This window comes from Manacus candei, unplaced genomic scaffold, assembly GCF_025592945.1.
Source record: "Manacus candei isolate 608988 ecotype Guabito, Panama unplaced genomic scaffold, ASM2559294v1 h1tg000067l, whole genome shotgun sequence".
NCBI classification, from domain to species: domain Eukaryota; kingdom Metazoa; phylum Chordata; class Aves; order Passeriformes; family Pipridae; genus Manacus; species Manacus candei.
This window is the reverse complement of record NW_026138115.1, coordinates 4,561,847-4,850,204: the sequence shown is the minus strand read 5'-3', so window position 1 is coordinate 4,850,204 and position 288,358 is coordinate 4,561,847. Positions and strand designations below refer to the sequence as shown.

The window sequence follows — 288,358 nt, the reverse complement described above, 5'->3', positions numbered from 1 at the left end:
TCTACACACTGCTGTGACATAATCACAAGTGATAGAACACTTACACTATAAAAGGACATTCCTATAAGGTGCTGATCTATTGTCTTGGTGCATTTATCACAGCATACCCATATTCTAACATAATATTTTCCTTTAGCCTCATATCAACAGTGAATGTTTTCTGCTCAAGCATACCTGCATTGGACAGAGTGCAGACATACATTGGTTGTTCCTGCATAAACTCCTCAAAAGCCTAAAACAGAGTTAGAGGCACCTGCACAACTCTAATGATCAAGCAACCGGTGGAATGATACTTCACAAATTAACTAGCATTTGATTCTGGAAACACACCTGCTTAGACTACTTTGACAGCTCTATGTAGAGCCCCAAATATTGTGGAACATGGCATCTCTATAGGTTTATAGAGACAGACCATGGAGATAAAAAGGAAATCTTTTAGTAAGAAACCTCAGAGGACAAAGTTGCTGTGCTCCTTAAGTTGGTTTAAAAAAAGAACTCAAGGAAAAGAAAACAGAATGGTGCATTAGGTTGACTATGCCTCAGAGAGCCAGGCTGTAGATGGACCTGCTTTTTTCTAAACCTGCTCTATGTAATATTAGCTTACCAAGAGCTAAATTAGAGTTTCAACTATGTAACACCCGTGGCATCATCACTGCTTGTGATCTGCCCCTCTGGGAGACTACTATTTTTTTCAGAATTACCAGCAAAGATGCAGCTTTAAGACATTAAAGTCTACCAGTGTGCAGGGGAGAAATAATTGCATATGAGGACATTTTGCTGAGAATCTTTGGTAAGTAAAGATTAAAGAAAGGTTTGAGGCATTTTTCTCCACAATATTGCACCTGGCAAATTTCCAGAGAGAAATAAACCCCAAGATCTAGGAGACAGACTGAAAGCTTCTCAAAGATAAAAATGAAAAGCTATATTTGGTTCCATTAAAAAAATGACACCATTTAAAAGAAATGCATAATATAAATCCAGTCAGAATGAAGTTCTGGCCTGACTAAAAGCTGGATTTCTCTAGATTTTGTGGCTTTGTATTTCTATCACCATATTTAATCTACTGCATAAACATAGAAAAGACAAATTTTAATACTACACCTAAAAAAGATTTAAAGTTATTTCCTTTTTAAGCAATGTTTTTCCAGCACTATATATACAATTTCTGCAGATTTTAAACACTGTCCATCAGACATATAGTTCCCCTAAGTCTTCTTTTTTTTCAGACAGACTAATACTTCAGCTGCCTTGCAAAATCTTCTCTTTTAGGATTTCTAGCTGAAATATTTCCTTTTTTTATCACAATGATGTCACAGATTAGCGAGGGCGGCTACTTCCTCCTACCCCAGTTATCCAAGATTTTGTTGTATGTGTGGTTAGTTTCATTTTTCACCCTCTGCTCTCAAAATTAACTCAGCTGTGGATGAAGACATATATCCTATTAGCTCTATCCCTTTGGGGAATGCCTACAACAGCTGCAGCTGCCATTTCATTTCTCCTTAATACCCTTGTGTCCTAGAATACAAATAAAACAAATGTTGGTATCTTGTCCACTGCACACCTCACATAATATTTTTTTAAACATACTGTAAAGCTACACAAAATGCCTCTGATAAGACATTGTTAGTCACTTGCAATGAAACTGTTAGAATAACAGTTTATGCCTCCATAATCCACCCTGGAATAATGAAATTCCACACTGAATACTGATAAATGATCCAAGATCTCATAAGCCTTCTTAACTCTGAACAGTGAGATATTAAAATACTGCAGAAACCATGGCAGCTGACAGGTGGAGCCATTAGAAAAATGTATGCAAATCCAGCAGCAAATGACACTGCATAAAGTAAAGGGCTTTACAGTTAATGACTTGTACTGATGCAGTCCCATATTCTGAAAAGAAAATGTTTAACATTCATATTGATGACAAGTAAAACACTAATATATTTAAATTCAGATATCTTTTGTCCTGCACTGAACTCAAACTTGGGAGATAGACTTAAAAACCTAATAATAGCAATCTCAGATCTTGCTTATACTTACATTTTGACATGTCAGTTTATGTATTTAAAATTCAACAAAGGATGAGAACCCAACATATCATTAACATTGAATTTCCATCTGCAAGTAAAGATACTTTTACTGACTCCAAGACTGTGTCTTGTTCCTGTGCAGTGAAGTAGCAAAGAAAAAAATTTTGAGTCTGTGGCTGATACTGTCTCATATCAGCTACTTCTCCCCTCCAGTAGTGGTAGACTAAGTGGAAGAGGAGCTGATGGTAACTAGTAAATTAACAGGGAATGTAAAGGCACATTCAATGAAGTAGTTTAGACATGACTGCAGGAATGGAGTACTACATTTCCTCTGCTGAAAATGGGGATGCAGACTGGGACTGAAGACTGGGATTCACAACAAACCACTCCTGAACAGAAAGGATGATGAGGAAGAACAGCCAAGCCCAGCTGAGAGGATAGGTCTTGAACCACAGCCTCCCTAAGGATGTACAAAACCCATTCTGTGCAGTACCGAATATCAGTCATCCTTTAGCATGACTGTGGCAAAGGTTGTATTTCTACAGCACCTTCAGCCAGAGTGCAAAGAATGTGAAGAGATTTATCTTTGTAATACTGAAATAAAGGAACGTTATCATCTTTAAACTACAACTAAGGACACCTTGATGACGAAAAGTGCTGTTCTAAAGTGAGTCCTAAAGTGAACATATTTAGTCTCTGACAAAATCAGGAGTGGGGGGCAATTTCAGCAAATATATTGTACCTATTCCAAAGGACAGTGACTTAAAAAGGACAGAAACAGGGGTCAATTCAATTACCTTTCTACTAAAAGTGAATTGTACTTGGATTATGTGGAATTTCCAGATCAAAGTAAAACATATTCAGAAGCCTAGCCACTTTTAATTGCTTTGAAACTAGGTTGTAATTATAATACTTTCTCCAATTATACCTTTATTTTCCTTGAACCTGATTTTAAAAGTGTATAGGGTAGTTTTAGTAGAAAAGAATTATAAAGTCAATATTTTGATTAATATAAAGTTCATTCAAAACTGGAAAGTAAGACTCCATTAATATTTCTTTCATCTCTTCAAATAATTTGTACCTTGCAAACTGGTATCATCAGCAGCATAAGTAACAATCTCAAACATAGGTATCTCTCCACTCATTCACCAAATCTCTACCAATTATCTAATAAGGAGAGTTCCTTGTGAATTAAGATACCCAAATGCTTAAAAATCCCCAAACCAATATTCAGGGAATGTTCCTTCTTGAGATCCCATTTATGGTCTTCTCAAAAGTGAAAATATGTAAAGTAATCATAATAATCACTTTCCTTCAGGGTTATACGGCTCGGCAACTTTTACTCGTCATCTCAAAGTAATCCACAAACAATGGTACCACAAGCAGTGCTGATTCCTGCCAGGGCTACATCTGCTTATCAGGTAATAAATATAGTGGATTTCTAAGGGTCACTTTCAGGCCTTGGCAATGGCAGAGCCCCTACAGAATATGGGAGAAGAGCCAAATGGGATTCTTTCTTCCCTTTGCGATTCAAAGCATAAAGCAGCTATATATCTCATGATAAGTGGCATCTCATTTTTCAGAGCTCCTCCTCCACTATACCTGTTAGCAACTAGTCACAAAATTCAGGTGACAACTCTTTCACACAGGAAAAGAAATGAAGAGAAAATGACACACAGGAGACATGTCACCATATTAACAATAGTTTGGGGTCTTCCAGATGTCTTAGTTTTATTTGTGTCTTTTAGAGTACAAACTGTTTGTGACAAAGATAATTATAATTGAGTATTTCCCAGCCATATAACTGAGCCATTCCCCAGTGTCAGAGACTGAAATGGTTAATGATTTATGCATTCCAGGAGTTTGCAGGCTTTTGACTTTTGCATTATACCTCAGATGGGCAGTTGGGCCCATCCCTCCCTCCAGTGCTAAGCCCTAAAAAGGCAAACAACTCCTCGTCCCAGGGAGGTGCAAAAGCATGCTGAGGGTATATAAACTGACTGGTGACTTTGGGATTTGGGGGGGGTTCTCCTTCTCCCCCACTGCCTGCGAATCAAGACCATCACTCTCAAACATCGCTGGATCCAGTGGGCGGTGACTATATCCATTTCTTTTGCACTCTCAGCTTCTCTTTTCTCTTACTCTCATCCTGTTTTTTCTCTCCCCTAAGCAGTTTCTCCACCCCCCAAAGGTTATCTCTATGTTGCATTGTTGTATGACAACACCCAAAATGCTAGCATACCTGTTGATATGAAACTGTTAAAATAAACTTTGTTTTCAGACACCGATTATTTAGTGTCATTTCACTTTAATCCACCCCAAGGGAATTATTGATAAAAACCTGAGTTACCCCCCCCTTTTCCTGGGGCGGGTCGTAACACCCAGACTGTCTGTACATCCCCAGAACCTGCTAGATAGTTTTGGCCAGATTTCCAGGGCTAGATCCACAGCACAGCTGGAAGGGCAATGCTGATGATGATACAAGATTTTCTAGCCATGGAGCCAAACTGTAGGAATCACATTCTAGCCTCAAGAAAGCACCTCAAGTCCCAGATCCAGGAATAGGTTAATTATTTGTGTAAAGTGAAACAGGTCAGCCAGAAGTTTACCTGTACAGAGAGGAGGAAAACCAGAAATCGTGGGATTGATCCTGCTGAAAAGGGCAGAACTGAATCTGAGTTTCCAGTACCTTGGGAGAAAATCCTCACTATAGCGAGGGGGGATCTTTCCCTGTGCATGTCCCTTGATTTCTCTGCCCCTGGGATACGCCCCCTACACCTCACCACACAGTTACTGGCTTAAAGTCTTCTGTCTCCAAGATTGGAACTGTAACTCATCACATTTTTCAGTCTTGTACACCCACAAAGTGCATTTTATTGAAGACCCAATGGAACACCACACGCAGAAATACAACTCTGATTTCAATGTGAAAGAGTTCCACTTCAAAATGTCTTTGTCCTTATCACTAATCTGATAGTCCTACTATTGGCTTGTTCCATTTTAATGGATTTATTTGGTGATTGAGAAGTAAATAATTGCTTGGTCATTCTAATGTAATAAACTTTCAAATAAACTAAAAAGCTTTCTTAAAGAGGAAATTTGCAAGAGGAATAAATAGGTAGATAAACAAGAACTGTTATCTCTTTACAGTTTAGGACAGATAGGAGACACCTGCAAGTGCAGACCAGAGAAAAAAATTTATCCTTTTCAGTAACTGCTTTGAGAGTTATTCTTTTTGATCTGCTAATGAAGGAGCTGTATTGTTCCTTGGGTTTGCAGAATTCCTGTGGGCATCATAATAACAGATCAATCTCAGAAATATAACCTTCAATTTTACATGAAACAAGGATACGGCACCATTTCCACTCTTGATTGTGCTGACAGTATACATAATCAGCAAAGTGATTCCCAAAGATAACAGAAGGCAGAGAGCTTGCAATGAGAAACGTGCAGAATCCACAGATAAAAACAAGAAATGGATGGGCAATGTGTGTGGTAAAATATGCTTGGGTCTCAAGCAATGATGTATCATGTACTTGAGAAATGACATATGGCACTTGCCTACAACCCTGGCTGGCTAAACGCCCAGTGCAATGTGGATTATACATAATTGCTTCACACCAGCGAAAAGCCCCTTCTGCACATTATAAACATATTCATATTAAATCCTTACTAATGAGACAGAAGATAGTGACTCAAAAAAATAATTTTAGAGAGGAGTACGGTGGGTTGCAGTGCAACTGGTGCAACATTTTATGCAATATTATTAGGTTGTCTATCTAAATAGCATATCTTGAGACATGGCGAAATAACAGATTCTAGTTTCATGCTCTCCATATAAATGCGTATTATCAAATAAACAAATTGCCCTTCTATATATTGTGCAGAAGCAAGTGATTGTTAAAATATTTCTTACTGGACACAAGACAAGACCCCTCAGCACTTGAGCAGGCCCACAGCACAGCCTTCTTCAAATCTTCTGCAGTGTGGAAAGAAGAAAATAGCCCAGTATAGTTACCTTATCAATTTAAACCAGAGCTGCTTCAGACAAAAAAGAAAAACCCTGCTGTTCTCTACTTCTTACTGATTTTTATTTCATTTTCAAAAGTAATCTATTCAGAGCTACTTACATGGCTGCAGCCATCTGCCAGTCTTGAGCTCCAATCAAAGGACCCCTGTCCATATCTCCTAAGCTAACTATGGGCCAGGCACAGGAACTCCATTTTATGCTACATGTTTTTGTCTAGGATATGTTCATTGTATGTTCTTATTTTTTTAAGATTCCTTCAATAGCTTCTGGGGACATGGTGGAGCTCCAGCAGCAGGAGGACACAAACTCCCAGCTCTGCTTGTTTAATGAAAAACACTTCCATCATCTCCTCACAGCACCACCACTTCCTTACCTATAATTATGCTATTCAGTTCTTATTATAAAGTGCTAGAATTATAGAAACAGCTCATTTGAAATGTGCAGACTGCTTGCTTGTAAAACATTTGGCTCTGCCCTTGCAGGAATAAAGCTGTTTTATGCTCTAAATAAGGAGTAGGTTGCAATGCCCTATTGCTACTCATTATCACCACATGAAACTAGCTATAATAAAAAGCACATGCTCCTTGAGTTAACTCATGAATGGATTGGACTCAAGTTCCCTGACACTTCAATTTCCACAGCTCAGCATGTGTGTTTGTGAGACACCCAGCAAGATGGCAGGAGGGGTAGAACAGATGTCTGTCGCTTGTCAACAGGAACCAATCACAGCAAGGTCACTGGATTTTTTTATCCAAATTTCTTGAATTGCTTTCATGAACTGTATCCTCTGACTTTCATTATATATTCACTTGCAGCCTTTGCTGCTGGTCTGCTGTTCCTGGTATACATCTGGGTGTTGTCAGGGTCCATAAATCTGTCTGACTAATGCCAACTGTTACCCACATGAATTCCAAAACTCGACATCATTAGATTCAGATGTATCAGGAAAATAATCTGATCCTATTTCCAGAAAAGTCTACCTAACTTCTGTCATGGATGTCAAGGGCAACAAATCACCTGGAGAAGCCAATCATTGGTTTGTAAACATGCATTTGAAGCCAAGTTTTTTGGTTTGGTTTTTTTTCAGGAAGTCTCAGTTCCTTAATGCCTTCTTATTGTGACTTCAAAAAAACTCAAAGCAATGATTGTCAACTTATTTACATCTTCAACATACAGGGCAGCTATGACTGAATTCTCACTGCTTTATTGGGAAGCCATTTATTTCCTTAATCCAGTTCTGCAGATAAAGAAACTGAGGCACAAAGCTGGTCAACTTTATCATGTGTATTTAGTTTGTTAGATTTCTCAAGATTTGCTCATTATGCTCTTGAGACTTTAGTCCTTTGTTAAATCTTACAATATTTTTTATTTCAACATCTTCAGAAATATTTTGAGGTTTTCTAATTAGTTCTTGAACAGAAATAGTCTCTCAAATGCACCAGTGCATCTGCATCTGATGAATACATTTTCAAAATGTCCGTGAGCAGCAGGCAGTTAAATAAACCAGAGACAATAAATAAAACTTTCCATTGATGGACCAAATTTATTTGATGTCTTAAACACTTTACAAATATAGACAAGTGAAATGTTCCTCTTTTTAGAGATGGAGAAACCAAGGCATAAACCGATTAAAAAAAAATAGACAAAAAAGCAGAAAAATGTGGACGAAAGCCCAGATTTCCTGATTTTCATCCCATTAGCCATTCAGTGCACTAAGTCAGAACAGCAAGACTGAATTCTGATCTGGCTCTTAGATGTTAATACATATGCAGAAGCATTTGAAATTTTCAGGCCTTTTTAATAAATTTGAATAAACAAGTAGCATATAAAAGCTACCTTTTATAGTGATACAGCTAATACTGCTCTCTCTTACAGATCATCTTTGAAAATTTCTATCAGTATTATGTCAAATGAACAAATAGTAAGAGGGCCATGTTAAGCAGTGCACACCACGCTGTGTAGATTTTAAACTATGATTTACCTTTCTATTCTTCATCGTCCCAATTTAATAATCTCAGTATTGAGAAATGTTGGCAAATGCTTAATCATCTGCATTTATAACATTGCAGATTCAATGTGCACATGCATATTTACACACACACACACACTCAAAGCTGAAACCCATGCCAGTTTCCAGATGAAGAATTATCAGTTTGATGAAGACTCACACTAGTAGAGAAGCTGCACGTGCCTCGGATGCTTCCAGGTACCTGAGATCAATAAATATGTTGACCAGGTCTTTTACAATGCCATTTTATTTTTTTTCCCACTGAATAGAGAACAAAACAGATAGGTCAGACAAGTGAGTGACTGCTGTTGATTCTGGCTTCACTTGTCATTGAAAGACCCTGCTCTCTGAACTTTATGCAGGACTGTGAAAAATGTGGATGGCTGCTTCTACGTGCAATGGACTTTTTAGTCCCACTTTGTATCACACCAACTAATGTTTGATTGCTTTCTTTATACTCATTCTGTGAACTCTGCCACTTTGAGAAACAGAACATTATATGCAAGAAAACACTGAGAGGTTTTTATCATGGACACTGAAAATGTCCAGCTTTCAAAAGGATTCATGATAAACACAAAACCCACGTAGTGTATCTTGCACATAGGCAAGATATTGGCCAAATGGTAGTAAATAAAGGAAATCTGAGAAGCCTTCTTTTCAAACTTGCCAAGTTGTTCAAGTGCATATAAAATTTTATTTCTTTATGGCCAATTGATATGCAAAAAGCAGCTCAATGTATGACCTATTCATCCTTTCTATGGCTAGATTTGTTTTTATTCTTGTTTGAAAGGCAGTTAACTGCTGTATTTTAAAATTGTTTACTAAACACAACCCTGAAACATTGAGACAAATTATAGGAAAAAGACAAGTCACAATTATTGATAATGTGGGATAAAATGTCACCAAAAAAATTGAAAAAAAGTCAATTTTGGGAGAAGGGGCCTTCCAAAATCAAATCATGAAGCCTGAAGCTGTAACAGAAATATCTGAAAATTCATGACTTTCAGCCCAAAAAACCAAATTTTTATTCCCTTTTTTTTTTTTAACTTGAGTTTTGCTGATCTCTTTTATACCAAATTACCATTCAAGATGCTACAAAAAGTCCCCATGGAGAGAGAGCCTGGACCATGACATTTATATAAACTAAGTTCACCATGACTTGGGATAAATCAGGGCATGACACGCTCTGCAGAAAGCAAAGCAGTCATCTGGAGTACCAGCTTAGCTGCATGAATCATCCAGGCCATCTTGGGAAATGCACACAACAGTTTCATCTCCACTTCTGCATTTACCAGAAATATGATATACAACTTTAAGTGTATATCAGTCAAATCCAATCTTTTGTTCATTGTACCTTACCAAAAAATATTTCTTTCCTGATAACTTTGAATAATTGTCATTGCTGGAGTTCTTGGTGAACCTGTTGTTCCTTGCAGAAAGGCAGAAAGAAGAAAAGCTGTAGATGATCCACAAACAGCATCAATAGTAATGGTCCTTTAAGCTGTTTGTTCCTCATCTTAAGTTTAGTGCCATTTCTAGCTGTGTCTTTATATGAAACTGTACTAGATTTACACCATTAAAAAATGTACCTTGAGTATTTTAACAGAGGCGATAGGATGTTAGATTATGTGTGTATTTATATAAAAATACCCACCGTGTCTTGTGCCTAAGCTGCACTGAAAATTACTAGAGAAAATTCATCCAAATCAAGCGGCACTTTTCCTCTGTGTCCTTGTGATTTCTGGAATACGACTATTTGAGTAAGAGGTGTCTTCTGACTACTGATGTTTTTACACTTAGAGCTGAATTTCATCAAAATGCAGAATCCAAACTGAAATACTATTGTTGTACTTTAGTCCACAAGACTTTGAGGTGTTCAAGACCAAGACTCAGATATTGGGAATGCAGATTTACCTCTGTAAGAGACTGGAACCTGATTAGTAGGAAAGCTGCATTCACAGGTTGCTGCTTTCTGACTTCAGAGAAGCAGCAACATCTCAGAAACTATGCAGCAGAATCTGCTCTCTTCTGTTAACTTGGCAGCTCTCTAGCAGGCATGGGTGGACTCCCAAAAAATGACCAGTCAAAGACCAAGGCAATCAGTAACTCCATCTGTTCCCCCACTCTCGGCGGCAGCCCAACATGCCTCACTCCAGGATGCCCCTTGGGCATTAGAAGTTCAAACTTTTGTAGATGGCATAAACTAAGAAAAAATTTAAATTAAAGAGCACTGAAGTGAAAAGTACATGGAGGAATCAACTGAGCTGGGGGTTTTGAAATGAGATGTTGATACATTTTATGTGGATATGCAAGTTAACATTGGGCCCAGTCCTGCAGAACAAACTGTTTTTCCATGATACAGGGAGATCTCTCTGCATGTAAGGCATGGAAGAGCACTCCCAAATGAGATTTATGTTGACCTTTCTTGTAAAAAGAAATACCCAGTTGCATTTCACATGTTGTTAAGGAAATCCAGTGTGAGCTGGAAGTGGGACTGACAGGACACAGTGGGGTGCAGGCATAGCTGACACGTCCCTGTGGCGTGAGATGCCCCAGGGCAGTAGGACAGAGCCTGGCAGCCTGGGCTGATCCCATTGCCCCAGCCAGAGGCAGGACATCAGGAGCAGCAGGAACAGGCCCAGCTTAGCAGGGCCCATGGCAGAGCAGGGCAGGGCTGTGGGGAGCTGGAGACCAGCCCTGCTGTGGCAGTACTGGGACAGGGGTTGATGGGGTTGACAAGGGGCTGACATGTGCTGTGGCTGAGGTGGGTGAGACCCTAAACTGGGCAGGTTGAGACCTGTAAGGCCTATTAATGCCCTGACAAAGAGCTCCTCATTCATATCTGCCTGTTGCTAAATCCAACAGTCCATCTTCAGGAGCAGGAAATGTGGGACAGTGTGTGCTTAACTGAAGAGTTCAGGCATAGGGACCCCAAATTTGGGTCAATCAGAGCTCCACCCAACCCATTCCTATATCAGGCACACATGCAGTACAAGTTCAAATCATGGTAATGATGAAAGCAACTGAGTTGGGATTTCAACAAGGTCACTCAAATATTCCAAACAAGATTCAGGGTGGATACTAAATACATAGTTATTATGTAATGTCTTTCATATACAATTCTCCCTTCCTCATGGCAAGGAGATTTCCACCTTGCCATTACCCTTGTCCAAGGCCAGGATAAACCTATCATGCTGCAGCTAATGGATAGTTTCAAATTCTTTGACTTTAAAATTTAATGAACCACCTACTCTTTCACAACAGTAATTGTTTTCCACATATTGTTTATTCATAAAATATGTATCTAATCCTGACTCTTCACTTCCTATTTACTCTAGTGAACAGATCCTCTGTTCTGCACAGGCAGCCCTGTCACCACACTTTAGGTCCGGGACATGTGCAAAAACCTTTGTACAATAATTATGTGAAGTTAGTGGGGTAGAAGAAAATGTTATCAGCAATTATCTCTTGCTCCAGAGGATGTGAGGAGAGTATAAATAAATCCAGACACCGCAAAAGCTTTGCTGCAAGCTACGCGATTAAAGTATTTCAGATTCCTACAAGTCTATTTAAAGCAACTTAAATCTTTTTGATGGCCAATAGTTCACTCCAGCCTAGCTGCTTGCACAGGCTAAGCTTCCCTAACACACTGCACAGAGTGCACAGGAAAATGGCTTCAGTTCCTGATGAACATTAAAACAGATGAGATATTAGACTATGGATAGGTCTTTGGAAAATGTTCTAGGCTACTCCTGTTTACTTTAGAGATACACAGCCCTTGTAAGGCTTAGTACTGTTGCACAGGCTCATATACTTCAACCTTCACTCACGTTGGTAAGACTTCCACATTCAGGGCAGTGGCAGGTCAGAAGTTGGTTTTGCAGCAGCTTGCAGAGCTTGGGAACAATTTAACTCTCTCTCTTCTCTGTCTATCTGTCTGTCTGTCTGTCTCTCTCTCTCTCTCTCTGTGTCAAGAAGCACTTCCCAGCATTTGCTGACAATATTGAAAATAACAACTCTACCACAGCTCGATTGACCAGGATATGTGCTGGCTATTTGGAAGGCCATGAAATGCTTCCACTGTCTGAGTACCTGAAGCTGATCAAAGAGAAGTGAAGTCAGCTTACTCACTGCCAAGGAAGAAGCCTAAGAGAGGGGAAAGAGGATGAGAGTGGATTGAATAGAAAAATACTGTTTGCTTGCATCAGTTTAGCCATATCTAGGAAACCAGTAAAGAAAAAAATTTTTATCTTGCATTTTACAGCACATTTCTCCCATCACCATTCCACCATACTGGGATAGAGTACAGACTATAATCATCCTCAAAAAAAATGAGAAGTATAAGAGTCATCCATCTTTTGGAATAAACCTAGGGAAAAAAAATATTATCTTAAAACTAGAAAAACAGACATACTGCCTAAAGAAGTTTAGTCAGTAAATTGAATTATACAGGAGAGGCAAAGCTGACTATACAAACCAAATGCCCTCACAAGTGACAATATCTATCATGAATCACAGAATCACAGAATCATCAGGGTTGGAAGAGACCTTCAAGATCATAGAGTCCAACATCAACCCAACACCACCATCATCACCCTTAAACCATGCCCCCAAGTCCAACCATTAAGACACCATTCAAGTGCAGGCAGCAAATTTCTGCTGTTGGGAACCACCCCTTGTGTCCTAACAGGCACTAATTCCTTTGTGCTCTGCTTGAAACCCAACAGTTTTGGAGTCTTTGGTGGCTGATGGTCACTATTACACAACTGCAAAGTCCATGGCTTTAAGCCAAGACTGCAAGGCCAGGAGGACCCTCTGGACATCCCTGCAAGACGTGGCACCTGCTACAGGAACTCTACTAACTGCTGAACTCGTGTCTTCAGTTCTTAAGTTAGGTTCATTCTAACTAGTGCTAGCAACATAATATATTTCCTGTGAGGAGTATTGTGCAGTTTGGAAATATTTATTTTTTATCAAACAACTGATTCTACATGAAAAAATGTCCTTTGCTTTCTGTCAGTCATACAGTGTTTTCCTGACAATCTGAGCTATCTGTATAAACCAATACGCTTGGTCTGACTTTATCCGTGTCTCCATATGGCTATAACCTCACTCAGGTTTTTTACTCTGTATATCTGATCACATCAGAAGAGCTCAGCCTTTAGCTCATGTACCGTGTACAGCCTGCAAGGAGAACTAACCCACCAGAGCCTGCTCAGAGTGGGCTGCTCTCCATTGCCATAGCTTTGCAGACTGCACTGCCCTGGGTTCTTAACACCATCCTCACCTGCTGAGCTGCACAGCACAAGTGTCTGTATATTCTCCATTTTCTTCTGTCACTTCCAGGACTGAGGTAGCCTCATCAGAGTCAGCAGCTTTCACCTCTCTGCAGTCACTAGAATAAGTCATAGGGTCTGCTCTTCCAAGAAGATTGAATCCAGTTGGATCACATAATTCATTTAGAAGAGCTGAGCACTGTGCCTCAGTGTTTGCTGTGAAATCTGAGAAGACTGATGAACTATTGATGACAGCATAATGCTGCCCTAGCAGGAGAATGAAGACAGCCTGCCAAACACTACTGATTTGCTAATGATGCTTATCTGCTGTAATCATCCAGAGAATTGAAAATGGCAGAGTATAGAGAAGAAAATCCTCAGGGAAATCAGTGTGAGACAAACTTCTGGAGTCAGCCAAAGGAGTAAGAAGGCTCTAATTTGTGAAAGACTCTTATTAGAATTAGAAGTTCTCTTAAATAAGTCAGCAAAACTTAGAGGTGATTTTGCAGGTTTTGGCCAAGGGCTTTCTCTAGAGCTCTAAATCTCATGCACTAGATCTACTGGAAAAATGGTTTGAATTTAAAAGAGCTTATATAAAGATGTGCAAAACCTAATGAAACTTCTAGTCTTTGAAAGATGCGATTGTTAATCAGAGTATCTATGAAGGTAAGGATGGAAATGTTCTGTGGGAGGATGACCTTCACCTATCTGGGGAGTCAGCACAGCTCTTGGGACTGCAGACAGCTGGACAATGGGGCTCCACACACCCAAAGGAAAGCAATGAGTGAATGCTCTGCCATGCCAAATTAAGACACTGAGTTCATTGTGGGTTTGAACCTATGACCACTTCATCTGAGTTCAGAATAGAGTGAACCTCCAGAAGAGGAATCTAACACGGATTATAACACGTTATAGCTACAGCCTATTCAAGTTAAGGAACAAAGAAAATCAGGACAGAATTTCAAAGATAATTCATATGTAAAAATTAGATATACATCTATTGGGCTTAAGCTCTACTGTTCCCAACAAAGCATCTTCCATGATTTTGACAGTTCTCATTGACTGATTTTTTCTTAGTTGGACTTCCTTCACATGAGAAATTTCACCACCTTAGCTAGAAACAAAAACCTGAGTTATCCATGAAGAAGAGTACACAGTTCATGTATAAACCAGGCCTGGTAGATTATCAAAGATAACTAGGGCATATAGAAAAGGTTTTACAGTTCTGCCATCTGTCCAAAAAGATCTGTATTCCCCATGGAAATGGCCTAAGGGCAGCCTGATTGTTCCTTGATATGGATCTCCCACATGCACTTCTATCCTGCAGAAGGCAAGAAGGACTTTCTCTGCCAGATCTCTGCTGTCAGTAAGTCATCAATAGCATTGCTGTAATGGAGCATTATCTGATGTTCTTGTCATGTTAGATATATTCAGACTGGTTTTATTTCCTCTTTCTCCTGTTCCTGTGGGTCTTGTCCATTTTTGAAGCACTATTACTAAAATAGCAGTTGGCTGCAAAAAGTTTGATGAAATCCTATTTTAGTCTGATATGCAGTCTGTCAAAATCCACATTATTCTAAAATGGGATTTGCTACAATTTCTGTTTTATACAATAAAATTGGAAAAATAGGTCAGATGGTGTTGAAATATTCTTTTGCCATTTTTGGGAATAGAATACAGCAGTGTTCTATATTGAAAGAATTGCACGTTATTACTCTGCAGAGGAGAGAGAAGAGGTATTGTAAATGATCAATATCAAGAACATCAATAGCTTACTAATGACCTAAAAATCCAAAATTTACTGTTTAAAAATGAAAACACAGATGCTCAGTGAACACAAATTGATTTGCAGATAACATCAGAAAATCTGAGGTATAAAATGAGAGGTAACCACCAAAGGACATAAAAGGCAGTGAGAAAAACTTTTATAAATACATCCAGGATAAAAGGCGGAGGAGGGCATTGCACTGGTCTTAAGCAGGAATGGTGAAAAATGTATGAAGGAATGTAAAAGGACAAAGTGTTCAGTGCCTGAACCTTCATAAAAAGAGTATTTGTGATCAGATTCTTAACACATTTCAGTGATGTGGAACACTGGCTAGAATTAGAAGAGAACAGATAGCAAATATTTAGCTGTGATGTGTCTGTGATAACAGAGCCTGCTGAAAGGTTAAGAACCTTAGAAGGTTAAGAAATAATTGAAACAGTCTGGGCTACTTTGAGGGCACACAGAGGACTGATGAGAACAACTACAGTGCTCTTTCAGAGAAAGGGAAAAGGAAAAGATAGAAAATTGTAGGCTACTCAGTTTAAGTTTAATACCTGGAATGATACCACAACAAAATGTGAAACAATCTGTGTATAAGCATCTAGAGATATAAACATGGTAAGAAATAGCCAGCTTGTATTTATCAAAATAAAGTGTGCTAACAAGCTAAGTTCTTTCCAAGTGAATAATTTGTCTTTTCAGAATAATTTGTCTTTTTGGGTGGAAGAAAGTAGTAGAGAAAATGGATGTTCTGTTCATTGAAGTTGTTGCAGCCTCAGACAACCTTCTCCACAAACAAACTCAGGAATATGGTTTTTATTATATCACCATAAAATAAGCCCATCAGCTGTGGAAAACACCTGCTCAAAGAATAGTCAATATTATTCTCAATTCCAACTTGAAATTGGAAATACTTTTGAAATACTGAAATCCTTCACAGTGCAGAGCTTCTGTTCTCAGCACACCTGTAATGGGAAGGGGTGATTGTTTGCAAGCAGTGAGAGCAGCCCTGTGCAGAGGAAGTGTCCCAGACCTTATCTGCACTTACCACCAGACAAGATGGTTAGTCTGGAAGCAGTAAAACATCTCTGCTGGAGAGCAGCCACTAAGCCAGTTCTCTGCCTGTGCTGGGTGACTATTGGTGTCAGGACAGAGGGGAGTAGCCACGACTGTGTTCCAGTGATCCTGATTGTCAGTGACTCCCAATGCAATTAGCAGTTTTATCCCCATCTGTAAACCAAACTATCCCCAGGAAATAGTCATTGGTATTGTGCTACATAACTGTGGCATCTGGCTATGTTTGAGTGTCTCTTCCTTGATACCCTTTGGTCTGAAGATCCAATGACTGACAGGTGGAAAAAAATGCCTCTCTTATAGGGCACCTCAAAAAGCATCTTCTTCAGCATTTCAGTAGAAAGAAGAGGACAAACACCTGTCTCTTATCCTTGAGGTACAGCAGACAAATTCAACTTGGTTGTACCAACCCTGTGCTGAATGTCTGGTAACACTTAGTCCCAGATAGCAAAGGCACATGCCCACGTGAGTTCATCCAGCTGGTCTTTACTGTTTCAAATTTAAAGTAGCTGCAATTCTATCAAAATATTCAGCAATTCACAGATTGTACAATAATATATTTATACCAATCCACAGTGACTCAATTGACTTTCAAATCATTAATTACTAGTCCTAAATATTAAATTACCATAAAATAGATAATTTGGGAAAAATTAAGGGATTATTTGAATACATAGCATGCATCATTTTGCACACATATATTTGTTTACAAAGAGATATGCAATTGTTTACATGGAGTATCAGTAAGCTACTTATTATATTCCTAAATTACTGATTTTCATCAACTGACATACATGAACTGAGCAATTATCTGAGCAGTTGAGGCATACATGCAGTCCCCTATAGTAACTTCAGCTGACAGGCTGCCATAGTTAATTGGATCACATTGGATAGGCTCACATGTGCCTAAGCCCTGTATTACATCTGGACAGAGTTTACTATCTTTTTATGCATATTTTTAGACTTTTCTAAGCTTTTTATTAATATATAGTAGTCCTTTAATAATAAAAGCAGTTAAGACTGTTTCTTTTCTCATCTTTAAAAAAGGACATCAAGTCGTAGGTTCGACTATAACCATGAAGTAAAACTACACCTTCAATAATAAATATTCTGTGACTGAAATTCTTCTTTTCTATCAGCTTTCCTTCAGGTCATTTTCTTTCAATAGGCAAAGTCAGGGACAGCTGCTAGACCATGCAAGACTTATCTCTCCCTCAGGAGGGTTTTAAATTATAACTTACCTTATTGTATTTAACATCAAGTAGAAACTGATCTATAGGTTCTGCTTGGGGCCTTTGTGGTGTCACAGAAATTAAGTTACTTGCAAGAGTCACCTAAGGGGTTGTCTACAGGGGACACTCAAAAAAGGGGTAAGATTTCATCCAAAAGCAAACAGTACAAAAGCAGAACGCCTGTAGTTAACAATGAGTTAAGACTAAAGTGTAATGGCAGATATCTTGAGTACTGTGTGCAGTTTTAGGTACCACAATATAAAAAGGACATTCGGCTATTTTGGAGCATCCACAGGAGGGCCACAAGGATGGTGAAGGGTCTGCAGGGGAAGCCTTATGAGGAGCAACTGAGGTCACTTGGTTTGTTTAACCTGGAGAAGAGGAGACTGAGGGGAGACCTCACTGCAGTCTACAACTTTCTCATGAGGGGAAGAGGAGCAGGTACCAATCTCTTCACTCCTGTGACTAGTGGCAGGACTCAAGGAAACAGCATAAAGCTGAGTCAGGGGAGATTTAGCTTAGATTTCAGGGAAATGTTCTTCACTCAGAGGGTATTTGGGCACTGGAACAGGCTCCCCAGGGAAGTGGTCACAGCACCAAGCCTGACAGAGTTCAAGACGCATTTGGACAATGCTCTTGGGCACATGGTGTGACTCCTGGGGATGGCCCTGTGCAGGGCCAGGAGGTGGACTCGATGATCCTGACTGGTCCCTTTCAACTCAGCATATTCTGTGATTCTAAGTTCCCATGACAAACAGTAAGTGTTATGACATCTTTGGCTTCTTAGATTCCTGCTCTCAGCTTGATGAGGGTGAAAAGCAGGGAAGGGAGGAATCTTCATCACAGGTCCAAATCTGTGTATTCATTACATTTGAGTCAACAGGAAGGTGTTGTACCAAATTTACTTCTGCATCCCCCATCAAAGTAAAATACCTACATTAGAAAAATGGCTTTACATAAAATATAATTGGTTCTGTGGAGCTCAGAAGGGAAGAAGAATGACAGGAATCTAAAATTCCCATGCCAGTTTATTGTCCAGCCAAAGCCATTCCTAGATAGAAAGGAACTGCACTAGAAGAGGCAGCAGCTCAGTAGTCAAGAGGTCAAGGGGAAAGGGAAAAATAAGCCTCTGGTTTTGTCCACTTCCAGAATTCTGAAGAAATCTTCTCTGATGTCTTCTCCCTCATTGGTTTATAGCAGTGACAGAAATGCTACTGTAAAAACAGTTTGTGAGTACTTATACTACAGGTTAAGTTGTAAAGGTGACAGGTTGCTTTTTTCCACTGTGCTGTGTACTGATTGAATGTCAAGGACTAGAGAGATGCAGCCCCTGAGGCACTACAGAGTTCACTGTTGTTGATAGCAGTGCTGAGACCTCATTAGGGAAGACTTGCAGCTCAGAAATTAGTGTGAATGTGGGCCTGATGTCTGGATTCAACAGATTCGTCAGGTTCCTCCGTAGCACTTTGTCCATCCAGCCTCAGCTGCCTCTTGTGACTGGCTAAAATTTCAATGAATTCTTTCATAAACTTTAGGACAAGAGAGCCTCTGGTCTACTCTTCACAATATTGCCAGGTCCTGGCATATGCCAATTTGTGTGGAGCAAGCTACATCACAATTTAAGTTTGAAATATACACTACGTATGTCAGGAATTTCATTCCAATAACCTCAAGGACAGTGTTTTGAATAGTTCTCCTGAGCTAATTAGTTGAATGGCTTTTTAAAGTTTAACTGATAATAATTTTATTGTCACAGATATTAATTTGGAATGCATCTAACAATCAGTGTAATTATATCCTTCGCTAATTTTTCAGTGGGTAAGCCTTATCAAGATAATAGGTCTGATCATCCTTTGCATTAGCTGGCACCTTGCATTGTTACTGTGCTTTGGAAGCCTCAGGAAAAAAAGAAAACCTGGTTTGGGAAAACACCTCTCAGTGACTGCAAGGTTTTCTTTTCTGTTTTCTCACCATCACTCTTCACTCTCACAACACTGGTACTAACTCTGATATATCAGAAACCTCTGCTTCTTTGAGGACAAAAACACAATTTCACATTGTAGGATCAGAAAAACAAGGCAAGGAAATGTACTGAAGTATTCTGGTTTGGGGTTTTTTGGATACACCTAAAAATTAGAGAAAATTGAGAGCCAACAATAAGTGAAGCAGGAATGATTGTACATGAAAAGGTAATGAATTAAGGGAGAGTCATTCAATAGCCTTGCTTTACAAAAAACCCCAACAGTTTCACTAATGAAATAATTTTTATTTGACATCTTTAGGAATACAAACAATTTTAGAAATTGCCTGCAGCTTTGACGAAACATGTCAGAAATTCAGGGCATGTGATATCTAAAGATGAGCACTCTATCTAGAACAGAACTTAGTAACTTTCCACTCTGATGTCACAAGGTAAAAAGCAGTAACTTTTAACTTACCCTTAAGGATCAAGCTTGTGTAAAACTTATGGTGTAACTTCCTGCTATTAGTCTTGCTCCTGCTCTTAGTCTTGCACTTCACTGACATTCAGTGTCAGTACAGTTCCTTCTAGCCATGCAATACTTACATATGCACTGATGGACTTGTCATCACTGACAGCCAAATGCTGAAGTCCTTACTTAGCATCTAGCCAACATTTCCTCAGGATGATGTAATTGGAAGTTCTGAGGTAGGTGTGAGTGAAATGCTGACGGACCACGCTGCCACAGAGCACAAAGTGTAGGTGAATTGTCATTGCTTTCATTTGAATGAAATACAGGGAACCAAGAGACACGGCTGAACAAAATAGGTCTCAAATACTAGTTACTCAGTTCTATTGGACTTTAATTTTACTACACTCTAATTCAGCTACCACTGTATAACTGATGCTGAAGTTGTTTTGACTTAAGAAAATATGACATCATTTTTATGAGAAAAACAATACCGATGTCACCATAACCTTATTTTAGGATTTTATTTCTAATTTAAACTCTGTAATCCAAGTTGGGCAACTGAAGTTTGGGGATTGTGGATAGCAGGAGAATATAGCTGGTTTAAGAATGTTTAGTAAAAAGCAGCCTTAGTAAATCATTCAGCAGAGCAATGAGGATTAAGGAAACCACTCAGCCTGAATCCACATCATCGGCAAATCTGATGTTTATAGTGGTCTCTGTATTGCCCAGACCTTTCGCAAACTATTTTTAGTGGCTAATTGTCCAGCTGCATTCCATCTTCACCTAGTTTCTCTTTCTTAGCCAAAAGGAAATTGAAACCCTGAGGAAGCACAAAAGCCAAGCCGTATATTAAATGGAACTGGAAATGCTGGAGTACTAGGATTAAAAAAAAAAAAGGAAAATGAAGAATCATCACAGGAAAATCTATCTATTTTGGGGGGGTTATTTAAAAAAAAAAAGATTGAACTTGTCTGTGAGAGTGTGTTGAAAAAGCATATCCAAGGGCTTTTGTGGCAGGATAAAGCAACAAAGAGATATAAATTAAAGACCAGCTTTTAAAAAGCAGATTAGAATAGTAAGAGATAAATGCAAATGAAGGGTCAAAGCAGCATGAAGCCAAGGGAGCAAGGACGTATGGAAAGCCCAGGGCAGGATGGAGAAATGGATAAAAGACATGCTGGATCAGAGGCTTGAGCTGTTACAGCAGCATCACTGAGGGCTGGATGAGTTACAGGCTTCTGTCAGCAGTGGTTTAGGAGTATTAGGTTTGCCTGAACTAGTCTGACATTTCCTCAGATGTGTTTATCAACTCTCTTTGAGGGCAGCTGGCCCCTGGCACTTCGCAGCTCTGAGGGGAGGAGCAAGAATTGATTCTTCATGATTGATGCTGCTGTGCTTGAATAAAGTCACTAATTCCTCTGCACAGCTGCACAGCAAGTTCCCCTCGTCCCCCAAGCACAGCTGGAATGCAGCCTGTGTGCACTACATGAAGCTGTGTATTATAACAGCCCCTGTTTATGGCAGACACCTGTAATACTTCAGCAGTCTACTATTTCATTGACTGGCTGGGGGGAATTGAGCAGACGTTTTTGTGCTAGGCAAGCTATGCAGAATGGGGTAGAGAGATGAAAATCACAGTGAAAACTTGGCACATCCCAAGTTCTTACACAGATAATTCTAAAATGACAAGCCCAAACAAAATGTGATACTCACAGTACTCAATGCTTAAAAAGGTATAAATAGCTGAGGAATTTCTAATCTACAAGGAAAGTTTCTCATAGACTGCACTTCAGTGTGTTAAATTTAAGCTTTCTCATCTTAATTTCCTTGTTTTAAGAAACACACAGTGCTTTCAATTTGAGAAGCCTATGCACAGGGTCTGTCTGAGACGTAATCAGATATATGCAGATGGGCAGTCAGATACACAGAGCACTAGGTAGCGTTCTAACAGCTCTGTTGTTAGCAGACAGTTTCTCTGCTTCGAACAGAGTTGACACCAGCCTTATTTTACAGCAAAAGTTCTCCATTTACAGTATCTGGATTAATTTATGTTCATATTAAGATAGGCTGGAACTAGATAAATTTAGAGAATCAGTCCAAAAGCAGGCAAGACAGTTGAATTACCTTTTCTTTTTCCCTAATACTTTAGAGTCGCAATTCTAAATTTTATTTAAGCCTCAACTTGTCCCTAAGACTAGTTCTATTGCGTGCTAATTTTTGGTAACCTGAAAGCCAGAAATATTGTAATAATCTAGGAATCCATTGAGTTTAGTGATGTCAGAAGGGATTTTTTTGTCTATACATAACACACATAGATTCTAAATGAACAGTGCTTCATCCTTTCTAAACTCAAGCTCTCTTGCTCTTTTTCAGATGCTCTCAAGTCATAATAAATTACACATGCATGTAAACTTTCTAAAGGACCATCTCCTGTACTGCTGTACGTGTTTCATTATAATCAAACCTATTGTACTGCGCCTAGATTCTGTACTGCCAGGACCCAGTGTTCCCATCATTAGATTAAAAACTGCATGAAAAAAAGGCAACATCTTTCTACTGAAGCACACCATCAAAACCTAAAGGTAGGTATCGATATTAAAGTATAAGCATGCTTACCATCACATATTGCACAGTTAGTTAAATATCTTGGGGAGTCGAAATAAGACATTTCTATTTGCTTTTCTTCTGTTAGGAAAGATTCCCTGAAAATATAGAAAACACTATTTTTCTTTAAAACACAACAGTCAGGGCCCTGGCAAACACTGAATGTTTTAATTTATCTCTACTTTTTCATTACCAGAGAGCCCCCATTATTTTTAAGCATCTTTCTTCATATGCCAGCATGGCAGTAAATAACATCCACAGTAGAAGCCAAACAGGTTCATTAGTTGTGCCTCCATCCATAGCTAACTGGCTCAGGAATATGGTCTTTTGCCAAGAATACCAGTAAGCACAGATTTATCTAACGTTACGCCTCTGTGAAGATTGCCTTGCATCATCATTCAAAGTCCTAATGCATTGAGCTCCCACTTCATCTGGGAATGCATTTGGCTTGCGTCTTGTCTTGAACAACAGTATTTCAGTTACTTCCTTTTAAAAGGGAGAGATTTCTTGACAGAGGAAAAGGAAAAGGGGTAAGGAGACAGCTCAATCTGGAGGTCAGGATATACCAGACTGGATCAATATTATAGCTAGTGATTGTGGTGTGCAGATTTCTTTCTACTCATCTTCAAACAACTCTTGCAAATTTGTCAGTGACACCCTAGAGAAAGGAACTCCACACAAAGTACCAGGACTGTTAAACTTGTAAAAAATAAGTGGTCAGGCATCAAGTGTGGAACATCCTGGAAGAGCCTGACTAGGACCATGTTAGCTTGTCCCACACAAGGAATTTTGTGTTGTTTTAGAAACCAGGAGAGGAGAAATGTCTAACATAAAAACAGTATCTTTAGAAGACAAACACTTTTTTTCTTTTTTGGTGTTACTGTTAATACCTTAGCTTATTTTCTGTGAACATTTTCACTGTTCATTGAAGACTTTCTTCATGGCTGTATGTGCATCAGGTCAGGAAAAAAAAAAAAAGCCTGAACTTTCACTTTTTGGCTTTATCTCACTGGCAGAAATCTGAAGTCTGATATCAAACTAAAGTACTTGCAGAAAGTACAGAAACATAAGTCAGATTTCTTCAGTTCTTTTCTTACAAAACAAATGGAAACTTTTTTATTAATCTTAAGTTTAGGAAGTGTTTGGAACTTGATATGAGAGAGGTTGCTTGGGTTTTTTAGAAATTCGTGTTGTTTTGGCAGCATCTGTATAATATTAAAGCATGTGGAATATTGAAAGTGTTTATATGTGATTAATTTTTCCTCAGTTGATGAAACCAGTTTCACAGTCATAGACTTTGATTCCCTATTCTCATTGTCAAAAATTACATCACACTGCAGTAAGTTATGCTTAGATATGTCAATTTTTGTTACATATCTAGAAAAAAAAATAGTAGACTCATGAAAAAAACAGCTTCTTCTTGTCTAAAGCCTCCTGCTGTTGAACTGAGCAAGATGAGTATAAATTTCCTGGAAAAAAAAACAGAACAAGAAGAAATATCTCCCAGATGAGTTCAGAATGCCTTGCAGCGATGTCAAGGTATCTGTCTTTCCAGACACTGTGGTAATTCCCAAGGGCTCTGCTAGCAGTCCAAAATGGAAACACAATTAGTGCTATCCAGGCTCCTCACCACAGCTTGCAGAAACAAACCATACAGACATTTTCTAATGACATCACCAGTGACTGTATTACTGGACCTAATGAAGGTCACCTCAGCGTTTTTGAGTAAAGGTTTTACACATTTCTCACCTTCAGCAACAGCAGCTACTAATAAAGCTCCCTTTATAGCAAGAAATGCAGTGCAGATGACAGCACTTGCAGATGGAGGAAATTTTGGGGTTGCTCATTGGCTGGAATCAGGGAATGTTATATAGGTGTCCCATGGAGGATGGAGAAGGCAGGAAGATCAGCTCGAAAGCAGCCTGGGTGAATCTCCTGCTTCCCATTCATGCCAGTGCGCGGATGCACTGGGGGCAGGGGAGGTGGCACCGATGGCTCTTGCCACTGGGCACGCTTCCCATGGGAAGGCAGGAAGCGGTGCAGGCCGGCACACCGAGGGGCCGGCGAGCGCTGCTGGTGCCTCGCTGCTCTCCTCGCTGGAGGAGGCGGCGGGCACAGCACGGCACCCGCTCTGCTGTGTGCCACAGGGCAGCAGAGCGAGACTCGCCAGTCCGCCGTTTTAAAGCACGCTCTGCTTAATTGTGAAGAAACATCTTTGGAAAATGAAAAATCGGCCGCCTCCGCAGAAGACTCTGGATTCACAGCAGCCTTCCCCGCCGCTCTGTACCACCCGCGCCGCCCCGCCCCGTGCGGGGGGACCCGCGGCCCCACCGCGACCACCCCCGCGGCGAAGGGAGCGGGTTCCGCGCACGGCCACGGCGCCCCACCCGCTCGGAGGCGGCTCTCCCTCCTCTCCTCTCTCCCGGTCGGAGGAGCCGGCTCTCCCTCTGGAGGCCTCCGGCGGCATCGGCCGTGCTCCACCGCTTATGTAACGCCGGGCCCGGCGGTACCCGGGGCTCCCGCGGGGCAGCCCTGCCATGGAAGCCCCAGTCCTGCGTCCACAAGGCTCTCAGGGCACACCGAGCATGCCGGCAGCGCTCTAGAAAGGCACCCGTAGCAGCTTACATATATGACTCCAACAAACGGGTATAGGTGAGCCCTGTTCCTGTAGTGCTTGGTGGACGTGGGAAACACTGCGGCCAAGCACTGGTGCATGATCTTCCCTCCCGTGGCTGAAGTGCCGCAGCCCGTCCCTGCACGCGGGCAGCGATCGCCCTGGGCTGTGCCGGGCCCAGCAGCTCAGCTCCTGCACGTTTGTTCTGGAGGAGCCGGCGGGAGAGTAAGGGATCTGGCAGTGCTCTGGTTGACCATGGCAAGACCCAGCTCCCTGCCAATAGCGAAACGCTGCACCCAGCCTCGACCGGACCCCCTGGAGAGAACAGATCCTCCCAGGGGATGGGTTTTAGCACCAACTCCGTGGAGCTGAGGACTGCTGAACCAAGGAATTGCCTAGGATAGTAGTCAGGGGGTAACACCAAGATTAGGATCAATCACTGTTTTCCCAGATGGAATGGGGAGGCAATGCTGCCAACAAGGAGTCATTCCATATAAACCCTTATGTGCAAGTACCCTAAAGCCCTGCAAATTCAAATGCTTTTCGGGCTTCCTGGCACAGCACGAGTTCAGTCATACAGGGGAAATAACCTGTTAGCCTCCTCCTCCTCTCACCTCAGCAATGGCAACTCATCCAGCCCCGTGCATCCTCACAACTCTGATCTACTCTCAGCAGAGGAAGGAGGCTGGAGAGAAGCTGTGATAGGAGCTGTGGGGGTATAATATGGGCTGCAAGTGCTATGATGCAGCCCACGGGTCTTCTCAGCACATCTGGCAGGCTGAGCCTCAACCTGCGGCAGCTGCCTGTCTGTTCAACAGCTCTGCGGTGGTTTGAGCCCCGTGCAGCCTGTGGGCTGCAGGTGCTGTTCTCTCCCCTCACCAAGTGCATATATTAATCTCCCTGTTTGATGTCGGTAACAATTGCTGTCGTGTTTGCAGTGCTAGAAACCAAACACCTTGCTGACAAGGTTTCTGAAAAAAACAAATGCATATTTTTGAAGTGTTGTGCTCAGGAGGATTTTTGTTGAGCTTTCTAGTTCTTTCTATAACCTAAAAAGAAAAAAAAAAGGCAAAGAATCATTACACCTCCGCTGTCCAGCCTCCAGCACAGAAATAAACCCAACAGGCTGGCTTGCCTGACAAGCTGTGAAGACTCAGATAATCCTGTCCAGCTTATTCTCCACTCAGGGGCAATTTGTTCCTTTTAAACCCCTTAACAGCATTTTGCCAAAGCTGCCATCAGGGAAATTGTGACACGAGCTGTGCAAATATTTACTAAGCCATCCCCACGCTCCTTCCCAAAGAACGAAGCATAGCCATGAGTTAATTTGGTATTACTGTTAACAGTCAGATTTTACTAAACGCGTTTGTTTCCAAAGCGTTTTCCTCAGCAAAAAGCCCCCGGAGCCCGCACGCACGCTCACGTCCGCCACCACCAAAACACCCAAAATCAGGCTCGTTAACCGTGGGTGCAGCCAAGGCCTGTGCCATTTTAGAAGAAAAAGACAAAAGCACCCTAAGGCCCCAGCGAGGATCGAACTCGCGACCCCTGGTTTACAAGACCAGTGCTCTAACCACTGAGCTATGGAGCCGCCGCTCAAAAGTCATCCCGGCTGTGTCTATCGAGCGTCCGCCTCCCTCCCCGCCGCCCCCTGCCGGGAGCTTCGGGCCCCGCCCGCCCCCGGCACAGCCGTACCACCCCCGGCACTGCACAGCCGTACCGCCCCCGACACAGCCGGACCGCCCCCGACACTGCACAGCCGGACCGCCCCCGGCACAGCCGGACCGCCCCCGGCACAACCGTACCGCCACCGCCCCCGGCCCAGCCGTACCGCCCCCGGCCCAGCCGTACCGCACCGCCACCGCCGCGCCGCAGCCGCCGCCGGGAGGAGCCCGCGGCCCGCCGGAGCCGCTCCTCGCCCGCCGGCAAGGCGCCGGCCGCCCTGTCTGTCACCTCGCCTCGCCCGCCCTGCCTCTCTCTCTCCTCGCCCGCCAGCACCGGGCGGGCGCTCCCGGCGCTCCCAGCCGGCCGCGGGTCCGTGGGAGCGCCCGGGCCGTGGGAGGGTCCCAGGGCCCTCTGCAACAGCAGGAAATGGACCTGCTGGAAGGCGCACGTGCGGCCGAGCCGGCAAAGGCACCGGAGGAGAAACAGGGGGTGGGCCACTGTCTGACATATAGCCTGATTTGTACCGGTTGGGAGTAAAAAACCCTATCGTGGCAAAGCAGTATAAGAAGGTGGGTTTTTTTCTGCAGAGGTTGGGCGTTCCTCGGAGGCTTGAGCTAGGCTGCGGCCGGCCAGAGGTGCTGACCAGGGTTTCAGCATCACTTGTTGCATGACCCCCTTCAGCACTGAGTATGGACCTCAGAGAAGGTTTCCAGGTAGTTCTCTCACCTGGTGCCTGCAAACCACCTTCACAGAGGTTTTGGAACTCAGAGCTGGAATGTGGAAGCTTCAGAGAACAGCTCAAAGGTGGAAGGCAGCAATGCTGCCAGACCCATTTTTAAGCATGCTGCTGGTATCCAGAGCTAGTGCTGGGTATCATTTAAAGCAGAGTCCTTTGATCACTTATGTGTGGACTGGACATTTTTTTAAAACTTAGTGGCAGATAAAATAATTGCAGTCATGTAACTTTCAGAAAGTAATATTCAGGGCCCTGTCTTGATTCTGTACTATTATATAGAATTCTGACTTGGCTCAGCAAATGGGAAAGAGATGCAATAGGATAGCTCATAAACCTGGCTTGGCTTAGAAAAGTCTTAAAAAAACAGAAAGTTATGGAAATAAACTCCAAAGTCCATGGCAGTATCAGGGTCTGCAGTACCCTGGGCACTAAATGTGTAAATATGTGATTTCTGCCCAAAGAGTTTTCCTTGCAAGTATTCCCTCACATTAACACCCTGATAGTTTGTAATAATGACAGCAGTGAAATTTGAAATTAAACACTAAACAGTTATTGCTGGCTCTTGGAAAACAAAGCTCCATGGGGCAGCTGCATAGTAGATACAGTCAACAAACCAACAGGGTGCAAGGTCCATCTTCACTGAATGGTACTCATTACATGCATGTAAATTTGAATTATTGTGAAAATATTCAGTGAAGATTAAGCATTTCATCCTAATTCTCTACTAATGCTGGAAATAACAAGAAAGTCTAAGTTGTATTTCTAGTCATCATGACAAAGATATTCTTGTAAAAATTACAAATGTATGTGTTAATCATGCATTATTTGCTGTGTTGTTTTAGAGACATATCTCAGTAATAAGCCAGGTTGCAGGCTTTTCAGTCTTCAAAGCTATGATGACTACCAGTGGCAGCTTTAATGCTTTTCTAGATGGTATGTGTGCGTCCTGTCTGCACTTGTGTACTGCAATGGAAGTTTAAGAGCACTACATTGTAGAAAACAAAAGGCCTACAGATTATTTGTTATTAAGATAATATTGTCATAGTTCGTTGTCATACCCTGGAAAACAGAAAAATGCTATTGCCTTGCTAAGACCATGCAATTTTCTCCTGCGTGCCCCTTTTCATGCTCAGCCTGAGTTACCATATGCCCGTCTGTGAACTTTGAAAAGTCAGTGAAATCCCTACTGGAGGCTGTCATGCAAGTGCATCAATGCACAAGAAGTCCCAGAACACATTTAAACATTATTTTTAAAACCCAAACATCCCAAAATGCCCAAAACAAAACAAAAAAATCCCTTATGAAAACTCGTTACATGTTATCATATTGTACTCTTAAACTTCCTGTGTGTTCTTCTGCTACCTCACATCATTACTAAGGCAGAACAGCCAAAAATTATTTCAGCAAGGTTTTTTAAGTCCTGAGGGGGATGAACCTGTCACCAGTAGGGCAAGAGCTGCCAGAAATTCCAGCTATAGGACAAAGGGACCCTCTTTGAACAAGAACAATTGTACTGGATTTAGTATTTAAAACACATCCTTAAGAAAGACAGTCCTTAAGAACTAATGGGCGTTTCCACTCATTCAGTTAACCTGGAAAAAGCAGACAGCTGTGCACTGAAAAAAAGCAATACAGAACACAGCTCCTTCTTTAGGAGTTGAGACTCACAAAGACAGGATTGTACAAAACCTCTGGGAGAGATGTCAGCCTAGCTGAGGGGGTTGGCACTTACCTTCTCACTTCAACAGGGACTGACTCCTGGAGCCAAAGATGTTCACCTTCCCTCAAACACCAGAAGAAATGCACCAGCTGGGATAGGTGAAAAGGAGAAAAGGAGAAAAGAACTGAAAGTGGCAGCACATATCTGTGGGAGGAGTAAAGTATTTCCTGCATTGTTCAGGGAGAGCATTATCAAAAAACCCCACAATGATAATTAAAAGTAAATTCTTACCTCTCTTATCATCATCTTAAATGATTGAATGTAAAAGTTTGAAACTTTGGCTTTTTCTCTCTTGCTATCGCTTTACTGTAGGCTCATTTACAGCAATAAAACAAGATTGACCGGTTTTCATTTGGTTCTGCAAGACGTGCACCAAAACCCCATAGTAGTAACACTGAATCTTGATCGAGCAGTTATTTAGTCCAAAATGAGTGGTAAGATCAGAGATGTCTGAATTCAGGATAAGAGAGTGGACCCTGTTCTCAAAGTGGAGGCAATTGTGCTTTAAAATTCGCATGCACTGGCTCTTTGTTTCTATATGTTCATATCACTTTAGGGAATGTACAGATCACATCTAAAACCCCTCCTGATTACTATGGAAATAAGAATCAACAAATAAACCAATAAATCATTAACATTCCTGCCAGTACTCTTCCTCTACACTGCTCTATTTTATCTCCCCCCCCCCATCTTTCAAACACATTTTCCGAGCCAAACCAATATCTAGTTGGCAGAATTTCTTTAAACACATATTCTTATTTCACCTCAATATTACTGAGTAGCTCGTCTTTCTATAACTGAGGGCAATTCTTTGCATAGGAAGTCTGAAAATGCTGTCTAACATAAAGCTGCTAGAATCTATTATACAGTAATCACTCCCTCACTAAGTCTGAACATCAGTGCCTGAACTGGAAAGCCCTCCCTTTCTTGAGTGCATTGGTATTGACAAAGCTAGTCCTTCAAATACATTTTTAATAACATTTTTATATGGTGCAATATCACTGAAAGTTCACTGCATTTATTTTTGTCAGTTCTGAACGGTGGGATTTTATATGAAAGGATTGAAAAGATTTTTCTGTTAGTGCTCTTCATTTTAAAGGCTCCAAAGCATTAATGCTGTGAACGTTAATATTTTGGCCCGATACATAATCTGCTTCTGCACATATTGCAGTTGGGCTAATGGGACAAACCAGAAAAGTAGCTTTGTGGATTGGGAGCCCTGCCAAATTGCAGGGATCTCCTCTATGGTTGATGATTTCCATTTCTTTTTGATTTTTTTTTTTAATGTCACTGTACCAGAACAGTGGCATAGGCTGCCTTTCATGTTACCTGAGACATCAAAGGGAAGTACTGAGGACCTGCCTCTTTACTGTTTTCCACCTCTTTCAGGCACTGACACTCCTGCCTAATGAGTACAACATGCTGCAAAAATAGCATCCCTGTGCATGAGCGGCATGCTAGTCTTTTTTGTGTCAGAGGCGCCAGCTTGTGGCTTTCAGGCTCTTAGAAGCTTTGAGCCTAAATCTAGTCACATCCAGCCACATGGCAGACATGCCTGTGCCTCAGATCACAGACTGGTCCTGCTCCTGAGCTCACCAGGACATGGAATGGGCTAGGACCTACAAGATGAGGTGTGGATGGGGGCAGCAGTGCCTGACAGTGTATTCTCCCATTACATTGCATCCAGCTGCCTCTTTCCCATAGCAAAATCTCCTGTGCTGGGCAAGTAAGGTGCCAAAGCAGAGTGTTCCTGCTGGAGCCGTGATGCAGACATCTGACCAATAAGTTTCCTGGTACAAGTCCAAAGGGATGAGTTTTGAGTGTCAGCGTGTGAGGCTCCAGAGATCTGCCCCAACCTGTATTACCCACCAAAGTAAGGGAAGTACCAGCTCTTAAGTGGTAAATTGCATGGTTGCATCTCTGAAGCTGTGTGCACTTACTGGGGCTGGCACTGACTGGGAATCTTCCTGGCATTCAGAACAGATGAGCAAAGGAATAAATTGATTTGCCCTGCACATTGCTTCCCAATTTGGTCCTTTGGTCAGGGATGAGGTCCTTGGAAGAGGACGTGACTCTTCTGAAGTGAATCAACAGAGGATTTTGACACCATCCACTGTCTTTCAAGAATATGAAATTCGTTTTCCAGCTGTCACTCACAATTAATCTATTTATTCACACAGGAGGGTAAAATTTAGTTCTCTCACATTACTTAAAGTTCACTCTGCAAGTCTGTTTTCTGTGTGAAGAAGGAATTTTCTTAGAATGGACCAAGACTGCTTCCTGCAAAGAGACTGCCACAGTCTCTTTGCTTCTCATCACAATAAAAAAAAGTCCCTTTGCATTTCCCTATCTTTAATTCTTTCTGTATTCACTTCCATTATTGGTTTATCTTTCCATTAGGGGGTAGGCCAGGAGGAAGGCTCACCAGGGAGCTCTATTCTCTATATGAAATAATACTGTAGCAAATGAAAACACCGAAGCAAGTTTCTTTCTTTTTTTAATAGGCAAGCTGATAGGAAATGAGTTTCCTATGGGACAGAGCCGGAGGGAGTGGAGTTCATATAAGATTTTCCACACCATTTCATAGCTATCCAGTTAAGAATAGGCATCAAGCTACAGCAAGGGTCAACAGGTAATTTTCCCTGACACAGAGTGCATGCTGCTCATTCCATTAAAACCACGTCAAGGTAATGCAGTGAACATTACACTGACTTGCCAAACTGCATTAACTGTAATGCCTTCTCTCCAAGACCTTAAGGTGACATCTCTTGGAATAATAGGCTTTTGGGAAATCTGACCAAGTATTTGGATCTTTGCAAAGGCTCAAATACTTCAACTTTCTTGAAGCAGGAAAAAAATTTGCCTGTGAGCAATATTCATACACACCCTAATATTCATATGAAATACCATATTAGACATTCAAAAGGGACAAGAACAGGTTATTAAATAAAAACCAATATACAGCACCTCATCAACAACAGAGTAGGACTGGTTTTCCCTAGAAAGCAAAGATACATCAAACCCTTGAGTATGATCTCAGGAAATCCTGGCTGTAAAATCAATGCAGGGATCTGTCTCATCTGTAACTTTAATTTCGCACAGTGCAACATTATAAGGAGTGGAAAGAACTTACTCTGCTATTGGGCATTATTGGAAGACCAGGAAGGAATGACAATCTTTTTGAGAGCCCCAAGAGCAGATGCCCATTTCAGTTTATATGGAATTTCAATGTAGCCAAATCTATTTCATGGCAAGCCATGTGATAGCTCCAAGTTCCTCAGTTATTTTCACTGTTTGGAGTGGGGGAATTATCACATCTTCCATTCCTTTGTTTGATTTCAGCTGAATCGCCAGAAAGCTGTGCATCACTACCTACATTTTATGTTGACAGCCTCCTCTGAAAAATGTCAGGTGTGATGGGCAGATTTTGCTGGCTTGCACAAGACTTCTTTTGATCTGTAATAAAAATTCTTCTTTTCTATCTGCACTGCTTTTAGGTGGCTAATTTAGAGTCCTGGGGCAATTCTAATTGAAAGATAGGAGTTCTATGTCTCAGATCCTATACCAATACCACCATATTCTCCTGCTAAAACATCTCAATTTTAGATGGGAAAAGAATTCAATTGTTCACTCAGGCCTTTTGGTGAAACTTCAAGCATTCTCCTGCTTGGTTACTGTCAATAGCAGTGTCTACTGTAAATTAAAACTGCAGCAGGTCACTTCAAACAGGCCGTGAGAGTGATGACTTCACCATCGCCAAGTCAAGCTGCATTTGAACCTCAACCTGACAGTCAATATTTCTGCACCCAGTGACCAGGAACCCCAGACCTATATTCATGAGCCACGGAGAGATTTAGAGGCCAGGACTAAGTGATACAATCACAGCCCTGCCTCAGTGAAACCTACAGAAGGAAGTACTTTTTCTTTCTGTTCTTAGAAATGAGACATGGCCCCAGCATTTTCTTAATTACAATGAAGAATTTGTGAACTTCGGTAGTTTTCCAGCTGGAATTTTGTCTAACAGAAATCACAGTTGTGGGTGTCTAGTTATGATAGTGAAAAAGAAAGGCTCCAACCAGAAATTAATTGATATGGAAAGATCAGGGCTTTTAGTTTTAAAAGAAAAAAAAAAACAACAACAACCAAAAACCCCCCAACTTTTCAAATAACTAGCCCAGATTCCAAAGGAGATAGATTTAATTTTCCAAATATAGATGGAGAATTGCTTTTAAAATCGACACCTGCACATACCAGTATAATTTTTTTATTGTTAGCATACCTTTTAAAACATGTTCTCATTATACCATTTGCCTGGTTTATATCACAGTGGTACTACTGAGCCTTGAAATGTAACTCTTTGGGGACACTTAGCAGTGATATGCTGGCTCTTTTCATGTATTACATTATTATTATTTATTTACACAAATGACAAAAAGAACTCTGCATTAATATCACAATGACTCCATTCTTCTGGAAGAAAAGGATACTTGATAAAAGTCATCACAGCTCCTGGCAGTATCTTCAGTGTGACTTATTAAGGACTATTCTGTCAAAAAGCCAAGTTTCTTTTTTTGAAAAAAAGCCCAAAGAATTAATTTAAAATTACAGAATAAAGTGGTTTGGAGGAGCTAACAAGCATAGTACAGTAAATAAAATCAGTCTGGTTTTAATATACTAAATACCACTGGCTGAAAGTCATATTTTAGAATACATTTATTATAAGAAACTACTTAGATAATGAAAGCAGATCTGAAAATCTAATTTAATTTTCATCATTTATGCAGTTTGTTTGCTTTTTACATTTAATTCTGCTTGGATAATGGAAACAGACTGCTTTTTTCCCTTGGGAGTATCATTTTTCTGATTGTCAGACACTTGCCAAGGCTGCAGTGACTGGATTTCAGACATCTCAGGGGAAACGGTTAAATCCTGTTTTCAGTGGAGGAGTGAGCAGGGGAATTCCTGAAAACAGGTATATGTAATTTGGTCAGATCAGAGCCTCCCCATGACCGCACTGGTGACAGTCAGCCAAACAGCACATACCAGACCATGCTGCAAAGGTTTGGGTCATGCATTGCAACCCTCAAAATTCAGTGCAAGACTGACTAGAAAGTGCTCCCATAAGCCATTCCCTTTCCATGCTCACAGTCAGCACTTGGGTTTGGTTTGATTTGGTTCCAAGAGCACCTGGGTTCTTGGGCTCAGGTTCCAGACTCACAGTGAACACACCGAGCTGAACTGCCACTTCGGGTCCCAAAAGGGAAGCTCAATTGGTTCATCTCAGGGACTAGATCTACCTTGTTTAACTCCATGAACATAAGAGAAGTCACATCTGAAGAAAGAGAAAGAAATCCACAACTGTAAGAAGTTTTTCAAAGGTATTTTTAAAATCTAACTCCAAATAATGGGATGCAGGCCATTTCAGAATTTAGAAGTCTACTAACTTCTGACAATTTGGGCAGGAGCTCTTAGAGAACCACTCCAAGTTAAGTGCTGCCTCTCATTTTCACAGTTTCTGTTAAATTGAGTAAAGTCCAGATCCAGTCCTTCATTGAAACACAGCTACAGACATTATCTCATTAATGTGCTGAAGCTGGATGCAACATCCCTGAGTTTCAGAAAGCTCTGGATTTGAATTCTCTGGTTTCAGTACAGTCTCATTTTTTAACTGTAAATCCCTGATACCTTCCAGTGAGATAAAAATCCAACTCAGTAGAACTCATTTTCAGGTTCTACAATTGTTGAGTGCAGGGACATGAGGGATTACATCTAGGATGATCTTCGAGCTTGCAATTCTTTCTCTCTAAGTTGTTAAGATTGTAGCAGAGAGATTTTATTATGGTTTAATATTAAACATCCTCATTCAGCTAAGGCTTTTAGAAGAATATGATTTCTTGCAAATTCTTATACACTAGGGGGTGCAAAGATCCTTTTAATGAGTCCAGAAATAAATGGTCTCGTCAATACCAGGAAGGCAAGTGCCTGGTCCTGTACTAAAGCTTGCGTGGAAAATATCTAATGTTTTAAGTCACATTTGGCTCATACAAATTAATAAATAAAAGCTCTACTTTCAGTAACAGCTTTTTAATGTTTTCCAGTTTATATATGGAGCAGAGAAGATGCTAACGTAGGAGTTACATAAGAGGAGAATTCAGACCCAGCCTACTTTGCATGCCATTGCCTGCAGCTTTCTCTTGTCCTGTGGTGACTCAGACACCGCCGTAAGCTTCGCGGAGGGACAGTCTCAACTTTTTACCCCACATTTTCATATCATTATGTGATGAGCTAGTCTTCTGACTCAGGCACTGGCTGAAGTCCTTATTTCAAAGCACTTATTCTTCTGTTGTTACACAAAGACCTGTCACTTGCAAGTCATGGTGTGAGGCGCAGTGGGCTAAGCAAGGAAGTGTTGTTTCACCTGCATGGGCTCCAGCTGACAAAGTGCTGATTTTCTCAGCTTGTGCCAGCAGAGCATTTAAGCACTTAACAGAGAATGGTGGTGGTTCTGCTGAATGTGATAGGATTGCTCACACAGGCAAGCATTAATCATATGTTTATGCACCGGTAAAAGCAAAGGAGCAGTGCTGAGTACCAGTACAGATTTCCAGCTCCAGCATCAGTAAGGCTTCACTCCCTCTGCTTATGCATTGTTACTTACTTACACATCTTTACTTTCAGATAGGGAACAGAGCATCTGAAGAGATATCATCCTCTCATAATAATGCATTCTCCTTTTAGGTAACAGAAATAATTCTGCAGCTACAAAGCAATGCTTATGAATGCAGGATCCTCTTGTGCAACATTTCCTCCTTTGCATTTATTCATTTGCCCATTCCTTATCTCAGTAAGGCATGATCAGAGCTAGAAAGTCCCTTCTCCTAAATCATATACAGAAATGACTAAATTCTGAACTCATAAATTAAGGCTGGAAAAAAAATCCCATGATTTTACGCACTTAGGCTTTTACATCTGTTTTGTCTAGGTTCTGTTTTTCCAAATACAGGGGTTTTGAGATGTCTTTTCATCTCAGGCACAAATGCCATCTTGTGATTGATGGAATGTTACCTAAATACCTCAAATTCTGCCTGCCACTTAATACCGTTCATACTATCAGCTTTTATTTCTGCACAGTGTTTCATATTACCTTATTTTTCCTGTGTTACCTTCATCACTACATCAAAACAAAACAAGAGGATTAAAGCAGGTCAATACATTATGGTTAAATATTTTTTTCTAAGGCAGAGCAGACCATTCAGAATACCATTAAGACAGAATCCTGATTGAATCTGGTGCAGCCGGATTAAATGAATGTTAATAGAAAAGTACAATTATTGTTGACTTCCGAATGCAAACAAGAACTTCAGACACTGATTCCTATCAGCCCATTAGAGCTGGCTGAATTCTGCACACTGTTTTAACAGTTGCTTAGCAATGGCAAATAAGCTATTCTGTCTTTTATCACTGGAGGTATAGTTAGAACAATACCTATTATTGAACTGAATAGGTATGAAATTAGTTTATATTGTTCCTCTTTTTGAGATGGCACTTGGCAGCAAAGTGAATTGTTTAGGCTGCAGGCAGAAGTGGCAATATTTTTCCTGGAGCTAAAATGGAGCTAAAATGAAGCTGAGGCTTTGCTGTGGCTGTTTATCTGAAAGCATGATCAAAAAAACTTTGCTTGTGTGTGTTTGTGTGTGCAGGAATAAAGAGGTGTTCCTTCAAATATCTTCTTTGAGTAAGTTTCCAGGGTTGTGGCAACATTAATGACTAGAACCTATTCAAAAATCAAATACAGCAATACTGCACTGTGATGTCATCTCCTCCCTCCTTCCTCCACAAGCATTTCTGATGAAGTACCTCAGATCTGATCTGAGGAAACATACTGGAGATTAAGCTACAAAGCCAAAATCCAGAAGGACACTTGTCATTTACTGTTGCAACTCCTGTCTTTTAAGTGAAGTCCCCACAGCTGCAGAATTCAACATTTGCAGTAACATCCACACCCAGCATGCAGGGTTTGTGGTCACTTAGCAGAGCAGTGTGGTTTAATTCCTGGTGCTGCAAGGTCTTAATTAGGTCTTTCTAGTTAGGTTTTAAACTCACAGCTCCTGCCTCCCACAGGAATACCCCAGTAATGTGGCTGTAGTCTACTTTGAGGTAGATACTTTACAAGACAAACTGAGCTTAGATAAGGGCTGCATACCCAAGCAAAAATTTCAGATTTTAGGCCAGCTTGTCATCCTCCAAGTCTGGTATAATAAAGTATGAGTTGTTTTAAGTACACTGAGTAATTTCAACAGAAAAATTGAAAATGTTTCTACTTTACAGTAGACTAGTCTTGTAGCTGGTGCTTTGAGGCAGTGAAAGGTTTGGGTTTAAATATCTCTGTCTGAGGAAATAATGTAGCTTAACATCTTTTTGGATTCTCTGACAGAGAGAACCACTGTGCTACTGCAGAGATAACCTGCCACTGCTTACTCCTCCTCTAACTACATTTCATAGAAAAGAGCAGCAGCTGCTTTGGACCCACATAGCTGGTCCCTAAAACTAGTTCTCAGGTCACTTACCAGGTATAACCAGAACAGGCTAACAAGGGAATCCCTGTTTCTGAAACCTGAGTGTAACACCTGGTGTTTGTGATCTTATGTATCCAGCTTCTGAAGCTTCTCAGTACTGAAGCACTTCCATGCGCCAGCAGAGGTGGAAATCAGGTACCTTTGAAATGCTGTGCATATGGTGGAGCAACGTGCTCTGGGCTCCTGGCACACCATTGGCAGCACTGTTCTGAATTTAAAGACCAGCTGAATATGGGTTTTGAAGCATTGGAATCATATAGTGGTTGGAGTTTGAAAGGACCTCTTGAGATCATCTAGTCCAACCCCTCATCTCAAGCAAGGTCATCTGGAACAAATTGCCCAGGACCGTGTGCAGCTGGGTTTCAAAGATCTTCACAGATGGAGGCTCATAACTCTCTAGGCAACCTGTGCCACTGTTTGACCACCCTCAAAGTAAAAAAAAAAAAGTCCTGTGTTCAGTTTGAATTGAATGTGGTTTAACTTGGGCCCATTGTCTCTTGTTTTATCACTGGGCACTACTGAGAAGAGTTTGGCTCCCTTGTCTTCATTCCTTTCCATCAGGTATTTACATGCACTGGTAAGATCACAGAATCAACAAATCACAGAATGGGTAAGGTTGGAAGGGACCACGTCTGGTCAAGCCTCCCTATTCTAGCAGGATCATCCAAGAGCACATTACAGAGGATTGTTTCCAGACAGACTGCCTCTGAGCCTTCTCTTCTCCAGGCTTAACAGTTCTAGCTGTTCTACCCTCCACTCACACGAAAGGTGCTCCAATCCCTTAGTCATTCTCATGGCTCTTGGCTGGACTTATGGTATGTCCACATCTGTCATGTACAGGGGAGCCCAGAACTGGACACAATTCTGATATAGAACTGAACCCCTCATGCAGGCAACTCCAGTTCCTCTCCAGATCTGAGCCTTCACACTAATTTACTTTTTCAGTCCTCAGCCCATCATTACAGCTTCCAACAAGTGTGCAAAATGTAGTTTTGCACACCTTTCCATCAGAAGTGGGTGTGAAGCTTTCAGGTTCATTATGCCAACAAGTATTCACAATCTGAGAATGATTTAGGGATTCCTGCAATGCAAGTCAATCTTGTGTTCTGTGAAAGGAGCTTTGTTACCAACCTCACTGCCTTCCAAAAGACACCAAATGCTCCCTCTTTTATTAATAATCCATGTAAATTTCCAGTGGAAAAAAAATTACATGGGAAAATAAAAACCCTTATTCATTTCTTGCTTGAGCTACTGGGTTCTTATAATGTCTACAGTACTAATCAGTCATGTGTACTGATTCAAATTATCTCAGTTAATATTTTTACTAATAATTTGATTGCTATAACCAGACACAGCAAGAGCAGTTTAACCTGAGCTTAAAGCTGGAGTCACAGATGAAAGGTTTGATCATTCATTCTTACCTGAATTCCTGTCCTGCAGCTAAATAACTGCTTTGGGGTAACTAAATGAAAAAATTAAATTCTCAAGTAGAAATATAAAATGGAGTGGAACTGCAAAATTTCCCATTAAATGTGTAAAGGACTCCTCATAGGAGAGTCTTAGCCAGAAAAATGGGCAGGCTGAAAAAATGTCTTGGGCTGCCAAGTCACGTAGCAGTCAGATACCAGAGGGAGCAGTCCAGGAACCAGGCAACACTGGAGTCATCTTCCCACTTCTCTGGGTGTTGAGGGTCACCTGGAAGCAGGACTGCCTGTTTGGGGTATGTGGGGGAGATCTAGGGACCTGAAACCCCAGTGGGGTTGCCAGGGGATGTGAAAGCTGGGCTGGCCAGAAATGAGCTATGGTCTTGGCAGAGGGCAAGAAAGGAGAGAGCACCTGTCCAGTCAGACCTTCTCAAAACAAGGGCATCATAAGCATTTCCACCCCAGCTTGATGCAGAAAACCTCAGCTGATCCCTGCACAGTTTCAGTGGTATTAACATGCTTTCCAAACTTCTATGGTGTAGGCTTGCACAACCTGCAGCTGAAAAAATACTGAGAAATGAAATGATTGGAACAGTCAACAAAGTGTATAAAAATAAATGCTATAGCAAAGTAGATAAACAAGACCATTCCAATCACATTTAAATCAGTTACAAACCTTTTTATTTTTGTTTTTGTGGGTTTGTTTGTTTGTTTTAAAATAATGCCACTGCAGGAATCCCTACGTACCACAGAATTTGCCATGGTGCATTGCAGAAGCCGGGTGGGGCTGGCCCAGGTTTGATGTTGGTTATAAAATATAATTAGTTAAAAAAAAAAAGCCAGTATCAGCAGTCTGATATTCAAGAGAAGCTCTAAAAGAACAAATCTCTGGAACAAAATAAAAAGACACTACAGATTTGGTTTCAGGTGTGCACAAGGCTGTAAATTATAGTTCACTGGTTCTAACACAGTGACTGCAGCAGACACACTTGGACAGACAGAGTCCTTGCTGCACAGTAGTTACAGGATACACTTTGGAAATAGTGAAATGGTATGTGAACCCTATAGCAAACCATCATTTGTGATTGCCTTAAAACAACTCTCAGAAGGGCCGGCAGAGTTGACACACCCGGCTTGTGTGGAAGGGCTGCAGAGAGATCCCAGTTTTCTGGGATTTGGGGGTTTGTCCCATATGTAATCTTGCATGTGAATAACACCCAGGTCACCCACCTAAGGCTACAAATGACTCTGTCCCTAAGTGCCAGTAGATGTTCCAACTCCACCTCTTGCCTTCTGTTGTGAAAAATTTTCACCAAAACTGTGATCTCACTAATACTCACTCTTGAGGCTTGCAAACTAGATTATGGCTATGAAATACCAGGCTTCCTGGTATCTCTCTCAAATCCTACACCATCTCTGCTGTTGTCTCACATCCCTGAAGAGATTAACAGCATTTTCAAGGTTTCAAATATAGATATGTCTTTCCAGAACTGTCTGCTTTGCCTAGCATGAGCAATGCTGTTTTCATTTAAATAGCTCTACCCACATCACTCTGTTTTTAAAGCTATGACAATTGTTGTCATACCACAACCATCTAATGGCAGGAGCTGTAGTTCTGGGACTAATAGCTGTCATCTGCTGCAACCCAACTGAAAATTTTGATAAGGTCCCCTCACTTACAGCAGCGAAGTCTCTGGCACACAAAAATTGTATGTCTCAGATCCAGTGTAGGATCCTATTTATATTCAACTATATTCAGTATAGAAAATAGAATTTAAAAACAAAATAAACTACACCAAACCATCATGGAATCCTGCCCAAGCTGAAGCCAGTAACAATTCTGCATTCTATTTTCCTGGACTGGGGTTTCGCACTGAGGATTTTACTGCCTACTTTCACCTCTAAAATTGTCCGCTAATGTTTCACATTTTATAATAGCTTTTTACTAATTTTTCAAATATTACCTTCTGTTTCATGAGCCTTCAACAACAATTTTTGGAGGAGGAGGAGGGTTTGCATCACCCACCAATGCAAAGTGAATAAGAATCTCATACAACTTTCACTAGAGTATCAGCTCCAAGAGTTTGCAATAATTTTGTTATGGAGTCACTCTAGCCTGCAATTTGGTCCCCTGCTTTCCCATCTTCTGCATTTACGCTACTGTTGGCTGCTGGAGGTTAAAAAAAATCCACAAAAACCCAGGAAAAAAAGCTGTCTATATGCAAACTACTGCCAATTCCACGAACAGATCTTTTTCTTCTTTAATGTGTTATGTATAGTTTTCTCAGGTGCTAATTAAAACAGCAGCATGAGCTTCTAGTAAGTTTTATGGGAATTTTTTTAAAAAAAGAGGGTGTCTTTTTTCATCAGTCCTGCTGTTACCATGCAGTGTTAGCAGGAAGGTTTTTTTCTTACCTCATCACAAGAGAAATATTACATGAGATATTTTGCAGTTTAAGTTCTTATCAGAAGGCAAAACTGAATATCAAAATTTCTTCACAACTAAGCACCCCATGTACCATGATTACAAGCTATATTACTGTTTCCCATACTCTGGTATCTAAGCTTGGCCTTATCCAACTTCCCCATCAATCACTTCACACTACTCTTTGGTATCATGTCATCATATTTCCATAATCATTAATCATGTTACCAAATAAATCCTTGGGCAATTATTTAAGCTGCTCTCTTAACAGCTGTCCACTTCGCATATTGCCACCTTGGCTGCTCATTTACCAGCATGCCTTTGATCTGGGAACTGTTCAATCAGATCAATAACATGTAAGGAAAATGCAAATTGTTCGAAACAAGAGAAATTCTTTCATGTGGAATATTCACATTTGAAACAAGCCTTTCAACTCAGCAGCTGAAGTTTTCCTTTATAGTGATAAAGTTCTTTATAACAATTTAACAAATTACAGCTAGGTAATGGCAAAGCATATTGCATTTAGCAGCAGAGCAAGTGGTGGTGTGAGGAGGAGCTGGAAGCTCCCAGTCACACATGCACTGGAAAGCCCCCCTCCTTCCCAGTAACCCAGGAGATGAGATGACAGACTTTTCCCTGTGGGAGACAGATAAAGTGAGACACAAAAGGCCAATTGCATGTTCAGGTCTGTGGGAAACTGCCTTGTTTATCCCTGTGCCTTTCCACTGGTCTCAGACCTGACTTCCCCATCCCTTTGTGGGTTCTGGTCCACCTTGCATACTTTTTCCCATCATCTGTCCTGCTCCTTTTCCCACCCTTTCCAGCTCTCTTGTGCATTGCTATCATAGGATTTCTGACTTTAGGGGATCATTTTGGTTGGTCTGTTTTTGATGATAGGTTTTCTCATGTGTGAGAGAATCTCTTTGGCTTCAGGCAGATGTACAGCTCCTGTCTCTCTGTCAAGAAGATTCATGAGAAAGAGGCAAGATTACTAAATACGGTTTACTATCTGCAATGACTAAATGCCAAATGCAGATATAAATTGTAGTGCTCTTGGAAAGCTGATTAATTAAAAAACCCTAACACCACTGACAAATGCTCAAGTTTCAAATGTTTCTTTATCAGCATCATCTTACTCTTCCTAGACTGAGGGCAGATTATCATCAAGTATTTTTCAGCCTCCTCTAGTGAAGCTTTCTTAAGCATTTTCATATTTTGAAACAAATCTTTTTCTGCAGCCCTGTTTTCTAATGGTACCAACCCTCTTAGTCACAATTTACCATGGTGGTGTATACATTTCCCTTTAAAGAAGACAAAATTGGAGGGGAAAAAAAAGTAATATACATCTTTAGGAATTATTATATTCCATGCTTTGTTTTCTGAAGTGAGGGCTGTGAGATAAATGGTGCCACGTGGCTCTGTAGTTCATCATTTTACCACAGACCTGCACTGCTAACATTTGTACTGCAATCCCACCCCCAGGCCCCAGTGGGGCAGCCCCCCTGTGCTAAATGCTGTACATACACACTGAGTGACAGGCCATTCTTCAAAGGCCTTAGGAGCTAGAGACAAGAGATTCCTACTGATCAAAAACGTCCGCTTTCTTCAAACAGATGAACAGCACATTTTGTTTCCATGACACTTGTAGCCACAGATTGGCTGGGGGAGCAGGAGGAGGACAATTTTGGTCACGCCATAAGTAGAGGGTGAATAAAGAAGTCTGCCTTCATGAGACACAGAAAGGATGCAGTGGAAACCCCTGGAAGAATCTGGAAATATCCAAAAGCAGTTTTCCTATGGTACAGGGAATGGAGTACAGACTTCTGTAACACAGCAGTATGGCTTTACTGGCCTTCATTTAGGATACCTTATTTGCCTCTTGCCTGTCTTTACCACTTTATCAATAGTTTAATTCCCAAGTTCCTGCTAGTAAATACATGATATATGTATAGGATTGAATACACAACATATGAGCAGGTGTTTGAGTACAACTCAATCGTTTAAAATAAATAGTTATTAGGATATGATAATTTATACAACAATTATGAAAAAATATATATGCATAACATCAGTTAACATAAACATACCTAAACTCAATTTCAACACTTTATTCGGAAAGGCTGGTCAAATGTGATGCAATTTGGTATTTCCTCCTCACAAGGTACATCATAATGGTTCTTGTTTCGTTTAATTTATATATCCAGTTGAAATCCAGTCCACCTTCCTTTCACAGCAATGCGAACACTGTCATTCTGTCAAAAATGGGTAATACAACCTGCAAACAGAATGTTACAGAATGGTTAAGTAAGTGACAGAGACAAGTAGGTGAGCTGAAAATTGAGTAGCGTAACTAGACAGTCCTTTGGGGGTTATACTTGAGATATTCTGTTACTTACACCTTGAAGTATAATTCTGTGCTGAGAAAACCATCCTTATTCCAAGGCTTTTGCTCTTAAGACATGCACAAGAAATCTGAAGGCATAAGAAGATGCACAGATTACAACAGCAGGTCATGTCATGAGCCAGAATAATAAAGGGTATAGTTCCTTTGGCTTTGGCAGCTTCCATGAAGCTTCCAAGTTCATGTGAGCAGTGAGAATTTCTACCACTAAGAAACATTGCATGTTTCTGAACAGTGCTGGGTATGGCCAAGTTATGAGATCTAATAACAAATGATAATGTGTAATTTTGGAGAAAGAAGCTGGCTGACCACGACTGGGGAGCCATTTAGGTGTTTAAACATGTCTGGTGCCACTTTAAAATCCTTTAGGATTTCACAAGATAATGATCAGTATGATTCAGATGACCTACCTCCTTTTGGAAACGTTGCAAAGGGAGGACTGGTGATACCTCTTAGCCCATCTAACTACAACAGCACTCAACAGATGCTACTGGGAACCCAAACCCCACTGCTGACCTCTCATGCAGAAGAAAGGAAAATGTTCCTGAGAGTTCAGGAGCAGCAGCTCAGAAAACGCATGCAAACATGAGTGGTGGAAAGTACATATAAGGGAATACTGAAGTTGAAAAAATTGAGATTGGGAGTAGGAGGAAATAGGAGAGGTGGTTTGGAGGAGGAAGGAATGGCATGAGGCAGATGTTCCTTTTGTGGTATGTGTAATATTACCACTACAAAATCTGCTCCAGAGAGGAACACAGCCTGGCATGGGCAGGGAGCTGCTGTTGTTGCTGCTGATAGCAGGGGCTAGCAAATCAAGTGTGGTAAGGGGCACAGTACAAGGAAATGAAGCAGCAGCAGGGGATGAGATATGGCTGGAGAATGAGAAATAAGAGGTTTAAGTCCATCCCATTTTGTACAGATTGCAGTGGGAGCATGGTGTTTTCTGTTGATAGGAACCAGTACTCAACAATCTGGCCTGATGGACACCAGCCCATGTTCCTGAGGAAAAAAACTTAGGCTGCCCTTCCCCCCCGTTCCTACGGTTCCTATTCATTTGTATCCATACTTTTCATCACTTTCCAGGCAGGTCATGGCAAAATGGAGGCAGCTGACACTTTTAAAAATAGCTTTTAAACTGAGATCTCCTCTTTAATTTTGTCGGTTTTAGGGATTGGGACTTACATATTGATTTAGACAGAGATGCTCCAATACCATACTACAAGACCTCAGTGATTTGTACAGATGGCTTAAAGATGCACAGAGAAGGAAGGCAAACAAATGTGCTAATGACAGCAAGCATAATGCTTCACAAAATATTACCTGAGACTTGTACCTTAATTCCAACTGTATCATCACTAATATGATAAAAAGCTACTGCAATATCCAAAATGTCTTAAAAATTTTTTGACTTTGTTTTTCTTAAAATTAGTGAATCCTTTGTACTGCTGTGACAGCTGTCTATGAGCTAGGAATTTTAAGTCAGTCTGATCAGGGTGATAATTAACAATTTTACCAGAGTATGTCAGAGATGAAATGCGAGTGAAATCCTGATCCTAGTGCAACCAATATTCTCAGGGAATTAAGGGGTCAGCTCTTCACTCTCTAAGTTTTGTATCATCTGGATAAATAATTTTTAATATTATTGCATAAATCCTGCAACTGCACTGGTCTCTTGGCAAAAAGTATTTCTTTATATTAATAGCATGTTCAAGACTATGCCAAGAGTAAGTGTTCCAAAGGACACATACAATTGTTTTGCAGCAGAAAAGCTGTTATAATATCACATTTTCTATTCAGCAATTGCAAAATATTGCACCCCCTTTCTGGTTTTTGTTTGTTTGTTTTGCAAGTTGTTTGTTTTCCAAAACTTATTTGAAACCAATCCCAGGACTTTAACAATGCACAGTTAGTTGCTGTGACTGAATCTTTTTAACCTGGTGAGAAGCTTCCAAAGAGCTGGTCTCTACCAGTGATCCCAGTAGTATGGGCATCACTGTTGATGCTCTACCCTCTGGGATCATACAGGATAGCATTTGTAGTGCAGATTTTTCCCCATGGATCATCCTTTGAAGTTATTCTGAGGTGTAGTTCACCCAGATGCTCCGTTCCCACTTGTCATTCTTAGTTGCTTGCAATGAAGTTCATTTCTTAAAAAATGTCTTGCACCGTGGGATGTTAATGTCTCTTCTTCTGCTGTTGCAGAAGAATAAGCAAAGGCTGCTACCCAAAACAAGAGTAAAAGTAGCAGGAAAGGGAAAGGGGAGCAGCTATTAGAAATTAACCAGAATAAATCTTTCTGGAAATGTCCTAATAACAGTTACTCTATTCTCCCACCAGAAAAAAACTAAGATGGGCAGCAAAGTACTCTTAGGGCTCAAATGCAAGCAGACAGATAAGGTGCAGTGTAATGCAGACAAACTGACAAGACATAAAACTGTTTTAGAAAGAACTTCCAAAAGTCTACCAACAGGGAAAGGTCATTTGTTAGGTTTAATTAGAACAAGGCAAGAGTAAACACTGTGCATTCCCCTGGCTTCCTGAGACAGAAGGGGTTTTTCGCAGGCCACCAACTCCTCTTTCAGGAAACACGGGCAAAATATTTCAGAAGTCCTGTCTAAGCACATAGAGTGAAGGGTGTAGAAAGTAATACCATAATATATTGAGTCAAAGGTGGGTCATAACAGGGAAGTTTAATAATCTTCCTCAGCAATGATATACAGAAATAAGTAAATAAAAGGGATCTTGGAGACATCACACATGCTGAGAACTGCAAAAGCAAACTGGCTTCTTTAGCTTACCTCTGCCAAGCAAGTGGATGGGGCTCTACTTCTATGGCTTTGCTTCATATTCTGCTACCAATTCTTATGGAATGAGAAACCTTCTTTTTCAAAGGACATCTCTTTTGGAAGAGTTTCCCTTTCTTCCCAACTGAAGTTTCTGTATGCCCAGAGACAAAACATCCCCACATTTACCTGCTATGAATAGGCTTTGTTACACAGGAGTCTGCCAGCTTTCTCTTTGGACAGTATCATCCCACATTCATGCAGTTCTACATGAAAAGAGATGGGGTTGGATTGCATCAAGAATACCTTGTGCTCAGGTACCCCCTAGTAATCCAGACTGTCCTGCTTATAGTCACTCTCTTCTATGGAATAAAAGTCATTGCGTTAAGGGTTATTTCAAGAGGATTAGGGAAACTGGGGAATTAAAAAAAATCAACAAATAGAGAGGCAGTCATTGGCACAGAGACATTTAAAACACACTCCATAAAGGATACTCATCTCCAGCTGGAATCAAGTGCACGGTCTTCCCATGGAGCACCCAGTGCTAGAGGAAGAGACTGAGGCTGCCTTTTCCATATGCGGTCACTGCAGTCAGAGAAGCAAATTAACAATCCTGTGCTGTATGGCAACTTCTTCTTTTGCTTTGCAGACCTGCACTCACAGTGTTCTTCCTACAGAAATTGTCTCTTCACCAAATGGAAAGGGACATGTTCTTATACTACCTACTGGCTTTGTGGTGTGGTATAGGGAGGAATCCTTTCCTTTCTAATCATGTCTCAGACACCAGTGAGGACCATATTCCAGCCTCGAAGCCAGCAGAAAAATCTGACATCTCTCATGATGAATAGAGAGGAAAGACTTTCCCAACACATGGGCTAGTCATGCCATTTACCCTCCAAACAACTTAAAAAAATTCCCTTGTGCAAAGTTAAGAAGAAGGAGGAACCAGACAAGTAGAAAGAATTCCGGATTTTTCTGCTCCCATTGTATAGTCAGAGAAATAAAAGAGGATATTTGTGAAAAGCCACCAAGGACTGAGCCTGCAGTCTGATAAACAACAATAACCTTTTTCTTGACACTAATTCTGTTATTATATTTTTAGAAGAATTTAAAAGCCACTTATTTTTGAAAACTATGATTTCAGGAAAAAAGTATAATTTTCACATTTCCTCTGATGTGTTGTATGCCCTGCTGTGTTATGACATTTCAAGTTTCATCAAGTCACATTAATTTACATTCTCACATGTTTTCTCAGTGGAACCTGCTCTTTGGGTCTATTTTCATTTATTGCTTGATCACTTTAATGTATTTGTTTTACTGAATACTTGGGCCATATTAACTGATCTTTCCATACCCCATGCTTGCAATTCATTAGCAATCATTTCTCTTCCCTGCACAAAGAAAGGAAAAAAGAAATGAGAGAGAGAAAAAATGAGAGAAAGACAAGGACTTGGAAAGAAAGTGAAGAGCGGTTTAGTACACAGCCTGGGATGCAGCCTGCTCTGTTGTTTGGGCTTTGGTTATATTAGGAAATTTTATCTGGTGTGACCAACAGAAATTAGTGATCCGGTAGAAGAGATCGTGTACAATAAATGCAGCTAACTGGTTGTAAGCCATCCTTTACTTCAAACCTCCTCAACTTTGGTGTGTTCAAAGTAGCGCAAATAAATATGTGTTTAGAGATTTGTTTTGGCATTAGGTAAAGCAGGCTGTTGGATCCCATCATGCAGAAATTTTCCAGGCTTGTGCAATGCTGATGTGAGGGAGAGCTGGGCATCAATCCCACTTGTGGGCTTGTTCATTGCAGCACCATTTTGGTTGCCCATGCCACACCTTGAGGTTGAGAAGATGCCCAAATTCTCAAGTTTGGGCCCCCTAAATTCAGTTGGTTCAGAGTAGGTAGCACAACTGAAGTACAGTATTGCCATTCTTCATCTCCTGGCATAGGTAAAGGTCAAATGATGAAACATTTTGCGTACCATTTCCCTATATTTATTAATTTAAAGACTGAATGAACCACCGTGTTTCTCCCTTCTCTTGCCACCCTCTACTTGCAACTGGCGCATGAATACAAAATGAGTGATCTCACTTGGAAAACTGCAACCTCCCAGTAAATTCCCTTCCCTCCTCAATGTTAGGATGCTTGATCTTCTCTGGTACTGCTCTCAAGCCCGTGCTGCATGACCTGAACAGGAGGTAAAGTGGGTTCTGACACCCTGTGTAGGCAGCTGCTAATCCCCCAGTCCAGAAGCCTGCAGCAAGGACTTCACTGGCCGTGCAAGGCATGAGCCTTTCTCAGCCACGGTGCAGCCAAACATAGTGAGAGTTGGAAGCCTCAGGCATTGGGTGGAAAGGAGCAATCTGCACTTAAAAAAATCATGTTGCCTGCAGCTCTCCATCAGAGAGGAGTCACATACAGCTCTGATATGATCACCATGAGGATCCTTCCCCTCTGCTGTTAACACACTCCTATCAGACAAAGCATCACCAGTCAGCTGGGGGAGGGGATTGTCCAGCTCTGCTCTGCACTGGTGTGACCTCACCTTGAATATTGTGTGCAGTTTTGGGCACAACAGTATAAGAAAGATATTAAACTGTTACAGAGTGTCCAGAGGAGGGCAATGGAGATGGTGATGGGCCTTGAGGGGAAGCCGTATGAGGAGCAGCTGAGGGCACTTGGTCTGTTCAGCCTGGAGAAGAGGATACTGAGGTGAGACCTCATTGCAGTTACAACTTCCTTGTGAGGAGAAGAGGAGGGGCAGGCACTGATCTCTTCTCTGTGGTGACCAGGACCTGAGGGAATGGCCTCAAGTTGTGTCAGGGGTGGTTTGGGTTGGATATTAGAAAGTTCTTCACCCAGAGGGTGTTTGTCACTGGAACAGGCTCCCCAGGGAAGTGGTCACAGCACCAAGCCTGATGGAGTTCAAGAAGCATCTGGATGATACTCTCAAGCACATGGTGTGACTCTTGGGGATGGTCCTGTGCAGGGTTAAGAGTTGGACTCAATGGTCCTTGTGGGTCCTTTCCAACTCAGCATATTCTGTAATTCTGTCACTTACCCCATATTGAGATCTTGCCTGTAACCTCATCTTTCTGAGTTTGCAGCCACAACATGATAGATACAGGCAAGTGGAACAGTCAGCAACATAGCAGGTTGCAGCTTGTATTCCCCCACCTATATCTGTGTGGATACACACCTACTGCTCCCACACCTACCCCTAGCAGTGAAGACATTGCATAAGAGTCCAGCTGTTGGCTAATCTCAAGATACATAATTCCACTTCCTGTCCTAAAAGCAGCTCTACCTGTGGAAGAAGAAAAGGGTGAGGTGAGGAATTGCCCTAGACAGACATTTCTGTTACTTTGGTCTCACTGTCATTAAGCTGTTTGGAGCAATCAGGCCAGACAGTAGTTTAGTGACAGCTGCATTTAATTTCAAACCTTCTCTCCACTCTTTGGCAACTCTGAAAGTAAAACACTGGAAAATTCTAAGGGCAGAGGAGAGACTCCCAAATATGATCACAACCACAGAGAGTCCAGCCTGCCCATTGAGAACTCCTTATGTCCCTGAAAGAGTAGAAGGATGATGCTAAAGCTTCCCACAGAAGGTTGAAAGGAGCAGCTTGATGTATCAAAGCACTGGAAAGAGAGGGGAAGGAACTTATCCCAGCCAATATATCATTGATGACAAGTGATCTGATGCCACATGCTCAGTAGGAGAGTGATCAGCACAGCCCAGGGAAAGCAGCACAGATATGACAGCATGCCTGTAATCCAGGGCACGCTGGTGACAGAATGGAATGTAATTTGCACGTTTACATTCGCGGATTAAAGACAACGACTGCCTCCAACAGGACGTGCTGTCCTGCAATGGAGAGCAGAAAAGGATGCTTACATAAAATGGCCTGGCAGCAGTGCACAGGAGGTACAGACAGACTCATTTTCTCCTGCGGGCAGCACAGAAAGGGATTACTGCTACGGGGGGAGGGAGGCAGGAACAGGGAGAGAGAAAGTAGGAGTCCAGATGTCTACTCTGTATATAGAGTTTCCAAGGATCTGGGAAATAAAATAGAAATAAACCATACTGTATCACAAATTCAGACATAAGTGCAAGGAGTCCACATTTACTCAAGACTGAGGTTGTGTTATATGACCTTAAGCAAAATGAATAGCTGGACTGAGTCTCCTCAGTCTTCTTCAGCACCTTTGAACCTGAGAGGTGGATTTTGCAGAGCTAAAAGTCAGTCCCTCTCTTTCACTGGGATGCAGATGTCTAAATGTCTGGGTCCCCCTTAAGAGATCTCAGAGTACAGGGTGGAAGAACTGTAAGAGAAGTGGGGACTGATGTGATCATCCCATTCACAGCTTTGGCAGCTACAGTTCATATTAACCCTGCTTCAGAAATAAATAGCTGTAAAGTAATTCAACCCATTCTGAAATCTAGGTGCAATACGGGCCAGGTTAGATTGGCCACAATACAGTCAATCAGAATTTAAATAGTATTGTAAATAGTATTCAGGCTTAATTAGGGCTGAGAGAAGGAATGCCAAAATGCCAGAGGCTGCCTTACCTTTTCTCTTGGAGTAATATGATTCCTTACACTAGCAGACTAGAAGAACTAGTTTAGAAGCCCTGATGCCTTCCAAGTACCAGGTGCAGCACTATCAATATCTTACCTAGGCTACAATTGACCTTTTAGCTCCTTTTTTTGTGTCTTTTCTCATGGGAGGTACCAGTTATTTCTGTCAGGATGAAAATATAAAAATGCCATCTGCATGTGCCAAAAGGTTTATGAAATGAGAGAATAAGAAACTAAACCAAGTGACTCTCTTGCTATCACTTCCCTGCTGCCTCCTTGAATGACTTTTTGTATCCTTAAAGATGCTGTCCCACTGGTGCTGAGCAGCAAGGCAGGAGCCTGTCACGGGGAAATATGCACAGGAAAATGTGCCAAATTTTCCTGTTTTACTTACTGCCAGTTGACATCAGTACAGGAAGTCATCCCTAGCCAGTCAGCATAGGAAAGTTATCTTTTAAGTGATGTGCACTGCACAGTATATGGAGACTGAGATCAGCGGAGGACAATAGAAATCTCAATTGACAGTACAGTAATAATTGTTGACATTAACTAATCAGATGTGATTTTAAAGTTCATACTGTGAACACTTACATCTTCTCTGTGATGGGAAGACAGTTTGAACTGATATTTTTTCTATTAATAAATGTTTGAAAGGGTGGTAGAAAGAAATTATTGCTGTAGTAATCAGAGCTCTCTGTGTGAAATCGCTTCATAGTCTTTGAGTTTCATGAAACATAATACAGATAGTCTGTATTCAAAATAGTATGAGCCTTTACCTGACTACCTAATAAAAATGTAAAAGTTACCATTGCTTTAAACCTCTCTGAAGACTTCACCAGGAGCCAGGATGGAGCTACCCATGCCAGGTCTCTGCTGAGGGGAACAGAAACACAGGACACCAGCCCTGTGTGTTTCCAATAAAACTGCTGGATGTCACGGGTTTATATGCCTGCAACTCAGAGCAACCCTACATCAACGCTGGAGTAGGTGCAGTTATGTTTGTTTAAGCACGTTTCACCTCTCACTAATGACAATCAAACCAATTCTGATTTAATGGCATCTTTAGATCACAGCACACTGGATTAGACACTTTCCTGTGTTTGCACAGGTGTTCAGTGCATCAACTAGGATGTATGGAAGAGCCCTGCTGGTTCTTACAAATATGAACATGTTGGTTCATAAAGATGAGAAGGTTCTTAGCATCACAGGATCATTTAGATTGGAAAAGACCTTTAAGATCATCGAGGCAACTATTAACCTAACACTGTCAGGTCTTGAGCACGCATCCATTGTGCCATTAGTGCACATAATTCAGCATCAGGTAGCTATACACAATGGTTTCTAGCTCTTGCTTGAACTGGGAAAAATATTATTCCCTTTTCCCACGGTGCAGCGGAGACTAATAGTGTAACTTGTACTGATGTTCAACATGCTATGCATATGAAATACAAACCAACCTTGCCTTTGACAAAGAATTCTATTTATGACACAATGCACCTACAATATTATGCAAGAAAGTCTGGAAATGAGGGCTTGACACTCAGTCCATATCAGAATGTATCTTCAGTCAAAAAAACTCCAAGTGTTAGCACCTGATACTCCTTCCCAGCAGCCTGCTAGAGGGGTGAACACATTCATGCCTGCTTCAAATCAAATCCTTTTGTTTTCTCCTTGTGTTACCCACTCCCTCTTCTGACTTTACCTTATGATCAATACAGTTCAAGCTTAGGGAATATTATCAGAGCTATGATTGCAACCTCTAACATTATAATCTATAGGGTTGCTGAGAGCATTAGAACATCCAGGATAAATTAATTCAGTGTAAGTAAAAGCTTTGAAGCTAGGAGCATCACCAGGCTTTTGAAGCTTAGCCCTGTTTAGATTACTTGATTAAAGTCGGTCCAAAGCTTCATGAATCAATATATTTTGCTTAGGAGTGGTGTTGATACAGAAGCATATTTAATGGGCTCTGCAGTACCCACCCAGAAGATGCTCTGTCAGAGCAAAATAAGATAACGTGTATGGGGGAAGAGGGGCAAAATCATTGCCATGTGCTTCTGAGTGCCTCAGTAGATTAGTTGCAGCTGTGGTACAGAATAGCCTGTGTAAAGAAAAAGGGAGCAGGGAAATGACAAGAAAATTATAGGCTTGGAAAAGAAGTAACTGAATCTTCTATTAGTTTAAAATTGTAAAAAATGACCAAATGTAAATAGATGTACTTACAGCCATGCATTATTAAAGGGACAGCCCTGCTCTTTGGCCACTTTAATTAGTGCTGCAATGTCCAGCAGGACAAGGACTGATGGTCTGGTTACGTGGATGGCAGCATCTCTGTCAAGATTACCGACATGGTGCCTGTGGGCCAATATGGACAAAACGACAATTATTTGTACTAAAATTAAGAAAACTTAAGCCTGACCATTAGATCATAGTTGAGAAATGCCAAAAATACAATCAGTTCATGAATTTTTTTCTCATCTGGAAATATGAATATGCAACAGGTACAACAGGTAACGGGAGAGAGCACAGGTTCAGTTTTGCTCCTCTTGCTTCCTTGCTTTACCTCCAGAGTTAGTTATACCTGTTTGGTTATTCATGTACAAAATTTCTTGCAAGCGAGGGGCAGGGCAAAGCAAAGTAGGGGCTCAAGCCACATCAGAGAACATTCACATAAGCGCTTTGCTTTCTTCAGCAAAGGGAGTGATTGTTTTATGTCAATAGAGTACAGTTGAAGTTGGCAGTGCTGATGGCAGAGCTGTGGGCAGCCCTGTAGTTAAGGGCTGTTGAAGCCCTTACTGTTGCTTGTTACGTGGGGACCAGTTCAGTGAGCAGTGCATGAGGTCTGAGGTACGGCAGGCACAGAGCTTGGCCCTGCACAGCTGCAGAGCTGGCGGGAGGTGACCTCCAAGTGTGTGCTGCTCCAGTGGCACAAATGCTGTACGTGCCTGAGTACACCCTCAGGGATATGGGGGGGCCACTCCATGGCTTCCACACCAGCGCCTGTGATCAGAACCAGGCTGTCCCTTGTATCCCGATGGAAAACATAATCCATTTAGATTTCTAATTGGTCTTAATTAGACATTTAGATAACTTTTCTGCAGTAGCAATTTAAATGAATTTGTTATGTTTTCCAGCCTATTGAACAGAGCAGACAAACAAATCGTGTGCTACCTTCACGGCACAGTGTGCACCAAGTGCAATGCCCAAGTCCTGTAGCTCCCTTAGGAGGCCTGACCCCACCTTGGTGCTGTGAAGCTGCTCCCCAAGAGTCAGGGACTAGCCAGGGCCTAGCCCCACAGTACCTGAACAAGGTGAGTGGGGAAGACCTGCAGACAGTAGCCAGGTTCTACCAAGAATCTAGATCTTATCAGGCAACACCGTGTCTATAAGGCAGCTCCAAAATCTCACTGGGAAGTCAGTCAGTTATCAGAGTCAAGTGATGATAACCAGGGCTGGGTACAACACAGTGATTGCTGGGCAGGTCCCCAGTGACAAGGCAGGTCTGCAATCAAGATGGGAAGTCAGTCTGATGGTCAGGGGCTGGATCAACAAGGGTCCATGGCCATGCACAGGAACAGCTCTGCCTACGGTAGAGACTGATACTCCAATAGCATAGCCCAGACTGACAGCCCAGGAATGAGCTGAAATGGGGCTCCTGGGTCCACAGGCAGACATGCATGTGGAGAACTCAGATGAGGCTGGCCAGGGCCATTAAGGTCTATTAGTGCCCTAACATTAAATCTGATTGTGCAAGACAAACCTTTACATTTCCATTTCAGCAAGAACCTCAGTTTAGAGCTGGTGTTTGTTCATACCATGGTAATAAACACTTCACATGCAGGAAAAGCTCACAAAAAGAATGAAATGAGCATGCCAGGAGACTTTTATGTCTGAAAAAGAGAGCATCCACCCCTGCACTGAAAACTTTGAGCATAGCACAGGGTGGTTATCTTAGAGAAGTACAAGTATCTGCTTAGGAGACAACATGAGGCAGTACAACCCTCCTTTGTGCTGTTAAAGGTCTGGGCAGGAAGCATTTCTGTGCATTTACACAGGATTCCCTTGGCCAGCACAGCTGCTGTCTGGCCCCCTGGCACAGCACTCAAGGTCCCCATGGTGAGGGAAATGCGAAGATATCTCAAGTGTCACAGACACCAGTTATCTCTATTGCCAGTGTAAGACAGACAGTCCTGCTGATGTCCACACAGCAGTGCCATATAGAGGTAGCTGGTCTGATCTGGAAAGGTATCTTCCTGTTGTGCCATTCTGGAGATAGCAGAGCTCCACTGCTCAGAGCACAGCACAGCTGGGATGTGCTGACTTGTCCCTCTTGTAGTTCATTTGGCACCAACCACCTTGTGTACCCACAGCCAGGGGTACACAAGGCAGTCTCCTGTCCTTTCCACGGCTTGAGTGGCATTAGGTCTGACAGACTGAAGGTTTCCTCACCACTTATCAGTGGAAAACACTTTGCATGTTGCACCATGTCCCCACACTTCTCTGATGTGTAACTAACTTCCACATTTAGATTCTGGGTTACAGACTTACAGTACAAGAGAAAATATAACCCTCTATTGCCAGAAGTGACTAAATCCCAGCCAGAAGTGCTGCGTATTTAGAAGCAATAAATCCACACAGTATTTACCTCTGTGACAGCCAGGGATTGAGACAAGAATCTGCAGTTTGAAAGTTCAAATTGAAAGATAGACAGGCAGTGAGATGTCTCAGATAATGTAGGGAATGGGGTCTTTTCCATGAGTTCATACATCAGTGGTAGACTGAGGAGAGAAAACCCAGCAATCTGGTAAGACTCACTGGAAAGGAGATGCGAACAAAACACCCTGGCCCAGATGAAAAAGTTAGCAGGGCAGGACCCTCAAAGTTTATTATCCTGTCCCTTGGGAACCCCTTTGCATCCCTACTCATGCTGCAGCTGCAGGCTCTGTCCAACTCCCTACACAGATGTGGACTGAACCTTCACCTAGAATTCCAGCCCTTGCTCCCACGAAAAATTTCTGTCTTGGGAACATATCCCTTCCCTTTGGCAGCCCCTTTGCAGCCTGAGTCATGTCAGGGCTCCAGGCTTTTTCTCCCTCCTAACCCTAATATTAACATTAGGAGTGGGCTAGGTTTCATCTGGCAAACCCTGGCCATGCCCTAGTGAGCAAAACTTCTGAGGGGCTAATCCTTCTGGCAGCCCACCCTTTTCTTTGGCAGGCACTTTCAAGCTTCTCATTTTGTGTCAAAATCTATATGTTTAGGTAACATGTCTTCTGTCTAAAATTAAGTATGGTTGTCTTTTTATTTTTATACCCATCAGACAGTTGTCCTCATAGTGAGCTCTCATGTATTTTAGTGGCATTTACAGTCTGCATGAATAAACAACTGGAGGCACTTGAAGGGATGCAAGCTCTGTCTGCCTTTGTCTGCCAAATAATCTTTTCTTCTGTCCCTGAACCCTGAACCAGAAATTATTATAATTCTACTTTGCAAACACAGTCAGGCACAAGTTATTACTTGGCTGTTTCAAGATGAATTTTTTAAAAAAAACCCATATCTCCCAACTTTTGGAAATAATGAATCCTTTTTTTTTTTTTTCTGCCACTGGTACTTAACTCTCATACAAGTCATCCAAAGCAAACTTCAGCTCTGGGCTGATTGTGGTTCCCTGGCCATGACCAGCCAGCATAGTCTCAGCAGTGACTTGTCCTACAGAGCAGGGTCCCCATGTGGTCCCTCCGGCTGCCGTGAACACCACTGTCGGTGGAGATGATATTATCCATGCAATGGAGGTGACTGATTTGCTTCCAGTAAGATACATTGTCACAGACTATTAATTTTACTGCAGCCTCATTGGAAAGGAGTGGTAAAGCAGCAGAGCAAGCAAACAGCTCCTGTCTGTGTGGGAACACTAAATGCCCAAGCAATTAGGCTTCTAGTTCACCAAATTTCAGCAGTCCCGATTCCACTTTTGTTTACACTCCATTTTACTAAAGCAAACAATGCCTGAGTAAGGTCAGAGATAAGAAAAATGATGAAAGGTCCTTAGTACCCAGAATTTATGTTTGGGACAGCCAGTCTGCCAGCACTTAGGATATGGTTCAGTTGCCCAAAATGAAGCAAAGCAGGATAGTGAGGAGGAAGATAGGAGAATGGAGACGTGACTTTTCAGAAGCAGAGATACATCCTGACATGGAAACGGGAATTTTTTGATAATTTTCTTCCACACCATTGAAGTCCTCCATCCAGCCCACAGAGGTAATGGTGTTTAGCCTAACTGAGGTTCAGTGTCACCTGGGTGAGGAGGTCACACAGGGCAGCTAGGCCCCAGATGGTGAGGAGCAGACACGGTCCCTGGCACAGAACAGGGATGCTCTGGAGTGGGCCTAATGCTTTAAAAGGTGGTGTGGGAGAAGTTCCTCAGAAAGGTAAGGGCTAATAGAGACAAAGCCACATTGGCTTCCTAAGTCAGATTCTCCCCAGTCCTTTCCCTACATACATCTCCTGGATGCTTCAGGTAGCACCAGAAACCTCCCACGCTGTTACCTCTTCCTTTTAAGCACAACAGCAGGAGTTTTCCTTTACTTTCCTTGCAGGCACGTCCCTTTCCTTTGCCTTCTTTTCCCTTCCTCCCTACCCTCCTTGCAAAGCTCAAAATTGGTGACTGAATGCTGTTTGCAGCCTTTTAGACAATACTCCCCAAATCCATTTTTTTTGGATGGTGGATCACCCATTAGATCTCACTGCAGCACACCTCCTCCCCACTGCCACGCCAGGAGTAGACAGCAGCGAGTGGCCACCAGGAGCAGGAGTTGGGACTCTCCTCCTGATTGATGATCTGCTTCTTACAGTACTGTAATAGGCAAAGCCAGTTGTATTTGATTACACCCCAGATAGTGTGGCTTCTGTAACTGAAATGGTGAATGAACCAGGTTGGAATAATTAGAATGCCGATAGCTGAATAAAGCTATTTTTAAAATCACTGAACAGCACTGCTCTTTACTATGATTGCAGAGATTATGTAAGAGGATGATTAAAACCAGGTCCCTGCATCACACAGAGTGATCTGTGTTTTAGAGATGAGAAAACAAAGCTGCAAAGGAATGAGAGGAGACTATTATTTTAGAAGAGTCTCTGCCTGCCCTAATTAAGGGCAAACCAGCCATGTCATCAACCTCTTCATTGTCATTCTAACCCATCTTACTTTTTCTATCATATTTTGCCAATAAGCCATTTATTTTTTAAGGCTGGGTTTGTACATATGGAAATGTCAGCTCAGGAGGGATCTGCTGCGTCATCCCACAATACGCAGCCGTGTTACAGGGTGTCCCCAATGCACAGCTTCTGCCTCCTAAGGTGCATCTACCAAGAACATTTTCCTCCTATTTGCTGATGTATTACCATTCATTTAAAAAAGCAGGAGAAGTAAAACGTGAGGGCTACCTTTGTGTATTTTCTAACTGATTGAAAACAGACAGATAAGGAGGAGTTGTATCTCAGCAGTAGGAAGATGCTGCGTTTCAGGACCAAGCTACCAAAAAGGATGCTGTTGTTTTTAGTGACAGTTATTTGGGAAAAGCCTCTAGAAATTGATTGTCATTAAAGACCTGGAGAGAACATTGCTTATGATGATAAGCAGAGATTTTAAAATTTCGTGTTTACAGCCTCCTGCACTCTAATGCTCAGATTGCTATATATACACAATCATTATTTGATTTCTTACACCAGAGTGAATAGCAGCTCTGCTGATCAAATATAAAGTGGCAACCAATCCTAATGCAAATAGAAATATAAACAAACCCTGCAGATTTATAGCCAATAAAAATTATGTCAAACAGTGTAAGATGAAAAGCAGAGTGTATGCTTGTTATTCAGTCTGACAGATGTTTGCCATAGAGTGTTTTCCATGAAGTTACTCGCCATTATTAATCATCTGCATTCTATGATGAAGTTTAAAAACTCTTTAATTATCTTATGTGGATTAAATGTGCCCATTCAAAGCACCACACCGTGTTAAAGCTGAGATTTATTCCTTTATAATATTTCTTTAAGAAGCGGATGTCACAGGAACCATTGTTACTTCATTTCCTGGCATAACACAGGAGCTGGAGCACACAGAACAAAGCCTTTTGTTGTTATTTACTTATTTCTTTGAAGCAACTTCCCCAGCCAAGGTGCACTATGCCAATAGAAGAGTCAAATGCCACCTCTTCACAGGGGAGCCTGTAGTACCAGATGCTGTTATGTGAAGACAGGAATTTAACACGGAGGCCATATGAACTTGGCCATTTTGTGTGGATCTACCTATTTTGTGCAAAACACACATTAGGTACCTGCCCTTGCATGCAAGGTGGGTGAGCCTGGGGGCCCACGTTTTTTCCCTCAAGTGTCGTGAGCAGGTAAGGTCTGTGTTCCTTGCTCATTTGGGTCCCCAGAGCCTCGCACCTCTGGCCATGCAGCTGCTGAACTTCAGTGAGAATGCAGGGATGTCAGGATGGGGCTGTGCAGTACTTTCACACTCAGTGGGAAGCAGCCTGCCTGGGCTGTTTGGACTTCTGTAGCCAAAGTTTGCAGTGTAAAAACTCATATGCCTCATACGCCGTGTTACACATTTACACAACCACTTCTATTTCTACTTGGTGAGAAGGGGCAGGAGCCCTGCCATCCCACTCTGCCCAGGGACTACTAAATGGAAGATATGCAAGGGGCTGGGAGGACAGAGGCAGCTGCCCCAGGGCAGGTGCCTGTACCAGGAGTGGGTACCTTGGCCACGAGGGTGGGCTGGTGCTCTTCCTCTGCCCCACGCAGTCCCCAAGGGCTCTCTCCCAGAGTGCAGCCTCGGCACCTGCCCTGGTGGGGTCCTCATCAGAGGAACCTGAGTGGGCTGAACACCACTGCCACTGCAGCTGAGATGTTGAGGGAACAAGGGGCTGCAGTGACCAGGAGAGACAAGATTTAAGCACAGGGGTGGCAGCATCACCAATGTGGCAGTCAGCCAGGAGCGGTCACAGCCAGTTTCAGCCCACTGAGGGATGAGGTCAACAACAAGAGGAGACCAACCCACTGGGTGGCACCGCTGCAGGCAGTCAGAGGGGCACGGGATGCTCCTCCTCAGATGTGTTTTACAAAGGAACCAGCACATGGAGGGCTGCTGGAGACCCACTTGAGGTCAGAAGGATTCTGTGCACCCCTGAGGAACTGCAGCCTGTGGACCGCCCTGCCAGGGCAGGAATTCCTGGAGTGGCTGCAGGCAATATGTGCTGGAGCAGGGACATTCCTGAAGAAAGAGCAGGAGAAAGAAACCGTACATAAATCACCTCACCTGCCCATGTTGCCCAAGGGCTTGCCAGAGGCATTTTGACAAATTGAGCACAACCCACAGTGCAAATATGGGTGTTGAGCCTGGAGAGGAAGTAGGACAGGTGTTTGGTTGTTTATGTCCTTTCTAAACACCCAAATGAGTGATCAGAAGTCTGTGTTAATTGCAATGAAGTAAAACTCACAACTTGAGACTGTTTTGCCCATAACAGGCAAATGGCACCGCTGCACAAAAGTCTGCAGCACAACTGGCATTCAGTGCATCTCCGACAGCGCCCCTGAGCTGAATGGCTTAAGGCCCTCCCATAATGCCCTACGCTGAGAAGAGCCCACAACCAGCCTCTTGGCAAGCTTGATGCCTTGTATATAAAGGCTAAAACATGTTCTGTGGAGACTGCAGGTCTCCCTGCTCCTCTACACACGTCGCTACAGATACATCCACAGATGGTGCTGCGTGATACTTGCTTAACTGGCGGCAGATGGGAGGGGGGATCCATTAGAGGAAGATGATTCAGAGCACAGTTAAGTGCTTTTGCCTTCCCACCAGTCTCCTCCTATTTTGTCTCCTTGGCCAAGTCTGTTTTCTCTCTTCCTTGTTCCATTGCAGTGGCAGTGGGTACCAAGGGTAGATTACAAACAGAAACTTTCCCAGGCAATACACTGAAGTAGTAATTGCCTGGACAGACACTGAGGCTAGGCACTTTTATGCTCTTTCATGCATATCTTGGACATTTGTTTCTTCTGCCCCACTCCCCCCAGGACCTGTTTACATCCATCTTGTCCCTCAGATGCCTACTGTGGTGTGTCCCATACCAACTACTCTGGATGGCATCGAGACAAGTGAGGGGGACACACTTTCAGCTCCAGGTCAGCAGAGTTCCAGCTTCAGCAGCTATACATTCTCCTTACACGGCTGAGAAACCATCCTCCTCTGCTTCAGCAGAGTTTCAAACCAGGTGTGACAAAGTTTCACAGAAGAACTGGGGATTTTTTTCTTCTCAGTCCTTTGGAAAGTTAACGTATAAATACCTAGGGCTGTTAATAGAACACTTTCAAACCACAGAGTTTGGGGAATGATGATTTGTAAGATTTTACTATTCAGTTTAATTTTAATTGGAAAATGCTATGAGGAAACTACAATTTTTTTTATACACCCTATTATTTACTCTCTGAAGAGAATCCTTCTGCGCTGTTTTCTTCAACTCTAGACTTAGGTTGGATTGCTGAATCTACAGAGAGAGGGACCAGTTTTTAGCATCAGTGAACAAAGAGCATTACTATTCCTGCTGCAGCCCAAGGTGACCAGGGAGGCTCCAAGTATCTGAAGATCAGGATACCTCCTAGGTGGTTACAGATTGAGCCAGCTGAGGCAACTAGCTTTGAAGCTCTTGACTCTACAGGATTTCCTCCTGCAAACAATCCATTCATGCCGCGAGGTAAAGGAGTAACGTGGCAAAAGAATTATGAGCCCTAGTGCTGCAGAAACCTGAATAAAACTTATGGAGGGTTGATGCAACAACTACAAAGCAATGTTTTTTGGGATATTCTATACATACACCATTAGACATGTTTTATTACTGGATCTCTTCTGATCGTTGCTAATTAAAAGAAGAGATACAATTCCCAGTGAAATTAGCTTTGTTTCTGGGCTGCAAAACTGATGAGAAATGAAGATCAGGCCCTAAGTTAACACCAATTTTGGTATGTCTAACCATTTGCATATGACAGCAAATTAACATGAGCTGATATCTACTGCAGTGAAGATACACGTAACATCCCATGAGAGGAAGAACTATTTAATAATGAAGGAATTTGTAAAAAAAAAATTAAAAAATCACTGTTGTTCTTTCTTAATATCTGACATATGTTGAAGCCAATATTCACACAAATACAATTGTTCAATTGATGCAACTCAGTAATTTTTATTGCAACTGGAAGACAATACATCACAGAAACTTTATGGTAGATTTTGGGAAAGTGTTATTTACAATAATAATTGATGAAATAGTTTGTCTTTGGCAATATGATTACACATCAAGAAAATGTAAAATGCAAGTATGCCTCTAAATCAACAATTTCATATTTCCTAAAGATCAGCTGATTGCACTTGCCTTCGGACTGCTCATTTAGGTAAACACAAATACAACTTAACATCACTGTTCATTCCCCATCACAGTTCGTATTTTAATATTGTTGAAATTGGCAGTTTCAGATGCCAAGTACAGGAAAAAAAATTGGCTTATCACTGTACTAAATTAACTTATTGGCCAGTTAAGGTCCTGTGACCCTTAAGCATTGATACTAAATCTCTTGGTCTTTTGATTGCTTTATCACTTTTTCTGTAAAACAAAATATTTCAGAAATTACAGATCAGAGTATAAAAAAATGTACAAGTTCATAATGCTTTTCATACACACACAAATCATTCCCCCCAACATTTTACATCATGGCAGTTTTAAGTAGTGAGTGTGAATGATGCAGGCATGGAACTGGTTATCAGATACAGGTATGACTTTCAATTGCTGTCCCACACATACTCAGAAAATGTACAATGCTCTAGTAACTTAAAAATGTACTCAAGTTCAATGTCATCTGAACAAAAAAGAGAGTCTTGGGATTTCAGGTCAGAGTAAACAAATGAAAAAGATTCCCATTTCTAGATGAACAGCCATTCCAGCAGCCAGCATGTTATTTTGGCATTCGATAAAATCCCTTCTAGCACTGAGGGCCAGCACAAGTTGTCATTTATCCCTTAAACCCTCAGATGATGAGCTCCTGTAACTGCTGGCCTGATCCAAAGCTCAACAAAATCCACTGAAAATAAAAATGTGAAACAAAACCCCCTTCCACTGACTGTGAAAGGATGTTACATCAGGTCAATATTCCCCTCTTTGCAAAAGGAAATGTGATACAGTAGAAAAACCATTTCATAGCTTCAGATAAATATACCTTGTTTCAATGCTAAAACAAAACCCAAACTCCCCAAACCAGGAAAGGCTACTTATTAGAAGAACTTGAAAGTGACCTTTAAATCATTTCTGGCTTTAAATGTATACCAGCAAAATACAGCACCATAGACACATTAGGTTGACACTTTTTTTTTGGTCAGTGAAACTAGTACTTGTTTGCTGAACTGTGGAAGAATTATAAGGTCATGTACATGATCAAAGATAAAGCAACCCAGCTGACAAGTCTCTGCTTAATTCAAGAATAACCAGTACTAAAAAAAAAAAAACAAATGCAAAAATAAAAAACCCTAATAAACCACCATCTATTAATACTTTCTAAATAAAAGGGGATTAACAGATGAATTCACAAATGTATGCAGATTTATACAGAACACTGAATGTTGTGTGTAAATCCTTATAAACTGCATCTCAAAACAGAAACACACAAAATGTATAGTTTGACTTACACATCCCATTTCAAAGGAAAAGAGACATCATTACAACTTGGTAACTGTGCTAATTGCAATACAAACCAAACAGAAATTCAGAGTTTGGCAGGTAACTAAGAAGAGGGTTATCACTTAGGTTATATAGCAAAGTGTTGATGTATATTACATAGAGTAGTATAAATAATAAAAAAGTATTATTTAAATTAGATCACAGTGCTGCATTATGTGCATAACAGTGTTTGATATATTACTGGAGGGCTGTGAAGAACACTACTAAAACTTAACTGGTCAGACGGTCAACACTGATATTCTGTTACAATCAGGAGGATGTATGGTTCAAATGCTCTTTTGGTGGCAAAGTCAAGAAAATGTTTCAAAATATTTCCTACAAAATATGCCAATGAGCTATTCAGGCAGGAGTGATGTGCCCAAAGGAGCTGGGTTTGCATTCTCCATCAAGTGAAGTAAATTGCATTGGAAATGCATTCTCTCAGTTGTTTTATTCTGATCCTGGAGCACAGGAGAGTAATGTTTTCAAGAATGCCTAGCATCAGATTCAAGGAAAAATGGTAATAGTAGTGAAATGGTAAAGGCTTCCAGGAGCACTTGGGTGTCTGTAGCTCCACAGACTGCAAAGGAGATCAGACACCTTCAAGTTCCAGAAAACATCAGACTGTGCACTCTCAGGCACATGGTATGATTCCTGAGGTGTCCTGCGCAGGGCCAGGAGTTGGCCTCAGTCCTGATGGGTCCCTTCCAAATCAGTATATTCTATGATTCCATAACTCTATGATCTATCTACATCTTTAGATGGATTGGGAGCCAAAATCTCAGTGAAAATCAATCACTGCCACCAAGAAACCAGGACAAAGTGTTGTTTTGGTAATTTTATCCTTGGTGCTATTTGGTGTAGAATTTAGGATTTCATTCTCTGCTAAAGTATGTTGATGTAACTCTACCTCACTACAGTGAAGAATGCAGCCTCCAGCTCTTTTCTGTATCTTTTCCAAAGGTAGACAGTAATTCAGCTGAACACTGGAAGTCAATGCATTTCCTTCGGGATTCCCTTCTCCCATTAATGTAAGAGAAGAACAAGAATATGAACCTCAACTGAATTGCCACTGAGAACACAGTCTCAGGACAGTTCTCTAGTCCTACACAGCATACCACCTCACTTCCATGTTCAGCTTTTCAGCTGTGAAACCCTGTGATATTGGTAGAACTACTGCCAGTTTTGCCAGGAGAAGAACAGAAGCAGACTGCTTTCAGAAACAGCTACAGGGTGATACATTTAAGCTGTTCAAGACCTGTGCCTGAATTTTTAAATGCAAGCAGAATCTGCATCAAAATGCAGTAGGACATCCAACTGCTTGCAGAATGCAAGCACGACCAGCAGATTTCACCTCTGTGCAGGCGCCGGTGAAATCTGCTTATGGCATTAGCTCTGGCCTGCAAGAGCTTCTTGCTGCAAAAGGCATATTCCAAAGGAACCCGCCATGAAGTCCAGCAACCCTTACAATTCATGCCTACATGAAACTCGCCACTGAATGCTTGCTGACCTCCTGGGATTCCCCCAGACCCCACCTGTCTTGGAGAAATGCTAATTTGGCAATACTGATAGGGTGAGAAGAATGGAAAGTTAGAGATTTGACAACTTCTCACTCCAAAATGGCTTAGTAAGGAAAGCAAACAAGCAAAACCACACTACCTCATATCTGGCAAGTGAGAGAGTTTGTAATACAGTGCAATTACCACTCTGTTTTGACATCATTCAGTCAAGGTAGAGACAACTCTATTGAAAAGCTGACATTGTATTTCCTGGAAAACAAATCAATTTCAGTTCTTACAAGAAAAAGAGAACTTCTCTGATGGAGTAGAACCAGTTCTGAAAAAGTTGCCATTGTCAGCCAGGCACAAAAATGGTTTAAAAGGTGACTCCTAAATATTTTATACAATCCAAATTATGTACTTCTCATCAACAGTCGGAGTAAGCGTCAATAAGGACAAGTTGTTTTTGAACACCGGAAATAATCCGCTGATGGCATTAGCCCTCAGCCAAACTGCTGGTTCCTGAACATAAATTTGTAAACTCCTACCAAAGCACATGTCCTTAGCAGATCAGACTAGGAGAAACAAATTTGACATGAAAATAGATGCTTGCCAACATTTTAGGTTTACCAGCAAATATATAGAGGAATTGTTGAAGTCTTAGATAAGTTTTATATATATATATATCTATATATATCTGTATAAAGATAACTTGCCTAATTAGATATTTATGCAAAATGACTGTTTTCTAAGATGAGTAATACTAGTGGTAATTATATATTTAGCCACCAAGAGTCCACATTAATGAATGGTACTTGTTGTTCAGCAGATACTGATCTCATTTGCACTGACACACTGCAATCAGAGAAGTTGCCCTGGAATTAGTGTTGTGGACAGAATCTGGCCACTGACACACAAACACATTGCTTCCCCTGGAGGACAGAGATAGCTGAGCCATGGTTTAAGTGTATCTTCTGCTACTAGATTTAACTTTTCAGTGCTGCTTTTTGATAAATATTAAACTACTCCTGAGATGGTACAACTATGCATTAATGAGCAAAGGTGGTGGCAAAGTGATACTGTAGTATTTTCTATCCAAATTACTCTCCCCAAAGTCTGTAAAAGATGAAGACCAAGTTTTCTTGCACGGGGTCGTGTGGACTTTGGCTGTAGCAAGCATGGATCTGGAAAGAAGCTGATCATCCAGGTCCAAACAGACAAGGGAAAACTATGGCTCATTCATCTCTGTGCTACCTGGCCAAGGGACTGGCCCTTTCTGTTTCCCCCATTATTATCTTGAGGGCTGCAGGCAGTCAAGAAAACTTAGTATCTATGTACTCCTGACTTAACTAATGCAAGGAATTAACCCTGCATGCATCAGCCCCAGCAAACTGAGAGGAATATAGGTTGTTTTTTGCACTATCTGTGGCTCTCTCCTTCTTTATTTCCATAGCCGGCAGTTGTGCTGAGCTACGCAGCTGTCAGGCAGCTTCTGGATCCCAGGACACGCTGGCTGAGATGGGAATAGAGGCACCCTTTTGCTGTGCTGCTGCCAGCGTGGCCCTGTTCTTTACTGACAAAATGCTTGTGGAGCACAGGACCAGGTCCAGACCAGCCCTTCGGTCCTTCCACTTCCTAACTGAACACATCACAGGCATCTCCAAATGCAACTTTTAGCTCACTGCACGGAGTGGGAAGTCAAAGCCTTCTCTAACTCACTCTTCATAAACTAGATCCATCTTGGTGAAACTGCTGCCTGAAACAGTTGTTAGGGATAAATCTAAACCTATACTCTTTAAGAACCGACCATTCTGTTCTACTAAGTGGTTGGTTCTTGGGATTTTCTTTTGCCTCTAGGATATTCTAAGTGTTGAATTTTTCATGCCAAATGCAAGAATCCAGGTGAGAGAGACTGTTTTATTTATTTCACAGCTTCTCTCTGCTGTAGTGATCTCCAATCTCACAGTCATCATTACCAGGAGAGTAGCACTGTACCTGAATCACACTCTCTGTAACACTGGTTTTTCTCCGGACACCTCCATAAGGCTCTTAATTAACTTCATTTTTTCATGGCAAATTAGCAAAGCTATTTTCTTGTCTACTTATTCCTGAATCAAATCAGAGAGTCTTCCTCAATTAACCTCCCATTATTCTCTTGATTCTGTCATACACACTCACTACTAAATTTGCCCTCAGATTATTGCGTCATGTTACACATGTACAGACGAAGAAAGGACACATTTTTACTTTTTTTTTTCTTTTTTTAAACAGAAGTAGGGAGAGGGGGGCTGAATGTGCAGACAAGGCAGTATAATTCAACCATCCAAGCCCTACCAGAGCATGAAGATTTTATTTTTTAATATTGCAGAGTAAGTTCCCCAACAGTCAGTGTTTGTCCCTGAAGAAGGTTAAACCTTAAACACCTGCTTCAAAAAAACCCCAACAACAACAAAAAAGAACCAAAACAAAAACAAAACAAACAAAACAAAAATAAAACCCCAAAAAACCAAACTCTAAGCCTAAGGGCTTAAAAATTAGAGGCATAGCCTTTTTCTCTATTTTCTATATTTATATGAAAATAATTCATGCTTCATGCTAAATACATTATTTACCTTACAAGAACTTTGTCATCTTTGAATAAAAAAAATTGTTTGCTTTTTGTTTTCCCCCCTCCCTAAGGAATCCATGCAATGTGGATCAAATTTTTTCTGCTGGCTACGCTGGTTCAATCTGCATATTTGTTGTCATTTTTGCACAGATGAATCCTGACTGACGGCCACTGCACACTCATTTCTGAGGGCAGTGTAGGAGCTCTTTTGTTAAACTTCTGAATTTTACTGTTCACCAATATGCTTTCCTTTTATTTTTAAATACAGAATACTACTAATGGCAGGTTTGGTACCTTTGTTTCCCCAGTTAGATCAAGGATGTGATCCACAGAAAAAGATTCTGATGTACATTGTATCTACTGTAATTTCTTAGACTTGATTGCTTTTCACTCAGGCAGTTTAGAAGACATAGCTTGTTTTTCCCTATTACTATGATTTTTTGCACGCAGTGCCAATCTTCAGGCTTATGGCTTTTTGAACATTCTTTCAATTTAATATAGAAGACAGAATTCAATGGTTAAGGATGCTACTAACAGTGACCCCCCTCCCATTTCTTGTTATTTCACTGAAATCCATTGCATACATAGTTCAAATTTCCTCAAACTTATAGTTATCAGTCTTCACATTATGGGCCACATGGGATACACGAAGCACTGAAAGTGCATTACAGCTTGCACAGTTGCCACCAGTGGCTGTCCAAAGACTTGTATGGCACAATGTATCCAAGTGCCACTAGATGGTTCTTGGTGGAGAAGTACATGCCTCCTCTTTCCCACAAATCTCTTTATTCACATTCACTTCTAACCCAATTGTAAGGCCATTAAAGAAATTCTTAAGGGCCAGGCCTGAATGAATACTAAATTATGCACAGCTCTTCTACTATAAGAGGGATTTCCAAGTACCCAATTTTACTCCCATCACATTAATGTTGATGTCACTGCGTATTCAACCACGCATTTTTGACAAGCTGGAGAAAGCAATGGCGATTTTGGCTTTTTTTTTGTTAACTTTTTGTCTTCAGGTAATGAAAAGCTTTTCGTAAATTAGCTGAGTGTCAGTATGAGTTCTATGGCTTCAATCTCCTTTAAAAATAAAAATTCTTAAGGGTTCAAAAAATAAAAAGAAAAAAAGAAAGAAACAAAACAAAAACAAATAGAAGAAAAACAAAAAAGGAAAAAATTGCTGATATTGCCACAAATCATTAGAATTCACCTGACGTGCTGAAACAAAACTTTGTAAGTTCAAACAAATCATTGATTTGTTCTAATTTTTTGTGGTTTCCTTTTGCTCTTTCTGCCCCTTTGCCGTCCGATTCGTGATGTTGTTCAAACAGGATCGAATTCCTGCTAAATGCAGGAGTGATCCTGCTGCTTCTTTCATCTCCTCATCGTCACTCTCAGGGGGCTTTTCTGTACGTCTCTTTTTAAGAGGCAGTGTGTCACTTGGTACTTTTTTCGCCTTCATTAAATGTTGCCTTTTCTTGTGCTGGGATGCATACCCACTGTCAGCTAAAGAATCCTTGGTCTCCTTCCGACTTTGCTTTTTGTCCTCCTCTTCTGTTTCACTATGGCTCTCGTGGCTCTGGAAGCTAACTTCACTTCCTTCACTGCTGTCTTGGCTACCTTTAGTTGCAAATTCATACTGGTCATCAGCGGAGGAAGAGGAAACGGAGTCACTAGCAGGTGATGTGCTCCTGTGGTTGGAAGATTTGGCACTGCTGTAGTTGTGATCCTCCTTTGGGTCACCGCTAACAACTGGAGAGCCGCAGGACTGTTCGCTTTCTGTCCGCATCCGGCAGTTTGTTATTCCGTTCCTGTAAAAACAAATCGAAGCAGTCTTAGAAGCCACAAAGATGTGATCCTGCTTCAAAGCAGAGGATGATAAAGCCAACTGAGGGTACTGACAGGTAAACTGAAATTATCATCTGCAATTATGAGTTTTAAAGTAATGTCCATGCAAGGTGGTTTCAAAGCCTAATTGCTCGTGGATTGGACTTGACATATAAAACAAGCCAAAAGAAGGAAAACAGCACAAGAGGCAGGAGCAAGTAAGGGATGGTTACAAATAAATGATATCTAAACAGTCCTGATTTACATTTTGACTAATAGCTTACACTTCCAGAAATTAAAAAGAAAAACCCCCAACATAATTTTATCTCCTGGATAAATAAACTCTGGTGAGTTGCATAAATATGCCCTCCTCTTTTTCATATAAAATGTGGGGAAGAGACACTAGCTTTCCGCAGTAATTCTTTGCCACTTCTGAAAGACACTTTCCAGCTCCAGCACTCCAAGTGCAGGAGATGTTTTACCTGGAAATAGCACAGCTTCCATTTAGGACTCTTTCCAACAAAAGGAGCAACTAAGTATAAAACCCAGGTCCAGTCACATTTCTGATTCTGATCAGTTAATGAATAATCTTAAAAGCAATACAATTTTAAGCCACTAGCTGCCAAGAAAATATTACAATGTGCTCAAAAACAAGCAGTAGAAAAAATAAATTAATCTGGATTTGCTCTAAAAGTTGTCATGTCCTCCTTTGGTTTTATGGTACCCTGTGCTGTGGGAACTACTGCAACATGATACATTTAAAAACTAACAGTGTTCCTTTCTGGACTGAAAAGTATTAGAGCATCAGTGTGGCAACACTGATGTTACAGTATGGAATACAATGCCTGCAAGACTATTAAAGAAGGGACAGACCCTTAATTCTTAATCCTTAATTCCTGTGGAAAAAAGGAGAGTGGGATGCTCATCACTGAGTAAAGCCATCACCATTGCTACCTGCCAGTTCACCAGCCTTGAATCTCTCTATCAGTTAAAAAAAAAAAACAACAAAAAAGCAAGGCTGTTTAAACTATCACTTGATAAACTGATTTAAAATCTCATCTTGCCACCTTTGTGCTACCACTAGAGTGCTTTTGCACGCTCATGGCAGCGTTGGATTAATACCTTTTCTTAAATGCATGCACTGAACGTAGGTATTTAAGAGGAATGGCACAGGGGCATGTCCAGAGTATTACTGCTCTTCTTAAAAAAATGGTTTCAAGGAATGGACCTCACGTATGTTTTTTTTAATAGAATAAGCAGCAGAGTATTATCCGTTTTTGAAAGGTAAGGTTGAAAGGTGGGAAATATATAAGTGATATCTAATTCCACAGCTCCTATTCATCTTGTCTGTGGACCTCACTGAGATAAGAAACCTGCTTGCTTTTAAGAACCAGTGGCAGGACAATGCTAGAAGGTAGCAAATTCATCGGTCATTCCAAATGTTCTTATTTACATTATTTTTCAAAGAAATGTTTAGAATAGAAGGCCCAGTTATTAGCAAAGAAAGCCTCCTGTCAACCTCTTTTGCTCAACAAAATTACCTTGCCCTACATTTCTTAGTAGATGCATGATCCATAAATTCTACATAGAATCCAAAGGGACTTCAATTATTAATAACTAAATGCAATGTCATTCATGATTGTGTAGCAAGCCAGCTGCATTTACTCTGTGATGGCTTGCCACTGCAGGGGATGTCATTAGAGGTTGCCAAATGCTTAAAAGAAGAAATCATCCATACTAAACTAGTTTTAAGGTGAATTTATAACCAACTCCTTAAGATCAGCCATTACAAGGAAGCATGTGATGCATTTTAAGTGACAGATTCTTCATTTTTAGGGTAAATTTACATTTAAAGATGTTAAAAATTATCATAAATTAGCATAAAATTAAAGTTACTTGATTTTACTAGGCAGCTAGAAGTCAGAGCAATGTAGCTCACTAAAAGTCACATGCTACTAATTTTCCATTAAAAAATAATCTATTTGTGCTCCAAGGAAACAAATACAGGACAGAATGGGTGGGAACTCATATGGGATTCCTACTGACTGTTAGCAAACAAGGCTTCTAATGGATGGGATTTAAATCAAGATGCCCATTTTTATGTTATTAAATCTATTTGTTAGTTTGTACTGAAAGACTGTTAATAAAAGGAAAGCTACAGTTCCATGGAGCAGCACAACCATGTGCCAATAAGACATCCCTGATTTGCCCGAGTCCTGAGTCTCTAGTGTTGCTTTTACATAAAAGGGTTATAATTTGGATTCAGGAACTCTGCCCATGGGACTTACTCTGGATCCCAGTTCTTTCAAATCAGCATAAAAACAGAATGAAATGCCTGGGGAGTACAGAGGCAATGCCCCAGGGGAAGGTGTACTACTATGGGGTTAGCATCCCACAGGGAGTGAACTGCAAACAGGGATGCTGATAAAGAAAAACAGAAGTTCACAGAAAGGTGCAAAAAAGGAATCACTTTAAAAAAAAGAGGAGGAAAGGAAATACCAATACACTTCAGAAGAAAGGCTTCTATAGTGGAACTGGTCAGGAAATGGGCAGCATTTGCATCTCAGAAAAATCTTTAGGTTTCACTTACATTTTGAAAGATTTCCAACCAGTTCTGCTTGAGGAAATAAAAAAGGAAGAGAAAGTTGTCAAGGAGAGAATTAGTAAGGAATATTTGCAGAAATAAAAAAGTTACACAGGCAGAGTGTTTTAGGATATTCACATCAAAAGTCATGTACCCTGAAAGGAAATTAATCTAATCTGTATCTTGATATGCAACAGCTCAAACACAAGATGAATTACTTGTAACTGATATTAGTAGATTAGCAAGAGCTGAATAAACTAATATCTAAACCATTCAAATTCCATACATGCTTCTGAAACATTCTAAAGCTTTACATTGCTTTTATACAATCACATGTTCACTAGGAAATGAATCTGTGGTCTACTTAGTTCAGTCTGGATCAGTGGACAGAACTCCCCTGGGTTTCAGGAGACAGATTTTGGCTAGCTAAATCTATTTTTGCTCACAGTTCTAGTTGTACCTCTAAGTTTGTTACTTAAACAGTAAAAGATTTTTAAAACATGTGCCTGCTCTGATGCTTGGATTATTTTTAAATTACAGAAGGGAAGAAAAGGTATTTAACAATCCTGTGCTTACTGTAACAATGAGAGGAAATTTATTTTGAGTAATACCTTATTTTTCCCCCATTTTTGTTCAGAACTTTATGTCAAAATTTCCAGAAACTGACATATTTTCATGTTTTAAAGCAGTGGCTTGCCCTTTCAGAAACCTCCATGGGACAATCGCTAGATCTTTTCATCCTGCTGACGTGGACATTTTATTTGCTTGAGATCTGAACCCAAAGCACTGTGCACAGATTCTTTTTAGAATATTTCCATTTGAGTGTAGCACAGTGACACAATCCTCAAGCAGTGCAGAGGTAAATTTGGACTTTTGAAAGTCCAACTTCATTCCCATTGTTGATGGATAAGAATTCTGCTACTAATATAATCAGAAGTCAGATGGGACTCACAGCAGCTGGATCTTAAACAGTAAGGAAATAATGTCTCTCACACAGTGTTAGTGCCTCTGCCTTTCAAAGAGGTCTTCCTCAGGATGAGACAAAGGTAAGCCTCTGTCATTTTATCAAGAACAGATATATCTTAAATTTCTCTGCTAGCTTTGAAAAAAACAAAAAAGACAACCACATTCTGTCTGCAAAACGGCAAAAAGTTTTGCTGAAAAATACTTACTGTATTCCACCCTTGAGACAGGTGTATTCCTTTGACGAACACAGAAAACCTATGTGGATTTTAAATATCACCTTATTCTACCTCTGATCCTTCTGGATGACAGCTACTGTGTACCCATAGATGACAGTTTTGGTATGTAACTGGAAATACCCAGTTAGAAGATACAAAGAAAGCAGTACAGGTAAGTTGGGTTTGCAGATTTTGACAAGTTCCAGGTTTGCAAAAAAAAAAAAAAAAAAGCGCTCTTCTTTTATTTCAAAGGGAAATTCAGGACAGTCAGAACTTTTGGCTACAGGTAGTTGAACTGCTTCTTAAAACCAGTACACACCAGCAGACAGGAGGATGAGCAAGCATATGGAAAAGTAAGTGCTGCTCACTTGCTGTATGATGAGATTCTGTCAGGGGTTATTGAGTTGAAAGTCAACAAGTTGCTCACACTAGTGACAGCAGCTCTTACAAAGGTACTTCAGAGCATAATTGTATACAAAGGACCACAGTAAATGTGAGTCATGAACTGCCAGCAGTATCAACAGCAGATCTGAGGTTAAGCCTCTGCATTTTGCAAAGAAAGAATTTAATGAAGTCAGTCATTGTTATTGTCCTTCAGTTACTAAAGGATTCCTTTGGCTCCCAAGGATAACTCATCCTGCCTCTTACAGGTGGAAAGGGGAATGCAATGCAACAAGGATGACTTGGGGTTTGTTAAGCTGATCATGACAGTAATAAGCAAGAGCATTAAAAAGATGCAATTAAGAATTTATAAAAGAAAATACCTACCAATTTCTTTATCTAAGTAAGAACAATCATTCACAGATAATATAAGTGAATGATAATAACTGTACTTATGCTTTGGCATCTATTCTGCACATGTTACTTAGGTTTGGTGTACTTAATCACTGCTTGAATGGGAGGAAAAAATAAGCAAAAATGAAGCCAGCATGAAAAATAAAAGCACGATAATTAAAATTACACCCGAGGAATAATCTAGTAATTGCCCTATAAATTTAAAGTGAAAATAATCCTAAATAACAATCTTTCATCTTCAAATAAAGTAAGGCACAAAATTCTTGTCACGCCCCAATGACCAGGAGCTGCATAAGGAACTGTGGCATTAATAGCAGAACAGGTATTTTAAAATCTACTCATGATTTACTCATAGGTAAGGTTTGTTACTGTTGCATTTTTGGGCGTTTTGTTGATTTTTTTTTTTTTTTAATTTTTTTTCTTCCCCTCCCTCAAAATCAAAGAAGAGCAGTAGCTCTGCCAGTGTGGATGCACTTGCTTTCCCTAGGAAGAGGGAAAATTTTATCTTGGAAACCTCAACAGAGTTGTTTTTTTTTGTGTGTGTGTGGGGGTTTTTTTTGTTTACTGAGGGAAATTCCCTAGGAAGCTTGTTTGCAATTTACAGATCATTGTGAAATTCCTCAACAATGTTGGTGTTTAACCCCAGCCAGCAACTAGTACAATGCAGCTGCTTGCTCCTCCCAGGTCCATGTGGCACAAGGAGGAGAATTTGAGATAAGAATACTTTAATAATTGAAATAAAGTAAATAATAACAACGACAGTAACAATGATGTTGTTACAACGATGACAATGAAAAGGGAGGAACAAAGAGAGGAATAAAACACAAGAAAGACAAGGGATGTACAAGACAATTGCTCACCACTCACCCCATCCCCTAGGAGCAACCAGCCCCTCCCAGCTAACTCTCCTGGTTTATATACTGAGCATGATGCTCTGTCGTATGGAATACCCCTTTGGCCAGTTTGGGTCAAGTTGTCCTGGCTATGCTCCCTCTCAGCTTCTTGTCCACCTGCTCACTGGCAGAGCATGGGAAACTGAAACGTCCCTGACTTGGGGTAAGCTCTATTCAGCAATAAAACCATTATTCTTGCACTAAATCCAACACACAGCTCTGTACCAGCTAGTAGGAAGAAAATGAACTTTATCCCATCCAAAACCAGGCCGAGAAGCTACAAATGTTTGGTGAGAAAGAAGAATTGCAAAAAAAAAGGGAAAACCCCCATGTAATATCCCATTAATTTTTATTTTTAACCTGCAATAATTTAAAACCCAAGGTATTTCTAACAAACACTACCAAAAGTAATCTAACCTATTACCTAGGCATATGTAGCATATAAAGAATTTTTTTTTAAAAAATTACCACAGATATTTTGTAAAACATCTTTTGCAGAATAACCTGAACCAAATTACAAGGCCTGTCCTAAACAGCTGGTGAGATTCTCTGTGGGGTGAATTTCTCTCAACCTCCCCTCAGAGTGGATCTGTCCACATCAGGCAGATGTGGTTTAGGCTCAGCAGTTCTACTGCACTGCAGCAGGACTTTGACATAGTCACAAATCACTCTCACACTATGGATAACCAGAGAAAATCACAAACATCATGGTGGAGGCTGTCTGCTGAATGTACTGAAATTGTAGTTCCAACAGTTCTAATGTTGGATCACTTTCCAAACGTGTGCTCTTCCCAAGGGCTGATGTAACAGGTGATATCTGACTCAATGGAAGGTGATTATTTATGATAGAACTTCTTGCACCTTGCCAAAACATGTGATGGCAGATGAACTTGCCACTTTGACAGACTGTGCCTACTTAAGTGAACACAGAAGTTCTGCTAGGAAAACAGTTAAAAAATATTTTTCAATGGATGATGATAGAAAGAGGAAGAGCTCACCTCCAAAGCACAACTAACTTCTTGCTGCATGTAAAGAAATACTGGCTTTGCCTGCTTTCATTGAATACCTTTGTAAGTTAATATTTTCTTTTCTACATATTCAGATTATCACTGCATTTGCTTTTAGATTCTCTCAGGGAACTGTATGGGGATATGGTCTGCCAAAAATATATATGATGGATCTCATGTTAGAGACATGTTACACGCTGTGCAGCTTTGAAGCGTTATTTTTCCCTGCTGTCTTTGGGTGGGTCTTAGACTTGTCAGCCACAACATGGAAAATATGGATGGTAAACAAGCTAAAAGCGGTGTGAATAAAGTAAATAAAAAGCTACTGTCAAAACACATCCAATTATGCTCTGCTGTGGAGATTTAACACCAGAGGATGATTGTCAAAGTAAAAATAGTGTGGGATGCCTTTTCCATTTGTAGATTAGTTTGGAATGAAAGGCCTATTTGTGCAATTTAAGGCAAATGCACTACAAAATAATGAAGCTCTCTTTATTCTTTATTCATGAAAAGTCATGTTTGTTAAACACATTTCAGTAGGGTTTTTAACCCGAAGTACTTAATTCAATTGTACTTTATTTTATATATAAAAATATAAAGTAATTACATGTAATTACAAGGGAACAGCAACACATTGATACCTTGTGCAGGAACAAAATGCATTCAGTCACACTGTCAAAGATGAATAGCACAGTAAACCTTCCAACTGATGGGAGCTAACACATCAGAAATCACAGATTTCAGCATTTTAGTCCAGTGCTATGTCTTTGGTCTCCTTTCTGAATAACACGAGTCAAAACACTCCTCATTACAACTGTGAACTTAATCTAAGACCAACCTTTTTGTTATTCTGTTTTGGCATTAATGACACTGCACAACAGGACAACATACTGCGAGTTATATGCTCCAGTTTGGGGGACAACAAAACCAAAGAACATTAAGATATTGAGGAAATAAACACAAAATTAAATAAATAGCTCAGACAGCAAGGAAGTGCCAACAGAAGACCAGCACCTTAAAAAAGAACCTGTAACTTCTACACATGGTAATTAAAGAAAAACAGTTAAGAGGTTTAATTTATTATGCAACAATCCTCTACCAAGAAAATGCTACAGGTGCCCTATATGAATGATGAAAACTACCTTCTTTAAGTGGCTTTAGGCCTTTCATTTACAACACCAAAGGAACTCTTCTCAAGAAAATACACGCTTCAGTAAAAACTTCTTAGAAAGAAGCTGTCTGGCTTCTCAGTATATAGCCAGAGGCACACAATTTCTGGAGAACTGTAACAGGAGACTGTACCACCACCCATGCCTGCCCAGACCTCCCTCCTGGTGAAAGCTAGAAGAGGAAATCAACTTTCCTGCACCTAAACAGGTCTGAAAACATCCCCTGCCAGCCTGACTGGAGCATCGTCCTCTATGCAGGAATGACAGCTCAATCTGAGCAGTACTCCCACTCTTAACTGCAAAAGAAGGCTGCATGGATGCTGTGGTAAATTCCCCCTGTTGCACATTATAAGCAGAAGTTATTCTCATGAGATGCCATGAAAACTCAACATGACAGGTCCTATTTAGCCCTGTGTATCTGAGGAGAGGGATAGGCACCAAGAAACAATGTCATTTTTATAGTAACTGATAACAGAAATATCTAGTTTTGAGAGGACCAGATGATGTTCTAAGAGGCATTGTGAATCCAGATTGATCTTCTTCCTAAAGAAATTCCAAATATTATTATTCCTGAGGGAAGCAAGGTAAAACTGCCTGTACAACTCTGTTGTAGAGTCCCCTAACTTCTCAAAAGCTTTCAAGCCTCTTGTCTGTGCCAAACCCTGCCTTTCAAGAATTAAAAGAGGGGATATTGCAGGAGCCTTTAAACATGAGCAGACATCATGCACACTAGGAATATATTCATAGCAAGCTATTTCTAATACTGCCTAAGGCTGGAGAACAAAAAGAATTAGAAATGTCTGCATTAACTAATTATAAATGATTTTCTTCGAGACAGAGCAAAAAGAACATAAGCAAGGGAGGGGTAAAATCCCTAATTTCCCAACTCTACGTTAACAGGTAGCTGGTAAAGATCCTGTTCTCTACTTGCTGGGAAAAAACATAAGAAATAGTCCTCTGAAAACACATAAAATTTAACTATATACAGATTTACAGCACAGCAATTTGAGGATGCCTATACAGAATTAAGTTTTCAAGTGGCCTGGAAGTAAAACAGTTCTATCTCCTCCTTGAGTCAACCCTGATTATGAAACAGGGTCTAAGCGGGAAATGCAGATAAACTCTACACAGAATATTCAGACCACTATGTCCTCCATTTAGCTTGGACAACCTCATAAAAATGATATATAATTAATGACCCAGAAGTCCCACAGCTCTGCAATCCCCACTGGAGCAGAATACAAGTCCTGGGTAAAGCCAGTGGCAAAGCTGATACAGAGGCTGACCTCCACTGCCAGCAAGGCCTGGCTGCGGTAAAGCCAGATGGAGGGAACTCCACAGAATTCTGGAGGATGACCCTTGGGGTTGCATCCCTTCAGCCTAGCAAATGTGAAAAACAGCTGAAAAAGTTGCCCATCAAAAAATATGGATTTTATTTCAATTAGTGTCTTCCCCTCTATGCATTTTAAGCATCAAGAGTACACGAATGTCACAGGCTCTCTCTGTCTCTCTTTCCATTTATTGAAATACTGCACCCAAAGGGCTAGACACTGATTCTGAAAAGGGATAAAAAATTAAAGAGTAACTGAGTATAAAACCCCAAGTAAATAATAATGAAATAAGAGCTCTCAAGATACTTTATTTCACTGCCTTGCAGCCTTTTCCTGAGAAGAGAGGATGTAATTGGAAGAGCCTAGCAAAGCGGGGTCAGCACTAATTATGAAACCCCACCCAGAATACCCCACTGCCTGAGCTGAAATAGCTTTTGCAGATACTGAGAGTTCTGAAAGAGAAGGGCACTGGCAGAACACTTGACCAAATTCATCTCTATTGTTACTGACTGAAAATGGAGCTACACCTGAGGCAAATTGTTCTTCCACCAATAAACCAGTACTGCTTTAAGCAAGCAAACCACGGAACCACAGTTCTTACTGCCATCACTAGATGTCTCTTACTGCCCTGCTTCCTGAGATAATTGAGTATCTTAAACAGCATTTTACCCTTGAATGTTTCGGTATAACCTTGAAATAAAACTTTAGTGAAAGAAACACCCTCACAAAGACCCAAGTTAATAACAACATGACAGCTATGTGTTCTGATATCTTTCAGGGTTTGCTTTAATATTATTGATATTCTCCTCTCTGGTATTTAATCCAGGAAAAGGTCTTTAAGAAAAAGGGGTGGGGGAGCAGCAGGAAAAAGCATCTGCACTTAGAAAAACAGGCCACAGTAGGAGGTTCTCACTATAAACTGTCTGTAATTTGCTAGTGAAAATAAAACTGCTTTTTACAAACCAGTGTGCAACACATATATGCCATGACTATGTTGCAAAGAATGATAACCCAAGAATTTTAGGTGGCAGAGTTTTATTTCATTTAGAACCTCAGAAGTATTAGCAAGCAGAAAAGTATCTGTTGACCAGAGCTCACATATATTTTTACACTTTCTGCAAAATACTAATTTATTTCATATGGATCCCCCAATGAGCCACTCTTACCTTACTGCGACAGCCATGCTTCCTATAGGGTTGATTGGCAATGGCCTGGCTCCAGGAAATATTCCTCTACTCAGTACTCGAGCTCCATTTTGTATCACTCCCGAAGGAACTAAAAACAAAACACAAAACAATTTTTCTTTGAAAAGAAATGTTAGAAAATTATGGGAGCACAACATGGAACTTAAGCTTTTCAGTGTACTGAAAAATCATTAGAGAGGCTTGTGCACTGCTTACCTTGGACATCTCAGCCTCAACTCTTCTGAGTGCCACGCTACTTCCAATCTACTTTCACAGCAACCAATGAAAACATGACTTGCAAAGGCCCCTGCCTGACCTAATTGCTGCAGATCATTCCTTGTACAATTAAATCACTTTTGTTTTGTAATTGCCATTCTGCTGGGAACACATGTGCTTAGAGTCAAAATCATCTATGAGAACAGATTAAACTATTTTGTCTACAAAAAGAAACAATGATCCTTTACAGATAAACAGAACATAAGTATTTCATTGCAAGAATACAGTTCATAGCTTTTTATCATCACAGTTTACTTTCTGAGCAGCAATCTCTTCGCCTCTGCCTCCTGCAAAATAAAATATTAACTGCAAACATGTATTTACCAGGAAGGGAGAGAGAAGAGGCTAAAAAGACATTATGTCCATGCCACTAATTAGCCCCTCTCTCTGGCCATCAATAACCTCTGTCACCCAGCCTGGCAGTACAGGGACGGGTCACAGCCCAGCTCTCCCATCCAACAAATCACACTGATGCCACTGACACTGAACTGTGCAGGTAATGGCCACTACAGATGAGAGATTTCACTGAGGCCTTTTAACTTGGCTGTGTATCAAAAACTGCAGCTCTGGCCAAGATGATTTTAACCTGCAAGGCAGTACTTGTTTTCTACGCTATGCAGGCATATTTCTGTGTACTGCTCAGGCCAGGGCAGCCAGCCCTGCAGCTGAATGAACAGCAGAGAAGCACCACCAAGGCACCATCAAAGGAAGAGTTACCTTAGCAGGTCTCAGTATTTTCATCCTCCACTGTGAGATGCAGGACTACTGAATACAGTTCTTAGCCTAGGCACTTAGGAGGGACTTACTTAGATGCAATGGCATTTGTTTGCACAGATGTTATGTCCCTTCAGGCTGGAGCAGTAACCTCCAACAGCCTGTACTCCAACTTGCATGTTTAACATTGGTAGCTAGCCAGTTTGGTCACTTTCTGTTTACTGTAAGTCATCATTCATACCATAACTTCCCGTAATGGGGAATGTCCAAAAAGAAAATTATGATCATTACCCTGGGTATATTATTTTTAAACACACAGATATTATATAAACACATACAAGATAAATGTAAACCTTATCACTTTATATACACCCACAGAATTTATTTTTAAACAAATTACAAGGAGACTAGAAAAATTATTCAGCGTAAGAATCAACATATACACTTTACATGCCCATCTTCAAATACTCACACCCCAAAATATTAGTGTATTCTGAGGCAGAGGAATATTGGCTCAGAAGTATATTAGTTTTAAGCTGCTGAGGCAGACTTCAACTTTGTATTAACACCAAGACAGATCCACAACTCCCTTCCTGCTATCCTGGTGCTCACCTTGCTTTACTCCAGGCCACACAGATTAGTTCTGGAAAAACAATTTTCTTTCTCCTGCTTGTGAGAGTACATCACTTCCCTGAACAAATCCTATCCCTGTGTTACACCCATCCTTCTAAGCACCTCTGAAGAACAGATCATTTATATTTAAGTGCTTAAGTACAGTTTCAAATGGCTAAAATTACAGAACCTACTTTATAACAACTTGGGTCAGCTTTCAATGACCAAAATAATTTTAAAATTGCATTTTGCTATTTATACTTCACTATTTTGTACGCTTTTCCCTCCAGCACTAGTTCATGAGAAATTGATAAAATTTTTCACTCAGGGGACACTATGATGCTTCAATGCTCCGATGTTTGGGTTTGTAGATACTGTAGAACAATGTTATATTGCTAAAAACTCCAAAATCTGAATTCATTATTATTTGTTTCAACAGCACGACCTTGAGATGGTCAAAACACCAGTGTCATGAAAGAAAAGCAGCCTGCTCAAGGATATGGCTAACCTAAAATGCACAGATAACAGGTAAATTCAAAGCAACAGATAAACATGCTAAATACCAAAAGATCAATAAAAAGACATAATTTTCAATGGGCACAGTTTTTCCAACAAGCTTTTAAAAGGGACAGATTTTATACTGCACTACACAGTATGGTTTCTCTACATTTATAAAGTCCCGTTAAAAGAAATGAACCAAGAGTTTTGACAAAGATTTTGACCAAGAAAGATCTGGGACTTTTCTCTTTACTATGATACAAACCACAGAGTTTTATATTGAAATGAAATATTTATGCAAATGCACAGAACCACGTGTCAGTTAGCTATGGATATTATCTAAATATACACACTGTAAAACTTCAAAGCAAACATACTGTAAGTTCTACTGCAAAAAGAGAGCAACAGGCTCCTTGATGCCCAAACTCTTCTTTCCATGGTTACCATATAATTATCCTGGTCTGCTAGCAGAGTTAGCTGATGCTTATTTTAATCTTTTTCTTCTCCTATCCTCTCCTTCTGCCTTATTGACAAATCCCATTGCTTCTTCAAGAAATCCTGTTTGCTTCCTCCTCAATTCTATAGTCTCCTGTTTTTCTTTCTTTACCTTCCCTGAGTTTCCTTTTTTCCTGCACTCCTATATATATATGCATATGAATATATATATTTTTATATACATATATATATGTAATACACTTCCAAGTCTCACAACTTAGACCCTCTATACATTGACATCCTCACTGGAACCCATACTCCATGTTCCTTGACTCTTTGCAGGTTTCTAAGTCACGGTGTGCTACCCAGGAAACACTCTCTTCAAAGGCTTCACATTTAAAACATTCCCACCTCAACACACACACACACTCCACATATTCCCTTCAAGGATTAACAAATGTTTGAAAATAGAGAAAACATGGAAACTTGCTGTCCTCTGAAAATATCCATAAAGAGACAACTTGGTATTTTCTCCTGCCTATGAAATTCCATTCAGTGATGTCTGGTCTGTGCCACGTGCCACCACTCACTGAAAGGCTTCAATAGGACTATTTAGGGCAGAAGAGGCCTTAACTATGATTCTGGGATTCTAACTTTTCTTCGAAGTACACCACAGCTCTGTGTACTGAAATCATCACTCAGAATTCAGTAACTATTTCAGCTTACAATAGCATTGTTATTGCCACTGATTTTTGGTTTTGTTTCCCCAAACTCAGCAATACCACTACATCACTCAGACAAAGAGAAAGGTGGTATGCAATGGATCACTGAAAGAGGACACTGGACAATGCAGTGTATCCTTTCAGTAAGTATCTAGAACCATAAAGAAAACAGCCCCAAACATCCCAACTTGCTAGTACATTAGTTTCCATAGCATTTTAAACCTAAAATGAAAAGCAGAATCAAAATAATTCAATGGCAAAAGGTATGAATTTCTAGTTACCCACATAACCAATGTGCCACTGTAAGACCGATCTTTCTTGCTTGTGCATCTCTACTTACAACATTTAAAGCATCAATACTCATCCTTCTCAAAAATAACAATTACAGAATTGTAAACTACCAATACATTGTCCCTAACACCCACACACTTTTCCTGCCTTTGTACAGGCTGTATGAAGATGGCTACTTATATCCAATTATTTCTACATCTTTGTGCTTTTGAAGGGTCGTGGATTATTCACTAGAAATTACCTAGTGCTTTTATTCCAAAGATATATTTACGCCTTACAAGCTTTAATTATGTTTCAAATGCATACTTCAGGGTGAGGTATTTATATTTTAGATTGAAGATTCAAAGTGTAGAGGCAAGATAATTTACTCCAAGCCATTTCATCAATCACTGCCATCCTGGACTAACACCTTACATTCCAGACCTCCCTCTTCTAATGCTTCTTTAACCAACAGTACAGGCAGGTTACATGGTTCCTAATGCTTAGGCAGAAGTGTGAAATGTAATTTACACCTTTTCTGTGCAAGTGGCGAGAGCCGTTTATGTCTGAGATACTCAGCTCAAGAAAACAATGCAAAAAGACCTGTGTGTCTCTTTGATGAAGGTTTCCTCTTTCACAAAATGTTCCTAGTGAAATATAAAGAGTCTGAAACAACAAAATTGTTATTCACCTTTCAACTCTCATCACTGCTATGTTCTCGTTCTGCTCTCAGGAAACTTAAACCCAGGAAACACTTCCACTGGACTAGAGTTAAACTGTGTACAGAGAATATGCTGCATGAATGGAGAGATGATTTTTTGATCTTATGCTGCTTATGTCAAATATCAAGACTGCATCTCTGAAATTCTCCAAGGGGAAAAATCTGTCTTTTGTAGCAAACATTCATACTATAGTTTAGGAGAAAATAAAGTGAATGATGTCCAAGAGAACATATCATAATCTGAATCCATGAAGACACACTGTTCAGCCAGTGTTAAAAGGATCCAACAAAAGCCCTTCAAAAATCCAGTGTTGTTTTGTAGCCTGTACTCAGGCTCTGTAGGTGGAAAATAAGTAGATGGCCATATGATCACTCCATAGTCAGAGCAGGACTGTCTCAATCCAGAGCATGGTCTTGAGTGCACATTAGCCGAGTAGAATATCCCAAACTATGGACTTCTTTCATCACATCCCTCAACAGACTGCATCCATAATCTCTTATTTGCAAGTTGTGTGCAGGTGAAGCAAGCTTCCCCACTCCAGCTGAGACAACCACCTCATCTAGGACCTTCACAACAATCAAAACCATGTCAGACTGTGTCCTTCCCTGAAGATTTGATCGTTAAACATAAAATTTGGCAAAATTGAAATGGAAAAGAACTCGGGAACTGGATTTTAGGGGTCTCAAACTACGACAAGGAGGAAATACTCAATGGATAAAGTCACCAGACACACTGACACCTCAACAGCTCAATAAAAAAGGAAACTAACTTCTTGGTTAAATGTTGGCACATGGAAGTTAAATATCAGCACTGAGTGAGATTTGCTGTCAAGGAAATGAAGAAGAAAGGGGTAACAAACATAACATGTTCTTTGTGTCATCTGGGAAACAAGCATACACTTCATTAAAATGTCCAGCTCAAGGTAGGCAATACTTAGTAAGGAAGACTGAATAGTATTTATTGAAAATGAACTTTAAAGAACTGGAATATGGGAGTGTGAAAGTATCTTGTAGGGATAGACTGATTCTTTGCTTCTTTTGTCATCATGTGGCACATGCATTTATCTCAGGGCTCCCTTCCCTGACCCATCTTTTGTAGCACAGATGAAATTATTACAGACAAGAGGTACTGAATTTCTGTTAAAATGTGTCAGCTTCATGTATTTTCTGCCAAGCTTTCTTCCAGTATAGAGTTTAGCAGAGTACTTTATCTCAGGCTACAAGAACTGAAAATCGGAACTTGCTGATGATGTATAATTGATGGGACATTAGAAGTTGCCAAAAGCAAATATTATCTGCCAAATGAGTAACTTTATTCACTTCAACTATCTTATCCCAGGCATAAATTTTATGCCATCTGCCTAACTTCTATTTTACTGCTCAAGATCAATTTTAAAGCTCTTAAATTTCATAGTCTGTAGTCCTTAAAAACTGTCAATCTAGGATACATCCAAAAAGCCATTTATTCTAAACAAAAATTTGAGGTGGGGGAGAGAAATGTATCCTGATAATCCTACCACACTCATATCTTGTCCAAGAGTATTACGAGGACTAGGGAGAAAGAAGTAGAAAGTATTTCATAAAAGTTTTCTTTCCAATTCTATTCCATCACTTCAATGACTTAATACATTAACACCAAAGTAAAAAAAAAAAACAACAAAACCCCACCAACTAAAATCCAGCAACTGGAATGGGAAAGTTTGAACCTTATGAAAATGTCTTTTCCTAGTTTTTGTTTTAAAATGAAATTGTCAACAAAAATAGCTTTATGAGACATTTTACTGACAATGATTTATCATTTTCTGATATTAAAAGTTAGATTGGAAGCTGTCTACTAAGTTATAATAAGTGACTTGTTCACAAGCAGTATAAACAACATTAGAGTTTTCAAGCTTCATATACAATAAAAACATCCCAAGAAAACAGCATGATCTATTTTATCCTATTTGAAGAATTTCTGACTGTCATTAAGGCAATTTTATCTTGGTCTTGATTTCTGTATATGTACCTTCCACATATACAATCCACTTGCATTAGCTTAAACAGCAAATTTCATTGGGGTAAAATTTTAATGGTATAGTGGAAAAGTATTAGTAGATCTCTTTAGGGAATTACTTCTCCTCCTACCAAATTTAAAATATATGTATCTAGTCTGGGTTTTAAATGCTTTCAGACAAAGATTATTAAAGATTTCCAAACCATAGAGAGAACTAGTTTCACCCTTGGAAAACCTGCTTTTTTAGAAGCACCAAGCAAAACTCCATGCTCATATCTTCCCAAACATCTCCACCACAGCACTTCAGTCTCCTATAAGGAACCACCCTCAAAACCAGTGTTGCAAAGTCTTCTGAAGGCCACCCCTTTCCAGCCACCCTGAATGAGTAGTGATGAGCAGTACTGAAAACAGAAGATGGATGTTCAGGACTCTCAGGTTCCTGGTTTCTACCCAAACTTTTTCTGTGAGCAGTTTTATAACTGTTTGCAGCATAAACTTTAGCTTGAGAAATATACTTACTTTATGTGCAATTCACAAATTATACAGCAATGGGCAAAGGACTACACGTGAACTTGAAGCTATGTGTAATAGCACTGAGTAAGAAGCTTCTTGAATTAAATCAGTATTTCCAGGATAATCCCTATGACCACAGGACTGTTCACCAGCAGTAGCAGCAATACACTACTCGTCCTCACTTCTTCACTGGTCCTTCCTGAAGAGCAAGTGGCTCCAAATTCAAAATGAGCTCACCAGTTAAGAAGGTGTTGCTACTTACATGCTTCCAGTGACTTGAATCTCAGGAATTTAAACACACTGCAAAATCACCAAAACCAATCTCCATTTTAATCATGGCAAAACACAATTGTTTGGCAAGACTGAATGATGTGCCCAGAATGCTACGCTCTCTAGAGTAGAGAATGCTATGCTGGAGTGACAGCTGGTAATATTTAATTTCAAGACACTGATAAGAACTGAAGTGTTGAAAATCTTTTGTACAAAAAAACAATTGTACAAAACTAACCTATGGACTTCACTAACTTAATACCCATGATTTCTAAATTAAGCCCTACCATTTGTTCCCCATCCCTTTTTCCTCTGTCCTCTCTGTGAATTAGATTCCCATCAGGGAAACAGGCCCAGAAACGTGATGCAACTTGCCCAAGATGACGCAGACAGTACCCAGTCCCCTGCAGGTCAAGATACAGTTTTTAATGCAAATCACATATTTTGGAATTAATATTCATGAACAGGCTACTAAGAAAAATCCAAACTATTTGTAACTTATGATAGCTGCTACTGAAGAAAGCAGATGTTCCAGCTGCTGTTTCTTTTTAAACATAATTTAACTATACAAAACCCGATCAAACACAAGGACTTCAATAAACTGAGGCAAAAGAAGTATTAAATCTATGTTCTTACATGCCCTTCCTTAGCATATCACAGTATCTTTCACGCTTTAGCTCCTGGTTCCAGCTGGATTGCATGTTTCAGTAGAAACTTGTACACAGCTGGCTACTTTGAACTTCTACCTTTAGTTATAATATAGAAGCATTTGGTCTGTGAATATACTGCAAAGTGTTAATAATTTAGAAATTGATTTCTGATGTTAACACTTTAACTATAATTGTATAATTCCTATCCTTTAGCAGCAAAGTGAACAATCAATTTCATGAGTCTATAAAGTAAAACCCACACAAACACAAAATAATCCTAATAACAGTGTTTTACTCTTTTATTCTGCCTTTTTGGTTTTTTGAATGAAAACTAAAGCATGATGGAACTGGGGTAAATGGTAAGCAATGTTTGTCAGACAACATTTCAAGATTTCATATAAAAGAAAAAGTAAAGCTAATTAATCAATCTGTTACAAAGCAGGAATAGTTTACATTGGATTTTCTCATGCCACTGAGATGGGATTCCTTTCTGACAGACTATATTAAAAGAATAAATTTCAATAAGACTTTGAATAATTGCTGTAGCTAACTTCAACCTAAAGATGCTTTTAGCACTCACATTGCCCGGTTGAACATTGATTTTTATGCCTCTTGAAAAGCAAGATGTCTTCAAAGATAAAAGCCAATACATGTAACCATCCACGGAAAATGAATCCAGACTCTCACAATCTGCTTTGGAGGTATCCACTTGTCACAACAATGGTTAAACGTTGGTAGAATAGGCAAAGGTCTTAATTGACCAGTTTTAAACTTCTTGAGTCACAGAGTTGTTATAAGGTGAAATGACCTCAGGTTCTGCCTCCATCTGACTCTTTGCTGTGCCAGTAAGTGGCATATTTGGAGTCAGACTCTCATACCGAAAGAATGTTTTCTGTCAAGTATTAACACCTGTGGCCAAACAGCAAACTAGGTTCTTCCCTTTTCAAATCTTGTCTTCAGAGGATGGGGCATTTTGCAGCCCTTATGCACATACTTGACACCACAGTCTGATACCAGCAACAGAACTCTCAGTATTCAAGGGATCAAACAGTATCCACACACTTAACTGCCCTGATCGTTCAGAGTTTGATTTACAGACCACTGCAGCCACTGACAGAGCAGAGAACGAACTGTGAGCTTCTAGATGATGTTCAACATTGTGGTGAAACTTTTATAAACAATCTGCCTTTTATTTGAAAACTTATTTGAAGTGTGATTTTTTCATGCAATTTTTTCTTAATGTGCAGTAACAGTTAATTAGGTTGTCTAAGATTTTCCTAACATAGTACTTGAGTGAGACCTAACTGGAATTCATAGGACAGGCTGATTTACTTCCTCAAGGTATCCACTCACCCCCCCCCCCCCAAATATTTCTCTTTTGTAATTTAGAAGACCTCTGAGGTTACAATAAAAACTTCTGCCCTTTCCTCCTGGCAATTCTACCAACATCTGGAAGGATTCATGAACTTCTGAGCAGACCCTGCATTTGAGTTTAAAGACACAGAGAAGGGCCTCATTACTTGTGGACATCAAGAAAGGAGAAATGTGAATCAGGAGCCATGTTTTTGCTTTCATCTCCCTCTCACTTTTGACATCCTGACACAAGAGCCCACTGGGAAGGTGACAAGGGGATAGAGATTTGCCAACCTTCAAACTGTGAAGTCTATGAAATGTACTAAACACACTGCAGATTTAGGCCAACCTGGTGCCTAAAGAGACCGCAGAGAAAAAGACTCCAGGCCAATTTAGTGTATTAGATAAGATAAAAAGAGCGGGTCCTTTAATAAGGCCTCAGGCCCAGGAGAATACACATGATGTGCGCTGTACAACTGCATCAGCTGCTCGTAGGACACGTCGAGGAGCTGATCCAGGTCAATCCTACGGTAGATAAATTTATGGAAAGTTTTTTTCTTCTTCTGCTCCACCTCCACCATCTTTTCTGGGTTCTCTCTGTACTCCCCAAATGCAGCCTTCCGTTGTTGTAACTCAACCAGAGAAAAAGGAACTTTTATTGAAGTGTAGAAGTCTCCAAATCACTTCCACTGCAATGCTGGCAAACATGTGCATGTGATAAAAATCTGCAGTGTGCTTAGTACATGTTTAGTACTATGTATCTCCTCCTTTTCTTATCTGCAATCTTCTCCCATTCTCCAGTTCCTCCAGGAGTTCATATTACTCAGTGTTTTCCCCATCCTTTTCTATGCACATACTGTTTTATGTCCCCTTCCCTCTCTCACATGCCCTTTTACCCCTGCACTTTCATTCTGCACCAACTCCTTTCCCTCTTTTCTCTGCCCCGCAAATCTGGATTCTTTAAATCTGGGATCCTTTGGAAGATGTCTCATTTTATTCTTCCCACTAAGTCCAAGGGTAACCCCCTCTTCCCAATAAAATCTTTCCTTTTTCCTACCTACACAAAGAGGGGATTGGTTGCCCTTTTACCACACACAGTCCCTGAACGCTGCTTAGGAGAGGACAAGGACCATTCTTTTCCTTCCAGAACAGAGAGTTAACTTGGTACATCATGCACTACTGAGAGAAGCTTCTCAAAAGGCATTCCTCTGGCAGGGTCACTAGACAGGCTGACTGTATCTTTCCTCGGCTGCATGGGAAATGCTTTGATGGTAATTGACTCTCTTCCCCAGGCAGAGTATCAAAGTGCGAATCATGGCTTCCCCTGGAATTTGGATTTGGTTGCCCAGGCTAGAACAATAGCAGTGATGCTAGACAGGCTTGATAATGGCTTTTATTTTAACTTCTGCCTTTATTTTTTACAGCTGCCTGTCACTTGGCATTACCACCGTGCTTGCTGACCAGCGATGTGTTTGTTTTCTTGTACTGCCTGTTTCTGTGCGCTGTATTCCACTATGGATTCCTTTAATACCTTCACTGCGAACTCTGTGGGGCAGGACGATTCCTGCAGTATTTGCACAGCTCAGTACAGCGGGGGCCAAGGCCCCTTCAGTGCTCTGCTAATATGCAGCACCAAACCCTCGGGTCTGGTCATAGAAGAGGGAGGACAGTATTGGCAGGAAATGAGACCTCTCTTTGCTCCCTGTAGCTGCTACTGCCTTGCATCAGTCAGAGCAGAAAAAAAGCAAAACAGGCAGGATGCGTGCAAGGAAGGAGCTGAAACAGTGCCCAAGTGAATGGAAAGTATCCAGATGGCTGTGGTAACTCACACGATGGGAGTCAAATCAAAACAAAATGAAAACAAAACCATATGCCATGTACCCTTCACTCTATTGCTCTCTCTCCCTGCCTTTCTCCTGGCTGTTGCCCCAGGTCTTTCTATCAGTATGGATAATAGTATGTTACTCATTTAAGTGTATGTCATGAATAACAATAACCCCTCTTTTACATTAGAGATCATGGATTAATATTATTCATGTAACAAAGAATGTAATATGAACCACAAAATTATACTCGTGTAAGGGTCAAGGAAGTGTAAGGTTCTATAAGGGATGCTATATTTCTTTATTAAATCCTTTTTATCTGGTAGGCTGTATACTTATAAAAGAGAATATTAACTTTACATGTCTATGTTGCTATATGCTATAGAAATATCTACTCACAACCTGCTTGTATCTCAGGGGGAGTATTCAAAAGCATCATGGCAGTGGCAGCATCAATGTCAGGATCTGGAAAAATCAACCAATAAATACATTATTTACAACTGGGCTAATCTTCTTGCCCCCGTTGCTAAACTATAGGTTCAACCAAATCTCTGCAGTGAAAAGGTACGAGAGTTTATTATTCAGAGGGCTTGTTGATCACACACTGAATTTACCCACAAACTTGCATGTGATCCCATTGCTACTATGAAGTAGAGCACAGCGACCTGTGTCACCAAACCATACTCGTGCTCGTACGTGCATGAAACCTTTGTTGTCAGCCTCATCAATTCACTGTTTAATTCTGTGGAGAGTATTAAATTTCATTACAAAGGATCTGTGAAAGCAGGTGCAACATCACAATTTGGAAGCAACAGAGAGGATGAGCCAACAGTAGAATGGGAAAGCGTAAGGAATACCTACACCTGAGCAAGTACAGAAGATGACACTCAGTCATTTTGATTTGTCAAGAAAGATTTCAGTGAAGTTTGAGAAGGTGTTGGAAGACAAACTGCTACAATTAAGGAAAAAAAAAAGAAACTAGCATTTCATTGAAGCATTTGCATGCTCATCCATTGTCACTTTAATATAAGCAAAAATCATCAGCTGGTTGCTGTTATTCTTAAATTGGTTTCTACATCCATCATGAACAGTCAGCTGACAGATGGTAAGTTATAGAGACAGAACAAAATATGATCCTTTTATAACTATATTCACTTGCTTCGCACACAACAGCTCGGCTGCTATGGAAATGCAGGTAGCTATGACAACAGTAAACAACCCCACAACGGCCACTGAATAAGCTGAAAAGAACATCTGCCCCAGCAAAGCGTCCCAGCTGCCCTGGGGCGCAACTTGCTAATCGTGCAGTGATGCCGTGTGACAGAGAAAGCCGCCTATGCCATGTCCAAATAAATGAAGTGTGCAATTGAAGCAGACATAAAAACGCACACCCTGGCCGACTGCTGCCTCTGTACGGCTAAACTGAATGACTAATGAGTATGCATTTGTTGTTTGGGTTTTTTTTTTTTCAGCTTGTCAGTATTTATACTAAATTACATACTAAAAAATTTAATTTACTGCTAATAGCTTCATGGCACTTTATTTTGGCTATTATGTCAGAAAATTGTTAAAAATATGTGTATTTTTGATCTTTATATATTTCAAATCTATTCGCAATGAAGTGACGTGGTATAAAGCCCTGTAATTTATTAACAAGACAAATGACGTAGACAGGATTTTAAAATCTGCTTAATCCAAACAGAAATTCACTTGACTGGTGAATTAAAAAAAGGGATTTTTTTTATTAGTTTAAGAATGTACTACTTTTCTCTGAATCGCTGCAAACACACTTCTAAAGGCTACTGTATTATTTAATTGCTGAAACAGTAAACAGAGAACCAGTGCAGCAGGTGTAAAACTGAAGTTGAAGCAGCAGCAGACTTAGTATAAAAGGTGCCCACATAATGGAAAGCAAGTGCCTGTGTCTCCTGGACAGGTCACCATACTCTTTTCCAATAGTCACCAGCAGACTATTGAGAAAAGCAGCTTTACCAACTCATGTTCATCTTCAAGTCTGAAGATACCTCAAAAGCAGCATTCCTGCTGCAATTATCTATGCTGAAAGTGCCATTTCTAAACAGCTTCACTCCCAAACATGTGCCATGTTGCAGGAATGGGTCCATGTACCACACAGTGAGTGTGTGGAATCAAACTGAAGAGGGATAATCTATCCAATGTTAAAAAGCAAGACAAAAAAAGCAAAGAAACCGGAGAAATAAAGACAAACCAAACCAGAATTCTTCCATCTCTTTCATACCATAAAATCAGAAGATTGTTAGAAGTTGAATTTACTGTATCATGATTCATACAGTCAACTTCAGCATTTGCTTATTGGCTGTTCCTAAATTTTGTTTTATTGTTTTACTTCAAATATGGCCCCTCCCCTCCCCTGGGTAACATTGTAGTATAATGTTAATCTTGCTATTGAAAGAATAAAAGGACATTACCAGAAAAAACACTGGTGACTTTGGGTTTTGTTTGTGTAAAAAACTCTGTGATTTGAGATAAAATTGATGCAATGAGTTTATCTTGAAAGGTGCATTCTTAGCCTTTGGACCACTAATGGTACCACTCTGTTTCTGTAATGACGTCAGGACACTACCATGAGCTGTTGTCAACACAGGTCTGCATCCATAGTGGCTGTTTCCTAAAGTACAGCCATGTTTCAAGCTCATCTACACCTGCTATCGTGCCTAGCTCTCTTTCTGTTGGTATATTCCTGAAGAAATCAGACAGCTATTTCATAATGCCTTGGCAGAGGTAAGAGGGCTTGCGGACAAGCACGAAGGATGCTGTCAGTAGGGTCCAGGACAACATACTTTGGGTTGTCCTACTGGAAGGAGACAAGAAAAAGAAGAGACTGGTGCACAAGGGACACAAGGGTCAAGGGCCAGCAGTCTGAGACTACAAAAAGAGGTGCAGAAGACATGTCCAAGGGCAAACTGAAAAGTCGGTATATTCTTGTGCAGCATTTACATTCACAATTTGGAGGCGTTCTCCTGAGCAGCATGTCAAGAAGAGCCAAGAAGCAGTCATGAGGAGCAGCACTGAAGGCAGGTGAAGGAAGGGCACCTTTGCTGGGCCTGCCCCTTCCTGCTTTGGCTCCTGGTACCCACCAGTGCCCCACGCCGATGGCCCTTTCTCCTACAGTGGTCGTCCTTGTGAAGTCTCCTCATGCGGATTCTATTACTTCAAGCAGTAAAGGCTGACCTTGTGTGACAGCCCCACCAGCCTGGTAACTGGATCCTCTCCCTTCTACCTGCCTGTCTGCATTCATGAAGCTGTGGATTTCAGAACTGAGATCTCTGTCCCACCTGAAGTCTGTGATCAACACAAAAGCTCCTGAAGTTATTAACAGTGGGTGGTTAGTGAAAAATGATTGCAGGAACATCTTTCCCTAGGAAACCAGGTTAAAAATAACTACATGCAATGCTTTGGAATATAGAAAATTAAGTATTTAAATGAATGCATTCTGGTTTCTTTTTTTGCTAATTTAAGTAAATGGTGAACTGACTGCATACACAAACAGTTAATTTTTTGCCAGGGGAAAATAGAAGATGCTCAGCCTTCCCTGTGAAAGAGGGAAGTAAGAAACAACAAAGAAAAGGAAGGATTGTGGGTATTGTACAAAGAAGTAAGAGTATGTCAAGGTCTCAGATAGGCAACACTGGAGAGGGACAAAAAAATAATGACAAGAATGTCCAGCAGCCACAGTTTTTCCTAACAAACAACTGCTGTCTTGTTGAACTTGGTACCTCATGCTACATTCGGAAGTTTCAGTGCTTGGTCCCTCATAGACCAAGGAACCTTCACAAGGTACCAGAAAGGACCTGGACCTTAAGTACTTACACAAACTCATAGGGCATGAAAGTCACCAAGGAGCAAGAATTCCATCACAGCTGCAGTACCTCCCGTTGCAGTGTGAGCCTCCTGGTGTTTTTGCCAGCACTGCTTTCAAAGACAAAACTTCTTTTCATGAAGTCGATACCAACAATGGCAGAAACCTCATGGCAGGGCTGTTTGCTGCATTTTAGATTCATGCCCCTTGTCAGCAGAGTGTTCAGAAATGAACACCAAATCTCTAAACAGCACCTAGTTCTTTCACTGAGGAATTAACCTACTATTTATCACTCTGTGGAATTATATCTGCATATTGTCAAGATATGCTTTGAATGAAACTCACTTTGTGCATTAACTGTATAGGATCAGAATCTGCCTTGCACAGACATGTGAAGTGGCAAAATGGTAGGCATGAAATATTCTGGCATAACATTTCATACAAGCAATGCAGAGGATAATGCTCAGGTAGCAGACTGTTTATTCTGGACTTGTCAAAAAATAATTAAAATCAAACAGGTACCTGAGAAAGTCAGATGTGACAGCTGTTGTTTTATTATGTTGTGATCTCTGATCTGAGTTCATTTCATAGAGAGAGAAAGAGGTTTATAATAATTCATACTATTTTGATATTAGTTCAAACTTTGATCTGGTTTCATCAATTGCTTCAAATTCATCCCCTTCCAACTAAATAAAAATTAGGATAACACAGTCCCCTCTTGATTTTGCTAAAGGGTATTTATCTTTACAGCCATACTATAAGTTTTTAAAGAAAATAGCAGCTGAAGCAGTTCAAAGCAACCATGACCTGAATTTTCCAGTAGAGATGCCTAGAGAGAGGCACTTAAGATGCATATTTGGGTATTACTAAAATGTTACTGCCAACTGACGTAAAAAACGTAGTTAGTAAATAAACTGCACCATCTGTACACTACAGCCATGGCTATGTTATCTCATCAGGAAGGAATTTATAAGATCTTATTTTAAGTTACTACATCTAAAATAGAACTATTTTTGTAAAGAACTTCATTACTGAGTATGCTAGTTTTTGGTCTATTCTACTTCTGTCTCAGCATCCTCAACTGCTTTTTTCCATTTAAATGCTCAACTCTAGATGGAATGCCTAAAACTCACTGCCACTGTACTCAGAAGGCAGAAGTCCAGTTTATTCCTTGTCTACAAGATCAGTCTTTTTACCCCCTGCCTCACTTTCTAGCACAGACCACTCCTACATATTTTGTGGTGATTTGATTCTTTGATATTTTAGATTTTTGGCAGCTAGAAAATGTTGCAAAAGCAACACTCTTGTCTTCCACCTTTTACCTTTAGGCTTATTAAACTGCAACAGAGTAAATAGCAGCTTGCCCCTATTTAACTTGTCTGTTAACAGATGTGTCCTTTCCCTTCCCACATCATGATAGTTAACCTTGGTATGAGTCAGGTTAGGTCAAAGACAGAGAGAATAAGGACCAGAGCTAAGGCTTTTTTCCCATTTGTTTTTTTCTCTTTTCTTTTTCATTTTTAATTTATTTTCCCTAATGACAGAATAAGAACATAGCTGTTAAAATAAAATTGCAATGTGCAATATAGAAAGAAATACCTGAAGAGCATTGTAAGTACTGTAACTCTGTCAAACGCCTTGGTGTAGGATGCCATTGAGTCCACTTCTGAAACACTTAAATAAGGTTGAGAAACTCTCTTAAAATAAACAGAATACTTGTTGAGGTATAAGGTAAACCAGAAGGATTCAGAACCAAGATCTTGGGAAGAAACAAGAAATTATATTCATATCTCAACAACAGTGCATGAAAGACCAAGAATGAAAATTTTGGAAGCTATATAATAGAGGTCAGGAGGAAGCAATTTCACTAACAATACAAAACTGGGCTGGCAGTCACAGAGGTTCTCCCACTCCTTAGAAAGGATCTAGTATGAGACACAGAAGAATAAAGGTATGGGTCTAAATGAACTAATAGTTTTTCCTATTTAAGTTCATTTCTGGCACTGCCAAGTAAGCTATGGCACAAATTATCCTGAGAAAAAATACAGAACATTTTCAACAGAAACCTTCTTCCTGCTCCTCTATTTTGTTACATTTGTATTGTCATGAAGCTACACATATGATTTCCATTCTCTAACAATACCATTTTATCAGCTGAAAAACTGAAACAAACAGTTACAACATATTCTTGTTAAAAATACTAGCTTTAATAAAAAGAATGGTAGTAGGAAGACTTATAGATGGTCTTGCACATCATTCAGAAAGCTGTAGAAAACCGAAGCATCTTAACTTTACATCTTGGGAGTAAAGATTAAGATCATGTAATTGTTAGAAGACAGACTCACAACACTGATATGTTTTTCACCAGTGCAAGATAAAAATATTTTAAGAGACAGTTGACTAAAGAGAGATGAGATATACATCTTACACATAAAGATGACATATTATAATACATACTCTTCTTAAAAACAGGGTAGTGCCGTGGTTTTGTTCCTTTATTTTAAAAGTATTTTTCCATTTTGATGCATATTACTGGCAAGCTTAATTTTCAGTGCAGAAGGATGAGAAAATAAAATTTACCCATTACAAAGGCAACAGTAAAGTCTTTTTTGACTCCATTCAGCCTGTGGAGCTTGTAGTACTGAACAGAAAACATCACCGTGAGAAAACACTAGCCAATGAGCTAGCACAGAAGAGAGAAACAATTTGCTGTTCCATCATGTACTTACCTAATCTGTGATCAGGAATTTCAACCATCTTCTTAAGTGATTGCTGCAGCCTCCGCTTCTACAGTGGAAGATGGGATTATGAGGGCTGTAACTCCTTGCAGCCTTACAGGTTGCACACATATTTTTTTTGACTGAAGAATACACACACACACAAACACACGTTTTTTGTACCCATTTATGCAGATGTGTGTTACCCCTGCATTGAGGTCATCATTGCTCAAGCTTTCATAATGTCCCTGCTGCTAACAATAGGTTTTCCTTCCAGCAAAATGGGAGGATGGTTGGCAGGAGGAAGTCCTCTATAAAATTCTGACCATTTAAGACCAAATAACCCCCACCTTACTGTCCCATACCAGTGTTTGTGGTAAGCACTCATTTCCTTCTCATTGCCATTTCAAAATACACTTGTGTCGCCCAGACCTTGAAAACTGAGTATGTCTTTCAGTCCAGCAAGTGCAGAACATGCCAGTTGGAAAAGAACTGACACATTTCACACAGCCCGAGTGACCCTTGAGGAAATGTTTACGGTCCTCCTGCCTCTCTCAGCCACTAGTTCTGCATAAAATGGTGGCTTCTGGGTACTTTCACGGCAAGATGAGTCTTCAGGAGGGTTTCACCCAAATATTCCAACTGCTAGAACTGCCATGGCACAATCCACATCATGAACACAGCAAGGAAAGGCCTGGGGAGGTGAACATAAATTCCTCACTGGTTTCAGGATCCAGAAAGCAAGGGGGGAAAATGTCAGATAAACATTAAAATAACAATGAGAAGGGTATTTTGGGGATTTGAAGAAAAAGAAAATGCAACTAATGATGAGAAAAGAGTCAGGCATGTGATACTGCCAGTGAAAGCACTGTATATAGTATAACTATGAAGCCAAATGCAGTCTAAAACGAAAATAAGAGCAGAAAAGGTGAACAAAAAATCCAGCAGCTAAAATAGCTGTGTGCTATTAACACAAGCAGACTGACATAATGGAAGGGGAACTCAAGGCATTAGTGTTATTACAGGAAAATTCACAAACAGGGTGGAACACCAATTATTATTGAAACAAGTGTCAAAAGGTCTGTGCTTTTCAAAGAAAAGAAATATGGGTTTTATATGGTAGGAGACTGTCATGCAATAATGAAGTAGCACACTTTGGAAACAGCATAAAATGAATATGCCTGGAAATGCTGTGGACAGATGGTCAAACAAGGCTACTAAGAGAGAGACACTGGGTCTGCTCTTGACTTCTTACAGCAGATATGGATCTGGATAGAGCTCTACGTCATTACTGAAATGGGAATTGTATCAACAAGGGAGACCTAACTTCGCAGTACAGATTGGAGAACAAATGCTATTAATCACAGTAAGACCAGTTATTCCTGGATGTGACAGCTGAAAAGTTTCTTTATCCATGTTGCTGAATGAACATGAATAGATTCTATTCTGCTCTTTATCTTAAATAATAAGGATGACTTTGGAACAGAGGACCACGAAGTGATGCAGTTTAGATTAAGTGGGAAGGATAACAGCAAGCCTAATTTTGTTTAAGATCTATTATTTCCAAAGAGTAAGTTCTGATGAACTAAACGGTTCCTGTGGAACCTCTGGGAAACAGACTGGGCTGAGGAACTCTAGATCTCAGTCTGGGGGAGGCTGCAGTTTCTGCAAGTCACTGCACCAAGACCTAACTGAAACTTTTATCTGGAGAAAAGCAGAAAACATGCACTCTTTGAAAAAAAAAACACACAAAAGCTTAAAAACCCCAGCTGGACAGAAAGCAGAGAGCTTGGCTTGCTCAGTTAAGCAAAACAGAGGCAGAGAAGTAAAACTATCATGACGAGGTATCCATGGGATGCAGGGGTGAAAAGCAAGGTAGAAGAACTATTAACTTCTAAGACAATTTCAGTAAAGCAACACTGGCTGAAGACACGACTGGTAATCGGAACACTTATAAGAGGAGGGCAATGGTATTTTGAAGTTGAAACAAAGCAAAAAGTCTGAATGTCAGTTTTCAGAAGTATTTACAGTGTGTTGCTGCACACAATGTGTCCTGGGGGAGGGGCTCTCCAGAAGCTGCCTTCGAAACTGCTTCTCTAGGGCAGGTAAGCTCTCTGCAAAACTCTATGACAGAGTGGGAAAGAGCACAAAAACACAGTCATGAAGAAACTATGCCAGTGAAGGCCTATTTGCAAAATGGCTTATCTACATAAATGTGCAGAAGCACCAGGATGATATTTGACACTCCAGGACCGGACTCATGCCACTTCATGTCAAAGGTGACTTGCAATAAGCTTAGGAGCTGTGCTATGGACACACAGGACTATGTCTATCAGCTTCCAGCATGTTCTGTGCCCTGAGCTGCTAAACTTGGGCAGGATGCCTGCAGATCAGTGGTGTCTGCACTTAGAGGAGACAATTGCAGAGCTGGAGCCTCATACCAGCTCAGAGCAGAGCAGTGATGTGAGCCCACAGCTGTCACCTGTATCTGGCCTGAGCCCTATGGCAACAGCCTTGAGCATGTAAGTAAGTCTCCAGGTGCAAAAAAGAAGAGTTGGCCAGAACATACTCCAGTAGCACTGGAGTCATGGCACTTATGAAGAAAAGTCAGTGGGCAAGCTGCATGAGACCCGACTTGCAAGTCCTCTCACCCCTCTGACTGCACTCCCATGCCTGCTCATAAACTCCGGTTCAAACTCTCACATTCCCTCTTCTGCTTTCTCTGCAGAACAACAGAGCACATCCAGGCAGGAAGGTGCAGAGAGGTGCCAGCAGGCAGCGCCTTGTACATGGGGGACTGGGAGAATCAGAGGGAAAGGATGCTGGCCCGCAGCTTAGGGAGGTCCGTGCACAGGGGCTTCTTCGTGAACCTAGGAAAGGCTGCAAGAATTAGCTGCAAGCCAAACAGTTCCCATTGGTGTACACTGGGCAATCCTGGGTTTCAAGGTGTGGATGTAGGCAGGACAGCTAGAATTGCCACCAGAAGTATGTTAAAAAAGCCAGTATAAGCATGAGCAACTAGCAGGTACACAGTCAGGCTTGCATGCAGTCTGGTGGAGGTCAACTCCATGCCATACAGCCATGACAGCAAGTCTACGCTTAGAGAGGCTTTGAAGATCTTGACATTCCCACTGCAGACGTCTACAAGATAACCCATGGAGTAGAAGATTACTTTCAAATTACAAGTCAATATTCTGAGACCACATTGGCCTTTTTTAGTGAAAGCTTCTGCTGAAAGCAACACAGTGAAGGTAGGCTCCCTGAACACTGAAGAGACTTTAAGAGTGAAATTAGTCAGCCTTAGGGTGGGGCTTTAACTTAGCTTAAAAAGCATACATAAGAACAGGAGTTATTTAAAACAACTGCAACGCTATTTGTTGAGACTAAACACTGCATCCTAATTATCAGGTGTGTTTTGTTTCTTGCTTACATTCTTCATAGAAGAGATTTTGTAGAAGATATGTTCCAAACCTGAAAAATCCTATCAAACTTGTTTTCACTTACTTTTTTCTTGAATTCAGTTGCATATGCATCTCAGATCTTCCAGTAAACACTTCGCTAGCATTAATTTAGTACCACTTATGCTATATAGTAGCAAATGTGTAAGTTCAATATTGTCATCGCTGGAATTTTTACTTGAACATTTCAAAAGCAGAGGAATTATGAAATGTCATGAACTGAAATGTGGCGAAAGAATAATTCACTTGAGTGTCTAAAGAGCAAGCACTAAGGCGAGACTTTGCTGCCAAGTCACATTTACAGGCCCCTTGGATGCTTCTAACTTGCCAAATGGTTATCATATAGCTCCTTTCTGGCCAAAACGGTTGAACTAACTTTCTACTTATTATTATTTGTCATATTTTAATCAAAATGAAGAAGGGGAGATACAGGATTCCACTTCTGCCAACCTCCAATTTGCTATGAATGATCCTATTCAAGCTCTTTGGACTCTGAATGGCCACTAGCTGACAAGTTAGGTTAGCAAAGGAGTAAAGAATGGGCAGAACATGACCAGAATTCCTTTGCAGACTCTTTCAGCTCCTCATCTGAAAGGTGTAAAAGGATATGTACTTCATAAAACAGAATGGGTATGCTAAGAGGCTCTCATCCCCTTCTCTTTGTGCACTGAACAGGGACTCAACTGACCATGTGCACAGGCCTAAAATAAGTGTTGGACATTAAAAAGAAAGTAAGAAGAAATAAAGCTTTATCCAGGAAGTAGTGAGAGCTGTCTCTGTAAACCAGGAAAACACTTGTATGTGTATACAAGCCAGAAAATGATTAGCATCTGTGGAAGAGGATCAGAGTACCAGCATCCAGCAGGGCTCAGCCCTGGACTGGAACAGCTGGGCAGCTTAACTATAGCTCAGGACAGTTTTGTAAAAAACTAGTGCTTTCATTAACAAGAATCATAAGAACGTTCTGCACAATTCTCATGGGCATACAGCAAGGCCAGAGAGGAAATCACCTTCTACACGATGCTAGATCTCATCTCCCTGCAGCCCCCCAAATGCAGCTCCTGATGCCAGGCAGCTGTGTCTCTGCTCGGCAGGAACAGACATTGCTCCCACCAAGTGGATGGCATGGCAAAAGCTGCCCTGAAGAAAGAGTGAGCTTGCTTTTATTAAGTATTTAGTCATCTTATCAACTTTGTGTTTACAACCAAACAGAGAAAAAGCCTCACACTGCTTTTTGTACTCCAAAATTTCAACAAACTCTAGTGAGAGCTGGTTTATTGATTTTAAATAGCAGTTTTTGCAATTCTTGTCAGTGCAGCACACAGGCACCTCTCTGGCCTTTCAGAGAGTTCTGCTTCATGTCCACACAGCATACAGTTCATACGAACTCTGCCAGTGCAAATTCAGTTTACTAAGATGATCATCATCAGATCTGAGTGTCTGTGAGAGTAAGGCACGGGCTATCTGGGGAAATGAATCTTAGTGATGTTGTGTAATCAAATCGATTACACCAAAACAAACCAGAGAGAACACACTTGCCTTGCCCCCCTCCCCATCTCTGCGCACTCATCTTCAGTGAGCACCTGCCCTCTCATGGGTGCACCGAACAGACCCACTACCCTGCTGCCCCCTCCATACAGAGGTCCTCATGGTGCATCTCACCACTCTGCACAGCCAGAAGGAGAAGAAGCTCCCCAGTGTGACTGTTGCACTGTGCATCTCTCTGCTTCTTTCCTTCCTGTCTCCAGCAGGGGGTAGGGAAATCTCAAAAGATAATGGTGGCGAACCTCCAGAAAAGCAAATGTGAAAAGAAGAAAAGCTTGTATTTATTTTTCATTTTAATGCCATCATTGATAGGCAAACAGCTGCCTTGCACACACAGTGAGGAACAGAACTGAAAACCTTATAAGGGATCCTTTCCCCTCCTCTAAAAAATACCTGACGCCCCCATTTAGAAACAATTATTCATAAATCTGGTGCAACATTTCATCCAGTACAATACACATGCTAATAGCATGTACTGTAGAATTGTAAGGTTTTTTTTATAAAAGCCAGTAATATTCTTCCTTAGGGAATACATCAACGAAAATGTTTCTATTTTATGCAAAATTGTCAGTGACATGCCAGCAAAGTTAGAGACCTGATAGTTACAGGACTCCTTAGAGTAGAAAATAAATGCTACATTGTACAACTATAATACAGTTAGGGAAAACAGTGTAAAGCCTTAAAATGGCTGGAGAGGAGTTATCTCTCACTTGTTTCAGGAGACTTAACAGTAGTAATTATGCCTGATTAAAAATCAATGTTGCTAGACCTGATACTGGCTGGAAAGGGCCTGGAATTCATAAACCCCCAAACTCTTAGTGCTGGGTATGCACTGAGCTACATCTTTGTTTATCAGAGATGAATGTAAGCAGCTACCTTCCTTTTAGTTTCAAGGCAAAGTATCCAGAAACATGTTTGAGGTTGGTTTTCATGTCACTACTGGGTATTTTAACAGAAACGTGAGGATGTATTTGCAATGTAACAAAGAGCTTATTTATAAAGTCAGTTTTAGAAGTGGGAAAACTTCGTTTGCTACTCATATCAGCCAGCAACATCAAATCTGATCTGGCCCTCAATCATGATAATGCAGCACAGCTTGCTTAGGCTTTTTACTGATGGGACTGCTTTGAGATTGCTAGAAAGGATACTGATGAGCATTAACTATGATGTCTGTCATTTTGTATCTCTGGATTAATAATCCTATAGCTCTATCATTATGATAGCAGACTACCTCTCAAGAATTTAAACACAGAAATTCTCTCTTTTCTTTCAAAACCTTTGTAGTAAGTAGTTTGGCAAGGGTATATGTGTATATCAAAGAAAAAGAGACATGCATGTGAGTACAAGGTATCGAAGAAAAAGTGCAAAATGTAAAAAAGTGAATTCTGCAAAACCTGTGATAACATTCTGGCTGAGCATGTCTACCTGAACTCCTCCTTCCACGGTTCATAAAGCCAAGGCTACACAGCAATTACCAAAGGACGTCACAGCTTTTCAGGGGGCAAAATCTCCTGGAAATCTCCTGGAAAACTCTGACAATTATGTTGGCTTTCCAGGATGGAAACTGAATAGATATATTTGTAAAAGTCTCTATAAAACAGAGCAGAAAATTTCCTTTTAAATCAGATGGGGTGTCATGTCAGAGTGGCAAATCCATTTTTACTATGAAGTCGTGTAGGTGCATATATTTCAGTCACAGCAGCAGAGAGTCTAAGCTCACTGTCATAGATCGATGGAGCAGATACTTCTCACTGGTGTAACAGAATGACATCCAACAGCTCTGAAAAACTGAAAGGCCCCCAGAGCAGAGGCAGAAGCAATGGTCTGTCACAGAAAGGACATTTCCTAGTGCTGTCCCATTTTACCCACCATCCCACATTTGACACCTGCTCACAGATATCTGGATTTGCTATAATAGTCCAAAGCCCTGGTTTGGAAGAGCTGCAGGATTGCCTCCCATGATGGCTGATGCCATCGTTTCCATGGACACAAGATGCACAAATCTGACATCAATACTGAGCCACCAGCTGACCAAATCCAGAGGAAGCTCCTCCCTGACCCCTGACAGATGTTTGGTCTTCTCCTAAATTGCTCATTTGCATGTGTTCTTCTCAAACCAACCCTTTCCTGTGCTTCAGGAATGCAGCTAGGAAAAGGCAGCCGACTACAACCACCTCTGCATTTCACAAGCTGGTAAAACAGCGTTCCTTTCAGATACAGCAAAGTGTACCCAGAGCCATTAGTGGCTTGCCCTTCTCCCCTATAGAATGCAATCAAAACCACATTTCTGATCAAAATCTTTCATACCATTTAAACATCACTCCTCTCCAATTTTCTTTCTATTTTCCTGTTCCTCTTGGGCATGTATCAGTTCTTTCAGTAGGCTTTTTCCCCTTTCTCCACAGGGATAAGTGTGTGGTGCCCATTGCTGTGGTACCAGAGCTCCTCACACCCAATAGATGTACCCACATGCCCTGCCCAAGACTCCCCAGAAGGCTGGGACATGGCTGGGGCCTGAGTTTCAGCAGGGCTGGAAACACAACCCCTGTGGGGCAGACAGCCATAGCTGAACACTGAAATACAATGCCTTAATAAGTAGGTCAGCCTGTTCCTATAAAAGCAACGGGTTTAACGCTGACCGTGCCTGACAGTGGGAGTAGGAAGAGACTGCAGTTTTCCTCCATTTCCCACATTCGACCCCTTTGAAGCCACTACACTCCTTGCCTGCTGTCACCCTCTAGGCAGCAGGACTGGACTTGTGGGGTGCCCGCAGCCCTGCCGTACTTTGGCCCACAGTAACTCCACCTCTGCAGGATTGCAGTCAGGACTGCTGGAACATTGCATCAGAAAGCAAATTCCAAGAAAACAAACACTATCACTAGGCAATTGAAATGCAGTTGGTAGCAACAAACAAACCCTCTGCAATGAGGATCTAGGGCTCTGTTCTTGCCAACAGGTTCAACAGGTTTTGAATATTAAGTCACCCTGAGCTTTATTAGTGCTTAAAAGGGAAACACCACAAGATCTTGGCAGCTGAGGTTTCACACTGTCCCTGCTTTAGAGCAGCCCACTCCCCTCCTCCCCTTTTTCTCCCTTTGGCAAAGAAGTATTTTCACCCTCCTTAAATTAGTGAAGAAAACATTCCTCCCTGTCCAACTAACACATGCAAGCACCCCAGCACACTGCGTGGGAAGGGGAGGTGGTGGGAGGAAGCACCCTGCCTGCAGGGCAGCGGGAGCACTCCTCAGTTTCCAAGAGTTTTCAGTTGCACAACGAAGCAGATATGGGAGTGAAATGTGGTGCCAAGGCAGTGTGCTGGCCCTTCGTGCCACAGGAACACACCTGGGCTGCCAGCTCAGCAGGCACCACTGTGTGATCCCACTCCAAACACCTGGGGCTGAACCTTACCTGCATGGCTTCTTACCCTAACCATAGCAAACACAGACAGCTCTACTGAAAGGAAGGATCATCGCTTGCAAAGGACACCAATTTACTTTAATAAAGGCTCTGATATACTCTTGTCACTTTCTTTAAATATAGCAGCAGTCAATGGCATTTACTAAAGACAGCACAAAAGACAAGAAAGTTCATTCAAATGTTTCTTCTCCTCTCAGTGAAGGAGCTCACTATGATGCCTCTGCAAATGGAGCTTCATGAATCAGCCCAACATGGCACTGCGTGGACTGCAAGACCACAACACAATGCCCAAATACCATCTGCTCCTCCCATGAGCTGGTCTTGAAAGTCTTTAGTTTGTGTAAACAACTGCTGGTCCATTTTATTTTGAGATGTTGCACAATGTAGCAGAGTACACTTACAAGCTGACTATAATCAAAAGCTTTATAGTCTGCTAAACTTGTTTTAAATAATGCATAAATATCAAAAAAGACACACTGTACTCTTCATCAATTTTCATGTGAACTCAGTTCTCTCTGTTTGCTGCATTCTCTGTTCATAGCAGTACAGTATAAACCACAGAATAAGTAGTATTATTTTCTGTTCCCTTTTAGCTCTAGTCCAGAAACATACACTATATTTAATTACTGTTTTGGTAGCATCCACCTACACAGACAGGCTGTGCTTACATGAATCAACTGGTATTTCTGGATTCAGAGCACTGAAGAGGTTAAAAAAACATGAGGGCACTTATGTCAGCCCCTCCTTCCTCTCTCCCCTGCATGTCATCACACTGAAAGGGTTTAAAAGTAAAAAATTCCTTCCACATCATATAATCCTGGCATCTGCTGTGTAGCAAATCAAGCTCACTCATTTTGCTGTGTTATTCCCAAAAGTAACTATACAGATTCAGGTCTAGAACTCCATTTTCCACTTCCTGAAGTTTCCTTAGGCACATTAGAAAAAGCAGTAAACACAGCTAGTAAATACAAAGCAATCTTCTCTGTCTAAGTGCAATTCTGATTGCATTACTTAAGAAATATAACTTCCTGGGGCTTTTACTACCTTACTTTATGATATACATGATATGGTATCAATCTACCAACTTCCTTCTGCTGCCCCTTTCTTCAGAAGCTCACAGCTCACCCATGACATTTTGTAGTTCAAATATGAAGCCATTACCAAGATTAAGCCACAGAAGGAATCCAGTTCAGAGAGTGAGTAGGTCGCTGTGGTCATGTTTATTATTTAATAACAGTGGGAATAATTCATATCACAGCAACAATTCTCTACCACTCCATTTATCAATTTCAAAGAAAAGTAAATCAGACCTCTAGGCAGTGATGGGAAGGCTCAATCCATCTAGACACTGTCTGTTAAACACTGGGCCCCTATTCAAGGATGGACCCTATAGTAAGACATACGGGAACAATTCTACTTCAGCTATACTTAGGTCTAGCAAACCTGTGCCAGCAAAACCTTGGGAGTAGCATGGCTTCAAATTCACATTCTGTTTCCAAGCAGACACTGTGGTTTCAGGTAATGTGTTTCATCCCTTCCAAACGGACAAAGTTTAATTTTTCTCCTTTGCATGGGCTGCCTAGCTGGTATATTCACTCTGCAAGCTTTTTGAGGTAAAGACTGCCTCCTACTACGTGTCCTGGCTGACAATAATTGCTGTAGTTGTCCTGAAGTCTACAATTTCTCAGATTTTTTAAAATGTGATTGAAAGAACCCTTATGCCCCCACTAACACCTGTCTCGGATCTATCTTCTTTGCAACAGAGGACAGTGTCATTAAGCTAACATATTCCTTAATTTTCTTCTTTAACATGCTTTCCTTCACACCTTTGCTATTTGTTAATGTGATTTCCAATACCTATTGAAGGTGCAATGAAACAGAAGGGAAGAGATGACACTGAAACTTAAACCTTTAACACAAGTATTCCTAAACATCTCATAGATGAGCTGTTTTACTTTCAGCTTGCTTCCACCTACACGCCTTTATCCTGCAGCCCCAACAATTGATGAACTACTGGGTTTCCAAATCCTTACAACAGGGCCAAGGTTTTTGCCTTTTTGTTTGGCTAATCTTTTCACATCTATTTGCCTTGCTGCCACAACAACTAAACAGCACATAAGTGATTTTGGTTCATTCAATAGATTCCAAATTGGGAGACTGCCTATTTTGTTTGCTTTAGGGCAAGAGGAGGAAGCAAACAGCAGCTTTGTAAGTGAAGTTGCCCGATATTCTTCTCTCAATTATGGCTGTGAAAAGATTTAGAAATGCAAAGTACTCTTTACAAACAGAGTCACTTCATGCTGATCCAACTTGTTTCAATTCACGTTAATTTGATTCCATGTCTAGAAGTGGTTAAACTTTGATACCTACTATGTTTTTTTACATTTAGACAGACTGTTTTCAACTTAGCAGGGCAAACTAACGCTAATAAGTTCCATTTAGTTTTGAATATTTGCTTAACATGGGGCTGGGAGCTCACAAGCAACAAACCCCAAGGCTGTAACCAACTCTCTGGGTGCCCAATGCCATCTTCTCATTTGTATCAGCTGACCAATTCCCAGTGCTGACATCAATACTTTTAAGACTTCTCCACTAAGGTGGAAAAGAAAAAGCTACTTTAAATAGTCTAATAAGCCCCCACAAAACCACTTTTAATAACTGCTTGCCAAGAATTGTATAATAATTTTGCAGAGTAGCTGCCAGGCAATCAGGTCTGGAATACGGTAGTTCAGCTGCAGTATGAAATAGGTACTGCTTTGAAGCACAATTTTACTGCTCCATGCCTTTATGGCAGCAATTTGAAGACTTCTTATCCAATGTAAAAAAATCAAACAAAACTAACACAAACAAAAAATTCCCAACAAAACATTACAAAAACCCCAACCCCAAACCAACCAACCAATACAACCCAAAAGAGCCCACCAGAATCAACATATTCTTTAATAAAATAAATGCATTTTGAAACTTTCCAAGTTCATTCAGCTTCCTCCCAACCTGGTCCTGGCAACTAAACAAGCGTAACACAAACACACATAACAGCAAGAAGCCAGAGTAATATTGCAGCTAGGAATCCTTTTCCTTCCGAAGTCCACCCAATTGCACGTATAAGATTCATCATTTGTTAAACAGGTTTCAAAACCCAAACAATTCCTGCATCTTCACTGAAAGGGAAATGTCACAAAATCCTGCAAGGAGCAGAGTCCCAGAGTGAGGAACACAGAGGCTTGATTCTCTTGGCTCCTTCAGCAGAGACAGGGCATCTCCCCTTTCAGCTGCTCCCTAAGCACCACTGGCATTGGCAGAAAACTGTGAATTTAGTGACATCACGCTGGGATGTAAAAACCCACAGCCACTAATACATAACTATCAGGAAGTTCCTAATGGTGCCTTATTAATTCAGTCCTTACTTAATATATCCTCGAAAACAGTCATTGCACATACATGATTAAAAGTAAATTCTTAAAAAAATTGTTAAATTGTTGAGATTATTGTTATTGTGATTACTGTTGGGTAGGGGAGGATGGAGGAATGAAAGAAAGGGAGAGGAGGAATAACAGATTTCTTACCTGAAGACATACGAGAAAAGAAACAAAAAGATGCTGGCTCAGAGGCCCAAGAAATTCTGGGTAACTGAATACAGAAATACAAACACATACAATGGATAGAGACCTTGAGGGGGGATAGAAATTTGCCTCTTGGTAAGCTGAAGGTAGAAAGTCAACCAAAAGAAATGAACAGACCTCTACAAAGTTGACTCAACTCTACTTTCTGGTGTTGATGACAGCCCTGTAGAGACACCTCCCCTGCCTCACCGCCCTGTACTTCCCACACAATGGTCGTCCCGTTAAGCAAACACTACAAATGATTAAAAACTACACGAAATTTTACAAAATTACATGGTATGCTTCTGCTCCTATTGCCAGCCCCAAAGTGTTTAGCACACTCTTATGCTATCAAGTTTTGTACTCTGTGCCAGTCACTCCCCAAGGTGTTTATGTGAAGCACTCAGGCAAACTGAACAGAACATCTGTATTCTATTTGCTAATGAGCAATCATCATTCCTACAATTCTCCAGCCAGAGATTTTGCTGTTTGGAATACTAATGCCATTTGAAAAAAATTAAAAGAAAAAAAATATGTTCGGCTCATTAGTATTAGTTACTAAAATACTTCAGCACTATTTACAATGCAACCAGGCTTCTATTTCCATTGCTTTCCAGTATTTTTACAAAATTAGAACTTTCAGAGATAAAAACTTTGATGATACATACTTAATGTATTTTCTGAATTAGCATCATTTACAACACATCTCTTGCTTTAATTATATTTTACCTGCACAGAGGCCAGGTTGTAAAATCAGCTACTATAAAAACTTTTCAAACAAACCCTACTGAGGATTCCCTTCATTGCTTTCTTTATGTGGCAGTACCCACAGCAGGTGAAATGAGGCAAAAAAGTTATGAAAGTACAGCCCATGGTTTACAAGCTTGATTATATGAAATTCCTATGTGTGCAGAGTGAGGGAATACCACAGCTTTGAAACTCAGGACACGTTTTGTCTGTAGACAGAAACAGCTACCATTTTCCCTTCTAACCAATGGATATTCAGATCACGTGAGGATCAGGATTATCCTCTGATGGAAAGGCCACATCAGGAAAATGGCAACATACAAGCGAGTGCTCCTGACTGCCTCCCCTCACTGCAGTACTTGGGCATCTCAGATGTGAACCTCTCTCACCATCTGGTGCATCAGAAATGCTGCTGAAGTCACTGAAGTTGAAGGGCAGCAAACAAGTTCAGAATGGAATATTAAAGTCTACAAACTCAATTAAAGTGGTTTATGTAAGAATTGTCTTTATTCTTGCTCATAGCATACTGAAATGTAATTTACAAAGCAAGAGAACAACGACTAAATAGAGGATTTGATTGATGTAGCTAAGGAAGTCCGATGTGGTACTCATGCTCTTGCATGGGAGCAGATGACGCCAAGGCAACCCTGCTAGGCAGAAGAAACACAGTACTCCAAAAATGTATGTATTCCACACGAGAGCAGAGATGTATTTCAATATGCCAGGATACCCTTTCAGGCTAAAAATAAACACCCTCATCCCTATGATCCCAAAGCACATCAGGTAAGGTCAGTACATTTCAATCACCCATGAGATACTCAAAGCCAGCTCGGCTCCCTAGCAGGGAAAGATGCCTCTGCCGCTGTAGCCAATTCCCAGGGAAGGCACAGAGATGGAACAGCTCCTCGGCTGGGGAGGTTTTTTATTGCCATGGCAACCGGCTGCAGTCCACCACCACAGAGGACCGCAGTCATCACCCCGGCAGGACAGGAAATGCAGTGTCATACTTAAAAGTCACCTTCCTTAAAGACAAAACAAAATAACACAGAAGAGATTGAGAGACCCTGACTCTTGCAGATGCTGGATGAAATAATCTGCTCATCATAAACCTCTCCCTCACATAGTTTCAAGACTGTGCTTTAAATCACTCCAAGGGAGGAATTCTGTTTGGCTGAAATACCCATCTGGCCTTATTTCAGTCAGCCAGGAAGGAGGCAGCCTTGGTTTTTTTCAGCATTTACCTCCCCTTTTAACCAGTCACCAACCAACTTGGAAATGCATATCCCTCCTCCTCACAGAGCTTGCAGCCAGTGGCAAAGCCAGATGTACAGAGGAGCTGGACATCTCAGAAAGAAGGTGGCCCCAAAGCCCTCCTGTCAAGCCAAGTTTGAGGCAGAACAAAACTAAAGCTATAAATGATATGCAGAAGCAATTAATGTTTCTTGTGCCATGTTAAGGTAACTTGCACCCATCCCCTTCTGCCCTCGGAGTGCAGGATGTTCTACCCAAGGGAAGGAAAAATGCACTACCAGAACAACTTCAATTTGGTTAAAGCATTCTATATCTGTTTAAGAAAATAACATAAACCTATTTTAATACAGAGATTACCACAAACCATAACTCACTCTTGTTTGCCCAGAACTAATTATATACATGTCACCAGAGTATCATATATATCTTTCCTTCCACCTAGAGAACATGCTGCAGTCTAGTACATTATATACTGAATAGTACTCTCCATGCAACAGTTTAGGAGAAAAAAACCAAATACCTAGTCCTTCAAGTAATGTGTGCTCTTTTATAAACTTACCTAGAAATAATACTGAGCTATGGCTGTTATTATTTAACAACACATCCATCCAGTGTGGAAAAATAAACCACACACCTTATATAAATATTGATGAAAACCTTTCTTCTTACTGTGTTAGTTGTAGCCTACATCCACACCAACAGCAAATATTAAGGAACACCGTGTGCTTGCAGAGAAACAGTCAGTGAGCCTTTACTATGAAAGTAAAGCATGAAACCATGTTTAAAAGCAAACAAAGTTAAAACCTGACCCATGTTAAACACAAAGTTCATTTGAAGGTACAGGATTTGTGACCTGGCAGTTTGAGCAAAGCTGCACAACTATCTACAGAGGGACAGAAGCTTCTTTTGAAGGGAAACACAAGAGTAAGCACTCAAAAGAAACTGCAAAATCTCCAAAACTACTGAAGGAAAATGTTAAACTGACCATACATAAATGCCTGAGAGAAATAAAATACCAGGGAAAGACCAGACTGAAAGACTAAAAAAAGGAAACAGTTTACACAAATACAGAGTGTCCGTCATTTGCACATCACAATTCCCCTTCTTGTTGTGAATAAAATGGGATACCCAGAGGCAGAATCAGTTATTTTCATCATGCAATGCCTGTACAATTTTGCCAGAATATACTGACAAACAAATACGCCAATTCTGCTTCAAAATGTGTTAGAATCACAAATATTGATGTGTTTCTTCAACTTCAAGAACCAAAAAGAACCAAAAATGGCATTGGATATTGAATGCCTGATAAGAATAAAAGCCCAGACAAACATGAGAAAGCACAGACAGGCCTGTGTCTCCTCTCAAATCTCCAAACATCCTCCCCCTGTCTCAGTATGACAGTTTGCTGTACTGGGCCATGTACCAGAGACACACTACAAATAGAAAAGGTTGCAATACTGAACCAACATCAAGAAACCATATCTTAAAACTAAATTTTAAATGAAGCACTTTCATGAAAACTGAAAAATGAAAGGACACCAAGAATATCTGATGGAGTTCAATATAACACAAATAAGTCAGATAAAATTTTCAGTTTCTGTTTTATGTCAAAGAGCCAGATTAGAGGTTGTTCTCACAGTAAGTCAACTAATGAGGAAGTTTCATGTTTCAAGCATAAAAAAGATAGTATATTCAAATTTTAAGTGTGAGAATAAAGTCATCTGCTTTCAAAGTACTTGTGACCAACAGAAATCAAGTGAGTTGAATCTTTCTTTTTCGCACATTAATGAATAATGGCCACTCTCATCATTACTAAACTAATTTAAGCAGTGCAAGTTTATAATTAGGAGAGAAAATTCATATGCTCATCCCAAAAGGAGAGATGCACGAAGACCATTAAGCAGCAGGACTGTAGGAAACATCTGATAGCCGAATGTGTGCACATAATATAAAATTGAGAGATTTGTTTATTGGCAGTTCCAAAGCAGGAACTGTTATCTCATTTTCAGTATTATATAGATCATTTGAAAGAGGGCAATAGGGACATAAGTTTACCAAGCATGAAGAGTGCCCATGTGCATATGTTTATGCCAACAACTATGAGGAACTTCAGCTCTTTACCTTCTGCCTTTTCCCTGTGTGGGGCTACGAAAGAAGAACAACTTCAGTGCATGCCAAGCACACAGTCCCTCCTCCCGACCTCTTTAGGTAGCTCCTGAACCAGGATAACTACTGGTGGTCATAGCTGTTCTCTCTTTGGAAGCAGGACTGTCTGGTCTAGTGGCCCGCTGGCTTATTCCCTCCCCACCCCTCTGAAGTAAAGTCTTGGCTCCTGCTAAGAGAACTGGCAGAAAACACTTCTGCCAGCAGCACACAGAGCCATGCACCCTGTGTTCTACAGTCAAACTTATCAGGTTGGGATAACCTTGGTAGGACATCTACCACTACAGATGTAAAGGCCTGAAATAACAAGTCCCCCAAACGTCCAGCCCTCCCACACCATTTGGATTCCTTTTAAGATGGAACATTCAACCAAGTTCTTGTGTTAAAGTCAAACCAAGGAAAGACCAACCAACCAAATTTTAAACTGTCAGGGCTGTGATAGAAATATACTGACAAAATCAGAAGGCCAAGTCAACATGAGTGCTGTGCAAGCTGTGGAGGTTGTCTCTAACCCCTTCCTGCACATGGCCCAAAGGCAGACAGACAGACACCCTTAGTCCTTCCAAGTCAGTCTCTCTCCAAGAACTGCACTAGGTGAGCCTCGTCCTTTAAGTGCACTGTGTTAGACAACGTCATTTCCAAAGAGCTGCTCACTGAAATGATTCTTGCTCCACAATTAGCAACCACCTGAGTATGGAAAATCAGACCTGTCTCTTGCCCAGTTCCAGCCTTCCTGTACTGAGCCCAGGGCAACAATTTTATAACATACTGCAGTATTCTGTACAGCTGTGTAACACTGATCGCCTGTGACAGGAGGCATTTGTACCCAGAGATTTCTGAAAGCAGTACAGTATTTCTTTGTGTGAAGTAGCTGAGAAATAATATTCTCAACACCCCCCAGCCCCCAACCTTCTTTTCCTTTGTGCACTGCCAAGTAAAATGGGCCCAAAACCATGCTCTCTTTATTCTTATACTGATGGAAATTACATTAGAGAGAAGCCCAGCACAAAAGAAGTTTTGGCAAGGAATGTGCCTTTTATGTTATGTTCCACAAAACACTCAAAGATGCATCAACTGATATTTACAAAATGATGCTCTTCATACATCTATACACGGTGGCTACTGCAATGCTGACTTGATCTGCACTTCAAACTGGCAACATAAACCAAAACATTTAAAAACATACCATCCAAGTCCTATTCCTGTATACCTGTATTTTAAACTAATTATTGCAAAGACATTCCAACTTACAATGTACTTCTAAGTATTACTGAAAATAGAGGTGGCCAAAAACATAAGCAATGGACTACAAACGCATATGGAGTCTTTGTTCCTAAAAAACCCCCTACCATAACTAATGGCATAGGCAATCCTTGTAACCTCCTCTACCTAGCCTCTGAGTCTGATTTTTTCCCCATTTCTTGGTACATTGTCACAGGTAGCACTGATTTTCTGCCCTCCTTGATAACTGCTGAACTCCAAGTCCAGGAAGCCTTTTGGACTCAAACTTGTGCTCCATTTTCAGGAATAGCAACAGTGTAGCTGGAGTAGCTTTTGTTGCAAGACAGCAAAGAGCCAACAAACCACACAAACACAGGCAAGGTGTGCAGCACTGTGCCAGGAGACACAGTCCTTTCTGGTAATATCTTTTCCTCACAGTTATGATCTAATCTATAGCTATGAAGTTTTGCTTATTGCTGATACTTATCACTGTGCTCTCAAATGCTTTAATAGTTGCAAGTCCTCACCAAAAGGCAGTCTTATCTGCACAACCAAGAAACTGTTCATCAGTAACAACACTAAAATATTTTCCATTTTTAATAAGGATAAAGAATACACTAACATACTTGCCAATTCCAATTTCCCCAGTTACAGTTGGCATATTGCTGATGAGATCCCCAGTGCAGCAAGATCCTGCCCCCTAGCCAACCAGGGACACATCCACGTCACCTCTGGATGAAGCCAGGGGCAAGCGGAGTGTAGCAGGGCTGGGGTATGATCCTGGCATGAGTGGTCTCACACTGCTGAGGAACCAGATTACAGCCAGTTCTCAGCAGGTACCCAAGCTTGGTGAGTGACAGAACAACACAGAGTCACCACGTGCCAACTGGTGGTATTTGATGATGCCACTGAAGTAAGCTACTCTACTTATTTAATTCAGCTGTGCCAGCAAAAATGTTTTTTGTTGGTATATAGTGTATCTGCAAAGAGAATTTACTTGTAAAACTGCATTAACAAACACTCAGCAACACAAAATTTGCCCAAGCTAAGTGCTTGGGAGGTACAGCTACAGTTCTGCATAATCCATAACGAAAAAAAAAAAAAGTACTATGAATTATTTCCAAATAAGTATTTTTAAATATAGTAATTGCAGCAATGCTTATAAAAGTTACTAATATTTCGAAATATTGCTGCTTTGCATATTAAATAATTTCTACTGCACTTGTGCGAATTAGAAACAAAAATCTGGACAGTCTTTAAAGAAATTAGTTTTTAATACAGTACAGAAACTAAATTTTCTTTCTTTTGGCAAGCTGAATCAGTGTCATAATTTACTTTCCCTAACTTTGGTAAATAATTTTCTCCCTGAACTTCATAAATGATTAAAACCAGCCCAATATTTGGGAAGAATTTTAGGTTACAGACAATACATGCATTTTAAAATACAGAAACTTTAACTGAAGTAGTGACTCATCACCCGTTGCATCTCTCTAAATTTACTTCACAAATTCTATTACTTCAGGGTCTGTCTGTCATTTCTGAAGGGAAGAGAAATACTTGATTGAAAGATCCAACTAAATAAAAGCCACAGGGGGGCTGTTCAGCTCCTGTACAGGTGTTGCCCCCAGTAACGTGACTGGCAGTCAGACACACCTGCATGGGTGAGAGAACTGCATACAAAGAAAATATTTAAGTTGATTAGTAGTCAAAAGGTCTCTTAGATAACCTGATAGTACTGCTGCAACCTCTTCAGAGTTTCACCCTGTTTAGTTTCAAACACGTGTCTCAGCTGTAAATCATTCAACTGGCAGCATGCTGCATACAGGTCCATGAGTCACTGGGGGGAAAAGTTAGACTGATAAAATCTCACTTCTTTAATGTCTTCCAACATCATAATAAACCCTAAACTTTTTATAATTACTTATGTTATATTCAGTAAATGATGTTTATGTAATTAAACACTCGTCGATACTGTGGGCAAAGGAAAGCCACTGGGAAAATGCAAACTGCCAGCTGAAGCCTTGCATTCAACAAACGCTGTGCTGCCCCAGGATTTGCCCTATGCAAAAGCCCAGCAGAAATTCAGGCAACGCATGAGTTGCTTCCCTATCACATCTCTTGAACATTAAACTGTTACAGCAAGATCATTTCATTTTCAGTTGCTTGCCTCCTCCCCCATTTATCTCTCAGTACACCTCTCTGAGTTAATTGCTTTTTAAACATTGCTCACACTTAACATTCAGACTCAGCCGATACCATTTACTTACCAGTAAAACTTGATGTTCAGAGTAAAACACATAATTATTGTATAAAAAGTTGTACAAATATGATTAAATATGAGGTGGAAACTTGTCCCCTCCTGCAATTCATTTTACAACAAACATGCCCTAATTAAGCTTCAAGCCCCCAGTTTTTGCCAGTATTTTGAATCTTTTTTTCTCTTGTTCAAACTACAGCTACATGAAAGGCACTTGTCAGCATTATCACAGCAAACTCTCAGTCTTTATGGAAAAGTTTTCTTGAAACTTCCTTCACTGAAAACATGCAGAGTCTGCAATGTTTTACTGAAAGCTTCTGTAACTCCACAGACTTCCAGGGGCTGAACAGTTAGTTCTTCATGTGACACGGCTGAACATCACTGCTGGTGTTTTCACCACCTGTGGATTAGCCCACCAGTGATCGCAGTGCACTGTGCGTATCACACACATGGGTTGGTACCAGGGCTCAGCACGTGGGTAACAAAGAAGTGGCTTTAGTACTAGTATTCAGTATTCTGCTCTGTCAGCTGATGTATCGCCTCCCTGAAGCTCCTTTATAAAAGAAGGAAAACAAATAAAACCTATGCTTAGACAGGGCAACACTATACCACTGTTCTCTGCTAGTACATAGACACAGTGCAAAACTTGTGCACACATTTCTTAATTAATGTGTGTGAAATCAGGACTTCCCCAGAAACTAAGCAAATCCATGCTGTCAAAAGGTGTGAGGGGGAGGGGAGGGAAATATAGTATTTTTCACCTAAAAAGAACTGGTCAATATTTCCCACAAACAGCTCTTACCAACCGCCAGTGGTGCTTGCTGTGTACACTGTCTCATACCACAGGCTCAAGTAGGAGCAACATGTTTGCGTTTGTTCCGCTAATGGCCACAGGAAAAGAGGACTGCAGGAATTATCATCAAACTGGAGCATCATTATCTTGAAACTGTTTACCCTCTCAGGAAATGTACATTTTATACTTACCTCTGGCTAACAAGAAACTCAGGTTTTCATTGCAAAGTTTGGGGTTAATTATTCTTGAAAAATATAGATTTTTCGGGAAGAACTAATGTTGTAAGATGTTCTGGTTTTAGTTCAACAGGATAATACTGACTTTCTTACCTCTTTAATTGATCTCCCATGTAGTGTTTTGGGTCACTGCTGACCTGGAAGCAGGTCAGGTACTAACTCTTCCTTCCCTACAACATTTGCAACTATTTCCACAATCTCTGTTCTAGGTCAGGACGTCCATGCCTTGGAAAGTGTAACTATGAAATGCCCATTCTTCTTTCTTGATTCAGACAGAAGAATCAAGAAATGCAGAAATTGAGGCAATACCAAAGTTCAAACATTTTGAGTGTGAGCCTACTTCTCACTTCAGAGCAACCAGCTCTAAGCTGAAGTGGATGCCACAGTACATGGCAGATTCAGATACACGACTGGTAAGTGGTCCCAAACTTTAAGTGGTTGGCACATTATTTGAAGCTTTTGAAAATCTTGCTACTGATGGATCCCTCCCACTTACCACAGCAGAGGTGCTGAGAAAATTTAATCATAAACTACCTACAAACTAGTCTTTTTATGAAACTGGTAAAATGACAGATGCCTTCCCCTACATCATTTAATTGGAAGCGGTAAATGAGATATGGGGAAAAACCGGAAAGCATGTCTAGGAAACCGTGACCAAAACCAGTTACAGTGGCTCGACAATTTGCTTCTGCTCTTTGTCCCAAGCAAACCAGTCAGTGTCTCATAGAGTGGGCATATATCACCCCTTCCAAAATAAATAAGCAACCAAGCTATGCTAAAGCACTGCAAAAAATACGCATACAGCATCAATGCAGCAGGGAAGAGAAACTTAGGCTTGCAACAGATGCTGCAACTAAAATAAAAAGAGCTGCAAAGCTACTCTTCATTTCACCCCAGAAGTAAATTGTTTAAGTGTAATTAATGATCAGTTTATTAAATAAACATCAGGTTTTTACGTCATAATTCTCCTAAAATCCTCAGCTGTTACATAACACTTAAGAGTGAATTTACATAGGAGACTTTGATTCTGAAACATCAATATTCATTTATCCATCAGGGGCCCAGTAGGATAGCTTACCACTCCTTTTAAAGTCAAACACAATGTGATTTTACTTACTCTTCGAGATTAGTTCAGTGCATTTGCACTTTTGTGTGTCAGGCCTGTTTTAAAGACTCACTTTCAGAAGTCCCTGGAACGCACTGCATTTATCACAGCAACAAAGCCACAGAAAAGATCTTTTTGAGGTTTTTATGCTTGCCTTTCCCCCCCTCTTTGTAAAAGTACAGTACTTTCTAGCATTCTTTTCACAGTCACTTTTCACAGATCAACACTGCAACAAAGGTAATGCACTTCATCACATTTACTGAATTCTTATTGTGACGAGAGACTATAGATTTGTCAGTGAAAGTTACTACTGTCTGTGAATAAAACCTGCTGTAATACAGTGCAATGCAAATAGTTAATCCTAGCTAGTTTGCAGAACACAGCTAAAACAAGCCCGTTCTCAGTCAGACACCTCAGCTTCAGCACTAGCAGAGAAAAAAACCCCTCCAAGTTAGTCTTGAAAACATCAAATCCACAGTGCAGTAAAGAATCACAGGTTTTATAGCTCTTTCCACTAACTCAGAGAACATGCACAAAGAACAAAATACCATCCTGTCAGCTTTGGGAGAGCCGTTATGCTCTGCTACCCATCAAGGCAGAGAATGATTAAGTCTTGATTCCTGGTGCCAAAGACTTCAGATAAAAAAGCAAACCATTCATTTCCAGCCATGATCACACTTAGCAAAGCAAGTGAGGGAACCAACAGTAAAGTATACTTGGCTACTGAAGTTTTTGTGAATTGCTTGGAAGTAAGATTCCTTTCTACTATGATGTAAAAAAATCCATTCCATGGAGGCACCAACAGATATTTATTCATCTGAGGTTTGCATGGCTTCATGAAGAAGGAAGGAATACTTAATTTGGATGACAAATCATTCCACAAACATTATAAATCCTCCGAGCAGTAAATATTTCAGGTTTCAAGAGCCAATTAGAAAGGTCAGCATTTATCTTTTTGTCTGTTTCTAGCCTTAATAACTTTTGCTCTCTGCCTGTAGATTAATCATTGAAGTGAAAGATACAGAGGTTTATAAATAGGAAAAAACCCCCAGGTATAATAAGAGAGGGTTCAGACTGGACAAAAATTATCTCTACCTGTTCTGATTTTGATGACTATAGCCTACCTTAATCCAAAATCTAATTATTTGGATTAGATTAGGACAGTGGATCAGTGGATTTTCCTGAAATGCCCAGGCAAACCACACGCAATTTTGTATTTGGGGCACAGGGTTGCATTTCATTTCCAAATATCTTTTAATTCCACACAGGCATTTATAACTTTTTTTTCCCATGGCAGGAAATATTTGCCCTCTGCAAAAGTTTAAAAAACAAAAATCAAAATTCCAGCCTCTAAACCTAGTAGAAGACTGCTCTTTGGCTCTCATTATTATTCATTTGCTGCACCTGGAATCATTGCAATTATTACAAATCCAAGAAATTCTATTGTTTTTCAAGTGAGAAGTATTTTGCAGGGGGAGGTTTTTTTGAGGTGTTATGTGCCTATGTTCCACAAAAAGGTACAGTAGCAAATAAAATATCAGCAGTACCCATCTCTTCCAGTGCATGAGATCATTCCACCCAAGACACAGAATTTGGGATGTTATGAAGAAGCAAGGATGCCTACAAATCAGACTCATGTATGCAAAGAAAGTACAACTGACAAGATGATGAAAAACATGCCTGCCATGTAAATATTTTCTGATTACTAAATGGGAACCTTGTTTCTACACCTACAATAAACAGACAACCAGACCCACCTATGACAGGTTTAACTCATCTAAACTGGTTCATGGATAAATTTGTTCAAGCAGCCTTCATGAAGAAAAATCATTAAGAAATAAGTAAAACTCCTTAATTCCTATCAAATTTTTTTTTTAAAACTGATGACTCCTTTCTGTATTTGTGACTCAGACTTCTCCATCTCAAACTGTTCACCTCTACTGATTCACAAACATTATTTTGTTCCTTCTTGACATAATGATAACCAAAATGCATTATAATGAACAAAATAAAAACAATTCTCCAAAACTATCAACATATATATAAAACCCCATTGCTTAAAGACAGCATATAATTTGGACTGTTTGCTTCAGTACAGTTCTTACAGGCTGTGCTGAGCAGGCATGTACAACTCACAATTTACTTCCAAAACATCCCCTTAGGAAAAGATCCTCAGAAAGATTTGCTAAATGCTAGTTTGTACACTATGTGTTTTAATTAACGTACAGAATAGAAATTACCATTTAGATAAGATAATGCTCCCCAGCCACCCCACCTTTGCTTTCTGAAACTCTGCCAGGTTTCTCAGCCCCTTATCCACTCATTTATTTCTAGCAATCCTCAGGCCCTGGTTAGCATTAATTCAGCTGCAGTTGGAGAGTTTCTCCAAGGCAGTCTCTTCAATTCCAAAGTGCATGAACTACTTAATTTGAGTGCTCTGTGATTTGAGGGCTTTAAATAGAGAAAATACTGTGAGAAATGAGAGAGCTCATACTTGCTTACGAGACTGCTCCAACAGCTGTATGGACATGGTGAGCTGCACACATATTTGCAGCCTCAACTGCCACTACAGACACCCATGGGACAACACCTGAGATATGCTTAGTCTCCTGACAGAAATTTCAGAGAGTTCATATGCCAAAGTTCAGGAACCCACAGCAGAAGGTGTCACTGGGGTTTGAAACATGAAAGCTAGCCCAGCTATTACACAGCAGCCACACCTACAAAGAGGAATCATACAGACTATCAGAGATAAAAAGATAGCCTTCTCTAGTCATGGAAGTGCTAATGGGATTTATAACCTCTCCTCACAGATAATGCATTATTCCCCGATTCCTTTCCCCACTCCTTGGTCATGATGTGCACCTTCTCATTCGTCCAAGTGCAGAAGCTCTTTCACCCCCTGTAACACCTGCCTATTTCTGGCCTTCTGTGAAGCAATCTCACTGTAAATGTCCATTACCAATAAAGAAAATTTCCTACCAAACTGAGAGACCATGCAATTTTTCATTCATTGGAAACTCTGTGTCCAAAATGTACAGGCAGATACTTAATAATTTTGGGGCACACTTCTGGACTATGATGGGAATCTCTCTCAAAGTGGATTGTAAAAAAGTATGCAGGAATCAAGGAGGGATCAGGGATCTTGTGGCTTCTGCCACACCTGACAGGTCCAGGTTCGCTCTGAAGAAGTTGCTCAAACTCTTCATTTAAGCCAGGGGTGCTAGTGCTCACTCAAACCATGAAAAGGGGTGCTTTGTGATTTGACAATGCTTTGAAGTACTTTGAGTGACAAGTGCTGTATGGGGCAACCGCTCAGTTATTATCATGATCCAAGTAATTTATCACTCCTGAAAAGACTCCATAGTTTTTGAGAACAACAAAAAAGATCTAAGGGGTCCTATTTAGACATGTTACATTTAGACACTGGATACTACAAGGCCAACGTCTCTCATCTTGATTTTCTGCCAAGTGCCATACCACACCTATGGAAAAGCACTGCCTGAATAAACTCAGGTACCATATACTACACTTCTATTAGAGTGACAAGCTTATGAAGTCTTAAAAAATGCATATGGATTTCCTTGATAACAGAACTGACCCACAGTTTCAATTTCAGTGAATGAAATAATAAATAATGACACTAGCAACTGTAATGGACAGAGGCAAGGGGAACAACCCACTGACTAAACAACTAAGTAACAGAATAATCGTTTTTGTTAAATGGATACCTCAGTCTATGTCTGAGCAGAATAAAACTTTTAGAATGTGTGCTCAAGAGTTCATTTTTTTATTATTCTTTTGAGCACCTCAGATAATACAATATACAAATTCATTCCATCTCATACAGAATTGGTAAGCAGAATGCAGAAGTTTGATAGAATTGAGTCTAGATTTTCCTACATATGCAAATAACAAACCTAAATGAAAGTCATGAAGTTGGCAGAACCAAGAAAACCCAAATCCAATTCCACCCACCAAAAAAGGTGAAGCACTTAAAAGCTAGGAAATGATACATTTCAGTAGATTTACAGTAGCCCTCCAAATCTCAGTTTCCACAGTTAATACACCGAATAAAGCAAGAGACGAATGGAAAAAAACCCAAACAGGTTAAGCAATTTTATAATGAGAGGATCTGTATCCTAAAGTACACATAACAGGAGAGCTGAATTAAAATTGCAGGGAAAGATAAGCTTATTTTTCCCAGCCTATATTTGACTTGTAGGAGACAAATCACTACCAATAGCTAATTAATGTAACTGACAATCAGCTTTGTCAGTAGAATGCATTATGGCAGAAGAGCAGCCTGGTGAGGTTCAGCAAGTGTAGAAGAAATATGACTTGTGAAACCACCACCACAAAGCAGTGCAGTGAAAGCTGCGATGAATCTTTGTGTTGGTATAACAAGAACAGCATGTCAAAATCTTCTCAAACTTCAGCATTTGTTCTAAATTCATGAGAATTAGCTAAATCTTGAGTTATTTAGAAAACTTAGTGCTTGATGTAAAACTGTTCCTTGCCAGCTCAGGGAATCCAAGCAGAGAAAAAAAGTATTCAAATTCTCAGAAAGGCGACAGATGCAATGAGGCATTTCTAAAGACATCTTTAATATTAGCCATAGTTTACTCAAATTAGTCCCTATCAGTTGGTTTCTCCTTTCACGAATCTCAAAGAGTGCTTTTCAAATTGCCTCTTTTCAAAACAGTAGCTGCTCACAGGAATGGTGGGATCAAACCCACAGACTGCTTCCTTTCACAGAGGCCACCTCGCCCTGCCCCTCGCGGGGGCCTCTTGGCATCAGGCAGATGAGGATCACCACCCTTCCCAAGGAGTGACTCCCCTAAGCGGCCAGACTCCAGGCCAAAGGTAACTGCTGCTTTCCAACCAGTGAGGACAACAGGAAACTCTTGTTTATTATTTTGCATGCAGCTTGCATACCTGAAGGTACTTATCATACAGGCTTTTTTTGCTGCTGAATGACAAAACGCCATGCCTGCAGGGAAGAACTGCTACAGGCTTCAGCTTGCTGTCTTCCTATATAAAGTCAGCAGCCCATTTTTCTTCCTGATTTTTTGTTAACAAATACTGAAGAAACAACATAAATGAAGAATTCAGGAAAGCTGATGTTGAAAAAGTGACCTGTAATAAGACAATGCCTCAAGTCTGTTGAGTGCTGCACTGGAACACATCAGGCAGTCCTGCTGCCACACAGTGATTCATGCACTTCACGTGCCTTGATAAGAATATTCCAACTTTCAGTAAAATTATTTGTGTAGTGATATATGTACAATAATCTGAAACATGTGGAAAGAGTGGTGGAGGGGTTGCACATTTACAGACACAGCTGCCCCCGTGAGTTCAGAGTTCAAAATGAAGCCACAGTTAGACGTTTCAAACTCAAGTTTTCTAAGGCAGCAGACAGGCAGCACGAACTGCTGAAGCTCCGCTCCTCTCTCAGGACTCTTGGCCAGCCATTAAAACACTTGGGTATGCCCCAAACTGCAGGTGATGGGCTGTTTAAAAAGCAGTTTTAAGATTCTTTGCATGCAGTCGTGGGTCTATAAAGCTGTCCCTCCTCCTGTCAGGCTTACAGAGTATACTCCCCTAGGATATTATCTGGAAAAGAATTTCAGCTTATAAAACAGGTTTACCAGCTGAATAAAACATCTAGAGGAACTGCAGACTTTAGGATCTCTTGTCCTGTAACCGTGAAGATCTGTTCTAAGATACATTTTTTCTCTTATTATTACTTTAAACTGACCTACAGTGGAAATGATTGTTATTCCAATCAAAGTACTGTGCACATCTCTATTTGTTCAGATACACTACAAAAAAACCGCACAAAAAACCCAACCCATAAACCAAACCAAACCTAAAAAAAAAAAAAAAGATGCCTTTAGTTAGACTAGTAATTCACTAGCATCATCTTGAGCTAGTTTACTCAATCTGTACGTGGTTAAACAGCTGTTCAGTGGTCATCTGTACTAGCAAATCTCATTCTGAACCTTTATATTTCATTTTCTTCCTAAAATACATATTTAAGATTTTTTTGTTGCAGTTAATCACAGAGAAAGTGAAGTATCAGTAAAAAACTCAGCAATGTTTGTTTTATCATCTTTGCTGGAAGAGTTTAATGTATGTCACTCTTCAAGAAAAACATATCCATGTAGACAGAGGGGGCATCTCTAAAGATAACAGTCAAATCATAGAATGTTTACAAAATAATTCATGATGTCACAGACCTATATGCCCTTGCAAGTTTGGCAAAAGAGTAACTGCTCCGCCTAGGAACAAAATTTCAGAAGGATTAATTTCAGAAATCTTCCAGTAAATTATGATCCTGTCCTTCAGAAGTAATTGGAGCCCTGCTAGCCCCATCGTGACTGAACTGAAAAGCCAGGGAGTCGTGACCTTGCAGTACCGTGTGCTCACTATGTTCTGTCCCCATCCAGTTCTGCCATGTCTCATTTCTTCCTTCCAGCATTAAGCTGTTCAACAGAAGTTATGAGGAAATTAAGGGTCTGTTGGGTATTTTGAGTATCAATTTGAGTAGAAGTACCTTTCTGTATGAAACTACATGCTGAGCACTCATGTCGTACACAGGCTGCCTTGTCAGTGATTAATACCCTCAAAATCACCAAGAAAAGTGTCAGCGCTGTACTCTGTGACAGTCCTGTCAAACCCTTAGTCAGACATCAATTCACATGTTTCAGGCTTCATCTTCTTACAAATAATACACCGGCTTCATTTGCTTAGGAAGGGTAGAAAGAGCTGTATTTGTGCAAGACATTGTAATCAATTTAAAGCAGCAGTTAAGTTACAGACACAATAAAAGAAACTATCTAGAAAAGCCAAAAAGCAAAACCAAATAGCCAGAAGAGCTCCGAGACTGATGGCAACCCGATAAAATAAATAAATGAAATTCTCCAATTTCTTAATTGATCATGCATCTGGGTCAGCATTTGCTATTCTATGCTTTCAAATCACATACTCACTTCTACAAGAAGTTTGAAAATGCAGACCTATTTATTCTTGTGGCTTATCAGTGCGACCAAGGTAAGTTGTGATATTATTAAAAGAAACCCAACAAAATAAGTCTCCTCTCTCATGAGCAAAATCTGCAAAAGAGAGGTCCAGAAATATACCTTGACCTCTTTAGACTTCATACAGCAAATAAGGTGTCTTCTATCTAAGACGCAGATAGAAACCTATCTTTGGTAACAGAGTAAATTGACACGGACATAATTTCAACACAAATTCATGGCAGTGTAAGATTAAAGGATTTTTTTTTCCCAACAAAACAACTTTACAATCAACCTAGTTTATTTAACTCCAAATTACCTCAAGCATTAGCAATGCCAATTGCAGCGATCAAAACTTGAACTGCTTGAAGTGGAATGGGGAGGAAAAATCATTAGGGGAACAACTTCAGTTCTGCTCTAGAGGACCAGAACAGAGAACTGACAGAAACATAAAAGAGGAAAAAAATGTTTATAGAGCTCGCAAACCCTTAAGCTTGAGATACTCTAAGCATCACTGCAGATGATGAGGCTTAGGCTGATATTCCCCCCCCATATCCATGCTCCTCAAGGTGCAACCCTCACCTGGTAGGAAACACAAAGGGATTTGATATGAATATGTCACTGAATCCGAGGTGCCTATTTTTGATAGGTACCTCTACACACATAGAAATAGATGTACATATTGTTTTACCTGTGTGTGAATTGATGATTATATGAATGTTACTAACTCAACCACATAGTTATAACTGTAGTGAACGCTATCGAATCACTTTGTAAATGTTCAAGTACTCAATGATTAAGAAGTGCTAAACCCTTTTGCCTCTTTATCTCTGCATCCATATCCTTTGCACTCTTAGCCCCTTTTGCATTCTTGGCTTCCATGTAAATCATTCCAAGTTGTTTCTAATCTGATCCTCCTTGGTATATTTTAACCTGTGTAATAAGGTTCACTCTATCGAGTGAACTCTGTAAAGTCTCATTTTCACAAATTCATATTAAACCCTGCTTTTGCCAATACCTTTGAGAATGTTTCTTTAAGCGGCCAAACTGCTCATTTGTGACAATAAGAATGGGGCAGATGCAACAAATTTTTAGCACAAAAAGGGAAATTTTTCTACATAACTGTGTATTTCTTTGTACATGTTCAATATATTAGATAACCATATATATTTATATTTAAATGCATTTATTTAAATATACACACATGCACAGAAATATTTGTACACACACAGTTGATCAAGTGGGTGTGGCCTTAGCTATTTTATTTTTTCAACTCCAGGAGAAATCACGTATTGTTCTTATTTCTCAGGAGAAACAAATTACTTAATATATTAATAACAGAAACTGAGTGCTGAAAGTCAACTTGTGGTTCACAAAGCAGTAGTTCCTATTTTCTTATGATGAAAACCAACATACGTATTCACACAAAATAAATAAACTATGTTTAAATGATGCAAAGCAAGGATGTACTGCAGAAATATGAAAAAGAAAGATATGCAGGAAGTGTTCGAATATCTCAAATCAAGTACCTTGATTCAAAATATGCATGTATATAAAAATCAGGACTGGAATTTTCCATCACCGTATAAACAACTTTAATTTCAATTTCACCTTATTCTTCTTGTGTACTAGACAGCAGAATGATGGGTTAGGCACAGAAATAAATATTGTCAGAGAGAAAAAGAATTTATTACCTTTATTGTATGCAATTGCAAGCACTGTAACACTCTGACCTATAAAGAGAAAGGAAACTAAGAGAAATTACATGTAAGATGAAGCCAAGGATCCTATAATGCTATTTTCAAATTGACAGAAGTTGTCCTAAAATAATTTAAAGAAAAGTCATGTTTTCTTTGCTAATTTAGGATCAGTATTAAACACATCAAAGAGAGGATAAATATTTTTACTAGTTGAAAAGTCTTACGGACTCTTACCTTTGTAAGAAAATGAGTTTATTCCACTCTGCTGATTAGAGAGGACTGTTTTGTAAAAATTCATCTTTCAAGATTTAGGTGCAACTTAATCTTTCTTTTACAAAGGGTGAGGGATGTGAGGAAGAAGTGCTGTATAGAATAGTTCACAGTCTACTGTCTTGGCAGGTGTATTTCAAATCGTTTGAAACCAGTAGTGTAAAGCACTACTTACCCCAAAAGATGCCCCAGCTTTGGTTTTGGGATTTCTGAACACACTGTACTGAAAAAGAAAATAAAATCCTGCCTCCTTCCCTCTCACAGTCCCAATTCATTTTCTAGCCTGCTATAAATTTCAGAAAACCAAATTATGAATTCACAGTTGTAAGAACAAACTTGGCCATCTGATAGCTCTGCATACTCTCAAGTGTACAGCTGAAGAATTTCTAGCGGCAAGATTTATTCCAATATCTGAAACTAATGGATTTTTTCACATTTAGCTTAAATAACACACAGCAGTGAAACGTGAAAGCCACTGACCATGCTTTCAATTCAAAATAGTGTCTACTTTTCTCAACAGTTCAAATAAAATTAAGCTCTCCTAGTAATATTCCACTTCCATTAATTTGCCATTTTTTTCTAGATGTTTAAGAAATGCCTTTTAAATAATCAAGAACTTACCAATCTTTAACCAGCAGCACAGAGATCTGCTCTGACCAGCAGGAAGAAATTCTTAGCATGTTAAAGAGGGAAAATTACTGCCAATGTTAACCATGAACAACATTAACGCAAACAACATACAAAAAAACCCACAAGACACAAACATTGCTTGGACTTGATCATCATCACTGTTTTTCCCATCATTTTCTTCTGTTTACTAGTTATGAAGCTTTGGCTTTGCCAGGGATCCAAAAACATGTAACTGCCCATTACACAAGCAGGTCATAGCAAGAGAGTGTCTTAAAAATTCCCAAACCTTCTGTTTTAATTCTCTCAATATAGGTCTGGCACAAGAAACCTGACATGTAGTCAAGGAACAGCCCAACTTGACAACAGCTTTCCCTTGCTCATAGCAATCTGCACATCACCAAAACTGCTCATAGCAACACAACTGCAATATTATTCTTATTTTAGCAATCTCCATGTAAAGCACAGGCTTACGCCTCTCTTGTAGCTGTGCTCTCAAACAGATTCTAGACTTATGAAAGCCAAGATTGCTTCTAATACCAGCCACCTTCACATTTTAGTAATGCCAAACATTCACAGGCTCTCAGCACGAAGCATATGCTCCAGCTCATCAGCCCAGAGATTTTGATGGCAATAATCACAATAATTTCACAGTTACAGAAAATAAATCTTTCCATACTCCACCATTTTCCAAGTTACTATACAAATTTTACCACTGATTTCTAACTGTGACTTCTGCTCTTGTAAAATGTGATCTAACTGGTGATATGCTATGTCCCTGTCGCAAGCCACTGAAATTTCCTACACTAAGCCTCAGCCTAGCCAAAAGTGGCCTGGACCCAAATTCCACTTACAAAAAAGGTTTGTTACCAACTGCTGCCAGACTTGTCTCTGTATCTGCAGTGATAACATCCAGTACTTCCCAACTACATGACAGCCCCTTAGGAGATGATCTCACTGTGCCGCCAGGTATCCAGCAACCCTGGACACAAATAACCACGAAAAGAACCCTCTCTGAGCAGACCACAGCTCCTGGAAAAGAAAGGAAAACATTGGAAGATGTATGGCAGTCCTAGTAGGAGGAGAAAGTCACTGAACAGGAACTTGTCATTTCTCTTGCTCTATGTTGTCTCCATCTTCCTTCATCCAACTGAAACCCAAGAGCCCCATTTGTAAGTAAGTCCCACATGTATGTTTGTAGGTGGGATATGTGGGATGTGTCTCTGGACAAAAGCAGCTGCGCTGATGCCTACAGAAGGGCCAGTTACAGAAAATACTTCTCCTAAAAAAGGTGAGATCAGCTACTGGAAACTTAAAGGAAATAGATTCCAGTGTTCAAATTGCAAAGTCACTGCCACATCACCTGCAGGAGCAACCTGAAAAGAAACTAAGAACGTAACTGAAGCCATTTAGCAGCATCCTTGGAGCAACACTACCTGTAGGTTACCTCAGCACTGAGCTCTGCCTGGGCAAGGACCATCCAGCTCCTCACCTCCTCTATTCTTAGGGGAACCTCCCTGATCTTATCTTTCCTACACTACAACAGTTACTGAGGCAGCCAGACCAGCACTGTGGGGACTTGCAGCAGGAGCAGTTACCCCTCTCTCTGGTGTGTGCTGCAAAGTGCTGTTTTACTGCCACTGCTCACACAGCAGTTGATTCTGAAGGTAAAACAGGTGGGTACACAAACACCTGTGCCCAGAACCTCTGCCCAAGGTTAGCACTGTGGTAAGACTTGCCTTGCAGCACTCATTCACACTCTCCAGTTGTCAAGGAAAGTAAACAGAGTTAGTAATCTTCATCTTCAGTCACTCAGAAGTAATGATTTCAGAAGTCACTATGCAGGACTGTTACAAAATAAGCAGTTATCTGTAAAGACAGCAAAGACACCTATGCAGATCTAAAACATACATTACTGAGTTTAAACATGTTAGGAATTTAACTTATCTTGGTGTACTCTGCAACAGAATCTACCATTACCCAGACCTGTCTGTCGCAGTTCAGTTTTCCTCCTTCTCAACTTCAGAGGCCAAAGGTAGCTCAGACATTTTGGTCACAAGGAATATAAACAGCCAGCAGTCACATTTCCTTACTAATGGCTCTAATATCAATGTTAACAGGACCACACTTCAGGCACTTAACAAATTACAGCTTTTGCCATTGTCTTACACACTCAACTAGAAGAAGATGAATAAAAAGACTACATACACATTGCACAGCTAATCCATACAACGCTCTCTATATGTCCTGTACAGAATGCAGAGCTGAAAATGTCACCCCAAAGTGACCATTTCTGCATGAATCACTGCAAAATTCAGTCTCTCACTGGGATTTTTTATTGACTGCACAGTGTTAAGGCCATTACAAAATCCTCTCACAAACACAAGTCCTTACCAGCACCCTCCAGGCCCCAGCAGCCCCACTAGGATTTTACCTACTTTCCCAAACAAAGGAGAGCTCTGCTGTTCAAATTACTCCCTTAGGGACACACTGCACAACCCCTCTGACTTAATTTTACTTCTTCAATAATACCACTGCAAACACACTGAATGCTAATAATAAATAAATTATTCAAATACTCAGTCTCTACAGAAGTACCACGTGAATCATCTTCCTGAAAAGAAATTCCTGCAAAGATTGTCAGGTACCCTTCGTGTGGGGGGAAATAAAAAAAAACCACCCAAACTCAGAAAAAACAACAAACAAAATCCCAAAACAACAACAACAAAAGAGGAGGAGAAAAAAGCTGATTTTTAAAAATTATGTCATGTGAATGAAAAGTGATTTATTTTAACAAGGAGAGATAGCAGCTTTGCTGTTAATTCAATAAGTTGACCAAAACCAAGTCATCAGCAAACAGAGCATGACTGTCACCATCATTTCAAAGACAGGGAGCCCAGAGTATCAAAAGCTGAAAAGAAAACAAGGTGAAGTCAAAAGGTCTGGTACTCCACTGATGAAAGTAACTACATTTGAACTAGACACTCTAAACCCCAGATTTCTACCCAAAACAGTAATTTTCCAAGCGTATCTCTCGGAATAAGGAGTTCAATAGGGAAAAAAACCCCAAACCAAAACCCAAAACACATTTCCCTACAAAAGCTAATGAACAGCTCTGCTTTTTACAACCCTGTTAAAGGTTCTTCCATTAGTGGAGGACCAGAATATGAAGCAGAGCCAATATTCTGTAAACTGGCAGCTCTGGGCAGTGAAAAGCTCTATTATTATCCTCATCTCACAGAACATAAACGCAAGGAATTATAACCCCAGAGCAAAAAACATATTTAGATTCTTGGGAACATGAGATACCCTAATACGCATTAAGAAAATATTGTTTAGTTGGATTTGGGCATAAGAGTCTTGCCCAAGATTGTGTTATAGATCACAGCACCTAAGTCTACCGTCCTAAGGCTGGACTGTCTTGCATTGCTTTTGGCCTTTTTCTTATGGTCCTCATGACATTTAAGTATAATATAATATTAAATTATCTGTAATATATATACTACCTTGTCATGTTCTTTTTCCTTGCACCACTAGGCAGTAGAAGAAAACAGAGCATTTCTCTCCAAGGCTGTTTTTCTTTTGAGGTGTGACATGCAATTCTGAAAGTTAAATGCACATGAGACTTGCTGAAGCCTCCTGTCTTTCAGCTCTCCCTTGTTCCTCCTTCTCCTCAACCCCATTAGCACCAGCAGGAACAGATACTTTGTGCTCCAGGATGGGCTGTACCTCTCCCCTGCATGCCCAGGACTTGGACCATTCTCCTTGTGCAGTGGAAAGAGCAGATGAGCTGAACTGACACCAGGAGAAAGAAGCCCACTGTGCCTGCAGGGGCCCCTGGGTATTTGTTGGCAGGTATTGACAAACACATTCCAAATGTTCACATTATTACAGAGAAAATGCATGTGGCTGCATGCACACAGGCATCTTCTCTTAGAGAATTTGTTGTCAACTTGCCTCTTGAAGGTAGCGGGAACAACTCCACCCAAACTTCTCCAGAGAAAAGACTGAGTAGTTGGTGTGGGCAATACTTGTCCAAAGAAACTGGTCCCTGCTGCTGTTACATTTTTATCACAATGTCACTATTAACATAAAAAAGCAGGCTGGATGTCTTCATTTATGAGTGAACGTTTCTAATTTAGCCATCTCAAGGGAAACCAGCAACAATTGCCCCTGTTCTGCCTCCTCCCTGCTGGTTTATTTCCATCTCAGCAAGTGCTTCTATTAATAGCTAAAAGTCCCAAATTTGCTCTCTCATTTCTTACAAACTACTCAATAGGTAAGAAATTAAATGGCCTGTTTGGTCATTTCAAGGATTTTCAAGTTTATTATTCTCAAGATAAGAAGAAGATCTCTGTACAAATATGTGCATGTGTTAAAAACGAGCTGGTTCCTTATCTTTTTATGCAGGACATCTCATGCCTGGTCTGTCCACATTTCATACAAAATAAACTTTCTTACTGGGGATGCAATTTTCTTGTTCCAATAAATCAACATAATCAACCAAGAATGAAGTGATCCGTGTTCTTTGGCACTTTCCACGTGCCAAAGTCTCACCTTATGGTCAGGTATCAGATGTCAGCACACTAAAAGGTGAAAGCCACCACCCTGGATTGAGGGTTGATGAAGCAGCAGCGCAAAGAGTTTCCATTTCTACTCTGCAACAAACTGTGAATCACTGTCTCACACTGATTTTAGTGATAACTGACGGTGTCTTCCAATTCTTTCCTGTCAGAGCTTCTCACAGGTTGTGCCAGCTACAGCCATGGCAGATGGACCAAGGCAGATCACACATGGGCTGCTGGAAGCATCAGTCACAGAAAATGTCTTCTCTCATATCTTAGTGCTTTCTCAGATGAGAAGAGGACAAGTCATCCCTACGTAAGCATCCTACCCCTTGCTCTGTTCTGGAGCATGAGGATGCTTATGCTCCACAGCTGATAGTAGAGAGAGAACAAAGCAGCCCTGTGAGGTCTGAGGAGGGCAGTCTCTCCTTTCTCAAGCTCCTTCAGTCAAGAGGGACCAGAGGCCACATGCAAATCCTCACTCCTCTCCTTCTATGTTCTGGGGGGAAAGTATTTTTCCAATCTTTCTTTCCATCCTCATTCAAAGAGAATCATGGCTTCAAAGGAAAGCCATGCAGTCTGAATTCAGTTCACTGACAGCTGCAATCCAGTTCACAGGTGTAAGCCCAGTTCTGCAGGATCTCTGGAAAAAGAGTGCATATCTTTGATGCAACATCCACAGGCAGCAGATTTAAATTGTACTGCTTGTCAGAAGAGGAAGAGGAGGACCTTGCTCGCACAAGAAAGCAGACAGCATGGAAAGGATCATGGCTGTACATCCAGCAGGTCAGGAACAGCAGGAAGATGGACCATTTAGTCACAATGATCAAGCCCATCTCAATTTTTGCCTCCAACAGCAACAGAGTCTAGATGACCCAGGTTCACTTTCCTTCCCTGGAGAATGAAGAAGTGCTCACTGTGGTATCACAAGGGCTTGGTGCTGCCAGGCTTCAACTAGAAAGTCAGGAAACTTGCCCAAGAACTGTTAAGCCTGGCAGATGCATGTTTGCCATAAACCAGGGAGGTGGCATTGCTTTCTGTCAGCCACTGCCCAGTCATGGGGCTCTTGCATCTTCTGGGGCAACTCACGCAGCTCTTGTGCTCTTATTCAAATCCTCACTGTAGCAGCAACAGCAGATGCAGATCACTGTTTTCACTGCACAGCACACTGCTTTTGTGCCAACTGTAATTACATCCACAAACACCTTCTCTGTATGTAATTACACCCACAAACACCTTCTTGCAACTCAAGACAGACCAAATTTGATAAGAAAAGACATCATAATATGCTGCACTTAGTTTATTAAAGTATGAGGGTAAATAAGATAAAAAGCGAGTGGTAACTTTGTTGGTTTTTGTGCCTCTCAAAATGGAAGTTGTATCTTTAAGAAATGAAACCAAGTACCTCCACAGTCCAGTTACATCTTACAGGTGTAAGCCTGTACTCAGCCACTGGAGTTTACATAACTGCTGCTAAAAGTTAATTTGAAGATTTTTTTTCAGTTTATTCAAGAAGAATGTTAGATATATTGAGAGTAAAACAGTTTTATTATTACCACTGATCTGTGAGCAACTGCATCCTCAAGTCTATAACATGAGCTTAACAGCCAAGATCGGAGCACAGGCAACAAAACTGCCCTTTTCTGAACATGACACATTTGCCTTACGGTCTTGAAGTCAATGTGACTATGTCCCCACCTATATCACCCAGTGTAAATTCCTGAAGAGTTCAGAACATGTCTAAATCTTTTCCACCATAAGGACTTTTTCCTGCGATACATTTTATTAAATATGAATGGATGTGTTATGATAGATAAGAACAGAAAAAACAGCAGGAACAAAGGCTCTCCATACACCAGGTTTAAAAAAATTAAGCCATGATTTTAAACAAACACACAGTATGTATAACAAGCTACAAACACCCTCCCCCCCAAAACCAAACAAAAGAGAAAAAGGAAAGCACCAAGAGCAAAAACCTGTTTTATCTGAGAATCCTGAAGGCTAGAACACAGCAATTTCCATGGATGTACAGACAAGTTTTGAGAGAAGACATCAGTGTCTGCTAAGACTGAAGGTCCTACCTAAATTAAGCTCTGCATGGGACTTCATGAAAAGATCAGAGAGTATAAAGATACAGGGAACAATCCTCACCTAGCAGAAGGAGTTCAAGACTTCAAAAGGCATCCGAGCAGGGAACTTAACACAGAGTAACTGATTAGAGAATTAATGCTAAGAGCAGCAGTATCATGGAGCCTCACAAAAGAAACTGAGGCATCATCTTTTATCTAATAAAATCAAAACCACAGGTAAAAAGAGAACAGCATATATATATTTTGTTCAATGTTCTTCAAAAAATACAAAGACAGCCCAAATGCAACAGAGAATTAATCCTACTCATGTCAAAACCATTACGGACACAGAATAGGTAAAATGAATTTTAGCTTCCTTTTCTCTTCCTTTGCTACTTTGAGGTACACAGATAACTGGTTTCTCAGTCACTTTCTCAGGAGAGATATGTTAAACTCTTTACAACGGTTAAGATTGCTTTGCCAAATAGTTCTGATGTAAAATGAATAGAAACCAGGAACATCTACAAGTCTTTCTTGGCTAAACAAAGCACTAGTTACATTGTGGAATTATTTTCTCTTCATTCCCCAGACCAGAAAAAGAGCATTTTTCTTAACAACTAAGAAGAAATGAGGTGTGACAAGCGCACATGAATATCACATTTACTAAAATTACAGAATTATTCTATATTATTGTCTATAACACACACTGAACATTCTTTTCAAATGTAGCAAAACATTTATCAAGTAAAAATAGTTTTAAACCCCTTTGTTACCTAAACTTTCACCAATCAAAAGACAATACCATAACTTGAAACCAACAGTTGAGTCAATTTTTCATTCTCCTGCCTGCATTTAACTGGATATAAGCACTGGAAAAAGACACTTAAGATGGTCATGTAACATAGGTACCGACAAACATCTGCACTTCCTCTTACACATCTTTGCACTGCGACCACTCCTCTACACATGCCTTCTGGAAAAAGATGGTCGGAAGCAGCAAAGAGGTGGATGCACTATTTCCATGCAACCTGCTGAAGCTTATACATGAAACAACTCACTGTAGGGAAAAATGGAAAGATAGAAAGGAAGACAAAAAGAAAGAAGGGAATGCTTGGTTGATTTATCTTCTTGTTTAAAAATTATAACCAGGAAGTGTTAAAAAATTACTTTAATGCGGTTTTTCTTCATACTCTCATCCTTCCAACCTCAGTTGTGTCATGCACATCAGAGTCCAAATTGGTTGTGTTTTCCACTTGAAATGGCAATGCAGAATGCCAACTCAGTTAAAGGTCCGTTAGGCTTTGCTAGTTGCTTGAAAAGGCAGTCATCTCTCTCTTTTTTTCTATTTCTTTAATATGTCGAAAAGTTTTGGGCTTTTAGTTTTTTCCCCACAATTTGGAAGGTAGAAGCATGCAGAGGAGAAGAGGATAGAGAACAGTGTATTCTTCTTTACTGGGAGAAGGCTTTAAGCAACAACTGAGATAGGAAGGACTACAAAAACAGCTGTTATTAATTCCTGGTATCTTGCATCTTAAGAAAAGGTAAAACATTTGTGCCATACAGAGTTAACACAGCAGTTCACACTTTATGAACTCAAATTACCAAGACTGTGTGTGTGCAGACACCCATTTACAACCAGAATTGTTGAAAAACTGAAAACAAATCAAGGTATTTCACAATAGTTCTTTTTCTTAAAAAAAAAAAAAATAGTTATTTTCATTAGGAAGGACTGCAAAGGTAGCAGATCTATCTGATCAAGACTAAAGCCAAAAGCTGTCAAACTCTACAATTTATACCATCTCTCAGTGTTAAGAAATTATCTGAGTGCTTTAATGTATTTAGAATTTGTTTGAACAAATCTCAGCATAGATAATAATTATGCAAATTCTTAGATACATGTAAGGAAATCAGTTGAAAACTATCCTCAGGTAAACTTCAGATGCTGGATTACTTTGGTGTGTGGAAGGTGAGCAATTAATTATTTGCTTGTGTGCCTTGTCCTGAGTAAAGTTCCGTGGTAGGTGATTTGGACAAATGTTCCCAAGAACATTATACAGAATCTTCTGCCAGCAAGAAGGCCAGACAAGTTTTGGCATCATGAAAATGAACACAAAACTGAGACACTTCATGGATAAATACTTGCAAAGACCATGTGCACCCCAGACAAACAGTTGCAGTCTGGGGACACAGGTTTCTGTGTTCCCAAGACACCTCCATTAAGAGTGATGGTAATTCTGTGTACTCAATGGTAGAAATATAAACACACATAGCAGTGAGTAATGGTTTTAAGAAGTCTGGTGAGACAGACTGAAAATTTTGACCTATCAAAACTGCAGTCATATAGCTTCTGTTTATATTGTCCATCCAATGGAAATAAGATATTTAACATTGTTCTATGAATATAAGCACTATTAAACATGGTAGGTTTCTTGAGACAATTACTCTGTCCCTGTTTTCCCCACTACAGCATTGCTACCTACCTTCCAGTACATTTTGCTATCAGCACAATTAAGGAGTAAAGAAAGCATGTCTCTCAAAGAACAACCTTGCTTCATCCACAGAGCTAAAGCTGTGTTCCTGGAACATTTCCTTCTGGTCACTCTTTATCCACACAAAGGGAAAAAACCAAAAAGCCACCTTTCAGCATATATAAGAGCAAGCAACTTAATGATCTGAGGAAAGAAAAAAAGCAGCAACTTTCACAGACTACACTCACTGTACGTGGTAAATCGTCATTTTCAAGGCACCAGATGCGCAATTAAGGAGACAGGGTAAAGGAAACAAAAAAACATTTGGTTATTTCTTGCCAGGCGAAATATTAAAAAAGCTGTGCAATTTGAAAAAGGTATTTCTTAAGTAGAATAGTTAATCCAAGATGTAGAATCTACCACCTACCTTGTAGAAGGGCTCCATTTCTCTTGAAAAAGGTGCTTCCTGGCCAAATGGGTGGACCTGATGTGCTAAAGGGAATAAGAAATAAGTGTAAGGAAAATTACATTTGCATTAAACAATTATAAGCTACTATTTGCGTGAATTCTATTTTGTTTTTAAAGGTAATGTAACATCATGGCACTTTTGCCTTCAAGCAAGCATCTAAAATCTCATGTTAAAAATAGATTAATTTGATTCAAGATTCACATTCTCTTCACAAGGAAAAACCTCTTCAGCAAAGCATACACCCACACTCTCTTGGAGGAGGAAACAAAAAGGCAATTTGGAATAAATAATAAAACCCCCAAAATCAACGTCAAAAATATTTACTGAATTCTCAGTACAGCAAAATACATGCCCTTTCACAAAGCCATCTGCTAAAACCCCAGATGCTTTATGGCTTTCACTGAGCCGTGACAACACAATGCCCCAGTGCATCTGCCTGGGACAGCTTTGCCCAGACACCAGGTAGTTCCCACGATCTGTCGGAGCCCCTTGCCCATGGAACACCCGTACACGCAGAGGTCCCCTCATGGCACCAGCAAACACACGGCTCAACACGCTCTCTGCCCGCTCCAGGACGGACAGAATTTGGCCTTCACCATGTGCTCAGTGACCATGGCAGCTCCTGTGAGCCCCTGGCAGGGTGGTGGCCATGGGAGGCCCTCAGGCGCCCGCCTGAGCTGGAGCCCTGCTCTGAACTCGGACACCTCCAGGTCCCTCGTATGCTTCACCTCCTGCTCATGCAGAAGCTGCCTGAAGGCGATGGACTCCGAGAGACCTGTCCTGTGACAAGTGCAGCTGAAGACAACAGCACTTCAAGCATGGCACAGGGAAGAGGAGGGAACATTGGCAGGATCATCTAAACCTTGTTTTCTTTGTTGCCTTGAAGCAGCCCCACGGTGCTGCGGGCAATAATAGACTGTGGAGCATCCACTCCAACAACCTGTGGTGCCAGCAAGTTGGAGAAAGAGAGGAAGCTGTGAGGAAGCCTCCCTTCAGCAGCCACCCACAGCCACGTCTGTCAGTGGAAGGACTGAACGTCCCGGACATAGAAGGTAACCCTGCCCTTTTCCTAAAAGTGCCACTGACCGCTGTCACTACGGCACAGCTCACCCTCCCCACGGCCATCTGCAGGGAATGCTGCCCATGGCAGGAGTGCCACCACTGCTCCCGCTGTGTGCGCGGGCCTCAGCAAGAGGCACTACCTGCAAGAGGAGTTCACGGATGGGATCTGAAGGCTCAGGTGCAGCAACTATTTCAAAGCCATTGTCCCTAGAGGAAATAACTAAAAGCATATAGAAGACTTGTTGCAGCCTTGTCAAGGCAGGTGGAACAGACAGGCTGCCAGGGAGCCTTTCCTGTAGTCAGGAAACAGGTTTCAAAATCCTCTACAGCTTGACAACAATCATAGGTGTTCTAATATACTAAGCTTTTATTAAAATTAGCAACATGAAACTATGATATCAATATATAAATAGTTGCCCTACACTCAAATTCAAGCACAATTTAAAAGTAAGGGACTAAATATCCTTCAGTAGGACTGCTGTAAGGCACTCTGCCTTTTTAAGGTAATCCACCTTCCTCGTTGGATGCAAAGTGTGAACCAAGCCCAACACTCCATTTCTGTTCAAAATTACTTTTGTCTCCTCTTGCACTGACCAGTGCTACACAAAATGTAATGAAATGTAAAACAGGTGCTGTCTATTACACTGACAACAATTAGCAAGGTTCTGATAAAATACCATACGTAAAAAACACACTGCTTTTACAATTATTCTGCAGATACTCTTGTGCTAATATACAAAAAATTCACCGTATTAAAATAAGGACTGTAAATAGATCCAAAGCAATTATATGACTAATAAAAGCCTTCAATACTCCTGAACGAAGAAGGGAGTTGAGAGAGAGAGGTAGAGCGAGCAAAATGACCAAAAAGAAGTCAGTCAGTCTACATTCTAAGTGCTGGAGTGTGTGGGGCACACGCTCTGTATACACACACACACTTTATAGGGCTTAATGCAACCAGTTGTTTGCATTCCTTATAGTAAGTGCCAGCTCTTCAGTGTAGCTCCTCAACTCACATGAAGGTCAAGAGCTGTTGAAGGCATTCACACTCCTGTAAGATTCACAGTCTTATAGTGCATCAGAGTCCTGGATAATCTCTGAAACAGAGATTAAGCTACATCAAGCTACGAATGGAAAGCAATAGCACAGTCTTGATATTGTACAGATTTGCCACTCAGAAATCACAGTATGGCAACTACAGGCCTTTCAAAAGCCCAAGAAAAAAAAAATTCTGAAATGAAGCCATAGAAAAAATTCACTCCCAGGTTGTCGTATGCCTGTAAGTGGGTGGAAGAGGGCTAAAGAAAGGAGAGGAAAAAAGCGTATATATTTGAATAGACAAAATGTCTCCACTAGAGAAACAAAGCCATAGTGATTTATCTTATTTTCCAACTTGAAAAAAGGCCCAAGGCTCTCATAAAAATCTCCATCTGATTCAGCACAAACCCACATGAACTAAGAAAATTAACTATGCCTTCCCAGGGAAGGAAGCTGAAGAATTCAAGCATGTAAATAATGTTCTGCAGCAACTGTCAAGCCTTTCAAAACAATCAACTTCTTTGTTTGCAGGGCTTTGCTTAAGTTTAGCTATGCCTGATCTGTGCTGGATAAATTCTCTACCTGTTCCCAAACTTTGGTATGTGAAGTTTCAGAGGGTATTAATTATTAAAACATATTTCAAGTTGATAAATGACAGAGTTGAACTATCTCTCACTTTAAAGTGTTCAAACCCTGCTTCCTCCCTGTTCCAGATTAAGAAACCATTTGAAGAAGTACATTCTTCTGAAGACCATCAATAACAAAAAAAATTTGGTCCATCCTAGGAATTTTTTTCAAACAAATGGTTTCTTCAGTGTAGCCTGTAAGCTACAAAAGAGTGGTTGGTTCTCCTACAGAAGTAACAGCATATTCTGCATTTAGACAAAATAAAAATGCAAAATGTGGGTTTACAATCTTATTTTGTAATCAATGGATGCTGTAAGATTAGTATTTTTGCAATTAGCATTATTGTTGGCCAAGTTTTTCCCCAAATTCACCAACTAAACACACTGACTAATATTTTATTCCTAGTAAATCCCTACCCGGCTACTAGAAGAAAAGCAGCAACTAGTTTGAACTCTTATCTCAGAGTGAAGAAACTTGAGGCCTAATACATTTTTGTTATGCACAGGTTTGGACTGCCTTAACTCCCAGAAGCAGATGAGCACAGGGCACTTGCGGGGATGGGTTGAAGATGGACCTGGATCAAGAAAAAGCTGAGATTTCAAATAAACATCTTGAAAGAACAATTCATACAGTTTATGAATTAGACATGTAAAACACCAACAGTTACCTGTCAAGGAACATTGGTTTGATTTGCAGAAAATACTATTGTTTCAAGCATACCCTCAGCCAAAGGGATATCCAAGCTGCAACAGTACTTGTAGCAAATGCATAAAACAGGATCTGGGGGTACAAGTTCACATTCATCCAGAGCACGATCCACCTCTCTCTAAAGCACAGTCAGTGGCACTGCGGCATCTGCGCAGCACTACAGGGAGCAAATGAAGTATTCACAGCCTGCTGAAAACCTGTAGCTCAGAGAACTGATGAAGGACCACGTTTAACCCCTGAGGAACAAGGAGCCACCTCTGATCAGTGCCCACCTTTCCCGTGGATGGTGAGTGATTTTTCATGGCAAGTGGGATCTGACTTCCTCCCAAGGCAAGCAATGAACTGTTTTTCCTCTGATGACACAAACAGTAGGAAACTTCATTGTTCCACAGGGCCCTGGGCATGGGAAGCTTCTTGACCAAGGGCTAGGAGGGATTTTTCTGAGCAAAGGTTTTTCCATAGGAAAATGTTGCTTTACTGAAATCTAAAACATTCTAGGAGAATGTGTTGATTCGGACGCTGTTTGTGCTGGAAACCAGGCAGACGTGAAGGCTGGCTAGCCAGCCAGCGAGGGGTCATGGCAGCTAGCCAGTCCAACCAGGAGCTCCCAGGGCATACAGAAGCAATAACGTGTGTGAGCCCCCTAATTAATTATTTCTACCAAAACGAATGCCACACATTTATAAAAATCTTTAAAACGTGCATAGGCTTCAGGAGACATAAAAAAGGAAACACAAATCCTTTGTCTTCTGGAATCCACATTAGAGTAAGGAGACTGCAGTCTTAAAGCCAAGCACTAAAAAAAGCCAGGGTATGAATTCTCTCTCACAGTTGCAGTATTTCACAACTATGCCAAAAGCTCTCACAGGCCTCTTTGTCAGAGAGGCCTGATTAATAGATTTAAAAAACCCAAACAACTAAAAATTCAAACCAAATTCAATTGTGTGGGACTACACACCACAATTAAGGGATTATGAAAACACAGAAGCAAGGCAATAAATACAGCCCTGTTACCAAATATGTCCAGAGAGTGACAGCAAAGCAGGATAATGCAGAAAGAGGGGAAAGCAAACAAACAAGCCAACACCATCCCTTAATGCACATTTCTAAGGTCTCTGGAGCTGAGAGCTATTAGCTCGAGGAAGGATGGCTCAGTGGAAAGGCAGGAAAGATGCTCCACACACACACACACACCTCAGCCCACCATGGTCAAGAGGAGGTGGGATCAGCTGCTCGGGCACAGCTGGTGCCAAATCACATCCTGGCTCCCAGAAAAGCTTAGAGTACAGGGCAAGACAGTTCTGTAAAGGGTAAAAAGATGAACAGTGTCAGCTGTAAGCTAACAAGCTGTGGCACACAAAATACCCAACACAGAGTCTGCAGTAAGCAAACAGCTGCTAGACCACAAACAGGCAGCAGTGACACACAGGATCTCCTCTCCAGTCCTTACCCATGGGAAAAATGATGGGCACAAGAAAAGATGATTGACCGAAGTTCCTCTACATCCAGCTTAGCCCATGGATTTTGCAAAATGATGTGATTAGTGCAGTAAGTTCCCAGTAATGCAGAACAAGTGGATGGGAGAGCATTCAATTCACTGTGACCACCACCCTTTGCCCTGGGGGTGACACCAGCTATCAGGATATCCATATAATTAAAAATTCCTGGGAGCAGAAGCTGCCGCTGCCAGATGAAGGGAAAAAAGGCATTGCTGTACCTGTGCTGTAAGTACTCCCTTACGAACCATCCACAGTGCAAAACACTTCTTTGCAAGTTTCACCTACACCTCTGACAAAGAGTGAACTGAAGGAAATGTCAAGGACACCAAACCTAGAACCAACAAATCATTTTGTCAAAGAGTAACCAATGAACCTTCTTGAAGGCACAGAAACCCACTTCCCAGAGTTTCTGAGAAGCAACTAAATTACAATTATACTTATATTTAAGTTGCTGAGATAACAGTAGTTGTAGGTGCCTTATCTGGGTGGAGTTCATTAAACCCTGTATCTAGTGGCAGCAGGGAATGATGATCCTGGCAAGCACATTCAGCTATCAATGCCAGCAGGACTCAGACTATAAGATATATAAATGGTTATTCAGCTAAGCTGGAAGATGGTAATTTTTACCATTCCTTGAGAAAGTAAATTTAGGATGGTGTTCTAAAAAAGCATATTTTTGTGGGAATATCACATTCCTTGATGCTGGAAGATGAATAGTACTTCATTATGGCAGTCACTCTGTGTAAGGCATGGGAAATATTCACAAGTATGGCAGTGAGCCTTCTTGGCTTCTGTGGTGCACAACTGAGGTCTGCAGAGCTCCTGTTGGACTGTACAGGAGGAAGTCACTTGATCCAAACCACACTGCCACGAGCTTGCAGACTGAATGCAAGACAGCAGCTCATTCTGGTTGAGGATGCCTCTAATACTTGTCAGTTCTTCAATGTTTGCACCAGAGAGCTCAGATCCTTTTCCTGTTTTATCAGCTCCTTTCTCTACAACCAACTCTAATACCACTACTGGACAGGGGCTAACAAGACTACTGCACTGCAAAGAGAGGCCAATTCTCTGCATCTGGGTATATAAGCGTAGTTGTTTTAAAGAATTTATCACTGCCACTATATGTTTTGAGCAATACAGAAGCATTTAGATACTGCTGTACCTCTAACACGTGTTTTGTTAAAGAGGAAAATAGAAGTCTAATCCTTGACAGCAGCTTGCTGGCAGTTAATATCACAATTAGCAATCACCCAGCAACAAAGTAAGCAAGCTTCCTCTCCAAGCAAAGCGGAAAACCCTCTACTAACCTGAGCTAATGACAATACATAAAAAAGTATCTGTAGGGTTGGTGTTAAGGTATTTCCTGATTTCAATGAAAACTGATTACTTTAGAGATTTTAAATACATAAACCCATTACTCCATCTTCTCGAATTTTCCATAGCTGACAAAACATTACTCTTAAAGAGATTTGTGAATTCACAACACTGATTTTTAATTTATGATAGCTAATCTAATATTCTGGCTGTGCTTCTCTTTCCTCTGCAATTCCCTTCTTTATTGTCTCTTGGTATCTCTCACCTACTGCGACACGTGAGATACAGACTTTAAGCTCCTAGATGGAGTCTTTCCTGGTTTCTCTAGGGTGTCTAACACATTTTCAAGTGAACAATAAAATTTTGATCTCTTGCGCACTCTAAATGAGTTTTCTATATGACACGACTGCCAGAGGGTTTACATCTAAATTTTTATTAAAGACAAAATAAAAGTTGCTTGGGAAAGCCATTCACGAACAAAATGCCTGAAAATAAAATTGTGTTGCTTTTTGAAGGATGAAGTGAAATGTTGGCCAAATACTTACATTCTCCAAATAGCCAAAGCTATTCTCCTGACACAGTCCCTACATAAGTAATTAAGCAAGAACACAGAGGGGGAGAGAGAGAGAGAGAGAGAGAAAGGAAGAAAAATAAAAAAAAAAAGGTTGAAAAAAGCTTCTCAAGTTTCCAGAACCAGGGATGAAAATGGTAATTCCTAATTTCAAGAAAAACATGGTCATGTGTCTTTTGGAACCCATGAATAACTACTGTGGTGCTCAAAAGGCCCCTCTCACTGCTGATGTGATATATGAAGCCTTCTCGTCCCCTTGGTGTGATCCTGTAGCCTTCAGCCAAAATGTTGGTCTAAATGTTATATATATTTAGGTACAACAATGGAGGATTTGTTTAAATAAGTTAAAAGATCATAATTTCTAGAGAGCTGTTGTTTTAAGAGAGTTGGCTACTTGAGGTATTGCAGCCATAATGCAAAGTGAAAATTTCTCATTAATCTGCGTTTAAATATTTTAACATGTATTTTGTGAACACATTATAATTCTAGGCTGAATAGTGAAACAGGAGAAAGTCTAGATATATTTCAAAATTCATGGTGAGACAACTGTCCCACGTTACTTTTAATTAAAAAAGATTTGTCTCCACTAGGAATTGGGGATGCTGGCTATCAGCCTCCAGTTCTAATTCTGCCTCTGCTACTGAATCACACAGTGACTCCAAGTAAGTAATTTCATCCTTTCTGTCTCAGTTTTATTTTCCTTCTTTTATACTAAAACCAGGAATAAGTTCTTACTGATACACACTACATATCTCTGGGAGGAATAAAGAATTGTTAAGTAACACAATAGGTGAGGCAATAGTCTTTTGAACTGCATGTAGTTAAATAAGGACCAACACAGCTCACTTCTGCAGCATGGGTTGTTATTTGTTCCTGCTTCCCTTACTTTGAAGTAAGGAAAAATACTGAAGGTTACTTCACATGCTGAAGTGCTGTGTTTCTCCTTATTTCACAACTGCTATTAAATGGTTCCTAGACTGTCTATCACTGGATGAAAAACTAGTAGTTGTCAGACTGGAGAAACTTCAGAGTTCCTTCAAGTTGCTCCTGTGCTATGGACCGTGCCTGTGGCAGCTCATGCAGGAACCGCAAGTCAGTGCCCTAAAGCCCAGATGAATAGAAGATTCCATTTACAGACAGCCATTGGCCTCTGAGACCACAGAGGACTGTGGCCTCTTTTGGGCTGTGCCAGCATCAAATGCTGACCTGGCCAGTGGAGAGAAGTTTGATTCTCTTCTATTCTACAAAATCAGAAATGGAGTACTCCAGTTTTCTGACAACAGCCTTCATTTGCTGCGAAACAAGTGATGAGGAACAGAAAGTTCATTTCTGTGTTGGTTTTACTTGATTAGAATTGCACTGGAAGGAAAAAGTCTTTAATCTCAGATTCTGGAAAATAAATGTGACCTAGAAAATGCCTATATTTAAGGCCCACCTTAATTTTCAACTTAATGTAAAGAGTCTGCTCTGATACTTAATGCTACAGCACAGACAAGGCTCTAGAGAAATTCCGCACGGACCACCTGAGCAACTGAACTGCAGTGAAACTGCAGAGCTACTGCCCAGGCACAACACTGTGAAGCTCTTCTAAAAGAAGGACTCTCCCAAACCGAAACTGATTAATTCTTTAAAAAGCCCAAGATCACACAACTGACTTCTGCTATTCTAGTCCTGAATTCTCCATTTATTATTTTTGCAGAACATCAAACAGCTTTGCTGGTAGACCTGCCTGGATTTCATAAATACTTCCTACATGAGGCTCCCACTCACAACTCTAACCATGGCTATACCATGGCCTGTCAGTCAGTTGGACTTGAGAATGACAATTCACCACCTCCGCTAGAACAGCTCATCACCATTACTGAGAACGCATCACTTGTTAATTTTAAAGACACCAATGTACCTTGAACATGCACAAGGTTGTAAACATGTACATATGCAAAAGGGCAAATCTGATCTCAAATGAAGCAGAAGTAGATGGGAAAAAGGAACATGAGGCCTCTAAACTGTGTGTGTGTGTGTGTGTGTGTGTGTGTGTGTGTGTGTGTGTCCCGCCAACTGCTTCACGTTGCTTGCTGAAATTCTTGTTTATCCGGAATGGTGTGATTCCCCATTTCACCAATTTAAGTACTAAGGAAACTTAAAACTAAGCATGACCCAGAGGCTGCTGCCAGTATGAACTCCCTCTCCACTACTTGCTCAAAGCCAAGGCGCTTACCAGCTGAAATTTTCCATACTTGGTCTTTCTCATTAATCTTGAATGAATGTGGTTCAGATGATTCAAAACTAATCTGGCTTCTGGAATTACAGCAGCAGAGGACAAACGAATGTTTAACCTCTCCCCTGGAACATTTAACCTCTCCCAGATGCTGAGGGTATTTTTCCCTGGGAAGCTTAATGCGCTTACAGGATCTGCAGGACTGCTGCAGAGGAGCGTGCAGAGATTGGCAGTCACTGGGCCCTACACCAAAGTGCTTGATGCACATGTCAGAAAGTTACGTAAAAGCAGAATACATGATCACGATGATAGTAACAATAATCATAACAACAACAGAAGTCAAGTACTCACACATTTGAAAAGTCCCAATTATGTATTTTATTATCTCAATTCTACCTCTTCATGCTTATCTACTTCATGAGTCCTGCATTCAATGGTCACACTCTTATGTTCCAGAAGATCAGAGCCTGAGGACTATACTGCACAGAGGGCAAGGTGCTTAAAAGATGAATGACAGACAGTTTTTGGGTGTTTCTATCACTAACACAAAAGTTTATTGCATAAATAACAGGTTAACCTTAGAGATGCATTTTTAGAAAAAAACTGCTTAGGCATAAAAAATTTAGTATCAAAATGTGTCAGTTTTCACTCACTTGTATTCCCAAGGTTATTCCTTTTGAAGCACTAAGAGCTGTATTTTAGGGATGGGGGAGACACAGACCAAAAAACACACATAAGAAAAACTATAACATCTAACAACGGGCTGTTTCACCTCACATTCTGGGTCTACAGATGCAACAAAAGACGAAGCAAATACAGTATTTTTTGCATTCAGAAGCACCGTAGAGACATCACCTAGATCAATTCTCCCACCCACAGAGCTACAGATATCATTTCCAAATGAAAGGAAAACACGCACACAGAGGTAACAACGTACCTCTGAAAGACCCAGGAAACCGTGGCAGAGCAGGACCAGACCCTGGATACGCCTCCTCCCAGCTCCAGGCCCCTGCTGACAACCCACACTGCTGCTGTATTAAGGCTTCTCATCACTGACTGACATTAGTTGCACCTACCATAGCTCAGCTTTTCTCCTAAATGTATCCCAAATGACTCAGGTTGGATGCAGAGAAAATTAAGAGCAGAATTATAATATGCCCTCCATTTTATAGTAAAGCAAACAGTACAAGTTTGATTGAATTCTATCCTATCAGCCCAATCCAATCAGGAGAAGATAGGAATTTTTCACTTATTCCTGAAAAGTCTTCCGAAGAGGCCTCAAATTCAAGGGGCAGAGCAGATGAAGCTTCACAGATATTTACACTGCGGAAGTCTCTTCCCTTCCCACAGCCTCTGCCAAAATGAAGAACCCCACTGACCTGAGGTTGGGTGAACTGTGCATGACTGGTACAGAACAAGAGTGCTCCTAGTTAATTTTACAGGAGCAATTACCACAGCATCCAGCTCCCAGTATCTTCCACACTTAAAGTTTTCAAAGCAGAGCTATGAAATAAAGAATTTCACACATTCTGCAAACCTAACTGTAAACAAATACTCAGAGGACTTAATTTTAACTCATTTTAGTCACTTTCATCTTTACAGAAAAATAAATCTCCCACCTGTAATGGGAAATAAAATTCAGTGTGCGTCTTTATCCCCTAATCCTCACCTCTCCAAACAGTTGTTCAGCCTACTGAGAATACTAACATTGTACTTAATAATATTCTAATAATTCTCTCAAGTTACAGTATTATCTACATGAATGAAGGAATTTAGTGAGGAAAAGAAAAGCTGACCTTCACATAATTTCTTGCGAGAAGTCACCCTTCTACCAGTGATTTCTCATATGACCAATGAAGTTATATGTCCAAAAAGGAGACTACTCTTCCCAAAATTGTCTTACAACATAGTCATTTCAACAAATCACATCTGCCCTAGTGGAATCCATGAGGTGTTCTAAGTTTCTTTCTGTTTGCTGCTTATTCTCAGCTGTTTGCAGAAGTTGGATGAACTCGGGAAGACAAGAAGGCAGAGGTGTAGAAATAAAGCCTGCATGAAGAAAGGCAAAACTTTGCAATGGTTTTTGCAATGAGATATTGGTTTCTACATCTCTGCTTTATCCGCTGCGACTCCACGTGGTGAAGGTTGAAAAAAATCGTTATGAACATGAAAAAAAGTCACAAAAAAAAAGTCACAAGTTTATTTTTTCTTCATAGTATATTTAAACAGCAGTTTGGTAGCAACTTTGTGCCAAAACACAAAACCACAGAGGGAGAGTCTAGACCATCTACTATTTCTTGACAAAGCTGAAGAAAGTTACGGAATAAAACCAAATATGGCAATTCAGCAATCCTCTGTGCCCCTCACTGAACAGTTCTGGTTTAGCAGCCAGTGGAGGAGACCACAAGTTCTCTCCTTGGTAAACCAAGAGGTTCTGGAAGGTTCATCTGCTGATGAGCAACCCCAAACCCAAAGGTATTTCACTAATGAAGAGAACAATCCTTGCAGGCACCAAAAGGAACTGCTAAGAATGAGCATGGTTATCTATCACATATTGTGTAATTCTACTTCCATTTGAATCAGCATCTGCCATGCAATTGTAAAATATCCTTATTAGCATTAACTAGCAAAAATATGATCATGAGTATATATGCTCTCTCACTCTCTATGTAAATTAATCCTTGGAGTAAAGCTGTTCCTTGGATCACTTCAAATATAGAAAATCAGTGAGTTAGATTACAGGAAACAATTAATTATGGTTCTCTGGTGTTTAGAAAGAGACACGGACACCCTGACATCCCTAGATAGCATTTGAGCCCTCTAAAGCAGCAAATCACAGAAAGTAACAAACTACGCTTTTCAAACATCAGATGACCTCAAGCTTGTTCGTTCTAGTGAAATGATACTAATCAGTCATAAAATGAATGGGACATAACCTTTTAAACATTTGAGAGGCAATTAATTTATAGTATCCATTTACTACAACCAATTAAGCAGAAATATTTTCTTCACATGTCAGTGTAACTTCCAACAAACCAGGGAAGGAAAAAAAGGAAGAAACAACTTTGCCAAATCACTGCAGTTAATTCTCATGTTAGTGGTTTCATCGATAGTCAAGTCTCTTTTTTACAATGTCATGTACAGAGCATCACTGATTTTCCAGCCAACACACAATGTGCTAACAGTAAATACACATAAACTGGAAAGCAGCAGGCTTGGGCATTTGCAGCACTGAACCATCCAGAGAGTTGCCTCTGCTGGGTGAGGCCAGTACCACCTGCGGTTCTCACTGTAATTTTTTTTGGTAATTCCTCTTTTGTCATTTTCCTTCTGGAAGGAGAAGAAGGGGGAAGACCTCTATTTCTGCTGTCTCCAAGCAAGCTCCAGTCTTCAGTTCCAGACCATTATGGGTGTTACATGAGCGTGCATTGCGGTCTCTTCAACAGAGCAGCAAGGCTTAGTGCCCACTTCCCTCCCCAAGGAAGAGAATGATGTACATCACTATGGCACTGACCGGAGATGGTGCTTTTAACTGAAGTAGGAACTGCCTGATCTGCATCTCTGAGCAGGCCAACAAACAAAAACCGGCACTGAAACTCATCTGCACGATGGGTCCTGAAAGGGTGACTCCAAGTGCCAGTTTCATAGTAACCACCAGGAGAAAAGTTTCTCCAAAGGAAAAAAAGGGAGTTCAATCTGCCTCCTTTCCTTGGCTTCCCTTTTAAAGAATACAAATAAGCTTCCTGAAAAACAACAAGCCTTTTGATGAGGCAATAGCTTTCCTCCATGTTTTTGTTTGTTTGTTGAAAACACTTTGATTTCACAGGAAGCACTAACAAATGCAACTGGGGATCAACTTAGTTAAAGAACCTTAAAAAGCAACAGGACACACATCTCCTGCTTCAGCCACTAAACTGGATTGTCTCACTGGCTCGAGTAAAACTGCTGAATTATTTCCCTAACAAAAGAAAGGCGCTTTTAAGTCCTATAATCTCATTTCAAGTCCTTTTACCCACTCCCTACTCTTTTTGGCCTTGAAATTGCAATCCTCTTTCAGGACTAATCTTGGGACTAATTGGTGCCAGCACTCCAGTTTCTCTCACCATTTCTTTCCCCTCCCTACTGCATTGTTCAGGTGCCGAAAAGGACGGCAGGCCAGGGTTCAGTAGCCCTATAATGAGTTTGTTCCTACAGAGTAACTGTTAATAATTAGCAGGAAGCATTTTGTCTTTAAATTGCACAGCATGAGCAGCACGATTTCACAGAGCCAGTGAATTGCTTCACTGTTGCTCAAGAAGCTTCACAAGTTTTTGGGTGATGTTCAGGGTTGTGTGTCTGGGCCAAGACCCCCAGCCAGGCACGAAGGGTGGCACAGGCAGTGCCACCTCTCCAGAGCTCTGTCGATGGCAGGGAGGAGGGAAACAAGGAGCACCCTGCGCCCCCCGTTTTGGCAGCTGCCAAGGAACACATTGACATGATGGGACTGAGCTGGCATGGTGAAAGGACAGTCTTTGTTTAATAAATATTCCAACGATACAATTCCCTGAAGACTAAAGAGCGAAGAGGAGATTTAAGAAAGCCTGTTACTTTTCAGCTAATGACTGTATTTGCAGGTAGTGCCAAAAAGGAACAATGACTTCTCTTACCGAGGGAACAGCAGTGTTGACCATTTCCCATTTTCTGACATTTTCTCAGGACTTGGAAGTAAAATCAGTTTATCTCTATTTGGAAACTTCAATCCAGGGAGTGCATTAAAACAAAATGATAAAAAACCTGTTTCCAATGGATGTTCACTTCTAGCAAACCTAAGGTTAACCCTGAGCTTTCATTCAGGTAAAATAAGCAGAAAGCATCACGAGTTTTTCAAGCTGGTAGGACTGCATCTCCAAGTGTGCACATTAACTTTTGAAACTTAGATATTGCACAGTGCCTGCTACTGTCCTGAAGCCGAAGGGCAACACAAGAAACTCCATCTGAGATATACATTGCTTCCATCATGACCCCAAGGAGTGCTCTAGAATTTAAACGCAATTGTGACTACATCCACACTCTTGTTCTCAACTGTACACCTGTAGGCATCTGCAAGCAGGTATGCTATGAAAAATACATTAGCATCAAACCTCAAAAATAATACAACTCGTCTCACTGTCCTGAAAGATCAACCCTTCTTGTGGAGCATCAGTAAGAGACAAGGTGTCAGGCGTCGAGACTCCTGCAGAAGCCAGCAAGCAAGACACACAAGATTCTCATCAGACTTAGGAATCTACTGCTACTGCAAAGAGGCAACACCAAAGATATCTGTGCAAGAAGGTATGCTCAGCCAGTATCTCACTATCACTGGACTAAAAAGCAGTCTGTTACTCCAAGGACCTCCTAGAAATGGTGTGGGTACTCAACTGTCACACAGTAAGAACTTGTCATTTATCTCCAGTCCCAGAAATTGATAGCAAGTATGAACACAGAGCTGCAATTACTATTTTAGTTTGAGATCAGGTGGTGTTTCAGAGGCTTTTGAGTTAAGATGGGTAATAATTATGCTTAACTCTGTGCATATTACAATCCTCTGGACACTAGGTTCCCCCAGCACTCTAAAGCCATCCACGATGCAACACCTGACCGAGGGATTCATGTTACCGAAGATTAGCAGGAAAAAGTGCATTTAAATTCTCCATCTCTTGAAAATGCAGTTTGCAAATGTGCTCAGGATCCATCACTTATTTCTGTTTGCCTTTGTGTCACAAATTTCAGACAAAGGACTCTCCTTAGGTCATCCAATTCAGCTTTCTGCCAACAGAAAACTCCTTCTTAAAGCCAATTTTCTAGGATTTTATGGAGTCTGCTTTTCAGGTAGGAATGCTTTAATGGTAGGAATGCTTTAAGACCTCATCCTTGACAAGTTCCAATACCTTAAAACACCAAATCCCCAGGATCACATTTACAGTGCAACTATACAAGTGACTTCACCAGCACAACTAAGAGAACAGTTTGCTATTGTACAAGGGCAGAGAGACCATATTAAAATGACTTTGCAAAGTAAAAATTAAGAAACCACACCAAAAAAAACCCCCAACAAACCTCCAAATCTAAGCCCAACAGCAAGTCTCTGCGCGCAATCAGATGATACTGCTCCGAGGGTCCCCAGGCAGCTGCTTGAGAATTAGTCTGCCTGCCACTGTGACAGTCTATGGTCAAAGCTCAAGTATGCTTCTGTTGTCTTAGACTAGCCAAAGGGTGAATTCAGTGGCAAATCCCAAGAGCTTGTAAAAAGTTTCCTGTGTCAGTTTGGGGTGTGTGAGGGGGTTAACTGATCAGACAGCAACTGTTAGTGGGGTTTTTAACTGTAATGCCTAAGAGTGCCACCCACAAAGTGCTGACCACTCTTCCCAGGGGCATCTCATAGCCAACACAGTGAACCAAGGATGGCACATGGGAACAGAAACAGGCAAAAATTACCTTGCTGGGGGTTTTTTTGTTTGTTTTGTTTTGTTTTGGGGTTTTTTTGTTGTTTGGTTTTTTTTGTCAGTGCCACTCAGCACAAACCCAACTCCTAAAGTTCTTGCTCCATATAATTACAAAATACAGAGTTCATCAATACAACTTGCCCCGTTTTCAAAGCAGAGTTTCTATAGTAATATGTCAAAGGGTGACAGAAAAAGACCACCTCTAACACTTTCTGAAGATATTTCCAGCCTCTTTTCCCTCCAAAATCTGAGCAAGTCTATTTCTATATCTGAAGGCAAAAGAGGCAAAAGCAGCAAAATATACTTAATAACCAAAAGATCTACATTGCTTTAGCAATATAGCTGACTGTGGCTCTTAAACTATCATGGAAAAGATTTGTTTGCATAAAACCTTCCTTATACATCATATTATACTTGCAAGCTGCAAAATAAAAGCTGGCTACTCCAGAAGCTTTGTTTGTTATTAATTCCCTTAAGTTTAGAAAATTATTTCATTCTAATTAATTGTTTTATTTATTTTTTCAATCTCATGAGAGAAATGGTGTTCTTAAACTTTCATATGCAAAACAGCTAAAGAGAGAACAATCTTTTATATAGAGAAGGAATCCCAATTAATAGAGATCTTAAATACTTGGGGAGTTGTTATGAATTTTGCCATTGATCAGACAGCTGCTTGGAAAAAAAAAAAGCCTTTTCAGGAAAGTTACATAATTAAAAGTAACCCAATTCCTTCTTGTTTATATTTTTTCTCCATCTGCTTATCCAGATTAAATATAAAAATTAATGAAACCCAAATGATGCCCAATTTGCTAAATTTACATCTCTGTTTCATATACTTTTACTGGATCCTGCATCATGCACTACCATCAGTTATGAAATCCCAATGCTCCATGGGCATTTTAAAGCATTGTTACATTTTTAATAACTCAACCTTCAGTATCTACATTACTATGCAATTAATTTTTCTGAATTCCATATATTTTTTCTTAAAAAACACCATCCCTACCACACAAGACTAAACCCCAGAATTATATACACTTCTAAACGCTGAAGTGAAAGGGTCAAAACGAGAGTCTGTTCTGAGCATCTTAGTTTTTCAAACTAACCTTAAGAAGTTCTCCATCAAACCTGTAACCACGGTTTGAATCAAATTTGTTTTGGAAGGATATATAATGGAATTGTGATAAAAACAGTTACAGGAAAAAAAAGCAGTGAGAGGCGTAGAGCTCTGCAATATTTATATCACTCAGGCAGACAACACAGAGAACCCATCAGTGAGGTTTAAAACTGCAGCGCAGAGAACAACTGACAACAGCAGTCAGGTATAAAGGGCCATAAGAAACAAATGCAAAACCCCACCAGCTGTATAAAGTTGGACACTGACTACTAACTTTAAAAAGGGCAGAATAATAAACTAGTTACTTCACTTTAACAAATAAAGTCCATGTAGTCCTGATTCTAATACCAAAAATATGTCATACAAGCTAATGAAAAGAAAATTGAACAAGTGCACACATGCTGTAGAAGCCAAGAAAGAAATACATTTACAATTGTATTAGCAAGACTCACTGGCTGTGCAATCTTGGATGTTTTAAGAGCAGAGCAATAAAAAATTACCATACATAACCGAAGTATACACATGAGCTGAGAGAGTGAGCCAGTACTGGCAACTAACAGGAGGGGATTGCCAACAAAGCAGAAATGAGTCAGGATGGAAAGAAAGGAAAGATCTTTTATAAAACTGATCCACACTCATATTTGAGTTGGCCAATCTCTTCACTCATTCCCCTTTCACAAAAGAATAAAGGATCTTAAACCACAAAGGTAGAAGCCATGATCCCTTGTAAACAGATACACAGGTATATATGACAACCTAACCAACTTTACCCTGCACAGAGAGCTGGGCTGCACCCTACCCATGCTCCTCTTCTAGTATCTCCAAATTATTCACCAACAAAATTAACTTCTCTAATGTGTTTGCTAGTCAAACTGCTTACACAAACCCACTTCAGATTAGTTGTCTCAAGCAATTCTCCTATCACTGTTCTCTGAGTATTCGCTCTTTTGTAATGAAAATAGGTCACCTGCTCTAAAACAGTACATTTTGTTTCTAAGTGCAAGAGAGAGCAGCTTCCCTGGTGGCCAGGCTGCCTTTTGGCATAAAAAGTACACTGCAGTATGTACACATACCTGTGCACCGAAATGTCGAGAGGTTTGCACATTTATCACTAAAACCACACACAGACATAGGGAAAAAAAGTCTCAGATGCAAAATGGGGAATCTTATCATAACAACATGAAAACAACTAAACTCGATGAAACCCACAGCCTGGTTAGTCCAGGGTTTCCATGACCTAGCGGCAGAGATTAATGTTTCACAGAAAGTGGAAGAGCAACATAAAAAATCTGTGCTTGCTACTACAGTCCATGTGGACTTGAACTATTGGAGAGATTGATTTAAACCTAAAAGTCTCACAAGGATTAGTATCCTCTTCCAGATGTATTTATATTAGGTGTGGACACAGTTTAACAGAATTCCACCTTTTGGGAGACTACTGCTTAATCGTTATCCTCAGCATTCTCCTGTGGTACCATGCTCCACCAAGTAATTTACACTCTGCCTAACCTTCTCACCCCTATTTTTTTAACCAGTAGCCAAAAAAAAAAAAAAAGGCAAAATGCTGCATTTTACAAACAGTTTCACAATTCAGAAACAGAACAAATGCCATCAATCAGCACCTCACACATACAGACTGCGCTCAGGGCCAACTGGAATGCTAAGAAAGCCAGCAAGAGTTTCTTGAAAGCTATGTAAAACACAGCCCCCAAATTCTCATTTATCTTTAGCTGTACTAAAACTGCTTGACAGATTTTCTTTAAAAAACTGAGGGGCTCCCAAAATAAGGTCAAAACATCTGTGAAAAAATACAGTCCAGATAATCAAATATAACTTTCAGAGTTTCATCAGGGCTTTACTGAAAAAAAAAAACCAAAAACAAGAAGTGCAAGTGCTGAGCACTTCTGTTTCGAAAGGGGAACAATCATTTTATCAAGCCACTGTAACACTGGACGCACTGGACAGGCAAAGAGACATACATCTCACCTCCCATCTTTTTACCTGAGGATGAACAAGTGAATATGTGAAAAACAGCCTGTGATCCCAGCCACAGAGGACTGTGTGAAGGATGGAAATTTCTCCACTAAGGATCCTCCAGCTCCTCCAAAAGTCAGGTTTTTTATAAGTAGTTTATTCTGATGAAACAACCCGCTTGATTTTTCCAAGCCAAAATTTCAAACACAAGTGTAAAAAAGTTTTAGTATTAAAAAAGACTCTACGCATTTTGTTCCAAAAGTTCAGAGTGAGATTTTAATACCATTTAAGCCTTTTGTTTTTTTATTCATCTGAACCATGGAAGTTCCTGTGAACGAAAACAAGTCTAGCAAAACCTACATGTTTTATTTCTACGAAACACAGTTCCATCAAAATAGAAGAAATATCACTTTTACATAGTAGGATCATAAAGAGAGCAGATTCACACATATTAAAAACTGGATACAACAGATATCCATGTGTCATGGTGATGGAGTTATAAAAGCCAGAAAAAACATCATCAGTAACCACAACCTGCATGTGACACCAGACCTGAGCTGAGGTTTTATGGTGTCAGAAGTTAAGTCACATCTGATGATGACAAAAATCACGATTCAAGCATTCAAATACTAACAAACAAAATTATGCCAAAACTTACTTTATTCAAACAAACAGCTTAAAAAACCTGAATTCCCCATAAAGCATACCAAACTGAAGAGAGAGTTACTACACTACCGCCATACAGCATCCTGCATATACACGTCTATATGCTGGGATATTCTAAGTACCCCAGAAAAAGTGAATTGCCTAATAAATATTCAAAAAGACTAATCCACTGAAACTTGTTTCAAGCTTTTTATCTTAAAATACATTATTACTAAAGAAATAGGACATCTGTGCTTTAAAAAAAAATAATTTACAGAAAGACTGATTGATACTTTGAGAAATACTGGGTCAGATACACAGGGAGAGATTACAGAGACACCTATGAAATGCAATTACACTTTTCTTTTAACTATATATATATATAAAGTAATTGGAAACACTACTGGGGCAAGCCCGGCTCAGCATACAGGTGCCCCCTATGACTGGAAGATAAGGAAATCAGAGGATTTTGTTCAGGTCAAAGACCAGCTGGTCAGTCTGCAGGTCTGAAGGTCAGTCTACCTTCCCCTTAAGTTCAAGGTCTTCCAACTGTCTGCCTGCTGACCCAGAGCCCAGGCTGAAGGTTCACTACCCAGCTCAGTTTTGCACTTGCGATGGGTAATGCAAGACTAGAAGGGCCACCTCAGTCACCTGGATCCCCGTTGTTAGGATTTTCCACAGTCACACTGTGAGCAGCAACAAAACCTGTCCCTCTTACATTCTGCTTCCCACTAACGTCATGCAGAGAGAAAAGGAATTGATTCTCACTAGCAATGCTCATCTCCAAGGATATTTCTCTATGGACAATCAGCATTTTTATGGTCTATCTGTCACCTTCTGTTATGACCTGGGGAGAAGATGGGTCACCTGCAGTCAGTTCCTCCAACTCTTGGACTCTAGTGGACTGTCACAAGACAATGAGGAGCTGCCAAGCAAGTCTGCTTGGCCTCTTCCCTTAGCCAAAGCCTCTGAACCTGTGGCAGAACTGATATTCTCAGTGGAATATTGCATATGGAACAAATTGGTTACACAAATATTGGGAGTTTTTCATAAACTGCAACAGCTGCCTGTGTTAAACATGTTCTCTATTACCTAATATATATTCAAATGCTAGGTGAAAAGATGAAAGGTCCATGCAGGTTTTTGTTTAAGACAGAGTTAAAATTCTTGGAACAACTTGGAACAACTTTACTGTTGTTTAAACAAATATTAAATAAACAATGAGGAGTTAAACTGTAAAATGTCTTAAAATCATAACCTTTACAGAAAAGCCAACCCTTACCTACCTTTGAAAGATTCTCAATTAATCAAAACAATTTTTATTCACAGAATGTTTATTACTATTAATAAGACACTAGACACTGCTCTATGAATGTCAGTCTTACAACAGAACTAAAAATAAGGTGACCTTCCCTGTCAATCTTTCTTTATACAGGCACTAAAGCAAAGAAAGGTCCAATAGATAATAGAAGAGTGAATAAAATCTAGAAGAAAAAAAAAGAGAGTAATTTTAACTAAATTTAAAAATTTAACTTGAGTTCTGGAAATAAAAAAACTTTTTCTTAATCCAACAGCAGTAAAATGTGACATACTATGATACTATTTTCAGCGTCCCAAGCTTCATGGGTGTGTTTTCAAATGCAAAAGTCAAACAATTTCCACTACGGTAATATTATATGATTAGCAAACACGATGTTCATGAAAGCCACTGTTCATCACACAAACCCTCGTTCCTGACCCTTAATTTTCAACTACTAAAACTTCAGTGAACTGTTGTTGAACACTGCACAGGCTTCCCTACCCACACAACTGCTGCAGTTGTTACAGCACTGCAATGGTTATTAATGGGACGAAGGGTGAGAGATGGACTCACACTGCCAAGCAGCCAAAGGAGAGGTGTCCCCCAGGCTCTCTTTTTGCTACACCATGCGACGCACACACTGCACAACCCGCGCTCTCAACGCACAGCACACACTCTGGGGACAGAAAAGAGGGATGAAGAGCTGCAGAAGACAGTCTCAGAAGCACAGCACTCACATGATTCAAGTTTCTGAAGACAGTAACTAAGTCAATGAGGTCACTCTTAACAATTTTCATAGGGAAATACCCAGAGCTAGAGAGGGTTTTACAAAGTAACAAAAATTTCAAAACACATCCCTAGACTTTCCTTTTCCCATGGACTGACTGGAAATATCTATGGTACCATTCCAAGTTATCTTTGGAATAAGGCTATATTTATCTACAGAAGGCACAGAGGAGGGGAAAAAGAGCCTAAGAAGCCAAGTAACTGGGACGACTGTTCAACAAATGGAACTATGAAAAATAACAACAAAGCAAAGACCTGGTGTTTGCCTGGCATCTAGAGAAACATGAAAGGCTAAGAATGTTGCTTTGAAGTACTTTATCAAAAGTCTACACATGTGTAGACAAAACAAAGACTCAACCAAATCTTCATGTATTTGGCAAATGGGAAACGACATTTTTTCTATTTAGTGGGTATGAATGAGAAAGAATTGAAAACATCTCAGCTGAGAAGGCTCAGAAGCATTTAATTTTGAGAGGAGCGAAGATGTGATTAGAGGGTTATTAGTATTTCCATCAGCCATTCCTGCTGAGCACGAGGATGCTGTAGAAAGGATGCATGAAACTGCTGTGTGAAAGAGATGATAGACTCAGACTTTCTTCTCTTCTTTTTCTGTCCAAGATCTGTAGCCACCTTTCCCAACTTATCATTGTCCCCTACACCTCCCTCATACTATAAGATACTAAAAATAAGCACCTTTTAAAAGGTAAGAGTCAATCTGTTTTGTTTTCTGAAACTATGCTCAATCACTTCCTCTATCACAGAAGTCTAATGGCTAGAGAGCTGATAAGAATATGTTAGAAACCAAGTCCTGGATTGGCAAATCCTCAAATATATATGCACTTATCAGTGCGTTCACTCAAGCAAAAGTTCTCTTTTCCTTTGCTATTCATACCTGGCACCAAACTGAACCAATATTCTCTAACCTGCCAGAAAATAGACATGCGATGGTGGCAGAGGGCACATTTTGGAAGAACTTGTGTTCTCTGAGACCTCTGAACTACAAAAATATCAAAACAAAAATTCCCCAAAGACTCCACCTTAACACCACACCAAGAGAAGAAAACTCCTTCTTACTCTGCCCAGGAAGTAAAATATCTAGGTCAATCTTGATAAAGTGGTTGTAATATGCACACAAATTACTAGTAGACTGTTCTATGGTCAGCTTCATTTCCTATTGAAAGCAAAAACAATAATACAGAATTAAATCTGTGTTTCCAGACTGCAAAGGACAACAACTAATTCCTTTTCTAAGTTCTTTCTTGCAGTGAGACACCCTTCAGAGTCTTTCAGCGAATGGGTAAAAATCGTTTCACCAGCTTCACTAAATGGTCACAGAAGACAATTTCTGATCTCAACTTATAAAGTGTACAGATAGGAAGAATGCTTATAATTTGCCCAGTATGATAACCTACAACTATTGACTTTGATGCAGATTTAGCTTCAATAAGCAACTGCGAAAGGTCGAAGTTTGAGACAGTAAAATCAAACCTGCAAATATTTGAAGCAGCTGTTCCAGCAACAGCTGGAACAGTTTCCTCAGCAGCCAAGAGCTGCCCTGGGCGGGGAACACGTGTCTCTTTCACATCCCTGTAACATCTTCAGCGTTCCCCAACCTGAGGGGGCTCTATGCAAACCTAATCCCGACAGCATGTGGCAGTGACTGCTGGAGGAGGTTTTGCTGCAGCAGTGTGCAGGGGCCATGGGGGACCTGGGGTAGGGGTGCAGAGAGGGCCCCACACAGGCACTGCCTGGGAGCTCCTGCCACAGGACTGCCCCTCACTCTCCTCACTGCATGTGGGAGGGCTCGTACTGCTGAGAGCTGACAGTGCTAAGACTGTGTGTCTTTAGTCTCAAAATAGGCAGAATGCAAATATAAGTGTGCCCAGGCCACCTCTCCTGCCATTTACCACAGGGCTCACAGTGATGGCCATCACTTTCTCACAGTGATTTGTGAATCTTGGATTTTCAGGAATACAGCTTTAGCCACCAAGTTTCATGAACTTTTCATTGTGTCTCTATGAATAAATCTCAAAACCCTAACCCTAATCATAAAGTCCACTTTTCTTAATCTCTGTCTCCAGAAAAAGAATATTTTTGTCAGAAGGAGGTATCAAAAGACAAGACACTGGATAAGTGAAGAATGTTGAAAGAGCACATGGTATTTTTTTGGAACCCAGTAGCAGCAAAAAGTGATAAGAGATACTAAATTTGATAAAACAGAAGCCACTTTAAATGTTTTAAATTCCAGGCTAGCAATGTTTCATAAGACATGTAGTCACTCACATACCTGCAGGCTCTCTGTGATCCACTGGCCCACCCCTGTACCTACACTTCAACAGGGGAAAGGGAATGGAAAACTATATGATGAAGCCATGCACATTTAAATGAAATACTGTTCTGGGAAGCGACTACACAAGCTGCAGAGGTGGTTTTCTGCTGACTCCCTGTGGGGTCTGTTTCCCCCCCATCACCAAGACTGCAGCACTGGCCGGGAGTCCAGCAGTGCAGCAGGATGGCTCTGCAGCATCCGCTCCACCAACCACCAGCAGATGCCACATACATCGACTGCCCTCCAAGAACCAAAACCATGCTGCAGGTGAGTTCTTGCTACATGTTTTCCCATCGGTTTCAGCCCTGCAAGGCTCAAGCCTTCTCTACAGAGGGCAGCCCAGCTGAAATGCAGTGATGCACGCCAGAGGCAATTTTCTGAGAGGAGTGCTCTGATGTGTACAGGTGGACTTCATATCCGAAGTCAAACACAAATCTAGTTCAGGACTAACTGGGATCTCAATTCTTCCTGAAGCAGAACCAAGCTCACCCAAGGAGTTGTTCCAATGGGAAGGAGCAAACTAATGAGGAACTCAATGAAGCCTTTATGAACAGGCAGGCTGGGGGGGCAGCACACAAAAGAAACACCTCTTCAATTTCTATCTTGGGTATGTTAGCAATTGCATCAGTTATAGGGCAGATGTGTCAACATTTGCCAATGTTCTAACAAATTACAATTAACAGAAAACTCTGGAAAAAATGAAAAGCCATGAAAGGATTATCCACAAGTCTATAAAGGGATCTAGAATACTCCTGGGTGGTCACCCTAATCTTCAAAGATTTTTTTATCACTCAGTGAAACTAATAATTTCTGTTATTTTAGATTACATTTTCTGATACTTTTCAGCAGCAGAAGGAGAAATAGAATTGAGAAATAGGCCCATGTAATACAGTCAGAGAAAAATCCATTCCAAGATCCCCTCTAAGCGCTACTGGAAGAGAAAATCCCACCCACGCTTCAGTTACAGTCAGGAAACTAGAAATAAAACATATAAATGAAATATCAGGGCACTGACTTGTATATTTACTTAACCAAGTTTGTGTCTACAAATATTTCAAGGTTGCTATTGCCAACACAATTGTAAATATTTAAAAAGAAACACATTAGACTAAAGTACTATTTTTGCACCAAGGAGAAAGGGTTTTCTTAACAACCATATGTATCACTGTCAGTTCACTCTTGAAATTTATCATAAATTGCACTTCATGACATACACTTCAATCAGAAGAAACAGATAAAAATCCAAGGGGTTTTGTTTGTATTTTGGCATGAGTGTTGTTTTTTAGGAATACACATCCAAACCAATTAAAATTAAATAATTCAATTTGCTATATTCTTCTTCTCTTCTTCCAGCTTACAGATAATCTTTGCCCCAAATTGCAGCAGCAATTCACACAAGCGAAGTCTGAAGTTCCTTCTTATGTACAAACACAGCAAGGTTGCCTTTTTCCCAGAAACTACGGTCTTCTATGCACGGAACCAAATGTAACCCAAATATCCTGGTTTATGTTTTATTTCAAATGGTACTGGTATAAACTGACCCAGCCATCCAAATGTGTGTTCTGTTGCCGGTGTATTTTGGTGCTGAAAAAAATCTCTGGAGCAGTTAATTAGGGGTGAGATAAGAAAGGGTTTATTTGCCAAGGCAGTAGGTGATATAGACGCGCGCGCAGGTCGTGCCTGAGAGGTTACATTTTATAACATTATCCATCCAATCCCAGATGTGTCCACCCTTTGGTCCCTCCTCTGGTCCGCCCCGGGCCCTCCCCCTGAGAATTGGGTCTGGGGTCTTTTTGGGACCACCTACTTCCTCATCTTCAGCTTCATCAGAGCACAAAGGGTACATATTTACCTAATTTTTGACCGTATTCTGTGGTTTAGGCCCTGATATGCTGTTCTCCAAACAGTCTGGGCCTTTGCCTTGACAAAAGACTAAACACTGCTACTGAATTCAGGGGTAGGTTTGATATAGAAGGCATAGAATGGGGTAAAAGGGTTAGGGAATGTGTAAACAAGGGAAAGGAAAAAAGGACAAAGGGGTTTCTGCTTTTAAAACCTACCTATAAAATTTACAAGTCTTACAAATATTAGAAAAATAAAAAACCATTAGGGGCTTAAGGCATCAGTTCACATCATAAAACTCTTTCATAAAAGGTCCACCCTTTTATGCTTATGCAGGAAGCTAAATTTTCTGATGTAATTAACTCTGCTCAGAAAAGGAGAATTTGTGTGTTTGGTGATCATCTTGCCTGGGATATTTTTATAATGCATTCCTCCACTCTGTGCTCAATTCAACCCTAAGCTGCTTACGCAGATACTAAACAGAACATGTGATTCATTTGTGCATCTTTATTCTTTTAAAACATCTGATAAAGACAAGCAATAGGTCAATTTGCCCCCCTGGAATCGCAACAACTGACCCTTATAAATCTTGTAATTCTTCTAATTAATCCCATTCCCAGAGGCAGAAGTAATACTGGCAAATTATCTGGTTGCAGATATATTTCATTAATATCAGGTGACAGTTTCTCTTAGTTGTGGGCTTCCGCTGTGTAAGATGGATGGACAGCAAAACCCTTGCCATCCAAGGATTTTTTTCTATATGTATTGTCCTCTCCATCAGAAACATTTCCCTTGGAATTCGTTACTATGACAATTTATTGCTCTGGAGATCTGACTATGGTGGACTGGATTTACATTTTCTACTCTTACTGAAGTCTTTGTACACATGAGAAAGCAATCACACATCAGATTACTGGGGTTTTTTTTCAAACACACATGGAATGTTAAACTCCTCGTGAATATATTGGAAATATACTCAAAAAAATACCATGTAACTGCCAATCCAGAATTAATTCAAAATTCACTGATAGCCTAGACCAGCTTCATGTTGATGTTTCACCAGACATTAGTACAAGAATGAATAAATAAATATTTTAGAATACTATGTGAAGATTGAGTTTTATTTAACAGTGGAAATGCTGAAAGGTAGTCAACTAAAAGTAATGGCAAGACCATAGTTTCTTCATATAAAACCCGGCCTCCTTTGAAACACAATACCTGTGTTTTAAAAGGTATTTACTCCTGCAGTCACGCAAGCTCTTTGTTTTATGATGCAGTCATTACAAGGAAGATTCCAAATCACTTGACAGCATAAGCAGTGTAGCAGCAGCTCTGACATTCCATGGTTTCCAAGGAGAGGAAGTTTCCCTTTCAGTTTTGAGACTTTTGCTAGCCCACTCCTTTTCCCTCGCTCAGAAGACAGCTTTGCCATTTGTCCAGCTACAAATGGGCATTGGTGAAAGCAGGCAGTCTTTCAAAATGCTTTCTTAAATCCCAGGCTGTCTATCACCTTCCAGTACCCCTCTCCTCTCCCACTCATGAAAACAGGCCATGAGGTTCTGGACACCCACTCCACTGGAAGAGGGCAGCATGAGTTTTACCCAAGGTCTGAGACTCTGCAGGCACCCTTTGCCCCACAGAGCAAAGACAGAGTGGCAGTGGGCCAAGGCTGTGCAGGATCAGGATGGCAGAGCAGCGGGCACATGGCTGTGCAGGACACAGGGCAGCTGCACCACTATGGGCTCCCTGACATCCAGCCAGGGTGTCTCTAAGGGCTCATCCCTGCAAGTATTGCTCACAGCAGCGCTGCTGCATAGCTTCCTTCAGCATAACCTGAAAAAGCTCCTACCAGCAACATCTGCCAGCAGATTGTACAGTGGTTCTGGCAAATCCAGCCCATTGAATCAACAGTTGCTTCAGCCATGAAAAAATGGGAGATCCTCTGGCTTTTACCTGCATGTGTATGCCGGATTTTTTTGTTTGTGGGGATTAGAAGAGATCAAAATCCCTCCATTTCTATGTCAGATGTGCATTACACTTCTACTTGATATGGCAATCTCTCAATAAATCTGTATGAGCATAATTAAAATACTCTTAAAAAGGCAGCAGTAACGATAAAGCGAGGCTCATGGAACACGCTTTGTTCAAATGTACAAATTACGATTTTAATCCACTATTTAAATTATTTATCTGTCCTTCTGCAGAGCACAGTAGTGGGGGTACTTCCACAGGTGGTGCTAGGGACAGTGTTTCCCCAGTGGCCCACGGGACATGCAGGACAGCCGGGCCGCCGCCTCGGGAACCCCCAGCCCTGCCACCCCCCGGCTTCAGACCAGGGGAACCCCCAGCGAGGCGGGGGATCCCCGCGACACAGCGGCCGGCTCCGGGTCCCCATTCCCAGCGCCGTGCCGGGATTACTCGTTACCGCGGCAACGGAGCGGCCGGGCCCGGCGGCCTCGTGACGCGACAGCGCCGGCCCGGCCCGCGCGTTGCCGGGGAGATGCTCCGTCGCCACGGCGACCATCACGCCGCCCTGCCCGGCCGCTGCCCTGCCCGGCCGCCAGCCTCAACGATAACGCGGAAAAAACAATAATTAAAACAAACAAACAACCCTCCCCACACCTCGGACGCCACGAGAGCCGTCTGCGTCACCGCTCAGTCCCGGCGCTGCTGCGGGCCCTGCTGCGGCTGGCCCCGACACTGAGGAGTGCGGGGTGACACGGGCCACGAGCAGCATTCCTGTCCCGGCCGTGACACCCTGCCAACGCTTGGGAAAAGTGAAGCAAAGAATTTCCGTATTAGCAGCGAGGAGAAAGCAGTTCTGCCAAAGCCCAGTGCTTGCCTTCTCAATTGGCAGATGGCAGCCGCAGATTCTCTCTCTTTGCAAACGTTTGTCATGAAAGCCAGATCAAAAAATGCAAAACGAGTGGAAAAACCCCACCCCATGTCTGTTTCACTGAAGCAAGGCAGGCAGTCCGGGCTGATCCCAAGAGCCAGCACTGGTGCCCATCACACAAGGGCTGGTCATACCAGGGCTCACCTGGACACCCCCCGCCTGCACAAGCAACACCAGCCGCGTACTTCTCTTGGGAGAAAAAAACAAGCCCATCTCCACTGAGTGAGGGTACTGCGTTTTCATAATAGGGACAAGTGGCCACTTCAGTGCCCTCCATTTGCTTATATGCACTTAAATTTCAGGCATTCTTTGCCAAGTGGCTCTGTGGCTCTGGCAGGAAGACTGCAGGCTCGCTGATGCCAGGCAGGGGCATGGCAGGTAAGGTGTCCTGGATATAAGGCAAGGCTGCTGCCAGCACTCCTGGGCTTTCTTCACTAGCCCAGTTCCAAACTGCATCACTTAATTACAATGAATGTCTTAGCCAGGATTCACACACAACATTGCATGAAAACATTTAGAGTTATAAAAAGCATCTAGTTCTTACCTTTGATATGCCTGAGGAGATGTGGGAGGTGTATTGAACACATGCGAATATGGGTGATAGGGTGTCTTTTTCAAAGCCTGAATAAGATTTTGTCTATATTCTGGGTCTATACACCACAAGGACCCCTTTCCAATACTCTGCAAAGAAAAAAGAATTAAAAAAAAAATCAAATATTTGATCTAATGGCACAGCCTTATTTATTTAGCAGTATTTGTCAGTAGAAGCAGTGGGTTTGGGTTTTTTATCTGACAGAAGTGAACATAGTTTGCTTGCCAGAGATTATCGCTCCATTAATAATGTATCGCAACTGTATGATTTAAATCACACTTCTGAGGGGGAAAAAAGTAAGAATGAATGTTTGGCTGGTCTTTCCCCCCCTCTCTCTTGTTACTACTGAATATGATTTATTAATACCTGGCAATTTCCCCATCACCTCATACTGGAAAAATAAGAAGCTACAGTTTAACTGTTAAATGGAAACTTTGAAGAAAAGTATCTTCTTTTTGGAAGTGATTTTCTTTTCCTTTTGCTGTTATACTAACAAGAAACAAGGCTAAGAAGGAGGGGGTTAAACACCCCAGCAACTGTTTTAAAAACGAAAGGACTTTATCCTTCAACCCACATGACATCAATGCCATTATACTACAAGAGGAAATTAATCATCTTTTCTCCCCTGAGGGGAAAAAATACCCCAAAACCCCAAAACAAACCAACCAACCAAAAAAAAAAGCCCATAACCATTTAAGCGTGTTGTGAAACTGTGATTGGCTAAAACAACAGTTACTGTAGTTACCCCTTCTGGACACACAGAGCAACACAAGTGGTCAATCTGTGAGGCAAAGACTAAACTAAAATTCAGTATTTATTCTGCAGTTACAAGCAGTGAAATTTCAGATCTTGTCTCAATCCCATCAGAGGTCAGGCTGAGAGGATATTTTTAATTGTTTTGTGTGAGTTCTCAAGCACATGAAAACAACTTTCCCTCAGCTTCACTATGAAAGCATACAGAATGATAGCTCAGGAGGAACCTTGGTCTGCTTGAGTACAATAAAAAAAACCACCAATCCTAATTGTTGACTGAACTCCACTGGCAACTCTCAAGGCATTAAGATGAGATTTTATAGTAAATGATGATGTTTTCTGGGACAGGTGGGGGAGGTTGCGTTACCACCTCTTGCCACTTTTCAATCCAGGATCATCCCTTTTCTCAGCTCCAACTTCTATCAGTGGAACAAGGCTCTCGGTTCACATGTTAAAGAACAAACATACCCAGACACAAACACAAAATCACACCAGAAGTGGGATATAACTTTCTTAAGCCATAAGGAAGACCAAGAACAGACATTTGTTTCCTTCAAAAACTTACCATCTTTGCCCTACCACCTCTTAAATGCTCCTCTGCCTCACCAACAGCTTTAGGATACACAGTGCAACACACTAAGTGCTTACAGACCTCCTTCCAAGCATACAAAGAGAGCAAATCTGCAACAAATTCTCCACAAAAACAAATAAATGGAAGAGAAAAATCTTCCCCAGTGCCACTGGATGGCTGTGTGGGTGCACCTAGGAAGTTCACAGCACCATGTGAAACTTGTCTCCAAAGAAAAGTAGACGGGCTGGCACTACCCACAGGAGCTGTAACAGCTTTCTGTCAGAAACAAGCACGGCTGCTGGAGGGGATGAAGAAACCATTCTCTGCATGTTGCTCTGGGGGAGCAGAAACATGGGGCCAAGCCTCTTTCTGGATGGCAGGGTTCAAGCCCATCTCCCCCGTTACTTCCCAGAGGTGCCCTACCACAAGGCCACAGAAGAGTCTAAGGGAAGACATCTTCCAGCTCTTGAAGTGAAGCAAGGCCCTTGCATAGCCAGAGATCAAGATTCAAAGGGCTAGAGAGAGACTCTCTTGGACTCTCATCTCAGTAAAGCACTACAGCTGGTGACTGAAAGATCCATTGCTGGTGTCAGTGGTGGAAGCTGTGCACCACACATCTCAAACCACTTTGCAAAAGAAGGTTGTTAGGCTTAGCCTTCTTAAACATGACACAATGAGCCAGACACTTGACACGATAAGCCTAGTAAGTGACTTTTTTAGGCAAAGGACAGAGTCAAAAATAGAATCCAAACCTCCCAAATTCCACTTCCATGCTCCATCCAAGAGCCAGACGAAGAACATAAAATTTCCTTTTAAGCAAGCAATGTGCAAAACTAGAAATGTTTTTTCAGGAGAAAACCTTCATTGGATTCCTTACTTCTTACAGCATGGGATAAGCTGGGGAAAGAAAAAAAGCTACACTTAAATACCATCTACCTTACTTGTACTTATTGGAACACAATATATTGTTTCCAAACTTCTCTGGTTTTTTATTTACTTCCAAGATAGACTTTTCATATACCTGGAAGAGATTACTCCCCCAAACCATCAGAGTTAGTTTAAGCTGAGGGCCTTATAATATGAAGTCACTACTGAAGAGTAACTTCAAAACCTTTCATTACAGTTGAGATAAATTTGTTTGGCTTGCCTGTATTCTTGCAAAAGCCAAAAATAATCTCACTGAAAAACTGAAACTCTCTCTCACAAAAAGTATTGAGAAGAATTACACTCCATGTTAAAAAAAATCACTGGGAAGGTAGATTTGCTATATTTTCACTGCAACTGAGCTGACTTATAATATACCAGCAAAACCAAATGCAGTTTAAGGCAAAGCTCGCCAACCATGTAAAGTTCTCTTTTAAGACACTTATTTTTGTTTTTCTACAATCATGTAAGAGAGCAGGAATAAAAAGAAAGCTTAAGGGTCATCCAGTTAAGAATCCTTCTTGACTGTTGGGAGGCATGAAGAGCTTCATTAGCTCTCTGTTTAGATTTGTCATTAGTCTTCCCATACACAGAGCAATCACAGGAAAGGAAATCACTGGCGCTCAGACCCCTCGGTTAGTGATTAATTTCCATCTTATGACACTTGGTGTGCTGCTTCACTACCTCCTCCATGCCAGAAGTCAAAAGTGACTCCAATCAAAAACCAGCAAGGAAGGGTCAAAAAAAATAAATCCCTGGATTACATTTGTCTCCCAGGCAACAAGTAACTGAGGAGTGGATAACAGCCCCCTGATCATCTCAGCACTGGAGTGCTTTCAGACCTCCTGACACGCTCCCAGGGCCAGGCACAGCCACCTCCCTCCTGCCAATCACAGGTTACAGCTTCTGCATTCATTCCTGGTTAAGGTTAATAAAAACAAGGGGAATGTTACTACAAGTCCCCTTCACATTGTCCAAGAGTAAACTACAGTTGCATGTAAACTATTTCAGAAGTGTTAATAGGGAGAGAGAGCAACACAAACTTACCCCAGAGAAGTTTATGACTGAAAACTTTATTTAAAAAAAAATCCTTTTCTACTAGGAAATTGCTACTCCTTTTTATGTCACTTACTATATATGTATATTGTGCCATGATATTGTGTACTAAAGCCCAATTTATTAATACATTTGCTCTTTCTCATATATACAATTCTGATTGCCTCCCAGCCATTAAAACCCACACATTGCCATGAAAAGTTACATGGTACGCTCAGTGTTCAGTCAGTTTTTCTCCCAATGGACTGCATACAAAAATTTTAAATCCTACTTTACACAATCTATTAGTATCTAAATAAAAATGTTTGGTCGTTTTTCAGTAGAATTGAAAAAAAGACTGAAATAATTAAAATGCTGCTTGTCAGCTCTTTCAGTTGTTACAGCTGGGAATAAAAGCATTACCCACTATTAAAACTCCTCATGATAAAGATTTTGCTTCTATATATCTCACAACTAACTGCCCGGTCTTACGTATCAGATACCGTCTGCCTGAAGCTCAATTAAAAAAAAATTATGCATTGAGCTCTTTCCAAGACCAATGGCTGGGAAAAAATACATAACATAACCCATCTATATAAAAATTCCAAATAATGTTTATTTGAGGAAATTTGTTCCCTGGTTATTTTAGCACAGACTTGAAATGTGTTAGGAATGCAGCTTTTTCCCCCAGATTTGTTCTTTTCATTGCCATAAAAACAGTCTGGCCAAAAGAAAGCTTTGAGAAGGGAGCAGATAGAGGAACCACAGAACATGTTGGCTCAGGGGGATGTTGGCAGTTCCGAATTTTACCTTCTGAAGCTCCGGTAATACATTCACTTTGAATCCACACCAGGGAGGAGCAGCTCCAGATGCCCATATCTCTCACAGCAGCAGCATCACCAAGATGGTCCCTAAGGGAACAGACCCCTAAAAAAAAAATCTCCCAAAAGGGATGTAGTGGGTGGAGGGGTCCTCCCATCTCCTGCTGCTTCCCTGATCCTCGCTGCACTGTCTTCCTCCCTAATGTCTCGCATATGTCTGGCCTTTCTTCCACAAGCCCATTTCAAGTCATTTTCTTCAAAGAAAACTATTCTGCTCACACAATTTGATGTCATTTAAACTTATTAAGTTGGCTCACATGAAGGGTCTCATGAGCATCCAGAGCTGCTGCAAAGCAGGGGATGGATGTGGAGAGCCAGGGAGGGGAATGGAAGCTCTCCCCTTCTGCAGCAGGAGGTGTGGTGACACCTCCATGCATCTCTTGGAACAGCACACTGAGAAAAGAAAAACAGGACTCTGGCTGGACACAAAGCAGCTTGTAACATGAATGGGAAAACCAGTATGACATAGGGCGGGAGCACAGGGGAGAGCTGAGGTGAGCTGGGCAGTAAGGTTGGCACACAGCCCTGATAGAAAGGCCAGGCCATGCATGTGAGACCAGAGACACCAAGATGCTGGGCACCAACATAGGGGTAGACTGGGAGGAGAGAAACCAAAACAAGACCCATGAGTGACCCCACAGCTCTGCACAGGCACCTAGGTTATACAGCAAGTTGAGAATTATTAAACAACACTTTGAGTTAAAGACCCTGCTACTCCAAACAACAGCTCTCCACTGAGCAGATCTGTCCTCTTACTTCTCCACTACCAAATGAGGAGGGGGATGAGTGGCCATGGTTAGGCTCTTCTCAACAAAACTATCAACAATATGAATCAGGCATATGGCAGCTACACAGGCTGAAGTGGTACAGATGTACACCATCTGAGAAATATGTCATGCAGGCTACAGGGGTACTTCAGTAACCATAAAAGCAAACAGAAAAGGCAGAGATTTCCTATTATTCAAAAAAGGGCATTTCCAACTAGCATCTGCAGCCTCGAGCTATCAAATCTTGAAATCACACCACTGTGACATCTGTCCCTGCCTAGCTTAGTGCAAGTTGCTGCAGTCGTTAACACACGACCTGTGAATAACTTTAAGGACACTTTCTGCAGTGATGAGGAACCTACCTTTCAGTGTCAGTATTCACCATTACAGATCTAGTTTTCTCTCAAGGATGAAACCTACTATTGTTACAGGAGGTGACCTCTTTGCAAGTAATAATGGAAAGATTATTGGGTATCAAAGGTTCTTACTCCAAAGAAATACTTATCCTGAGCTTATTGTGTCCAGTTACGCTGCAACAGCAGGCTCGAAGTAAACCTTTCACACAGATTTGCCACCAAGTTAATCCATGGGAATGCCAAACAACTTCTACAGGTGTCCAAGTATTTTATGAGCACAGAAGTGTTTCTACAGGATCAAAAAGAATTGGAGGATAGAACTATCCATATCACCACAAAATTTAAAACAACCATTTGACTAACTACAGCCAGGACCAGAACCTGAAATAATAATTGTTTTAGAGCAGAAACACATTTCTGAACCTCTATGTCTGCACCACACCAAATGTAGCAGCACTAAACCATCAGCCACCTTTTCACAGACTCTGTGTCACTGCTGACTGCTCACACCTGCACATGAAACCTCTGGGAGTGGTGAGAGCATGCCCAGGGCCTTCAGGCAGCAAGGACCTGCACAAGCGCTCAAGAGAGTGCAGTCACCCACAAGACAGCAATTCTGGAAGCCTTGATTAAAATGGGTTTCTGGTTGGTTCCCAGGAAGAGCAAACTAACATCAAGAATTCCTCCTAAACACAAATTCCCCTTTTCTAACCTTCTAACAAAAATGTATTTAACAAGAAAAATGAGCCATTTTTGTGAGGAAACAGAGAAGCAGGAGGAAGGGAAGTAAAATACTTTCTCAGTTGCACCTCATGACCCCCTGCCTTCCGCTCTGAAATACTGAGAGGAACACAATAATCACTGCAAAATCCACCTCAAGAGAGAATGACTTGCTTAAATAACTTTTTGCACTATGCAGAGAAACTGCCAAGTGACTTAAAAGCCATTCCACAATACAACATCAATTACATATCCTTCACCAAATATGTCCCTACTCTTGAAGGTCTGCAAACGTTGTGCAGGCACTATGAGAAAAAAGTGCTTTGTGATTACAAAATTCACAAAGGCTAGAAAATGCAAGCCTGCTGTGACCACTGATACTGTGTTGAATCAGCACTTGCAACAGCCAGGGCAGAGAGGTTTTTCAATATCCAAAGAGAACTTGTGCAACCAGGAACACTACTCAAAGGCCAGCTATGTGCCATTCACTTGCAGACAGTGATGACTGAGAAGAGCGTGCCTCACCTTTTTCATTCAACTACCTGTCCCTCACATTAGTATCATGCTACTCCAAATGAAGGGTATAACTGCAAAAATAGAACCAATTCAGAACTGTAGTTCCTTCATCTACATGCATCAGAATTAACATACTAGTATCAAAACTTGGAAGTGATATTACATAATAAATTTTAAACTATTTGGCTGGCAAATGCTCAGGAAGAGTTAAGATTAGATGTCGAAGTTGGTCTGCCAGTCTGTCTAAAATTGTTGGTTATCTTTGCTCATTAGTATTTCAAGTTATTAAGAAAGACAATGTTGCTTGCTCTGCTCTCCTACATAGATTCTCCAGTTGGAAATAGTTTTTTGTGGGTAGTCACAGATAACAGGAAAACTTTATCCTGTTTACTTTGTACCTTGCATATGAGTTTAGTGGGTTCTCTAGAAATAAACAATGAAGTAATTTGCAGAAAGACACAAAGCATTGAATCATCTGAGGTCAGCTAGTTTTTGTGGGGGTTTTTGTTTGGTTTTCGGATGTGTTTTTTTTTTTTTTTAAATTAAGAAGTACAACTGCTAAGAAATTCTTAAAGAAAGAAAAACAAAGCCACTGCCAATGATTTCTATTATTACAAAACACATTCCTCAGATTTACTGCAATCTCACATAAAAGTTACAAATAACTATTCATGCAGTTTAAGGGTAGCTTTTCTTCATTATCTTTTAACTTTTCTAGCACAGACCAGTGAAATTTTCTATGTCCAGCTTCAAGAATTGCACTATAGACCCTAACTACACTTTATGACAGTGACAACTGCATATTAAGCATTTAATTTTCATAAACCCTCACAAAAAATCCTCCTGACCTATGAACTTAAGAGAATTAGAAATTTCCCCTGCTCTTCCAAGGAAGGTTTGGCAATGTTATGTGCCAGCTTGACACCAAGAGAAAACTAAAGTAATATCTGCATGCAGCATAACAAAACCTTCACATTCATTTCTCCTGCACACTTTCAACTCTTTTTTTCAGTAAAGTAGCTGTCACAGCTCAGCTCAAACAACGAAGATGAAAAAGAGTGAAGAGACTAGCTAAAACACAATTACATAATCATAAACATATGTTGATTTAATGCCTGAAATTAAAGGTTTGATGGGAAAGATTGCTGAAGTACAGTGTTCAACCCAAGTAAACCACCTGCATCAAGAACCCACCAGCATTTCTCAAGAAAACAAAATGTTGGGGCTTTTTAAATCCTATTTTGCTCCAAGTAAAAACATCCATTACTTCAATTCACACAAGTCCAAGTCTCTGCTTTCACACTCACCTCTTCGTATTTTAGCTCACTTGCTCAGTGAGATACCCCAGACACCAACTCAGTCATCAACCTTTTAACCCCCTGGTTTGCCATTAGGAAAGTGGCCTGGTTCTTCCTCAAGTGGTGCAGCGGCATAAACCATCTCCATGTCTCTGCTCTCCTTTCAGTCACAAAATGGGGACTTCTTTCTGACTGGAGAGGTTGGGTGGGTAAGTTACTTCCCTGAGAATGGAAGTACAATTAGAGTGGAAAAAGACTACTTTGTCTCAAAATGAAATAAAACAAAAAGGAAGCCAAGCATACAAATAAACAATGATACAGGAATAAAGAGGCTAGACCAGTGCTGTGAAGTAACAGCTGAGAAAAGGGAAGGTTGTGATATTCCATAGTCAAAAAAACCCAACCTATTTCAGAGGCAAGATGCAATGCAAGATCCTGCAACACAAGAAAGTGCTACCAAAATGCACACTGTCCAGTGGTCTTCTAATATTAAAGGAGTTCAAGTCTCACCAGTACAAGACATAACCAGAAATTTTCCTTGTACCTCTGGGTTAATGTGTGCTATCAGACTGAAGGGCCCTGCTCCCTGCAGTGGTGCCTTCAGAGGCTGCCCACCCCTGCCTCCCACCCAAACCTCCAGAGAGACCCCTGTAAATAGTGTCACAGGCACAGATCCTAAGGCCTTGTCTACCTGCTACAGGTAGAGCAAAGAAACAGTAGGCACAGGAGTGACTGTGTTCAGGTTTTACGCAAATGAAGACGTTTGTGGGCTTTTAAGCAATTTTTTACCTCAGTACTTCCCCTCATGAGTACAGAGAAGTCAGAAATGTCTTCTAGACACTCAGCAAGTCTGAGCTGCTACCAAAGACTAACAACCCAAAGAACATCCCTAGAGTCCAGGCTCCTGATCCTGGCAAAGGGCGCTTCAACACTGGGTCTAGAACAATTCTCTACCATTATTTCAACCACGGTGACCCATTGCCAGGTAACACCACGGGCACAGCTAGTCCAGTGCTCCTCCAGCACAGCAGCACCTGTCCATTAGTACAGGTAAATTCACACAAAATGACTGCCTACAGCCAGCAGTGGATCTCATACCACATTAGCTTCCCACTGCTCTCGTCATAAAACGATTTCTCCAAGAGGCTCAGGAGGTGTTGCATTATGTCACCCAACTCCAAGAGTCATACTTAGCTTGTTAAATATCTCCTTGTTGAGTTTATATGCAAACCACCCTATAAAGCTATTAGGCTGCCATGCAGAAATCCTGCAAGCAGCTGAAGAAAGCAGACTCATTAACTGCCCTTAAACAATGCCTGGCTCCTATATAAAGTAGATGTTGTTTCATGCTAGTGCCTAGCAACCCCAGACATCCCCCAAAGCCTCCCCAGGCTAGGCAAAGTCCGGCCGCTGAAGAAGACAGGCTGTGACACTGCAAGGAAGGAACTAAGTGCAAGATCAAACAGGGAGATTGGGCTGGGAAAGCAGGAGCACCCAGAAGACAAACCTGTCAGCATGACAGGCCATCACAAGCACACTTTGAGGGAGATTAGGCAGCAAGTAGCATTAATAATGCTCTTTCAGCCTATAGAATTTCTGTGTATACATGGAAAGTGTAATTATCCCTACTCTATTGAAAAGAAAATTGAGGAGATGCAGAAACAAAAGAATAAAAAAGAAGTTCTCAAGGTCACCAATAAAATCAAAGGCAAAAAGGAAAAAACTCCTGAGACTCCAGCCTATTTAGTGGGGCATGCTAATTTCGTATCTGAGGTGCACTCATTCAAATACTCACTGGTCATATTATCTACACTCACTCTTCATATTATCTACATTATAAAATTGGAAAAGACACAAATTGCCTTTTCTTATAAATATATAGTTACATTGGATATGGAAACCTAGGGACAATTTTAAAACACAACCCTTCACACAAGAGATATTAAAAAAATTATTCAACACTTATATCTGTGCTAAAGGTTTGCAGGTCATATTTTGCCTATTGGTGTATTAATGATGAAATTAGTCAGTGGGTGAATTTCCAGGGGAAAGGGTTAACAGCTAGCAGAAATGGGTAGGAGGGAGTAAGTTGCACTAAATCCATTAGCAGTGACAAATAAAAACAGAAATAAGGACGACCTGACAAAAGCTAATGGATTTGCACCATTTCCCCCATAACCGTCTATTTAATATACGGTTTTTCCTTGCTTAGTATTTAATATTGGTTAGCACAATGAATTGAGGAGGAACACCAAGCACTTTGATAAATGGTTTGAGAGGCTCCCTGGATGTGGGGTTTCCACGTATCCCTGGGCTCTTTACAGAAACAAAGCTGTGCTCTATCCCAAGCTCTGCTCAGCCTCCTCAACAGATCACTGTCACCTGCAGCAGGCATGGACTGAAGAATGACTATCCTCCTGCAACAGAGACCTCAGTTTTACCCCACATCCACGAACATACACGTTATTTCTGCAATTTACATATACATTCTACTCTGCTTGTGCACCATTTCTACACTATCATTTTTCTTTCCCTCTCTTCTTTCTCCTGACTGAATGAAATCCCAGAAAGCAAAACAAAACACATGCTGCAGACATCCTCCAAAATGAGGCAACTCTTGACTGCATGTGAAGCCTTCATCTCGCTCACACAGCCCAAATCACCACAAACTCATCAGGCCAGGGCCTGGCTTCAGAAGCCTCAACAGCGCAAATGTCATAAGCCCAGACCTCATGGACTCAAAAAAACCTGGGACTTCACCACGACTTGGCATTTTTGCAAGCAGCTTACACCAATTCTCCTTCCACCCAAACACCAGGTACTATCACAAGGCTCTGGAGAAATGTCTCCTAAATTAGACAGTAAGATCAACGGCTCTGCAATGAAGACAAACCAGGGCAAGACCTGTTTAGCTCCAGGAGCAAACCAGCCTCCTGTGGGGAGGTCAAAACCCAGCTGCACCAGTAAGTACACTCCCTTTTAAACACTGGACACTCTAGTGGGACTAGAACTGCAGTGCCTGTGGGTGAGGGCTTTCCTCACCTGGTGGGATTTGGCATCTTATTTTTATTGTAATCCAAACCAAGCAAGAAATTCCAGCTGAGAGCCACACCACTGCAACCTACACACAGCCAGACAGAGAGCAGCAAGCCCTCACCAGGCCCGTCTGCAGAGTAAGAGCACCACCACCTACGGCACTAACCTCTTCCTGAGCCTTCTGGAGGGTTGGCCACAAATGCCTTGCCGTGAGAGTCACAGCATCAAAGCCTTCCAGCATGGGGAGGCTCCGATCTCAAGAAGGCAAGAAAATTACATACCCGGACAGAGATACCCGCCTGTCTCCACTGACTGCCATGCTGCAGGGTGATAAAAGCACCCTCTCCCAATCCCAGCTGTACCTTTGGTCTCCTCTGGCAGCAGCTCTACAGCCCATCTGTGCACAAGTGCACAAAGCTTCTTCCCACATCAGATGGAGACGGCTCAAGACAGCCAGGGCCACGGGAGTACCACAAGTGCCAACAGGAGACGTCGTGGCATGTGGATTAAGTACAGTGTGTCCACCCTGGCAGCAAGCAAAGTCCCTGGCCCTCCCTGCAGGTATATGGCATCAGCACCCACTGTGCCACAGCTGGGGAGCCTGCACCCAGCATCCTATCATGGTCAAGGTCAGGGAAGGAGAAATGGCAGAAATTGTCCTTCTCAGCAGAAGGATGTGGTGGCAGGGGGTAAAAGAAAGCTACATTGTCAGCTCTCATCCAAGTCATCCTCAAGGTGGAGTAAGTTAAAAGGAACAGCAGAGGAACGTCTCATTGTGGGAGCCATTAATTCAGATGTAGTCATATTTCCGCCCATTTTTACTTTAATTCTGCCGCAGAAGCACGGGCTTGTAAAAAGCGTAAGAAGATGAACTTGCTTAGCCTCAACATTTAATTCACAGTAAACTTCATTAAAATTGGAAGAAGATTCCCTTTATTATTTTTCTCCACGCAGCCATCTCAAAAATAGACGTGACAATTACAGAGGGGTTTGTCTTGGGGTTTTTAGGTGACTGTATTTTTACAAGCATGACTACATGGGTTGCAACTAATAAACTGGTAAATGCAGCAGATGCAACAAAGTTTGGCATGAAGAACTCCTGCAGCATGAGCCACTCAATCAAGTGTATTTTAGAATGGATAATTAATACTGCATTTCAGCTTCCCTGAGCACCTCCACCAGTAAAACAGATTTGAAAGTGTGCAGATAGTTTATTAAACACGGCAAAGTGATTGCATTAGAAAAATAAGATGTGAACTCACTGGTGTTATGGACTTAAAGTAAAAGAGGAACATTTAAATCTACAGTTTTTCCAAGGAAGCTAGTAAGTCCCTTATCAAAACCTACAGTTTGGCAAGAATAGGATTCACAGGTTTATTCATGTTATTTCCTGGGCAGACTAGTTCTGCATTAGCACAGCATTAATCAAAGTCTAAATACTTAAGAATCCTGACTTAATATAGATTCTTTCTCTGTTTACAGTCTACCTCATTTTTCCAGATGCCATTCCAAATCCCACAATGATTTTGCTATTTCATACAAACAGCAAAGGAAGACCAGGTTTCCTCAAATTCACAGAAGAGAATCAAAAGGCATGTGATGGAGGCAGCAGCAGAGAGCCAGCCTGCAAACTCACTGAAACAGACCCAACAGAAATAGAAATGTCACTCTTCAGGGCACTCGCTCAGCTAAGCTGGTAGCAAACAGGATGTGAGCATCAGTCACTGTGTGCAGATAAGAGGTTATTCAGAATAGCAAGTTCAGGCACAGACTGGGTCTTTTACCCGGTAAGGAAAGAGTGGGAGGAAGGAGGGGGTAAAAAACAGCTTTCAACCCACACACCACAGCCCTGCCTACTTGGGTTTTCCCTGGCTTCTTTTTAACTGAATTAACTCACAAGCAGTCATTTTTCATTTTCAAGTGCCATATTCACAGGACGCCCCCATGAAATAGGAAGCCTGAGCGTGCTTCGAGTGAACTGAAAGGAGAAATGACAGGCTCCACGGGAAAATAAGACACTGGACAACCTCAGCAGCACCAGCAGACCTTAGAAGAGGGACTGGCACACTTGCTGAAAGACACACCATTACAGAAGTGGAGGATTTATGCTTGGTTTGAACAGGAGAACAAGAAGAGAAACAGTTTGGAGCAGGGGAGGGGGGAAAGAGAAGATAATGCTACTGGATGGAGTCTAGAAACCTCTGGAAATTAGAAAAGCTAAATCAACTTCTACATGGGGCTAACTTGTCATCTTCACCCTCCCACTCCTCCATGTTTACTAGCAAGCTATTACTCATTCTGATCATTGTATACAAAAAGGCTGCGGATCAATATTGCACTAGGGTGATTAGTGCTCAGTTATTAAACATCAGTGCATGAATTTATCTGACTTAACATGCCTGAAGTGGAAGGAAAAAGGGAGAAACAATTTCTGAGCAGACTCTAGTAATGAAAATTGACAACTTGCCCAAAATCAGATGATGATGATGTAAGGAGTTCAGAAGTAACAAGGAAGCAAAGATGTATGATATTCTCAGAAGAACAGAAAATTGTTTTTCTCCAAATTATTTATGATCAAATATGCCTTTGAACAGATGTACCATCTAAAGGAAAAGAAAATCTCATTTAAGGATGCCAAAGCAGGACTATTTTGATGACACGAGTGTCATGCAAACAGGCCTGCTGTGACCTGAGTCACTGCTCCAGGTCTCCTGTGATTCTTTTTGCTATCGGTTTCACACAGGAAGCCTGCATATTTGACACACCAAAAATAGCACATGGTTTACGAATAAAAATCCTGCTTCAAAAAAGGGTTGCAACTTCTTTCTTTTTCAAAATGCAAATGCACTTTCAGTACAGTGCAACAATGACTGAAAGCACTTGCCCCTGTGTTCCTCAGACAGACATTTATGATCAGTTCCATTTATAGATGATGCAAGTAAGAAAAAAAGAGAAATAAGAGGAGGAAAAACCCCCACAAAAATAGCAATTGGAAATGAATATCTGAATGTGAAAAGCAACCAGAAATACCATGCAAACGCCCTTACAGAGAAAAAAGCATAGCTAGAAAATGAGGTCCAAACTGCTGAAGGCCCTATTCAAAGGCTGAGGAAAAAGGAAGGGACCCTTTATAATTGACTCCATTCATCCATCAATGCAAAAACACTTTGGCAGCAGTCACCTTACCTTTTAGAGTTGCATAATATACCAAAAATGGCTGAAAAACAGTAACCAGCCCTTGAGCATGCTGGTAGTGTAGAACTCCACTATGCTTGCCCCACAAGAGGAAGCCAGTTATACCAGCTCCAGAGTACCACCCCATAGAAAAGGGCTGGCTGCTCCAAAGGGTCCTTCTCTCTTAACAGTCACACCCAATGACCACAAATGCTGACATCTGTACTGAACAGAGGAGGATTTCTGTAATTACTGTGTTTTTCATGCAAAAGACTCTCCTAGGCAATACTAAACACACCATCAACAAAAGAGTTTGAAAGAAATTTGCCAGATTACACCTTTATCTCAATCTCCAGAATCTGCCTTTCATATTGCCGATTCACAGCATTTTTAGCATGTTGGTATTTTACATGTTTCTGTTAAAAAGCCATAAGATAGTGCAAAATCATGGGGGTTAGGGGGGAGCCCAAACCAAAATTTTTCTAGCTGTCTTCGCTTCTATGAAAGAGCCTCCTCTAAAAGATTACAAAGGCTCTAAAATAAGGTGCACATCCCCTCCGTCATTATTTTAAATGACGACCTGATTTTTAAGCCAATTTCATAACTTTTAAGACACAAATCTCTATATAATAGCCTCTCACACCACTCTTATCACATCCATTATTACATAAACACACTCTTAGATGCTAACAGTACTTGGTCTAACTTAAAACCCATGGAACATTAACAGCTACATGTGGTGTGGACTGAAAAGCCATTTAAGCCACTCTCAAACCAACAGGAATCAACAGATAGTCAAAACAGGAAAAATGCAAGAGTTTACTGAAAAAGCAAATTCTTCCCCTTTTTATTGCATGTCTAAATTAAAGATTCAGAGTGACAATCCAACAACAAGTTTGCAAACCCTGTTTTATGAATAGCAAAGGGAATAAATCTAAGTTAATGTGACACGCAAGTAGATAATTCTACCATAATTAAGACACGGACTCTTGTCCCTTCAGCTCAAGCCCAGACAAACGCATTTTTGGCATATTAGACTCTACTGGAGAGTGAGTGCAATTCAAATGCTGGTGAAAGAGCAGAAGGTAATTAGCAAAAGATCATAAGCATATTTACTTTGAAACTAAAATAAGGCAAGTATTTTAGCTAGTGGGGAGAAGACATTTTCCTGTATTTTTTCCTAGTCAGCAGAAAAACAGGATGAAAAGGCAAAATCTTTCCTACTACTTCATTGCTACAAATTAAAATCAAAGCTTTCTAAATGAAAATAATTTTTTTTCTAACAAGAATGACAGAAAACCTTGCCTCTTAATGGAAAGGGTCATAATTACATTTCTGCTTTTCCAAATTCAAAATCACTCAGCTCTAAAAACCAACAGCAAATGACATATCAAAGCAGACTTGCTAAGCCAAGAACAAGGAACTTTATTCCTCTGAAAAAATGCAGCATTATCCAAAAGGCAGTTAAGTTTTAGCAAAATCTGAAACAACAAATAATTAGTCAAAGTGGAGGTGTTTTACTAAATTTTAAATGCTAGTTTGTTTTGGAGAAAACAAGAGAGACGGTTCAATTAGTTAAGATTTTTACTTGAGAGTGATCTGTTTAAACTAATTGATAACCATTTGTGGCAACAGAAGATGTCTGTCCCAAGGAAATTTTGACAGTACGTACCACTATGACATCATCTTGTTTTCCTAGCACAAAGACATAAGCAGATAGAAAGTTCTATGTGACAACCCAATTTTTGCTTCTATTTTACCTTAAAAGTGTTTGGATGATCTAAAACCAATGCAACTATGCCATGCTTTTTATATAAAGATATATTTGTATATCCACACACATAAATACAGATAGATAAAAAAAAAAAATTAATTTAAGTAGAAAAGGGAGGTACAGTCTGAACAATAAAATTGCATTTGCCTCAATAGCTGGGAGCTAGCACCGGACTGAGTCTCCTGTGCAATTTGTCTCTATGACAGCTGCCTTCCTCTTTCTCTGCCATGCAGGCAGAACTCTAGAAAGTATTAGAAATCAATATAAAATTGTAAAAACCAAATCTACGCTCTTATACAAAAGCAAGGTCTGTATATTTAACCCTAAGCATTGAAGGGAAAAACCTTCCTCTGTATAGAAGAAGAATAAGCGAGAGAAAATGCAAAAAAACTAGTGCAACGAGTAATTACATAACAATAAATGCATTACATTAATTGCCAACACAGGAAAAAAAGTTTTGGACAAGTTATCTGACTGCTTCAAAACAAAATATGCAATATTACAAGTGCCAGCAACTGTCTAATTCCCAGCCATCTCAGTCACATCCTGACACTCCAACTTTCCAGCTCTCCCAACTGAAGACTGAAAACCTGCACTTCCTGTGCACACCAGGCATTCCTTCCTACCTCAGCTATGCGGGCAAGCCAGAAAACTACTTACATTCCTATATGAGGAAAAGGTTTTTCACCCAGAGTCTGGTTGGGCACTGGAACAGGATCCCCAGGGAAGGGGTCACAGCACCAAGCCTGACAGAGTTCAAGAAGTGTTTGGCCAATGCTCTCAGGCACATGGTGTGACTCTTGGGGATGGTCCTGTACAGGGCCAGGAATTGGACTTGATGATCCTTGTGGGTCCCTTCTAACTCAGGATATTCTGTGATTCTATGATTCTATTCATCTGCAGCCCCTCAGTCCTCAAGTACTTCAGGAAGGGTGGAATTATATAAGAATTGTATCATTATTTCCAGTTAAATTTAAAATAAATATTATCTCTGAAGGGGATTCCTGCAGAACCGAATACCTTTTGGCTCAGGGTATTCTCCCAAAGCCTAAATGTAATTGTAGCTCTGTATGAGCCGGCAGCAGGCAGTTCTTAAAGCTGTCAAACATTGCTCTCCAAAAGCCTTCAAAGCGCTCCCAGGAGCAGTGAGGATCTCTGGAAGTGCAGTGATTCTGTGTTATTCAGGGACTGGAGAAGGCTGCATGCAGCCAGCCACTGCAAAGCAGTGGTACTGAGGAGAGTCCTTCAATTACAGCTTTTCCTTCATGGCAAGGACTTTATTCCTAAAGATGAACCTTGCAAGATGTATTTAGTTCTCCCCAACTATTAAGGGAAAACAGATCTAATTACAAAACTGCTACAATTATTACATTCTTTACCACTTAACAGTGATGTTTGCCACCCCTTCTCCTAATCTAAAAAGAGAACATTTCATTAATGGTTTCCCTATTTTTACTGAAGCACACAGAACCTACAAGAAAGGTGTTCCCACTCTCCACCCTCAAAGGTGAGGAAGAGATTAAAATATGTAAATGAAAGCTTGAGGTATCCCAGCACCTAACCCGAGTCTTGCATTAACCCCCACAGGTCCTGCAAGTTGCACTGTAGGCATTTTTTTTCAAGTGTAAACTCAGAAAAACATTTATAATAGTTGCTTCATCTCAGAGAGTATCCTCCCACAGTAGGCAGTCGTGGGATCTCATAAACATAGCGCTGGAGCAGAGCCTAATTTTCTGCTCAAAGCTTGAATGAGTGTGAATTTAGCATTCAACTAGATTGTCTTCTGCAAAATCCCATCAATAAGTTTCTGCTCCATGTACTGCCACAGAAAATTCCCTGTGCTGTTGAGACTTCCCTGTACAGAAGCCCATTCATTCCTCTGCTTACCAAGTACTGTCTTTCAGCAACTTACACCAGTGCTTCAAAATCCCAAGAGTTCTCAACTAGTGGTAAATCACTACTGTTCACTTCTGCACTGAAATACAGCAATTCAGCATGCTGTAGATAGTGTTTTGGTATCTTAAGTCACTGGCTAAGGGCAGCAATTTGATTTCTTTTCTACTACAACACGGAAAGACCACTCACATTTAAGATCCTTGGAATGAGTCCTCCCACAAATTCCTACAGCAGTCCCCAGGACAGTTTTTCCTTAACACCCAGAATGGAATTTGAAGAACTAAACTGAAACAAATGAATTAAAAAAAGAAAAAGAATTTAAACATACTGTCTCCAAAATTATTAAAATGGATAACTGAGTAAGATCCAGAGGCATCATTTATGGCCACAACTGCTACTTTCCACAGCCCTCAGTTGCAATTCTGCTGTTGTTTACTCAAGAGTAAACCAAAAGCAGCTCCTCTGAAGTCAGGAGTCCAAACTGGTGGGAGAATAGAAAAAAAAAAAAAAAAAGGAAAGCCCTCTTCAGGCTTAGAAGGGCCAATGATGACCTACCAAAATTCAGGAGGAAAAACAGTTGTCTACCAAACAGGCAGGTCACTCCCCTTCTTCCTCTCTACTGAGGCTTATCTTTCATGACCTCTAACACTGGTGAGTTTGACACCAGTGACAACTACATGAAATTTAGGACTCTTTAGAAGCCAGTTTTGTTGCCAGAAAGTAGATAAACCTTGTCAGCGTCCAGGCTGTTATAAATGTGCTTATTCTCAAGAAAAGATATCCACTGTTTTATTGCCATTGCAATAAATGGTCAGACATGGCAGTGATGATGAGCATGTGTGGGTGCCTGTCCCAACTACCAGGCATCTCAGCAGCTCCAGCCACTTGATCAGTAAGATCTGAAGGCTGCAGGCTAAGAGGAATCATGGACAGGATGGTATGGCAGAGCCAAGGCATTCTGCACTCCCTTGTGTAATTAAAGGTGAGAATTGCTGGGAACTTCAGTCCTGGATGCTAATTTTGCTCGAAGGGAAAATACCTCAGGAAGTTCTTTATAAAAGCAGCACAACTGAGGAAGGTGCTCCTTGCCCCTACCTATGAGGCCAGTTAGTCACAGACCAGCCAGACTGCTGAAACCATCTGCAGGGCCACTGTCCAACAGCAAATGTCTGCTCCTTCAGAAGGGCCACCTTTGTATACACAATTAAAAAAGGCACATGGTATTACTTCCATGCCTGAATTCTTCCAAGCCAGAAAAAGACACATAAGAATTAAGTCACAAAAACTAAACTATACTTGTAGTGTAGGACTTGTTGAGTTTTGTGACACAGTGCTTTGTTATAGCTACATACAGTGCTTGCACCATGAAGTCATCTAGCAACAGTCTGCCCAGTCTTGAAATGACACAAGTCAATTACTTTTACATGCTAACCCACCATTGATCAACATATGAGGAACAACCAACTAAATTAAAAACAATCATACAGGGTCTCTTCTTCATAAGGATTTTGGCTTATGTTACTCTAGGCCATTCATTTTTTTTAACTAGATTTATGATGAAGATACAGCAATTAGCCGAAAACAACACAGAAGGAGCAGGTATGAGCAGCCTGGAGACTGCTACCCAGATGCCACAGGTTAAGTCATTTGAATGACTTTACCAGAAACATGAAGATCCTGCAGGACTGAACCAAGCTTTCAGCTGTCTGGCTCAGCAAGCAGGACACAGCAACCGCCTGAATCCAGAGCAAAGAAAGGAAGCTTCTCCAGCAACTCAGGCTGCCTAAAGAGCTTTCTCAACTCCTCAATTATTTTCAGCTGCTCAGTTATGATCAAGACTTTTAAATGCTTTTTCACAAGGTCTTCACCCAGGAAAAGAAGCCACACAGCACAGTCTGCTGGGCTCTTTCAGACAAGGTAAAACACTTTCCTTTTAAGAAAGGAAGGAGGAAGTCTAAGGGATATATATTAGTAATTAAATATATATTAGTAAATTATAAATATATATTAGTAATTAAAATGGATTGCTGAAGAATGAAGAATGAAGTGCAAGACAGGAGAGCATATACTCAGCTACACCAGCCAGACCAGCAAGCCCAGTTCATCTCCGATGTTCAGCTACAACAGCCACCATGCCTGGTGCTCAGGGACATGTCTTGCCACATTCACTAATGGACATGTAGAAGTGCTCCTGTGCACCCCTGTCCTCTAGCCCCTCATCAGCAATGCCTCCTGTGCTCAACTGGAATGCTGCCCCAGGACCTGTGCTTCCTCTGCTGGCAGTGACAACGGCAGTTCATTAGCTCTCTGGCAAATAGGAAGAAACCTAGGAGGTGATGAGGATGTAAGAATAGCAGCATGAACAAGCCTGACAATAGGTTTTATAGACATCCTTTCCTCTCCTGCAACAGTTTTTCAGAGGGTATAGAACACAGCTCCATGCAGAGCCACCTCTACTAGCAATATTAAGAACCTTGGGCAACAGAAAGAAACAAACCTTGAGAAAATACACGCATGTGCACGCACATCCCAGCGTAACTTTCATAGGACCTTTCACCTCTGTCCCATGGATCCAATCCAGCACCAAGCATGTATCCAACTGAACATACAAGCAGCCTCAGTGATTTAAGTGCAGCCTGTGCTGTCAAAGGTAAGAGCATCCTCCATCCCTTCCTTTCCCGATCTCCTGCTGTCACCAGGTCAGTTCTGAGCTGGCTGGAAGCCACAGGCACGAAGCAGATTAAACAGAGCTGAGCCCACGGCCTGTGCTGACACTGGTGCTCCACTGACCACAGTAACCATGAACTAAACAGGGAGCTGAAAATGAATCCAGTTAAATTAGCCCACTGAAAAATGACCCCCAAAAAATTATGCAAACAGTTTTCAGCCTGCTCACTGTGTGGTGACACGTGCCAGTATGAGCTGAGGAGGGGCTGGCAATACACCCCCAGATCAGTTCCATCTCCCAGCAAAGGGAACAGGTGGCCAGGTTGGGCAGGGATAATGCATGATGGTGGTAGCCCAGACTTTGATTACTTTAAATCAGTTGTAGAACACCACAAAGAGGCACTAACATAGGCCACTTAAACTGCAAAGAGCACAGTCCTGCTCCTAAGGGAAAACAAAAAGAAACATCTCCACAGAAGAAAGCCTCCCATTGTATTTAAACTTCTGTTCTCATTTCATCTTAACCTTCACTGTGTGGCAGGGACCACATTCAGGAAGGTGCCAGGAAGGTGCTGGAGCAAACAGTCAGGAGCAAGGGAGTGCAATCACAGCTAAAAAATGGACTCATTAACCCCACCACAGCCCAAAGCCAATGGTAAAGAGCAACTCCTACTTTCCTGGGCTCCTTCAATGCTGCTTAACACACTTTGCATCACTGCTGTGGGTGAAGAGCACAGACAGGGCCACCTTACTCCAGTTATTGAACCTAAGTAGCCAATCTCCTCTGGTAGGTCAATAGCTTGTCACTGTGCAACCAACACTCCAGTTACCCAGCAGGACGCCTGCACACGGGCTATGATAATCAAGAGCAAGACAGCATAAATACCTAAGATGTAAGGTTCAGAGGACTCCCCATATATTGCCAGCTCCTCATCATTACTTGAAAAAGAACTGACTGTGATTTTTAAAGCTCTATAACAGTTCATACAAACGGACTCCACTGCAAAGAGTTAGCTCTGATGTGAAGTCAAGCAGCTGGAAGCCAGTGAAATGGAAGAGTGTTATTTCCATGCACAGCTTCAGGAAATCTATTATTTAAATATTCTGCATAATTTCTAGGGTTTGCAATTCAAAAACAAAACTGAAAGGGTTCAAGAAAAGCTCTCCATAAATTGTCGGATATCTAGAAACTCTATTTACAGTATGGTTCTACAGACTTTTATGATTGCTCTAGAAAGAGATGACCCTCGTTTCTCCACATACCAATTTGAAGAGAAAATTTCTGATATTAGAGAGCTTTATGGTATGACAGTTAAAGATATAAGAAAATGGATTTCAATTTAAAACAAATTCCAAATTAAAACCAAAATATATCCTTTTAATAATTTGAGAAATTAACAGTTGCACCCACTTATTTAGAGCAGTATTTTATTAATGGATTCAATATTATCTGAAGCCTTTAACATGAATCTGAGGGGTTGTTTTGTTGGGTTTCTTTTCACTTTAGCTCTACCAGATGTTATAAATGCAGTGAAATCCTGACACTTCTGTTATTTGGGTCAGTCTGGGTAATAAAAACATTAAAAACAGAGGAGACATTTCTATCCCGAGACTGCCACTGAACTTTCACAGGAAATCTTCTCAAATAACAGCATTAAAAGAGGGAGGACAGGGTCCCATGTCCCTCACCTTTGTGCATATGCAGACTGGATTAGGAGATTCTAACACAGAACAAGCAGGCTCCTTTTCCTCTCACTCGATAGCATTTATTGTTTTGCATGGTTTTAACTGTCAAAAGCCCAAACACTATCAAATCAGAGGAAAGACATTTGCAGGAGGCACTCCTGAAATTTCAGTCTCCTGTGCCCAAAGGGTCCCCGACAACTCCTTCAGATGCTCTGGCAGAGCGTTTATAAGAGGCAGTACATCAGATGAGGACAAGTTGGACATCAGCTCTCCAAGAGCTCAAGGACCACTCGGGAGTCCTCAGATCTCAGAGCCTGCTCCAGACGGAGGAGGAGCCTGGCTCGATCTCCATGACCCAGTTATGGACCACGTACTTCTAAGAATAACTTCCACATCAAGCAAGGAGAATTTTCTTCCCCCTTCCCCATAAACATATCCTTTACCCTCATTACATTTTTATTAAGATGTCCCTCAGCACAAGTGCCAAGCAAACCTTCATTATGCTTGAATTTCTTCAGCTTACACACAGCTGGGAGCATGTGTGTGTTTCCCTATCTCAGACAACACAGAGCAGACACAAAGAGGAGCACTCTCGATAGGATGGATGCTCAAAAAAGCACAAACCACAGAAAATACAGCAGAATAGCGGAGAAGAGCAAGGGGACAAGAGCTCCAGCCTTTATAACTGCAGGCTGCTCACTGAGACAAAAATATTGCAGCGAAGCCAATGAGGTCAAACATCATTTCCCCTCATCTGGTAACGATGACTGAGGAAGTCTGCATTCATAAAAGGCACAGACTTATCACACACCCTGAAAAGACAATCCTACCAGTCCTTGTTCAAAGCAGGAATCCCTACATGAATAAAACAAATCTTCAAGGGAGAAAAAAGTAGGGCTTGTAACAAAATTTTTCAGCAGCCCCTTAGCTCAAGCAGCACTAGTGGGCGCAGCTATAATCACAGCAAACCTACATAATGGGTCTGAACTAGCTTAGCCCTTTCCCTGCAAGCAGAGAAGCTGCCACATCAGTAACTCCGTTGCTAGGGCAACTGCTTACTTTCCATATCAACTGCAAACTCGTTGCTATGGAGACACATATACAAGAAAAATTCCTCTCTATAGCCAAGGACCAGATGGTAGGGAAGTCAGGGAAGTCAGGGACTAACGGGCTGTACTAAATGGGACACACACTAGAGGACATTTAGATCTGTACGTTCACAATAGGATTAATCTGAACAAGTGAATTCACAGGTCTGGCAGTATAAACAAAGCCAGGGAACTCCTCATCTATTCCCCATCATGTGATACTTCATACCCTGGCCAACTACTATTAAACTGCTGAGCTCAATGCAAAGAGGTTTGTACAATCAAGGGCTCAGCATTTTCCCTTCTTCGGCCCAGCTCTCTGTCTCGATCCAGATCAGCCTCATCACAAAGTTACACGAATAGCCACACTGTCAGCTTGCCAGGTAAGCCTGATGGCACTGCAGCTGAAGTGGAATAGCAGCAGTGTAAAAACAAATCCGAGCAGAAAAACGTCTTTTCCTGGCATACCTAAAAGCCCCAGGACAGGGTAAGTCAAAAACAGAAGTGATGCAGCCTGCCTTTTTTTTCCCCCCCTCTCTGTTACAATGATCTCACGTCAGGAAATTGAAGTGTTCATACACAGGCAGAAAAAGCTGCAAACTATTAGATGCATATTTAGCCCCATGAATATAAACTAGTGGCACCCAAGATTGAGAAAACTACTATGCAGAGGGAATTCAAAAAAGAATGAAGTGTTCAGCAGAACTTTTTTTAGAAAAACGATTACTGAAAGGCTACACAAACACTGGAAAGCACAACTATGAGAGAAAAGGCTTCTAGCTTTTCACAATGTGTCAATGCACATCATCCAGCAAATGCCTGCAATTCCCAGCACTGATTAACTCCTTCCCCCCATACTGTACATGTTTCAGAGCCCATCTTGTTAGCATTTCATCACATGCCATTTGTTAAATGCTGCCTTTTTTCCTCCACATAAAAACAGTAAAACAGGCAGACTCCACACCTGCAATTTGCAAGATCTGGCTGCAAAGGAGAATAAGTGGCACAAAATGACTCCTTAGAGATGAAAACCCCCCTTTCCCCTACCCCAAGACCAAGACCAAACCCACAGAACCCTTTAGATGCACACCTTCCTTCTGAACATCATATATATTTGCTGCAAGGTACTCGAATCAATCCCAAAGTGTGCGTGGGCACGCACACACACATGAAGGTATTTTCAAAGCCATCGGTTGACATTTACTGCTTTCCAAGTCCACAATTAGCTGTCAAGCACCTGATTCAGCAACTCTGACTGAGGGCCAATTCTGTGCTCAGGACTCTGTCTGCCACATCTCTTGGCCAGGACATGAGAAAAACCCAGCAGGGGACTTAAAAAACCTGCTATGGTGCATTTTATGTTTTAAGATTCCCGTCCCACTCATCTTAACGCTGGCTACCTGCAGTTATTAGCATCTCCAGAAAGTGGAAGAAATTCTTTCTCATAATCTGGGATTTCCCAGGAATGAATAAAACTCCACCTTGTTATTCATACAGGCAGGGCCTCCCACCACACCTTGTTGTCTATGTAACCATGGTTCTAATCACGAATTTGAGACATAGGTGACTAGTCATGCATGGTGCTGTGCCACTTCCCTATGGAAAGGCAGCACGTTGTGGTATTGTTCATATCAACTCAGTGGACTGCCAGATATTTGACAGATAAACATGAAGAGAAGCTCCTCATAGGAAGGAAGCTGAAATCTGAATAGTCAACTTGTAAACAGAGGAACTGAACAAAACACAAATGGCAGTGTTAAATAAATGCCTTGCAAGTTACAGTATTTTGGGGGGGGTTAAATGCTTTGTGTGAAGATTTCTTACAGTCTGGGACAGGATCACGAAAGTCTGGTGTGGCGTTTGTTATTATAGTCTCACTTCCAAACCAGAATTTAAGACTGGTTTACACAAAACAAGATCCAGTTCAGAAACAGATTTTTTTAATCTCACACACAATCTTTCACAGCAACTAACTGATAAAAATACCAACACACAGTGTGTGATCAGCAATATGGAAACATGGATTTTATGTAATAGTATTTTTAAAAACAGAAAGAAAAGAAAGATAGAAGGGTCAATCCTTTAAAAAGGGAAAGCTCCAGAGAAGAGAAAAGTAATCTAAAATGAAAAGTTCCTATCTTAGGGTAGTATATGACTCTTCCTCTGGAGTTACTTGAGCTCCTATTCCACAGCTTTTGAAGTTAAATAGCACACAAAATAGGGAGAACAGCACCACCAACAGAAGTCTAGTTTCAGAGTAACCAGTTATAAGACAATCACAGCATTTACCTCACTGAAATACAAAATCTGAGTGCATCTATTGTTTCTGCCAGGGAAAAGTGTCCACTGTCTGATCTTCAGCCAGTTTTAGAGACAGATCATCAGTGATTTGATCTTACCTGCTATTTATTTCCCTAACCTGTGGGAAGGCCTCTGAAATTAATCTGCAAGCTGATATTTTTATCAGTATATCCGTACTTTGCCAAAGATTCATCCAGACCACTGCTTCTTGAGACAGTCCCCTTCGGAAACTGATACCTGCTCCCAGGCACACTGACGCAGTCGAAGGCTGTGTGGAGGCAGTGCTTTCTGCCTCTGCTGCTCCGCCCGCTTCCCCATTCCCTCGCACACAGCCTCTTCCTGCAGACGACGCTGAGGAATCAGCAATGAAACCAGGCGACAACAACTGAGATCAGAAAGCAAAGATGTGCTCCCCAGGCCTCTGCACTGCACCAGGCGCAGAAGCCACGTGAGCCCAGGGAGAGAACAACTGAAATTTTGGTGAACGGTAATTTTCACCTTTGATGCCAGACCTGTCTCATCTCTTTGAAGAGCTTTTCTAAAACCTGCTTGAAATGGAACAAAGCTTCATCACCAAAATTCAGAACTACTTCTGCTGGTGTAAGAAAAAGTAAAGTTTTTTCAGAATACAACACTGACCAGGCAAAAAGAGATGGACTCTTACATAAGGCATACCCTTTCACTATACATTTGTATTAGCCAAGAACAGCAAGCAGCCTATTTATAACATGATTACATTCATCTAGTATAGCTGGAAACCATTACCACAGCATGATAACTAAAAACAATATTTAACCACTATGCATGAAGACACCAGCTGGGGGGAAAAGAAAAAACACACACCCCGAGTGCTTTCTTACAGATGTCTAGACAATGAATTTAATAAAATCAGAATGAGCAATGCTAAAGAAATGTTGGCTCTCTGAATTTAATGAACTACGTTACCAGGGACAGGGTTGAATGTTCTGTATTTCACTGTTAAGGACACATTCTGGGATTAGCAGGTGAATATTTTCAGCACCACATACGTTTCCATGGTTCCAAACTTACCTGACTTCTGTCTTTGTCCACTTTCTTAAAACACTTATTCAAGGATAGATTATGTCTCACAGAATTTTTCCATCCAGTGGGTGCGTTTGCAAAATATGGAAAGTGTTCCAAGATCCAGTTGTATATATCCTTTACGGGCAGTCTTTTGGTTGGTGAGTCCTCAATGGCCATAAATATGAGGCAGCTAAAGGAATAAGGAGGTTTGCAGTTGGGGTTCTGCTTGGCATCGTAGGGCATGTCAGAGTGGGCAGGAGACGGTGGCGTGTCATCACCAATGTCCTGAACAGGGCTAACACTCCTTAACACCGAGTCCCCAAAGCTTTTCAGTAAGTTCTTACTCTCGTGTAACCAGTTCAAATTAGTTAGTTCTTCATCTTCCATGGCCCCTTTATCTAATCTGATGGCAGGCAAAGAGAAATCTAGGTCCTCGTCATCGTGAAGTGCCTTTGATAAATCGCTATCTTGGTAACGCTGGCTCAGTCCACTGGGAACACTAATTCCTGAGCCCTCTGGCTTCTTACTGGGAGGCATGACTGGACCCATTTAGACAGCAACTCCTGGGAGAGTGAATCCAAAGGAAAGGGAGAAAGAAACAGAAGAGAAAAGTTAGCTCATAAAAAGATCCTGCATAGTGTTTGGACAGCTTTTCCCTAACTGGTCACTTAGCCTTTTGTCACCTGACAGGTTCACAAACATCCACAACTGTTGAGTAAAATAATCTAAAGTCAGCACACAGGAAGAAATTTCAGTCAATGGAATAAGATGATAATCCAGATATATCTCAGTTCTGCATGAACATGAAGACCCACACAGGAAATCCTGGAGACATGTCCCTTTAATGATGAACAGGTGTATCAAATCATTCATTGTATCTGACTGTATCACTTTAATAAGCATGTGAACTAAAAAAAAAACTAAGTAACAGTGACTTAAGGGCAGTTCTTCAATTTCAGCTGTTTCACATTTGAGGACAATACAACAGCACCATGTTAAAGTCACTCTGGCTAAAGGCCAGGGCAGACAAATATCCAATTTGACTATGGATTCAGTTGCATCAAAACTCAGAAATGACGGCAGAACTTCAAAACCATCAAGGGCAGGAGAAAGGAGAAGAGAAACACACGGTAGTTTTGGGACCAGGGCCAAGACATGGGGAAACAAGTGCCAGAGGAATAGAGCATTTTAAAACATATGTAAACAGAGAAGATGCTAACATTAGCTGAACTGTATTTCAAACATGGTAGAAAACAGTCAGAAAGCCTGCTGTATTGCTCAACAGTGGCCTGGGAGAGGTCAGATGAGCTGCTGAGGGTACTGTGTAAGCAGGCCCTAGGGGGGACACCTGTGAGCTGTAATATTTGGGATGCCTTGAGCCCTTCTAAGCTCAGTGAACTTGGGCACCTGCCCAATTCAAGAGAATCAGATAGGGGACCAACAATTCTACTTCAGAAGCAGGAGATAGGCTCACTTGGCTTCTATATGCAGTCAAACTGCCAGGATTTAGCTCTGGAAATGTGAACAACAGTAGAACAAAAATTTGAAAGAGTTAAATTAACGATAAATTTTAAAAGGATGAGACTTCCTGCACAAACACTGAATAAGAACAAAATGATTCCCTGTACCTAAAACATAACCTCAGCAGCTCCCTGAAGTCATGCAGTCACACAGTCAATACAATGAACAAAAGGTAAAAAAACCTACAGGTAACAATAGAATAAATCATCTATCTGCAAGGAAAAATAAAGCAACGCAGCCATTCTGGGAAAGAGAAATGATGGACTTTATTTCAGCTGTTATAAACGGGCAAAAATGAAAACTGAAAGTTCCTCGGGTCTTTCTATAAACACATTACACCAAAGCAGCCAATACTAAAAATAAAAACGCAGAACTTTTCTGCACAGAAACCCCTCAATACACACCATCACTCAAGATACTGAGAATGTGTAGTTTTACACGAGTAGTATCAGGGAAAGGAAAAAATACCAAGGCAGATATAAACACCGTGTGGTAAAACTTACGTCGGTCCCACTTCCTAGCTTTCAAAACTGCAGCCAGCGCAGCCAGAAGGTAAACAAGGGAATCGCCGGCGTCCTGGGGCTCCGGCATTGCCTACCTACGCCGCACGCTCAACTTTGACTCCAAATGGAAGTTACGTCCCATGAGCTTCTAAACAGGAAAATTATATGATGGCTGACAGTAAAGTAATTTAATTGCACTGTTGCTATGACAACATGCTGCTCTCTTTCTGTTTAATTTGCTTATTTGCCAGTATCCTCCCAAAGGGCCATATCACTCCATGATTTTTCTCCCCGTCTCTCTTTCCCCGCTTCAAGCAGCAGGGGTGACCGGGCGGCCGCGGCCCCGCGGAGCCCCCTCGGGCCAGCAGGGAGGGCCGGCGGGGCCCGGCCGGACAGCGGCTGTCGGCGGGGCCGCGGCGAGCGGGCGGGGTGCCCGGGGCTGCCCCCGCGGCGGCGGGGCCCGGCTGGGGCCACGCGTGGGGGTTCCGGGGGGACTGCTAACGAGGCCCGTGGCGGCGCCCCACCGGCAGACAAAGGAGCGCCGGCCCCACGCGGTCCCGCAGCTGAGCCCACGGGCACTCGCGGACGCCCCGGCCCCGCAGCCCCCGCACCCCGGCCGGGGGGGCGCCGGGCAAAGCCCCTGCCCGCCTCCCGCCGCGCGGGGGGGGCGGGGGCGGGCGCCCATTGGCCGGGGCCGCAGCCAATCAATGGCGTTGCCAGGCGACCGGCGCTGCCCGGGCCGGGCGGCGCGCGCCGCGCACCCCGCCAATGCCGGGCAGATGTCACCGGCCCGCGCCGGGCCCGCGCGCCGCCTGCGCGCACCGACCGCACGTGCCTGCGCGCGCGCGCACCGCGGTCCCCGCGCGGGCACCGCCGGACCGGCTCGGGCCGGGCGCGCCCCCGCGGCGCGAGCATGGCCGGGCTCGGAGGGGTCACGGAGGCGCGCGCGCCGGGCCGCGCACCAACTCCCGGCCAAGTTGTGGCGCGGGGCCGGGCTGGGCCGGGCCGGGCCGGGCGGGACTGCACCGCGCCGCCCTCCCGGCGGCGACCCCCGCCAACAACAACAATAATAACTCACCTGGTGGGGGGCGGCGGTCTCACCGCGGTCCCGTCATGGCAGTGGCGCAAACTTTCATCTGACGGAGCCGGGCATAGCGCGCCCCCGCCTCAGCCCGAGCCCCGGGGGTGCCGCGGGGGTCCCGGCGCACGGGGCTCCGCCGCCTGCATGGGGCCCGCCCGCCCCGCGCTCCCGACGGGCAGCGGTCGCCTCGGTGTGAGCCCGAGAGCGAAAAATTGTTTCCACTGCAAACAAAAAAGGCGACACATGACCAGGGAGGGAGGGGAGAGACGGAAAACGTGGGCTGGGCCAGCCGCGACGGGAGAAGCCGCGTAAGGGAGGGAGGGAGGCAGGGCCGGCGGCGGTGGGGGAGGGCGGCGGCTCCGCGGGCTGGCAGCGGGACCGGCGGTGCCTCCCGCGGGGCGCCCGCCCGGCGGCGGCGCCGGGGTCGCGCCGGGCCGGCGGCGCTGCCCGGGGGCGGGCGGGTGTCCGTGGGCGAGAGGGCGGCGGGAGGCGCCTGGGGAAGTCCCCGCTGCGGGGAGAACCGGCGGCACTGCCCGCCCGAACCGGCGGCCGCGGTGCTCCCACTTGTGCGAGTGTCCTTACCCCCGGCCCGGCCGGGCCGACCCCTCTGAACCCCTGCGGGCACCGACGAGCCCCGGGAGCCCAAGGGTCAGCAGAGCACAGCCCTGCCACTGCGCAAGAGAAGCGCGGGAGGCATCTCTGAACACCCTCCCGGCGGGCAGGTAATTCTTGCCGAGGACGGGCGACCCTGCCGGCCCAGCTGCGCGCTCGGGAGTGCGGCAGCCAAACACCCGCCCCGCGGGTGTGAGCGGGAGCCGGGCCCCACAGGGATGTGCGGGAGCGACAGGCGGGGATCGCGCACGGGGGCTCTGCTGCTGACTCTGTGTGTCGTGAAACTAGGGTCTCGCTGAGGGTCTGTCTGCACCGTGTGCAGTAAAGAACCGTGTTGCAGAAATCTGCAGTAACAGCCGAGGGGGGAATAAAAATTATTTCTTTAAGGAAATCTGCTTTAAAATAAGGCTTGACTCAATTAAGAAGAATGGTGCATTTTCTCCTCTGCTACCGTACTGTGTAACTGGTATTAACTTGAGTAAAAAACCCTTACCATCAGTTAAATTAATTGAAGGGAACTAACTTGATTTAAAAATAAAGAAGCTGCCCAGTCTAGACAGCAGTAGTAGTTGAACGTACAGTCTCCTATATGCTACATGCCTGATCTCAAGCAGCTTCCGTGATTTGCACCATAGAACTCACGTATGACTCTCCACCCACAAAGCAAGTACGGGGAATTGTTTTGTAGTTGGCTCACAAAAATCAAAGATTTTCTACTCTGGATAAAGAAGGCTTGCAGATTTAGTACACTTGAAAATAAATTTCACTTTCAGTATAGAAAAGGTCTGCTGCAGAAACATATAAATAACAAAATTCAATTCAGAAATACAAGTATCCTTTCTAATGCAGCCCTCCCTGGACACTGAGACTGTCACTAAGCATTTTAGCTGTTTTATTTAGAAAAGTTAGGACAGCTGTCTCAAGACCTTGCAGGAATTCTATGCTGGCCCACAGTCAACATTATCCCACTTAACCAGGTTTACCACTGTATCCTCCTCCATGCCTGTGTCCATACTATTTCTCAAGGCATTGGTTATCTCTTTTAATCTCTGACGGTCACGAAATTCTCAGTTTTAGACAAGAATGGCAATCACCTCATTTTCGTAGTACAGGGCTAAGAAGCATTTTGTTGATTCTTTGGAACTAGAAATTCCTGTCATAACTAGCTAAGACTTTCTTTTGCCGATAGCTTTCCCTCCCCTACCCAGTGAACAGCTATTTCACATTCTTGCATATTTTCAAGAAGACATGCCAGCAGCTGAATTGCAGAATGGGAAGAATACCTCTCAGGCAGCAGAGTATCATCATTACCCACTGGTAACCTGGCTACGTGACTCCACCAGCCCTAACACTCAAACACTCAGCAGACCATTAGTTTACACAGTCCTTATCTCATGGCCGTTTGTTTTCAAACCCGAACTAAATTATCAAGTCATAACTCCACCCACCTGAATTTACTCCAAATGCTTCAATGTTTTTCTGACTGAATCAACATGTCTCTTTATTGGCAAGCAAGGAGATTTATTGCATTTATTATCACTTGTAAAAGTCAAGTGCTTTGAAAGACTACCAAGAAGAATTCAGCTAATGAGAAGTATTTCTGAAGTGACAAGGGGGAAGCCTTGTGAGATGCAAGGTAGTATGCAAAGAAAATTATACCTTGAATGCATTATGTACACATCCTACTCAGCTCAATTCTGTTCAAAATTAATGGCCAAATTCCCCATCAATATTGGTAGAATAAGACTGGTTCCAGAGTTTTCTGCCTTTTCCATGGCAGGTAGGAATTTCCCCAGAGTGCACACTGGGGATTACATTGAAGGGCCGCTGTGAGACATTTGCTGTATAGACAGGCAAGCCAGCATGATCAAGCACAGGGGCCAGCAGCAGGTGACAGAGAAGCCCAGGAGAGAAGGGGGACAGACTGCCCGCTGGGTCGGAGGGCTGGCACAGGGCTCCCTGCTGAAGTGCCACATGAGAGGCAGTGGTCCGGGGTAGCCTCTTGCTGGCTCCCACTCACCCCTGAGCTCGACAGCAACTGCAGCTGCTGACTTGCAGAGCAGTAAAACACCAGCAGTTAGGCAAACACTGATATCTTACCTCTTGGGAAGACTGTCCCCCAACTTCTGGCTTTTTGCTGAAATACCTAATACAACTAATATAATAAAGGAGCATACCATCTCACACAGCACCACTGAAAGATTTTCTGGCTTAAAGACTACGGCAGCATCAGAACATCTGATGTATGGCCATCAAGTAACTAAATACTACTGCAATCTCAGGCAAGCCACCAAATTTATTAGGGTGTTGATTTCCCCATTTCTGAGACAGAAATAATACTAATTCATTTAGCAAAATATTTGCAACACTGACAGATGAAACTGTTTGTACATCAAGACCAAAGTACTTGCCGTACCCAAGGCCAATTAGAAGTACCAACAGTGCAGAGCTGCACTTTAGCCTTGTGGGCTAATACGCAACAGTCTAATCTTTCCACTCAGATTTCAGAATACCAACTGCAGATGTTGCAGTATCTTATTTAATGAGGATTTCCAGCCATCTCCCTATACTCCTTTATCTCTTATCCTCCTCTAGATTGGAATCCCTGAAAATTTCCCACAAGCCATCAAGCACACAAGCCATCAAGGGTCACGGGCTCATGGGCTCATCTTCACCCCTCCATCTCTATCTTTGCTGGAAACATCTTTCTTTGCTAGTATTATGACCATGTGTCATGGTTTAACCCCAGATGGCAACTAAATACCACACAGCCACTCGCTCCCCCACCCCACACACCCACAGTGGGGAGAGGAATCAGAATAAAAAAAAAAAAACAAACACCTCATGGGTTGAGATAAGAACAGTTTCCTAATTCAAACAAAATAAAATATAATAATAATAATAATAACAACAATAACAATACTAATAGTAATGGAGAGAGAAATGGAAAGAGAAAAAGAAATAACACCAGAGAGGAACAAGTAATGCACAATACCATTGCTCACCACCCACTGAGCAACATTATTCTCATATTAAAACCAAAAATACAGCTCTGTACCAGCACCACCATCCCAGTCAAAAGCAGGACACCATGTCACGTGACCTTGCTAAATACTTCTACTTTCTGGCCTCACCTGTTTCACCATTCAATGGACCTGCATTACTTATCCTCACTTTAAAGCCCCTGTTCCTAACCTGATCTCCAGTTATAATGCCCTTATTGACCAGCATCCTTATCAATGTTTATTCTCTTTACATCAGAGTCAGATTTCTTTCCTTGTCACCAGACCCTCACTGTGGGACACAGCTGGAGCCCTGACACCATACACTGGCCATCTCATTTTGTTTCAATTCTTCTCCCATGCAGAATAACTGGTGTCCCACACATCAGTTCTTGCCATTTCTAAACTTCTGTTTTCTCTGAGGCAACGGATTTCATCTTGTACAGAGCAGAGGCATGTTGAACACCTTTGAGCACTTATATATATATATATATATATATATATACCCAACATACAAAACTGAATCATGAATGTAGTATGTGTTTGCTCATTTTCTCTTTCACAACTCCTCTTTCCACTATTCTTCCCCTGCAATATCAACACTTCTTTATTTTCTTTATTTTTTACCACAGTAGACCAGCCTGGTTTTGTTGTTTTCACTATGTCCGCTTTTGGGGCAGAAAAAAGAAAGAGCCGTATCTGAATTCCTTGAACAGCACCTGAACAGCCAAAGCCTCTGCCTCATACGGAGGTAACGCACCCAAAGCAGGTGACCAACAGTGCCCTGCTGCCATGAAAAAGAGCAGCTCTCGCCTTGCAGCTGCTCTGAGCACAGTTGTATCCTGCCTGCCTGCTTGTCCCATATCTTTTAGATGCATGTGCTCCCCTTTCTTCTCCCACACCAAGCACTAGCTAAAGATACAAGCTGCACATGCAATGAAGGCCCAGCTTACTCACCTTACCAATAAATTTATCTTTTGCTCATTCACTGGAGAACACGGAATCAGATTTACGAAGCATTTCCCCAACCTTTCATTCATTTACTCTTCAAGTTCTCATTTGCCCCAGCAGGCAAAACCCAACAGAAACAGAGCCGAATCAGTGAGAAAAGGAGCACCAACACAAAGCTTTGACAGAAGTGTGAGCAAATAAAACTATCTACAGCATTTCTGTTTCACAGGCTAAAATAAAATTATTTTCTTACAATAAAATCCACAGTTTTTATGAAGTAGCTTCTTTAGAAATTAATATATGCACATTTATGATGTTATTGTAGTTATGCTTGCAGCTTCTAGGAGAATGAGTATACTTAGTGCTAAAATTATATACAGCTGACAAGCTACCAGCAACTGTGTTTCTGTACATGAGTGTGGCGGGAGGAGAGCATCATGCATGCTCATTTGTCCTACATACATTTGTAAAAACAGGTCCATATATGAGAGATGCTTTCCCACTGTAATTACCCAACATACAAGCACCCAAGCACAAACCTAGCTTATACTGGGAAAGTGAAGCTTCCGCCAGTGCAGCTTATCTTAGTAGCCCAGCCAGTGGAAAGCAAAATGTTGCTGGGATAAACACATCTTTACTGGAGTCTTCTGCTATAATGGCTATATTGGTCTGAACTCACCTAACCTAACCCAGTTGGTACATTAACTGCAATACAAGCCAGTGTTTCTGGTACAGTTGCAGCGTTTCAAGAGGCTGAAAAAATGAAAGAACTCTTTCTGGGGTTTGGTGCTCAGACTCTGCTATCAGTTGTACAGGTGTAATGCCACAAAATGTGGCCTGAAGTTATCTCAACATCAGTATTCATCATTTGGCAGCTGAAGTCAAACTTACAAGTAATCAGCAGAACAAGAAACTCTATATTTGTTCTCAAAAGCAACATGGAGGAAAAGCAGCAGCTAACACTGCAGAGAAGTAAAGATTAGAAGTTTTGCAGAAAACTAGAATGGAGAACCATGTTCTTTTTATAAAGTTCCCAAACTGCATTTTCAAATGGAATTTCTAAAACTAAGACAAAATTATTTCAAGGCAACATCTCAACCTGCCTCAGCTTTCCTGAATACATTCATTTCATCAATGGCTTTAGGAGTTTGTCCTTTATTTGTGTATCTATGCCTGCAAAAATAAATTGCAACAGGACCTTGCAGGTAGTGAAGTCCTCAACTGAGGATCTTGGGAACTGACGCTAAACGCAGTTTGCCGTCACTACTGCTGTGAGCTAGAAGGCGATTATTCTCCTCTGACCATTTCCTTGTGCCAGGTGCATTTCCTAACCACAACAGCACTGAGTCCCAGCTTGATTTCCAGCTCTTTGTAGCACAGGATATTCCAGAGTCCTTTCCTCTACTCCCCACTAAGCTCTACTCTTCCTGTACGTTTCTTGAACACTGTTCCTGGAGGAAATCCTGTGAAATACAGATTCCCAGACTGCAACAATGCAGAGACAGCTATGAAAGCCTGTATGTAGTGATGCAGTAATGAAGCATGAGCATGGCTGACCTACAGTTGTGTCTGCAAGAGATGCTGAGAGGGTGCAGGTTGTGAGAATCACACCAAGTGTCATAACATGAATAATCACATTTCTATCCTTGCTGTGTTTTTAATGCTAGCCTACCAAAAGCACCAGGGAGCAAGGAATGGAAAGCAATGAAAAACTGCAGTGGAAGGACTAAAAAGAGTCAGTAACATCTGCAGAAAGCTTCTGTGCTGTCCTGTGCTCCCCTCCACAGCTACAGGAGAGGTGGCCTCCAAGGCTGAACCAGAGAGCAGCCACCATGCAGAGCAGGTAAGTGAGATTTGCAGAAGAAGGAGGAAAGCTGGCATAGAAAAAAAGCACAACCAAAGTACCCACATCCCAGTGGCAACTGCTATGGCCAGAGAACCACCCCCATGGCTGCCATGCTTACATCCTGTGAGGTGGGTTTCCCTGCAAGCAGCTGTTGGTTTCTCCATGGTGACAAGAGTGCATTATCATTATGGGCTGACTTATCCACTGGGGCATTAATTTCTACCAGGCCTTTTGGCACTGCCCCAGTCTTTCTGGCAACAGGTAACTTCAATGAGCAGCTGCAGTAATCTGGGAGGTGTGGTGCACCTGGCACTTCACAGACTTTTTGCAGGCAAATTTCACATTCCACAGGTTTCTCACAGGAATGCCACAGTGATGGAGCGGGCAAAGCCAAAGCACTATGAAATAGTCTTGGGAATGTTTTTGTCTTTAAATCTGCAGTCCTGTAAACATTGATAGTTAAGCCTTCTTCTGAGGTTCGGCTAGTTCCAACACAGTTTAGCACTTCCATAAACATTTCAAGGACAAAAAAATGCTATGGCTATGTTGTGGTTTAACCCCAGCCAGCAACTAAGTACCATGCAGCTGCTTGCTCACTACCCCTGCCTCAGGTGAGATGGGATAGAGAATCAGAAAAAGATAAAACCTGTGAGTTAAGAACAGTTTAATAAATTAAGTACAATATAGTCATAATAATAGTAATGGAAAGGGGGAGATGAGAGAGGGAGAGAAATAAAACTCGAGAGGAACAAATGATGGACAATACATTTGCTCACCACCTGCTGAGCAATGCCCAGCCCATCTCCCTGCAGTAATCAGCCCCTCCCAGTCAACTCCCCCCAGTCTATATAGTGGGCATGACGCACTATGGTATAGAATATCCCTTTGGCCAGTTCGGGTCAGCTGTCCTGGCTGTGCTCTCTCACAGCTTCTTGTGTACCTGCTCACTGTCAGAGCATGGGAAACTGAGAAGTCCTTGACTTAGGGTAAGCACTGCTCAGCAACAACTAAACCGTCAGTGTGTTATCAATATCATTTTCATAATAAATCCAAAACACAGCACTGTATCTGCTACTAGGAAGAAAATTAACTCCATCACAGCTGAAAGCAGGACAGGCTATTAACAAAATTTTGCAGAACACTTGAGGAGGAAAGTCGCTTTTATTGCTTGTACACAAGTAGAAGCTTTTACTTATTCCACATCACCTGTCACATAATCTTCAATATTTTTTTCCATAACGGAAAAAAAATACAACATGGAAACAACATAACACCAAAGCAAATATCACATATAACAAAGAAGAAAAAAGCTATCACTGGAAAAAGCCCTGCACAATACTGGACCAGCTCTGGACATGAGAGTTGGGGTTTCAGCAGCAGACTGGCCAGTTGGGGCTGGGAGCTGACAGGCTGTCCCAGCACAAGCCAGCCAGCCGCTGAGCTGTCCCTTCGCTGTGCTGCTGAGCAGAAGATCTGTGTAATGACAACCACAAAACTCATTTAAGCTCTGAAAAGGTGACTAATGAGCTCATTCATGCTGCTTATAAATTATTCACTACAACACTGAACCCACTCCAGACAAGCGGCAAAGTAAACTTTAAATACAGGGAGCAGGAGCCTCCTGTGTTGTCAACTTCTGCCTGTAAAACTTTTTGCAATCCAACAGGCACTTCTCTTGCTTCTGTCCCCTGTTAAACTCATTCAGATGTTTAGACCTTCTTTTCTACTACCTGTAGCAGAGTTAGAGCATCTGCAGCTGCTACGTACTTATTTTGCCAGTGCCAAGTCTTCTTCCTTTGTAGTTGCAGGTAGTCACAAAGCACTATACAGAGCTTTAAATTATATTCTTCAGAAATTAAAGTCTGACCTCAAAATGAAGGCCAGGTCTGAAGAAGCAGGAAGACAACAGCACATGTATGTTTAATGAGAAGCAGCCCATCTCCAGAGCCTGCACTTATTGATACTTCTGTGAACATCTGTGATTTGTGCCAAAATGAAAACTGAGGTCTTAAAAAATCCACTTTAATTTTTTAGGTCCTGGACCAAACAAGTTTCCGATGTGTTTAGAAACAGCCCATTTCTAAGAATGCTTTTGTTATACTGTTTAGTGTGAAATAAGAGACAGGTAATAGTTGGATGTTGGCAGCATGAGTGGTGGCGTTTGCTGCTGTGGTGGCTGAAACAGGCACTGGCTTCAGACAGTACTTTTTTTTGTAAGATAAACTATTCACAGTATTTATAAGTTAACTTTAGTAACTTTTGCATGTTGAACTAGCAACTACAGAGTGACATTAAAGACACTGTCTTATACATGTCTGATCTTCAGTGGGAAAACACTATTTGCACCTCTGGTTACACAATCAAACTCCAAAGGTCGAGAACAACTAGATAAAAGGGAAAGCCGGGAATTACATAGCTAAAGTCCAGTAAGGTATAAAGCGGTGTAAAGTGTGGGAGACATAAGGCAACATCAAGGTGATATCTAAACACAAGAAAAGAAAAAGGCCTAGCAAAGTAAGTTTGCAAATTAAATAATCACCGCAAATTTCACTAATCACTCTCTTCCAAACTGCCAATGCTGTAACTAAGCATACTAAGAAATTCTTCACTACTTGAAGAAAAGGACTTTATCACCTACCAGTAACTATGTGATTAGTCTTCATTTATTTAAATCCATGATTCTGAAATTACCAGAGATTCACAGAAACCATGTTGCCCTGTCAGTACTGCTCTTTAAAATGGTAATTAGAAAAAAACAAACACAAGAAAGCAAGGAGCAACGTACACCACATAGCATGCAAGTAAACTTATTAAAAGCTGTCATATTTTAACCCCAGCCAGCAGCTAAGCACCACACAGCCACACTTACTCAACTGCCCCCCAGCCCCAGTTGGGATGGTAAGGAGAACTGGAAAAAGATAAAACTCACAAATTAAGAACAATTTAATGACTGAAATAAAGTTAATAATAATAACAACAACAGTAATTATTATAATAATAATAATAACATGAATAATATTAGGAAGAAAAGGGAGAGAGAGGAATAAGAGAGGAACAAGTGATGCACAGTACAGTTGCTCATCACCCACTGAGCAATGCCCAGCCCATTCCCTTCAGTGATCAGCACCTGCTGGCCATCTTCCCCCACACTATGCATGACACTTTATGGTATGGAATATCATTTTGGTCAGTTTGAGTCACCTGTCCTGGCTGTGCTTCCTCCTGGCTTCTTTCTGCACTTGCTCACTGGCAGATCATGGGAAACTGAAAAGTCTTTGACTTAGGGTAAGCACTGCACAGCGGCAAAGAACACATCAGTGTGTTATCAATATCACACTCATATTAAATCCAAAACACAACTTTGTACCAGCTACTAGAAAGAACATAACTCTATCTCAGCTGAAACCAGGACAAAAGCTGCTGAGATTCCTAAGCCTCCTGTAACTGAAGGGTGGTGGCAAAGGACTCCACTGAAACCACAGACCCCACTAACCTGCCTGGCAAGGGGAGTTCACCTCCCAGTTCAGTGGTGGGAAACAGAGTCGCTTCCTCCAGCCAGCTCCCCACACCCTGCTCTTCATTTCCCTAATGAGGCCCAGCAGTGATGTCAGTTTTGCTCCAAGGCATGATTTAGTCCAAATAACAACAACCTACAGTTGGCTGCATAATCAGAGGAATGCCAGATCTGGGGGAGGATGAGCAAACAAACTGACAGTATAGCTTTTAACTTCCTGCAACAAAGCCAACACTTGGCTACAACTGCCAGTGAATCTCTTGACTGGCCAATGCCACTGCTTGTGTTGAGGGTGCCCTGGATGGCTTTGACCTAAGAGGTCACCTGGGGGATGTTTCTGAGACACTGATCTCAGCAAATTCATGCGAGACTCCCATGCCATGAGCAGGGCACACAGCCAGCACTGGCCAACTGAATAATCCTGACCACCACTTTGGAGCCAGCTGATGTCGCTGAGGTGAAGGCAGCTGGATCACACTGGATACCCGGGAAAATGCAGCCTAATCCAATGCCATGTGCAACTGTTACCTCTACTGAAAAACTGGTCCTGCAACTCCTCCTTTCTCTTGGCTCTCCAAACAGCAAAATCTCACAGCTCTCAAGATCCCAGTGTAAGCCAATCAGTGGGGAGGGTTGGGCTACTCTGTGCTTTGGTCATATCACTACACCAAACTGCAGGTATTTCTTACCAGCAATCAGAAAATTCACATGTTCACAACACAAAAAACCTCACAAATTCAACAAAAAGGAAAAATTGCAGCCCCTTTAAATTGCATCATGCCCACCTCCATATAAATGAAATGGCCCCTCTGCTCATCCATTACCATGCACATGTCCCAGTCCAAAAAAAAGCCAGGATCTATATGCTCCAGAGATTACAGGGTACTCACTTTGCTGAGTGAGAAAATCTGTAAGTTCTGACCAGATGAGGACAGAAAATATATGTATCCCCCTTATTTTTATGTATTTCTGTCTATTGTCACAAGCTCTACAATAACAGAGAAGGCAAAACAAGTGGCCTGGAACAAGCACTGCCATTAGTAACCTACTACCTGTTCTTCTGCTACAGCACTGGTCTTGCACACTCCTTGTACACAGCCACAGTTGACTCTGTATTCCCATACACACTCATCAGATTTCGGGAGCCAGAGACATGCAGCACTCATGTGTGAAGCACAGGTCTGCAACTAGGCCTTTGGTGATACATGTATTCATGTGTGTGCATGCACATCATGGCAAGCATGTGCTCAAGCCTGTTCAAGATTGGGATTTTAGTTGTCAAGTACCCAAAGGGGGTCCTTACTGAAGTTAACGGGTTCCACTTGAACAGAGTTTCTTCTTTCATAGGTCAGGCAGATGGAATAAGACCTTGAAAGTGGCCAGGTGGAAATTTATGCCTCTGCTTGCCTTATTGAGCAGGAAGTGTGATGCTGGCGCCTGCAGAGTCCTTGGGAGCTGAGCTGAAGCTGTCCTCAGGTACCCCAGCACACTGTGGCTCTGTGCACTATTTGATTGCATCCTTGGATTTACGCCAGCTCTAATCAGCATCCAACCCTCTACCTTTATTTCTCCCTTACCTCCCTGTCACATAACTCCATTTAACATTTACTGTATGAGTTGAAGAAGCCAGTCAGACCAAAACTGCTCTTGCCCACAGTCCTGGTTCCAGCCATGTCCTAAAGAAGAACAGGGCAAATGCACAGTGATACTCCACAGTGTTCTCCTGTACTTCCAGAAACCTGCTGCTTAAAAGCTTAAGCTAAAGATGCAATCAGATGCTGTGGTATGCTGTAAACCCAAAGTTATTTTTTCTCTATCCACTTTCAAAAAGGTTCATGTAAGCTTCAGCATCAACAACAACCTGTAGCAAGAAGTTCCATGTTTTAACTATGTGAAAAAAAATTCTTTCTTTGCTTTAAACATGTCACCTCATAGCTTTGCTTGAAACCCCTATTTCTTGTGTATTATGGTAATTACTGTATATCTAGGACATGTGACTCAGGTCTATGCAAACTTTTCTGGATTTTATAGTGCTTTCCTACTGTTCAGACAGCGCTACTAATATTTAATCTGCATTTCACTCCTTGAAATAACTACAGGTATACAGAAACAACAAAACATAATACATAAACATACCTATCAATGACCATCTAATCATACAGTCATAATTATCAGTATTGTGTCTACCCAGACAGGAGAAAAGGGAGTTATTTTTCAGTAAAAAGGCTCTAACAACATGCTATCCCTTGTAGTCCCACTCTGTATTTTTTTCCCCTTATAGTCTCGCTTGAAATACCTGGAGCTTTTCCAAGCACTTAATATGTCCATACAAAATGTGGAAGCAGATCATTCCAGCTGACGATATCTTTATCCATGAAGAGAACAGCAGCTGGAAGATGCTGCCTCACACAAACACAAGCTGTAATAGATCAGGCCCTATGCAGGCTCAGTCCTGTAAAAAAGCTGCAGCTTCAGAGTCACCAAAGTTCTCAGGGGTGCTCCAGTGTAAGTCCCAGCCTCCAGCTTACACCTGGCATCTGCCTAAGATATCAGGGGCACGGCCAAGATGGAAATGGCCTGGGAGATGAGGAAGAACCATGGAGCGTGGTGGGAAGGGCTATGGGGAAGAGATAAAGTGCTTTCAAAGGGTGACATGTTCCAGGGTGGTCATACGGGAAGCGATGGCCTTGCATCATCTTCTACTCAAGTTTCAGCTCTGGCATCACATGAAAAGGGCAACAACCCTGCCTCCAACAACCTGCACTCGTCATTATACATGGCCCCCTTGTGCTTGGATCAGTGGAATAATAAGTGATAAATAAGGGTGAACATACATGCAGGAACTTAATTTCCACTCAAAGTATCCTCAATTCTTCACTTGCACTTCCAGCTCCTGGGAGCAGTTCCTAACTGTGGTGTACAGTGCAGGGCAGGGGACCTGCCCATTTGAGGCAAAGACCAGCAGTGTGTCATGGCTCAGCTGGCAGGATGTTTGTGAAAGCAGCTCAGTTCAGTCAACAATCTCCCCCTAGAGTCCAAGTACATCACCTCAAAAATATGTCTCAGCTCTTCTGGCACAGAGCCTGGGAACCCAAATTTGTTTCTGATCCAGGTCCTCTAGCTGGCAGTGTAACAAATTGCTGTCCTGCCACCAGGATGAATAAAGTAATTTTTCACTCATTATGCTATTCAAAAATAGAGTAGGAGCTTTATTTAAAACAAGAGAGCAATACACTGAAAATTAACAGGGAAAAAAAGGCTCTTTTACTTTATAAACCACAAGGACAAGAGAATGAGCTAGAACAATGTGAGTTAATATCCCAAGGAAGTTGACCAGAAAAAAAGATACTCGGGTTACAAATTCTACTGCTCCTGGTCTTCCAGCTAAGCCTAACGTTACATCCATGTCGGGCAGTCTGGCTTCTCCTGCAGATCACTAATATTCTTACTTGCAGTCTACAGAATGGCTTCAGGCAAAATGGTACAGATCCATACCAGCTGCTGGATGGGATAATCTATGGTTGTTTTCCTCTATGAGAATGGGAGATGCGTAAAGCATGCTGCAGTGAGCGATACCTCTGTTGTTCTGATTGCACCTTCCTTAAGTGTGAGGCATCACTCTCTGTCCCAGGATGCAATCCTGCAGCTGCTCCTGCTGTGAGAGGCAGCCCTGAGACGAGAAGCAGCACCCTGAGCGTGAACTCTGTTTATCTAACAAACTGTGAGGACTCTCCTGGACTTCTGTCAGAGGCTTGTGACAGGGCCTTTAAATCCAAGGTGTTACTTAACAGCAAGTTAAAGAAGAGTAGGCAGGTGTGTCTTGTGTCACCTGGCGGTATCATGGCTACAGCTGACTCATTCCTCAGGAGACACTGCTCTCCCTTCAGCAAGTCTCCCTTGGACTCTCCCTTGTCACAGCGAGGGAAGGATGGAAAGGCCACACAAGCTGCTCATGCCGACTGACTGGCCTTTGCCTGCAGGATCCTTCCATCCTCGCACTGCCTGTCACCTGCTCAAACTGGGCTCCCGGAGAAGTGATTTACCATCAGCTTTTATTACTGACTGGGTTATTTTTCCTATTAACCTAAATCAATATACTCATACAGTGAACATCCCAAAACTCAAGTCAATATAGAGAATTCATAAGGTATTACAGATTTATAGATATTTACAGCTTTGGTTAGAGATCCTCAGACGGATGGCGCAATGGAGGCACAGTCAATAGATTAGATTTTCAAGTACTGATGGTAACTTTTAAGAAAAGGACTGGAAAGATTTAAGAGCCCAAGTCTCACTGACTTTTAATTGACTTTCAGTGAAGTTAGTAGTGCTGCAGCCTTCAGGTACTCTCAAAAGTGCCATCTTACAAGCCCTACCTGAAGGTTTGCCTCTCTCCTCGCCAACACAAAGCTTGTGAGAGAAGAGGGCAGTTACAGCAGAATATTCATCAAGACACTTGTCTTGCCTAGGGGCAATGTCCTGCACAGAAATGAGCATGATCCTGGGTGTATCTGGCCCTCAGCCATTACACCAACCAGTATGACCAAAACAGCTATGGCTGCTGTTAGTTCTGCACCTATCCTGCTCTGCTGCCTGAAGGAGATGGCAACACAGACAACCAAACTGATGTCTCCCTCTCCTCTGAGAGCTCTGCTTTTCAGTTCTAATCAGATAGACAAGATGGTAACACACCCTGTTAAACAGTTTTTCTGTGAATTATTTCAGAACTGTGCACTGCAAGTACTGGATTAGTTCCTACTCCTATAAGATACTGATCCCCAAGGGGAACGTGCCCAGCTCTGTGCAGACTGAGAGCACACTCAGTGCAACGGAGGCCCAAGCCAGGCCAGAGGGATAAAACCAGTGCCAAATCATGTCTCTTCAGAGTCCACTGCCCATGTGCTTAGACTGTCTCTTCTCCATAACCATTAGCAAGCCTTCACTCTTGGGAGAACATCTGAGCAACCGTCTAGACTTGGAAGCTAGCTGAAACAAAAAGGAACCACAACATCCTCTCATGTGGTAATCTCTAAGGATATATCTGCTACCCCCTGCACAGCAGGGTGTAAGGACAGCCAAACCACAGCATGTCCTGTAAACAACGTCCCCACACCAGCACAAAGATAAACTCACTGTCTAGGTGAGTTCTAGCTGAACTTCTTAAAGAGAGCTTCTGCAAGAGAGTTCACTGAGGTACCTTCACAGGCATTCCCTTGGAGAAAACAGATTGGTTTGGTTTGGTTTTTTAAAGAATCTTTCTTAACAAGCAAAAGTCACAACCAAAATAATTAAGTTTCCTTTATTTAAAATCTTCATTTAAATAAAGGGAAATGTACTAATAAATGAAAATTTCTCTTTTTGTCCTGTGCTTTTACGCTGCAGAAGAGGGATTCTCTGCCCAGAAACTTCTGTAAGATTTATACATTATTTCTTCTATTTAAGTAGGACATCTGACAGGGGAAAATATCTATGCAAAATTTCAGTGAAGCCAACAGATTTCTGATCAAAACTGGTACCTGGAAATAGCTATAGATTTCCTCAGATTTATCGCTTCAAGCACAGAAGTTAAACATCTAATACTTACTCGGATGCTTATGAACAAAATTTTGTATACATTAATACAAAATGTAGCAACTTCCTTTGTGCTTTTAGATCACCCTCTAGAAAAACAAAATAGCACATCCCTCTAACAGCGTTCTGAAAGTGGATCAAAAATCCTATATAAGGAGAGACTTCTGTATTTAGCTCCAATTAATTTGACTTCAGTACAGATATGCTGGAGCCAAAAATAAACCCTAGACTGTTTGACTCCCATTTTCTGTTCTAGCCACTACACCACGCTTTGACAATGATAGGTACTTTACATAAATGCTGGTTTCTCTCAGTATTACATATTTTCAGTTGCCCTTTCAAATCCACTCCATTTCAAGTGGTCTGCCACGTATGCGTATTCTTTGAATCACAGAGTTCAGTTTGTCACTTCACGGAACTGCTGCCTTACAATACAACCCTTGTGATGTATCAGCTAATTCCTAGGATCTAAATATATGGGTTTTATCAGAATACATCTATCAGAGTTCATTACCCCGCTGACTGCTGCCAGCAGAGCACAGTATCAGGTACAGGCACAGCATCTAGAAACACCTGCTTGAAAGCACAAAAATAGGAACGGGACTTCAGCAAGAGGTAAGGTCAGGGAAAACATCCGTAAGAGAAACATCCCAGTATTGCTGCCACCAGTTCCATGCAGGCCAGGTCTCACCATTAAGTGTGTCAATTTAAGGACTGTGGAAAAAAACCCCAAAACTTTACTTGGATGCCAGTCTGAGGGCTCAGGAAGGGCAGGTCTTTCCAAATTGGCACCAATCCTGCACTCTTTATTCTTGGAAAGGTTTTATTTACATTATTGCAATTCTGGGGTAAGGATTGCAAGATGTAACACTGAGATCAGACCTCTAATCCTGTCTCTCTGTTTACTGCATTGATTGTGCTCTTTTAGACTCTGATCTTGCCATTCCTTCTTAGTGCGAGCTCCCCTCTGTTGGGGATGGGGAATTAAAATGGGATTCAACTGAAAAGCTGCGGCAGAGCAGGGAATGATGAAAACACATCATCTGCCATGAGCAGCCCTCACCATGGTTAAATTTAGAATGTAGGCTCCTCAGGCAGAGAGATGATCCGCCTTCCCTGTGGGGCACCAGTCACACAGTGCTACATAAATATTAAAATAATAATTGATGATTAATTAATAATAGCTTCCTTTTCCTCATGACCATCTCTCAGCTGCCATAAGAAATAATAATTTCCTTTCTTCTAGATGCAGATACAAACAATCATTCAAAAACTTATCTCCTCAAAGAAAATTCACTTTCCCATTCCTTTTTAGTAAAATAATATTTTCTGCAGCCTCGGACATGAGATTCTGGACCATTCACAGGCACTCTGTTTAAGAAAGAAATACTAATTTAAAAAGCCTCAGAAGCCACAATAACCAAAATAAACATCAAGAAGGCAAAGTTGAGGTACAGAAAAAAAGCAAATCTATTCATTCTCTTTCGCTGTATAACCACGTCCACTATAAAGACAAAAGTCTTTCAATAAACCCCATTTTAGATGCTGTGGGGAAGTATCCAAGGATACTTACATTCCTTTGGTGACCATAGAGACAGACATCTGACTCTGCTCTTACAGCTGCCTTGTATCTGTGTATTCTGTAAAGTTAGAAGACCTCCAGAAATTCAGCAAGCAACCCTCTCCTTTTGTCCTTCACCTTGCTCTGCCCATCTCTTCCTAAGCCAGAGCAGCCTTAGTGCACCTTCATCCACCAGCCTCATTCCCGCCACTAGCAAGTCCTCTTGCTGGTTACTGATCCAGCACACCATCCAGCAGATCTTCTAGCTACTAGCCCCTCCTGTAACCCTCCTAGTTGAATAAATAAACAAACAAACAAACAAACAAACAAATCAAAAGTCCTTTTTTCTCCATCTGCCATATTCTCTCAGCATTCAGCCCTCAAGCTCCAAAGTTGGTTTCTGCTGCCTGAGTTCATTTTTCTCCAGCTTAGCCTTGCTTCCTAAAAGTCAGATCCTGCCAAAGCCTTTCCTCACCAATGACTACTACTTCTCTTCCTCTGCATCCTTTTTTCTCTTGGTTAGTGTTCGGGCATTTTCCCCAAACAACCAGCCTTACCCTTCCCAGCTGCATAGCACTGCAGGTGTCAACCATCTAGAAATCCCTGACCAAGCCCTAAATCACAGACTAAGCCTTAAAATCCAATTTAGCTTTTAAGATCATTATTAAGATAATTATGCTTTTTAGATAAAATTGTTTCCTTATGGAAGAACATTTACATCGTCTAGAACATCAACATTTGTCTAGGAAATTTCTTCATGGTATTTTTACTGATAATGAATGCCATCTCTTAATAATCCCCCAGGCCCTCTTTAGAGACAATCATTGTAAAAACAGATCTTCCTAATGAAGATAGAGTTACTGAGTCCAGAAGTTTTAAATCACTAATCAGGATGGCTGTGAGACTCCGTGCAGCAATTAGTTTTAAAACCAGTTCTAAGATGAAACTGGATTGCTTTCTGAAAGGGAGGGATGTCAGAGCCCGCAGATCAGTGAACCCCACGGGGCATGGTGTGCCCCCAGCTGCACAGCAGCAGCTGACCAGGACCTGTATCCCAGCACAGGCATTGGCCTGTACATGTCACAGAGACACAGAAGGACTAAAAGCACATGAGAAGATTGTAGGAGAAAATAAAACAACCAGAGCCCCACATGCAGGAAGCAGCACAGGGAACACACTGGGGAGCCCCAGGGGCAGCCAGCCCTGGGGAGGCTGTGGGGGGTACTGCAAAATGTTCAGCATTAACATACGTGGTTGTAAACACCAGAGACACTGGGCTTCACCTGTTTGTCCTGTACTTGCTGAACAGTAGCCTGAATGTAAGAAACCACCTCTGTAAAGATTTCACTCCATGAAATAGTTTCTCCATGCTTTTGAAGCCCATGGCAAAAGGATGGCACCTGCCTCCAGGAACATCATCTCACGCAATGGATGATGCTCACCACTACATTAAAAATGTGTTTTAGAAGTTCCTGGGCAAACAAGTGAGGGTCCAGTCCTTCAGCTCAGATCCTGCAGCTCCCACAGCCCTCCATTCAGGCAGAAGGCTCCTGCCTCCTTACACAAGGACAGCCTCAACAAATGAGTGCAATTAAAACATAGATAATGCATCTGAACATGTGCATTCCTCATTTATTTAACAAGCACAATTTAGCTTTAATTATTTATGATAACACTTTAGAAGAAACTAGTAAACACAGTGCAGTAGACTCTACAAATTAAGAAATCCCTTGCTGAAGGAGACTGCCTCATGGCCTCCTGCTTGGAAACCTCTACTGGGACAGGAACTCAAGTCTCACCTAGTAGAGGAATTACAAAGTGCAAGAATTAGGGCAAATAAGGAGATTGAGGTTGTATTTTACTAAAAAAAAAAGAAAAAGCATAGAAAACAGTGAGCAATATTATAAATAAAACTTTCCATCAACATGAACAGTCTTATTCAGAGTTGTCTCTGTTGAAATCCTCTCACCTCACATACATGTGCAGGATGGGTAGGTCCAAGTGGCTCAAGGAATGTTCAGACCTAATTACTCCTCCTCCCTCTCCCACCAGGAAAATCACGAGTTGTTGCAAATCAGTGTATTTACTGAACAAATAGGGAAGGGGAAGGGGAGGCCTTGGTCCAGTTTGAGCAAGGCAATGTGGGATCAGACATTGCCCCCGAAAAGCCCACAGCCCATGTTAGGGCTGAAGATGGCAGCACCCTATGTCAGCAGACTGACAAGCTGCACGTGGCAGTTTGGTGCCAGCAGTACCTTAAGCTCAGCTGGGGAGCAGCTTTGTTGCTGAGAACAGGAAGAGGGAAGGGGCCATAAAAGGAAAGGGCAGGGGAAGCTTGGACATGAAAAAAAAAGAGAAAGAGAAGGAGCTATGAGAAGAGAGGTAGGAGCACACAGCCAGCCAACCGAGGAGGGCCTGTCCAGCATCATCTGCAGGCCAAGGCAGTGAGATAGTGTGGGACATCTCCAGGCACCCCCTCCCACAGCTCTCACTTCCACAGCGGCAGCACCGAATGTTGGTGCCCGCTGCCCTGATCCCACTGCAGGCAAGGGGGATCTCCTGCAGCACACCTCTGATACACTTCTGTGGACTTCTGCCATCCTTCCAAATCCAGCTATCTGAGGAGGAGCCAGAGCTTTTCTTACTGTCTCCCTCCTTCTTAGCAAACCTCTGTTCCTGTGGACAACACATGGCTCACTGTTTTCAGAGATCACTGGAAATTTCAGTGGAGGGCAATGCAGTGGGATGGAGGCAGTGCCAATCTGAGGGCCCGTTCTCAGTTGCACTGCTGCCTGCCAGGTGCTACAGAACACAGTGCTGTCTCCTAGCCCGGATTAGTGCATTCAAAGATGTAAACAGAATGTAAAACAGAATGGCTTGAAGCTGAAAGTACTCCAAAGCCACAGCACTAGTCCCTGCCTTCCTGAGACAATTGCGGTGGATGAAGAATCTGTGGTGTCTACTGAAATCTGAGCATACCTGCTAATAAAGATCATCACACAGAGCACTGCCAGGCAATTTCAGGACACCTGAATGAAGAAGTATGTTCAGCTGGTTTACATGGATCATTGGTGAGTGGATGAATAACATCTCTGCAAAAACTGACATCCAACTCAAACCCATTTGGATGCACAGACATACAGACAGACCATGCAGCCTCTTCCAGACAACTGTGCGTGAATGCAGGGATGTTCAAGTCTCAGGCCAACTTGGGATTGTTATTCACCAGGGAAAGGCGAAACTAAGTTCAGCACTTATCTGGAATCAATTCTTTTGCCCTCACTCTATAAAAGTCAGACCTCTTCCTTAATGAAAAAGGTGCTATGCACACTAGATTTACCTTTTCTATAGTTTGACTTAAGGTATCGCTGGCTGTGTTTAATAGTTTCACTCCTGCAGAGCAACCTTCTGAAAAGGTCAAAACAAAACACTAGGAGCCAAATTCATCGCTGGTACAACTCCATTGACTTCAGCAGCATTACACCTGGGACAGATCCAGCCCTAACTGCTTCCATTATGGTAAGTGGAAAAGAAGTGTGCTTGCTGTCTTAACTTTACTTTTCAATTGATCTGTTCTGTTCTACTCTGTGTGTTTCACTGCAATCAATAGGAATATATCTACTAGAGAAAGTTACAGCACAAAACATCTGAATAGCTTTTAAAAATCTTGGCTTCTTGGTTTATAATGAATGTCAGGAGATGAGAAGGTAGCAGGCATTCAGCCTGCACTCAAGTGCTTTATCTTTTAGGAGAGGACAGATGTAAGCAGCTACCGTAAATATTTTTATGTATAAGCTACATCATAACCAACAGAGATCTTCCTTAGAGATCTGCTCTTGATAGCAGACACAAGCTGCCAGCCCTGAACAACAATTTCAAATATTGGTCAGATATTACAGGAATGCACACCATAAATGCTTATAAGCAGTTAGACTGGGGGGAATAAACTTAACTTCTCTACGACTATGTCCACATTCATTGTGTTCTGCTCTACACCACATCAGCCATGCTGACAGACTCCTTCTACGCAGAGGAAAGCTTATGGGGATCTTATTTGTATTTCAAATGCTTGTTTTCCTTTCCAACCTTTCAAAGCTTCTTCCTTCAATTCTTCTTTATATGCCATGATGGCACTTTAACACTGTACCAGTGCCCACTGGTCTGGCTGAAACACCACCCAAAGCACCACTAACTGAGCTAAGTTTAGTAAGTGATCCTGGAAAAATACCACAAATCAATCTTCTGGATCAGCTTTGGTCATTAAGGATGTCATGAAATGAGATGACATTACCAGATTAGACAGCTCTTAGCATTAAATTGTAGTCATGTGGCTCTTTTAATTTGACATTTAGCATTTCACTTAAATCTTTGCCTCAGAAATATGAGAAATATCTATTAATGCCTGCCATTATTCCAGGTTTTAATTTTTATTGCGTTTCAGTGTCACGCATCATTGTTTTGGAGGCTTCTGAAAGACGTTGCAGACTGTGCCTGGCAGTGTGCAGCACCTCCCAAACTGGGACATGGGATGGGAGATGGGTTTGACCAAGAGATGGAAGAAACAAAACTAAATTGCAGTTGCATCACTCCAGCACACATGCTATACAACATTTTTAGTTGTGGGATTCATATTTTGAGACAATTTACCAAGGGAGAGGCTCATCTGTGCTGGAATACTACTCTGCTCACATCTCCTTCACTTAAGCCTATAAAAGTTGTCTAAGGTGGTCTTAGTGCCCTGAAGGACCAAGCACTAGAGAATATCCATGTGCAGCCTCTTCCACAAGATAAAGACACTCTATCCAATAATGGCAACTTCCACGCTCTCTCACTGACTCCCAGTTTGAAGGCTTTGTTGTGAAATTAAGAATTCTAACTATCACACAGACCCTTCACCATTTATCTCGTGTCAGCTCAGTCAGCGCCAGTGACCAGGTCTCAGGCTGTCATTTAAGGGTTGCTTTTAATTTACAATCAGTTAAGGAAAAAGCAAAATACTATTGTATTGATTTAGTTTGCATAACTAGGATGTCTTAGCATAATGGATAAGGTATTCATGACCAGCATGCCATGCTATTCCCTGTGAAAACAATCTTAAGATATAAATAATGAGGCAAGGAGGATTTGTGAAAGGGGCTTTTGCTGCTCTTTGTATTTGCTTGCTTTTCGTTTAAGCTGTGTATCATTCACTTTAATGTACATATTCTGAACAGCTATGCAACTGAGAGTAATTCAATTTTCCCACCACAATCAACAAAATGTTCTTCCCTTGATCACTCCACTTCGTACATTACTTTGTGGCCACTTCAGTGTCAAATTCAGTCTTCCCTGCAATACCCAAATGCTTCTAACACAATTTACAGCCTACTCAGAGACTACCTTCTTGGAAATAATGTTAATCAGTATAATTTCTCCTCTTACTTTAAGGAGCTCTTGATTGGGTGCTTTCAATCAGCTGTTAGCCAGAGTTACCTCAGAATTTCTCAAGTTCTTAAGGGGAAATGGGACAATGCCATTTAGCAGTCAGAGAGCATGTTTAATGGATCACGCTAATCTCAAGGAGGGCCTATGAAACTCTAATTTGTCAGGTTTCATTACATTCAATAATGACTGTAATTTTCCTGGAGTGTTCTGCTCACTGGTAAATTATGTACTATAGTTTTGCACCCCATTTTCTCTAACTCTTTATTTGGAAAAATTGAAGGCATCTCGTTCTCCACGGCCACTGCCCAGAGGAGGCCTGAGAAAGAGGGGTTAAGAGTTCACTGTCAGATGTATTTATCTCAGAAGCAGGTATAATTCTTCGCAAACAGCTAAGTGTCAGTGCAAAACCAAGCTGATTCAGGGTAATAAAAGCACTTCTGCAAAGCTTTTAGGTGACACTATATCCCTCACAAGCTTTCTTTATCCCTGCGTCCATTTTATCATCCGATACCATCATTACCTTGACCAATCTGCACATTATTTCCTTTCCAAATGGATCGATTTCAAACCAGCTCATCTGCTAATGCTCAGTGCAGGTTTGGGTGATTCTCCTATTGTTTCAATTATTTCTTTGAGGAAAATTCAATCCTGTTAAGCAAACAATGCTTTTATCTCAGCTGAAGATGTTAGAGCTATGGTAGCCACTGACAGATCAAGAGCTTCTCAGGGAACCCTCCTCTGCAGTTGCAACACCCTCAAGTGACAGAGATGTCCCAGTTTAGCTCATTACTTGTAATAGACAGCATTAGCTATAACCCAGCACATTAATAGGTGAGCTATTAAAATTAACAAAGTCCCGCATATTTCTGGAGGAAGGCGTGCCATCTCAGCAAATGATTTGGTGATCTCCCTGGTGATCTGCTGTGGCAAAGGAATGGCATCCTGAAGAGCAAAACAAAAGACACGTATGGCTTCACCCCAATTTCCAGGGACTGATTCTGTTTTGGAGGGAAATGCAGCATTGATCGAGATTTGAAACTGAACCTGTCAGGTTTTCTCAGATATCTTTGGAGATTTGGCCTGGCAGTCCATAAGTAATGCAGAGTGTGCAGATGAGAAAGCCCCAGGCAGAAGAGAGTAGTCACAAAGGAATAAATAGAGCAAAATAGATGCTCTTCCAGTTGCTGCTTGCGGGGCGAGTCCACTGTACTTTTATACCTCTTCACTCCAGGATAATAGTGCCTACGTGCTTTCTAGACAGAGACTAGAGTGGCTCTGTCCACAGCCATTCAAAATCCTCTTTATAAGGTACTATAAATGGAATGGGGGCAAAGTAATTTGATTATAAATGTCTGCAGTTACACTTAAACTCTACATTCATGTCCCAGGATAATCTTATGTAAAATTTTGTCAGCTATGCTAAGGAACGGTGTTTATCAAGATCTGCCTTTCATAGAGTCCATTGCTGGAAATAAACACCATCTTGGTCAGAGAGTCTACCTTGCAGGTTTGTCATGCCAGCACTTATATGATTTTCCTGGTCTCATTCAGATACACATGAAGGGCCCAAAAGAACAGTCTGCAAGCATGAGACCAAAGAGAGTCACTTTCTGTTCATTATTGCCTTTAATATACCAGCTTGGTGCTGGAAAGACCATTCTGTTGCCACCAGTGAAGTCCTGAGCAGCAGACATAGCCTACTCTAGGCACTTAGTACTAGCCCAGAATAAACCAGAAGGAACTAAACTGCAAAAACGTCCTCTGAACCCTAATCATGTGACAGAGCACTATCTTACTTGAATCCTTCTAGTCCCCAGGAGAGTAGCTGCTGGTGACTAGGAAATCAGCCCTGTTCAAAGCAAGGGATTCAAATGTCTCTTAAACTTGTAAATGATAGACCTGAATGCAGACTTTGTGGCTCAGCCCATCACCAGGTATCTAGAGATGTCTTGGTATGCCAAATCAAATACAGTAAATAAGCCTATTATTTCTACATGGTATTCTCATTCCTGATTTGAAAAAAGCTTTTCAAGTGAAACATGCTTTGCATTACCTGAGTGCAAAAACAGCTTTCTGTCCTGCAGTGTTTTACTAAAATGCTTCAAATGGCCCTTGCTTTCCGTGCCTCAGGCTGACGCACACTGGCTTATACCAGCAGCTCCTAGGCTTGAACCCTCATCGAGGAAAAAGCCAATTGTTGTTTGCTGCTTTAACATCACCGTAGCAAGAATCAGAGCACTGTTGAAATATCCTCTGTGATTGTGTTTGTGACTTGGGCACTTGGGAAATCCGCGCCACTTTGAATGATGTTGTTTTATTGGGAGAACATCAAAAGTAGCAGGATGTCTTATATTGACATACTGGTTCCACTTTGCTAGACATACGGGATCAAAGTCATCCCTGGCGGAACTCCACAACCTTCAACAGATGGGATAAATTTGGCCCCATATGCCTGTAGCAGCTGGGGACTACAATTGTTTTCCCATTTTCAGCCATATTTTGAGGATACGGAGCCTGATTTTCTGCTTGTAAAGCAACTTGAGATTTTGGCATAAGTGTGATGTGAGGCAAACAATTTGTATTATCATACATGGCCCTGGTATGATTGTTACGGTCATCTGCAGCACATACCTAAATTTTAAATTAAACATGTGCTATAAATAGCCTAGGAAGAATCAAGCCAGAGATTATTTTATCAGACACTCAACAATCTGTTCAACTGGCTTTCCTGCTTACTAGACATGGCATCAGAGTCCATTTTGAATGTACAATTATGTTTTGTTTATGTAGCTTCTCCTATCTTCTGTTGTATTCATATAGAGAGAAGCAGTTCATAAATACCATTTCACATTCCAAACGATTTGCTATAGGCAACTACATCATTTCTTTGTTCAAATAAATTTACATAAATCATTATTAGAATGTTTTATCTTAGCAACTTTATTTTGCTACCAGAGCACAAATTAAATGCATGCATAAACCAGAATGTTTTAGAGGCAGTTATTCCTGAATTGTTTATGAGACAGTAGACATTTCCATCTAATTTTTCATTCATAATATAATTTCTTTAGTTTTTACATTTAAAAACTGCACATCTAATTTGCAGGGGTTTCCCTGGAAGTGCGCAATAGAATAGATGACTGTGCTGCAATCTGTTCATCCATCAGCCAGTGCTTCCTTTGACTCACTCCGCATTGTGCTCAAAACACTTTGTGGGAGAGGCCAAGAATGACAGTAAGTCCCACTTGCTTCTTGACATGATCATATTAGGAGCAAACTGTTGTTGTTAACCAAAATTTGCAAATAAAGTCACTGGAAAATAAATCCATTTCTATAAATACTTCTGTGTTTGGATTAATTGAACGGAGCTCTCAGAATCCTTGCTAGCTCAGATTTACAGCTCAGCATCCACCCACGCCTCTTGTACCGAACTGCGTTGTCCTCGTTAGTGTTACTCAATCACGGACACAAACATCCTAATTGTGCTTGACCCACAGCACAATGAGTGACTTGGAGAAGAAAACCAGTGGGCACAGTCACCCAGTAATGTCCCTCGAGCCCAACCTGAAGGTGCAGCAGACCCATGCCATGGTTGTCTGTGCCCTGTGATGGGCTCGCATCCACTCAACCACTGCCACAACCAGCACCGGGCAGCTCCCAGCTCTACAACCATCCTGTCCTGCTCATCTCCACCCTGCACCCCAGAGTCAGCCTGCAGGATCAGTCACTGCACAAGGACTGGTTTTGAGAGACCTGGCAGGCCCATGCAGGGCCAGGAAGGTTGACCTGGAGACATTAGCTCTCCCTGCCATCTGCAAACTCCCAGTTAAAAGCCCAGCTGCAGCTTTTGCAGCACTGCTGCCCCCACCCTCACAACTCACTGGTGTGCTGCAGGATCTGGCACCTCTGTACCATAGCTGTTACGTGGCACAGACTTGCCCTAGGAAAAGTCAAGCCACTCTTCCAATATGCCCTCAAATTAAAACACAAGCTTTTAAACACAAGGCATGTTAAGCAAAACTTGATCTTTGATCTATCTCTCTATCCAACACTGTTCCTACTTGCCCCCTCCTCAGCTTCTTTGTGACCATTTGCAGAGCTGCTCTATTCCCTCAACTCCCTTTAGAGAAGAGCAGCCCCAGAGCAAGGTTTTGAGCTCAAATAAAGACCCATGGAAATAAGGAAATCAGAACAAGAACTTCTGTTACTCTGCACTGTTATCACAGATCACCTTTGTGCAGGTAAGAAACCTCTTCTGGCCTAACCAGCACAGCTACTGTTTTTTGCACCATCTCCACAGCTGTCCCAGTTTCTTTTGAAATGAAACCCAGGTTTGTGGATGGGAAAGAAAACTACAGTCTTGATGATCCACAGAGAGCTTCCAACAAGTACTGTGGACACAGCCATAATCTCTCCAAGTATTATCAAGCAGAAGCCTTGATGAGAACTTCTGCATGACCCTTTCTTCCTCCAGAGAAGCAGCACACCATGCGTCTGCTGTTACACTTGCACGTCCACTTGCACGTCCTGTTATAATCGTGGCTGTCATGTCCTGGCTGCCAGCCCATCAGCTGTACATCAGTTTAAACGGACATGAAAAATGCAGCAGAAGCAGAGACACAGCTGAGAAATATCTATCAGGATTCAATGCAAATACCACCTGCCCCCGTGGTGTTTCATCTCAGTCTTGATCTCAGAGATAAGCTGGAGTTGTGCAATCTGGAACTACATCTGGGTCAAGCTGGAGGTGTGGGAGAGGTTTAGGACAGAGAAAGCTGTCTTCCAGGGCCTCGCAACATTGTGCTAGCATATATAACTCTGCTATTTGGGATAAAGGGTGGAGGTTCACTGCAGATAGTGGAAAAACCTCTTGCAGGTCCTTGCCTTTGCCTTTCCTGAGAATTCCAGCAGAATTACATGCAGCGCAGAATGACCAAATCAAATCTCTTTGCTTTTACTTAATCTAAGTATACAGCATATACTTAAGGGCCTGGCCAGATCTGTTCTCAAACTAGCATATCACAGAAAATTGCTTCAAATATAGAGGCTTTCCATCCCACAGCTATGGTGATATTGTGTGAATAGCAAGTAACTGAGTACTGGGAACCCAGTGAAGCTTCAGTAATACAGCCATGGAAGATGGCAATAATTTATCATCTCTGCGGTAGTAACGTCGCGACGGAAAGCTCTAGACACCTCAATATGAGAATCCAGGAACTTCGTTTATTGTAGATTGACAGTAGCTTAATATACACTCTATAATAGGTTCATGAATATTACAGAAATCAGGCTCATTATTGGTGCTCAGTTAGGTGGTGATATCATCTTAACTGCTTCCCATTGCTTACACAGGTGGCTCGTTAAGTGCCTTTGTTTTGGTAATGCCTAGCTCTGTTTCCCAGCTCAATTTAGGATACCCAAGGACACTGCCGCTTTCTCATGGCCCTGCTATCTCAGACTTTCTCATGGGCCTAGTCAGACTGCGTCTTATACTTTAGCAGCTCATCCATAGCCTTAGCCATGTTCATATGTCCTCGCATTTCTAACCAATCCACTACAAATTCCCCCGTTTTTATTTCGTGCCAACAATGCTTTCTTTGTCGTAGTATTTAGACGTCTAGTAATACAAGAAAAGGCAACACGAGCTATTACTAAGATTACAATAACTGTCAATATCCATTGTATAACTTAGAGCCCATTCAGAATAAGGAATCACTATGGTTCAACAGAATCACGTTACACATCTCTAAAATCTTGACACCGGCAGAAAGTATTTTTAAGTTTACACATTCACACATTCATGTAGCTTTTTTCTTTCATACAACATTCAGGTGGCCACCTCAGACACACTCCTCAATCACACACACATTTTCAAGTGGTCATTGGCTGTGCACTTCTTGTCAGTTTCATAATTCAAAGGAAATTTATGGCATAGCCGCCATCAGCAATCTGCAAATCCTGCATAACTCTCCATGTAAAAGACAAATACAGTAAGAAAGAACAGAATATTATCTTGGAAATCTTCAACGCTTCTTATAGAGCAATGATATTTTATCATAAAGGCAATAAAGCTACTTTTGCAGGGGGAAGACTATATCCCCTTCTGTCTCATCGTTCCGTCTCCAAATCTTCTACCTGCACCCTGCCCCTGGAGGAAACAGCCAAATTTCATGTAAGAGAAGCAAAATGGCAAACTATAGGAAATTCTTAACAACCTTCTGCAATATGCAAAAGCTAAGCACGGATGTCGCGTTATTTCTAATCTTCCTTCAAAGGATTTTTCGTCAGTCTCCCTTTCTGTTTTTGAAGAAAACATTTGAAAATGCCATGAGCACACTGCATGCTTAACACCTATTGCTGTAAAAACAATGCAATCTTATTTGATTTATAAGTTGGGATATTGTTAATTTTAAGTTGTTTTTTCTCTTTTCCCTTTTTTCCGTGTTTTACCGTCTTTGCCTCCCCCCACGCTCCTCATTGCCGAAGGACGAAGGAGGGGAAGGAGGGGCTGGGCTCACCCAGAAAGATCAGCAGAAGGAACTTAATCACAGGGTCTGCTTAAGAAAAGACAAAAACATAGGAGAGGGAGAGAACAGCTGCAAACAGGCACGTTTCAGAGAAGGGGTGATTGGTGTAACGGGGAAAAAGAGAAACAGCTTTCCCCCTCCCCCGACTGCACCCCCCAATGTTTTTGCTACCGTCATTAACTCTAGGAAGAGGAGCAGCACCAGGGAAAAACCACTCGCTGCAAAGAAGGGAAGGGGAACGCACACCCCCCGGGACCATGGCTGTCAGCAGCGCGGGGAACACAGAGCCCCCCCGCCGCCCGCCGCGCCCGGGGCCGCCGGCGTGCACGCGCGCGGGCGCACCGCTCCGAGCCGGGGCCGCGCACCGCTCCGAGCGATATCACCGGCCCCCGGCTCTGCGGCATCCGGGAGCGCTCCGAGCCGGGGACACGCAGGCGGCGCGACCACCGCCACTGCCCCGCTGCCCGGCGCAAGCACCCAGCGCCATGAACACAGCCACAAATGTGCAGCGCAGTCCCGCTGCACAGTTCAGATGAAAAGCTGGAAGTGTCTTAAGGTGGAACTCAGTCATAGTGTTCGTAAAGTTCGTCCCTGGTCCATCAGCAGTACTTTCACGCCGCAGCTGTCGTCTCCAATCGTCCTGGATATGCATTGCCGAGACGCCAGCACCGCGTTCATGTTGGCGGGGCCGCTCCGTTGTTTCCGGCCCCGTTCCGTGATCTCTGGTCCCGCTCCGGCTCCCTTCAACTCCGCTCGACTCCCTTTTTACACGATTTCTCCGTATGATGGTATCCAGTAGCATCCTAATGTCCTCAGACTGTGCTTTAATGCCTTTGACTGTTCCAGATAACAATCGCCAAATTGTAAGGAGGGAAGCAGCAACTTTTTCTCCCTTACAGGCAGCAGTAAAGAGTTTATCACTAAGTTCTTTCCAAGTAGAGATAGTAAAGGCAGTTACAGTGTTCGCTTCATATCCCTGGCCCTTACATGAAAGCAGCATTTGCCACAAAGCCAGTTCGTCTTAACTCCCCGCTTTCCCAGAAAGCATTGGAGCAATGATAGTGCCGCCTGTCCCTCTATTACCTAAAAAACGTGTTACCACGCTTTGTGCAGCCCTTACCACGAGACTTTGCGGCTTTGTCGGCGGGCCTCCTTCTTCAGGAGTCGTCCCGGGCGCCGGGCCCTGGAAGCACGGAACTTAACTCTTTCGCCGTCCGAAATCCCCGAAAGGGAGGCGTCCGGCGGCGGCAAGTTGAGCTCTTTTTCGTCCAGCCCTTTCGCCTTCTTGTGCTGCACGGCAAGACCGACAAAAACTCCTACGTCCGACCACGGCTGCGAGAACCCGACTTGGCTCTCGGGAGTCCGACTTGACTCCAACCCAGGAGATCCGACTTGACCTCCTAGGGACCCCCACTTGGTCCCTGTCCACGGGCGCCAGTATAACGTCGCGACGGAAAGCTCTAGACACCTCAATATGAGAATCCAGGAACTTCGTTTATTGTAGATTGACAGTAGCTTAATATACACTCTATAATAGGTTCATGAATATTACAGAAATCAGGCTCATTATTGGTGCTCAGTTAGGTGGTGATATCATCTTAACTGCTTCCCATTGCTTACACAGGTGGCTCGTTAAGTGCCTTTGTTTTGGTAATGCCTAGCTCTGTTTCCCAGCTCAATTTAGGATACCCAAGGACACTGCCGCTTTCTCATGGCCCTGCTATCTCAGACTTTCTCATGGGCCTAGTCAGACTGCGTCTTATACTTTAGCAGCTCATCCATAGCCTTAGCCATGTTCATATGTCCTCGCATTTCTAACCAATCCACTACACGGTAGTTTAATCCCAGATGCACCATTTGCTAATTTATTTCCATATGTACCTGGCAGACAGATTAATCAGCCATCTCTCTCTGAAACCTAGAATGCACTTTATCCCTTTAGTAAGCAAGACAAAACAAATGTACACAGCAAAATAAGAGTCCCTTACAGAGGAGCTTCATCAACCTTTACAGCTTGTGGTTTCCTTTTTCAGCTTAACAATGGCTTTTCAAAAATCTAACACCCAAATCTACTTTCACATCAGTGCACTTCTCCATCTACTGAAGTCTCTTTGCTAACGGTGGTGAAAATTAAGGCAGAGATAAAGAGGGAACATCCCTTACACATCTAGACTCAGCTGGAGAGAGCAACATGGTCCAAGGAGCAGAGCAGCAGCCCTGCAGCAGAGCCAGGGCCATCCCCACAGTCAGCAGTGACTCCTCCAAGCCAAGGACGCTGTTTCTCTGTGCCATGGTTTGCAGAGTTGCAAAATCAGGATAATAATATTTTACAAAACATTTTGAGCTCTACTGAACTAATTACTATTATCAGCAGTAATGTGCTTCTGATACACTTAGCCCTTCTTCTGGAAAACTCTGCAAAGGGGCTGCACTTGCTGGAGCTGAGCAGCTGTTAGCACTTCAGCGATGTTATTGGTAATAAATACAGTGTCGATTCTATGCCTGGTGCCCTTTAAGGATCTGTTTGCAATCCACTCTTTATTTTGATTATAAGACATTATCTGCATTAAACATAATTAGTCATATTATATCATTTGCCAGTCTAAGCGCAGTCACTTAACAAGGCAGGATGGAGCTGAATGAAAGTGTAGCACGGTCTGAAGCCCAACGAGATGAAGTGAGTGAGAATCAGTGCACATCCAGAGGGGGCAAGGGCTCAGGCATCCCCCCTAGCCACAGGCTTTTTGTGAGAAGAGTGTCACTTGCATAGCCACACTGTGACTGTTCCTTGTGTCAGAGCCTGAGCAGGCACTGCAAAATGTCATTATCAAACCATTGAAAAGTAATAAAATGATTGCTGAAAATGAAATTATTTATGAGCTTCAGTACCTCATAGTAGTTATAATAAAATACATAAATATTTGTATATGCTACTGACAGATGGTGTATATTGGAATAATCATACAGAATATGTCAGCTTTCAGAATCAGCTTATTCCAGAGTTGGCATGTTTCAGGGCTTTCTGCTACTAAAATAGGCACCTGGTATTTGATCCTCCAAAAATGTATTTTCACAAACACACGGGTGTCTTTTGATAGAAAAGCTATTGGGCCTGTCACCACCCACATACAGTACCCCTCTAACACTGTACTGCCACCAGCTTCCTTTGCTTTGCCCGCATGTCAGAAGGCAGCAGAGACCTGTCTCGTTAGAGCTGGGGTTGTCAGGACAGAGTGGCAGTGCCTTGCCAAAGTGTATCTGTGGTTTGGGTTTGATCCACATAATCCCTGCAAGACAAACTTTTTCATTTGCAACCCCGGGAAGAACAACCCAACTTCTTTTGCCTATGAACCCATGCCAACAAATCTGAAAAAATCGAGGCTTTTGGAGAGCTCTGGTTGGAAACTAATGTTCATTAATAATGATTAAAACAATTACTGTGGACAAATAAGCTTATCTGTTTGGGGCAAACTGTGCCCTGAACTAAGAAACCCACATGAAGGTAATTCCAGGTGAAGGGAAGGAGAAGAGCAAAGGCCATGTCCATGGTGGGCTGCTCCTCCTGCCCAGCACCTGGGACAGCAGGGAGCAGTCTGGTATGCACTTGGGAATGGAGATACCACTCCCACAGGGTTATTAACAAATGGCAGCCTCCTTTCTCCCTGGAGGAGACCCTGCCTCAGGTGGGTGTCTTCCACTGGCCCCAGGACTTCTCCGGGCTCATCCTCCCTCAAAGAGTCTGAAATGCTTTGTCCATGGCCCTCCCAGGTAGTAATTCCTCTCCATGAATACCAGTATTTCAAAAAAACTGTTTACAGCACCGTGTAACAGGCTATTTTAGCAGATAGTAAACAGACAAATTTTAAAGATTAATAGGCATTCATTTGTTATGTTACACTCTCTTCAATTTTCCCAGACAATCAAAATGCTAAATTAGAGCCATAATTTTCCAACAATTAATACCAGATGTGACACATTTTGACATTAAAAGAGTAAATAGAAGAGAACTGTCAAATACTTCATGTTACTAATATAATACTGTCAGAATAGAAAACCTAAAATCCTCATGCCTCAGACCTAATCTGAAACATAGACACAGAGGATGCTGATGTTTCCAGCTACTGCACATTCACATGCTGCACGCTGACCACTTGACAGTCACTAAAACCCTTCCCAAATGCATGTTGACTAAAAAGCCAATCCCAAAGCAATAGTTATACCTCTAGTCCAGTAGAGGACATATTGTCATAACATTGAAGGAGATGCCAGTAAGAAGCAAGAGAAAATGCCAAAGACAAACGAGGGTCATTGCATGTTTCAGTGGAGTACAGGACAACGGTAATTACCAAAGCTTTTAGAAAAGAAAATAGAATACAAAAATCTTGATTTAGTGCTTCTTTTTTGCAACAGTTTCTACACTAGGACATCCCAGCATCAGTTGCAGGCCGGTCTGCAGAGTGCCACATTCCAGCAGTCAGACAGGCTCTGTGTTAATAAAGATGACCAGTGTGACCAGGTCAAGGAGACCTGCTTGGCACAAGTGGTCTGGGGGATGGACTTGCTCTCTGTAGCCCTCTCAGTTCCCCCAGGCAGGCTGGACCCTACTCCTCAGGACCCAGTGGTGCTGCCAGCACTGTTCTACTATCCAGAGAGGAGAGACACAGAGCTCTGGGAGCAATTATGGCTCATCTCCTTTAACCTCTGCATCAGCTACAATTTTGGAGAGGTGGGAACCTACCATACAGTATCTCTCTTTTACTTTAATTATCGCTATACTCGCTTTTTTCATACAGTCCACACAGCACAGGTTTTTGATACAGGTGACTTTGCAAAGGAAATATCCCCTTCACACACCCCATACCCCTGCCCAGGCCCTCACGCAAATCCCCCCGTGAGTTTTCCCCATTCACACTGCAGAGCTGAACTGGGATCACACAGTCTATCACCAGTATCACATAGCCCTCACTCTGTCAGTTGTCTGCCACAACCTCCAGTATCTCTTCCCAAACTCACCAGACAACAATTTCTGCAGACTTCAGGTTTCACCACAACTTAAAACAAAAGGGAGTGAAAACAGGAGGATGCCTAGAAACAAGAGGTCTTTTCCATCAGTGCTTGCTTTGCCACATGGAGCAGCAAAGACCCACCATAACTACATCCCATTAGCAAAGTCATTGAAGTAAAATGTGGCCGAGTGGAAATCACTCTCTCTTGTGTCTCACTACTCTCACAATAAACAGGCTTCCGATGCACAACCACATGTCATGTTTTGCCAGCACACTCAGGTAGCTGACAGGTTTCCTAGTGGCCAGACTTAGCTGGCCAAATCTGGTACTCAGCTGATTTCGGCAGAAGACTTTTTTCCAGATTGGAAGACAGGGGCTTTGATGCATTTTGTATTATCTGGTTTCATCAGGCTCCAAAATCGGCAGGGATGTTTAGCCACAGAACGAAAAAAGGCTGGACTGGAAAGGGGCTCAGCCTCATTTGCAGCAACATTACTAGGAATCCACAGAAGGGTCCCAGGAGGGTTCTGGATCCAAAGCAGACAGTGCAAAGCTACAGTCAGCTGGCAAAGGGGAAGACCATCCCTACTGGCCCTACAACAATCATGATGGGATGAAATACAGCCCGAGGCTCCAGAGTGACTACACAGCCTGCCCCAGCCTCTGTACAGACACTTTCCTGGAAAGGTATGAGAATAGGGCTTGAAGCAAAATTGGAGCCCAGGCAGGAATCTCCCCCTTCCAGTCTTTTCCCATAAACAGGCTGTGGGGGGCAGAGGGGAATGGACTTTAAATGGCTTTGCAAGAGGAACTCAGATGAAAGTAAATCAGCTACAACTGAGAAAATCCAATCTACTTAACTGTCCTGCACAGAACTAATTTTGCCCGGTGCAGCTGTGACCTTCATGAACATCAGGTCAGTAGCAGCCTTACCATTTCCAAATGAAGGTAGGAGACAGTCGTCCCTTAGCAGGCCTCCGCAATGTCAGAGAGAAAAGAGCTTTTTTATAAAGCACAGTCTCCGGATCAAGAGGAATGTTACTGGAAGATTACACTGCAAATCTAATCTCCTATCCCTAATGCTCAACAATCTGATACATGAACCCGCCTTTCATCAAAGAGCTGGTGATTGCAGTATTAGGCAATCTGAGCAGTGAGTAGAAAACAGGGTTGCCAGCTGGATGGGCCAGCTCAGGCACAGGTGGATGGCCACACCAGCTCCTCTCGATAAGGAGCCCTTACACACATGTTCATCCACGTATGTGTGGCAGCACATCTGGTCAATGAGTTTAAAAAGGGTCTTAACATTTTCCATGATGCTGGTACAAACTGTCTCCTGACTGTCCTGTCTCCAGTACAATGCCCGTCAAAGTGGTATCTGACTGCTTTCAGTCTTCAATGTTCAAACTGACTTTTGGCAACCTCATTCACTCCTCCCAGATAGGGGGACCCAGCACAGGCCATCTACAGAAAGAGTCATATCCATTAACCTTCCCTACTCAGAAGCCAGACACACACGAAAGATAGCTGTCCAGGTCCCACCTGCACAAGGCAGAGGTCCTGCCTAAGGGAGCCAAGTGACTTGTGCCAGAATATGTTGGCCAGTCAGCACTGCTCAAATGGGGACATTTTATTAACACACACTAATGGCATCACCCCTTACCTTCCAATAAGCACCATGCTGGGGTAAAGTGATGAGGTTATAAAGTTTGCACTTCTAAACTCAACAGTCAGAAAAGAAGGATCTTCCTTTCATAGTCTTAAATCAGGAATAAACTTAGAACAAGACAATATAGAAGCATTACTCTGAAATCAGAATCAGGCACGTAAGGTACAAGAAGTAGCTTTAAAGTACTCAGAGCACACAGTCTAAAAAAGTATTTAGTGTCTATGTTTTCCCTGTAGATCTCAGAGTGCACAGAAACTACCTGTGTCACAGACTAAAAGTTTTCAACCAGTGAAAATATTGTTATATACTGTGAACCCCATTTAAGTATATGCAAATAGTAATGGGAGAAGTAAACCACTTGTCAGGAGGTACACATTTGCTATACGAGGAACCCCCATCACCAGTAAAACTTTTTAAGTGGAAAGAGTCACAGTGGAAAGAGTCATAATACCACTGCCGGAGATGCCTCTGTAATTCGCTAAGGGATAGACTGACACGTATCTCTGCAGTTGATAAATTCATTTGGTTGTTGATAAAATAACCTGGCCAAAGTGAGAAAAAAGTTTTATTTTATTCATTCAGTTCCTGTCACTTGAATAGAAATAAATAGCAGAGTTGATTACATGTCCTATGCCTGCACAGCACAAGTAAGCACAGTGCATTACAGTCCTCATCACCAGCAGTGCTAGGATAGCCATCAACTTTTTTGTTATCACAGCTCATTCTTATCCCACCATTTGTTACCACACACCCTTTTTGCAGAAGCCTGAACTCCTGCTCTCTGAATGTGATTCCCAGACTGTCATCTTGAGAGAGCAGGGCACCTCCACATCATGGATCTCCTTGCTTTGCAGAGAGATGCATGCCAGTGGAGGGCTGGAGCTGAAAGCTAAGCTGATTAAAATTAAAACCAGCACTAATTTACCAATGGAACAAACTACTAAGGGAAGCAGTGATCTACATCTTGCCACCTCCAACACATCAGGATCTGAATGCAGACAGCATTTAATAAAAGACGAGCTATTGGGTGCACTACTCATCTGCATTATATAGGGTATGATGCTCCCTAGAATATCAAGAGCTTCTCCACTTCAAATCTGGTACTCTATGATTCCTTGTCCACATACACGACAGATTGACTGCTGTGTGCGTTTTATCATATGTGAGAGATGTGAACCACTCTGGACTTTTTCCAAAGCAGCAAACTTTTTTTTCTGTAGCAATCTCCAATCTGGAATTCCTCCGCTTCTGTTGGAGGAGTTCTTGGTGACTCACATGTGGATTGGGAGCTTTCTCAGCCCACAGCTGAAGGCAAGGGTGTTAAATATTTAATAAAGAGACAGCTTTTCTCCCAAATGTTTTGGATAAATAGCTGCTAAGAGAAACCAAAATACAAAAGGGTTTTAGCTGCTGGAATAAAAATATCTTTTTCCCTTTCCAACAACCCAGCTGCCCTTGCCCGGGTTCCCTCCCTGGTGCTCACAGCTGTCCCCAGCTGCCACCGCCAGCCCATGCCTGCACTCAGGAGGGAACCACATTTCAGCCAGGCTCCTGCAGCCATACCTATCCCACAGCCAGCCTCAGCTTCAGTCATTTTAAGGAGGAGCAGTAGTAGTAGTTTTACCTGTAGTCTAAAGCAGCAGAAATGGTAACAGTGGTAGGGTGTTTGGGGAATTTTTTGTAAAATACTGTGTAACTGTTGCCTCATAGCAGAGCAGGGGAGACATGCACCCTCACTTGGGAATCAGTGCTAGTCTGATTGATTTTAAAAACAGGAGAACAGTGAATATTCAAGAATTTCTACTTTTTAATGTCCAATTAAATATCAGTATTGAGCAAGCAAATTGACCTTCTTAGGTTCACGTTTCCCAACATCTAATTATCTGCTAACTTTATTCTGTATGACTATTATGTGACTGTTCTTTATTTCCTTTCCATAATTTCTACATGGTTAAAATACTGCAAGTTGGAATGCCAAAAAGTGAAAGAAAGGATCAAATTCTTGCACAGTAAGTTATAAACACTGTTGTCTACAGTCAAAGCAGGATGAAATTCTTATTTAAGCATCAAACAGGGTGTATTTAGGCATTCTGTTATCTCTGTTGAAGTATCAAAACAGCACATACCATTGTGCTACCAAACCCCCTATCAGAGTTCCCGCCATACAAGAAGGTATAATAGGTATAAGCCATAAGAGGTATAGACACTGGGCCAGGATTTGGCCACTGCTCAGCTGAAAGACAGCAAGTGCCTTCTCTGTGGCTGTCCTCTAATTCCATGCTCTGCTTTCAAGTTGGGAGTATACCCTGAGGGTACACACAACCATCCTCGGCATTACATCTAGCAGCTGATGATCTCCAAAACCTTGGACTTTTCAAAAAAATCCTAAAGGTGGTTTGAACCAAGCCATCCACAGCAACAACTTCTACCTCACCAGTTCATTTGCTGGGAATGTAAAAACTGATGAAATTCAACTTTTGTAGCCATGATCCAGGACCTTGTCAGCAGGGACCCCTGGGCTTTCGGTCAGACCATCACCTGCAACATGCTGTTACAAAGGTTACCTCTGGCATTTATCATCTGTAGGGTGAGAGGCAGGACTCTTCTGCTTTGGTGAACCTTCTTCCAAGCCAGTGGCACTGCATGGATGCAATCAGCATGTCCTGCATTGTTCCAAAGCTGTCAACATCTGCCAGGAATAGTAAATTTTACTTTCTCTCATTTAAGTGGAATGGGTTTCCATAACAAAATATGTAAATAATATTAAAAATAATAAAGAAAATTAGTTGAAACAGCATGGCAACCATTAGCCACAGTTTTTACAGGGACTAGGTAAGCACTGCAGGAACACACTGCTAACAGATGGAGTCCAAACCCTGCTGTTCATGAAAGGGAGGTGAACTGGAGATGAAGGCTGCATGGCTGTACTTGGTAAATTGCAGGACAGGACCCAAACCTAAAATAACACTTGCTGCTGGAACTCAGATTTTAAGACTGAAACTCCATGCCAACTCTAGTCAAAAAAACCAGAAAGCCAAAATTTGAAAAAACCAACTTGAAAGCTTGCTACTGATACACACCAAATAGAGGAATAACAACTAACACAGAAATATCAAGTAGAGGTCAATGTCTGCCTCTGTACCTCATATAAACACACAGTCCTTTCTTCTCACTTCAGTGGTCACTTCAAACAAAGTAAGGTCTTTGAGATATTTCACTACACTAAAATCACGAATTCTGATTTTACTTATGCCTTTCTTCTGCTGCCTGCAGTTTCCTCATCTTGTTTCAGTACAGCATGTAACTGCAAGCAGAATGGGACCAACCTTTCTTGTCCCATGGTAAGCAACAGATAGGACCAAAGCCATGGCACTGAGCAGAGATGGTCAGCAGCTTCGAAAACAGAGGTGGGCTCTTGTCCGTCAGTAACCAGCAGACAGTAGCTAAATATCTGCAGTTATAACCATAAACATGTATCTACAGTTACAATATAAACCTGTATGTATGAATGGTTCACCTTTCTATAACCTCTCAGAAGACTAAAATACCAGAATTTTTTTCAGAAACAAACTCCACTAGTTTTTGCCCACTTGACTCAGAGAAGGAGACTTTGCCTGCACTGTCTTCAAATATTAATAGTGAGCTGCCAAGGCACATTTCTTACTGTGATGCACTTGTATAGCTCTGAGTAAGTCCCACTGGCATTAATGAGAATCGCTTATATAAATCTCTTTGCAGCAGGTTAAGGACCTCATCCCATAATCACAATCATAGCTCTAAAGAGGGCAATACGCAATTTCTGTGTCTCCCTACCACAGGACAGGACGGTTCCTATATTCAAGTCCTCTGTATGTGCCAGAGGTAGTCAAGTGGCACAAGTCAAACACCAAGTTAGGGTATCACCCCAGACCTCTACCTCCCATGAAGCGATACTACATTCACTTTCCTAAGGGAAGTATTATCCTTGCCTGGATGTAGCACATTGTCTGAGCCATTCTGAGCAGGTGGTTCTGCTCTAGGATTTTAAATTCCTGCTGGAAGGAAGGGCACAAAAATACTTATTTTCGTTTACTGTAACATCTCATTATAGCAGTTACCTTTATTTCATGGCCCCTTTTCCCTGCAAGAAGAGCTTAGAGGGTGAAGCAAAGCCTTCCATCTCACAGTGACCATCTTAACTCACAATGTTCATTTGAGGGCAATTCAAAGAGCACAGACAGCCTTTGGTACCGGCAGATAAATTCCCAGATGTTGGGGGCTTATGGGGGCTTCTGGTTCCTTCCCCACCCAGAGACCTTCCTCAAGCCATGCTGGGAAGCCTCTTTGTGGGCAAATTGCGAAACAACTTTATTCTCACACCGCAACAATGCCAGCTCATCTGAGTCCAATTAAACCACCCAAGAATGATTCACAGCAAACTGAACCATATTTACTTTCAGTTCATTATCACACTCACAACTTGTAATTTTGGAAATTTTGTATTCTGAGTGTGGCAGCAGGCTACAGGCTGCACATCTCTTGCTACTGTAGCTGCCTGAAAGATGTCTCTCTTTTCTTCCTCTCCGCCACCTCCTTAGAGGGGAATTAAGGTAGCAGAGAACCTCAGAAGCTCTGATGGTATCCACAACACAAAATCCTACCTAACACATGAACCAGAGGAAATGCCATCTTTAACCTGCTGGACCAGCCCCAGGATAAAGGTTTGCTCTAGGCAAGGACATGACAAGTAGGTTCTTCAGTATTTTTCATTTAATATCCTTTTAACTTGAGCCTGTACTGGTGCACAAATGAGCACAACTGCTCAAATGAGTCATACTTCTTTTTTAGGGCCTTGTTCTGGCAAAACTCCCACTGAGCTCAGCAGGGGTTTGGCAGAGTGGGAACTGAGGATCAGCCCAGGACCCAGACCTGTGGGACGGGCACATGAGCACAGGGCAACGTTTGATTAAATAATCCAAGTTCTACACCCTGTGAATATTTGTAATCTTCACAAATGGCAAAACAATACAATTTAAACCAAAATGCTCAGCTCAGAGACAAGACAAAACTGGTGCCCAGATGCCAGATTGCATCTTTATCAGTTCTTAAAGCTCATGGTACCTTAAGTGCATTTAAAGGATCATAACTATTACAGCCCAATTACCTCTGGAACCCCAGAGCAGGTGCACTCATCTAAACCAAAGCCTCAGAGAAAGCAATTCAAACTGAAATTGCTACAAGATTTTCAAAGTGTGAAAGGGACTTGTTGAGAGTAATTAAAGGCTCCAGGATGCAAAATAAAAAGGATATATTCTATCCGGACACACAGGAAAGAAAGCACCATCTCCAGGGTATGCAAATTGCCAGCAGGAGGTGGGCACCCACAGAGGGCCAGGACAGCTAAACGGGTGGGGTAAGTGGGGGAATTTGTCTGTGTGAACCCTGCTTGATACCATGCAGTTATCACAAAGCAATTAATGTGACAATTACTGGCTAATGAGCACACTGTCTCCAGATAAGCAGAATCTCCACCATGAGCTGGCATGGCCAAGGGAAGACTTCAGCAGGCAAAGGAGGGTGGTGGCTGGTAGGAAGACCACAGCCATGGATTTAGGGTGAGACACACTGGTGGTATCAGCTGGAAACTCCAGGAGGTTTCTGGGATGCAGCAACCAGCAGCAGAACAAAACATGCAGCAATGCTGTATCACACGCTAAAGTGGAAACAAAAAGAACCCAAACAACACCCCCCCCAGGCATAGACAGAAAACAGAATTTAACAAAGAAAGGCCGTAGAAAGGAAAAGGCTTCCCAGGATGCAATGCAGGTTCAGGCAGGATCCAAACAACCCTGAGCCCAACCCAGGAGATGCTCCCTGTGGCAGATCAAGATGAGAAATGCAGGGTTGCTAACTGGGTTATGATACTTCTCATTTTCCTTCTGTTAAAGAAGTACTGCTGTGGGGTAGTCTCCGGCTCTGGTTTCCTCTAAAGGAAAAAAAAGCTGTGTCAGTCAGAAGACTAGCAGTTCCAAGGCTATTCCAGGGAGACTGTGCTTGGACTGCAGAGAGCAGCAGGCAGGAAAGGCTTCAAGGAGCAGAGGAGCAGCAAGGTGGTATCCACCAGGACCCTGGGGCATTGCACACCAAACGTGCCTCTGCTTTGGGTCACACCACAGGGACTAGGCCCTTGGTCCCCTCCTCTGCCCTGCAAGCCACAGTTAGGAAAGCAAGCCCAGAAAAACACAGGTGAAACCAGCACTTCACACATTTCCCCCCTTTTCAAGAGCCTGTGACATTCCTTCTTAGGATTTTCATAGTCCACGAGGATGCCTGGGCACTTCATCTTAATCCCAAAAGTCAAAAAGGAACTTAAACATTGGAATAAATAAATAGCAGTGCTACCCTGCAGAGGGTATTAAAGCATTAATTTCAAGAGACAGATGGTGTGGAGAGAGAAGGGTTATGTACAGAAGAGTGGAGCCAGGAGCTGGATGTGAATTTTTGACCCTGACATTTCCATACACTGAAGTATCTCCTCCCCTCATAGAAGGCAAAATTTAAAGAAAAACAATAAAAGAAACAAAAAAAGACAACACAAAAAGAAACCAAAAACAAAGAAACAACCCCCCCCCAAAAAAAAAACACAAAAAATCCCAAAAAACAAAAGAAGCAAATAAAAACCACACACAAGCACACAAAAAAAAACCAGATTGAAAACCCACCTTGCACCTTCCATTTGCAGCAGTAACAGGGCTAGAAAAGTGCTGCCACTGATGAGCAGGAGCCTGAGGTTTGCCACAAACTTATAAATAAGATCTTTCTTCACAGGAGGTGCTGCAGCAGTGGGTTGTTTCCTACTGTCCAAACCCACACAAAAGCCCCCGTTGTGTTTTGGCACCCTCGCACCATGCGCAGTGCCACGCTCCAGGGCAGAAAGCCAGAGCCCAAGGCACTGAGCAGGAAGGGGCAGCGCACCCAGCTTCATCTCTTTCTGCTACAGATCAGCCGAGTTCATGTGCCACTTGACTGGACCATACACAGAAACAAGGGAAAATTATGAGCACACGCCTAGATCTCTGACTGCCGTAAATTTATAATTTTATTGCAGTAATATATCTGTCATAACAGTGATTTGCCTGCAGCTATCCCATATTGTGGTACGATCCCATCAGATCTCAAAACCCAAAGGAGGCAGCATGAGCAGGAGGCACCCAGGCATGTGTCCTGCCTCCAGAGCTCACCCCTTGCATAGGCCTCAATCCTGCACCCCTAAACCAGGTCAGGGGGAGAGTCTGCATGAGGATGCACTGCCCAAGGGATGCCCTCTGCCCAAGCCAGCTGCCTTTTGCACCACCTTGCCTGCCATCACCATGGCGCTGTTTTCCCTGCTCTCCTTGGTCCCCTCCTCACCCTGCAGCCCTGTGGCCCTGAAAAGACAAGACCAGTGCTTGTGCCAGCCTGGGAGCAGCAGGGAGTCAAAATTTAGTTTTGCCAACACTGCTGAAATAACTGGATTCAGCTCTGGGCATATGGTGGTATCTTCAGGGAGAGAGGAAGCCACTGCTGCCTCCTTGCCAAATTCCTAGTATTTATGGAGTATTTACATGTCATGCGTCTCGGGTTTCTCTTCTCCCTCAGGTTGCTCGCTGGGGCAGGATGACGCAGTCCGGCCGGCAGGGGCCAAAGATATCCTACCCACAGCCCCTGCCACGCTATCTACAGATGGGCAGTTTTAGCTGTCTCAAGCTACTTCGGTTTTCTCCCAGATTTAAGCAGGATAGCCAACAAAAAAATTAGTTGCTTTTAAATGCATCTGTAAACACCACAGCCTGCCCTTTGAGACCACAACAGAGTCCAAGGAGAGCCTGGGATGAAGACTTGCCTGAGCCCAGCACAGAGATGAGTTTCTCATCCCTGTTCAGAGGTTGCTCTGAAGAACTGTGAAGGACACAAGCATGAAAGCACAGCTAAGTCTTTTTAACACAGAAAAGATGTTTTCCAAGAGGTGCCAGCTTCACTTTTTAATTGATCAGGGAAAACCAGAAAAAGGGAAAAATCTACCAGCCAAATAACCTCTGGAGCTGGAGAGCCCCCACTTCCGCTAAAAAAACGTACCACCCTTGCTCTCAGAAAAGAAACAGAAAAGATAAAAACCAAAAAGGAGTGGACAAAGCAACTATTCACCTGGGCCCAGAGGCTGGGGAACAAGCAGAGATTTCTTACAGATCCTAACTTTGATTTAGGCTTCACCAGAAGCAGGACTTGCGCAGCCATGCCATGCGGTTGCTCATGCCCCAGCAGGAAGGGGCTACACAGGCAGGAAGGCAGCCTGCAGGAGCTGCAGCTGCCACCAACCAGGAGAAAGGTTCAGCTTCATTGACACAATCCTTGACTTCCTTTGAGGTGATGTTCACACACAGAGATGGGTTATACTGTAAAATTACTCTTCCCTCCCAACTTGCAGCTCTGTGTTTAAACACAAACACTGAAAATAACACACGTCCTGTAATGTTCAAAACCTCAAGTGAGGTGCAAGCAGCCTTCAGCATGATCAGATGAAGAATCACAACCACAGGTTGTGAAGAAATAGAGAAGGCAGGAAGCACACTCTGCGACCCAAAGCTCACTCTGCGAGCCGTGGTCAGCCACTGACTCCATCTGCCCGACAGTCCATCCCCAGGACCCAAACCTGTTTCAGAGTCACAGTTTCAGACATGAAGACATCACAGCTTAGTACCTTCCAGACAAAATGAACACTGCCATGTTGATGTAACCACTGGCAAGCACCGCTATTTTACTTTGAAGTGGGAGAAAAAAATCACTTGCATGCCCAAACTGAAGCTAAGCTCAATTTTGACAATATATGCAGAAAAAGGAATGCAGAAAAAGGATATTCTTATATTTCCCAGATATTTCCAGAAGATATTATGGAGGAGTCATATCTCTATTAAAGGGTGACAACAGCATAAAAATACATCACAACAATAAAAAAGAAAAAATATATTTTTTTTTCAACAGTACATTTTTGGAAGGAAGCCAGCTGGCACACGAACAGGTGATGTATTAACAGGCTACAAACAAATACATGTTCTAACAAAAATGTTTGCAACTTTTTCCACAGAGCATTTAAAATATATTGACAGAAATAATTACAATGTTCTTTGAATACTTAACAAAGAGACAGCAGCATTTCAAAAAATCTGCTTTCCATACACTGTATATAATTCTGTGTGCCAGTAAGCTATGTTGGAGCAACAGCTACATATTTTTTCATATATATGCACTTATAATATGTATGTATTAATTTATATTCATAAATACATATACTTTATGTATATATTTTATATACACGGAAAATACACATATATAGAAACAAGTCTTATTTAAAGTTAAGAAGTAGAATTTTATCAAGTCAGAAATAAAACGAATTGCAAATTAAATTCAAGAGTGATGAATCTGCCTAACCTAAGGATGGGAAAATCTGCATATGGTCTGTGGTATCAGTTTGGTTTAATTTTTTACTAATTGTTTTCACAAGTAGCATTTCACTCTTGCTATCACAATCTGAAATCAAGGTTTAAGACTGGCTGATAAAGGCCATAAGAAGTTAGTGAGGAACAAGCTCTCTCAGCCTTTCAGCAGGGCAGCAGCTGGGACTTCAATGGCCTCATGCCCCATCATGAAAGACCATAAGGCCTCAACATTCAACCAGCACAGCTGGTAAAGTTCAGTAAATAGATTAACCTTCTTCATGCATTTCCTTTAGTTTCAGTCAAAGCCCAGAGGAAAGTGCCTTTTCCGAAACAAAATATTCTAAACCAACAGAAGGAATTCCAGCAAAACCACCTTTTTTTTCCAGACATGTTTTTCCTCATCTACACTTCCAGTAATCCCCAGCTTCCCAAAGGGAATCAAATATTATTCTTAGGAGGCTTCATGGACTCCTAGATGCCTTCATGTACTGACTCTTCTTTCCACTGCAGCCCCATGCCTGCCTGGTTCTTCCCTGTCCCCTCCCTCATCTGCAGGCTGACTGAGGAAAGAGAGGGAGATACAGCAGCTTTAGCCTCCAGGCAGCCTCAGCATCAAGTAACCGTGATCATGCAGATCTAACACACTCCCATGTAGATCAGAGCACAGCTACCTTGCTCCCACCCCCAGTCAGGATGGTGGAGATTTCAGACTCACACTGACTAGCAAAGAGGAACAGCTACCAGGGGAGATTCAGGTGAAATGCAAAATTTTCCCCCCACCTGGGTTTCATTCCAACCTCTGCAACATCCTTCAGCCAACAGAAATAGCCTAGAAACTGCTAAATTATAGCATGGCTACGACAGGCTTCTCTGGAGCAGGGAAAATGAATTAAGCTGTCCCTCCTTCTCTTCTCTGCAGCAGCTATCTGTTGATGTTCATGAGAATCTGCAAATGATTCAGACAGCAGCATTCACCAGCAAGATCAGCTCTGCCAATTATTCCTATACTTATCTATTAAATTTAAGAAACCCTTGAGAGGCTGAGCCTGTCAGATTGGGAGCTGAAATTAATTCACCAAGTAAGAAAAGTTTTTAGGAAACTCTTGCCACAGAGTGCTGGCTTGAACCCTCACTGGAGATGGACTGTGAGCTCCACCAGCAAAAACAAAATCATAGCAGACCTGTGTATTTTCCTCAGTGGAGTATGGCACAATTAGCAGCATTAATGGACAGACTGTTCATTTAATTCAGTTTTTTGTTCCACAAATAAAGTCTTCTGTCTGTTTTTTATTTGGTTTTATAAATTAGCCTCTTTCTTTTCTCATTAAGTAAACAATGAATGAAGGATTACTCTCTGGGAAAGATGCAAGTGCAAAGGGCAGCGGTTTTATACTGCTGCAGCTACTTCTTTTCATGCTACCAAATAACTCTGCTCTAGAAGGCAGAAAATCATTGACGTCTAATCATTTATTTAGTAAGATACACTGTTTTCTTTTAGCTTGGGGAAACTTATGGCTGGAAAGCTACTCTGAAAGTTGGTCTGTTTATGAATGGCCCTCGGTTCTTCAAACAGTGATGGAGAAACTGTGTGCACTGGACATCAAGCAGCAGTGCAGCACAGGGAAGGACAGACCACGTCCTGATGTACTTGTTATTTGGACCTGAAGTTCCTGTCAGTCTCATCACAAGGTTTTCCATCTTCACTGTACATCTGTACATTGACACTCAGCAGCAAGTCCTGTGGAGGGCTAAGGTCAGGGGGCTGGAGGACAGGACACACACTGAGAAGCTGAGGGAGCAGGGCTTCTTCAGTAAAAACAAGACAAGGCTCCAGGGAGAGTTGGCTAAGACTACCTGGGGATGGAAGGATGTAAGAGGCTGAGTGGATTTCCCTTGGAGGACTACGGGGACAGGGCAAGAGACAACAGATACAAGCTGAGCATAGAAGGTTCCAGTGGGATTATGAACAAACAAACCCCAACAAAACTACAACAAGGGTAGTGAAGTGTTTGAGCCAGAGAGGCTGTGAAATCTCCATCTGGGAACAGCTGGCTCTTGTTGGACCTTAGCAGACTGCTGGACCAGATGACCACCAGCAGTCCCTTCCAGTCTAAATTATTACTCTGTGATTCTGGGATGCTATGGTCAAGTTTTGAAAACAAAGAAGGCCCCAGCACTACATGCAGAAGCAGATCTGGCTCGATCAAAGCAAAAAGCAGTAGTCAAAGAGTTGTTAACCTCTTCTGCCTTTTCAAAGTGCAACAGACCTGAAGATGTTTACAGAATCTTATTCCTGTGCACTTACCCTAGGCCACTGCTGAAGGCGCTTGGCATTGGTATCGCCCTCTTCATATCTTATATGAGGGCTACCTTATACCTCTCTTGCCAATGGGGTGCACTACATGGCACCTGGGTAAGCAAGTTCTTTCTTGGTCTCAGCAGCAGAAAGCCTTGGCATGCCATAAAGTGCATCCATGTGCACATGTGGTGAGCAAGTAACCAGGAGCGGAAGGAGCTTTTTCACTCAAGAAGAGCCTCTTACATGCTAAGGCTTTAAAGTAATGTAGCCAGGATATAGCCAAATGTCACTGGTTCCTGTGATACAGATGCAGGGGCATCTTCAAAAACCTAAAACGGACAAAGGTTAATGAGAAAACATACTCAAGACCTCAGAGATACACAGTCGAACACAAAAATTTAACCAGTGTCCAATCAACGTTTCTCTTAGGCCTTCCACAGCATTGTGGGTGAAGAGTCCACAGTGGATCAGCAGCCTCCTTGCAGGAGTTCCTCTAACAGCAGATCTGCTCACCCATGGACTATCCCTGCTGTCAGATGGAGACCAAGGGAAACTGTCTCTTCACTAGGAAAGCCCATTTCTCCAGAGGCCAGCAGTCCGCAAGTGTTCTTATAATCCTCCTTCTGCTTTCCAGGCTGGCCAACAGCTCTGTGCTGCATTCCTCTTCAGATGCATAAATCTTTCTTATTTAATTAAAGGAGTTTGGGAATTTTGTTTCAATTGGGACAATTAACCAAGAGACCAAAAGCACTGTATCCTACTCTCCTCATTCTCACTTCATCAATCTTTGTGTCACCCCAAAATTTGATCAGAAATAACTTTATATTTACTTCCAGATCACTGCCAAAAGTGATGAATAGCATGGGGGCTCTGACTGATCCCTGCAGAGTTACATTAAAAAATGCTCACATTCAGTAAAGATTCCCTATTGACAACCACTTTTTGAGCTCTGTCAGTTACCCAGTTCTTAATACATTTAAGATGTGCTTCAGTAAAAGTATATAGTACTAATATTTTAATAATAATGTCATGTGGAATAAAATCAAACGCCTTACAGAGGTTTAAGTATATTATATCTACACAGTTATCTCATCCCCCAAACTTGCAATCTTATCAGATAAATCAGGTTTGTTTGACAAGACACATTCTCCCAAAAAGAATGTTGAATGGCATTAATTATATTCCCTACCTTTAATTCTCTAAATCCTCTCTCAGTACTTCTATTCTTTTGCCTGGGATTGATGTCAGGCTAAGCTCCCTGCAGTTATCCGGGATCTTCCTCTTCCACACATTCACTCATTGTGAATTTCCAAGAGCTTAAGAAGTTAACAGAAGCAGACCAAAGATCTTCTGCATCAACTTCTTTTAGGACTTCTGACAGTAAGTTATCTAGCCCCATTCACTAGAGAACGTTTAAGCACTACCTCACTTCAGCACATTGCACAGACTGAACTGCAGGTGCTGTCAATACAACACATAGCTCTACCTGGACTTCACCATGTGCAGCAGGGTCAGTCCACTGAAAAAGACTGACCAGCCAAAGACCTGAGAAGGCAAAGATGACTTTGGTGGGAAAAGGACAGCGCTCCAAGGAGTCTGCTCACACTGAGCAGGTCCCTTCATTTTAAGGAATGCCTTGCTCCCTTACCCCTTCCCCGTCAGTCAACCCAGCCTGTAGCCAGGCTTACATTGGACATCAAGACTAAATTATCCCACAGCAATCTTTCTAAGCAAGAAAATACTTTCTGTGAACTTTGGGTAGGAATCTCCACCTCATTCTAACATCTGGTGAACTTGCTGCAACGTTTTGTGTTTTATCACCTCTCAATTAGCAATACTCATGCAATCTACCAGGCATGAAGCCTCCAGTTCTATGGAGAACTTGCTCAAAATGCCTCAGTGCATGTCTTCACCAACACAACATATGGCTGTCCTATTAGCTTTGTTACACCCAACTATATCAAATCCAGAACCTGTGTCTTCAATTCACAAAGTCCCCACAGAACAGGTCCAAGCTGTGTACAACATCTCCAACATGCCCACCTGAGGGCTGTGATCAGCAGTTTTGGTCTTCAAGCACAGTAGAGCTTTCTGCTGAGTTGGGAAAGCAGTGCAAGAAACATCACTTTCTGGGGAGCTGGACTGAGCCTGGGGCTAATCTCCCAGGAATTAGGGGAATCTTATCTAATAATACATAAAATAATACACAAAATTCACCTACCACAGCAGATCTAGTATTGCATCCCAAAAAAGGACCTGATAGATCAATGTATTTTGCTGAAAAGCCCTCCTCTGCTGAAGGATAATTCATCTGACATAAGGAGGTGGGGCTCCAGATAGCTAGGACACACACCAGACAGGGAGCTTTATAAATATCATACAGAAGGCAATGCAGAGGCAGTGTGTTTGTTCCAGTCAGTGTTATTAAACTGGGAGAAAATTACGCATTTAAATAAAACTCTTCTAGCAGGAGGTAAGGCAGCAGATCAGTGAGAAGCATTAAACACGCTTATTCCACTTCACCCATTAACTATTTTTAATTTTTAAGCAAGTTATTACAGCTACTATAATATTATAAATATTATATTACTCATTCAGAAAGATTAAATGGTCTCAAAAAAGAGAAGATATTCTTGTTGCTGCTTTAGTAGGTCTTCAGGATCAGCTACCTGGCTTCTCTACCCTTCTTTCACACCTCTCTAGGACACCATTGTGGATGGCACTGAGTGCCCTCAATTCCTCCTCACCCTAAGGGACAGTAGAAGGACAGTAGAAACACTCAGCATCAAGCAGAATCAAGCTCTGAACATATCCTAGTCAAGCAAAATCACGGTCTGGGTCTGTTTTGGTGTTACATCTGTGATCCGTATAATGGAACCCAGGAGGCTGCAATGTGCTGATCTCTGCCTATGGCTGCACTGGTCAGCTGGGCTCCAGAGGAGAGGCAGAATGGCATTCCTAGAGGCAATCATCTGGCCAGAGGCACTCCTTGGGCTGAGCCAATTTGTACCCCGAGGGCTCGTTTCATTCTGCAGACCATGGAGGGATGCTGCCTGTTTGCACGGGTGTGGGCACCCACACCACACCAGACAGGTGAGTCCCACCACACAGGACAGCCAGCCTGGCTGAAACACTTCCTCCATCGGCAATAAAAGTTCTTATCCAACAGTTTACCTGTGCGTACTACAGTTTCTTGTAATGTAAACTCATTTAAAATGGAAAATGGTCCTTTTTGGTTTATGTTCATAGACTGCTGAGTAATGGTAGGATCACAGGTCACAACCAGACTCATCAAGAGTCTCACAATGCAAACTAATGATGACTTGTTAGGGCCAGCATTGGTAAGGGTGAGAATGCTTCCCTGCACAGACCCTGACTGATGTTCTTTTCAGTATGCAGTTTACAGCACATTCCCATTTGACTCCTCAGTGAAGGGGGGAAAAAAAGTTGATCTAATCATGGGAAGGATTCCATTCCTTGAAATGGGAATCCATAAGCAGCAAACCACTATCTCTGTCAAAAGGAGTGGGACCCATCCCTGCTGGATTTGGCTAAAGAGATGATAAGACACAAATCTCATAACTAGGAATGAATATGGCAAGAGCTGTGCTCATACTGGGACAGGAGCAAGACCACTTGTTCCCTGGTTGCACTTTCTACTGTAAGAAATGTTTCTCCCCAACAACCTGTGATTCACTCAATTAAAACCTTATGTAGCCTTTTGCTGTTATCCAGGCTCCTATCTGATTAACATGATGTTAGTTTTTCATAGCTCTTATTTGTTTCCTGACAAATAAGCACATCAGCATTCTGAAAACATTCCTCCTTTCAAATTTCAGGCATCCAACGCTCCGCTTCCAGGTACTTCCCTCTGCCACCCTGTGCACAGCCATTTTAGGAACAGCACTGACAAAAACAACAGCACTGTCATTGAACAAAGCTCCACTATCCAGGTGATGGAAGTTATCATCGTAGAGTTGAAGGACTTTAACAAAATGAATAAGAAAGAATCCTTGCAAGGTGGAAGAACAAAGACAGAATAGCAGCTTCTCAATCAAGAGCCACACATCATATGGTTTAGGAAATAACAAGTTCAATAGCTAGTTGATAAATAGCTTGCCACCAGAAAGTGCATTTGAAATGGCACATAATTGCCACGTATATAAGCACAGACTAAGCAAGAGCCACGCTGAACCATCCCACTGTTGCTGTGAGTTTTTCCTGCCTGATAACACAAATACCAGCTCTCAGAGGCTGTCCCTGCTCCCCTAAGGTCACGGGCACACGGGCAGAGTCACCCCAGGACATGAGTGCAAGGAAGAGCTTCAGAGCAGCTGCATGCCCATAAACAGCTGCTCCAGGTGGGCTGATGGAGGGAAGAACACAGATAAAGCAGAGCAATGTTGCTGGGGGGGGATGCAGGTTTATCTCAGTTTAAGGGGCTGCAAATTTTTTTCCCCTCAGTGATTTCCCTGATACCCCTTTTATGTTTCTATACCCTAATTTGCAGTGGACAAAGAACCTGATCCAACAGCACCTGAGCCACCATAGCCTTTTCTGTGTTCCCCAGGCTCCCAGGTCCTGCTGGCTCAGTGACATCGCTCACACTGGTCCAGATCCAGCAGAGCACACACTCAACCTGTCAAGAAGTTCATTAGCTTCAAAGGGAATATTAAAACATTTAAAGTCAAGTTCATTCATAATTGCTTTCCTGAATCAAACCTCTAGTAAAGAGCTTGTCAACATAAATAAGGTACCAGAGCCAGACCATGAAAGATATCTGTGACTACACAGGTAGGATTTTGTGTGAGCTTTTCAGCAGGATTTAGCTCCAACTACTGTAAATGTGCAAGAAGTTTAAATTCATCCTTGAGTACAAGATTAACACATCTTCTACAGAAATCCAAATAGCGCATAAATGCATCCTATAATAATTAATATTCTAGAAAATTAAGGAGACACCATGAAGTCCTAGTTGGCATCAAAATGTTGGCATTACACAACTCTCTCCAACAAAAAGAGCCCTTTGATTCCTCCAGAGACTTCTTAGGCTGCATCCCAACAGTGCCTGGCCCACTGTGTGTGTGGCTGGGTGTCCTAATGCCGGGCAACCACAGCACAGGGAAGCACAGCCAATGTGGAGGTCAGACCTGGCCATGTCAGCTGAGCCCAGTTCAGGAACAAAAGAACCTACCAAAGAGAGAGAGGTCAGGGACACATACTGAACTTTGCTGACATTTGCTGAGCTCCTACAGCCCATGGTTTTGTTACAGATAAGGGCCTTTCTAAAAAGGAGAGGAGACGATGCTGGCAATATGGCTTTAAGAGCCTGACGGAGGGGAAGAGCAACGCCATCAACGTGAACAAGCTCACAGCACCTGCTCCCAAACCAACACGATGTAGTCAACCGAACTAATAGTTTTAACAAGGATGGCATGAAATGCATTTTATCCAGCACTGACACAAAAGCCCACTATTGAGAGTTGACATCCCCCCGCCGGCTGAGCCCATGCCCATCTCCTGCGTGCGCAGCGGATGCGGTACCATGAATATATTGTAGCTCAGCTAAAAGCAGAGAGGGTGGCAGGACATCCATCTTCCTCTGGGAAGGTTGCTGGGCAACTGGCAAGCTTTTGGCTGGGCGCTGACGTCTGCGCGCACACGCACCTCCTCCATCTCTTGCAACTAACTTGATTTTGATGGATTAACATAAGATGAAAATCTACTGAGCTTCTCTCTTTCTCTCTCTCCCCCAACACACAGGGATCATTAAGATACAAAGGAAAATATGATAAAATGTCGACTTGTAATGCATGCAGAAGACCATGCAAAGCACAACACAGGCACTAATGATATCAATGTTCTGAAGTGATCCCTTATTCTACAGTAGAGAAAAATATTTTATTGGTAAAAATCTCATAATAATAATAATAATAAAGCATAACACCCACCCAAATTGTGATTCTCTTGCATCCTTTACTCTTTTACATCCTTCAGAAATGCTGTCTATTTTTTTCCCTGCTCCTTGCCAAATGATGTTTTAAGATTATTTCCCTTCACCTGCTGGAGACACACCACTGGGACACAGAAGTTCCCTCTAATCCCATCCAGCCAGGCATTTATACCACTCTTATTAGCTTGGTATCCTAGTACCCTACTGAGCTGCATTATCATTAATTGTTTCTCAAGTGTCAGCCACAGGCTCAGCTTTACACAGTACAAAGCAAAGATTCGATCCCTGCCCCGAGGAGTTTTACATGCTAAACAGATGGTTAATGACAGCAGCGTAATGACAGCCTTTGGACTGGTAGGGGATAACATTTATGGAACAGGGAATAAATTAGCTGGGATTCATGCACTTGCTTTTCCTGGAGAATTCTGAAAATCTGGTGGAGACTGTTTCTCATGATACCATGGAAATGTGTACCAGGCTTGTGACCCAAAAAACCAGAACCTCAGCATTTTTTGCAAATTAAAAGCTTTATTCTAACTAAAATTTTTTACTGAAAAACTGATCAACCTTCTTCTACCAAACACACACAGGGTGTTTTGTCAGAAAGAAGGAGAATTTTAACTAAACCAAAAATATTACTGTTAAAATATAAAGCATAAAATGTTTTAGTTACCCCTGAGTTTAAAAAAGTTCGTAAAAATATGATGAAAAGGCAAAATGGAAAACAACTGAAGAGCTGAATGGGAATCAGAGACTAAGGTGTCAGGCCACGCCATTGGATGAACACCATGCCAAAGATACAGTGACACACGAGACTTTGGGCAGGTACAAATAAAGAGCTGGGCAGAACATGGTAGCTTTAAGGACAAGAGACTCAGACCCTCAAGGCTAGTGAAGGAAGCTGATGAAGATACCCACTCCACATATGTGTTATTTATTTCTCCAAGAGCAGCATCAGGTGCAGTGTAAGTGCTCCCATACAGCAGCACTGTACAGGGACAGTACTGCTGGGACTGGGCTGGGGGTACCATGAACACCCAGCACCCAGGCTGGGACCACCAGGGGGACAGGGCTGGAGGGGGCATTTCTTGTGCTTGTAACATCTGGCTGAGATAGGGTTCAAAACAGCCTCCCTGTACTCACCAGCACACATTATTTGTTTCAATATACATGTAAGAGGATGATTAGCTCATTAGCTAAGAGATCACAAACCCACAGAGCCCAGCTTTTGGAGTACCCCATGTGCAATGATGCACATGGATGGGACAAGCAAGGTCAGGGATGGTTTGAATTCTTCTTCTGTGACAGAATTTAGCCTGTTTTTGTTTTACTGCCATTGATACTAGTGTTACTATCTTCAGTGCCAGAAAGCTGTTCATAATTTGAGTAACACATAGCATGAAGTACAGGGTATTTTTGTATGATTTCTAGAAGTCAATTTTTGATTTTACGGTAAAACCACATTAAAAATATTTTCTACTCTATTTTGCACTGTAATGCATAAAAGTTTTCACTCAGCCTTATTGTGACCTTCTGGTATTGGGCAGGTTGCACCAGAGAGACCTCCCCACACATCAGGCCTTCCCTCCATTGTAGAAACACATTTCCAGTTTTTTACTTGAGAATAACTCACTCTGAATTCCCCTGTGAACTTCACAGATCTTCAGATGAGACACTGAAGTAGGAACTGTGAAAAGAAAGACTTCTCTTGGATGGTGGAAGATGCAGGTCCAGCTACCTTTCAGTTTCATTGTCCCAGTTCTAGCCCTCCAAGTAATATTTCAGAAGGCTATCAAAAGACAAGGTCCTTTTTCCTTTCCAACTCAAGTATTTAAGATCTTGCAGCTCATTGAAAGCCACAGAAAGTCAAGCATTCATGCCATTTCTAAACAGACCTGTATTATTTCTATGCAGGCAGCTAAAAGTTTGCACATGCAAGGCAGGTAAAACACCTGCAAAAACAATCTCAAAGAAAAGAAATCCTCAGCAATTACATGAAGATCAAAAAAGGTATAACCACGGAGCAATTAAATCAGGAGACAACAGAACCTTCTCCCCAGCTGGACAAAATCCTTTACACATCTTCCCAGTAACTTCAATGCAAATTTAACTTATAACAGCTTTGAGATGATCTCAAAATGAATTTGTGAACAGAATAATTGATAAGACTCCTGGGCCCTTATTTCTGTGTGCTCACATAATGGCAATTAAAGCTAAGCACCTTTGAATGGCCTCTAAACAAGCACATGGAAATCTAGGAGAACCTCTGAGTGGGGATTATGCATTAACCTAATGTTCATAATCATGCTCAGAAAGTTTCCCTTTCAAAGCTTGAAACAGAAATGTTAATAATCTCAGGCAAATAAAAAACCTTAAGCTACTGCAAAAGGCAACTTTTGAATCAAGTATATAATAGGCAATAAAACTTCAAAGGACTCATCGCTCGCTGCAATTAAAATGCCCAACACAATTTTTAAATAGCCTTCTCATTTCTAAGGAAACTTTTTTCCTCCAAGTAAATAGCCGAACTCAGGTGAGCATCAGATTTTATTTTAGGAATAAACATACACTTTCATCTGTGGTGCAGTGAAAAGAGCAAAGAGACAATCAAAGCCAGTTCCACCTTGCCTAATTTTGTTCTTTAACAGCTCACAGTATCAACCTGTCTCTCAGAAATCTTCAAGTATGAGCAGTTAGCACAAAACAATGAACAGCTTACATGAGAGAGTAACAAGAAGACACACATCCCCCCATTTCCACACAATTAACTGGAAATCTTCCATATTTTGGAAGAAGAGAGGATGTTTGTTGACTGCATGATGATAGATATGAGCCACAGAGAAGAGAATGCTCCAACAATTTCTCCCTAGCTTGCCTAGAAGAGGCAAAAAAAATTTAAAAAAAGAAATATCCCTGTGGAAAGTGAGACTTGTAGCTATGGCTTTACAATGAAAAAAGTAAGCAGGCACTTCTAGAAATCCCTGCTTTGTCCCGGATCTGAAGCAGCACCAGCTGCATAGCCAGAGCAGGCTGCTCCTCACCAGTGTGGACCTGCCTCCAGCTGCAGCCAGCTTCCCAAGAGAAGGGCAAGTCTTGCACTGCCAACTCTTCACAGACACCCAGCACATCTGGATTTTGGTCCAGGTGTTCCACAGCCTGCTAGGTGATATCCACCACCTGGAGCATTACAGCCCCCGTCTGCTGAATTAGGGCAATTGCTTTGTGAAATGCAAAAAAATCCCACAGATGTCAGGATAAAAAGCAACTTCCTAATCTTTTTCCTTTCCTGTTAATACTTATGTCAAAACCCCAAAGCTCTGATGTCACAGCTTTGTTAAAGGACCACGTTTAAAACCTGAGGACTCTGCTAAGTTTGAAGACGCACGGCAAACACATCAGGTGTAAAAGCAGAATGCACGTTATGTCAGTACATATACTATGTCAACAGACACACACCAGCTGAGGAACTGATATAAGCATACATTTAAATCTCAGAAGAGAGAGACCTAGACCAAAACAGAACTAGAGGAGAAGCTGTTCCCTCTCCAAAATGGCACTATGTAGGAAGAAAATGCTATTTGCTATGTTAAAATATCTCCACATTCCTCCTCCTTGTTTTTCTTTTAAAACAAGATTTCCATACAGAAGGGTGCAGGCAAAACTTAATACATTAAAACACAAACATTTTTCACCCAGCCACAGATCAGTATGTGTATAGTGACATTGAGCTTGCAAAACTCACTCAGACAAACTCCCAGCTACATGTACCAGCAGTTTGCCAGAGAAAGGCTATTGAAGCCTTTTATAGCCATTCAAGCAACAAAAGGATGCCCCTCTATACACAATCATCACAGCCTACCTTATCAAAGCACTCCATAAGTCCTAGTGCTCAACATCCTTATTTTTTAGCAATTATTGTTTCTGATGAGTAACCCTTGGGCAGCATCCAAGAATAAGGGAAATTTCTGCCACGGGATGCCTGGAGCATTCCTCCTCTGCAAAGCGAAGCAGTAAAATCAGTGTGTGAATGTGTACAGAAACAACTCAACCCACCTCCCTTCCAGTTGTGCTCAAAGAGGTCCCAGGGTGAAAAAGTAGCCCAGATAGTTGAGAGCTGTCCTGGAGCTGCCTCTTTGGTGTCTCGGACTACATGGTGCACTACACAGCCTAAAAGCAGGCAGCCCCTGTTTACAGGTACCTGTGCATCAGCCAGCTTTCCCTGAAACAGCCGTCCAAGCACAGGAAAAGGAGCTGGTTCTGAAGGCACATTTAGTGGATGAACCAATGCTGAGTTTTAGCTTTGGTGCAGCAACTGGTGAAATTCAAGGGCATCTGTCTACAGGCTTGCAAGAGCTACTAACTAGATATTAACTTGGCACTAACCAGAAGATAAAAAATCTTATCATGGTCCATACTGAGAACAAAACCACTGTTTGGTCCTGGATTAATGACTACAATACCTGACAAGAGCAATTGGAGATTAATGGCCTGTAACTGCTTGGCTACCTTGCACTCTAAAGGGTCAAGTACATTAATGTCAGCAGAGAAATAGTTTGTCTCAACCCAGTGTTAGTACTACAAGGACCCATGAACTTGGAGATATGAGGGCCAGGCTCTCAGACCCATTTTCTGTCACTAAGGTCTAGTGGTGGCTGAGGAAGGGTCCTTGTTGAGGCAGACTTTAATTCTCCCCCTAGCACATTGTGGAGGGATATTCTGGCATGTGTCACTCGGCGAGACTGTGACTGAGGCAGGAGCTTTAGGACAGCAAAGGCAGCAAATGTGAGAGCAGGTCACTCTGACTCTCACCAGGGCTGGGAAGGAGCAGCCCAACACCCAGACAACCATGGGCAGCCCCCAACCCCATCTGTTCTTTGCTTGGCACATCTTCGTACAGGAGAGAAATACAGCCAAAATTTTCCATTGTCTTGGTCACTAAATTTAATTGCAAAAAATCACTGCTCTGACATTTGCAGAAATATGCCTTTTGCTCTGCTTTCCAAATCCAGGGTATTTCCAGGGGGCTCGGGATCCAACTCCTAAGCAGAGGCCAGCCTCAGTGGAGCACCTGTGCCCACCTCCAAATAACAGATGTGCTCAGGCTATACAGCTGCAACACTGAAACTTAAAAGCAGTAGTACTCAATGGAGTGTATTAATACAGGGAAAAGCTGTATTACGCTATGCTACACCTTTGAAAAACAGAATAGTTTGAAATAACTTACGAATCCTCTCTTATCCCAGTTCCTCAGTTTCACAAATACAAGTGTGTCAAGAAGGGACAGGAGGGGGAAAGGGAAGGAAGACCCTGTGGTGTCTTACAGGCTGGCATCATAATGTACACACTACAGACAAACGAGTTGCTCTGATACGATGGAAGCAGGAGCCACAGCAGTCAGGATGTCCTTACACACCCAGCATATGCTTAGGAAGTATGTTTTGGCCACAGAGGTCATACAGCTTTCAGATATGCTCCTGGCACTTAGAGAGAGGATATTCAGCATCCCACTGACTCCTCTCAAGCTCCAAGGCTTCCCACAGGGCCAGTGGCAGCCACAACTCTGCTGCAGTGGTCCAAGCACCCCAACAGCTCCAGTTCCTCCCCTCCTTGCTAGTTCCAGCAACATTCCTTAAAGAGGGCCTGGAACGAGCTCCAGAAACACATGTGCTGTAGATATCAGCCCCTAAAATATTGATATGGAGTACACTGGAACAAATATATGATAGAGTACATCAAAGCAAGAAACAGGTGGTAAAAAGGAGCAACCTATAAATGAACCTTTTGACAAGTTTTTACTTTGCAGTCTCCTCAGCCAAGGGTGCTTTAATAGAAGAAACCCAGCTTCAGCTTGCCTCTGAGAGCAGTGGACCTCTGGCCATGAGTGGGCATGGAGCAAAGGGGTTTTCTGTACCCAACACCACTCTCTCTCCCCCTTTTGAGTCCTCAACAGACTTCATGTACCTTCCCACCACAGCACACTCTTTGGGGCAGAAACCCTTTTATCTCTGTGTCTGCAAGATGTACACTGCAGCCAGCCCCTGAGCCTTGCAGTGCTTCAATCCACCAATGCTACAGCAAGGTCTACCATGGCTGTTCAACTCTCAAGTGCAAAATCAGCTCTGTCTAGCTAAAGAAGAAGAAAAAGAGACCAAAACAAAACCCCGAGCACATTAGTCATTGTTAACTTCTCTCTAGAAACATAGCACTGAGAGGATTTCACATATTTCCTGGCAGGGAGAATTTGTGGTGGTTCATAGCTAAGATCAGCAAGAAATCCTTTCAAACACACATATATACACATTAAAACTTGTGTATTTTACTTTTCCCCAAAAAAAAAAATTTGCTCCTGTCAAGTACAGCTTTCTATTATAGCCACATGCTCTGTTTAAGAATAGCTAATCAGAAAAAGGTACAGAGTTATTTAATAAGGTTTTTCTTTTTTCTTTAATGACCTAATGTTTTGGTTTGCAACTGCTGCCAACTCATGCTGGGTAGAAATTCAGTACTGTCAGCATTTAATTATTATTTTAACAGAGATTTCTCTACCTTCTTACAGTGAAGAAATAGCTAGAAAAAAATGCAGCAATGAACAGCTTTTTAAGCCATTAGACATCATCTTTGTTATTTAGCTGCACTGGAAACTACCATTTAAGGACACCCAGACACTTGCTCTGCTCTCTCCTGTTAGGGCAAATGCTCCCCAGTTTGCAGCTCTGTAGCCAACCAGAGGGAACAGTGTCCAAGGGACAGCCCGGAGGGACTGCAAACACCCTGCTGTGGAAGTTTGCCAGTCTGGGACACAGTTCACCAAAATATGTGCCAAAGAGCTGAAACACAGAGCACCTGGTTGGTCTTGTACCTTGGGCCATAAACAAACCAGACTGGTTCTTTTTGTCAGCTTAAGATCTGTTTTCTTAATTTTTCCTCTCACTGCCTGAAACTCATAATCTCAGTTGTGCAACCTGTAACAGGCTATGGGTAAAATACATGCATTGATCAGCTGCAGACTGCAAGACATGTTTATTGGATTCACACAGTGGGAGTCAAAAAAGACCCATAAAACTGGTTGTATGAATTTCAAAAGAAATCAAGAGCTGTGCTGCTCACAGTAAACTCCCAGCACCATGTAAATATTGCACTGTGTGGTACTCTGCAGCCAGGACAGGTGCATGGAGACGGCTCTTCCCACACTCCTACCCAGTCTGGCGAAAGCCTGCTTCCTGCTCTCCTCCAAAAAAAACAGGATTTAGTCTTCAGCCCTCACAAAAACCAATGGGAGAAATGAGACTGCAGCAAAGCAGGGCTCGTGACAGCATGTGTTAAATGGTGCAAAGCAGGAAGGGCTGTGAGGACGCACGTGGATAACATTATCTTCCAGAGCGGATGGAATAGTCAGCCACACACTTATTAAAACAAGCATTAGTCTGTGATAGCAATCTAAGATAACACTAAGAGGTTTGTCACCCAAGGAAAAAAAACACAAAGGCCAAAAAAAGATGCTATTGCTGGACTTGTGTCCATAGAAACCACATTTAATCTTAACAGAGGATCCAACCACACAGGTGACTCCTTATTTGAGAAAAACACCCTGTTTGGTGTATGCTGACCTTTGCATACAGTCATTTAAGAGAAACATGTGTATGGAAACAGACAAGAATGGAGGTTAGCAAAAGGGAGGTAACAAATTTCATTGACAGCAAAGTAGGGCTCTCTTACAGTTGGCAGGAATGAAGCATTGCTCTTCTCTACCTGAAAAATATAAGGTGTGGATGTGGGATTTAATATCCAGATGGTCACTATCAATGGAACCTACCTGTGATAAATAAAGAGGCAGCTATTTCATCTGCTTAACATTAACTCTTCCCACAGTGTGTTTTACAAGTCACATTCCTGAAGTGAACGGCATGTGCTTAAGAAGCCACATACAATTCCAGTTTTGCAGAGTAAAAGAGAGGGAAATAGCCTTGGTCACTGAGAGTATTTGAATGTCACTTTGTTAGGCTGTGCATTGCATTTGACAGAGCTAGCAAAGGAAATGAGAAGTGATAACTGATAGTGCCCTGATTAGATCAGCCACCTTGGGAAAGGTGCTGAAGCAGAGATATTTCACTAAAATAAGGAGAATCCTGGGAATAGATTTCTGGCAAGCGATCACAAAGGAGATACGGCCAGAATTAGAAATGGATTTTGCAGGCAGATAAAACGTAATAGATAGAAGGCAGCTCAAAATGATATATCGTGAGGGCCTACAGAGCGACTATAAAGTTTGTTCACAGATATTTAACATATAGAGATCCTAGAAAGACTTAACTTCAAAATACACTTCCTGTGTTATTAACTTTAATGTGCAGAAATAAAACAATGTTGCATTAAAGGTCTCTAGTAAAAAAGGAAGATGTCTTCTCTCCAGATACCCACCTCTGACTTCAGTGGAGTTGCATTACTTTATACCACAAGATAGCAGTGGAACAGGAGTGTCTTCTTGGGTTTCTGACTGACAAAGATACATGAAAATCTACATTTCATTATTTTATCTTGAAGGAAATTGCTTTAATAATAACAGATAACTATTGACAGAGGTAATTAACATATTGTAATAAACTCCTTACATGCATTTCTGTAATCTAACCATGTTTCCTTCTTCTGAAGCTCATAGACAAAGCAATTCTTCAGACTGATACTTAGGCATTTTAGGGGAGTTAGCTTTATTAGCTATTGAAAAGTCTTCAGTGATCCTGCTGTCCATGCCTGTCTGTCTGTCTCCTCCTTAACAGGTTTTAGCCAATTAAATATAAAGACAACTATCTTCTTGCAGTCCTGTACACCACGGTGGCCAAGACAGAGACCTGATGATGGTGACTTGGGGAAGGCTGCTACCTGGGTTCAGTCGTTAGACATCAGAGTTTATCACCACAAGACAAGTGTGTCGACAGCCCAATTTAACTTGCTCCCATAGTCACAAGACTCAGAGATCAGTCTATGGGCTTAAGGGTCTGCAAGTCAGTAAAGGTCTATACACTGCTCCCAGGGGAATGAGTTTGGCCCTCTGCTCCTCATTTCATTGACTGGTAGAGTGCTGAATTTTGTGCAAACAAGTAATGGATTGCATGTTGTTCATAACAAGATACAGATATCACCGTTACAACAATATAAATCTATGTTGCAGCATACCTGTGTATAAAGAGGTCTTCTCATCTGCTGGCTCCAAAGAGCCGTATGTGCATCACTCACGCTGCCAGAGTGAGAACAGTCACATAAATCACCTTCGGTATCAACAGATGACTCACTTGAGAGAGCTAAGATGTCTGAGGAAGAGCCAAATACTAACGCCGTTTACCCACCACTGAAATACAGGTTAATGATAACCATTATCACCATCACTGTGTCAGTGACAGCAATGGAGCATCAAATTCTTCATACATAAAACCAGAAGCAACTGCTACTGCATCTCACAGGAACTCCCCATGAATACACAAAGGTAGACTGGAAACATCAACCACCTATGCGATCTAATGCCAAGCATGAGACAGAATCTTCGCTGAAATCAGTTAAGACTATCAGTCAACAGATTTTGGTGTGAAAAGGGACAAGCTTCAATTTCTGCCAGGATTCATGCCCACACTGGCACCAGAAAGAATAATTTTCCAAAGTGCCATGCTACTTGCCTCAACACTTGTAGAAGACAAGGCACTTCCTCACCTCCAAATGTTGCACCTGGGCTGAGCCTCTTGTCCCTTGCATTTGGAAATAATCAATCCATGCCAGATTCTGCACCTGGGACAGGGCAACCTTGAAGGTATGTACAGACTGAGGAATGAGATGCTGGAAAGCAGTGCCATGGAAAGGGACCTGAGGGTTTGGGTTGATGGGAAGTTGAATATGAGTTCAGCAGTGCCCTGGCAGGCAGGAGGGCCAACCACATCCTGGGGGGCATGAGGCAAAGCATCACCAGCTGGTCGAGGGAAGAGACTGTCCTGCTCTGCTCTGCACCAGTGCAACCTCACCTTGAGTATTGTAGCAGTTTTGGGCACAACAATATAAGAAAGATATTAAGCTATTGGCGAGTGTCCAAAGAAGGGCAACAAGGATGGTGAAGGGCCTTGAGGGGAAGCTGCGTGAGGAGCAGCTGAGGGCACTTGGTCTGTTCAGCCTGGAGAAGAGGAGACTGAGGGGAGACCTCATTGCAGTCTGAACTTCCTCACGAGGGAAAGCAGAGGGGCAGACACTGATCTCTTCTCTGTGGTGACCAGCGACGGGACCTGAGGGAATGGTCTGAAGTTGTATCAAGAGAGGTTTAGGTTAGCTATCAGGAAAAGGTTTTTCACCCAGAGGGTGGTTGGGCACTGGAACAGGCTCCCCAGGGAAGTGGTCACAGCATCAAGCCTGACAGAGTTCAAGAAACATTTGGACAATGCATTCATTCACAGCATTCAAGAACATTCTGTGACTCTTGGGGCTGTCCTGTGCAGGACCAGAAGTTGGATTTTAATGATCCCTGTGGGTCATTTCCAACTCAGGATATTCTATGATTCCTAGCACTAGCACCCAAGAGTGTCCATCAAAGCAAAGCTCTACTTTTTAAATAAAACAACAGCCCATGAGCTGAATCCTGCTACCTTCATTGCTGTTGTTTTGAATGAGCAAGAGGTGGGAGGGAAGTTTCTGTCAAAATTAATCAATATTTAGGTGGTTTCCTGCCCGTTCATTCATGTGCTAAAAGTGTTTTTGACAGCAAGAAATCCACTGAATGTAAGCAGGCCAGTAGCAGCTGCTCAAGAAATGACAATAATACTGTGCATCCCTTTCAAATTTCCCCAATGTTCCTATGTTATTAGTGGGTGACAGGAGCTTAAATAAAACATGTGAAAAATGAAAGCAGGACAAATAATTATATTGGTGTAGAGACTTCTATACTGGAGCAATTTTTGCTCCAAATACCTTACATAGACTGTAGGTTTTTGGGGTCAGAATGAAAAACTTTTTTCCACGCTATGTATTAGGAGAGAGCAGGCTGGTTGGGATCCCTGCTGTTCTGTGGTCCCAGCTCATACCCTCACAGAACCAGCAGTAGCTAAGAGTAGCAAGACTAAACACAAACTCAGAATGAAAATTACTATTAAAAAAATCCTGCTCCAGATTTCAAAGCAATTTCTGAAGTGCTCACATCACACCATAAACAGGCATCCTCATTTGAGCAGAGAACACAAAAAAGCAAGAACGGAGGAAGCCCAGCTTGAATAAACCAAGCGCCGACCACATGGAGAGTGGGCAGAGTCACTGGCTTGGGACATTACCCTCGGAAGGAGAAAGGGCAAGTGGGCAAGACTAATACTATTCTTATCATCAGCATAGCAAAGGCTGTTTCATGAAGCCCCTTGAGGAAAGATAACATTGCTTTTCTGTTAAAAAAAGTCTTTGCCACTAGCATTGTAGAATTATACCTTTAGAAAGGGGATCAAGGAGGTATATACTTGTGCCTGGCCCTCTCATCTGCTCCATCCCTTCAGCTCTTCTGTACAACTCTCCAACCTTACAGAAGAGGAGCAGACCACCAGAAAACCTGATCCTACAGCCATGGTCTCTTATCAGCCTGGGTGACAGCTGAGGGCACATGGCCTCCTTGCCAGCCCTTGAGGAACCAGAGCAAGGCCATCTCCAGAGCACATGCCAGTCCTCCACCTCCTGGTGACTGTGCAGGACCAGGAGCAGGCATGAGCCCCTCGGCTTTACAACCACAGACAGGCATTGTAAAAGGGGAACTACTGCTTTCTGGGGACAATCCACCTGAGTGACCCATGGTGAAAAGCTTCACATCCATTACTGTGCTTCTGAGCCCACCACATCTTTCCTTGCTTTCCCTAGGAGTCATCTCTCAACTACTTTAGCTTCAAGATGCTCAGCCATTTTTCTCTAATTGCTGCAATGGCAGCAACAGATGCCTTCAATACAACTAGGAAAGAAAGAGATCATTCCACTTGGAAAGCCAAAATGCTTTCTGTTTATAAAGACACTGACTTTCCAACCCAGGCTGGCTGCCTCTGAGGTGCTGGACTGGGAGATCCCCAGAGTTTTCAATGGGAAATGGGAATGTCTCTATCTGTCAGAAATGGTATCCTGGCTTACAAAAAACAGAAGTATTTTTTAAAACATACTTTACTTTTCACTATTTGTGCTGGTTTTTTTATTTTTCTTGCCTTGGTACCACTAAGCTGGTCCCATTTCCAGTCAGCCCTGTTTCCAGTTGTTGCACTGGGCCCCAGGACTGTGAATGGGTTGCAGTTACTCCAGTAATGAGACCTGCTTGTGACCAAAGGTGACCATCCTAAAACACATACCTAATTTCTAAATTTTTTTCTCTTTTTTTTTGCTATATTTTATCTCATTTCTCCCACATTTTACCTCATTTTTTCCAATCTGTGTTTTCTTTCTCCTCTCACAAAGTTACTCTATGGCAAAATACATGCTGAGTGAGATCTCCGGCTCAGTCACAACACAAACTGAAGCTGCAATATTTCCCTCAGACCTTCTTCATCACAGCCCAGCCCTGCTCTGGACTGATGTGGCAGACCAAGGGGAACCCATCCACTGCCTCCCCTGCTCCCCTGTACCCACAGGTGGTTCAGCACTGCCCCACTCCCCCACATGGGCTCTAATACTTGGGGTATGGCAACTGCAGCTACAATGCCAGTATATTTAATCAGAACCCTGTGACTTCCCAGCACCTCTTTGAATTTCCTGAGCAACAACCTGACTGCAGTGCCTGTCCCGGGATCCCAACTGCAGCAGGCACAGCGCCAAGCTGGGGGTCCCCAGGGTAAGCTGGGGCTAACATGGCCACTTCACCCCAGAAGAGTGAGACAAAGCAAAGCTCAGCACAGCACAGCTGTGGCAGCACCACAGAAGCCACAGAGCTGCCAGGGGTTGGAGAGGGGGGCCTTGGCAAGTCTGGGATGGGAGACAGCCACAGGAGACATGAGGCCACTGCTCAGTCCAGCAGGGCAGGCACAGGTTTGGCAGAGAACGACACTAAAAAGAGCAACAGCTTTGCCGAACAGCATTAAGAAGCAATTTCCCATGAAGCTGCCATTCTGTGAAACGCTTTCCAGAATCTAGCTTAGATTACCTCATATACAAAGTCCTGTCTGTTAGAAAGTCTGGTGTATTCCCCTTGCAACAAAAAGAGGTATGCCCAGACATGGTGAGTGGGCTCCATCAGCAAACAGGTGGCAGGTAAGCAGTTTGCCATTAGGCTCCCACCAGGAAACCTCATACTCAGCCTGAAAAAACAGTTCAGTGGAGGGTCCCACAACCCATTACGTGGGAGAAAAGCAAAGGAAGAAGCTGGTGTAGGCCAAAACCATCCCACTCCTGAAATAACACCTGTATTTACTTGGTTTTAACCTATTTTTGGTAAAAGATAAAAACATTTGGTGTTGGAAATTTCATTGTATCGGCTTGCATTGATGTAAATTCCTGCTAATGTTGGAAAAAAACCCACTGTCAAACATCTAAACGGATCTTTCCATTCAGTGGCACCTACCAAGCCTGACCAGAGGTCACAGCCTTGCCATCTGTCTGTCCTGCAGTCAGTGCTGACACAAAGAAAACCATGTCCAGCAGAGACTCTTAGACTACAGACAAGAGAAATAAAAGCAAAGAGCGACAAAATACTGTCCAGCATAATAAGCAGAAGTTTCACCTCCAACAGTCTGTCAAATTTTTGCAGATATTATGGAATAGACGCTCTTGATGGAGAGTTTTGAAAAAGTGTCACTTATGTTCCTCCCTGAGAGTGGTGGGGAAAAACTGATCCCCAGCAAGCAAGTGGCCACCAGCATCTGGGCTAACACGAGGGTGGTCCTACCTGACTCAAATCACCTGACAGTTGTGTCCAGCTGTGGTGAGTTTTAGTCATTCTCCAGACCATCCTCACTGGCCACTGCCAGAGCAGGGCTATCCCACTGCTTCATGCCCATCCTGAAGGGGAACTAATAGGGCACAGGGAGCTTCACTTCTTTGTGGGTTACACAGGCACTCAGGGTACAAACTTTTGGCTAAACAACCAGATCAGGTAAAAGTCCCAAGGGTGCTAAAGGCACCTAAAGTCTTACAGCAAGGTTAGGGAGGGTTTTGAGTTGCCTTGATGCCTGGCAGCTCAACTTCAGGCACCTTAAATGGAGAATAATTTTCAAAACCTAGGCAAGAATCACTTCCCAAAAAATGCCCTGCCTTCCAGAGCTTCAGGCCGGTTTCTCAGAATCAGCTGATCACTTCTGAAAAAACACAGCTGTAAGTTTTACATTTAAATGAAATGCTGCTTTGTGGGAGTCTTTCTTTTTTTCCTTTTTTTTCTTTATTTTGTTACAATTTTACTTTAGCTTGGTCATAAAAGCAGGTAACAAGCCAAATGCAGTTTCATTACAAATATGTCAAAATTGTGGCCAAAGTCGTGCTGCATTGTGTTACATCTGAAGTCATGAACCGGCAAATTCTAGCATCAGCCAGGATAGTCCCACTCCAACCCAGCTTAGGCTTCTGGACAGCCCTGGCAGCTTCTGCCAGGAACAGCTCTTAACACCAAGACATCTCCTACACCAAACCTCACTACCTGAAGCTATTCAGCATGCCAGACAGCTTCCTACAAGTTTATGTAACTTTCCCGCGTTTCCCCCTCAAAACCCTCTGCAAAAGTTCAGCTTAACACCATAAAAACTCTGTTGTGAGCTGATATCAGAGAAATGTTTATTTCCCTGAACCTCCCTGCTTACTAGAACACACAACCTAAACCTCAGTGCTCACCTTTGGTCTTGACCTTCGTCCAGAGCCATATCTAATTTTACAAGCCTCTAACCTGGCATCCCAGCCATGCCACACTGGGCAGGGACCAGTAAATGACTGGCATTTTCTGGAACCACTGCTTATATTCTCACCCCGGACCCCATATCCCAAACATGTACACACTGCACTCGTGCATTAGCATGAGTGCACTCAGGAAAGACAAACACATTTTCAAAGTTTTAATCCATTAGCAATCACTAATTAAGGGGCAATTAATTTGACTCCAAGCTCTGCTCCTAATTTGCCTTGCAACTTTGTGCAGTCCATGTAAAATGCTAAGTTTCAGCTTCTTATGCTTATACAACTTCTGTGGATATTAGAACATTAATTTCTCTAAAGTGATTTGTGATCCATGATGAAAGGCAGTTCAGAAGTGTAAGGACTGCTCCTATTAGTAAAATAACTGGTGCATTTTTTGATCTTTCATTCTAAAAGGGGAAGAAAAAGAAAAGCCTATCTGAGTATCAGTAATGAGGCTCAAAAGGTATAATTGCAAATTTTGAAAATGTAGCCCAGAGAGGCTGGTGGGGTGTTTTTTATAACAGCAAAAAATAGTAGGACAACACAAGCATTTAACTTCTTGTGTTTCCCTTGGGAATGTTGGACATCATAAAATTTTTACAAACTAAAACCATTAGAGATAAATAAAGTAGCACAGGCACAGAGGCTGATGAAGGGTAAATCTAGAAGGTACCCAATCCAGATCATTTCCTTCAATGTGTAAAAACAAGTAACTGACACACTTCCTGCCGGCAAACCTTCCTGCCGATAAGGGTGCTCCCAACAACAGGAAATTCACTTCTAGAAGCAAGCACACTTTCGCTACCAAGCCAAACTTTCTCCATTTGAACTCCATAGGAATTAAAAGCCACATCTGGCTAATCAGATATGAGCTGGATTAATTAACTGCCCAAATCCCTAAGCCTTTCCTCGACAAAGGGAGGGAGGTCCCACCTCCTGCACCCCAGTGCCAGCCCAGATGCCAATGGGGAGTCCTCAAGCAGAAGTAGGCACTGCTCCCCCTGGCTCTATCATCCCTTCAGCTTGCTCTGCCTGCAGCCAAGTTTTAAAGATAGGCCTTGGGTTTTTCAGATAGCAAACTGAAAAATTTTGCTTTGTGTGGAGAGGGCACTGGGCACCTTCACCTCAGCGCCCAGCAGAATTTACCTCCTGATCTGTAAGACCTGCTCACCTACTTTTCTTAAGAAACAATAATGCAAAAAGTGAAATATGCAAGCAAAGGGGCAACAGAGGTCAAATCGGTCATTTAAGATTTCAAAGTGATGATTTATACAGTGGGCAAAACACTCAAGTGCTATTTCTCAGCTTGGTCACTGCAAAATGAAGATTACAGGGAGCAAGAAGAGGAAATGTTTTGGAGAAAATGCAGTGAATACTCAAAGACATCTCTTCATCACAAACATCTGAAATCAATGGGTGATGCCCAAGAAAATAAGCAAAAACATTAACACCTTTCTTTTGAGTTTGCTGTGAAATACTTCTCCTCTGTTCCAAAAGCAAAATAGCTCTCTCCTTTCACACGTGATAAACTTTCAGTAGTGCAGCAAAGTAAAACTTCAATTTACCACAATATTAGTCTGATTTTCTCATGCTGCATTCAGCAGCAATGAAGTATATTTTATTCTCATGTGTCTGCTTTTGTTCTCAAATAGCATGCTATAACCGAACTATGATTTTTTTTTTGTTATAAATAATTGCACAGGACTTCCTAGAACCATCTGCCACTTTTTTTTTTTCTCTATAGGTGAGGCAGATCTGTGAAATGGCCTGAACATTCAAGTTTGGGAGATCAATCCCAATTTTCTATAGATTCCCACTGAAAGAAACATGGCCTGATCATTTGACTAAAAAAGTGTCATCCCTTGTTACTTTTGGCTTTTAAAAGTAACTGGTCCTGCTGCTTTGAGCCTTTCCTCGGATTCCCCAGCAGTAGGATGGGCTGGGGCACAACACCCACCACCGGGCAGCCCGGTGGGCACGGGCAGGTGGCTTCATCTCCCCAACTCCTTGGGTGGAAAGTGTGGGACAATGTCTGGAGAGGAGAGAGAGAGGCGGCAGCATGAGGTTTTATTGTAAAATGACCTTGATTTGACAGGCATGTTCTCAGGTTTCAACAGATGCTGTGGGAAAGGCAACAGCAGCCAAAGCGGTCTGCAGGCATTTCTGATGATATGCAGACTTTTTTCTTTTGCCTATTTTTTTTAAATACATGGGAGAGGGGGTAGTCTTCTCAGTTTCCATGACAACAGAGTCTCCACTTGTCTGTTATTAGATACCATCCGCTTCCTGTGTCTAAATTTTTAAACCAATCAGAAAAGTGTTTATAGATTTTGCAGCTCCTGGGACAGTCCCTCTCCTCCAAGAGAGCTACTTTAATGACACGTAACGCTCCGACAGCCAGGGCTGCAAGGCCTTTTATTTTCGGCTGCAAAGTAATCACAGTTTATGCTGTTTAACGGCTGATACGTGGGCTGTGCCGGAGAAAACTGGGGGGTTGCTGCCCGATTTACTGTGCCCGTAACAGACGTTACCATGCCAGATTTAAAAAAAAAAAAAAAAAAAAAAAAAAAAAAAAACATAAACTCATTTTCATTGTTTGCTCATTTTTTTTCCGATTCCCCCCGTGAAACAGCAGGATTACTCCGTGCGTGACAAGCGACCGCCTCGGCGAGGCCGTTATCCCACCAGAGTATCGGTCCGCCCTGACGTAAATGGATCCACGGCACAACATCGCCTGCTGCAATTAAAGTTTCGGCAAACTGGGCTCTAAGAGCAGTCGCGCTGTAGCCCTGCGAGCCCATTTACACAGGCATATCTTCGATGATGTAAATAATACCTGGCCGCAGCACAGTCGGAAAGTCAACAAGGAAATCCTTCTCCAGGGTGCAGGGACACCCGCATACATTGTGAAGGAATTAACACAACGGTAAGTCCAATTAAGTGAAGAGCCAGCAATGAAGACCAGCAAGCAACGGGGAGCTGTTGTGGGAAGCGGAAAATCCCTTTCCCAGCAGCTCTGACAGACCAGCATCACCGGAGGATGCCCTTCAGGCGGGTAAGCAGGCACAGACGGAGCCCGGGAAGTACCGAGCAGCTTCTTCCCGGGCGGGGATCCAAGGCGGGCGGCACGCAGGAACAAAAGGGAGCGGTGGGGGGGCCGCCGGCCGCGCCGCTGCCCCAGCACCACCAGCCGAGCCGGGATCGGACCCGCGGGCCGCGCTGTCGGGACACAGCCCGCCCGGGATGCGAGCCGGCGGCCGCCCCGCAGCGGCCTCGGCTCGCCCCGGGTGCCTTGCCCTTCCCTTCCCTTCCCTTCCCTTCCCTTCCCTTCCCTTCCCTTCCCTTCCCCGCCGCCGGGCTGCCGCCTCCGCGTCCCCAGCGCGGCGGGGCTGCTCGGCGGCAGGACGGCGGCGGCAGCGCGGGGCAGCCCCCGACAGCGCCCCGGGGCGGCGCCGCTGCCCGCCTGCGGCGGCGGCCGGGCCAGCGGCCCCAAAAGTTTGGCCGGCGCTCCCTGCCCCGGGAGGGACGGGGCCGGCCGGGCGGGCACCCGCGCACGCTCCCGATGACCCCGCGAAGCGCCCCCGCGTTACCTGTGCGCGCGTCCCGGCGCTCCCGCCGCCGCGGGGTGGTGGGCACTCCCCGCGGCCGCCCCGCTCCGCGCCCCGCGGCGGGAGGCAGCCGGAGGCAGCCGCAGCCCGCGCCGCCGCTGCCGCCCCCACCCCGCCCCCGGCGGCGGCGCCGCGCCCCGCCGGGCCCTAGCGCCGCCCGCCGCCCCGCCCCGCCCCGCCGGGCCGCCCCCCGCAGCTGGCGGCGGAGACCCGCGCCGGGCTTCCCCGAGGGAAACTTCGGGAGCGGGAAGCCGGCGGGGACGGGCTGCGGGATGCTGTTCCCGCAGGGGTGCTTTCTGCGGGTGCGCGGGGATGCAGCAGCCCCGGGCAGAGGGAGGGCGGCGAGTGCCGGTCCCACGGGTTCTGTCCCTTTCCCCGCAGGAACCCTCTCTGGCCCGCCCTCCCACTGAGGCCTGGCCCGCCTGACCCGGCCACCCGCCACCCGGAGGGACACGACCCCCAATGAGTGCCCGCTTGACTCAGCTGCCTTTCTTGGCCATTGCACTGTGACTGCGAGTGGCGTTCATGCCACCGGAGCCGGGCTCCTACGTGTTGAAAACCAGGACATGCAGAACTAAAACTGTTATTTTAGTACCATCTTAGCCACGGGGGGCCGCAGCCAAGGCCTGGCAACTCCTTGTAGCATGGTCCTTCCAGCTGAAAGCAGAGCAAAGTCAGAATCACAGAATTACACAATATGCCAAGTTAGAAAGGACCCACAAGGATCACTGAGTCCAACTCTTAGCCCTGCAGAGGACCATCATCAGGAATCACATTGTGTGCCTGAGAATATCATCCAATTGCTTCTTGAACTCTGTCAGGCTTGCTGCTGTGACCACTTCCCTGGGGAGCCTGTTCCCAACCACCCTGTGGGGTGAAGAATGTTTTTCTAATATCCAACCTAAATCTCCCCTGAGATAACTTCAGGTCATTCCCTCGGGTGCTGTCACTGGTCACCACAGAGAAGACATCAGTGCCTGAAGAAGATCCCCATGCCAGAAGAGCCTGCACTGCCAAGGATGCACCTGCCTGCTCCTCCTCCTCCTCCTCCTTACTCCTTTGACTCTTTGCAGCCCTCACCATAGTTACCTCCAGCTCCCGCTCCTCCCTTGCTCCTATGAAAGGAGATGAGGGGGAGCTGTGGGCTGAACTGGGGCCTGTCTGTGAGTGCAAAGGTTGGCATGATCTCAGAGGGAGCTGGTGCCATTGGCACTGCCACACACCTGGAGACTGTCAAACCTGTAAAGAACATTTAATTATTAATTTTAAGTTTAGCTTCCTCCAACCAACCCTGTAGAGTGACAACTCCATGTACATGCGGTTGCTGTACTGATTATAGGAAAAGCCTATCCCTTTAGATTTATTTTGTCATAATGTGGGAATGACTGGTTCAGGATGGGATGAGTTGGGGTTTTTTTTCCCCAAAGGCGTACATTCTGTCCTGGACAGCGAGCCTGGACATAGGGCAGAATGAGAGTTGTATCCTGCCAATCCTTTTTGCTGCCTATCTGAACTCCACTACTCTACTGTACAGGGCTGCCAACCCTAGATCAACACGCTTTGCTGTGGGCATGACACAAGAAGACCCAGATTTTGCACCACCATATTGCAACCTTCAGAGGTCAACAATGCACAAAAGCAGCAACTCCCAATTTTGATGATGAGATTTGGAAAAAAAAAAAAAAAGGAGTGGGGGTTTCTATCTGTATCAAGTACAGCTTTACTGGGAAATGATGGAAACATTGTTCCTCTGCCCTTTTTTCTTGCCGTCTCAAAGTGGATTTTGAAAAGCCAGCATAGGTTGGAGTAGCAGCTCAATCTTTTCATTTGTAAAAATTGCTGGCATGAAACTTCTCCCTGCCCCCACTTTAGTCCTAGTTATATGCCTGAGCATTGCTTGTCTGTGCAGATGGCAAAACCTCCTGTTGATTCCCTGATGCTCGCCTCTTCAATGGATGGACGGGCTCAGTTTATTCCAAAGTGAAAATAAAACCCTGGGGTTTCCTGAGCAAAGTTACAGTTTTCATTTCGTAGGTGGTTTTGGTGGCATGGAGACAGAGGCATTCCCATCCCACAGGATTCCTGTGTAAGGCACACAGGTCCCTCATTCGGTTCAGTTGAAAGTTTTCTACTGACTGCTCTGCAGCATGACAGAGGCCGTGGCAAGAGAGATCAACCCTGCCTGCTAAATGCCCTTCCAGCAAAGCACTTCCAGAAAATCAGAAGCTGTGGAATAAACCCAACCCTAGGATCCTTTTCCAGACTTGTTTCTTGATTCAGATGGGTAGCCACTGGAGTGGTGGCCACTGGAGATGCTCTCAAAACAGAAACACCTGATTAAGTTTTAGTGACAGCACCCCAAGAGTAGCGAGCATTTGGGCTCAGCTATCGATGCAGCTTGAGCTGGGGACCCCAGGCACCATGTTAATAACAGGATTTTTATTATTTTTTTTTAAAGCAGTTTCCACAAAGGGCGAAATCCTGGCCCCACTGAAGAAATTCCCGAATCTCATAATGATTGTAGATACTACAGGTATTGATTAACCCTTTGCAGGGCTACTTCATATCAACATTACAAAGAAGGCATTTTTTTCTGTGCTTACCCATTAACTCTAAGCTAGGTAATTTTCCTAATGAAATCAGTAGTAACATTTCTTTGTCCTTTGATCAAGTCATTTGAATTACTCTGTGCCTGTATCTACGCTAACCACAGCCATTTTAAACCTCAGCCTAAGTTCCTGCAAAATTTAGCCACAAGTACATGCATTTCCCTTCTCCTCTTGTTTGCTCCCAGTGATGCAAGCTTCATTATTCTTTCATTTCTTCCTCCTTCCTCCCACTCATGTATTTGAGGCTTTCTTACATGCTTTGTAGCTCTACTTCCCACCTCCTCCTCATTTAGATCCTTTCTAAAGAAAAGAGTGTTTTAGAAGACCCACATTTGCAAGGGAAAAATATTAATAGTGGAAATTTTATCAGAGATGCATTTTTCCTATGCCTGCAAGTGCATCTTGTCTCTCTGAATCAATCCAAGCAATGTTAACTCTCCCATGTAGAGGGCTGCTTTGTTATCTCTATCTGCCAGATTAAATTAATGGAGATGAAATTCTTACCTCTCTCCAAACAGGGAAGAATTTATGATTTATGCTGTAGAAGTTTTCTGATGTCCACGTCAGTCCATTTTATCTAATTTTCCATTGAGTTTTTCATTAAGCCTCATTTTCCTGGAGAGTCTGTAAATCCAGGCTCTCCAGCCAGCAGCTCCTGGGTTATTTGTCTCTTGGCCTGAGTTTGCTGCCCCTAGAGCAGCCCTAGGGCACAGGTGACTCTTCTACCTCAAGAGAAAATGTCCCTGCCGCCTCCTCTCTGCTTCTGGCAAAACGTGGTGCTTGCTCCAGAGTCAGACAGATGAGAGGCCCTTTGCCACAGGGATCCCCCTTAGGAAAGGCTTCAGTCCCACAGGGGAGGAAGCTCAAAAGGATCTTGCCTGCATCAATGGAGTAGCTCTAGGTCCTGCTATAAAACCCCTCATGTCTCTTAAACAGCAGCGCCGTGTGATTATTTACCAAGGACTGGAGTTAGGTGTTGCACAGGGGGCCGTGTGTGCCCTACTCCACAACTCCATTGTGTTATGTTGCTACCCATTTCCTTTTTTCATTTCCAAAGTTTTTTATCATGACTGGGATGTGTGGGGAGCTACTACCAGGCCAGGTATTGTAGTTAATGCGGGCCACATGAAATTGAGCATAACTGATAGGAAATTGGTCACCATACAACTGCTCACTCATCACTTCCGAAATGTCATTTTATAGCTGTGCTGTTTACCCATTTTGTTTCTTGAACTTGTTTGGTCTCTTCATTTGAACGCAAAGATTGAAATGCCAGTGCTTTAAGCTAGATCACATTTTCAAGGGCAGGAAGATGTCAGTGACTTTTTTCCACTTACCCATTTGCTAGTCATATCTGACACTGCAAAACCAGAAGGCAAATAATAAAAAAATTCCCCTAACTTTTCAGGTATATCTATTATACCTAGTGCCTCAGGTTTTTTGCGTGTCTGATTTGAGGTATGCTTATGATTTCCATAGGACGAATACTTACGTATGCAGTTTCAGGTCAACTTAAGTGTTGCCTCTCCAATGCACAGGGCATACGGCCCAGACCCTGCACCAAAATGCTCCTGTTACCAGTGCTGTACACCCAACCAGGATACTGCCCCCACTTAGGAGAAACCCTCAAGGCCATACAGCAGGTGAAAATCGGCAAGGCAGCTGGGGTTGATGGAATTCCACCCGAAGTCTGGAAACATGGGGGCCTTGCACTCCATGCCAAATTGCACGAGTTTGTGGTGCGCTGTTGGGAACTAGGCGAACTACCATCAGACCTTCGTGATGCAGTCATCATCACCTTGTATAAGAAGAAAGGTACTAAATCAGACTGCTCAAATTACCATGGTATTACTCTGCTCTCCATTGCTGGCAAAATCCTGGCAAGAATACTCTTGAACAGACTAATACCCGCTATAGCAGAAGGAATTCTACCTGAAAGTCACTGTGGTTTCAGAGCCAACAGAAGTACCACAGACATGGTGTTTGTTCTCAGACAACTGCAAGAGAAGTGTAGGGAACAGAACAAAGGTCTTTGTGTAACCTTTGTCGACCTCACCAAGGCTTTTGATACTGTGAGCAGAAGAGGTCTGTGGCAGATTTTGGAACGTTTAGGTTGTCCCCCCAAGTTCCTTGAAATGATCATCTCACTCCATGAGGATCAGCACGGCCAAGTCAGGTATGGCAACACACTTTCCAAGCCCTTTCTAATAAAGAATGGAGTGAAACAAGGCTGCATTCTCACTTCTACCCTATTCACAGTCTTTTTCAGCATGATGCTCCAAAGGGCCATGGCAGACCTCGATGATCAGGACGGTATCTACATTCGATGTTGTACTGATGGAAGCCTTTTCAACCTAAGGCAGCTGAAGGCCCACACCAAGACCTTAAACCACCTTGTCCGGGAGCTGCTTTATGCTGATGACACCGCCCTTGTTGCCCACACAGAAGCAGCTCAGCAGCATTTAACATCCTGCTTTGCAGATGCTGCTGAGCTCTTTGGGCTGGAAGTCAGTCTAAAGAAGACAGAAGTTCTCCATCAACCTGCACCTCAAGAAGTCCCCCATCATCCCCACATCACCATTGGCCAATCAGAACTCAAATCAGTCCAGCAGTTTAATTACCTTGGTAGCCTCATCTCCTCGGATGGTAAGATTGACGGAGAGATGGACAACAGGTTAGCAAAGGCATATAGTGCTTTCGGAAAGCTTCATAAAAGAGTTTGGTGAAATAAACACCTGAAGAAAAGTACAAAGATCAGTGTTTACAGAGCCATTGTGCTGTCTACTCTCCTATACGGATCTGAATCATGGGTCATCTCCCGCCACCACTTGCGTCTCCTTCCATCAACGCTGTCTCCGTTCAATCCTAAACATCCACTGGTCAGATTATGTGACCAATACATCTGTTCTAGAACAAGCAGCAGTTACAAATATTGAGGCCATGTTGCTGAGAACACAGCTGCGTTGGGCAGGGCACGTCTCCAGGATGAAGGACCACTGCCTCCCTAAGATCCTGCTTTATGGTGAACTTGCCACCGGCTGCCACAAGAGAGGAGCCCCGAAGAGGAGATACAAGGACTCCCTAAAACAACATCTCAGCCTTGGCCATATTGACCACCATAACTGGTCTACTCTGGCCTCCAATCGGGAGGTCTGGAGACACACCATCTACAACGCTGCTGATGCTTTTGAGAAAGCACGCAGGATCACCCTTGAGGAGAAAAGGCAACGTAGAAAGAATCGTGCCTTGCAGAATATACCACCTAAGGAGTCTTTCTGCTGTGCCTTTTGCAATCGGACATGCCTGTCTCGTATTGGCCTTTTCAGCCACCAGCGCGCTTGCAACAAACGTGGGTAGAGCCCTTCCCAAATCTTCGTTCGCGAAGCCCAGCCATGAACACCCAACCAGCCTACCACGTAAGACTGAGCCCCATCAAAGTAGTGAAATACAGGGAGATTACAGTAATGACATTCCCTCTTTCATGCTGATGAATCAAGTTCCACTCGCCTTCCCTCTGGACAACCAGACAGACCTTTTATGGTCACATAGGGGTACTTAATTATGCACATATATGTGTTCTTGCACTACTTTATTAACAGTGTAAGAGTCACTTGAGCAATAGATTTAATATTATGAAACAAAAGGATAAAACTCATGTTCTCTGGTGGAAAATGAAACTGGATTTTGCACTCTTCCTTATTATTTTTGTTAATACTACCCGTAAACTTTGAATTATCCTGCAAGTATTAGGGCTCATTAACTTTGTTTCAACTTGTACTTTGTGTTAATGGGACTTTTTTTGTAACAAATATGAATCACTTGAATGCTAAGGCTTAAATGTTTAATAAAAGTCATTAGCAGAATTACATGTAAAGACTTATAAAAAAGATGATGGTGTTGTTATGGTTACTGCTATATCTCTGGCTGCCAGTGGCCTTTCTGACTTACCTTCTGCTTATGGCAGACCTTGAGCTTTTAGCTTTCCATGCATGGGATAATTTGATTCCCACATACTAAAGGCAAGCTCCAGTCTACATAAACTATGCATTTTCCAAGCTCACCCACGTATATGAGAAGAGAGACCTTCAGCCTTCCTGCATGACCCAAACATTTTTAAAACAGATGAGCTACTTAACCAATGAAACAAAGCATGTTGGTTAAAAAATATTTCACATGAACTTTTTCTTGTGGTCTTGCCAACATCTACTAAATTAAACATCTACAGATCTGAGCACTTTCAACCCCTTTTGGAGTCTTACTCTCAAAAACTTCTGTTTCAATGGTCCTCTGTAAATTCTCTGGGGTCTTTCATGTCTTGTTTTGCAGGCGCCCACATTCCTCCCAGGGAAATCTCTCCAGTGAGCCTAGCAGGGGCCCAGCCAAAACATCACAGCTTGCTTTGTTTCCCAAGTGTTTCCTCAAAAATGTATGCCTGGATCCATCTTCACTCCCCTGGGTACACATCTTGACAATCCAGCTATTGATGTAGCTCAATGTATGCACACAATAAACATGTCAACATGTCACATTCATAAATTATTACAGGCAATGCCAAATCTGCCACAAAGATTTTTCAACTTGAAACTGTAAAAGAGGATTTTCAGTGTCAGAAATGCTGAAAGACTGAATGTAAAAAATAAGAAGGTTATCTGTTAGTCTCATACAACCAGGATCCAAGACAGCATATGCTTTATGGTCAGTGGAAAAAAGACTGAGTATTCAAAGGCAGAATGGAGAATAATGTAGAACTACCAGAAAACACTTATGAAGCTGTTCTGCTACTTCCAAACTTAGTCCTACCTGTCTGTCTGAGGAGATCTGTATGAGTTAGGAAGCATGATAGTCTTTCAATGTTTTATAAAATTAGTTTTCCTTTCCTTTCTAATTCTTTAATCAATCATCCTGGAATTTACACATTAGTTACAGGTTTTACTTTGATTGCAGCCTTGCAACCACAAAAATGCAGTCAGTTTTTTCTGTCTATTCTAGGTCTAGTCTGAGGCAAAGGGATGCTCACTATGCTGCCTCATTCACATCAGCATCTTCTTGCCAGCCTTTTCCTGTTCTCCCTTCTCTCACTTCTTCTCATCTGACAGGAAGGGATACTAAGCAAGTTTCCAGACTGCACAAAAATGAGAGAGGCTGTTGACTAAGGCAGGGAGGCCCTGCAGAGAGACCTCGACATATTAAGTGGCTGGGCAATCACCAACCATATGAAATTCAACGAAGGAGAGTGTCAGATTCTGCACCTGGAATTGGGCAACTCCAGATGTATGTACAGACTGGGGAATAGAGATGTTGGAAAGCAGTGCCATGGAAAGGGATCTGGGGGTGCTGGTTGATGGCACGTTGAACTTGAGTCAGCAGTGCCCTGGCAGCCAGGAGGGCCAACTGCATCCTGGGAGGCATCAGGCAAAGCATCACCAGCCAGTCGAGGGAGGGGATTGTCCCGCTCTGCTCTGCTCTGCACTGGTGCGACCTCACCTTGAATGTCATGTGAAGTTTTCAGTGCTGCAATATAAAAAAGACATTAAGCTATGAGAGAGTGTACAAAGGAGAGCAATGAAGATGGTGAAGGGCCTTGTGTCGGGGAGGTTTAGGTTGGATATTAGAAAAAGATTTTTCATTCAGAGGGAGGTTGGGCACTGGAACAGGCTCCCCAGGGAAGTGATCACAGCAGCAAGCCTGACAGAGTTCAGGAAGCATTTGGACAGTACTCTTGGGCACAGGGTGTGACTCTTGGGGATTGTCCTGTGTAGGGCCAGAAGTTAGACTCAATGATCCTTATGGGTCCCTTCCAACTCATCATATTCTGTAATTCTGTGATTCTCAGGCTAGCACCCTCCATGCTGCCCTCCCACCATGCTTCTGAGTACAGGCAGTTGCACTTTCTTGCATCTAACTTGAGTGGGGTTAAGCATTTTGCCCTCTAGTGTAGCTCTGCTCTGCCTCCAATATGACACTGCTGAACCACCATCATTCCCTGTGTGACAGCACCACTCCCCTTCAGCAAAAGGTAATCCTTCTCAGCACAGACCACTTTCTCATGTGGTTCAAGAAAATCTACTTTATTTAGCATAGAAATGGATTAAAAATGTAGAGAATCCCAGTTTGCTGTGGCTGAGGAACAGTCAGAAAGCTGCTCCAGGCTTCTGCAACTGTCCTGACAGATCTCCCAGAGCTCTTTGCCAGCTCAGCAAATTCAGCTGCTCCATCCCCAAATCTGCTACAGAGGCTTTGGGCTGCCATAGTGCCTCAGACCTGGGTAGAGAAGCACATGCATTTTAAGTCAAAAGAGCGTAAATCAGACCATCAATCTTTTAATCTCCATTACCCTGGGATTTGTCAAAACTTGGGCTGCACCTGCCATGAAGGCTGTTCCTGACAGCTTCCCAAGACATGTCTTTGGCAGATGATGTTGATTTTAGCTCTGCTGGTGCCCAAGGCTGTGGAGGAGCAGCTTTGGGTCTGCTCTAGTGTTGCACTAACTTGCTGTGTGCCACTGAAGCTAGCCTGCGAGCCTGCGATTTGAAGTGCCCATGTAACTTCATCTGGCTTTGAGTTTCCCAGGTATGTAGGTCTAGCTTCTTCCAGCAATGTTTTTAGAAAGGCCACATACAGATTATCCACTGTCCTTCACTGCAAGTCTCACCAATCAGCCATTTTAGTTATGGAAGATATTTTTTCACAGCATCTTGTTATTTCACTGGCTTTCAAGTTCTGAAATGAGTGGTATCTAATTCTCTGGGTCTCTTTTTTGCCTCTGCTTCTGATCCTGTCTTGTCTTTCGTGCATGTAAAGAGTAAATGAAAGGAGAGAGATTTTTAGCACTGTCCTTTTAGTTCAGTATGCCAGCCACACATTCAATACTTTTCAGGCATATAAAAAAGACTGATACTTGTATAAAACTGAAGGAATTGCAAGTGAAAAACATGGTGGCAACAAACAATAAAATACAGCACGGGCTTGTGGGTTTGTCCTTTTTGTCTTCAGGTTTGATCCAGATTAAATCCTCTCTTTCATTGACTGTAACAACTCCTGTCCTACTCACATCCCAGGAGCTATGGCTAGGTGCCTATGCAGCTATGCAACAGATGCTGCATTTTGTGTCTTCACCTTGTTTTTTTCTCAAGAGGGAAACCTCACAGATATTAGCCCCACACCTGTTACAAGCAGTAGGACTGGAGTATTGTACAGCAAGAGAACAGCTCTGCCCTGATGCAGATGGAGAAACCTGGCCACGGATTTTCCATAATCTCTCTCAGTTGCCAAAGTTTGTGCTCTGGTTTGTTAGTCTCACCCGAGCTGATGGCAGTAACATGTCACCGGATCATGTTTAATTGTTCATATATTTGAATTAATTTATTGTGAACTTTACTGAGAGAGTCTTTCCTTCTGCAGCCTGAGAGCTTTCTGTTTCTAATAAGGTCAGCCTCTGTATTGTTCTATGGTCACCTCCTTGTTCCCTGAGAAAACAAAACCTCCATATTTTATTGGGATGAATCAAAGAAAGTGATCAAGTTATCCTGTAAACTAGCTTTATGTGCATCTTGTTAAAAAATGTAAGTCATAATCATGCAGTTTATCAGGAAACAGAACTTCTGCCAATTTTTGGCTTTTCTTGCTTCAGTGTTTATGTTGCAAGGGTAGCCCATCTGGTTTAAATTGCAGGATGGAAATCACAAGACCAACCCACCATTCGCTGACTTGTAATACTGGAAAAGAGTGGAAGTAGTTTGGCAACATAATATGTTTCCCTGCCTCCTGTAGACATAAATCTCCAGCTTCAGAGTAGATTGAAGCAGACAACAGAGTAATTTTAAGATACAGACCCAAAGTACAAAATGGGCAGCTGAATCCAGAATCAGATTTCCAGTAAGTCAGTAGTTGGAGTTCTTGTTGAGGTTCAGGCTATTATAAATTAAGTAGGAATTAGCCGTGGAATCTACCTTCAAGTCCAAACTTGGATACCACACCTCACAATGTTCAGTGACACCTGGATGTCTGGAAGTGATCTTCAGGCATTTTGCCCTAGAATAGAGGTTTTAGTAGTCTGGTTCCTTCCATAGTCTGCTGAATACAGACCCAAATGAATGCTCTGTCTACAGCTATTGCACAATTATCTGTTGCATGTATTTGCACGGAGATGTTCTCAGTACCATGAATGTACTACCTCTCAACACTCATGCAAACAGTGAAACACTATTGTCTCCATTTTACAGGTGAGACAGAAAGATGCAAAAAGATTCAGTCACACATGGAGTCTTAATACATCTGGGAGTTGAGTCCTCAACCAGTGCTGCAACGGAGGAGCCAGCTGTTCCCCAGCTGAATTCAATGTGACAGGCTGCTACTGATATCTGATACCTAAAGAACACTCTCCTTATAGAGTTCCCAAATTCCTTTACAAAGGTGGTTGAATAGCCTTCTTCCCAAATTGCAGGTGGAAAATGGAAAACAAAAGCAAATCCTTATGAAGGGGTCTTACTCCCTGCAGTGAATACCTGAGTAAAGAGAAGGACTAGGCTTGTGAAATGCTTTGAGATAGTTTGGTGGGATATTTACCAAATTTTAAGGCATGACTAAAACAGTTGCTGTTTGTTCCCAAACTGTTACAGGATGCTATGTCTAATCACAGAGAAAACTCAAGAAATACCCATATGTCCTTGTTTGGCCAGCAGCAGGATGGCTAGGATGTGCCAGGATGACAAAGCACTGTATGCTGGCCTATTTTAACCACTCTGGATATATCCAGCCACTTGGAACCAATATGGGCTTTGAAGCTATCTGGCTGATTTGTATAGAGCATGTAGGAAGTTGTCATTTAGCCTCTTCCAGATAATTGAGGTGGCCACTAGTTTTCTTTACTAAGTTACCATCAAGATAAAGAGAGATTCATTGCTTTTAAGGTAATGAGTCAAGTGATTACTCCTGACATGCCAAAGCAGAAACAGACAGTTCCTTCATCAACACCTGGGTTTTTTTAAGTGGACAGGACTGAAATGGAGCTGGAGATCTGAAGTGCTGCCTGCTTTAGGAGACAGCATATCCAGAGGCAGGAACATCACTGCTCAGATCTTTCTCTATAGTTGGTTTAGCTTGGAATGTGTGACCCAGTTTTTCCTCTCTTCTGCCATTAATATGTGTGTGGAGTAATGCCACTGAGGCCATACATCTCCTCATCACTACAAAGACAGCTTTGTCCCTGGGTTGGGGAAGGAGCACAGCTGCAGCAGGGGTGGGAAGGGACTGTGAAGCTGGTGGTAGCTCTTGTTCTGTATGACTGCAGGCAGAGAGCACAGGCTGGGGTGGCAAAGGGATGGAAGAGTCCTGACTGTGGAGCATCCACCCCTCTGTGTCTGGGCCCAAACACTGGGGATAATAAAAGTTTTCAATGTTCTCCCTCACAGAGTACAACTCTCAAGAGCAAGTGGGATCATCGTTTAGACTAGACTAGATAACATTCCTATAAAACATTTGAAATAACAGAGGAAAATACAAATGCTGCTGGAGATAGGAGGTCATAGCCTGTGGACTCCAGCCATCAGGTCCTGGCACTAATTTACCCGTGAAATTCTGGTTCTGTATCTTATTCTGTCGCTACTGGAAAATGCAGTTATGACCCTCAGACTTGGGAGGCACAGACTCTGCTGTAGACTGTCTGAGACCAAAATTACAAAGGCCATTTAAGTGCAGTAAATAGACCAGAAGATGCATTGTGCAAGGATGCTGGTTAGTCTGTGTTGCTGCAGGGCTCAGCAGACACCTGCTGCTCACTGGCTCTGACATACAGTGTGGGTTGCCACCTTCTCCAGTACCAGAACTATAGCCTCAGATTACCAGAAACTCCTCAGCTACCCCAGAATATCTGGTGCTTGGCATCAGCTGTCAAAAAGTTTTACCCCCAAACCCCTCTTTCAGCTGTGCTTGGGTTTTGCAGGGGCAGGTGTGTTGGAGGTTGCAGGCAGCATCTCTGAGCCTGTTGTACTATGCAGGTCCCTCAGGCACCGTACTGAGAAACACTTACACAACTAACTTCAGAGTTTTTACAGTATTTGTTCAGAATACCTGGGGTTATGGTTGTTGTGGGAACTATAATTAGGAATCTCTTGACTTTGGTGCTGACAAAAATCTCTGCACAGAGTAACATCTTCCAGGTGAGAGCAGGGTGGGGCTGTGGAGCTGGTATTAGCATTGGGCACAGTCGGGGGTTTGGTGTAAATCTGGAGGATTGGTGTGTGCCTGCCGAAGTTAGAATTGGACTTAGATAATATTTCAAAACACGTGCACATGATATTTTGCCCTGCAATCATGCTTTCCAGCCATGCATCCTCTGCCCTTGAGCATTGCTTCCCACCTTGCTTCTCCTGCAGGAACACCATTGTCCCAGGGACTCATCCTCACTGGAAGATGGACTACAGCAAGATCTTTCACTTGTGAGGGTAACCAAAGATGGAAGAACCACCAATAGGCAAAAACATCTGCTATATTTTCCAGGAAATATCTATTTCTGGAAAATGCAATGTGTTGAATAACAGTGCAACTCTGTACTGAAATAAGAAGGACTTTGCCTAAAGATCCTTCTGAAAAATACCTGTTAGCTAGTGCAGACTGGGTGGCTTCAGGTAAAAATCAGAAATGGAGCAAAAATCTTATTCTTCAGAAAGATGTTTTCTGAGCCTCAGGGCTAGAACACTTCTAACTAGAGTAGTTCAGGAGTTAGGGACTCAGGAGCAGTCAGGGTCAGGGAGAACACCCCACCTGCCCAACTCTGGAGGTGCTGCTCATGGTGTGGTCAGTAATGTCTCTTGACCGTCTGCTTGGTGCTAATGAAGACAACATCACTGGGAAGAATACTGTTCCTGCACTGTTATGTGTGTGTGAGGTACACATAGTGCTGCTGTGATTTTAATACTGTGAATTAAACTGTCTGAGGATGGCTATAGGTATACTGGCATCGTGCTTGTCAGAGGGAAAAATGGAACAAATCACTCAAGGATGCACAGATATAGGAAGTAGCAAAGACTTCAAGTCTTTGCACTTCCTGCTGAACTTCCTTCTCTGGACAGTGTTACAGCTCCACAGACACACTTCCTCAGGCTTCCCCATCCAAAAAGCGTCCTCTGTGTGAGTTGTTTCCGTCACAATTAGCAGTTTAAAATATTCAAATATGCCTCCCACCTTTTTTTTTTCACTTTTCCTCTGATCCTAGAAATACAGAAAACATCCCTCTACAGGCAGGCTTATCAAGCAGGAGTGTTTGGGTGAGCTGTGAAAAGCAGCACATTCACTACTTGTTAGAAAAATCTCCTAATGCTTGCATAGCATTGTTCCAAGGTGTGTAAAGACACACACATATGTTATGGCTCATTACGGGAAACGCACCAAAAAGAGCAGTTACACACAGACACTGCATTTAAAGCTATTTACTGTGGGATTGTCAAGAAAAAATTGAAAGGGAAATTTACTCATGGAGAGCAGGCTTTGCTTTGAAAAACAGGCTTGCTGAGCTCAGCCTAAACAATTTGGGATCAAGGACTCAATTCTCTGCAGAGGGGACCTCAGGTTCTTGCCCTATAAGAGATTCATGGGTAACAGAAAGGCAGCACAACAGAGGAAAGCAATACTCTGACAGGACCTCTGCCAGTGACTCACTAGCCATGTCAGCCACTGGCTCAGCCACTGCCCTGGCTTGTGGGTCTGAGTTCAGTGTTTTGGGGCACATTCCCAGGTCAGTCCCTGTCCAAGGCGCTGACAGCAGAAATGCTCAGATTTCACCCCAGCTCAGGCTGCCAAAGTCATGTGGGCCTGGCAACAAAGGTCTGCTCTACCATATCCCCAAGACCTGGAAAGGGGAGACAGCACCAGGAAAAATGGTACCAAGGCAAAGGAACAGAAAAAGAGCTGGGACCTGGGGACAAGACTGTTGATTTCATTTCTTCCCCATTCCATGTCCTGGCCCAAGTAATGAAGTGAAGGGGACATAGGGACAGCAAAGAAATGTGAATGATGTCACTGCCACCCCCCACCCCACAAAGATACTAAAAGCAATCCTGAAATAAAAACATTAACTCCTAGGATGTTCAATCAGCAAGCCATTACTAAAATTATAAAGAGAGAAAACTTTCCTAAGGAAGCAGCAAATACAAAGTCCTCAGAGGGATCAAACAATCAAACCCACTCTTTTGCCTGTGTTTCTTCAAGTTAGGAATGATCCAGACGTATATGGAATATTTTTTAAAAACAAACCCCTCACATTACTTAGTATGCTGCATTACTGCATGGTGAAAAAAAAAAAGGCATTGTAACCAATTAGGTACTTCAATGAGAAATGGGTCTGTCTCTCCTTACCCATTTTCCCAGTAGAAGAGATCAGTGTACTCAGGTCTGGGTTTATTGCCTTGATTGTACACGGACATTTAGTCTCAGGACTGCAGCAGTGCCTTTCACATCTCCTCCTCCCTTACTCTATCTAAAGCCAAAACTCCTGGAAGGTGAAGGTCGGTCCATGTTGCAGCTACATGAAGATGTGTCTGCATTGCTTCAAATAAAGATTATAACAAAGATCATTTATCCCTTCTTTGAAGAATCTTAAAATGATAAGTGGTGAATCTGGCATTGCTTCTGCCCATGTTTAGTCCTGAGAGACTAATAAATGTCGTTTGGAGGTCATCAGTCTGGATAGTGTCCTCCCCAGAAACCACATTTCAGGGCCTTTTGCTCGGCCGGTGCATCAAGGTTGTCTCAGTTTTCTCAGACTTGCTAAACAAGTGGGAGTTTTTCCCACTGAGGCTGATCTGCCTTCTGTTCTGGAAGAATGGGGCATGTGGGTAGAAGAAGTTAAGGGCTGCAGGAGTCAGACTGGGAGCTTCATGTACTGCATATACACACAAATACCCAAGAAGCAACAACCTTGGACTTCAAAATTTCAACCTGGAGGCTGCATACTTTAAAAGGAAAATAAAATACTTTAAATTTCCAATACTGCCCTCTGTGATAGCAACCTGTATTGAAGGGTCTGTGGTATTTCTGTAATGCAGGATGATGACATATTTGCAAATTAGTGGGTGAAAGGCTCTACATTTGCAATGATATGAGAGAACACAGGACTTGTGATGGAATCACTCTGACCAGTATCTGTTCTGTCACTCATCTTCTAGCAATAATAAATGATGGGTCTAATTCAACAACATTTACATCTAGGTTTTATCTATAGAGAAGTCTCAAACAGTAATCTTCCATTGCCCTGCAATGAAACTGGCTGTATTTTTTGATGAACTGTGCTCTAAAAATGTGTCTGTACTTGTTATCACCATGCCTTGGTTATGAAAGCCTAATGCCAAAAAAATGAACTTGCTTACTACATTATCAGGACATGCTGGGGTTTTTTTCTGCTTTCACCATCTGCTTGCTTTCATATGCTTTCCATTACTGAGACAGCATATTACACTGCTAGCAGAATTAGGAGGAATAATTTAGCTCCCAAAACAAACATGATAGTAAATACAATGGGCAACATTCTGCTCTCTCTTCAGCCTGTAATTCACTGAAGTCTGTTTTGTGACACCTAACTGGGTCAAATTATTTTCTTAATCCTAAAGGTGCAGCTCCTATTGACTTCAGTGAGGAAATCTGGGTGTAGATGAAAGATGAAAGCATCTCACATTATGCCTAACATCTAATCTAATGGAATAAAGGGGTTTCTTCACTGCTGTGGCATGCTACACTTTTGAGCTACTTACTGAAGTAGGTGCAATCTCTTTAAGGCTTATCTAATATACACCACACATGGAAGTTGCAAGGGAAGGTCTCAACAGGCTGGCGTGCCTGCTGGGTGAGGGCAGCCAGCAACACCAGCTTCACAGAGCAAGAGGCCCTTTGAAAAGCCGGTTGTGAAAGGGTGGCTGAGGAGGGACTGTGCTCTGCACATGGGCTGGTGGGAAGAGAGGCATCCCAGCACAGCAGTCACCAGCTACTGGGGACTGCAGCTGTTTCACCCTCTTATGAAGAAGACCTGAACCCAACAGGCTCTGCTGACTGGCATGCCTTGGGAGCTATCTGATGCTGAACAGACAGCTGTACCTCGCACTGGCTTGTGAAGGACAGGAGGGGCTGGACTGAAACCTGTTTGTGTTGTGTGAGTGCAGAATTTTTGGGCTGGTCCAGCAAGGTGGTGGCTCTGTGGAGCAGCCAGAGGAAAGGGAGAGCCAGTCACACCTGGAGGTACATTAGAGAGGGAGTCTCCACAGCAGAATTGCCACACCACTCCATAGTGAACACTAGAAAAGCACCAGCTACACTGTTCAGGGAGTGCAACCAGCTGCAAAGGCAGCACAGGCAGCTGGTGCAAGTGGGTAGCAGCATCACCCACTCTCACTCAGCCCTCTTCAAGGACAAGTAATGGCCTCTAAGGTTATACTTTGAGGGAGGGAACAGTTGGTGCCAGAAAAGAGACTTATTGAGGCTACCACTCCACCAATGGTGTTGCTACTCCTGTCAGATGTGAGTGCTTTTGAGATCATAGTCTCACAAACCAAAAGTTTTCCAGGGATCACAAACAAGAGTGCAGGCTTTCTATTAACAAAATATAAAACAAGAGAATACCTTTATATGCTATAACATGAAAAATACAAGCATGCTAGCAATGTAGTGACTTGGCCACTGCTTTTTTTCTTAGACTCAAAGAAAAATACGATTTTACTGTGTATTCTTCTCTCATCATGCTGGGGAGTCATGCACTCAGCTTCCTTGAATGCTCAAGATGATGCTGCACTCCTTAGTCTCAATCACTTCCACTAGTATCTCCACATTAGCTGAATAAAAAGAAAGTAGCAAATTGAAGAGGTTCAATCCATTGTGTAGGAAGAGCAACACAGAGAAGGACTTCAAGGTGAAGCTGAACATCTTTTTATTGCATAATTAGAGAGAACAGAGAAGCACCACTTGTTACTGGCTTATGTACTCTCCATTTTGCCATGTTTACTAAAGGTTGTTTTCAGGTTTCACTGTAAAGGAACCAGGTTTATCTCTGAAATGAATTGAGCATATGACTGCTGGTTCTTTTCATCCATACAGCAACATTTTGAATGTTCTGCATTAAATCATTGAATCATTAAGGTTGGAAAAGACCTCTAAGATTATCGAGTACAATCATTCACCTAACACTACTGTGTTTGCCACTACAACATGTCCCCAAGTGCCACATCTACACATTTTTTTGAACACTTCCAAGGATGGTGACTCCACCACTTCCCTGGACAGCCTTTTCCAACGCCTGACCACTCTTTCTGTGAAGAAGTTTCTCCTAATATCCAATCTAAACTTCCCCTGGCACAACTTGAGGCCATTTCCTCTTGTCCTATCTCGCTACCTGAGAGAAGAAACTGCCCCACACCTTGCTACAAGCTCCTTTCAAGTAGTTGTAGAGAGTAATAAAGTCTCCCCTGAGCCTTCTTTTCTCCAGACTAAACAATCCCAGTTCCCTCAACCACTCTCATGTGCCCCAGACCTTTCACCAGCTCCGTTGGCCTTCTTTGAACACACTCCAGAACCTCAATGTCTTTTTTCTAAGTGAGGGGCCCAAAACCAAACACAGGATTCGAGATGCAGCCTCACCAAAGTGGACCACAGGGGGACAACCACTGCCCTGGTCCTGCTGGCCACACAATTTCTGATACAGGCCAGGATGCCACTGGCCTTCTTGGCCACCTGCGCACACTGCTGGCTCAGCTGTCGATCAACACCCCCAGGTTCTTTTCTGCTGGACAGCTTTCCAGCCACTTTGCCCCCAGACAGCCTGTAGCACTGCATGGAGTTGTTGTGACCCAAGTGCAGGACCTGCCACTTCACCTTGTTGAATGTGAACAAGTAATTGGTCTCCACCAATTGATCCAGCTTGTCCAGACCCCTCTGCAGAGCCTTCCTACCCTCCATCAGATCAACACTACCACCCAGCTTAGTTTCATCTGCAAACTCACTGAGGATATACTCGATCCCCTTGTCCAGATCATCAATAAAGATATTAAATAGGAATGGCCTCAATACTGAGCCTTGGGGAACTCCACTAGTGACCAGCCAACAATTGGATTTAACTCCATTCACCACCACTCTCTGGATCTGGCCATCCAGACAATTTTTAACCCAGCAATGAGTGCACCTGTCCAAGTCAGGAGCAGCCAGTTTCTCCAGGAGAATGCTGTGGGATATGGTGTCAAAGGCTTTACTAGTCCAGGCCGACAACATCCACAGCCTTTCCCTCGTCCACTAAGCAGATCATCTTGTCATAGAAGGCAATCAGGTTAGTCAAGCAGGATATCTGCCTTGTTCAGGTCTTTCCCCTGAATCTTACCTATAAACACTCAACCGTCTTGTCATCATCATTAAGCTCTAGACAACCAAAACACTCCCTAACATACAAAGCTACCCCCCGGGTTCTTGTTCCTTGCCTATCTCTTCTGAAGGGTTTATAGCCATCCATTGCAGCACTCCAACTGTGTGAGCCATCCCACCATGCTTCTGTGATGGCAACTATGTCATAGTTTTCCTGCTGCACAATGGCTTCCATTTCCTTCTGTTTGTTGCCCATGCTGTGTGCATTGGTGCAGATGCACTTCAGTTGGACTATTGATCCCACCACCCTTTTGAGGGGAGGAGCTGTAATTCCTGTGTGACCACAAGTACTTCCAGTGTTTCTAATACCTCAATAA

At 42.1% G+C, this 288,358-nt stretch overlaps 1 protein-coding gene and 1 non-coding gene across 11 annotated transcripts; both read right to left on the bottom strand.

Moving 5' to 3' along the window:
- Positions 1-26,589: 26,589 nt before the first annotated feature.
- Positions 26,590-26,662, bottom strand: TRNAT-UGU (transfer RNA threonine (anticodon UGU)). Its single transcript has one exon. It is a non-coding gene; the product is annotated as a tRNA-Thr (tRNA).
- Positions 26,663-62,592: 35,930 nt separating this feature from the next.
- Positions 62,593-269,140, bottom strand: FOXN3 (forkhead box N3). Of its 10 annotated transcripts, none has more exons than XM_051806662.1 (9): positions 269,026-269,140; positions 235,437-235,561; positions 194,091-194,647; positions 167,550-167,686; positions 138,577-138,641; positions 91,478-91,543; positions 80,208-80,316; positions 72,672-72,695; positions 62,593-70,065 (listed from the first exon to the last, which is right to left on the bottom strand). In XM_051806662.1, exons 3-9 carry the CDS (start codon positions 194,631-194,633, stop codon positions 69,516-69,518), a joined length of 1,494 nt encoding a protein of 497 aa, XP_051662622.1. In that variant the 5' UTR covers positions 194,634-194,647; positions 235,437-235,561; positions 269,026-269,140; the 3' UTR covers positions 62,593-69,515. The 10 variants fall into 10 exon arrangements, with proteins under 10 accessions (XP_051662622.1, XP_051662620.1, XP_051662619.1 ...); XM_051806660.1 differs by lacking the exon at positions 269,026-269,140 and adding an exon at positions 254,436-254,530; XM_051806659.1 differs by lacking the exon at positions 235,437-235,561 and having other exon boundaries at positions 269,026-269,134.
- Positions 269,141-288,358: the final 19,218 nt, after the last annotated feature.

Bases quoted from the DNA above. Each gene is read 5' to 3' on its own strand.
- FOXN3 (XM_051806662.1), bottom strand. From the start codon at position 194,633: ATGGGTCCAGTCATGCCTCCCAGTAAGAAGCCAGAGGGCTCAGGAATT. The intron at 80,317-91,477 runs GTGAGTAGATAT...TTTTGTTTTTAG, and splicing joins CCCTGAGATACAAGCAGGTT to TTCCTTCGGGAGTGATACAA. The intron at 72,696-80,207 runs GTAAGAGTGGCT...TTCCTCAAGCAG, and splicing joins AGCATGGCTGTCGCAGTAAG to AACTGGTTGGAAATCTTTCA.